Below are 288,358 nucleotides of genomic sequence, written 5' to 3'. Positions count from 1 at the left end.
TAAGTTTACAGCCAAAAAACAAAAAAAAAAAGAAAAGAAAACTTGTGCAGTTGAAGAGATGTCACTTCTCTTCCCGTTGTTTGTACATTCCAGTTTTAAGTGAATAAAAGCAAGTCTGTAGAGTTTGAAGTACCTACGAATTCTCTCAACCGCAAAGTGCAAAGGAAGAAGCTTATACATGAGATGTTGCTGAGGTGACACCATTCAGATAAAACCAGTACTTAGGAGACAAAATACCAGCAGAATTTCAAATGGATATATTTCTTGCAATGATGTTATTATTTGCAGGTAAGAATGATGTTACATAAGCCAATTATAACTAGTAATTTTCACTGTAGTTCAAATCTGGTCCCAATCTTGTGTAAATTTTGAAAGTATCACCTTCAGCCCACAATCTAATGGTTTCTTTGTAGAGAATAAAAATATATATCCAAGTAATATTTTCCAATTAAAAATATATATATATATTTAAATAATTTTGACCTTCTCTTTAATTATGTATAACATTGTCCACTTTTCATCCTCAGACAAGAACCATGCTTCGAAGATCTGTTTTGCACAAGGTCCGCAGGCAATTCTAAGCAAGTGTTTGAAGACCTCTGAAAACAGGCCTAATGTTACTTGCCTTCAGGGTGGTTATCAGAGTCAAACTCTCATCTAGTGCTTACGCTAAAGAATTAACCCCATTATCGTACAGGAATGACTTCTGAGTGGCTGCAGCAGTATTAAAAGAACAAAGGGAGCTGGATTTTTTATATTTAATAAGGGATTTTAGTGGGTCAAACACAGTGTGGGGAGACTGGTTGAATATCAGTGAACGGTTTTGTGAAAAACAGAGCATACAGCAGGTTACTTGTTTCCAAATTTAATTGCTTTGCTCTGGGAAAAGAATTTAGTGTAATGTTTGCAATGGAAGCATTTTTGCCGAAATCTCTTCCTATCCATCAATCTTTTCCTCAGTAACATGCGTTGTTTGTTTTTATGAGCTCTGAAATCTATTTTATTGCTGTAAAATATAGAAGCATGGATTACTTAGGGTCTACTTTCATTTGATTTGATGTGGGTGGGTTTTTTTGTTTGTTTGTTTTAAAGAAATGAACCCTTTAACTTTATATTGCCTTGTGCCTAACTTAACCTAGGCCACAAGGACAAGATGAGATTTAAAAAGGAAATGTATATAGTTCTGAGGATCTGGGCATTTTTGTGCAGCTGCATGATCTCATTAACTACAACTGCATCTCTCCACACAGCCCTTCACTGATTTTTGTCACTTCCTCACGTTGCCCTTGTCAAACAGGATGTAGGAAGAAGGAAACGTTCTGTCCATGTTCATCCTGAAAATCACAGCCGGTATCTCCAGTACTGTGGACATCACAGGACAAGAAGTATTGTTCCTTTCAATCCTCCCTTCCTCTTGCTATTTAGTTATTAAACTAACAGAAATACATCAAGAAGTAGGTACAACAGGGGTAATTGGAAACAGGTTATTAGTGTGTTTTCAGCAATAATAAGAGGTATATGAAGAAGGAAAGCAGGAGAACTATATAAGAGTGGTTTAATTGACTTCTGGGGCCAAATGAGGCCCTGCTGCAATTTCATTGAATTCCATGATGTTACTCCTGAGAGAATATGGTCTGTAGAAAGATTAGCCCTGTAGGAGAAAACGACACCTTCTCGTAAGCCCCTATTTTGGTTTCTGGAAAACTGGCTACGTGTTGAGAGCTTGGAACAGGGTATGAAACAAAAGGGAAAAGAGCAATTACCAGTCAAGGTGGATATAATTAGGCCTAAATCAATGTGATAGAAGTTAAACACCTCATTTTTATAAGATGGGAAACTGTGCAAGACATAAACAAATTATAGCATTTTTTTAAAGTAATAGAGGCTCCTTGGAAAGTAAACAAACAGATATTACCAGGAAGTTTTATGTCAGAGCGCTAAATAAAATCCCAGCCAAAAAAGATAAAAATACTTTGGATTTAACAAGAAGAATAATAAAACATTTTTTAAAAGAACATATGGACAAGCTTTCTCGCAAAATACTTATATCATTACAGGAAAAAGATATGGAATAAATAATTGGTGTGCGGAAGATGGAAAATATGTCTTAAATGAGAACTTAGAGCTGGTTGTCAGGACAGTTTTATTAAATGCAAAAACTGAATACCTCTTTAAGCATTTAACCTCCTTCTATTCCCAGTACTGGAAACACCCTCATTACTACAGCACAGACCATTAATGGGCCAGATTCTCCACCTTTACTAACTGCATCTGGAGCTGTCAGCCTATGAGTCCTCAGGGGACAGAGAAGGAAAAAACAAAACTAAACAAAACTAAACAAAACAAAATCACAAGTCTCAATAGAGTTAAAACAGTAGAAGTCTTCAACATACATATGTTAGCTAAACTGGAACAACAGAGGTGCAGATGAATATTCCCTTCTCCAGCTGTGCAAGAGAGGTGCTACTCTCTGGCAGGAGGACTGTAACAGCTAACTGGCAGTGTATAAGGTATCTTAACCTCCTCCACCATCTCAGCTGGTTGCAAGGGTCTCTGTTAACTTGAAGAGTGGCATAAAAGTAATTAAACACTACCTGCTTAAACCCAAAGTCCCCGGAGTTTGTATGAGGCTAAACATTTACCAGTGCAGAAAAAACAAACAGACTGGTACAAAGAAATGGATATCTTTTGATAGTCATTAAATTGGTTAAAATTAGTGATTTTAGTAATGAATATCATTGTTGTTTGGACCGATTTCCTGGACATTTTTAAAGCTTTTTATTACAAGTTTGTTGAAATCCAGCTATTAGCCTATTGTCTCATTGTGACTATCCAGATGAGTCAGCCATTTTTGGTTGGATGGTCATGCAAGAAATTCTTTATTTTCATTCACAACAACTATTTTTAACTTTAGCTCCCTCAACACTTCTGTATTTTTGTGAACTTTTGCAAAATCAGTTTTGTAAATGTTCTTGTGCAATGGACACTGAAACAAAATGGTCTAAGACAAATTAGATTTTCTGTTTTAAGTTACTCTCCTGCTTCTAATAATTTTATTTTATTTTTTAATGGAAATTTTCGATAACTGGATTCTAAATCACATAAATCTCAGGCAATACAAATGCTGGAAACTGAATTGCTTTGGAGAGGGAATAACTCATCATGTTTGGAGCACCTTCTCATTTTTTATCAAAGAATCAGTAACTATTAGCTAATATCAACTGTGTATTTGTAAAATGGATACACGGTTTCCAAAATATATTTCTATTTCAAAACAGAGTAAAATGATCAAGTGTAAGACATGTTGATTAGGGCATCATTTCTCCTTGGTATATCCATCACAAAACTCTTAACAAATTGGTGATTAATAAATGGGAGGGAGAAGTACATTAGGTAGGGATGAGCAGGCAGGGTGAATACCTGAGAAACAAGTAAGAGATGTTCAAAGAACTTTTTTTTTATGTGTACCGCCTTAGCAATTGTTGGATTATTGATGGGAGAAGTCAAACACTGATGCTTAGATAAGAAACTTCTTAACAGAGGAGGAGATTTATAGGAAGGAAAGCACAGAATTAAAAAGAGAGTTGTACCAGTACTGCTACAATTTATTGAAGTTTTTTTTTTTACTATTATTCCCTGATCACTAAAGAAGATTAGCTATATTGTTCCCAAGATCCAAAGAGTGGTTGCATTCAATCCTGCATTTTCTTTCTCCCCAGGCTCTGTTGATTTGCTTCAGTTAGCCATATATGTCTGTACTACACTTTGAGGTATCTCAGTGTATTCAAGGTATCCACACAGGGCTAAGAGGCATGAGAGCCCCATAAGATCTAAACATAGATCTTAGTAATGTGAAGTTTAGACACAAATAAAGCACGCCCATTGCCCCTGTGGTGCTTTAAATTATCGTTCTAGACTTTCTACAGTTCGTTTGCTGCTTTTCATATTGCAAAATGTTTCGTCTCCTTGTATTACATTCAAGTGTCATTTTCTACAATTTGTCTTTTATCCACTAGTTCCTCATATTTTTTCAGCAAATCTTTCCAAAGATGCTGCATCAGAAAACATATATTGAGTCCACATATACTGAGAAATGTTAACGATGCATTCTTAAGTATGTATGTACAAACCCTGTTAATGACAGGGGATGATCAGTACAGTGCATCACATCCGGGAGTACAGCTTGCTCATGTTACTTTATGCACTGTATGGCACCAGGGTAACAGAGTATTAACAGTTAAGTAGTTGAAGCATATAAGTTAAAGCATATTAAAATATCTTTATCAAAAGACTTGTCTAGAAAAAAATGAAAGATCTATTTTCCCGGGGAACTTGTATTATTCAGAAACTATTCATTCAGTTAAAAATTTTCACTGTTTTGAATGAAAAATAAAACAGTTATATTTTTACTAAAAGTCAAAGTCATTTATTGTCAACTAACATTGTCATTCTTTTCCATTTTCTTTATTTAAGTTTAAATAATCAGAAATTAGGAAATGTTTATGAAGACATGGTGCTTCCTTTCTTTTCTCTCTCTCCTCTATCTCTTCCTTATCTCTTTGTTCACCAACATAAATTTATCAACAAATGAGAACATTATTTTAATTTCTATGCTTTATTTTTGGCTAATAATTTAACCACCACAGGTTTATTTTACAATGCTTTAATCAAAGTAAAGCTAACAACTGAGAAGCAATAAGCAATGCTTTTGCTGCTTTTCTATGTTTCAAAATCTGGTGTCTTCCTTGTTCTTTTACATAATTGCTGGTACTTCATCCATAGAAGAAAACAAAATCTGAAGTGCTCATGTACAGATCCAGTTCCATAATTTTATTCTGAGTGTTTTCTAAGTCAAAAATGTGGGATATACTCCCCACTTCTAGCCTGATTTGCGCTGCCATTTTCATGTCTCTAACTTCTGTGAAGATAGAAGCACATAAGTTAAGTCAGGGATGTCCTGATGTTTTTTTATGGAATATATTTGAGGCACTCAGCTTTAATCAAATAGTTGCTAACGTGGTGAGGGAACACAAGCCAGCTATGCTGCAGAAATTCCCGGCTCTCTGTTTTAGGTCCTGGTCTTCCACACTTCAGACTCATGTCCATGGGGACAAAGCTGCAACATTGGTCTATGGCCACAACTTCCAGGGCTTCATAGAACCATAGAATGTTCTGGGTTGGAAAAAAACTGAAAGATCATCTAGTTCCAACCCTGTGCCATGGGCAGGGACACCTCCCACTTGGTCAGGATGGTCAAAGCTTCATCCAACCTGGCCCTGAACACTTCCAGGGGTGGGGCATGCACAGCTTCATTGGGCAACCTGTTCCAGTGCTTCACCACCCTCTAAGTAAAGCATTTCTTCTTAATATGTAATCTAAATCTACTATCTTCCAGTTTAAAGAGTTTTTGTTGTTGTTGTTGTCGTTTTTTAGAGTTTAAACTCCCTGTCCTATCACTACATGCCCTTGTAAAAACTCTGTCTCCAGCTTCCCTGTAGGTCTTAGTATAAGGTTTCCCTGGAGCCTTCTTTTCTTCAGATTGAACAGCCCCAACTCCCTCATAGGAGAGATGCTCCAGCCCTCTGATCATCCTTGTGGCCCTCCTTTGAGTCACTCCAACTGGTCCATGTCCTCCTTATGTTGGGGACCCCAGAGCTGAACACAGTACTCTGGGTGGGGTTTCACAAAAATGGAATAGGGGGAGAGAATCACCTCCCTTGACCTGCTGGCCATGCTTCTTTTTATGCAGCTCAGGGTATGGTTGGCACAAGCACATCGCTGGCTCATGTTGAGCTTCTCATCAACCAACACCCCCAAGTTCTTCTTGCTCAAGACTGCTCTCAAAAGCTTCTAAGCTTCTTGCCTGGACGTAGAACAAGGTCAAGCTATTTCATCCTTTAATCATTGTCACTATAACCACACATTTTTTATAGAATAATAGAATAATTTAGGTTGGAAGGGATCCGTAGGTATCATCTGGGCCAATCCTCATCATTCAAAGCATGGGCAATATCATGCAATGCATTACTTTCATGAATAATACTTATTTTAGACCACAATTTGTGAGGATTTTAACTATTAATAGTTTTATAAAATTAGACAGATAAGTTCATCTGATCTATTGTAGTAGATTTTTGGGGAGAAGAAACTAGAAAGAGTCAGTGTAAGGCAAATAAATAACAGGAGGAGTGGATGCTCAAGAAGCTGCTATCAGCTCTCATTTCTCCTAGAATATTTTTAATGAAAACTTGCAGCTATTCCAAAAATTCTGGAGTCTGGTTTTGCATTTCCCTTTGGAAGGGACCTTACCACACTGAGATAATTTAATCACTAAAACTTCCACACCAGGAAGAGGCCAGGGGCAAAGTTGTTTGTATTTTTACACTGTCCCCAACACAGTTTTTTATTACTGCATTCCCTCAGGTTCCTTGGCTGCAACAGATATCAAAGTCAACTTTCCAAATCTATTTTTACAATAATTCAAGCTGTTTTAATGCAGTGTTTTAACATTTTTCCATCTGTAGTACATTTATAGTATGGAAGCCAATTATATGTGAAAATGTAAAGTGGTCTCAGTTAATGGAAAAAATACAGACCACATGTACACAGGAGGAGTATAAGCTCTGTGTTATTCCTTACTTTTGTCCAATGCAGCCAAATGTAAATACATTTCTTTCAGCTTGTTCAGAAATGTTATTGGTACTATATACTGCATTCCCATGTCTCAGCTTTACTCAAAGTAGATGTAAACAATAAATAAAATTACCACTAAGGTTACTTTAAAAAAAAAAAAAAGTGGCTGTTATAATCAGAAAAGTGATGCTATAAAAATGATATCTCAGCGTTTCATATTTATTCTCCCTCAGTGACTTCCTTATCAAATGTGCTCATTTTGCAAGTCAAAACAAGATTCTTCTGCCAGTACTGCAGTTACACATGTTTCTTGGAAAGCAGACAATGTTCTTCTACTCTCTTTTCCAGTGATAAGGCTTTTAGAATAAAAAACATACCCACCTTTCTGGATGATGGCACAGGAGGTTAAATACAAGGCTTTGGGGTTCTACTTTGCAGTACAGATAGTGGAAAACATTTATTTATAGTTAAATGTATGAAAATAATACCAAACCTGAGATTGCCATTTTATGATCGCGTTTCTGATAGCAGTGTCCTCGCACCAACAACATACCATAAGGTATGGCAAACATAGGCATTAATGGAGCACACATTTAGAACAAGCATAGCATGTTTAAAACAGCTGAAATTATATTGTCTTGTTAGTCAGCATCTCTAGTGAGCTGAACGAGAGCTCAAGTCTGGATTTGGTTCTGGGGATATTCCCTTCCCTTCAGTTAGTAACTCAGAAAGGGGCACAGAGAAAAATTGAGATGCAAAGGTTGTTTCAGTATTTCCTTGTGGGAACACAGACAAGTATACCTCAACATCCTCCTCTCCCTTCTCACCACCTGCTGTCCAGCTGGGGTGGCAGTTGGAGTGTGTTGAAAGGTTTGTCCTCAACAGGTGCCCTGTTTACATTTCTTGAAATACCCTGAAAGGCCAGTATGAGATATTAGACTACATCCTAAAATTTTATGTATTGTGTTCGTTTCCATGTTTCCTGGCAGAATTTTGGCATATGTACAGAAAAAAACAAGTGAACCCATAATCAAGATAATAAATTGTTTTCCACCTTGAATGGTCTTCAAATTCCTTCAAAGAAGACCATCATTTTTTCATACTTCTAGCTAGTTATTTAAGGTGAAATCATGAGTACTCAATTGCTATACCTGAAAAGAGATGATTTTTTATTATTTTTTTTTACAGCAGATAAGGTGCACATAGAATGACTGTTGGAACAAAGACTGAATTAAGGCTGCCATTAAAATGCTGGTTTGCCTTACTTTACAATATTTCAGTGTTCAGATTTTATAGATTGAAGGGTTCTGGATTTGGCATGTGTATTTACAGTATTCACAGTATTCTTGACAAGAAACTATGTCTTCCTGTTTCATATGGACAGGACCAGAACTGTGGGTTTATGAAATGGAAAATTTAAAAGAGTTACAAACAGTTGACATACATATTTGCTCTAACTTGCTTGCTTTGATTTACTTGAGTTTTCAAAAAAAGTATTCTTTCTGCTACATATTACTAATATAAGTTTTCGTTTTTAAGTAGACAGGATCAATTTACGAAACTTTTGTTTAAACAATCATTAAACAAAATAAATTAATGACAAAATATGTGCTTCTTCTGACAATCCAGTTAAAATAACAGCAAGACTTAGCTAATAAATATTTTCAAAGTTTCACTAAACTGCCATTGGAGCATCTGCCATATTGTTCGTTCTCTATTGTTCTGCACTAAAGAGGCTCAGTTTATATTGCTCTGATGAGCAAAAGAATAATCTTTTTTCCAATAGTCTTTATTTTGCCTGAGTTTTTAGTACATTTTATGCACTCTTCCTTAGAGTCCAGAATTTACAAATTTCAATTTGAATGGAATACACAGATTTAGTGCAAACTACCAAAACTAATGTATTTATGTAACTACGAAAATTGTCCTAATGTCTTCCATGGGTCTACCTGTGACTCCGAAATTGTATGTGCCAGTATACTTTAATATGTGTCTTTAATATGTGAGAGATATTAAAGTCTTCTGAACCTTTTGCAGCCTCAAACTCTGATTATAGCCAAAGATCTTCCAGGTGTTGTTTATGTAGATACCACCCAAGCAAACCTCCCAGTTCTTAACTTCTCTGTTGTTTACACTCTCCCATTCCATTCTCTCCACTCAGCCCTAAACCAGCTTGTCCTTTAAATTTCAGTGAATGGAAACACGTTGCCCTCTCACAGACATAGGTGCAATTTACATGATTTGCACCAGAATAAGAAACAAACAAATTGTGTTTACAGTCAATGTATTTTACTTTAGAAGTTCAGCCTTGGGCACTGGCAAGTTACCCTCAGAATTTCCTCCAGCTTGCCCTTTCCTCGATTATACTTTTTTCCCCTGACAGAAATCTCTGAATAAGCTTTTACCTTTACTATTGTTTTTTCTTTCTTTGCAGCTGGCTCTCTTTCTAATGTACAGTTCACCCTCCACAAACAGCTCCTCTAGCTGTATATAAGGTAAGCAGACACTGAGTTGTAGCCATGTCACCCAAATTAGCTATAGCTTTAATCACATATCACCTTTCCTGTCTGAAATGAACAACAATCAAAATTGGCTGCTATTAAAGTCCTGCAAAGGCAAACTCACCAATAAAGTTTCACCATGTTTTTCTGAGCCGTATTTATCTGGTTCATATTACCGGAATTTGTGATGTCTGTGTAGCGCTGGATCTTTGCCCTCTCCTTTCGTTTTCTTTCTTCATAACTGAAAAGCTAGCCTAGTTTAAACAAAAAAAAATAACAGCTATAATCAGCAAAAAGAGAAAATCAGATGTAGTGTGAGATATCTGAGTCAAACAGCACAGCTAGGGGCTCAGCCTAGAGGTGCTGTTGATTCAGTTTATGTGTAATGCTGAATAAGCTGGAAGCTGTTCTCAGGATCCTTTGTTTAAAAACTGAGTACTGAAGAAAGAATTTCAGCCAAGTACTGTCCCACAGTAAATGTAAAAGTCATTTCATTCCTTTTTCATTTCCTCAGATTACAGGCAGTCAAGAATCCCGCATAGACAGAAAATCTATTCTTGGATTCACTGGAATGAGTGAATCAGTTCAGATTAGACAAGAAACAGCACAAATCTTTGGCTGAAACTTCAGCCAAACAAATCAAGACAGTCTTGGAAAATGAAGGAGTTTAATTAGCTTTGTGTTATTTGCTCTAACTCTTCACTTCATCATTTCTAGTGAATAAGAAATGGAAATACAAAAATAAATGGGGAAAAAAATAGTTTCCTTTTGTTTCCAAAACCTAAACCTAATAGCTAAATCTTTTTCAGACAGTGAACCAGAGAAAGCCTTCCTCTCTCTCAGGACCTGGGAATTATATTAGATGACAAACTAATAATTCAACCACATGTCACTTTTACAAGAAGGTAAATCTCTTTCGAGGATGCAGCAAGACTCAACAGTGTCAGACACAGAAGAGAATTATTCTGTTCTGCCCAGCTGCTGATTGCTGATTAAGGCTCAGCTAGGGTGCAGTGCTTAGTCTGGGACACCACGAGAGGTGTGAACAAATCATAGAATATCCAGGGAAGAGCAACAAGAGCAGTAAATTCTTAGGATAGGTAATCTGTGATGAATGACTGAAGAACCTTAATATCTTTACTCTTGCAAAGATATATTTATATGGAGAAATTATAGCTGTCTTCCCCTATGTGACAGTGTTATTATAAAATATATATATATAGTGACAAATTGCTTACCATAATTGTTAAGAAAAAGAAAAAGAAAAAGAAAAAGAAAAAGAAAAAGAAAAAGAAAAAGAAAAAGAAAAAGAAAAAGAAAAAGAAAAAGAAAAAGAAAAAGAAAAAGAAAAAGAAAAAGAAAAAGAAAAAGAAAAAGAAAAAGAAAAAGAAAAAGAAAAAGAAAAAGAAAAAGAAAAAGAAAAAGAAAAAGAAAAAGAAAAAAAAGAAAAAGAAAAAAAGAAAAAGAAAAAGAAAAAAAAAAGAAAAAGAAAAAGAAAAAGAAAAGGAAAAAGAAAAAGGAAAAGGAAAAGAAAAAGAAAAAGAAAAAGAAAAAGAAAAAGAAAAAGAAAAAGAAAAAGAAAAAGAAAAAGAAAAAGAAAAAGAAAAAGAAAAAGAAAAAGAAAAAGAAAAAGAAAAAGAAAAAGAAAAAGAAAAAGAAAAAGAAAAAGAAAAAGAAAAAGAAAAAGAAAAAGAAAAAGAAAAAGAAAAAGAAAAAGAAAAAGAAAAAGAAAAAAGAAAAAGAAAAAGAAAAAGAAAAAGAAAAAAAAAAGAAAAAGAAAAAGAAAAAGAAAAAGAAAAAGAAAAAGAAAAAGAAAAAGAAAAAGAAAAAGAAAAAGAAAAAAAAAGAAAAAGAAAAAGAAAAAGAAAAAGAAAAAGAAAAAGAAAAAGAAAAAGAAAAAGAAAAAGAAAAAGAAAAAGAAAAAGAAAAAGAAAAAGAAAAAGAAAAAGAAAAAGAAAAAGAAAAAGAAAAAGAAAAAGAAAAAGAAAAAGAAAAAGAAAAAGAAAAAGAAAAAGAAAAAGAAAGAAAACAGTTCAATTTGAATTTGTCAGAAGAATTACCTGAATTACTTAAGATATTGGGAAAATCTTTCTAGATATATACAGAAGAAAACTCCCCAACCAAATGGATTTCATGGAATAGCCTTCACTGTAGGTTCTCAGAGGACAGGTTGGAGAAATTTCTCAAAGCCATTAAATTCTTAGAAAATTATTTAAGCAATTGCTTAAATACAATTAGTTGATATTCCTCCACTGCAGAAAATTTTATTAAATGGATCCTTGAGGTCTCTTTCATCCTTACATTTCTACTGTACAATTTCTGCAACTGCGATTTCTGTCACATCCACTTTACTTTCACAAGGCATGCTGGAAATCAACTTCTGAAGCTTGTTCAGTTTGAAGTCAAGAAGCCCTAGAAGAGACATTTGTCTACAGCCTGTGTTCCCACTAGAACAGTCCAGTCCCATGACATATCAAACGGGACTTTAGGGGACTGGGATGGTTAGTGAATGGAGCGGGGGAGTACAGGTGGTGTTTTCGTCCATCCCTACAGTGGCAGTGAGGGGTACAGAGAGGACACGTGAAGCCCACCTGATTAACACGTGGCTCAGAGGCTGGTGCCAACACAGAAATTTTGGGTTTTTTTGGCCATGGGGCGCTTTACTTGGCACCCGGCCTGATGGCCGCAGACAGATCCCACCTATCTCTAAGGGGAAGACAGATCCTAGCTCAGGAGCTGGCAGGGCTCATTGAGAGGACTTTAAACTAGGTAAGAATGGGGTTGGGGCTGAAATAAGGCTTGTTAGAGGTGTGCCAGGGGGAACAATGGCAAGGCCAGGGGAGAAGGCAATGGCCCAACTGAAGTGCATCTACACTAATGCACGCAGCATGGGTAACAAACAAGAGGAGTTGGAAGCCATCGTGCAGCAGGCAGGCTACGACTTGGTTGCCATCATGGAAACGTGGTGGGACCACTCTCATGACTGGAGTGCTGCTATGTCTGGCTATAGGCTCTTCAGAAGGGACAGGCAGCACAGAAGGGGTGGTGGTGTGGCTGTCTATATTAGAGAGTGTTTTGATGTTGTGGAACTTGAGGCTGGGAATGATAAGGTTGAGTCCCTATGGGTTAGGATCAGCGGGAAGGCCAACAACGCAAGCATCCTGGTGGGGGTCTGTTATAGACCGCCAAACCAGGATGAGGAGACGGATGAGGAGTTCTGTAGGCAGCTGGCAGAAGTTGTGAAATCATCAGCGCTTGTTCTCGTGGGGGACTTCAACTTCCCAGACATATCCTGGAAGCACAACACAGCCCAGGGAAAGCAGTCTAGGAGGTTTCTGGAGAGCATGGAAGATAGCTTCCTGACGCAGCTGGTTAGTGAGCCTACCAGGGGAGGTGTCCCACTAGACCTTCTGTTCACAAACAGAGAAGGACTGGTGGGAGATGTGGTGGTCGGAAGCTGTCTTGGGAAGAGTGACCACGAAATGGCAGAGTTCTCTATTCTTGGCGAAGTCAGGAAGCAGATCAGTAAAACCACTGTCTTGGACTTCCGGAGGGCTGACTTTGAGCTGTTCAGGACACTGGTTGGCAGAGTCCCTTGGGAGGTGGTTCTAAAGGGCAGAGGAGTCCAGGAAGGCTGGGCACTCTTCAGGAAGGAAATCTTAATGGCTCAGGAGCGGTCTGTCCCCACGTGCCCAAAGACGAGCTGGCGCGGAAGAAGACCGGCCTGGCTGAACAGAGAGTTGTGGCTTGAGCTTAGGAGAAAAAAGAGGGTTTATAATCTTTGGAAAAGAGGGCGGGCCACTCAAGAGGACTATAAGGATGTAAAGAGGCTGTGCAGGGACAAAATTAGAAAGGCCAAAGCTCATCTGGAGCTTATCTGGTTACTGCCGTTAAAGATAACAAAAAATATTTTTATAAATACATCAACACAAAAAGAAGGACTAAGGAGAATCTCCATCCTTTACTGGATGCGGGGGGAAACTTAGTTACAAGAGATGAGGAAAAGGCTGAGGTGCTTAATGCCTTCTTTGCCTCAGTCTTTAGTGGCAAAACCAGTTGTTCTCTGGATACCCAGTACCCTGAGCTGGTGGAAGGGGATGGGGAGCAGAATGTTGCCCCCATAATCCACGAGGAAATGGTTGGCAACCTGCTACGGAGCTTGGATGTACGCAAGTCGATGGGGCCGGATGGGATCCACCCGAGGGTACTGAGAGAACTGGCGGAGGAGCTGGCCAAGCCGCTTTCCATCATTTATCGGCAGTCCTGGCTATCAGGGGAGGTCCCAGTCGACTGGCGGCTAGCAAATGTGACGCCCATCTACAAGAAGGGTCGGAGGGTAGACCCGGGGAACTATAGGCCTGTTAGTTTGACCTCAGTGCCAGGGAAGCTCATGGAGCAGATTATCTTGAGTGTCATCACGCGGCACTTGCAGGGCAACCAGGCGATCAGGCCCAGTCAGCATGGGTTTATGAAAGGCAGGTCCTGCTTGACGAACCTGATCTCCTTCTATGACAAAGTGATGCGCTTAGTGGATGAGGGAAAGGCTGTGGATGTGGTCTACCTTGATTTCAGTAAGGCTTTTGACACCGTTTCCCACAACATTCTCCTCAAAAAACTGGCTGCTCATGGCTTGGACTGGCGTACGCTTCGTTGGGTTAAAAACTGGCTGGATAGCCGGGCCCAAAGAGTTGTGGTGAATGGAGTCAAATCCAGTTGGAGGCCGGTCACTAGTGGCGTCCCCCAGGGCTCAGTAGTGGGACCAGTCCTCTTCAATATCTTTGTCAATGATCTGGATGAGGGGATCGAGTGCACCCTCAATAAGTTTGCAAATGACACCAAGTTAGGTGCATGTGTCGATCTGCTTGAGGGCAGGAAGGCTCTGCAGGAGGATCTGGATAGGCTGGACCAATGGGCTGAGGTCAACTGTATGAAGTTCAACAAGGCCAAGTGCCGGGTCCTGCACCTGGGGCGTAACAACCCCAAGCAGCGCTACAGGCTGGGAGATGAGTGGTTGGAAAGCTGCCTGGCCGAGAAGGACCTGGGAGTATTGGTTGATAGTCGGCTGAATATGAGCCAGCAGTGTGCTCAGGTGGCCAAGAAGGCCAACAGCATCCTGGCCTGTATAAGAAGCAGTGTGGCCAGCAGGTCTAGGGAAGTGATTGTCCCCCTGTACTCGGCTCTGGTGAGGCCGCACCTCGAGTACTGTGTTCAGTTTTGGGCCCCTCGCTACAAGAAGGACATGGAGGTGCTCGAGAGAGTCCAGAGAAGGGCAACGAAGCTGGTGAGGGGTCTGGAGAACAAGTCTTACGAGGAGCGGCTGAGGGAGCTGGCATTGTTCAGTCTGGAGAAGAGGAGGCTCAGGGGCGACCTTATCGCTCTCTGTAGGTACATTAAAGGAGGCTGTAGCGAGGTAGGGGTTGGTCTATTCTCCCACGTGCCTGGTGACAGGACGAGGGGGAATGGGCTAAAGTTGCGCCAGGGGAGGTTTAGGTTGGATATTAGGAAAAAGTTCTTTACCGAAAGGGTTTTTAGGCATTGGAATGGGCTGCCCAGGGAAGTGGTTGAGTCTCCATCCCTGGAAGTCTTTAAAAGACGTTTAGATGTTGAGCTTAGTGATATGGTTTAGTGAAGGACTTATTAGTGTTAGGTCAGAGGTTGGACTGCGTGATCTTGGAGGTCTCTTCCAACCTAGACGATTCTGTGATTCTGTGATAGAAGCTTCCATTTGGCTGCCCTATTATGACTGAAGGTCCCAACCAACCCAAACTGAAATGGAGCACCTGGGTCCATGAGCAGAGGGTGTAGGTGGAGGCTCCAGGTGAGAGGTTGGTCAGGGCATTAAGGCATGTTAGTGCCTTCAGAGCCATGATAGGAGCACAGCCAGCCTGGCGATTATAGATGGTCAGTAACATCTGAAGGAAGGTGCTTCACACTTCCCTTCAGAAAACTGCCTACAGCCCAACTGCCTACTGCTCAACTGTACTTTGAGTATTGAATAGTAACAGTGAAATCAAGATTTTGACCAAAATGGCTGAAATATTTGTTACTGTATTTGCAACAACGCCTACAAAGAAACTGTAAATGATTTTAGGTTTATGCAGGATATTTTTCCATGTCTGTCTGCATTTGGAAGCAAACAGATGCACAATAGCAAATTATAAAATTTAATTTCAAACATTTAAAATTGCATTCTGGTGCAGATATGCAGACTAGTCATTTATAAATGAGCTTCTTGATAAAGTAGTGGTAAATAGATCCCTATATCATTCCTTGCTAGGACCAATGCAAGATGCACGTGTCATATTTACATCCTGCTAATTACAGAAGTGCTATTGTTTGTGTGTCAGTTTATTCCATTTAACTTTGAATACAATATATTATATATGAAAATCTAGTAAATCACCACAGCGAGACAAAGCGGAGCAGTACACAATGTAGGATTGCCCCTTGTTTGGGACCTTTCTGAGCTTCTGCTACTAATAATGTTGTTGTGTGCTCATTGAAGATTTTTTTTTTCCAAAAGCTTCAGGATAAATTTGCTATCAAAATGGATGACAAGCATTTTCACACCAAATAATGATATTTTTAACTCATAATTTATCATGTTATGTGATGTCGTAAATTAAATAAAGCTATATTAATTCTGAGTGAATACATCCTTCCAGTGTACAGCAATCCATTCCCATATGACTGTGCTTTCTGGAAAAAAAAAAAAAAAGGGAGGGGGGAGATGTAATATATCTCTCATAAGAAAAAAGACAAAAGTGTTTCTCTAGTATTTTCAAAAGATGAGGGAGTTTTCAGGAAGAAATGTCAGGAATGATAAATTGAATACAATCTGAATAAAATCACTGTTAAAATTAAAAAGAAGGAAAGCAGATTAAAATGTTTGTTTAAAACTTAAAAATAAATCTGACATCAGTTTTCAGTCTCCCTCATTCAAACAGGATGTTACTTGTTGTCAGCAAATCTTGTTCCAGTGGAGATAGGATAAAAACTGAGGCCCAGACTGAACTTCCTTTTTTTCTGGTAGAAAGCCTGTGGGTGAAATCATATGTGAAAAATGACACAGAAAAATAGTCCACAAAATCCATCTTGTTCCTGCTAGTTCTTTCACTGAAATCAGAAGGATAAGAAGCAGCATAAGCAAAAGAAAATGACAGCAGACTGAATACATGTCTTGAAACTACTTCTTTAAAATGACTGAGACCCAGAAACCCTAACCCATGGGCTCACTAGTGTTTGTTGAAAACACAAAAAGGCATACCAGACTTCCCATTTACAAAATTAATTTCTCTTCTAACACAGAAGTAACAAACTAGACAAAGATAGCTCTGTCAGTAGTTAAAATGTATATCTGGTGGCAGAGAGACACTTAAATAAACAGCATGAATACAAGTCTACCATCTGTCCACTAGATCTCAACATAGCGGTTATCTTTTCCATCAGTCCTTCTTTCCATTTCAGCAACTCCCAATGGCTTCTTGCATCAAGAATGCAGACTCTTCTGCCTCTTCTGTTCCTATAAAGGTGTCTTTCTGTGCCCTTGGAATTTGAACTCTGCTTCTGCTCCCTGCTGCTTGTTGGCCCCTTGATCCTCCCAGGGTCCTCAAAGACGTACTTGCTCTAGCAGTTCTTTTTCTCCTGGTTTTCTCCTTCACAGCACCGTTCTGCATTCCAGGATTTGAAGAAAGTACCTCCATTGTTTTTTAATTCAGGACAGGAGTGCATAAAATAGCTGTCTCAGAGCACCTGAACTTCAGGATGAATCTTCGGGGTGAATCTTCGGGATTAATCAAGAAGTGCTCCAGGACTGCACCTAATGGACTCCAAATACCAAATGGCATTCAATGCACAGAACCAGACTTGAGATCATCCAAAGCAACTCCCCATAATGCAGATTGCATGGAAGCTAGGTCCTTGGTTCTGTTTCACTGCTACCCTGGACCACACTACTTGCTTAGAGAGCCAGATCTTCCTCTGCTCTGATGCCTTCCTCCCAGCTGTCCAGACAGAAAAAGCAACACATTGCACTTACATAGCAAACTGAGCAAAAATCAAGCAATTTTAACATCTCTCAACTTTTGAATAACTCATTTGTGAACATCACAGTGCCTCAGAGGGAAGGCTTTACTGTTAGCTAGAGGGTTCCTCGGGGATGTAGGAGTTCTGGCTCAAATCACTGTTCAGTTTGTTTTCCCTCCTTTTGCTGGCTGTCTTCTTTCTCCTAAGAGAACATGTACTGAATCAGATGTTGTGGGAGAGAGTATAAAGCATGATCTCCTTCATTCCAGGACACATCTGGGAAGTAGGAATTGAGCTGCTTATTTGGATTTGGTTCATTATGAGCATGCCCTAAACTGGCACTGAAGAAAAACTGACAGCAGAATTTAAGATGCATCTAGATTTTTAAGAGCTGGATGGAGATATTGTAAGTACAAATGAAACACAAAAGGACATTTAGGCAATTTAGTATTCATCTATACTATGCAAGGACCAAATACAGACTCATCACGCTAATCGTGGTCAGACTTCTACATCCACACGTTTTAGTTCAGCATGGTACAAAGCCACAACGTAAGTCTTGAAAGTAATGCGGTCCTGCTAATGCCTAGCCCTGAATGTAAATAGTACTTATTAAGTCAGACACTAATTTTGCAGAGAGAGAAGTGTAAGCTTCCAGCCCCAGAACCAACACAGCCTTCTCTGCTATGTTTCTTTTTTAAACATGCTCTATATAAAGTTTACATCTTTTCTGTGAATACAACCTCCAGTATTCGAATCAACTTTCCAGGTGTCTCAAAACAGAATTATAATTGTGCAGGTCAATGCAGATAGAGACAGATCAATACATTCCATGTTTCCAGCTAAACTGCAGTCAAATTGTTTCACTTCTCTTGAATTTGATCTTCAGCTTAATCTTACTTCTGAAGTTCTAAGTACCATTAATTTAAATATAATTAGAAGGTTTCTAATAGTAGCATGATTTTTAACTTTGCAGGAAAAGGCATAACGTGAACTGAAAGCTCGAAGTCTTATGTGGTGCAGAGAACAGTACTCTGCAGGTGAAGCAATGTGGATACATTACATAACTATAGGTGTCCCCAGCCACATTTGTACCAAAACATGGCATATTTGTACCAAAAAATAAAATAAAATAAAATAAAATAAAAACAACAAAAACATGGAAATGCATGTAAAAAATACATGTTTAATGCAGTTGAATTCTGCCTGAAGAACTGAATTTCATCACTGATTTTGTTAAAAAATTTCTCTGTCACTGGTATCAAACTTTGCATAAACAGCTCTCCTAATTTCTTATTTTCCGAGTACCCATCTTGAGAACCTGGGTTTTGGTTTGCAGAAATGTTGATCGTTTACTTTTGTAATTAAAACCATGGGAAACATACAGAAAATAATTTAAACATTCTAAAGGCTTTGAAAAATATGTCTCTGTGTTCCAAAGACTGAAATTTTGAGGTGCAGTTTCCTCTGCACTTCTTGCTCATATGCAAATGGAGAATATTTTCTTGTTTCCCAACATGCATTTTGAAGATGAATAAATTACACATGCAAAGCAAACATTTCTGCATTATTTGTCTACTTAAAGAATCCAGATGGAAGTCTGATAGGATTTTTTTAAACGTCACGTGTCTCCATGGCTACATATAAATTCTGCACTTGGTATCACCTTAGTATATGTGTCACCTCCATGTGGTATGATGGAACAAGAGCCATCTGATGGAACAATACAATCTCTCCACCTCCAGTTCTTTTTCTTTCATTTCTTTCATGGTTTTCATGGAAATCTGGTTGAGCTGATCACACCTGGGTTTTGGTGAGTTTCAATTGGCAAAGGTGGATGAAGGCTTCAAGCAAGCAAGACAAGAAGAAACTATTCTGTTACCTGAGCAGAAATTACACATGGTACAGTTAATAAAACATGGAGTACATACTGAAGATAAACCATATATTAAATAGCTCTCTGTTCAATAGACATCCTCGGCAATGAATGAGATTGACATTCTACCAAAAAAAAATGGTAATAGTAAAACCTGCAGAAAACCAAGCATAGCACTTGTACAGAGCAGACATTTAATACAGACAAAAGCTCATAATTCTGCAGGCAATCTTAGTATTGGCATTTTTGAAATGTTATAATCTTTATACTTCTTTTATATATGTATATATATTAATCATCATATATAGTTTAGTTGTTTTAAGTAAGCAAAAATGTACTTAGTAATTTAGGAAAGTATAACACTCTCCAATTCCATCAAACATATATTCAGGCAGACAATAGCTTGTAGTAAAAAAAAAATATGATACTCAAACAAGGAGCATTACATTCTGTCCATATTTCACTTGAAACAATAGCCAAACACATTGCTTATAACAGTCATTTTGGACATTGCCAAGGCTCTGGAGAGAGATGGAAAAGCTGCTGGGCCCAGCCGTCAGGTGTATTAATGAGATAAGGGAGCTGGAGAGCTTCTTTGAAAATAGTTGTCTGAGAAGTTAGGAGGGGGAGTTTAGGTTCCTTTTTTTTTTTCTTTTTTTCTTTCTTTTTCAGGCCACACATGCTCAAAGAAAGATTAATATTCCATATCTCAAAGGAATACACATAGTAAACCTGTAAGAAATACCAAAAAATCATAAGCAGTGCCCAGTAACTTCTGCTCTCAGTGGATATGTGTATAGAGATGATGAAAAGGAAGCTAAACAGCAAATTGAATAGCACAGTCTCTAAAATAAATCACAGTATTCAGTTCAAGTGTAACCAACATTCTCAACATTCTTTTTGGCAAAACAATAAGAAACTATTGCCAACTCTGCACAGCCTTCCAAATTCATTTCATTTTTTAATATGTTGCATTCTTTCACTTCTAGAGAAGTCAGTGTGTGGTGAATGTTGAAGAATATATCTTCTTTCCATACCAGATATTCCATATATAACTGGCTGTCCTGCTTATTCTCAAGGAAAAAAAAAAAAAAAAAAGAAAAAAAAATCAATGAAAACAATTAGTTAAGTGGAAATTATATGTTTGATGGTTCAGCAAAGTTCAATTATTTCCAAATGTGTGTATCCTAACCTTTGCTGATGAGTTCAAGTAATTTAGATTATTCATGCAAACTAGAAATGACTCACAAAAAAAAAATCTTGACTTATAAAATGGTCTCAGCTCAATTTTTCTCTTAATCATGACCTCTGCTTGCTTAAAACACGCACAGATTGTTCTGAAATCATACATCATACAGAAAATAGAGATCTGAAGAATTTTCAACAGTTCCACTTAACGTGTTACCAGTCAGTTCAAGCCCCTTACACTCTACATTCCACTAAAGATGATAGAACATGATTCAAAACAAGGCATTGAGCTACAGATTTCTTTAGCTAATGAAATCCTTTCACTTTTTATATGGGAAAGAAGTATGAAGAAGAATATAAAATTTGCATGTGGGTCTATGTTCTTTCAAAGCTAATGCATTTGGGATTTTCTGTCTCATAAACCTTCAGGGTTTTCTAGAGAAAAAAAAAAATCACACAAAAATAAATGCTTTGTATATTTAAAAATATATTACTCATTTGCTTTTTCTGAACATAAGATGATCATATCTTTTTTGAAACACCTCCATGCAAGTGTAAACTACAAAATAGTCTCAGATTTTTAGGAGATCAAAAGTTTCAGTTTTGAAAGTCAACCTCAGTTAACTGCAAAAACTTCATGTTTAGATGCTTTATGATTGCTAAAATTTTGAACATTTAAAATCAAGACTGAGATTGATGGAAAGTAGGGTAAAATACTTCTTGTATGACTTTGTGGTCAACATGGATTGTACACCCAACCCTGTCTCCTATACCATCAAAGCAAGAATGTGGTCAGCTAAAAATGACAGAATTGTCAATCAAATGTCTTTTAACACGAATGCATCAAAAGACCACCCTGTTTGGTAGATATGGTGAAGGAAAGGATGGAACAAAGCATGGATATGCACATTTTTTTTCTTTTATCTTTTTCCTAATGGAAAACTAAGGTTCAAGAATTATGTACTTGAAAAAACAAATGTGAAATTCCTGTCTGTGATAACTCTTCAACTAGTTTTCGTTCACATCTCAAAATTATATAGCACATATTGTTGTCAAAATTTTAATCAACGCTAGGGATTTTGGGGCACTATACACCTAAATGTCCCAGCAACAAACTGATTTATTTCTTCACTCTCTGACTGCACTCTGTGTTGTCTCATAAGAAGAAGGGAAACCTGCTCAAAACAAAGAGAACAGAAATGCAGTAATGGGAGGAACCAGTATAAAACCAAACTGATCTTAGATCAGCTCAGTATTTAGGCATACTCAACCGGGACACATGAAAGGTGACTGCTTATGGATTTTAGATGGGCCAGTGTGGTGGCTTTACTCTGCTAGGCAGCCGAGCGCTACCACAGCTGCTCTCTCACTCCCCCTCCTCAAAGGGAATGGGGGAGAAAACACGATGGAAAAGGCTCGGGGGTTGAGATAAGGACGGGGAGATCACTCAACAATTATCGTCACAGGCAAAACAGACTCAACATGGGGCGATTAATGTAATTTATTGCCTATTACTAACAAGCTAGAGCAGTGAGAAACTAAAAACAAAACAAAACAAAACAAAATACCTTCCACCAACCCACCCCCTTTTATGCTCTCCCCCTAAGCGGCGCAGGTGAGTGGGGAATGGGGGCTGCGGTCAGTCCCTAACACTTTGTCTCCACAGCTCCTTCACTCTCTGCCCCTGCTCCCCGTGGGGTCCCTCCCACGGGATGCCGTCCTTCCCGAACTGAGCCTGCGGGGGCTGCCCACAGGCAGCAGCTCTTCAAGAACTGCTCCCACACGGCTCCGTACCACGGGGTCCATCCCCCAGGAGCAAACTGCTCCAGCACGGGTCCCCCACGGGCGGCAGCTCCCCCCAGACCCCCTGCTCCTGCGTGGGCTCCTCTCCACGGGCTGCAGCTCCGGCCCGGGGCCTGCTCCTGCGGGGGCTCTCCATGGGCCGCAGCCTCCTCCAGGCCACATCCACCTGCTCCACCGGGGGCTCCTCCACGGGCTGCAGCGTGGAGATCTGCTCCGTGTGGGACCCATGGGCTGCAGGGGGACAGCCTGCTCCACCAGGGGCCTCTCCACAGGCCGCAGGGGAACTGCTGCTGCCTGCCTGGAGCACCTCCTGCCCTCCTGCTGCACTGACCTTGGTGTCTGCAGGGCTTGTTCTCACTACTCACTCTCCCAGGTGCTGTTGTGCAGCAGGCTTTTTTTCCTTTTCTTAAATCTTCTCTCATAGAGGCACAAACGACATCGCTCACTGGCTCAGCTCTGGGCAGCGGTGGGTCCCTTCTGGAGCCGGATGAAACTGGCCCTTATCTAACATGGGGCAGCTTCTGGATTCTTCACACAGAAGCCACCCCTTCAGCTCCCCACTACCAAAACTTTGCCACATATACCCAATACAGTCAGAAAATTAACCTTAGATTTAGAAGCCTTGCATTTAATTCCCTATCATGCCACAGACTTTCTTGGTGTATCTGTGTGCAATTTATTTTTACCTTTGCCTTCAATTCAATTCCCCACATGCAAAACTTAGGATAGTATCACTTACACAACAGAACCCATCAATGATTTCATTATCAGAATGTTACAGTGGCTTAGGGCATATCACTTTGAATAAGGGCAGGCAGAAGGACAAGAGAAACAGAGGTTTCTGGTAAGGTGAACTGCGTCCAGAGGGGAAGTCTCCAAAATAATTATGCCCATTAAGACAAGCTCTGCTTTGACTGGGCTGTAATTCAGATTGCCAAAACTTATGCTATAATGTCACCCTAGGTATTTATTCCCTTAAATCCTTTCTTTTTTTTTGATTAAATCAGAGCCCTAACACTATTTTGGCCCAACTTTTTGTGCTGCAATAGTGATATTTATGAATATGGTGCCCTTTTAGTTTAAGTCTATAATTTAAAGCAACTATGAAAGTCAAGATTCAGTAAAACCTATGTCCAGAAATTCACAGAAGCCCTGGTAAGGGTGGCACTTTTATTGAAACCAGTCCTAAATTAAATCAATTACACAGTTTTTGGAATTATATAGATTTAACTATCAAAGATTGTTTCTTTTTCTGATGCCCTCAGTATAGAGCAGTTTGCAAAGGGCTAGCTGGTAATTGTATCTGTTTCTGTAGATTAGTTTCATTTTAAAAATAATTTTCTAAGCTATATGATTATTGCCCTCAATGTGAGTGAATGAACTGCTGAGAATGAAACATATAATGCTGCTCTGAATCCCAGCATGGACAAGCCAGTTCTAAACTGCATCAAATCATGAGGTTCCTCCTCAAAGGACACAGACAGGCCATGAAAAGACATTTCATGAGGAAGATTAGCAGTATCAAAAACAGTGTGGAAGACAAGACAATAGTTTAACTTATATACAGACCCACAGTCTCCATCTCTTCCCTATATCAAATACACACACAGTTCAGCTGTCTGCAGTTTCCCCATGCCTTTTCAGTACCTATATATATCACTTATTCACCCTCCTTGGGGTTTCTAGGAGTAATGGCTATTAGAATCGGACAGAATAGCCTAATGGAGTTGCAACCTTTCTTATTGTGTTATCCCCTTATGAGCATCACCTGCTCCAATACCACCTCTTATGAGGCATCTGCAAAACTGCACAGCCCTCTTCCCCACTCGCTCAGGTCATGTTCATGGCCACTTAAATGGAACAATTTATCCTCGGGGAAGGAAGAGTCACACTTCAGTTAATGATGATGCTGAAGCCAGTAGGGGACAATGTAAAGGTTAACTGGAATATTTTGCAGATGATATATTAAGAGAATCATGTAGTTCCCTGTGAAGAGAACTATTGCTCTTCACCAATATGGTCCTGCTCTGTATAAACCAACATAAAATAAAGACCTGAAGCATAAATTTAACTAAGGCATAAAGTCACTAAACAGTATTCAAAGACAGGAGGAAATATTTCCAAATATTTTTAAATTGGTTTCATCAGCTGTAAATGTCGATCTCAATCTGATAAAGTGATACCTTCATAGCATCCTCAATGACTTCCTCAGTCAGGTATACTTTACAGCTTTTGCATGGCTTCAAGTTCCTCTGATAAAGTCTTGAAGGTACAGTCCATTGAAATCAATTAAACTGCTGAGAGCAGGCTATAAGGACAATGGAAAAGTGTTGAGATTTATTTAATAAAAAGCAAGAATATTCACATATCAATCAGTAAGTTTCTTCCAAATGTTCCGAAAATGTCTACATAACATTTAGAGTGGCACAATATGTGGTGCCAAAATGACCTTCTGAACAAATGAAAAAAATAATATAGGGAGCTTAAAATCACCCAATCAAGGACTTGAACAGTATTTCTATGTAATAGAGATATAGCAGATTTCCATTATGCTATGAAGAAATCTATCAATATGGATTTATAAAATAAACTGAATCCATTTTCTTAACTGAATTTGTGACCACTCTTGCTACAGGAGAGTTTTTCATCTTAAACAAAATAAAACACAGAAATTCAACCACAAAATGCATGTTTCAGAAACAAGACTCGTATACCTTTGAAACCCTGCAAATGATGCATTTAATCTAATATACTGCATGCTACTTCATACCTTAACATTTTTCCCTATTCTTACTCTTTATGATGGAACATACATTAATTAAGGTTTTCTGTCTATATTTCTATTTATTTATTTATTTATTTATTTGGGGGGGGGGGGGAGGTGCGGGGGTGATTTTTAAGTCCACAGGACTTTTAAAAGCCGCTCCAAAGAAGAGGAAGGAAGGAGGGTGAGGAAGGTCGAATTTTGGATTTTTGTCTTTGACTATTTGAAAACAAGTAGGTTAGTCCAGTACATTTTCATACAGATTTGCTAGATATCTATTCTCTAGAGCATGAGCATAAAGAAATATTCTTTTACTTAGCTGCTAGCCCCAGCTTCCACTCCAGCAGCAAACCCAACATGTAGAGACCTGAAGCCAACTCAGGACTCTAATAAGAGGAATACAACCAATATGCCAGTAACCAAAACTGTAGTACAGAGACATGAAGGTGAAATATCTCCTAGCACCAATGTTTCTAGAAACTGTATTTTCCTCAAACTTTGTTATCTCAATATGCTTTCCTTCCCTAGCCACTTTTATTTTCCCTCTCTTTTTCTCTCACACCGATTTAAAAAAAAAAAGGGGGGGGGGAGGGAGGGGGGCGGGGTTGGATTCTCATTGATTTCTTCCAGGGTTCACCTGGTGTGACTCAGATCTCAAGATCTCGAGTGATAGCAAACTCACCAGTTAACCCAGCTGAAATAAGAACTGACCAGGACCAGACTCATATCCCTGTTCAGTTATACAGTTTCACTTTGATTTTGTCAGCCTAAGAAAAGGTATTGTGCACAAAACCAAGAAAACAAAGATAAAAACAATAGTTTACATTGAATATAGCCCAATTTTATCTAAAAATGCATTGTAGACTGTATCCTAAACCAACTGAAACATTGATACTGCAATTAGTATACTATGCGGGCCCCAAAGGACCAAAAACAATTAAAGTCACTAGAGAGTGTCAGTTCTTGGGGAAAAAAAAAAATGAAACGGTTTTATTAATTTTACTTCTAAAAGTTGGTTTTCTGTGCAACTACAGAAACAGTACTTGTAGTATTTACAGCTGTGACAGGAGCCATCCATAGTAGTAATCGTTTACAGAATTTCCTGTGACTGAATCACAGTTGTCCACATTTGGCCATGGCATGAAAGCCAGCCATAGACACAAAAATCATGGTTTAAACAGGAGAGGGATCAGGAAGAGGGGAAAATGATCCCACTCCCAACTTTACTCCTGCCAGAACCTGGCTGTGTCACTTGGCCATTGAATTTGGCTATGGCAACTGCCACCAAAGGCAAGAGACAGGTTCAGTGGCCTGCAGCACCAGAGAACAGGGCTGGAAAACCCCTTCCAGAAGCAGCAGTCCTTCCTTGTGGTCCCCCCGTCTTACCCTATGTTTAATAGCCACCAGGTCAGCTGAAGACACATCTGAGAAACGGCAGTATTCATTCAGCCCGTCCTTCCTCATTTCCCTTAGTAAAATGCATCTTTCTGAGTTAAAAGGGAACGTCTTCTGGTGTAAACAAGAATCCAGCCCATTTCTCTGAAGGCGCTTATAATTAAATAGCATAAATCACAGAGTTAACCTTTTGACACAGTAGTTTTAATTAATATATTTTTAATCATACATGACAAGATATATCTGCTAATGAGTGATGACACAGGCTAGAGAATGGAGTATGATATTGAGCCTGAGGACTTCTGCGTTAAGTGTGACTGTATTACTGACATGTACAGACTTTAGCAACTAGCTTACATTCCAGCTCAGGAAAGCTCCCAAAGTGCTCATATGTTTCACTATAAACATATGAGTTGCCTATAGACATTCCGAAGTGGCTTTCTGAATCAGAGCATTCATATCCAGATAGCTTTGTATCTCTACCTGGACAACAGGGACTAGTTAATCTAATTGTACTCTCACAGGAACATAAAGATAATTTAGAAACAGTTTGGGGCTAAAAGATGTCATTCACATCCTCAGCTTGAGACAGCTTTTCTTCTTAAACAGAGCTAAAGAAGATAGAAAAAAAAATAATAATAACAACTTTATCTCCATGTAATGTTAGTGATGTGTTTGATGGTCCAGTTCAGTAGAAGATCAACAGCATATGAAGATTTCCCCAGAGACCATCATCATTACTGGAGTAGATCTCATCACAATTCAACACATTTATTGCTCTACCACTTTTCACAGATGGCTGTGACACTAGTTTTCCTCGTTGTCTTTTTTTAGCAACTGTACTTTAAAGAAAACAAGCTGGACTAACAAATCTTGTTAAGATTCTAACATAAAGCCCTAAAAGGATAGAAAAAAGTTTCAGTTAAGAGTGAAATGTACCATATGCCCTCCAACAACTATGCATCGTGTAGAACCACCTTCGTGACTGTCTTCTTGCTCCCAATTGTACTTGGATGTCTGTGGAGATAAAGCTTTCACTCCAAGCTGTAAATTTGTCTCTTTTCATTATTTTTGACAGTTCTGTAATACATGCTTTTTTTTTTTTTTTTTTTTTTTTTTGGAGAGGGATTTTATATAGATAAATAGAGCTTGGTAATTAATGGATCCATAGATGGCCTCTACTATGAACATTTTCAGTTCAAGAATGCAAGCCAATTTTAATTAATGGGGCTGAGTTTTTAACCTACTTGCTTTGTATAGGACTTATTAAAGATAAAAGTGATGTATGGAGAGTCACTGTCTTTGAGTGTATGTTATAACCCTTATTTGCATAATAAAAGAGACTGTGCATAAGCTTAATAATAATCATAAATGTATATTAATGAAGACATTTATAGACGCATGAAAATGTATTCCACATAAGGAACAAAATCTAAGTTATTAATGTTGACAGATTCAATACAGATGATGCTATGTATGTTAATATTATTATAAATCCTTATTGCTATTCATAGGCTTATATTAATATTGTCATTATGAATCATATTCTGTCAGTTCCCATGAGAAAATAAAAATACATAACGGCAATACATAGTGGCAAAGTGGCATTCTTGTGTTTATATTAATGTCAAGTTCAAATTAAAATTAGTTCTAAAATTAGTGGCAAAGACATAGTTTCACGTATAAAAATAATAAGCATTCCTGTTAATGTTGTTGATAAATTGATATTGAAATAAGCAGCTTCAATAACTATAGATTGTGTTTATTGTCAAAGTAAATAGAAAAATAACCTTTTGAAGTTGTCTGGCAAATGAATAAGGAAAACAATGTGCAGACCCTACCTATCAATATAATGATTGTGATCATTTTTTCTATTCTATGATTTTTCCTGATGACATTTATTTGCCCTGCTAGGGGTTTATGGATTTTGCCCTCGTTATTTTTGATATTTATGCCTCCCAAGCCTCTTTCAAGGGTTGCTGAATGGCACAGACAGCTCTGGGATCCAAAATCAGGGTAGTCACTGGGTATTCTCAGGCACACTGGGCAGTAGTACTTCAGCTTCCTTCACTACAGTTTCTCTTAAGGACCACATGCAATCTTTGGTCCAGAGTTTTGCTAGGAGAATCATACTTGTTTGCTTAGTTGTATTTCCATTAATTTTCTTAAGAAGGCTTTAAATGAGAACTTACAGACATTTGGTTTAAAGTTTTTATTATCATGACTGAAATTGTTTCACCTTTTCTTCTTAACACTGTGTCAGCATGGAGCTGTTTATTGCATATATGGTACAGTCAGTTCTGTTTTATGACAACATAAAGTACCTGGGAGCTGCTACCCACAGACACAAATTTAAACTTTGACCATTTTTTCTCCTCTCTCCATTTTATTTTGCTTAAGCCAAAAACATATATAAAGACCTACACAGAAATAGGACTCAAGGTGTTATAATTTTCCAGACAGAGGTTAAAAGAATTTAATACACCATACCATACAGTGAGCACCATTCGTCCATTCGTAAGAATTAATATTTGGACTGAATTATGTTGCTGGTCTGAATTTTTAAGAACACCAAATACACCAAGAGTTTTCATTTTGAAGAGGTTGACGTTTATTTAGTTTTATTTAATCATGTATAATATTATATTTTATAAATTAATATAATGATGCATAATAAAATAGTACATATTTATTTATGGATTCTCATGGATACATGACATACTTCCTGTAGCAGCACATGTAAATGGGCGTCTCTGTGCACAAATGACTTTCACACATCTAAGAAGCTATCTCTTCATTCAGTCACTTAATTTTAATGTTTACTTGCCATAGATACTTCATAATTTAGGTGGTTATTCTATCGATAGACCTTGTCCATATTTTTTTAAGTATCTAGGCTTAACTAAGGACACAAAAATCCATACAATGAGAAACTGTGCACAGGATATATGTATTAGAAGTTATTTCTATAGTTCTTTTTTCTGTTCCCTGACTAGTTACCCTTATTTCAACCTATGCCTTACCAGTGTCATACTGGCCTAGATAAAAGCTTAAAACCTACATAGATGGAATACCTTTTGCCAACTGTGACAGAAACTTTTTATCCTGCTTGGGAAGAAAAATCCCACTGTCATTTACATTAATACAAACCCAGTAGATTAGTGCCATTGAGATGAATTGAGTTTTCTACTGTAACATTGGTCAAAACCTGACAATCTATGTATGGAGAGTTACTTCAAAATGGGTAATGAGTAGTTTGCACCTGTGTACAGCTTGCACAGGTAGTAAGTATGCAGAAAAAAATTGCAAAAGATGACAAATACAAAAGGAGAATCTAATTTTAAAATGAGAAAGAAATATTGCATCAATTTGACCCAAATAAGAACTGCTAATTCTGTCTGTGAAGCCCTAATCTTGTTTCTTGTTCAGGAAAAGATGATCTTAGTAATACATAGGACCATGCTTCAGACAAACACTTTAATGGTATGATTAGTTTTAATAATATATATTATCCCATTAAAATCTATTTACCAAATCAGAAAGTAAAATAGCTTGGAGAGCAACATCCTTCAATCTCTTGTAATAAAGCACCCATTTTTAGCTTAGGAACACAGAACTTTGTATGGATGTCACAGCAGAAAAGTAAAAGAAAACGGTACTCTAAAAAGTGTTTCAAAGCTGAATTTTCTATTTAATGTGCAGTACTAAAATCAAGGGGCTTCTGTTAGATAAATTTTTGTACAGGTAGGTTTCACATAAGTCTGTGGTGGTGCTTCGCTTAGGTCATGTCTTTCTAATACCACCAAAACTGAAGATGTCATTTCCCTCCCTCACCCCCCCCCACCTCCCCTTCCCCTTTTCTGCCCTCCCACCTTTCATTTGGGAAGGATGAGAAACAATCTGCAGCTTAAGCCTGGCATGAGATCAGCCTTTAAAGTGCTCCCTTTCAGAGAAGCAGCTTACCTACCTCCCATAACTATGTGAAAGTCTGTTTCTTTTCTATGTTTTGTCAACACTTGTTTATCTCATTCTACCAAATCTTCTTGAATTGAGTTGCGTGTCTGCAAAATGAATCTGAAGCTCAAACAAGCTATTGACAGTCTCTGCTCCCACCCCAGAAAACTTTCTTTTTTCTGTTGGCAATGATCCATGACATTTAAATTCTGTATTCCACAACAGTCTTTTAGAAAACTAAAGAAAGAACTACAGTGCAAGTGAAGGAAACATAACTCTATCATTCTCAATTAAACCAGCTGGCAAAGCTAGTAAAGATAATGTGAATTTTCTTTACCATTCTATTGGTTTTTATTTTGTTTTGGTTTTTACATGACTGTCCAACACACTGTAGTAGGTCATTTTCAAGACCGTAGTATGGGTTGCCAGAACAATATAATCTCCGTGATGATGAAGGAATATGGGCCCTGGGAGTATATCTTAGTCTGTCAAGAATTGATGTGAAGCACGTTTTAACGAGACTTGCAGTTGTTATTTATATGGAAGTGAAAAAGGTAACAAATTCCTCCAAGAATTAGAATCCAGGCTCTCAGTTGGCTTCTGCCTGGCCATGTTGATGCCATAGCTGGTCTGGAGGGATTCCAGACTGGATGGTCTGGCTGTCTTGTGTATATCTGCTCACTATTTCTTAATGTTAACGCAAGGCAAAGATTTTCTTTGATATGTAGCCTTAAGAAAGCAGCATTACCAGAAACTTCGTCTCTGGGGTCTGTCGATATTCAGTCTGTAAGGAAAGTATTTCCAGACTTCTGGAAAATGCATTTCCTTGAACAGATGTCCCTTTCAATGTCACCTGATAAAGTTGCTATGATTTCATGGCAGTACTCTAAGCATTTGGGCCTACTTCTCACTGACCTTTATCTCCCACTTTTCTCTCCATGGTTTTCCCTTTTATTCCTGATTCCAAAGAATTTTACTTTTGTGACCATGTACAGGCCTGATGAGGAACATATAACTACACTTTTTTTTCCCTCTTCTTCCAATTCACTATTCCCCCTCTTATTTGTAGAATAATAATGATAATAATGAGGAAGACATACTAAATGCATTCTACTAGTGCATGATTACTGTGATGTATGCTCTCCAGTGTTTTCCCCAAGCTTGCTTTAAAAATGATGGCATTCCCATGGGGAAAATACTTCTGCTAAAAAATACCATTTTTCTATGCAGCCTATATTTATTTAACCACAATATCATTCTAAGTTTGAATCATTCTCAGCAATTCCTCACCCTGTTTGATAATTATATTTGTCATATATCAGTTCATGCATTTCCATATTTGCTGTTTGGCTAAGTAAAATGCTAGGAACCATTAAATTGTTCCTCATCTTTAACTCTTTCCTTCCATTGCTGTAACACTTTTCTTTCCCTTAATTCTCCTGTATTTATTAGTACCTTCCTGTAGGTAATAGAACTGAACACAATAGTCCAGTGTGATCTGACCAGAGAAGTACAATGAAAATGCTGTTTTGCAGAATGATTGTTCCATTGGCTTACTAAACAAAATCACACAGTTTTTTATCACTACTTCGCTAGCTCCTACTTAGTTATTTGTCTGCTCTCAGACCCAGATCTCCTTCAGGATGAGGCATCTCACATACTTCCTTCCCCTGGAATATATGGGCTCTGGAAGCATTTTAGTTTTGTTCTCTAGAAAAATTACATTTTTTGCCTAAACAGGTGCCGGAGTATCACCTTATGTGAAAAAGCTTTTTGTCAGGACTTCTAGGGACATAAAAATAGTAATATTTCCTCTGGCTAGTTCTGGTTTGCTGAGATGTACTTATTTTCTCATTGTTCTACAGAAAGAGAGAAATATTGGATACCATATCACATAGACCCCAAAATTCAAGGAAAATTAATGTAGTCTATGTAGTAGTCATCAGCTTCTTATGCACACATACATTTACTAATACTTAAAGATGCTTATAATAGATGACCTCATGAAAATTAGGTGGCATTTACTTTGCAGTTACTTTACTCTAGAGTCCTGTCTACCTTTCAAACTGTTTTTAATTTCTAAAAAACTAAAGAGTTTTCCTGAGCACAAGAAACTGGAAGAATTGTACCAAGAAACTTGCTGCCCCCTCTCTAAATGTCATGCAAGGGATTCTGAACATAGACAAATCTCTTTTTCTCTTGGTTCCTATGGAAACATCCACCTCTACTCTCCTTTATCACTATATAGGTTATTTCTAATGTCTCTAGGTATTTTATTTCTCTGCTTCCCAAACTGCTTGAATTGAATATACTTTCCTTATTTACTTTTTATGTGATTTGACATTTTCTGTGTCATTGAGAGAAGCACTTAGCAAGATTTCAGGAGAATTTTTCCCCACCCCCTGGAAAAATGTCCATAACTTCACTGTGGGAAGAGGTGAGCTGTTAGGATTTCTATCCAGACCTGTTCCTACCTGAGATGTTCACCATTGCAACAGGTAAACTGGATGGCTAAATATCATATGCAGCCTCTCTTCAGCATTAAAATCACATTTTTGCCTGTAAAATTAATCAAGGTAATAACTGTAAGCATCTGTTTATCTGCAGGCAGAAATGTGAAATGCAAGTTGGGTAGGCAATTTTCAACATTTTGCTTCTTCTAGGGTAAAGTGATACTTGTGATAGATGCAGTGCATTAAATCTAATTGTAGCATTAGAAAAAGCATAATTTCAGAAGAAAACATTATAGACTATGAGTAAGACTGTACCTTCAAGCCATGAATAGATCACTTCAATCTTTTTGCTTTTGTTAGTAAAGTAAAAGGAAGGGGGCACAGGAAAAAATAAGTCCTTTTCTGAATGTCTAAGACTGAGATTTGGAGTAATACTATTTTGTATCTAGGTGTAGTATTAGATTGCTTTATATCACCTGGTGAAGAGCAAGCTTTTATGTGACTTCAAATTTAAAGGTTCTTTGCATCATTAGTTATAACACTACTTCTACCTCCCAAAAAAGGGAACTGTTTTTAACAAGGATTAAACCAGTAACGAAAACCACTGCATGGTTTTGTTAATAATTATATGAGTAAAGTCAAGGTGCAACAAACTCTGGGTGCAAACAGAAATGTACATCATGGATGAAGCAGGGGAAAAAATGTTTTAAATTATTTCTAATGCCAAAACCAATTCCAACATGAAGTCATGAAATTACCACTAAACAGCAGTGAAGGAACTACATATTGAAGTCTGATAAGAAAGCAAGCTGAAGAGCAAGCATTGGGCACATTTCTTATAAAAGTAAGGCCCAAGTAACCTTAGACTACCAGATTATTATTTTTTTTTGCAGTCCTTGCATTCTTACTAGATGATACACAGAGAAGATAGTCACATTTATCATTTTAAAACATGAAAGAATTTCAGACAGGACTTGCATTTGGGGGCATGTAAGTCTCAAGGTTGTCTTTTTGCCAATGTGCTGTAACATTATTGTACTCAGGGTGCACTGCTGACAGTCACTGTTCTGCAAAAATGACAGAAAATAGGGAACAAGAGTAAGCAGTTTCACTTCTTGCACAAAAAATGTCAACTTAGCTGTTATCTCATGGCCTAAGTGATTAGCAAAAATACACAATCATTTTTGAAGCTGTTTACTATATCTGCCACAGAGGCAGCCAAATTCCCAAGCTATCTAAAATCCTTTGCTTCAGATTCTCAGGGTTGCCTGCTTATATTAGAGAGGATGCTTCAATCTCTCACAGTGATTTTGCTGCCAATTTTTTGTGTGCTCTTGTTTTATTTTCTAACTCACTTCCCTTTAAGTAATGTTCTCTTTTACTAGGGGGATGAAGTGATCAGGCACTTTTCAGTACAAAAAGCCACCAATCAAACATTTGTTGCATAATTTAAACATGTGGCAAGGGAGAGACTACCGGTATAATTCCATTGTGTTGTTTACCCAGAGTACCCAGATAAATTCCCTGAAGGCACTGTAAGCATATATTAGAAAAAATAAAATAAAATAAAAAGTTGCCTTTTCTGTCTTTCTTTTTCTCTTACCCCCTCATTACACACTGGGCTTTCTTCCAAAATACTGGAGGTCAGTCTAAGGGGCTTTTTATAACTTAGTTCTTAGAATCTGGGATCTGAGCTGTTATTTTTTTTCTTCACCTAAGAGAAAAAAATAAAGAAAAGCATTTCTTTCTGGTTTAGTCTTTTAGTTTTTTCTTCTTCTAAAAAGGAAGTTGGATTCTTGGCTCTGTTGGAAGATTTTCATTCCTTGCTTCCAAACGTGGCTGGCTTTCAAAAGACGTTTAATTATCTAATATAAAATTGCCTGATTTGTCTCTTCAAAAGTCTCACGCAAAGCAGAATGCTTAAATCTGCCCCCTCTGACAGACTGTAGCTAAAGTAATATTTTATTTCCTAATTCTGATATGATTTATTATGATAAATAAATTACCTTATTATGGTAGTGAATTACATCAGTAATTGCTGTAATATCGGCTGCAGGCCTAGTTAAAAATATATGTTTGTGATGTAATAATGGTTTTGCACTTACGTAGTTCAGTACAATGCTTGTTAAAAATACATGCCATGGTTGTAATAAAAATACTTCATTTATGCATTTTCTTTCACCAACATACAGTCTAGATAGTCTGCACAATATACTTGTGAGATTCAGAGACTCTATGGAGAAATTGAGCCAGAAAAAAGGGTTAATTTTATTTGATGTGGCCATGGGACAAACTCCAGTACAATCACTCTGACCCTCTACATTTTATATGAATTAGTTCCAAACGCCAACTGTCTACTACTAGAAGATGACTTGGAAATTGCATCATCAAACATTAAAGAGCAGGTCTATCTGGGGACACCATAAGAGCTGTGTATGAATATTCCATATTCCAGGGTTTCTCAAACTGTGGTCTCTGGAAGTCATAGGTTAAAGGCATCACTACACCCTTCTTCTGAGAGCGTACTTTTCCCATTTGTTCATGGCAGGGATATGATGAAAACAGCAAAAAGTCAAACTTTAAAAATGGTATGCCATAGAGTGGAAATGCATTTGCTGTATATATTCACATAATGATAAACAAATAAAGGTGTCATCCTGTAGAATGCATCTCCTGCAAGTGTGCATCTCAGACATGAATTTTGCACCGGGAGAGATGCAGCTCTGAGAAGAAAGAAGAAGGAAAAAAATCTAGCTTCTGAGCTTTTGGGAGAAAAGTCTTTAACAGACAGTGTAATACGTTTTGCTTCAGTAATGACAGAAGCAGAACCAGTGTGCGGGTTTAGCACCAAAGTGCCACAGTGGTATTTGTTCCGGACTTAAATGTGCTTCCTACTGACTTTGATTGACAACTGAAGTCAAAGATGCCTGAGTCTTTGGTTCCCCAAGGGCCTGACCAAAAAACTTTGATGCATCTACCTTAGACAGCACAATGCCTGGTCTGAAGAGCCTATTCCCATAAGCATCATTCAAAATCCCAAGTTATGAGATGTGCTCCCTATAAAATAAAAGAGAATCAAGTACCTTACAAGCATGATTCTAAAGCATATACTCTCACCTCAGGAATGAATCAGCCAAACATACAAATCCAGAGGGGTAAAATCCTAATTTTCTTTCACATTGACACTTATGAGCCTGAACTGTCCATAATACAAGGGGATTCAGAGTTGCATTCCTCACCTCCTAATGTTTTGGGGTTTTTTTTTTGAACATTTGAGGAGTCTGGTTTGGGCCAACCAGTTTTCCTGTGGACAATAATTTTACACATCAATGACGTGGGTAAGGCAGTTACTTAACTGCCTTAGCCAAACTGGGAACCAGAACTGTGGTGTTTTCTACAGAAGAGTCCTTGGGGTTTACACTGGGCCTGGAAGGCCAGATATTTTTCAGTATGTTGTCTAAAGTTTGTGAATATTATAGAAATAACTCACACATCTTCATGGAGCAACGTGAGTCACAACAGTATCTTGATACTTTATTAGCAACCTTCTGACCAACAGTCTTAACTGGACAAGTGACAGAGGACATGATTTTTGGTTTGCAAAGAGTGCCACTATATAGATTTAGGAGTTGGACTGGAGGGCATCTTAAAATCCTTTTCAAAGTTAAAATAAAAGTTAAGAAGCAGCAATAACCAGCAGAACATCCTTGTGCCTAGGTGCCAAGACAGCTTTGAGCTTTCTTTAGCAACCATGTACAATGATTAGCCCATGTTTCTGGTCACCAAAAGGCATGAGTACTTTACAAGATATGCTTTCTCAAGGAACTGAGACTGCAGGCTGCTGTTTTCTTACCAATTACATTTAGGAGTGTTTCCCAATTTCTATGTTAAAAGGCAGATGTCAGTTCCTATTGGAAATTCTTCCACAACTGTGCAGCAAATGGACTAATTTCTGAATTGACCTGGAGTTTGCTTAACCATAATAAGAAAGTTCACAAGAGAACGTTGGGCCATTGTGGCGGTTTTACTCGGGTGGGTGGCCGAGCTCCACCACAACTGCTCTCTCACTCCCCCTCCTCAAAGAGGAAGGGGGAGAAAATACGATGAAAAGGGCTCAAGGGTTGAGATAAGGACGAGGAGATCACACAGTAATTATCGTGACAGGCAAAACAGACTCAGCATAGGGAGATAGTAAGATTTATTGCCTATTACTAACAAGCTAGAGAAGTGAGAAACAAAGGAAAGAAACCAAAAGGACCTTCCCCCCCATCCACCCTCTTCCACCTCCTCCCCCCGAGCGGCGCATGGGAACGGGGGAATGGGGGGTTATGGTCAGTCTATAGAGCTTCTTCTCCGCTGCTCCTTCTCGTCCCCTGTGCTGTGGGGTCCCTCCCACAGGACGCAGTCCTTGCTGAACTGATCTGGCATGGGCTGCCCACAGGCAGCAGCTCTTCAAGAACTGCTCCCACACGGCTCCGTACCACAGGGTCCATCCCTCAGGAGCAAACTGCTCCCACCTGGATCCCCCACGGGCGGCAGCTCCCCCCAGACCCCCTGCTCCTGCGTGGGCTCCTTTCCATGGGCTACAGGTCCGGCCCGGGGCCTGCTCCGGCAGGGGTCTTCCACAGGCCGCAGCCTCCATCAGTGCAGGTCCACCTGCTCCACCGTGGTCTCCTCCACGGGCTGCAGGGTGGAACCCTGCTCCACTGTGGTACTCCATGGGCTGCAGGGGGACAGCCTGCTTCACCATGGTCCTCACCACAGGCTGCAGGGGATTTCTGATCCGGCGCCTGGAGCACCTCTCCCCCTCCTTCTTCACTGACCTTGGCGCCTGCAAGGCTGTTCCTCACTCCTCTCACTCTCCCAGCTGCTGTGTGTGGCGCAGTGTTTATTTTTTTTCCCCTGTCTTAAATCTGCTCTCACAGAGGTGCAAAACAACATCACTTATTGGCTCAGCTCTGGTCAGAGGTGGGGCCCTTACCAAACATGGGGCAGCTTCTAGATCCTTCTCACAGAAGCCACCCCTATGGCCCCCTGCTACCAAAACCTTGCCACGTAAACCCACTGCAGCTATCTCTAACTCAACTGATGAAATCGCTCCTCTTGCAATGACAGAAACATCAGTATGTAGACACAGTAAGGAGAGTTTTTAGTGTTATTGAAACAGTAGCCTTGGATGTTGGGTTTTGGTAATAAGAAAATGGTTCTTTCCCTAACAGTGTTAATGATTTTAGGGAAGAAAGGTATTCAACATGACTGCATTGCCAGAAAGAAGATTGACATAACAAAGCTTTCTGGCTTTATAACCTATATTCACTTAGGTAGGTAATCTAGCTGCTAGCCTGATGAAAATTACCTGTTTAGTGTACTCGGCGGTAACTGAATTTCAATGCAAACTTTTATTATGCTGTTAGTTTCAATATCTTTCTCTTCTACTTACTTTTGGGGGTGGCGATGTTTTTGTTTGTTGAATTTTTTGCTGTCTTTCATTTCAAAACCTAAGGCTCACCAGACCAAAGATTCTCAGCCTAAAAGGGATTATGATCAGATCTCATCACATCATAATGCCTTTACTTTCTGATATTCTTAAATGAAAAGACCTCACCTAGAAGCTGACTGCCTGAGAGAGAGCAGATGGAATACTAGTGCTCCAGAAATGCAGTTATGGAAGGGTTTGTTTTTGTTTCCCCAAAAAACATGTTCACTTAAATCTTGTAGTAAGAAGGAGGTTTAGCTTTGAATGAAATACATGTTATGACCGGAATTTACAGAATCAAACCAGTGGAAGATTAAACATGTTGGCAATATAATTTTGAACAGTTTAGCAACCCTAAAAAATGCCTTTACACTATTTATTTAAATAATGTATGAGCTATAAAAGAAAAAAAAAGTGAAAAGGGGAAAATACAGTTTGATAAAGTGATACCTGGGTGTGCAACTGTGATTCTTACACCACGATTTTCAAGTACAGTGTGCCACCAAGCCTTTAGTATACACATTGTGCTGCTCTCCACCATTGGAAAGTATTCAGACCTGTTTCTTATGAACCTTCTATTCACAGAGTTGCACATTAGCTCTTTTAGAGGTTCTGTATAATTCCAGCACTATGGATTTCGATGTGTTTATTAAAGTAAAAGCTGCACAATGAGATATATTTAAAACCTTTCTTGGTAGACCCATATATCTCAACCTTGAATATATAAAATCCAATGTTTCTGAAATTTCCACCAGATATCCAGAAGGAGTAGTCTGAAATTTGCACCAGCATTTTGTTTCTATGCCTTGATGTGCACAGTACCACAGTACATAAAGTCTGCAGTTTTGTGATGAATGGTCTTTGTCTTCCTTTGTGCTTCCATTGTTAAGATACATCCCATTAACCTTGGCCTTTCTGCCTTCTCCATCCACATGCCTCTTCCTTCCAGTTCACAAAACCCTCCAGTAATGCCTCTCTAGATCCTTCCAGCAGTCACAGTCATGTTGCCATTTGCATTGGGCAAACATATCACTTCTTTCCTATATTTGAAAAGTACAGTGAAGAAGAGATCTTACAGAAGACATTCTTACAGGAGCTCTTTAGACAGTCTTTTAGGGAATGATTTTAATGGATGCAGCTCCAATTCATTTTTTATTCCTTGGATTTTCCAGCAGGGTTCTAGCAAGGATTCATATCAGGTAGCAGATTCCTGATACAGATATCTGTCTATGAGGAACCTGATGGAAATTGTCAATCTCTGTTACATATATCAAGGCACAAATTTATTTCTTGGCATTTCTGATAGTTATAATGTGCTAAAGCATAACCTGAAGTTTTAATGAGATAGAACTATAGTGTGTAGTGTATTTAAGTGTTCTCCATGAAATACCCTTGTCTTCTTTTTCTAAGTAGTTAGGATTAACTTTGAATTCTCTGCAAGGTCTCTGTAAAATATATCTGATCGAATTCGGAAAAAGGGATTCACTGACACTACTAGGGTTAATATTAGTGTATATTTAATATTAGTCTATTTTTTGAGTCTGTTTTCTGGAGATATTTCAGTGGTCATTTTTCCCCAGACTTTCGGAAGTGGTGGCATGTAAAAAGAAAAGATAGTCCTGGCTTTCTTAAGTTACTGTAGATAAAATTTCCAGCTATATCAAGGATGCCAACAGTATATTCTATAAATTATTCTGTTTATAAAATACCTAAAGAATTTTGTTTTTATGATTATGATTATGAATCAGTGCATTAACTGGAAAAGCAATTGATGGTTGATATGAGAAGCAACTCTAGTGCATGTTGTAAACATCAATATCACTGAAAGACACAGGAGTATGAAGGGGCATCCAGTTTCTGCTTCATAAATAAATGATTGTAGGAAGAAAACAATTGAATGAATTTCCCCTTCCCTGTAGCCCTCCTCTGTATGTACCCCAGTCCATTTCAGTGAAACCACAAGACCAGTCTATTCAAGATAGAAATTTCCATCAACTCGGATTCTAAATTGCTTAGTTGTTTTGAAAATGCTGCTAGATGCTTTGCCTCATTTTAAAAGGAAAATTCTGTTTATCTACAGTTTAAACTGAGATGGATGGCCATTAGATGACTTATTAGGCACCTCCAGCCTGAAAATGTATACCTCTGTAGAAGAAAAGGTAGATCTTGTAATCTGCAACACGTTATGAAAATTTCATTAATTATGCAAAATAATAGCCATTCTTAATTAAATTAAAAAAAATAAAATAAGAAAAGATATGCAGGGAATTGTTTCTGTAATCTGAACTGGAGACCAGATTCTTGACTAATGTAAAGCTTTCTAGTTCCATCGAATTCAAAGTTGCTAGCCAATATACACTACCAATAGATCCGGTAAAGCTGTATGTTAATCCTCATTCTATTTATTGAAATGAGAGGATGAAGATATTACATAGCCTGATTGTTCCTTGATACTATCATTGTCAAAATCATATTGATGTTGGCAATACTCATCTGACCAACCAGCTTAACAAAAAGGAGAGATTTGTGTAAGCCACGTATGTGCATGCCTTGCAGGCCTGTCTCAGAGAAAGCAGCAATTTCCTCTTGCCCTTTTTCAGTATTCTTTATACATAGCGTTATGAAAAGTTATAATATTCCCAGACACATAGAAAGGATCTAGCTAGTCTTACTTACTCAGAACTGAAAGCTTTAAAGGTTAGTCTTGAGGGACATTATTACACTGCAGGTCAATAATGCCTAGTAACCTTTGCCATGTCTCCTGAGGGTGAACACACTTTTTATGATACCCCATTCTGCTACAGATGAAAGCCTTTGGAAAGGCTGGCTTAAGGTTAGGAACTTTATGGAAAAATCCCCCAGAGAACACTCTGTAAGGGGACTGAGTGCATGTGGAACAGCAGCACATTTGCCTTCCCTGCCCCTCACTCTGATATCACTCTGCTTTATAAGCACAGGTACTAATAGGATTCTTGGCTGTAACAGAAGCAGATAAAATATTTTAGATCTGTGTTTCCAAGGTCAGATATTATAAAGGAAAGCATTCTGGACGCAGCTGCTGCTGAATGCTATATTTCAAAGCATGTGAAAGAAAAGGCTGGGTGAGGGTTTTGTTTAGGGTGGGGCCATTCTTTTAAGGTTTTAGTGTTTTGAGGTTTTTTGTTTGTTTGTTTGTTTTCCAATCTGTTCAATTTAAGATTGACAACTTTGTTTTCTAACAAGCTGAAGTTTTTGTTTCCATTCCTGTTTGTGATCTCTCGGCTAAGTATAACAATTGCTCCAGGAAATTTTCATTGAAGAATCATTTCAATTTTTTAATGTATTTGTTTCAAAAATCACTCTGGACCTTATCTTAACCTCCTGAATTAAAACGAGCATAGTAAATTTTACTTCAGTGACAGACTAAAGTATGATATACTCAAGTTTTTAAGCTACAGTCCATCAGATTGTAGTAGTGAAATTAACCATTTCCATTTGACTTATTTGAACAACTGTAACTAAAAGAAACACTTGAAATCTTAAACATACAACTACAGTATTTTTGCTGATACTTTTGCCTTACTTACTGTGCATTTTGGCAAACCAAGAGGTCACATTCCTTTTTAAATTAAATGATGCTATGATGCTGAAAGTTAGAAAGCAGTTTAAAATGAAAAGGAACAAAGAATTCTAACTTTCCTCAGAAATCCCTCAAAATGAAAGATATTTAAATTAATGTCCTGTGCCTTCTGCTTGTAGCAGAAGACTAGCTGCAAAATTACGCTGCCTGTGTAGGCTGCATTTTTTAAATTTTAGAAGTGCTTGAGGGATGATTGGATCATGGGTCCATTGTCACTGACACAAACTGTAAAACAGCATAAAAAAATCATATCTTCAGCTGACATAAATAAACTATACTCAGATGAAATTTGTTGTTCTATACCAACCTGAACAAGTTACAAATTTGGTCCATTAATGTATAGGAGGAAAAGTTCAATAGTGCAAGAAGTTCATATTGCAGCAAACATTTCTGTTTTGGCAGTAGGAAATCTATTTCAGAACCAGCTCTTCCTCCCACATTCTGTTTTGGCCCCAAAAGACAATATCACTGTGTATTGTACTCCCAAAGCAAAAGGTTTAAAATAGTTAATCCCTTTAAAGGATCACCACTGAAAGGGTTTCTTGTTTGTTGTTGTTTTGGTTTGCTTTGGTTTTGGTTTGATTTTACTTTGTTTTTTTCCCTTCTACATCCCCTGCCTAAAGGTTGGCTTTCAAATTTGTGAAAGGTCCAAAATCCAATCTATATTTGGTTTTCTCTGCATTTGCAATGTCCTCTTTTTTTTTTTTCCCCATTAAGTAAGGTATCATTTTCATGCTTTCTCTAGAATCAAAAGAAATCTTTGCCAGCCTTACAGTAATCAATGCAATAAGGAGTATAGCTGGAAAACTTGCACATTAGAAGAAAAGAACTGTTAATGTAGCATTGCATTTTCTCATCCAATTTTCAAGGAATTTGCTGTTAATAATGTCAATGTGTATTTTCCACTAGGATTAATTACTCTTGTAAATGCATTTTTGGGCTCACACCCATTCTGATTTTCCAAGTTGCTGAGCACTGAATCAGAACCATCATGTCTGAAGTGCTGAGAGTATGTCACCTAATCTCTTCTCCACACTCACCCAGATGTAGGGGTAAACCTCATCCAGCTCTTTGCCAAACACTACACAGTGGTCCTTGCTCTTCACATCACCTACCAGATACAGATGTCATCTACAAACTCCATCTACAAAGCAGCCTGACACCAATGCACCATTGCATATAGGTTGCAGGTAGCGTCTCACGCATCAGAAAAGAGGTTCAAGTTTCTTTTTTAATGGCTCAGTGGGACATAGGTAGGCTCAGCACTTCAGAAAACCAGGCCACTTATTTAATCACCTAAATGTGGACTTAGGTTCCTATTGTTGAAAATCTAGGCCACAGCATGTGGGCCATTTTCACTGGGACACCCTAACTGCTTTTTCATTGCCCTAGCAAACAAAGCAGCCATAAATCTGGCTGGGTTTATGGCTGTTTTGCATTACCAGAGCAGCAGAAAGCAACCACAGAACAGTAGTGAATCTGTCCATATATATCAAATGCTTTGACATTGTTCTTTTTAATCATCAGAAAAATAAATCCATACCTTTTAATGTGTGTTGCATAATTGACAAGGACAATTGAAGATCAGATCTCTCTGTATTCTTGGCCTTTCCACTGCTGAGCCCCTAACTTTTCTATGAAAAAGTTATTTTCCTTTAATTTAAACAAAACTACCCATCCTGAACTTCTGGTTGCAAAGCAGTGTCAATATATAAATGATTTCACCTTTAAGTGATTGTTATGAATAGATAGCACAGTATATACTTTCATTATCACCAATCAAAATAGAACAACATTTTCTATGCCTTTCCAGCATCAGAAAAGATGACAATGATGGAGGAAAAGATTAACTAGGTCTGTCATACAGCTGAAGGTTTAGTAAGCCATTCTTATTGTCCTTTTGATGATGAAAGGTGTTCATGCACACCCATATTGTCTGCATATATATGGTCACATTCTGAGAAATAGTCCACAATTTTACACTTGCTCGACCATCTCACCATCAGTCACTTGCAAACTTTTAACTAAACCTATTTACTCTGCTCAGGCAGGGAAGTCTGATATGATAAGTACATTAATTGCACACGCAAAGATTTCAGGTGAAAACTTTTAATCTGAACAGACCTTTACCTTATTATCCATCACAGCTGGCAGACAGCCCTGCCATTGAACATATCAATTTGGTAGTCAGAAACTGGTTAGGAAGTAAGCCAAATCACAGAGCTATACATTGAAATGCTATAGATGTAGTCTGACTACATAATAGGCATATTCTGTGCTATGAAAAGTCACTTCACAGTTACTTCAGTTTCCACTTTGAGGCAACCCTTCCCTAAAGAATATTTCATTGCAAATATATTCACAATAGAAGAAAACATAATAAATAATAAGTAGCAATAAATCATATATAAAACATAAAAATGTTATTTAAAAAAATTGTATGATTTTCTGAAAATGTATTCTCATTGCAATATACTGTTGGAGACATTAAAGAGCTAAAAATCTATTTATGTAAATTATTTCTGTCCCTAGTGGGTAAGTCAGCTGGGAATTGCCACTTAGATATGGCTTGTGTTTTCTCCCCTAACAAAACTATGCAATGGCCTTCCCATGGGAGCTAGTACTTGAGTCACCACAACTTCTAACAGCAGTGGGCATGCACATTATATGAAAATGTCTGTATTTAGCTTCAAATGGTGGTGTAGTTGCTTCTGATGCATAGGAATAGTTCCACTTGTCTTCACAATAAATCTGAGTTTGACTGTATTGCAGACATTAGAACCAAGTTTTCACTTCATCAAAAAGAAGTTACTGTGCAATCACTGTGGTATCACTTTTTGACGATACCTCTACAGCTTTCTGTCCTACTTTTGCAGTTTTCCTTCAACTAAGGATTGCTGAAGCTCCTTAACCATACTTCAGTTTTTGTTCTCTTTTAAGCCCAACCAACTCTTTCTTTACAGCTGAAAGAATGAGTGGTGTGAAAATATTGAAAACTCTCTCTATCACTGAGGTAGTTTGGAGTGGCCTTCTCTTAAGTCATCCACCACTGACCCAAAGAAATGAAATCAACACGTAAAAGCTTTCTGATTGTTTTTGTTGTTGTTGTTCTTGTTCTTGTTGTTGTTATTGCTTTTGTTCTCTGCTGTCCATGTCCCTAATATGTCTTTTCTAGCAAAAGCAACCATAGTTCCCTGTGCAGGAAATGGGAATCCACCAAGGAAAGTGAAAGTGAGAAAAAAGGTTTACTCAAAGCAAACAGATGGAAAGTCATGAATTTCAGTATTAATACATAGCAACCAATTTTCTGGATAACCAGCAAGTGCTGATATGAATGACTTAGTGCTATGTACCAGCCACACACTACACCAGTGATAGGTACACTTCATTGGCCATTAATACCTGTTTAGATTTCAGTACTGTGAAGTGACAAGGTTTGTGGCTGAACTCTGATGCATTACTAAAACTCTCATGAGACAGACCTATAACAAAAGGGCATTTATTAATATAAAAGTAACATTCATTTCTCATTCACCTGGACCACTACATTTACCCAAGCACAAAGTTAAAAACAGTTCCTTCCCCACAGAACCAGTAAACCATGGTCTCAATTTGTAACGTATCTGCAGTAAGTGATCATGTGTGTTTTTGTCCCACCATAAAGGTGACATTCAGCAGGAAAAGGAGGGAGAGATGCACCCTCAAATCAGCTATATATTTCAATACGGTCTGTCAGATATTCTTCCTCACCTTGAATAATACTTTAAAGTAATGCTACTTGAATGAAAATACATTGTTATGTTGGATATATATATAGTGTATATATACACAGCATGAGCAAATCCAGCCCAGTTTTGTATAATCTTTGGAACATTGCACTGCATAGAGGAAAAAAAAAAAAATCTGACAGATGTAATTTCATGAGCTGCATTCAAAATATCCTTGCTATTTTGAGAATTCAGCTATTAATAGATATATGTATATTTAATAATATGCTACTGTTAGCATATGTTAAAAAATCCAAGTCTTCTTTTTGACAGTAAAACTGGCATAAATTTACTAGTTTAATTTTTTGTGGAAGACTGCGGTTGGAAATAGCAATGGTGTCACATGTTAAATCTCCTCCAGTGTGTCCCTCATAACCAGCTCCACCACAATCACCATCTGGAATTCTGGGGGCAAGGTGAATGATGAACTGAATTTCTCCTTTACTGTCTTTCCCAAACATATGGGTTGCATCAGGAAAAAAATCCTGGGTAAAAGATTTCCCATTGCAAGTGCACCAGGAAAATACCTCTAGTAAAAAAATCAGCAAGTCTCGTTAACAAAACAAATCCAAACTCTTTGGGGGAAATATTGATTTGGGCTTTGAAGATTCTAATATTAATCTATGAAAGTTCTTAATTGTTTTCACACTGTTTTGTAACACGTCAGTTACAAAGCACAGTAGGAACAGTATTAAATCAAGGTGCAATAAGCATAAAATTCTACCATTGAGTAATATTTTGAAATATTCTATTTATCGTTTTATTGACTAAGTTTTTACATAGTCCTGATTAAGATCTCTTCTGAATCAAAACTCTTTCAGCTTAATTTGTCCTGAAGTTTGTGGCACTATATAAAATTCCAGAATTAAAAAGACAATTTTAGGAGATAGATGAATCTCCATTAATTTTATAGGCACAGTTTATCAAGTGGGGAAAAAAATGAACATTTAGAATACATTAAATTAATTTTGTCTTCGTTTTTTTCAGCTTGGAATGGAGATTTAGCAATACAGTAATTATATATTTTAACATAGTTCCTGTTACAATCCCTGCCTTGGTTTAATATATACAAAATACCTATTATACTACAGTTCTGATCTTATATAAACTGCCTATATTTTCCAACTCTGGTTTCGCATGTGCTGACCACTGCTGGAAGATGCTGCTTAAAGGAAAGTGCATTTCTGATGAAGTCATCAGAAATTAGTCTGATAAGAAATGGTAGATGAAATTATGATATTGGAGGAGAGGTGGTCTCTGTAACAAATTCAGGCATTGGAACATTTTCATTGAATGCAGTTTTCAGTGCATCCACACAGCCTTGTTCTTAAACATTTATTATTCTATATCACCCCCAATGTATGTATAATGGCTCTATTTTTTCCTCAAGAAAAGTTAGTCTATTCACAGCAAGACATATACCTGAATACCTCTAATTAGAAGGCAAGTCTCTGTTTTTAACACCCACAGTCACCTTTTTCCACAACGTGTGGGAGTTGTCCCACCCTGAAACATGTGAGTGGCAGTATAAATAGATGTTAACATTAAACTCAGATTCCACCGTTCCAAATGTTTGAAATGTTAAAAGCTACTCATAGTTTTCTGCTTCATATCTACATATATTAAATGTCTCCTGTGTGCCAATGTTAATAATATGTATATTACCTAGTCATTTGGTGAGTTCATATAGTTAACTGTCCTTACCCATGGTAGTAGTCTTGTAGTTGTGATGCTCAAATGGTGTGAAAGAGAGAAGCTTTATAGCTTTTCTTTGCCTAACTGACATCGTGGGAAAGAAACCTTGGAGAACATAAACCTTCTTTAGGATGTTTTCACCCAGATTAAGCATTATATTGACAATTTCAGTGTTTTGAATGGGTGTTAGCTAATTAACTACCGTGGTAGTGAGTAGAGGACTACCTCTGTGTTTCTTTTAACTAAGAAACTGAGTGCAGTTTATTGTCTAGAAGAAACATCTACTTCATTTCTAAACTGTCCATCACACAGGCATCTGAATCTAGCCACACTTCACCTTTCTACATAAGAAATGATGAAGATTGTTATTATACTCATTCCCTGACAGGAGCCTTGTTTATGAATATGCTTTTTAATGCCACTCCACAAGTTAAAAGCTTTAAACGCTTTAAAAGACAACACATTTTTCTAACTTGGTTTTGAATACATTATTCAGAACTTAACAGCTAATGTGACTTTGTTTTTCTTCATTTAATGTCTTATTCCCTTTAACTGAAGATTTCTGTTTTCTGGGGAAAGATGAATAAATCATGGCAAATCATAATATACCTTAATGCTACCTCACTGAACTATTTAACAATCCTCTCCCTGAAATATGAGATTTAGAAAAGGAAAAATTCTCTGTTCCACTGGCAAAATCTTGAACAACATTCAGTTTAAAATTGAGAAATAACATCCTTGCTTTTTTCTTTTCTGCACCTTTTTGGTTTTGGAACTTGTGATAATCAGCTTTGTTTCTTTCTTTATATTTGGTTTCGGTTTTTGTAAGAGGTGCTATCTTGGAGCACTGAAGTTGTGCATAAAGTGGGAACTGAAGGGTGCCAGACCCAAATCCTACGCTGTGTGATGGTCTAAAAGATTAACTCCCACATTGCAGTGATTAAATTAGGCCAGAAAGTACCACAGCCCCTGATGTGCATGTGGTAACATTTTGAAAGGACTGAAACAGTTCCCAATAGCTTCAAACTTGTCCAGCACAGAGTAGCTGCTGTGTGGGCTTTTATCCTCCTACAGATAACGTCAAGCATATCTACTGCTGTGTGCATTCTGCAGCCTTGATAAGAGAAAGAAGAAAACTTTGCAGGACTACAAAACACAGTTAAATCTAGAGCTTTCTCTCTATCTACTGGAAGATATTTCGGATTAAAATAGTGCAACTCCAAGATATTTTGTTAGCTTCATAGATATTGAGGCCATGAATGCACTTGGATTTTATTTTTTGGATGTTCCTGCTACAATAAAAAAATAAATAAGAGAAAATCTATGCAGATATAATATGTTTAAAATTGCAGTAGTCTCAAGCAACTTGAAATACAACCACAGCATACAGTGACCTGAGAGATAGGTCAGATAATTACTGTGCAATGCCAGAGAAAACTTCAGGCTGTAAAAGTTGTTGCTGCTGTTTTTGCTGTTAGTGGTAATAATGCAGCACATTTAAGTTATGTAATAGGTTTATATGTCAAATTAATCTTTTCCTCAACAAGTTCCTAGGAAAGCACCTTTGTTTCTATGTACCCTGTAAGGTACATCCCGCTGAGAATCATCAGTCTATGTTGTTTTAAGTCTTCTGCATTAACTGTGTAACATTATGGAAAGTGACATAAGTAAAATGACCTGAAGTACAGTAATGTATTTCGTGAGTTTGAAAACACCATCAGAGGCAGAGAAAGGAAGTAGTTTCTCACAAATGCCCACCGATGTTTTGTTTTGCTTTATTTTGTTTTTGACATAGTTTTCTTGTAAGCAATGTAAAGCCCTTTGCCAATACCATTGATGCAGAACAGGAACGTTCTATGTATTGGCAAATTAAACACACATGTAATGCAACAGGAAGAGGATTATCCATATTAAGAGGCTAAAGTCCACAATGGACCTTTTTTGTGCCTGAGGGTTTGCCTTGATTGTATGCTTTATTTGTCTGTGACGGCAGCTTAAGAAGTTCTCATGTTCCCAACACTCCTCTCAGCAGACAGTTATTTCTGTCACCTGTATAGCTGCTTGAGGAAGTTTAAAAAGTTTGGGGAGGTTTTTTATTGTTGATCTGTTTTGGTTTTGTTTTAATCTGCATAACTTCAGGGACCTGGTTGAGAGTCTGACATCCTATCCTGGAATAGCATGGCTGGGGGCAGCAGAAATTGAACACTGAAGTGCAGATGAACAGGAGCAGCTAAAGGTGGGAGGGAGCTCAGCTGAATAACATAGCCATGTAGTTTGACATCCAGTATGTGACCATGAAGGCACCATCAGGCTCTGCAAGCTCCCGTTGCACAAGGTGCTGGTGGTAGCCACGCACCTCACTGATTCTGATCCCAAGCTGATATCCAAACTGGTCATAAAACCTGCCCCATTGCTGTGGATCTACTTGGTGGTCTGGGCTGTGCCTAACCCTAGTAATGCCATCAGACCTTCTCTGCTCTTCTTGCTGGGGCACCATGGGGTTGAGTCCCATGTAGGTGAGGTCACTGCCCTGCTGGCCATGCTGCCATCCCTGGTTCCTGGCTCCCCAAACCCTGCAGCCCTGCTGCTCCTTGATACCCAGTTTCACAACAGTTTAAACAGACACAAGTTAAGTGGGCCTATGCAGTCATCTCCATCCCTTACCAAAGTTTTGGTAATTATCTAACTTTATAGGCACCCTCTTCCAGGCATTATGGCAACTCCAAGAAATCACTGGTTTTGATAGAATCATAGAATGGCTTGGGTTGGAAGGGACCTTAAAGATCATCTAATTCCATGCCCCTGCCATGGGCAGGGATCCCACCTACTAGATCAGGTTGCCCAAAGCCCTGGCCTTGAACACCTCCAGGGATGGGGCATCCACAGCTTCTCTGGGCAACCTGTGCCAGTGCCTCACCACCCTCTGAGTGAAGAATTTCCTTCTAACATCTAATCTAAATCTTCCCTCTTTTAGTTTAAAACCATTCCCCCTTGTCCTGTCATTACCTGTCCACGCAAAAAGTCACTCTCCATCTTTTTTATTAGCTCCCATTAAGTATCAGAATGGTGCATTATTGCAGCTCAGGTCACCCCAGAGCCTTCTCTTCTCGATTCTGAACATCCCCAGCTCTCTTAGCCTTTCTTCACAGCAGAAGTGCTCTAGCCCTCTGATCATTGTCGTGGCCCTCCTCTGGAGCCTAACAGATCCACATACTTCTGCAGCTGGGGGCCCCAGACCTGGATGCAGGACTCCAAGTGGGGGCTCACAAAGGTAGAGCAGAGTGGGACAATCACCTCCCTTGACCTGCTGGTAGGGTTTGTTTTGTTTTAGTTAGGGTTTGGTTTGATAGAATTAGTTGTTAAACTTTATGAGCAGTCTCAGCTTGGAAGCAGATAAAGTTTGATTTTGGTGTAAGAGAATGGATGAACAGAAGGAACTCTTAAGGTCAGCTGGTCATGTCTTAGTTCCCCATAGCTGTGGTGAGGAGCTACATACGAGGCAGAATGAAAGCTCCTGTGCAGGTTTGAAAGTCCTTTGGTCTTTAATGCTGCTTAGCTTTTGGTCACAAAAAATGATCCAGAGGAAGAGGAACTGAATTTATTGTCTGACAGTTAAGAAACTTCTGTTCAAATTAATATTTAGTTAGTTATTCAGACAGCTGAAACAAGAGCTCCTAAACTAATACCGTAAAACCCTTAGGGAGAAGGTTAGGGCAGTAACACGTAAGGAAAGAGAGCTGGTTTAAGGGATGCTTCTGAAGAGAGCGGGCAAACTTCTTAAAATTAAAAGTAAATACTCTTTATTCCCTTTTTTTTTTTCTGCCAAAACTCTTTAAATAAACTTGATCCAAACTCATAAACTATTCCAGTCAAACTTGAAATGATATTCTTCAGCAAACAAAAGTTAACTTATTTTTTCTCTGTATTTTCAAGAATTCAGCATGGCTGAAATTACCCTACATGGGTACATCCCTCTTAAGAGAAGACTTCCTCACCAGCTAACGGTACAGGTGGCAACCATGTTATGCCATTGGCAAGGACTTTAATAGCATTCCTATCAAAGTAAATGGAAGAGTTTATTTTCCCAGCCTCTTTTTCCTGCCTCCCCTGCAAAAGGCTGTTCATGTTACAGAGGTGGCAAAGTGGTTGATCAAGTCCAGAGATTCCCATAAGCAAGGGCAGTAATTTAATCTACCATATATTTCTGTTTTGAACTTCACCCATCAAGTGAACATACCACTTGATCAACCCAGGCAGTGTCTTCTACCAGAGCTGGTAATTGCACTGGTAATAACCTTTGCATCCACTGTTCCCCAGTCCAACACAAGTCTGTAGGCACGGTAGGACAATCTCAAATCATCAAGTCAGCTAGTTGTGTAAGGCTAATGCTGTTGACCTGAGACAGACACTGATCATTTATCTATTCTTAGCTGTTTTTCAGTGGTGCTCAAGTTAATCTATTTTATTTTGCATGTCAAGGACTTGAGACCTTCTTAGCCTGTTGTGGGCAATCAGCTGCCTCTCAGCTGAGGTTGTTCAAACCAATGCAAGCCAGGGCAGACAATGATCCTGCACCCTCTGATGTGCTAGCACCATTTTGTGACTGACTCAAGACTAAGTCAGTTCAGAGTCAGAAACCAGCCCTTTCAAAAAAGTTTGGGGTGATTTTCTCTCTCTGAGCTTTTTCATTCTGCAGGATACACAGATGTTGGTGCCAGCAAAAGAAAAGGAATGTAAATATCTTTCTGGAGGTGCCAAAGAGGCAGGACCATGGACATGCTAAGACTGACTTAAACTGTCACTGGACTGTCATCTATGGGGACAGTAATTTCAAGTTGTAGGCAGTAGTCTCTTAAAAATGAGTAATTCAGTAACTTGTGATTCTGTGACCATAACCTGAGGTTAATGGCTGACATTAACTATGTCACAGCTAATGTCATAACATGGCTAGCATCCAGTGTAAATGACAGCAATTTTAGGCAATGGGTGTTAGAGGTGAGTAAACATTTCAAGTCTAGGTCTCGATTAAGTTTCTCGTTTAGTAGCCATGATAAAACACCCTCTCAGTTTTATTAATGAGACTGAAGTATATGAGTGCTAATGAAAATGGACAGGTAGGTAATGAGGGAGGTACAGTCAGAACACAGGACTAAAGTCAGGTACAATTAAAGTTCAGCTCCCTAGTCAAACACAGACTCCTCTGGGGCCCTGTGTAAATCATTTATGCACAGCCTCTAAGTCTTTAAAGAGAGGAAAATAATATTCATTATCTTCACAAATACACCTTGAGAGTATGAGCAGTTTTGGCAGTGTTTTTTTGATTTGTTTTTTCGTTGTTGTTGCTGTTTTTTTTCCCCCTTAAGTCTCAGAAGTACTCAGTAGGTTATCAATACCATGATTACAGCACTGGGCAGAACTGGAGCTAGGCAGATGCTGTGTATGTTTCCTCACAGAGCTCCACTAATGTGTTTCAGACCTCCTTACACCTTATCAGCTATGCTGTTCCACTCAAAGGTTAAGACAAGCTGCCAGGAAAATACCTGGTACCTATAGGGGCGATGCCACACCGTGAGACAATCAGTGCCACTCTAATGCCATTCCCAGAGGAGCTGCCTTTAAAAGCCATGTCTCTGGGAGAGACTTGAAAGACTCAGCAGACAATGGAAGCACAAATGTCAGGTATCCAGTCAGGGAGTGAACAGAATACTCGTCCTACCCAAGGGTTGTAAAACAGAACCAAACAATGCAGACAAATTGCAGGGGAAGGGGTGGAGGGGGGAGTTAGGGAGAGGGAGAGAGACCACAACATCAAGCCATCTGGATTAAAACCAGATCAGTCATTCTAAATTGGTGCTTGAGTGCCGAGCAAATGAGCTAGAGGAAGAAGAAAATCTGTGTTTATCTAGCTACATAGTAGGGCATTAAGGAAGTGGAGTTTTACATTTCAGGCAGAGGGAAGTCCATGCACATTCTATTAGCTCTGGCTGATATTATGAAGCTGTTACTGAGAAGTCAGGTGTACTTTGGGGTATCCCTGTGCACATGTACTGCTGACCAAGGTCTGCGTTACAGCTTTTCCAGACCAGAGACAGCAGTTAGTAATTAAATCTTAATGGTTATCTGCTGAGATGAAAACACTGGGGACAGTGAGACACTGAAGTTTAAGAGGATCAATTCTCCATAGAGAGTGAGTTGGAGCCAGGTGAAGTTCCCACGGGCAAAACAAAGATATGGAAGATAGACAATAAAAATAAATAAATAAATAAAAACAGAGAGGGAGAGAAAAATGAAGAAGGAGGTGGGTGTATCTGAAAAGAGAAAAGGTGACTTCCTTGAAGGAGCAGCCAAACAGAAGTTAACTCACGAGCTGCAGAAGCAGCCTAGGTTGTCACAGAATGAAAAGAAACTCATGCTGAGAGTATAAACAGAAGTTATTATTTTAGCTAGGCAGGAAGATTTTCTTGCTCTATTTAGCAGAGAATAATTTGTTTACAGCACCACATGCACCTGAGAAGTGAGTTGCAGCCCAGCATGCTCATGCTGGCTAAAATTTGGGAAAAGGTAATCTAGAGCAAGGACAAATCTCAAGGATTGAAGCTAATCCTAGGACTATACAGATTTTGTTCAGACTTCAAGGCTTAAAGCACACATGTCCTACTGTCTGGCCAATGTCTAGCCAGGGAGCTTAGCCAGATCCATGACACATGGGTTATGTATACATACGTATATGTGCCTTTAAACAACTGAGGTTGCTATTTGCATTGGTATGAAACAGAATTGCCTCCAGACCATGTCTCATTGTGTATCGAATTCTGTGCAGAAAACAGCTGATAATCCAGTTAGAAAACAATCCATTTCCCTTCTTCCACAGCCTTTTCTCCACAAGTAATCTGGCTTTTACTGGAAACTCTGCCTGGTCACCTCTTAAAGGCCAAAGACATGAAACAATTTATTTTTTTTTTTAACTTTACATCTGCAACACTGTTCAACTGGTGTGAAATTGCTGTATACTCAAGTGCTTGCACTCACTGTCTGTGAGAAGTGGTCTGGCACGGTCCACTGCTATTTAAAAGCACTTCACTCAACCATGCCAACATAAGACTGGAAAGGGAGATGGAAGGAAGGTTTTACCTTCTAACAACAGAAGAATCACACAAATTTGATACATTATCCATTAGATCTTTACAATAAAATCTGGTTGGAATTACCAACTGCTTTGAAAGATGCTGGAAAGAACACTGGTACATACCACAGCTAAGTAATGCACCTTTCCTTAAAAATCTGGGTGTCTTGAACTGACTTTCTCAAGGATGTGTATAGAATATTGATTCATCCTATTCCCTCAGCTAATCCTTTAGCAAAATAACCCCAGGTATGGTAAACATTGAAACAAAACAGCAATTTAACTTAACCTAACTAAGGAAAAAAAAAAAAAGAAAGAAAAAAAAGAAAAAAAAAGGCAGGATAAAGACTTCAATTAGGTGTCACATTTTTTCAAATCACAAAAGCACCAATGCACTCCTCCCAAATGCAGGCAAAAATGTTTGTAGCACTACATTACCTTTCCTTCCTCCCAAGAGTGATATAACAATATATGGTCAGAGTCTACAAAGTACATGCAAATTTTAGGACTGTAAGGAAGAGCATGAAGCTTAAAGAAAATGCTAGCCACATTACTTTGTTAGGAAAAACACATACCACATAGATGTGCAAGTCATATCCACTGCCATCTGTAAGATGAAAATAAACCATTTTTGCCTCATTAAAGTAAATTACCTCATTTTTAGTCGATGATGACCTACTGACCTGGACCCCAATGGCTGAGATCAAGTTAGGATAGTTGATGCTGCTAGGACCATTTCCTTGTCAGCCTAACAAATGATAATTTGATCAAGCTTCCACCCTCTCTTTCTGAAGTAATTACTCCAGGTCCCAACATTCAGACTTGGCCAACTTCCCTCCTTCCTGTGTTTGGCTGAAGGCACCTAAAGGCCATAAACTATGTAGCAGAGCATCCCTAATCAGAATAAACTCCTCTCTGTTCCAGAGCCTAATGAAACTCCCCTGGATATGAGAGTTATTTGAGGTGGGATCCATGGCCCTGTGAATCAAGATCAACTCCACAGATATTTCCAAGATGTCAACACCCAGTTGTCCTGGTTCCAGTTAGGACAGAGTTAATTTTCCTCCTAGTAGCTGGTAGGATGCTATGTTTTGGATTAGGATGAGAAGAGCGCTGATAACATGCTGATGTTTTAATTGTTGCAGAGCAGTGCTTACACCAGGCCAAGGACTTTTCGGCTTCTCGCTCTGTCCTGCCAGCGAGCAGGCTGGGGGTGCAGCAGGAGCTGGGAGGGGACAGAGCCAGGACAGCTGACCCAAACTGGCCCAAGGGGTATTCCATACCATCTGACGTCATGCTAAACAATATATAGGGGTGGCTAGCTGGGGTGGGGGTCCGGCTGCTCGGGAAAAGGCTGGGCATCGGTCAGCGGGTGGTGAGCAATTGCATTGTGCATCACTTGTTTCTTACACATTATTATTATTAATACTATTCTCATTATCACTATTATTATTATTGTTATTATTATATTCCTGTCTTAATAAACTGTCTTTATCTCAACTCACCGGCTTCACTTTCCCGTTTCTCTCCCCCATCCCAGAGAGGGAGGGGGGAGGGTGAGCGAACGGCTGTGTGGTGTTTAGCTGCCGGCCGGGTTAAACCACAACACCAGTGTAACAGAAGGAGCTCAAGCAGAACGTCATGAGGAACAAGACCAGAGGATCAGCTGCTTTCTAGCTCTCAGCTGAGCTGGGGACTTCCAGGTACAGCCACAGCAGTGCTTATGGAGGGGTCCTGCCAAATGTGTGCCACCTGTGACAACAGTTGACTGGTGCTGGAGGTCCTGGAGAGGAGCTGAAAGACAAAGCGGTGGCTTTTGGATGCAGGACTTCAGGCCCAAACTAAAATACAGACATGTTGTGCTTGCAATCTGTGTGGGCACATGCAAATGTTGTGTGTGCATGCAAATTCTACAAAGGGCTGTTATTTCTTGAACTCCCTCAATTCCAGCACCATGTTAACTTTTTTGGGAAAAAGAAAAGCAAGATGGGCCCTCTTCCACACATATGTCCAACAAAAATGCTGAAAGTAGTGACACAAAAGTGTCAAATATATGGAACAGGGTGTATATAAGGTTTTTATTCCAAACTTTTGAAGTTATTTTACAGATGACCTTCCATTCATTTGTGGACACCAGTTCAGTGTACAACCTGCAGGCTGAAATAGAAGACACAACTCGCAGTCTAGGACTATCCTGAAATTATAGTTTTTTCTATTAGGTACAACATCCAGTTTTCATAATATCAAATGGCTTCAGAAAGGGAATGCACATTCTGTTGTTGCAAATTCTGCCAAGATTACCTCCCCCTGAAGATCAATTTCATAGCCATTGCCATACTACAAAGTAGATACCTCCTATCTCATTCCCTAATAAAACAACAGAGGCACTATAAATAAAAGCTATCCAAGCTTTTCAACTTGTGACAATTTAATTGCTGGAATATGAATCTCTCTGCTTTTCTATAAGACTGGTGAATTTGGGGATCAAAAGTATTCCTCTTATTTCCCCATGTCCTACACACCTCCTCAGGGGGGAAATAAATAAATAAATACATACATCTGTATTTTATAAAGCACCTGAGCTGTTCTGGACTGTGTCTGACTTCATGCAAGCTGGCAAACACAGCATGGTGCCTACTTCCCAGCAATGTACAACCTAATTAGATAGAGACCCAAAAGTTCTGAAATATAAGGAGAGCTACTTGTCAAATCCCATACCAGGGGAATTTCTATCTAGCTCTTCACAAAGTAACATCACTCCTGCGCACCATGAAAGCAGTGAATTAGGATCTCTATAAAGTACGGGAAGAAGAACTGAAATTGTTTGGAAAGCTCAGCATAGCATGCAAAGATATTTGAGTACATCGAAGCCACAGCGCATTTGAAGGTTTGGGGAGCTTCACCTTAAGTAGGCAGAAATTTGGAAGAAACTGGGCTGTGAAGAGCTCAGAAAAACACAGGTGTTTTTGCAGACTTATTAAATTTCATACCTCACCAATGTGTTTGAAGAACTGTCATGGACAGTTTTGATGCAGACATTTCCCATAATTGTCCGTTAGAAAGTGAAGGGAAGTGATAGATAAATAAAATACTTAGCACTGTGGTGAATATTTTTTTCCTTTTGCTTTGTTTTACAAAGTCATAATTTTATTGTTAGAATTAGTAGCATTAGCATTATTTTAATTAGGCACTGACAGAAGTCAAAAGCTGGCTCCCAGCTGTGTCTGCATGCTCACAGGGATACATTATACCTGCTAACCATGGGGGAGTAGCACGTGTGTGTGTTTAGAAATGAACTGCAATCATTTTGCAGCTTGCTTCCTCAGTCTGACATCCCTGCAATGATATCCAAAACATAGGCTGAGTTACCCTGAGCCTGGCAGGACATGTCAGTGAGATGGATGAAAGCTATCTTGCTTTGGATGAAAAGTCCATGACTGATAGCAGGAGGAGAGTTTAATGTGAACTCTTACACTGAATGCTGATGCCAATTTTAACACTGTTTTTTACTATTTTCTTTGTTATAAAACTTTTCATTTTCTTCATCTTGTAGCTCTTTGGGTACACTGTTCCAGTCCTGAGGTTTTTTCTTCTGTGCAGGCATAAACCGTTACTGGCTGACTGCAGTCACAGGCTTAATTCTCACTCTTACAACTTCAGAACGAGCTAACAGCCTGAATACCTGATGTTCATGGGGGTTTAGGTCTAAACTGGTTTTCCAACCCTTCAGGCACAAATATTTCTTCCTCTGAGAATGTCCTTCTAGTTGAATGATTTTGATATCCTCCTCCTAGAATTTAGAATACATTTCTCTCTATTTTTCTTCTTTCTTTCTTTCTTTCTTTTTTTTTTTCTTGAACATATAAGCACTTTTATGTGTGTGTGTCAAATACTACTGTTGTAGAAAGTGTGACATATAGTCTAGTGCAACTTATCAAATATAGGCCGTCTGGCAGTCAATTCCAGCACATAGCGTTCATCTCATGAGCTGTGACTACGGCCCATACAGTTTTGATTTCTAGATCTCATGTCTGACCCTGTACAGCTGCTGTTTACAGAGCTGTCATATTCAGCCAGAGGGTGCTAATGCAAACCTTCTTACCCAGTAAAGATTATCTTGCAAGAGATTAATCAAGGGAAATAAAACATGGAATAGACTTGACAAATGCCTAGATACTGCGAAATTCTATGATAAAAAAAGCAATAAGGGCATATACAGTACACCTACATAGGCAGGCATATATACATAGGCAGGTGGGTTATTTATATACTTACGTATATATAGAAGCATACTTCTGTAATAATTGAAAAAAAGACTGTAATATTCATGGATTGCATTCAGTAAATAGCATCCATATTCAATTTACAATCTGTCAATTAGAAACTTGTTCCAATACATTTTCCAGTCAAAAATGCATAAATTTCACTTGCATACAATTTTTTTTTTTTTTAAGAAAATCTTTAAAAGCTGCTTCCTTTACTGAACCTTTTTTTATGCAAACCACTTTATAATGGAAGGGTACAGTAAGTATCCTAAACTAACAATTATAGATGACGACATTCTCTTTCATTATCCAGGATAATAAGCAACTTTCGTTCCTTGGAAACAAGCAGATTCTACAGCAAGCCTTCAATAAATAAAAAGATGCATAATAGATTCTAAGATCATATAATGTTTCTCTTAATTTCAGGCTTTCGTCTGGATGACAAAGTTATACCGTAGAGTGCAGATTATTTGGAACAGAAAATAAGATATCTTGAAAGTAAAATCTTTAATTGGATTTTAAAAATACTATTACGCTTTCTGAAATGATACTGCCTTGCATGTGCTGCCAGAAGATGTGTTGAAATTCACAGTTCTGGGGGTGTGCACTTGTTCCTTTTTAGTGGACTATAAAAGCGTTTCTGACTTAGAGCTAGCTCTCACCTTGGCGGTTACAGACGTTCCTCTGGCATGGCCTACAAAGTGAAACACAGTTTCTTTAGAAGACAAATTTGCCAGAACACAGAACAAAGGAAAATGAAAAAGAAATAATTAAAAAAAAAAAAAGAGAGAGAGAGAGAGAGAGAGAGAGAGAGATCCATAAGAAAACTGTTCATAAACATTAGCAGGAGTTAAATAGAAAATCATTCACTGGAAAATGATAGATGAAAACAGCTAGCATCAATTATCTTTTTTAACACTCCTACCCCATTTACAAACTGTCCTTAAATGGTAGTTTAGTTGGAGTCAAACTCACAATCTAAGAACACCAAGATTGTAGTTCATATTCTGTTACTGCTCTTAAGACACTAATTATTTTAAGGGAGTACATGTTATACGGATTCTATCTGGTCTATCTCACAGCTCTGGCTAGTGGCTTCATTCAGCCCACTTTTGATGCAAGCCCAAATTCAGCAAAGGATTTACAGATAATTTAAAACAGATGAACAGTAGGCATCTGAAAGACATTTTTAATTTCATTGGAAAAAAGGATGAGGCTGAAGGACTAGGAATGGATTTACCAGATGTCACAGCAGTGTTTCCCTCCACCCTCAGAGCAACTCCACATAAATAGTTAAATATTACCAGATACTTTCTGTGTGATTCTAACTGTGCCATCCCCAATCTCTATGCATAAAGGTGCAGCATTGCCCCTTAATACTTTTTTTGGTTTGATCCATTTGCTATTTTCTGCCCTGTGGTAAAACTGCAGAATGTGCTTCCTCCCTCCAGCTTTGCAGCCACTAGTTGGCATACAAAAGTACTGAGATACCAGGTGTGCTTCACAACACATCGTCACCAAAAGGGGGACACATAATCCTGCTCCTTTTCTGCATTTCAGAAGAATATCTATTTAAATGACTCTCCTTTTACATGGATGTACCGGCAGTAGCTGAAGAACTCTGTCGTCTTGCTCCGAATAATACATATCCACATTGCACAGTTTGGGTCTGCATTAAGCCTGCCTGGTGAATTTTAACATAATTTGTAGCCTTAAATAACAGCAGATGAAAAAAGAAGAGGGGTCGTTTAAGAACCAACGGGCAGTAAGCATATGAAATTTGGAAAAAGGTATCAGATCAAACTGGGGAGGAAAATGGATCCAGGAACAGGATCTGCAGAGGGGAAGGTTCTGGTCAAAAAGCAGCAAAGACTGTAAAAGCTATCAGACCACACTGCTGCTAGTTCTCACAGAGATAAAATCAGTACATGTTCATTCCACATTTCTCATGGTTGCACCCTTAAAAATTGGACCTAATGTACCTTTTTTGGAACACATGCTAATTTTTGCAACAGATGTTCCTTTTTTTTTTTTTTTCAAATAAATACAAGTCTATAGTGTAGTGGAATCTATGGAGAGTTATACAGGCTTCATTATATAACATGTTACCAAAACACAGCAATTGTTTAGGTTTGATTTTTCACTAGGTGGTTTCCTATTATTTGAAGTAAATAGAGTCTAAAGGTCTTCCCTCAAGAAAAGTTGCTCCTTCCTGGTTTTCAGATGATGAAGGATGCTAATAATGGAGTTTTAAAACAAAAGATGAAAAGAAAGAAAAAATACACACCTGTTTTATCCAAACTCGAATGTTCTTTGTCACTTTGCTATAAAAGAAATTGCAGCACTAACAAAATATTTCCCTTACTGGCACGATGAAGAACCTTCTTTTCAAAGGCAGATGTCTGGGATAAGTATTCATTCTGGTGAGCCTCGTGTAAAATGCCCTGATTCTTTAGAGAGGCATTAAACAATTACATAGACCAAATTTCTTCTGAATTTGAAAAATTAGATGATAATTTTGGGTTTGTGGCATAAGAACCACAAAGTAGGACTAAGTTGCATGTAGGCGAGAGAGTGAAACTTGAAACAGGAAATCTGTGAGTTTGAAGCCATGGTATTTACTAGCCGCTTACACAGCATTCTGCTGGTAAACACCACATCCTTAGCACATGCAAAGTATACGGTGGATTTTAAGTCCTAGAGCTCTCACTGACTCTATAGGAAATGGCTGGCTTTATCTTAAACCATTCCAACTCTTTCAGCTGCTGCAAACGCTATGATCTATTCTTTCTGCACCAGACAGGGCGTTGTCTTCACATCTAGGCTAACATCTAAAGGGACTAGGGATCAAACTGCACGACTGAAAGCAGTGCTAATCATTTATGCATACTGTTTGGAAACAATTCTCAGGTTTCAAAAGTGCCTTTCGAATAAATATAGACCAAGGAAATGTAATCATCAAAAACGACTTAGACATCACCCTCTTCAAAAAGAACAAATTATAATCACGACATGTAATAGCTCCTGAGCAACGTTCACATTCCTGTCAGGGGTTTTGAAAAATTGACAAAATGGGATGTGGATATTAAGTGGTGTTTTTTGTTTTTTCCTTATCCCTAAAAGATACACATACATGATAACAGCTTCCTGGCAAGCTGAATTTCACAGTTTTTGTCACTTTTTACAGCCTGTCTTGATTTATAGAAAGTGTTGTCACCAGTATGCCAAGCTACAGTGCAAGAGGAACTGCTGTCTCTGGCCATGCACAATTGACCCAATTCTTCATGTGTGGAGATTAAAAATGAAGCCTCTGGAAAAGCTAATGCCCTCTATCACATCTGGGTTCTGGAAGCTCTGTATCACCACTAGGTTATGAACCCCAGAAGCAAAATCTTCTTCTCTGGGACTAATTTTTCCCTTTGGTATCCCCTAAAACAAGAATAAGGACATTTCTGGAGGCTGTGTTCTTCACCCCTTGCCCTGAGGCTGAAACCCTTGGTTTGCACTGGGCTGTCCCTGGGAACCCTCCAGCAAACAACCTCGGGAAAGAAGGAATTGAAGGAAATTGCCTCCTCCCTCTCCACAGACCTGCCGCACAAGGCTGCCCCTTCGATGAGGGCCAGACAGGATACCTTTCCCTCTTGTCATAAGTTCATCATACCAGTGGGCTCAGAAATGGCCAGTTCTCCCTCTGCTACTTCAAACAGCACAGGAGCAAGGCCACCATTGGTGTGGCCTTCCTTCTCCTACAGGCAAATTTTTGCTTCTGTTTTCAGTTTGATCTATTTTCTAACACCAAAGGCAGGCCTGAGAGGCCAGCACCTCATGACGGGAGCCATAGTTGGGGTTCACCTCTACCACTGCCAGTGCCTGTGGCTTCTGTTCTTCTGCAATGGATCCCCAGGAGAAAGTGAAGAGATGGAGAAAAATGGGAGTATCTTGTACATTTTCTACACGCTGACCTTTTCTTCAAACTGGCTTTTTGCTTGAATAATGTGGAGTGAATATCACCAGAGTGTTTCTCTCCACTGCAGTGCCCACTCCCCCAGACGCAGAGGCATTCCCCTCCCATCTCAAGTGGAAATCTGCATTCACCACAGTGGAGGTCACAATAACAACAATGGATATATTTCTTAGAAGCTGTTTTCAAAGCACAGGGAATGAATGAAATCCCCATCTGTTGCTTTATATACTGCTGCTTTAATCCTTTGAATCACTTGCAATAAGAAAAGAAACACTGGACATGTGAGAGAGATCCCCCATCTCCATTCTGCCTTACTTCTAGGGCCACTAGAAGAAAAGCCACTCAAGCAGAAAAAGGGGACAGTTGCAGAGCAGCCTCTTTGAGGAGTTCTCAGGTCTGGAAAGGACTTAGCGGTCTGAAGTAGCCGGGGTCTGTTGATCTCCAGGGTGTGCTACAAGAAGCATCTTTCTACTCACACTGGTAATGACTGCTGTCTGCAGAAAAAGAGTTTGTGTAAGCTCTGTAGCAAGTGAGGGAAAAGCATGGTTAACTTTTTTAAGTGTTAACAGCAAATTCCCACTGGTTTTACTTTCTTTTTTTTTTTAATATTTTGTATTGAGGGAACACATCTACATCCCAACAAGATAAGTGTATAATCACAGGCCTGGACTTCCCTCTGCCATCCCCCTGTCATGTAAGTTACTCTTTAGTTGCTGTTTGCTGGCATTGTGCAATAGGCTCCAATTTCCTTTGTGTAGGTATATCTGCAGCCTTGCCAACTTCTGCAGCCATAATACCTTCAGCTCAGCTTTAGCCTTTAGGCACTAGCTGCTTTTCTCTCTTTAGTAGGGCTGGGAACAGGTGTCCTTTGTGTTCTCTTTGCTTTAGTACAGAGCCTATGCTTCGGGGAGGGGTGAAGGCAGGGGATGGATGTAAGGGTGATTCAGAACTAAAGTTGTTAAAGGGGAGGCTAGTGTCTCCTCTTGGTCCCAGGTGGGCTTCCTTTTGTTTAGTCTACCAGAAGAGCAGCACATTTCCTGCTTTACATGCACAAACAAAAAAAAAAAAATAAGAAAATGAAACCAAAGATGTTGAGAGCTGTGAGCTCTTAGGAAAAAATAAAACAGGAACAAACCAGCCCCCCTCATCCCCAGCTTCCTTCAGTGACACAAAGCACCATAAACCAAGTTCTACATATAATACGTTGCTCATATACAGTGATATATAATATTGCCCATAAAATTAGTCATGTGTTATTGCATGAAGTTGTGTATTCCATAAGAGCTGCTTATTTAGCAAGCTTGATCAAGAACATTAAATATGAAAATAAGGAAAAAACATTTAACATTGTTGAAAAGTAATTAAAAATATATTTCACCATATGCTTCTCTGCCATTACTTCATTTCAGCAAAACAAATGCCTGGAGCATTTATTATCCCCCATCATTTTTTAAAGAGGCCTAATGTTCCCACTTGGCACAGGAGACATGCAGATAAAATGAATCAGCCCTGAAATGAATTGTGTGAAATGCATTTGTCTGAATTCAAACAGCTTCCCTGTAGTCAATAAATGTTCAAGTACTTCCGATCTCTCAGAATGTGTATCTCTGAAAATAACTATTTTTTGTTGGTTATAACACTGTGCATAATCTTTGACAAAGGCTAAAATGCCATTAGCTTTATTAGCGTTCTGCTGTAGTCAGTGTTACGAAGTTCTTGTTACTAATGCAGCCCCCAAACAACACTGGTATTAAGAAAGCAAAACAAAAGAAAGAAAACAAAACAACAAAAAAAGATAAATAAAATACAACACATACATCAAAAAGCTTTCAGAGCACAGTTAAACTCATGAGACTAAGTTCATCCATGGTGCAATTACACTCTTTTCTGTGCCGTGATGCCAGGAATAAATCTGACCATGGGCTTTAAAGGATGGATTTAAAGTGATTTTATTTTAATTCATGGTGGACAGAAGAAAGTGTCTTCTTTCATAACTGATGATCCAAAGAACAATAATTCACAGGGCTGCATTCTGAGATATATATATTAAAAAATAAAATAAACAAATAAATAAAGATTTTTCAGCTGGTCAGTTAATGCTGGGGGAAAGTGATATTATTTTTTGGAAGAACATTTGTTTAATATAAAGGCAACCTCACAGAAAAATAGTGACATTGTTTGTGTCAAGTGCTAGGAACACCCGTGATTAATGAAAATCATATATAAACACAGCTGGATAAAGATATTCATGTTGTGTAGTTGATACAGTGGTTTATGCATTACTGGCATTTAAAAGTATGCTGTTTCTCTTTGTCTTTACACAGTCTCCTTTTGAACATATGAAACTTGACCCTCCAGCCTGCATAACAAAGCTTTGCCATGCAAGACAGCTCACTGGCACTGACCTGGCACATAGCTGTGAGATGAGTGACCTGAGACAGAAATCAAACGCAGCAGATTCTTCCTGGATGAACGCAGGCGAGGAATGTGTTGGAAGTGATGTGAGAAAGCCTTATGATATTCTGCAACAGCCAGAAATATTCCCCGCTCTTTCTGGGAGCAAAGGAGACAGACAGAGGAGGCTGAGGAGGAAAGATGATATCAGATTAGTCCAAAAGATATGGCTTTTCCTGTAACTACATAGAAAGAAGCATGAGGGGAAACGTGGCGGAATCAGGGCAATGGATGTGGAATTTGGCGCTCTGGGTAGACTCAGCAGGAGCAAGCTTTCCCACAGCACCACAAAGCCCACAGCATGCTTTTCCTAACAAATAATATATCCCTCCTTCTCCCTGTTTATATTCTGCCCCATATTATCATTTCAGTTAAAACACCACATTCTGATCCCCTTAAAAATAAAAAAAAAAAAGTGCAGCACTGGCTTCAACTGGCATTTACAAATGGAAAATCTGGATTTGAGTTTTTCAGCTGTAAACCACAATTCCACTTGGTAGCCTGGAAACCTTGGCAACTCCTAAGTAAATCACTGTCATTCACTGCTGACCACCACTAAAGAGCGTGGCTGACAATGACAGACCAAGAAAAACACCTAAATACTGAGATCCAGAGTAAAACCATGAGAGCTAGCAGAACTCTGATTTGCAGCAGACACAATTTGGTTACAGTTGCAAGATATAAAAACTGGCTGTGCAGTTCAACCTTGACAGATGTATTCCTTCACCTCTGGAAGGCTTTTTTTTAGCAGTGCTTTGTCATGCAAGAGGACAGCACTGATGCAGACAGTCAAGGAGGTGAAGCTGGAGAATGTACCAGATTTCTGTCTTTACCAATGGGACCAAGGGCATATGCTGATCAATGAGTTCCATCAATAAAATAATGTATTTTGAGCACAAGCATTTTTTGCCCTTTAAGAAAGAAAATAATCCAGGTTTGAATGAGCTTCTTTAATACTGTCAATTCGTGATTTGATCTGCGCTTAAAAGTTTTGCTAGTTACAGAGCTGAAAGGAAGTATGAAAAGAAATCACACTTTAAACAAAAACATGCAGGCACAGTTCCCCAGGGAATGGATTTTACTTTATATTGAAAGAGGAATTGTTTTTTCTAATGTAAACTGCATTTCTACAAAAGAAAGCTGTTGGTACGGGTTAGATAGCTGTACTGACAGATCAGTTTAAGTGCAGACCAGCCCTGTACAACAAATGAAGTATTTAAATACAGAACCTAAGAAGTTTACCTATGTTTGTAAACTGATGAGAGATCCCCATTTAAGAGATGCTGTAGGAGTCTAAACTACTACAAGCTTAATTACTGCTGTAAATGAATATTTTACTTACTAATTCAGTTAGCTTAAAAAAAATCCTCAGTGATTTTATTATTACTTAAACCATCTCTAATCTTCTAAAGATTCAGCACGGTGGATTTGTAGTATCAAGCTAAAAGCAGAGGGAGGAGAAGTGTCAGTAATGCTTGCCATGGCCACTCCCCAGATCAGCTATATATGACCATCAGAGACATCTTTTATATACCAGACAGGTATATATGTTCCAGGGGCATTTCATCCTCCAGACCCCTGCTATAAATTATACAAAACAGCATCAGAACATCTATTCCACTGCTACGTGCATATTATGTATATTAAAGTGAGATATGTTTTAATTAATGAGTGTTTTTAGCTATTCAGAATGACTGAAGCTCACTTTTTCTTTTTCTTTTTTTCTTTTCAGCAAGGATGTTTATTGAATAAGTATAAATTAGCTCCATTTTGAGCTCAGAAGTAGTGCTGTCCTGATTCAAAAAAGTGAATTTCTGCCAGAAGGAGAAGGAATAAATAAGTGTCATCTCCTGATGAACATAAAAGCAGAGGAGGAAACACATATGTGAATTGAAAACAGGATTACTCATAGATTCAAAAGTAATAAATCCAATTACCTTGCTTGATTCATCAATAAATGGGAAAGCAGTATTTGTTTTATTATCAAATTAAGTTATTCTTTGAAAGTAATCCACTTAAAATAATTGTTTCCTAGCATCACACAAAGGTAATCAGTAAAAAGGAATATAAACTGTCTTTCTACTGCTTTCTGAAAAAAAGTTTTTCACATTTTTTGAGCACCAGATTATCCCATTATAAACAGCAGCAAAGAAATCCAAGGAATCCAGATAAGTAAGTGCTTCTTTTATAATATCTCTTACTCCAACAACCTAGCGGTGTGGTTTAAAAGCAAGAAGTGTCACACCTGACACAGACTAAAATGGCCTTTCAGAAATCCTGCAAGTCAGGTACTGTTGAACGTTCTGTCCTCAGTGAAGTAATGTTGGTCAAACATTAGATTGTCAGTGTTGAAGTACTCTCAGGTGCACCTTCTGCTCAGGGAATTTAAAAAAACCTAAAACAAGTAATCCACTATGGCTTTAATATGTTACTACAATTTTATGACTTGCCTGAGCGGAACTTGCAAATGTAATGTATGTAGCAAAATAGGGAGTAAAATGCTTACAATCCGATCCTTACCTTTTCTAAATCTTCTTTCTGCAAGGCAGCCATACCCAGCACTGTCTTTGAACTCAAAAACAGTAAGGTATCTAGAAAGCTGTCTCATATTCGTAGTTTGTTATGTAAAAGAATTAAACACCCCTCTGGTTTCTGAAAGGAGATCATCAATCAGACCAATGCAGACAAGGCTTTTATTTGCCATCAAAGATCTGATTCATCTCATGCAAAGTGAGATCCAGTAGACGGATTAGAGAGATTATCTGGCAGCAAGCAGAAGTTTTTGTATTTGCTCTGTTCTAGCAAGGCTGAGAAGGTTTTCATCCATCTGCATGGGGAGCCTTGGTTGTCTTCGTTGGGGAAGAGGTGAGCTGCCTTCCATTGCAATGCCAGACATGACAGAATAGAGTTTAAGACAAAGCTGTAACTCACTGATGATAGATTAAATTTTAAAAGACATGTTTTTTAACTTTGTAGGAGTGCCAGCCTGAAGTAGCCTTCTAATAATGAAAAAGTTATTAAAAAAAAAAAAAAAAAAAAAGATCAATTTTAAGCTGGAATTTGCACAACATTTAAAGTGTATTCCATGATGTCAAGGTCCATGAAAAACACCATCATATGGGGACCTGGTACAATGACTTCAAAACTCCTTTTTTACCTTTATCCAGTGTTTATAAAACGTTAGGAGCTGCAGTATAGTATATGCAGATCATAGTTCTCTAATGGGAGCTGTCACTAACCCTTTGGATATTCAGGCTGTTCAGCTTCATACTATCACATATATGCAAGCTAAGATCTAGCTTAATAATGGACAAGCTAAAGAACTGTTTGGAGTTCTGTTATTTCAACACAACAATCTATTTCTGGGTGTCATTAATACTAATGTAGAAGTTGTATGTACTTATCTAGGACCATAATTTTAGCTGATACAGAGCTATCTCAAGGCATACTTTCTTGTCTACAGTTGAAATCAAAATGTCAAACCACAAAATATCTAACAATACTAATGTAACTGCATGTAGAGAAATGATAACTATGTACATAAATACGAACGTATACATCATCTTCAACTTGTGGAATATGGCATTCTGTTGGCTTGAGAGGTGGGCCTGTGTGAACCACGTGATGTTCAACAAGACCAAATGCAAGGTCCTGCATCAGTCCTAAGCACAGATACAGGCTGGGCAGAGAATGGATTGAAAGCAGCCCTGAGGAGAAGAACCTGGGGGGGGTTGGTTGATGAGAAGCTCAACATGAGCCCACAACGTGCAATTGCAGCCCAGAAGGCCAACCGTATCCGGGGCTGCATCAAAAGAAGAGTGGCCAGCAGGTTGAGGGAGGTGATTGTCCCCCTCTGCTCTGCTCTCATGAGACCCCACCTGGAGTGCTGCATTCAGCTCTGTGGCCCCCAGCACAAGAATGACATGGACCTATTAGAATAAGGCCAGAGGAGGGCCGCAAAAATGGTAAAATGGCTGGAGCACCTCTCCTATGAAGACAGGCTGAGGGAGTTGGGCTTGTTCAGCCTGAAGAAGAGAAAGCTCTGGGGAGACCTAATAGTGGCCTTCCAGTACCTAAAGGGGGCCTACAGAAAAGCTGGGGAGGGACTCTTTGTCAGGGGGTGTAGTGGTAGGACAAGGGGGAATGGTTTTAAAATAAAAAATGGTACAGTTAGGTTAGATATTAGGAAGAAATTCTTTACTATGAGGATAGTGGGGCACTGGCACAGGTTGCCCAGAGAAGCTGTGGATGCCCCATCCCTGGAGGTGTTCAAGGCCAGGCTGGATAGGGCTTTGGGCAACCTGGTCTGGTGAGAGGTGTCCCTGCCCATGGCAAGGGGGCTGGAATTAAATGAGCTTTAACATCCCTTCCAACACAAAACATTCTATGATTTTTTTTTCTTACAATATGCATGTTAATTTTTAAAATTTCATTATCCAAATATTTTTGCATAATCCAGTGAAAATTTTTGGTTAACTTTGAACAGATTATGAAACTGTGCATTTCTAATATTTACCCCAAAAAAATCCATATTTTACAATTTTTAAATATTTACATAATATTTATAATTATTATTATAAAAATGCTGAATTGAAAATACTCAGAAAATACTCATATTAACACAGTGACTAGAATTGCCATTATGAACTTTATATAAAATTTTTGCTGCACATTCTGCTTCTGAGATAGTTTAATTCAACTGTTTCATTTAATGATACTCATTCTCAAAAGGAATTGCTGTACTTGAAATTTTAGGGAACCTGAATTCAGTGGAGAACAGTTTAGATAATCATAACTTATGATGTATCAGAACAAAAATCTTAGGATAGTCAAGGGGAGAGAAAACCAATAATGATTAAAATAAATGAACAAAGAACAAAACTCATAGATGTAAATTAAGTCAAATACCTTTAGGCTCCTGTGAAGTCTTAAGCATAGCACTACAGGCTAATTTAGGGGAGAAAAATCAGAGAAGAAATTCTGCAGTGATTCTAAATAAAGTATACTGTGATCACAAGGATTAACTCCAGTGCACTACATGAAAAAAAAATATCTATTTTTGTCATCAGGATTCTCTGAATCCATATTTTTCGGTTCCACTCTAACCACATTTGGGATGTTTTTTCTCCTTTTCAGCACACTTATATAAGAATTTTCACTGAGAATTCATTTGAACAGCAGAACAAAAGCACCTCTGGAGTATCTACACAAGACTGTTGGACTAGGATGTGCATTTTCCCTCGTAAAATTCTGAAATCTAAAATCCACCACTATTTTATAATATGAAGTCAACATCTATTCCTCTGAAGTGGTGCTGTGGACAGAATTCAATGCTGAGGAGACTGGTAATAGCAGACCACAAAACTGGAGAGTGAGGACTCAGCTCCCATAGCATTTGAGGGCTCCAAGTGGCTGCATCTCTGCTAAGGAAGCCAGAAGAACTTTGTAGTTCCTAGTTTTCTTTGAGTGCCTCACCTGCATGTGAACTCCAAAGTAGGGAAGAACCTAGCTGCTCCATCCCTTTCCTAACTGTCTCCAAAAAGGAACATGTGCCTGTGACTGAGGTGGATACCACTGCATGTTTCAGCTGGTGCCCAGAGAGGGAAACCAAGGGACCGGAATCCAAAGGCAGAGCCTCTGTGGCTGGGCAGACTTTGAAACATATAATCAGAACTGCTTTGGGCAGAAAATTCTAACTCTTCCCCAACTGACTTTTATAATCTTGAATCCCCTAAAAAGTTTAATAGCACCTGGATCCCATTCTTTGGACTTCTGCTAAGTCACTCTTACTACACAAGCTCTTACGGCATATACACAACCAAACCCAACAAGGGGTGTCTTCTTAGGAGGTGCTTGGGCTTCTTCAGTTCTAGTGTGTCATTTCACAGAACTGGGCAGAACAGAGCAGCAATTAAGTAAAATATCAGGTTGATGTTTAAAAAGAGAGAAATATGATCAAAGCAGACTCAAAATATGTAAACATATTTGTTGAATAGTAGCTTAAGAAACACTGGGTGATACAGAGAGTAATGAGTCTTAGTCCCAAAGGTTAAATTCTGGGTTCATTCATCAGTTCAGACTTCACTCATCATTTTTGACTTTGTGGGAGAGATGAAAAATCTCTTGCCCTCACTCCATCTGAACACGGCCCCCCACAAGGGTAAAACTCAAGCCCAGAAGACATCAGAAACACTTAGAACCTCAGTGCCTTCAGAAACCAACGTGGAAGCTGTCTTTTACACTCAATCTTTCCTCAGTAACTCACACAGAGCACTTTTATTTTTTTTTCCACCAGTGTGGTGAAAGCAGATAGTCACAGAGATCTCTTTCTGTCTATGACTAACAGCTGTAGGTGTACAAATGTTGGGCTTCATTTGGTAGAGCGCAGTCATTGTATTCTCTATGTTAAAAGGCAGCAAGCTCGGTTTTGATGTACTGTTTTTAAGCGGCATAGCTCCGTTTGCACTTCTTGAAGGTGTGGACTGGTGTCTCTGTCTTGGTTTGTCCTTTTGCTAGCTGAGCTCAGTGAACTTAAGTTCATACTGAGAGAAGAGACTTTGAAGTTATCAGAGGCAGGTGTCAATGTTATCATCAATAGCACTTTTGACACATGACTTCAACTCAGATTCTAACTGCATTTTTGCCATTACACAATCCTTTAACTTCCTCTGACTTAGCATAATTGTATTACAGGAATTTCAAAGAGCTCTTTGAACCAAGGTACAATTAACCTTATTTCAAAGGACATTCCCACCCAGCAGTTACCCCAGGTAAACTTCCTTTCTGAAGGAAGAATCTGCTTGAACGTAAATCAGCTTCTTCACTTCTGGAAGCTGTTTCCGGTCTCCTCTCAAATACACTTTCACACCAAAATCTGTCTTCAAGTATTTGCATGTTATAAGGTACATTTTCAGCTAAAAAACAAATAAACAAAAAATAATTTTAAAGATGCAGTTGTTTAACAGATGAGTCTCTGCCTCTAGATTACTAGATCAAGGACTCAAGTGAGCAAAAGCTATTGATGCTGCATATCCTAGGTGAAAGATATCAGTAGTCTTCCACCTCTAATTTAATTTTTAAGGTGTCCCCAGAAATCCTGACTGCAAACTTGCATTCTGAATGGCACCTGTAGATAGACAAAGAACAGTCTTTGTCTTTGGAGTGAAGACTGAATGATCCTATCTTCTGTCCACTGCTGGTTAAAGAGGAGACTTCAGTCTCCACAGCTGTCATTTTGGCTCTTTTATATAGCACTAAAATACACTTAGAAATATCCTACTGTCTTAATCTCTACACAGTGTCAGTTAGGATATCAACCAGCATTAGCTAATCATGCACATACTCTTCACTTCCCTAAGCCAGGAACTGCTGCATGAATGGGAGAAGATAAGGAGTGTGTTTTTAAAATGTTTTAAATGACAATGTTTAATTTCATCATTATTTTTAGGGAAAAAGCCTTTATAAGCCTTTTAAATAACAATCCATGGCCATTTGGAAATGTCTTGGCTGGCAATTATAGGTGAAGATACTGTTTCATAAGAAGCTTTGAAATGTCATAAGAAATTCTCTTTCCTTTGCATCTAATCATGCTACAATTGCCAGTGTTTGCTGCACTCAAACCATGCAATTTCCAGGAGCAGCCCAATTGTGTGCCATGAACATTTGTGAGTTATACTTCATATAGTATTTATTAGACTTTGAATAGAAAATGAGGAGTTTTCATTGTGCAATCATTTTTCTAAACACATGCAAAAGGACCTGCCTCCACTTTTTTCTTGGATTATCAAGGATTAACTTAATGATTTCTGTTGCAAACACTATCCTCCAAAAAAGGAAAAAGAGAAGGAGAGGAGTGTTTTGGTAATACTTAAGCAAGAAAATCATTTCTAATAATAAGCAGATGCCACAAATGATCATTAGCACAGCTGACCAGTTCAGGTTGGGTTTATTCTGAGCCAAATGTTCATCTTTTAGATAACTTTGCATTGGAGATTTCACAAACTGCACCTCTTTTCTGAAATATCTCATGCTACAACTGAAATACAGCCTCCTTCGTTTCAGGATTTTTAATCAAGAAAACACTGTTTACAGGTGACATCATATAACCACTTTCGATTCCCTCAAAATACCACTTAACTGTCAAGCCAGGGCCATACATTTATTCCTGGGACTGCAAGGGAAGATGAATTCTATTAGATGAGCCATTTTAAAGTGTAGCAGCTGGAATAAGAAATCTCAGATTTTACCTGCTGGTTTTAGTGGTTTTCACTACATATTTTGATATATCTTGTTCAAGTTCAATGCAGGAACAAAATACTTGCATAGTTCACCCTACATATGGAGAATACATGGTAGAGGAGATCTAAATCTGTGTTCTTGAACTAATTCTTTCCAAATGGAGTCTAAGAAAGATTTAATCAGGTGGTATTAATAAATTCACCAAGTCTTCATGATCATTATGGTCATTCTTTGAGAAAAGATCACAAACCTAAAAGACAGCTGCTCTCAAAAACAGAAAAATGAACAAAGCAGAACAAGCTTAAGCTCTCAGAAACTTACTCCTTGCTGTGTTAGTCCAGATTGTGTCTGGAGTGAGGAGATAAAAAGCACTGGCTTCACAGTGCTCCAAAATTGAAGCAGAGCAGGGGTGAATCAGGCCATTAAATTTGTAATCAGATCTGTTGATTGTCCAGAGTGCTTTTAGATTTGTTCTATTTTAAAATAACTGGAGTTTTACTTGAGAAGAGGATATATATCACAAACAGGTTAGCAGCCCTGAAGAGTTATTTAAAAAAGATGAATTCTCAGGTCGTCAGACTTGACAATTCCATATAAATTTCTATTCAAATTAATCAATTACAAAGTCCATAGGATCTGCAGAACAGTCCTGGGAGCAGTCTTCAACTGCTGAGCATCTCTTTACAAGTGAGATCAAGGTGTTTTACCTTGTTGCGTTGGGTTTTTTTTATTATTTATTTTTTCTTTGTGCTGCCAAGTCACACCTGCTGGTGCTTCCTTCTTCCTTCCCAGAAAAAGATGGGGAAAAAAAACTAAGCTTTTCTCAAAATATATTTAGCCACTAGGTTCAAATTTTCCAATGGGAGAATATATATGTTTTTCATGCAAAAATGTGTGTTCATTCACATTTGCTTATTTCTATACACCATTCTTTGTCAAACAGATATTTAAAATATCGTTTATACATTGATAAGTTTATATATATTATATTTAGAAGTTACTCTTCTCTTTGCATACTTAGTAAACATTGGCATAATTGCCAAAATAAACAATAGCAGCAAAGTTAGCAGGTTCTTGTTGTGATAACCCTAAACAGCTATGCTTTAGTCATTTGATGATTAACCTTTCAAGCAGAGACAGAGTATTATGTATTTCCCCATAGCTATCTAGTTATTTGTCTTGTGTACATTATGAGTCTATGAAAAAGTATATGTCTTTTGCTCCTTAAACAAAGGCAAAAAGACAAAAAGTCATCTTCAATCACTGTCGTAAACATTCTTTTAAATTGCTGATGGTTTTTATCTCACCACAGTGCAATGCCCAGTCTGTGGTCTTGCAGCTGCACTTTGCTGCAGATCAAATCTACATTGGGCTCTTCCCCTTCTCAAGCAGACCAGACGCAGGAGCAGAACCCACCAGTTATCAGCTGCAGGGTGACAACGGTGCTGCAGGAGGAGACAGATTTCTCACTGACAAGGCGGAAGAAAAATCTTTTCCTGACTTGCTGTCTTGTGATTGAAATGACACATTGGTACATCTTTTTCTCTTACATGATTCTTACAATCACAGCTCATTATCCTTGACCTGTCCTTAGCACTGTACATTCTGCCTAAAATAAAGGCTGAATAGTCTTTTTGACTGCTCTGTTCCCATGGAAAACTTGTTTGTTTTGTCAGAAGCCATATATTTTAGAAGAGTATCTACCTTGACAACTCCAAGAGACCTTGACTGGATCAGGCAAGAGTTCTACTCTTTTAATAGAAATATCTTGAGGAGTAAATATATCACCCCAAACTGCCTCTGTTCTTTTCCTCTGTTTGACATACAGAAGAGGAGATGCAAGCAGAGTGTGTGGCTCACTGGCCATAGAGAAAAAAGTAATTCTGTCCTAAATAAGAAAATAGGCAATTCTGGATGGAATTCAGCCTCCAGAAAACAAGGACAGGAGTTAAAGACCATCCTGATTTTGGTGTCATATACTATGATCTTCCCAGTTTAGAAAGTGCCACATTCTTCTGAAGTGCCCACAGAAACATCTGCACGTTTGTGGGACCAGCCACATTAGATGTTAACCATTTAGTGCCCTGGAGCAGGATCACTCACCAGAGTCTGTAATCTGTTTTACCAAAATACTGCAAATGAAGCAGGGTAAGTTTTCAAAAGCCATCTATCCAAAATTTAGTAAACACAAATAATGTATTTCTTCCTGGCCGTGGTCTGCCTTAAGACAGCAGCACAATGGTAGTCTTGCCATTGCTGCTGAGTACAGTTAATGGTCTGTTTGTCTAAATTACAGTTGGTCCCTCTAAAAGCGTGTCTCCTGCCAAGTGTGGTTTCACAAAACGCTGAGTCAGGGGAGCTGGAAAGAGAGACCAACAGCAGCAATGGCAGCTGGCTGCAGACCCATGAAACTAATGGCACTTTTAAAGGTAAGGATAGGAAAAAAGAATGTTTTGGGGCAAAAGGAGAAAAGCTAGAATGCAAATAAACTGGAAGACAGGGTAAGCTGCAGTGTATCATTTCCCAAAAGGGAATATCATAATATAGTGATTTGATTACATGTAGAGTAATGCCTTAATATTTAGGACTACATCCTTTAAAATATTCATGTGCTTCATATTGGACTAAGGGCTCAGATACAAAGTCAGGTCACCATACATCAGCACAGTGATCTGTCCCAAGAAATTTGAGGCAATTTTCCCTGGTTCAGCTTTCTACAAAAGAGTCCTAAGTAAACCAGTTCACTTCATATTTGCCTAAGGACATGCGCGTTGGCAGCTACTTTACATTAAGTGATAAGCTGTGGGTTGTTAAGCAACAGTAATTCACCTAATTATCTAATGCACATTATGTCTAAATACTTATGAGGGCTTTAGCAAACTTTCTGACTTTCAGCTGGGGAACGAGTTGCACCACCCCATCTCCCAGAACTTACCCTCAGTACAACCGGTCACCAGCTCTAAAAGACATGAGGGGAGAAGACCATGGAGCCTGCAATGAAAAGAAGAGGTGAAATTGTGCTTCTTGATTCCTGTGAACGGGAAGATTATAATGAAAGTAAAGAAAAGTGAGATGTGGGATGGTGTTAAAAGCAGTTGAGGCAACCCCCAACTTCTGTGGCCTTGATCCCTGTCACCACATCAAGTCTGCAAAGCATTTTTGGGAGTACAGAATGGACTACATGAGGGATATGATCCACCTGAAAATTAACCTCCACTAAAAATCCTTGTTTTCCACCAAGGAAAATACTTTGTGTCTATATACATGCTCTGAGGTCAGCATAACCAAGAGGGCAAAAAGAATTGGCTGCAGGGCTGTTTTAGTCATCATGACAGTGGAAAAATGTGCATGTAACCACAACCACCTTCTTAATCTTCAATGTCTTTTCCTGCTTCAAGCTCTAATTGTAGCCACCCGGGACCTGATCTTGTTTCCACTTAAATAAATTGCAGTTTTACCATTAACCTTGATAGGAGTCAGATTGATTCTTGATATGTAAAGGATGTGATTTTCCACATTTCTTCAAGGGTAGTGTGGGTCTGGAGGGGTACACTGTCACATCACTGAGTCCAGTCTAGTCAGTCTACTGCTCTGTAGTAGGTACTTGGTCCCCAGTGACTCAGAGACCAAGCTCCACAAGCACCCTGTACCCCACAGAAAAGATGCCAACATCCCAGCATTGGAGAACAAAGGCTTAGCAAACTGTAGCTGGTGCCACAGCAGAAAACATTACTCTTGTGTGAGTAGGGCTCTTTCATTAGTGCAGAAGGTGGGTCTCATGCACAGGGTGGGTCCCAACAGCAGCTAAAGCCAAGCTGGGTCTGTTCTGCCAATATCCCACCACAAAAGAAGGGCCACAAAAGGATGGAAGGAAGGACCATGTCAGCAGTATCTGAAGATGGCCTTCAGTTACAGTGAAACTGCAGGCTTAGGCTACCAAGTTCAAAGGGGATAAACACAAGCCTGCTCATAGCTTTGCCACAGGCAGGAAGCCAATGCCAACCTAGCAGCACAGAATTACAGAAAAAGCTACCAGACCAGAGAAAGGAAGAGACTTAAGGGCCACAGCTTGGCCCTTTTCACCCCCGTGAAGAAAGTAATCAGAGCAAGTCTTTATTTTTGCCCTGGCCAGCTTCTTGCCTTTGACAGGGTTTAGAGTTTATAGTTAGAATCAGCTCTTCCTGCTTCTTTTTTTCCTCTCCCTGCTTATAATTTAAAATGATTGCTGAAGCAGATAAGCAACGCAAGGGGGAAATGGACCTTATTATCCTTCCTTATAACCTTAAACAGGGAAAAGAGACTGAACCTCAGACCTATTCTTCCAGTCTTAATTTGTGGAACAGAATGAGCAACATCAAGCTGGAAGGAAGTTCTGTGAAGTAACTGTTTGATTGTCATGGTGAAGTTGTCCAGCCATGATGTTGATGGGTCCCTTATGGAGCCAGTTATGTAATGAAATAACAATAATTTTTACCACTTTTTTCTGCATCATACCATTTGTTTCAGAGTTGTCAGGTTTGGGAGTGTTTTGTTGTTGTTGTTGTTGTTTGTTTTTGTGTGTGTTTTTGTTTCTGATATATATTTTTTTGCATTTATCTGAGTCCTGGCCCAGATTTTCATTTGTAAGGAATCCCATACTTGAACCTCTTATTCATGCTTATTTTATTTTCTCTAAGGAAACGTTTTGCATATCAATGGAAAATATGAGGGAGTTTTCCCTAAACCGTTTATTAGGGTAACAGTTAAAGAATGCTATCCACAGTGCACTGAGGAAGAGAAAGATACAGATGTCTTTGGGCATTCAAAATGTCAGGCTGGACATTTGTGTGCTGTTGGAGCAACCTGTGGGCTTTCTGCTGATGGCTCAGCTCTGTTTTATATGTACTTTCTCATCACTATATTTCATTGTTGTTCACAGAAGCTCACTTATGCATTCCCTTTCATTCCTTAATATTTTTCCAGATGAAAATCTGCCTGAAGCATTTTATGCACTGATAGAAGTTCTCCTCTTTTTTCCTTTGATTTAGGTTTTTATTTCATTTTTTTTTTCCTAAGGAAAGTATACAAAGCTGATAATCTGGGGTATGTAAGGACAACAGAGATTCAAACATGTAGACAAAGAGAGACTATGTCTCAAGAAACCAAAGCTTGTACAAATGCCAAGAAAGGCTTCCTGGATCACACAAAAAGTCCCTGCAACATGTAACCTCTAAGTAAGATACTTTCTCTGTTGCTACCTTCTTTACTTCTCACTTTTTTTTTTCAGCGTCCTTCAAAACGTCTTCCCTATTCTTCCTCGTGGCCTTTCACCACAGAAAAGTAATAAGGTGCATGGATAGCAGGATAATCAAGCATCTCTTTAGGATGTGACCCCAAGTGCAATTTGGTCTCCAAAGTAGACAGGAAGATTTGTGTTGTTTCACAGTTGTCAACAACTGTGTTTTCTGTTTGACTCCAATTTTCAGTCTGTAGCTGTTGGAGCAGTCTACTGGAGCTGACAATTTTATGCTGCTCTGTTAACAAGGGGGCAAATGGTGAGAAAGAGGAAGATAACTGCATTCGTATTTCCAAGAATGAAAGGTATATTGATAAACATGAAAGCACTGTTATTCACGGAAAGCCTGTTACAAATGAACTTTAAATCTCTTTGCAACCTTACTTTTCTAGAGGTGTTAAGATGGTAGTACGATGAGGGCTGGTCAGGCAGAGACTTTTTTAAAAGTTATGGCCTGGTAATAGCCCATTTAAAAGGTTAAATGAGCATAAATAAATGCAGAATTGTGTGTGTCACAAGATTTAATTTTATGATACTTTCAGTACTCATCGATTTTCCCCTTTTTTTCCTGAACAGCACCCACAAAGGAAAAGTCGGTAGGCTCACCTTTTTCACCTTGCTTACAGAATACGTATGGATAGTTGACTGCTGTAGGCCCCTACGTTTTTAGTTTTAAGGGAAAGCCATACATGCAGAAGAAGTACAATTAATGAAAAGCAGAAGCACTAGAGCACCAGTTTAAATGGGCATTATTCAGAGTGGCAGCCTCCAGGCATAGCATCTCTCTGTCTCCTCTGCTGCAATGGGCTCCCTCATTAGCTGCCACAGAGGAAGGGGTGAGGCTGGGAGGAGTAGGGCTGACACAAAGTGTTCTATTGATGGGTGCAGGATGTCTCCCGTGGGCAATCTGCAAGGCAGGCAGGGCCGCTGAGGGAGGCTGCTCCCTCCGAGGCCCTTGGACTTTGAAGTGCTAGAGTTTTGCCTCATCCCTTCTGTAGACTGGTTGGCATTTCTGGACCTATTCAATCAGTAAGAATAGATGGGAGGGAATGAACACAAAAGATCCATTTTGAGAAGTAAATGTGAAGTTTTAGTCATAAGGGAGGATTGGAGTAATCACATTTTTGTATGATTTAGAAATGGCTGGGCCTGGCGCAGGGTCAGAGGTCTTACTTCCTATTGCAACTCTTGACTGCCCAATACTGGCACATTTTGCAGGGTTTGTTGTTGTTGTTGTTGTTGTTGTTTTTAAATAACTCAGGATGTGCCCTGGAGTGCAAAATGGGTGAGTTTGTCTTGTACCTCAGTAATACAGATTAATGATTAGTGGTAGCAGCTGACTTCAATTTACCTTCAGTCTAATATATTTTAAATCTGATTTTCTTTTCAGATAGGACAGGTTCTTAAATCCCATGGTGCCTTCTTAATATTAGAGCATATATTGCCTCTGCTGAAATCATATAATTGTGTATTCATGGCCAACTCCTAGAGTTCCCTAATCTCGTTTAGATAGTGCACCGAGTTTGTTAATAGCAAACAGCATTTTTTATAACTGGCCCTGCCCTGGATCAATCCAAAGGCTGATATTTATGGGTAGAAGAGATTTTGATGTTGTTCCAGGAACAACCAGGACACCTCTAGACATAAACCTTATCTCACAGACAGGGCGACCTGCATGTTATAGGGCTTTTTTGTTAATTCTGAAACCAGTAGACAGTATATTTCATGAAATATGTCATTAAACGTAGTACCTTTTTGAATTAATAGCATTCTACACTCTTCATTTTTATGTTAGGTTTGCCCCATCGATCTTAAGTATGAAGTTAGAGGTGTATTAAGGCCAGATTGACTCTTGACATTGCAAGATGCTTATAAGAGCCTCATAACAGCAGCTGAAGATCTCCTCAGTGCAAGTTCTTCCATGCACTGTTCTTGTATAAGCTAATATAACAGCTTCCTCCAGTGATTCATAGGTGCAGTAAGTGCCCCCAGGGGACTACTGCAAGCTGGCAGAGCAGAGCAGAGCAGACCTGCTCTTCCACAATTGCCCACAGGGTCTGATTTCCCCTGCGTCTCCTAAAAATGGAGCATTTTATCTGTGAAACCAAACCAGCCATAAAATGCAGCAGGGAAATAAGTGGGTGATAGCATGCTTTGCTTTTTTTTTTTTTTCTTTTTTTTTTTTTCCCTTTTCTTTTTCTTGCTGGATTTTTCATTGCTGTGCTTTAGTGTGGTTACAAGATGTTAGTCACAAGACCGGAGCTCTAGATATGACACAGCCAACTGCATTAATCACGCCTCTGAAGAGGCAGAGAAAGCTGTATTCCAGAGGTATTAAACAACCTTCAAGCCCAGTTTCTAGATAAAATTAATGAGCTAGAGTCACCAGTCTGCTCTGGCTGTTGTGCACTGCCCCAGCTGTAGAAAGGAGATGTAAAACTAGTCTGGTGGGCCAGATAAATGCCACTTGAGGTTGCTTTCTATTTCTAGGGAAGCACAAGAGGACCTGGAACACCTGACCCAGGCTGTTTCCACTTCCCTCTCTAAGTCATGATGTTATTTAATTGCTAACATTTCCAAACATATTGAAAAATATATTAATATGGAAAGCAGGAAAATTAAAAGATCTAAATTATTCTCTGCCTTAGTGTGCTAATATTGATTATACTTTATAAAGCATGTAATTATATTTCTGAGCACAGCAGTAAAATACACTGACAAGTTTTCAAGTACTGATCAAAAAGCATACATTAGAGTGACAACTATTCTTGGATTTTGAAGGAATTTGTCCATATAATTGCCTTCATCTCAATAAAGAGAAGAAAATGTGACTTGCGAGATCCACAAAAGCATTTAGGAACCTGTACTCCATAAAAATCAATAGGAGATAAGTGCTTAAGTGGCTTTGTGGATCCAGCTGGTATGTAAATGACAGAAGGTCTTACCTCTTCTAGACTCCTTATTTACAGGTGGAGGACAACATCAATTGCAGTATCTGTAAAATATCAGGGGGGTTGCTGGGGGGGGTGGTGGCGGAGGGAGCACAAAAACATTTCCGCACAGAGATTTTTTCTATACACAGCACAGGGAGTACAGTATATCCTAAGTAATGTAGGGTTGTGGGGGTTCTTTTTTTGTTGTCTTGTTTTTTTTTGTTTTTAATTTATCCTGATATTCAGAAAGGAGTGCTTGCTTTTTGTAGCAAAGCCTGTACCATAAGAATCCTCAGTCTGTTTAAGGGAGCATATAGAAAATATACACATCAATATGTCAAGCAATTGTTTGAGGCAAAAGTAGACATTCTGGACAACTGAAATCTTTTCTGAGATTTTCATACTTAAGGAAGGATTGATCTTCCATCCCTGAAGTACTTCCAGCTCCCTTGGTTTTCAGAATGACTTTTAGATACCTGACTACAGAAAGGAAGATTCAGTTGCCTTAATTCTCCACAGATATACAAAAATCCATAATAATTACAGAAAAACATTATTCAAATAAAAAGGGAGAGAAAAATCTGTTATTTTCTGCATTCATCTTTTATTTCATACATAGGAATTAGCAAACTGTTTATTAGGCTAGGAAGGTCCTTAAGAAGTCAAGACACTGAAATACCTACAGTTTGACCTGTTATGGAAAAGGAGGATAAAAGTGCCCTCACAAATAATATAATCTTCTCATCCTAAAAGGGTTGTCAGATAAACCACACACAAACAGCAGACAATGACCTCTAAGAAAAACTCTTCAGTAAATGGGGCCCGTTCCTTCCCTCCTTAGAAATGCTATAAATAAAAATAACTTTGCCAAGTTTACGTAAGTATACAAACTTCATGGAATTACACCAATGTGAGATTAAAAAAAAAAAAAAAAAGATAAATAAAATGTGGACTGCATCAGCTCAAATAACTGATTCCGGATGGATTAGGAATAAAAGCAGTTTTGAGCAGACCTCACCCAGATCAAAGGCACATTTCTGCCTGTATCATTGTATCTGTAACATGCCCTGATCTCTTCAGAAGCCCTTGCAGCACGCTGCTACTGTTCCCAGATATGAAGACAGCATCCAGCATTTGGCTAGACCATCAGAGCTGGAGCCAGAACAGCTTCCTGCTGAGCAGACCTGAATAAAATTATCCAGAGGGCTTTGGTAAAAATTAGTGGGCTTCAGTAAAATTACTCAGCAGACCTTAGTAAAAATTAATTGCATAGACTAGCCTAAAGCACAAAGGAAAGCAGTACCAAATGATCAGCAGCTGAGTTTGGCTCACAGTGGAAAGAGCTAATGTGATGTTGGTCAGAAAAAAAAGAAAAAAAAGAGGGGGGGAATTTATTTTGTTACGGATTCGAACAGGAAATGAAAGTGGATTTTTTTTTTTAAGGCTGTTTGTTGAGTCATACCCCTCTGAAATTTTCCTTTTTGTACTTCTGGGAATTGTACATGATGCCAAAGTACCTTTCTGTTTAAATACTGTTTTGGCATGCCAAAGCGGGGAGGAATGTGTGCCATGTTACATGGTTTCTGTAATTCGGCATAAAGAAGCAGATGAGGCTGGTTTGATCCCTGTGGAAACCTCAGATATATTGACAGCTCCTTGTGTTTGGTAGCATTTTAATCAAAAGGTTGTGTATAATTCGACATCTCTAGAATAATAGTTAATTTAAGACAGTACAGAGATACAACTAGGGAACTGAAGAAATTAAATTCAGCGAGACTGCGTAAGACTTTAGTGGGATTATGGACAACACAAAACTATTGAGGACACAGGTTGGGTTGCCTAGAAATGGAGTTTTTGTTTAATGTAGTTTTTAAAAAAGAATCGTTCATGCTACAAGGACCTTTATTGTTAACAGTTTGATTATCTCTTTATTTGTTACCTTTATCAAAATGTAGGTGAGCTTTGCGTAGTATAACCAACTCACATCACTCTGCAAAAAGCTATCATTTTAGGCAGTAAACAACCACATCTCCATGGAAAGGGATTCATTTTTCACAGAATTATAGGCTTTGGAGAGAGAAAAGACCTATTAGGTCATAAAATCTGTTCCTCTGCCAGTACAGGATTTGTTGCATCTATGTATATTCATTAGTGTTTTGTTCAAGCTGGTTTTCAATAGAAGGGGACTTCCAGTGCTTAACTTGGGAAACAGAAGCCCTCCTAAGTAGATCTCACCAGAAGTTTGCCCTTATACCCTGTCTACCTTTACAAATGTCACATGAAATTTATATTTTCAATTTTAGAAATGCTTCTATACTAGCCAAACATTTATTAGAGGTGCATGTTACTTTAAATTAATAATTTCTTGTCTTTCAGACAGCTTTTGTGTCTCATATTTAGCCAGAATGGTGGCTATTAAAATTTACAAAATGTAAATTGTTCCTCACTGAACTTTTCCATGTCTCTGAATATGATAACCATGATGTAGGGGTAGACAGGTGACAATTCTGAAGAAAAAAAAAAATGTACTTAATATCAACATGATGTAACATTTCACCTGTCCTTTCCTTATCTGAATTTCAGACAAATCTGCATTATGGAAATATATCTCCAATTTGAAAAGGTTTCAACCTACACTCTAAATCTAATGGGAACTTGCATATCATTAAAGTCAAGCCCAAGTAAGGGCTCTAGTTTAAGCATGTATTAAACTGTTTTTAAGTGTCCTTAATGAGCTTGCTAGTTTAAGAAAAAATGCAAGATAAGTACAGTTTCTTGTCCTGATTCATAAATGTTTTTTCAGTATTTAAAACTAATTTCTCCTAAATTCAAAATTCTTTGGTGAAATTCAGCTCAGATGTGTAAATATAGAAGGACTTATCAGTAAGCACATGATTATAAACATTATCACTCAAAAATCACACAATATTTCAGTTTCATACTACACACGTCTTGCTTTCTGGAAGTCTAAATCAATATTATTTTTACTTTTTCTCCATTGTAAATAAAGCTTTCCATGAATTCCCAAAGGTGCTTTGGGGGGTTGTTTTATTATTTTCTACGCTATTTCTGGATGATAAAATGAATGTGGTCTGACTGCCTCTAGTGATAAACAAAATCCCTGCGTCCACACTGGCCAGACAAATCATCTTAGCACTTTTACAGGGGGATAAAAGAGATAGAAAAGTACTAAGATAATTTCCTTGGCTCCTGTTCACAGGACTATCTGCTTAGTTTTGTAAGCCAATTTAGACCGTGGTTCGGCTGCTTTGTGTTGAGGAGTCTTGGTACTTTAGCACCTTTCTAAAAAAAAGTGTGCATAAGGCCAATGCCCTGAAAAGGTATTAAGATAGTTTTTCTGGTGAAATAAGACAGGAACATACCACTATCACTTGCTGCTGCACTTTGTCGTGCGGCTTTACAACAAAAAACATTAGCAACATGAGCCTGACTTCAGTGTGTATAATATTAACTAATTCACCTATTGAAAAATCCTTTCAGTGTCACTTGTCCCTGGCCATCTAGAATGACAAGCAGGGAAGAGACCTCATCCATGTGTGTCTATGTTTGTGTGCATGTGTGCCTCTTGCAGATAAAGGTAAAAGAAGTGATAGAACTGTGTATGATGAAGGGAGCATAAGGGAGACTTTAAGCACAAGTTTGCAACTTCTTTGCACTTTCCAGTTCCCCATTTTCCTTGGGACACTTAAGAGGTGACTGACCAGGAACATATTTTTTTTACCCACGTGACAAGAGGAGGGCTGTCTGCTCAAACATGCCTTAAATACATAACCTAGGAGGCAATAGACTATTTGTTAAAGCAGTGTTTTGCATAGGACCATGCCATATGTAGCTCAGGAACCTGCACTAACTTTCACGGGAGTATTAGAAAAAATCCTTCCAAAAATTTATAAAACAGCAATGCTTCTAGATGGTATCATATTGGTCAGTATCAGCAGTGCTTTAATCAGCAAAATTGCGCAGCCTGGAGCTCCCTCAGAATAAACAGAGAGGTGGGACTGACAAGGCATTTTCAAAGACCTCCGCTATGAAACCCATATCCCTGGTTATTGAAAAATCAGCTCTGTCAAACTCCTGGCTTCCTGCCTGCCTGTATTCCCTCTGGCTTCCAGGGGCTGGTTTCTAGCCGAGGTGATGAAGATTGAAAGTGGTTGATTGTCTTCACAATAGCTGGTGGATAGACACGCTGCGAAGGTCTGCCTGTCACATTGTTTTTATAGGTTCTGACAACAGCATATTCAAGTTTATGAAACAGATGATTCATACTATCTATAGCTTTTTATGCATCTAAAATGTATATACATATGTATTAAAAACATGGTGGGAACTGTTGTCACTGAATACGCCTGCATAAGGAGAGATGGTAATTTTTCTTGAAGGGAAGGCCCCACAAAACTGAAGTGACATTCTGGCACATTGAAATGCTGAAATGCCATTCTAATGAGATAAGCAGATATTTAAATTTGTGCTGTAGCATATTTTCAACACCGTTGTTTTCTATGCATCTAAAACTTTATTAGCAGCATAAGGGCTTGCCTGGAAGTAATGTACATTTATGTGTACGTATTTTACAGTGAGAAACATGCTAAGAAGCCCAGATGACAGTCTGTTCTTTGGTTGAATGATGGTCATGTGGGATTTACAATTGAATTGTAAGGACAGGAGGACAGGCAGAAGACAAGTGACAAAGACAAGAGTCTCTCTGCCAGCAGGGAAGAAGAGCTGTAATGAGCAAAACTCCCAACTTATCTAATTTAGGGCCAAGCAGAGCTTCAGGAATGTGTGAGAATTAATCTTTTTATTTACCCAGAATGAAGGAAGAGAATTAAGGGCAAGCAGAATAGCACTGAACTGGGCAGATTTGTATTCCCTCCTGAAAAACATTGCATCTAAGTGCCTGACAGCTAAAGTTCATAAGTGCAACAGCAGATTTTTAAGAAACTGTATAGCCTTTCTGTTTGATTTTTTTTTTTAATTTTTTTTTTTTGGATGAGGGATGGGAAAGACAGTCTGGGTTTGACCAATAATGTGATCATTGTTGAAAATCTAAAGCAGTGCAAGTAATGAATGGGGAATACAGTCATAAGAAATGTGGGGGGAGGGGGAGGTAAGTAATGAGTTTTCCTGACTTACGCCCCAGCTAAGCAAAGTGTCTATTCAGAAAACCAAGGACATGAAGTGCTGAGCCTTTTAACTTGAAGAGATGTGGCCAACATGTCAGCACAGCCATGGTGTCTACTCATTTGGGTTCCTACTGTTTCCAAGAAACTACATCAGCTCCCTACCTGTCTGCTCATGCAATTTAGTTTAAGCCTAAGTAAAATGAAATCTATGAATGATAGAAATCATTCCATGTCAGGAATCTGATAATGTCTCTACTGTTCTTTGACACAATCCAAGTCACAAAGTTGGACTTTGCTTCCACATAGATTTATTCCTATAGCTTTTGGCTTATAACACTCGCTTGTATTTTAACGTCCCCTTTTCCATGAGCTTCTTTCTTCTTTTATTTTGGTATCTTGCCAGTATAGTAGCCAGATCCCCTGTTACATGCCAATTAATCCCTTCCTGATGAATTTGAGTCATTTGTATTTTATTGTACACAGTACAGAAATACATCATGGTTAAAAGTAGTATAAATAGGCCATGGGTTAGTCAAGTATAAAGCCTTTATTGTCCTCTAGAAGATGTGTATTTATCATTTCAAATTAAAATAACCAATGTACTGCCAGAGTAGCCTTTTTCATTGTATTTCAAAAAGCTTTTTAATGTATTTTGTTCAATATAATGCTAACAATGTAACATGCTGTGTTTTGTCTTGGAAACAGAGATGAGGCACATAGAAGAGATTTAGAGTTACAGTACTCTTCAGTTGTAACAAACAGAAATAATTGTGTAGTAGTAATATAATAGGCTGCAATCAATTTGAAAAGGCAATTGTAGTTAAGGAGATTTTGTTTACCTGTGGTGCTGGCTCCTATTAACCAAAATCCCAGACAGTTATGGGTTTCCACCAAGGCAAGTGTTCCAATGACATTTGGAGGGGAAATGATGGGGAATGTTCAGAAGATCTTTTAATCCAGTTCCCATGGTAGAATGTGAAGCCTACCACTGCTTAAAGCACATACTTATATGCAGCTGACTTTAGTGAGGATGCTCTTGTGAGCTCAAGCATATCACTGAGTGCAGACTTGACTTTGCCATCCATAGGGCATAGTCGTGCACTATGACTGAGCTGAACTAACGACCCACTGTGTCTGAAAGGAGGATATTTTGCATCCTCTCTTTCCTTTTCTTCTTACCACTCCCCTTCCCACCCGTTACTATACATTTACCCTCTCCCCTTCATCTGAGCACCTGCAATGCTTGGCTGATCCCTAGGTAAACTCAGTTTGCTCTACCAGCAAAAACCATCCATATGCACTCTTTTGCCAGGTTATTTTCTGCCATTTTAGGCATCTGAGCTGCTGTCTTGTGCTCCAACGAACACCAAAGCCAGTAAAAAATAAGTAGGTACTCAGGAGTAAGAGGGGAGGTGAATTTTGAGGGCAAGGAGATTTCAGCCTTGTTGCAGCTGCTCTTAATTCACTTCAAGTTGTATTAGCCACTATTTAAAAACAAAATTACTTCCAAAATTACAGCACTGTGCCACCTCTTGTGCCACACACCTGTGTGTTCATAAAGGAATTGGTTCAGCTGCTCTTGTAAAGTCCAGTATCAGTTTTAAATTCCTACAAAAACATTTTATTGTATAATATTTTAATGATGCCTAGATGCTTCACGCAAAAGTCAAGATGAGTTAAAGCTCTGTAACATAGCAAAAATATGTAGCCAATTTGAGGATATAAACTGTTCAGACAGAAATGTCTGTACGTTTAAGAATAAGAAGGGTTTCACTTCTAACCAACCTCATAACATATCTTGTATGTATCCTTTACTAGTTAATCTGATTTTATTTAGTTCTAAAAAGGGACTTTGCATACTAATTCAGATTAATCGGGTATGACTGCATGTAATTAAAAATTAGTAAGACAAAGACAAACCCTAAATCAATTCTTAAAGAACATCTTCCTTCAACTACAAAAGATTAGACTTTATGCATCAGTTGCTCTGAAAGGAAAAACAGTTATTATTGAAGAGCATGCTAACGTTTTATCATTAAAAAATGAAGCACGTTTGCCTAACAAAATTAAATGATCCAGACAATAAAGCACATTTGCAGAGATCAAGAATGATAAAACCAACAGTAGAGTAAAATCCAATGCAAAAAGTATTAAAGTCCATTCCTGCAATGAGCTTCTGGCAAAGGACCTCTGTGCAACAGAGGTCATATAACATTTCAGTGTTTGCACTGGATATAAACCAGGGAACTAAATCAGAGCCTATAGTGGAAAAAAATATCCAGTATTTATTGTGCAATTCACATACAATATATCCTGCATCCTAAGCTGGAGGAAAAATAGCAAAAATACCTTAATCACCTCACCTTTTTTTTTTTTTTTTAATTCATTTTGAAAACTGTTTGAGAGATCTTATTCATCTGTTTTATTTCAACTGAATATGGCTTACCATAGTAAAATGTCAGAATTCCCAAAGCTTCTTTGGAAAAAAAAATAGGAATTTTTACCTATATATATATAGGTAAAAATTCCTAATTTATATATATATATATATGCAAATTTACAAATCTTTGTAAAACAATGATCTTTGTTACAGGAACAAAGTCAGAAAATGAACAGAAATGTCCCACAGCTGAGGGAACACACAACTGTCCCCTTCACAGCTAAGGTCACATTCTTAGCCATTTTGTGTGAAAGGAGCAAAGCACGGCTAAAATTCAACTCTGTGCCCAGCAAACAGGCTGCATTCTGCCCTTTGCCAGTCCCATTTGTGTTACTTAATGTCATCTAAAGGAAGCTTCAGGCTGCCCTAATATGCAAATACAAATCTTCCTGGTCCCACAAGCTCCATCATATGTATCAGGGCAGGAAACACAGCAGCCCTGCCAGCATCCGTTAAAAGCCATGGTGAGGTTATAAACGCAGTAGCAAAGGAAGACCTCTATCAGGGCCCAAATGTAAATTACCGTGTCTGTTATTGCCCACGTAGGAGAACCTCAGGGAGCGTTGCACCTTGCCGTGCTCACATGGAGTGACCCATCCTCAGCAAGTGGAGAACCACACTGACATACCACACCAGGACGTGCATGCTGCTCTTCAGCTTGGGGGCCAACAGCCCCAGGAATACCAGTGGGGATGATTAATATTCACTAAATCATCCTTGAGGATGGACCACAGAGTCCAGCTGGCTCTGTAGGCTTTTTTCCCATAATAGGTATTTATTGATACTAAACCTCAAAATTTGTGACTAAAATTAGAAATCAATAGATTGAATTCTATTCTTAAGGGACATCCAGACTCCATTTCTGTGACCAGCAAAAGTCTTAATGACTCTTTGGGGTCAGCATTTTATTACGAACTCGGTCTCATTCATACCACTGCCTGCTTACAAATGGCCAAGCATTTGAATAACAAGGAATTTTAGAATATGAAACAGTTACTGTTACAAATATATGAAATATAGAGCCTAAATTTCTCTCAGGATACGTAAGATGTCCTCTAGGAAAGCTGTGCAATAGAACCACACTTTCTATTTTGGGCAATAATTAAACTGTCCTACAAAGAGTTATTAGACTAAATGACAATGTAAACCCCAAAAGCAAAATAGTTAACATTCCAATATGATGCTTTTAGTGCTGTCATATACATCATTCTTTTCAGCTCTGTTGCAAATGAAAATTAGAGTCAATGGAAATTAAAAAGGTATGGTTTGGTTATGCATGGGCTAATAATGTATTTAGCTAGATGAGGAAATAAATACTGTTTACCTTTTTCTGCTTTAAAGTGTAAATTCTTCCTGCTGCACTGATTTGTAAAGTAAAATTGTTCAGTACTTATACATCTCTCATGCTTATCTTCTAAATCAAAAGTAATAAAAAAAAGGATTTTGAAAGTAATAGAATATATAATAGGAAATTCCCTTTGTCACTTGCATTAACACAGTGCAATGAAGTACAAAAATATAAAAAATAAACTGTGGTTCTGACAATAGTCACTTGGAAGATAAACTTATCATGGATTATATATCTTCTTTTAAATAATGCATCACACGGTTTTCTGAACCACTGCAGTTCCTTCTCAAGGTGTTGTAAAAATTGAGCAACCTGAAGCATATTTACACAGATTAAGTGGTTTCTAATACTCCAAAGAGCACTTAATCTGCATGAATTTGCTTCGTGTTGCTATGTGCCTCTAAAGCTTGAACAAGGAGCCTGAGTGATTCTGGAAGTCTGCAGTACATTTGTATTTTGATAAGTCAAACAAAGGCAAAAATGGAAGAAATATGTTAAATGGTCCTGGCAAGCAGGACAAGCAACTGGCAATCAAACTCCTTCCATCCTGAGCTTCTTATTCTCCAGCCATGTCCTTAAAATGTCTCAAATTATACTAATAATGCAAGTTATTATGCTAATATGGACTCAAAAATGGAATAATGCTGGAAATGATGTATCCTTGATAAAATGTTCCATAATCGCCATGACTAATGTTTATTAAAATGCTGCCCTAGAAACTGCAGCAAAGGCCAGCTGTTTTACCTTAAGGGCTCTGCTATGACATTTTTCAAATATTATGTGTTTATCGCTTTTTCTAAATGGATCATCTAAATGAGGAAACAGCAGCAAAACATTCAAAAGAAAAAAAAAGCAAAAAAAAAAACAGCCTTCATATTTTGCCACCTTCCTCTGGCAGAGCCAGGAGTTGGTTATTCAATAGGTAGCCAATATACTTATAAGTTATTCTGAATGTGAAATGCATATATAAAAAAAAAGAAATTGTTTTGAAATAGAAAATGTTCAGTTCTGCACTTTGTCCTATACTGATTTTAAAAAGAGGAATTATACCAGCAGAATTAGCACATGACTGATTGCTCTTCTGACTGCTGTGGGAGAACAGATTCAGCAGCATGTTTTGTTGCAGACATCCTTCCTCTTACAGTGTTTGAGATGAGGACACAGCTATGCCTTGTGATGTGCAGGAGGTAGACATTTTCCTACTCTCTTTGCTTGTAAGAAATGAAGAAACTTGGTGGTCGATAGGTTTTGAAGGCATTATAGCTTATATGAAAATTATTTTTCAGTAATTCATAGCATTCCTGATAAAACCTTTGAAAGACTCAGAATATGTCAAGGTCCTCTGTGTAAGTTTCATACAAAATACATACAAAGCGTCAGCACCCTTTTTTTTTGTTTTGTTTTACACTATGCAAAATAAGAGTGTGTGGGATCTTGTAGAACATGTAACAAATATGCAGTACAAACTACTTTTCCAGCAACTGGGTCCCAGAGCTGTATAAATATCTCCAGAAAACAGTGCCCAAGGCTTTAAGAGTATGTGAAATGAAAAGGATACATCTGTCAACTGGTATGTATCACAGGAGGCAAACTGCTGACTGAATTGGCAAGGGAGAACAACAGATGATAATGAAGACAACACTAAAGTCACTAGGAGAGATGGAAGATAGCACTTGTTGGTCTTCAGTTCAGCTTGGTTCATAGCATCGGATCATTTGGAATAGTTCATTGGTTCCTAAGGCATAAAGGTACTTTCTTCATAGAGTACTCATCCCAGGTATCTTCTACTGACACCTGTCCTGAGAGACAAAAACAGTTTTCCAAGCTAATAAACAATTCACAAAGTGCTTGCCACAGAAGAGCAAGGAACATTTGGGGTTCATAAGGGCTACTGTAATAGCTGAAGGGAGAAAAGGAAGAAGTGAAGGAAAAAATGATGAATGGCTCAGGGTTGCTGTCAGTTTTTCTTGTTGACAGTTTTTGTAAGTTTATTTATTGTAATCCTAAAGTAGCATTCTAAGCTGGCCTCAACCTCGGGGGGAGAAAGAGGTCTGCTGTAATATCTTTGAAAGGGAAAGCTACAAGTCAAGAAAAATGCAGGCGTATAAATGCATTGTTCAACCCCAAGGGTTAGGTTATAATATGAAATTCTTTCCACAAATATATTTGTGTGGGATGTGCACTAATTTCAATTCTTTGTACACCCACATGTTGACTTGGTCCTTCGCATACATAGGGACAGGATGTTTTCTACTTTGTCAGCTTAAAATGTTACAGGTAATAAAATCAGTACAATGTGCAAAGCATGGCACATGTTTCTCCTTCCTCACATTTGTCACTTCACTGAAACCATAAATCTTGGGAGGGGGGATCATTAGTGTTTTGCGTTGCTGTGTGTGTTTTTTTAATACTGTGTGGAAGTGTGGATATTTTGGTGATGAAACATGTAGGTTTTTACGTGGAGAAGAACAGGCATCTTTATACCTTTTCTGGGTGCTCAGGAGCTGAATTCTAGCACCCATTTCAGAGGTGTAAAAGAGCTTTAACTACCATCATTAAAGCTTTCTTACTATTGCTGTTTGGAGGCTTTAAAATACCTCTGTGGCACCCCAGAGAGGGAACATCTTCAGGGCAGCCAGTTCCCAGTAAACCTTTGGCTCTTGCAAAGTCAAGCCTAGAAGGTCCAGCGCCAGACTATTGCATTTGATTTGCATGTTGTAGCATGTTTTCTCCTGCATTTTGCCACACACTTGTTCCAAAGGAAATTAGACCATATGGTGAGCAATTTGCCTGAGTGTGCAATTTACCATCTTTGCCTTGAACAGGTGTGAGTATCCCAGCAGGATTGGACTAAGAGGATTTTTGTCACTCAGTAGTTTGCCTGCTGTGAAAGGGGATGACCTTCCTTTACTGCCAGCCTCCATCTCTCCATCCTCCAACCTACCAAAGTGTTAAGGGTAGCATGTTGTCTGATGCTTGTCCATCTCTGCTGTTCCACTGCTAGCTTACTTTTAGGACTGGTGTTTTCAGATGACCATTTCAGCTTTCCAATTATTGCTATCATTCCTGTGTTCAAAATGTACCACACTACCGTGACACAGCTCCTACTGCCCATAGCTTCACCTTCTCTAACGCCGAGCACCTCTCCAAGCCCTGGACCTGCCAAGCCTGCCCTTAATGGGAGCAAACACTGTGGTTTTCCTCCCACCTGGCTGTCAGAGCTAAGGGACAGCTACATCCAGGGACACTGCCGATTTTCCTTTTTGGGAACCTGAGATTAGCAGCGTATACAGGGACTAGGAGCTCCTTTTATGGCAAAAAGAGTTTTCATCTTCACTTTTACCCATCTCTTACCACTTGGAAGAAACCATAGCACAAAAGATATTCAAAACAAAAAGAGCTATAACCTTTCTCAAGTGCAATAATATTTTTTATGTCACCTTTTAATAGATCCAAGTTTTCCCAAATTCCCCCTGTTCTCCCTCTACATTGTCTTTCTGGGTGAAGTTCTTGCCAAGTTAATGAGTCCAACATAAGCAGGCAAAGCAACACAATAATCTAACCAAGACAAAATAGTCATAAATTATTAAAGGCAGCTCCAAATCCAATCTGCTGTTGTCTTGGTGACTGACTGGGAAGCACCACTATTTTTTTTTTCTTCTCAGGCTGCAAGATGCCATACATGTCTGTCTGCCTTCCCTCTCTCCCCTTCCCCACCCATCTGGAGACTTCCTTTTCCAGCCCTCAATGTTACACCCTCTCTCATCTCTATTTCTGATGAGAGAGCTTTGGCATTAAACAATCCTTGAACTTTCAGTACTATCTGCTGTTGCATCTTTTTCTTCATCTTTTTATTATTTCCTTTTCTTCTGAGAATAACAAAAGCTCAAGAGTGCAGTACTCTTACTCCCATGAAAAGTCCCTTTCTCCGGGCAGTTCTTGCATTTCTTTTTGACACATTGCCATGTAGCCCTGTGTGACATGTTAACCCAGTCCAGGAGCCTGTATGCCACTATGTCACCCTGCTACTTTGTGATCTTTTGACTCCTTTCTGTAGAGCACACTAATATTTCTTCAGACCATCTCTGACTCGGAGAAAGCAAATAATGGAGCTGACCTCACCCCAGGTAATAAAGTGGTCTTTTAGCTTAATACATGGTAATAATGTTCTTCAGGAGATCATTTTCTCTTGACCCTGCTTCTTTGCTCTTCATTACCACTATTATAATTGTTATTATTATTATTATTATTGCCACACATGCTCTGCACAAGAAAAAACTCCTGAGATTTTTTTTCTAAATCCAAAGTTAATCTTTTTCTGTTTTTTTCTTCCTCTGCTCTCTAAGTTTTTTGTGTTTTTTTTTGATGTTCTCGTGTTGCCTGGGGAATATGTAAGGGGAAGACAGTTTATATCTTCTTCAGTTACACGAGCAATGATGGACATGAATATATCAAATATTTACTTAAGCTAAGTATGATTTGCTTTTTATGCTGTCTCCCATCAAAAGGGAGTATAGAAATTTACCTAGACAAAGCATATAACAAGTATGGGAAATTGCAAACACAGAATGTGCATATATTTGATACCACAATATGTTAGAGTAAGGAGTTTACAAAAGCAAAAAGAGATGTAATTCATATTGACCTACCTAGCTGTCTCTGCTTCCTTTGAAAAATCCTCTTTAAAAGTTTAAGAGCTATAGAAGAGTTTAAGCACATATGCTTTTAGGAATTAGCTAGAGTTGTGATGTTATATGTTATATGCCTGTAGAGAAATATTTTGAAAATTTGTCCTTATGAAGGTACAATATAGAGATGCTCTTTGTTAAAGTGGGTCAGGGGGTTGTGTGGTTCAAAATGGGTCATTGCAATAGGATCTCAGTACCATGTGTTAGAATTAAAAAAAAGAAAAAAAATAAAATAGCTCTACTGTTACTACTACTAACTACAAGTTGTAACACAGGCGGGATATTCACCAACGACTGTATAGGTGTCTCTTGTTAGGCTTCTTTTGTTTCCTAAATAGGAACATGGGAGTAAATTTCTTAATTGTTCACAGTTGAGATCTTTAATATTCAATTTCAATAAGTAGTTGTACTACTGACACCTTAAACAAAGAGGAATTGTGAAGATACTTTTAATACAGCTAAATGTGGAATAAATTCTTCTTTTAAGTCCTTTTGAAATACGTGCTTGCCCAAACACGTATCAAGAGAAAGACACAGGAAAATGATGCTAGTCATATTCTTGGCACCCATCATCAAGGTAGTGTTGTCAAATACGGTATAAATTTCCTCTTAACATATTGTTCTATTCTACTTATCTTCCCTCACTCCCTGCCACACAGCTAGAAGGAGGTGGAGGCTGGTGAGAACTTGGTGACCAGTCAGGGCCAACATGTGGCCCTTAGACACCCAACACCACTGAGTGTGTCAGAGACCACATCCAAACAGCCAAAAGCAAGAGTAATCCCCACCAGGAGGAAGCAAATGCAGGAAAAGGCTCCTTCAGCTGATGTAATGAACAAAGGAGAGACAGAACAATGAGAATAACCCCTTGTCCTTGGTGACCATAGTACAAAACACACCTGTGAATGGAGGATACAGAAAGAGGCTGGCAAAATAACAAAGAAGGGAAGAAAAATGAAGAATAGTATGGGAAGGGAAGGGAAGGGAAGGGAAGGGAAGGGAAGGGAAGGGAAGGGAAGGGAAGGGAAGGGAAGGGAAGGGAAGGGAAGGGAAGGGAAGGGAAGGGAAGGGAAGGGAAGGGAAGGGAAGGGAAGGGAAGGGAAGGGAAGGGAAGGGAAGGGAAGGGAAGGGAAGGGAAGGGAAGGGAAGGGAAGGGAAGGGAAGGGAAGGGAAGGGAAGGGAAGGGAAGGGAAGGGAAGGGAAGGGAAGGGAAGGGAAGGGAAGGGAAGGGAAGGGAAGGGAAGGGAAGGGAAGGGAAGGGAAGGGTTAAGATGTTTTCTGTCATAATGAAAATAGTTAATAGCACCCTCTGGAAATAGCTATCTACTCACTCAGTACTGGGGGGGGGTAGAGGAGGAGGAAGTGAGGACAGTTTGGGGAGTCTCCACCTACGTTCTTTTCCTGCTGCTAATTTTCCCCACCAAACCCTCACTTCTGGCATTAGCACTTACTGCAACCTGGGGAGAAGAATTGCTTCCACTTGAAAAACAAACCTGTGTAAATAAGAGTGAAAAGGAGGACTTCTGGGGAAGGAAATAGATGAAGGGGTGGAGATAGCTCAAGACAACAGCTTTATTAGAAGGCAAACTTCGCCATCCTGCTCTGTACATCTTCATGGTAAACCTCTCCATGCCCTACCACTGTGCTCTGCTCTAATCCCTTGTAAAACTAAAATAGGCAGATGCAAGCAAATGACTCACTCCTGCCTGCCTGCCTGGCGCTCCTGTCCCTGAGATGAGCTCCCTGGGGAGCCTGAGGAGACAGGCACCCACAGCTCAGGCGCATGGTGACAGCTCCACAGTCCCTCCCCTTCATTCAGAAACCTGACTCAAAAGGACAAACTGGAAAGGCAGCTAAAGGAATCCCAAATGGGGATTAAAGGGGGAAAGGCTGGGCTTTGACTGCTGTTCCATGCAACCAGGACAGATTTATGGGGCTGGAAACCCAGTCTCCCTGGTCTCAGCTCAGTGACCCAGCTGCTAGGCTACAAGGTTGTGTTCTTCCTGGCCCAATAAATCTGGCATTCCTCTCTGCACAGCAGCACTGCTTCAAAAGGGGAGATGAAAGACAAACACACTGCCTGCCTCCCCAAGGCCACCATTCAAGGGTTCGGTTATTAAGGTACTCCCCAGGAAGGTGGGATGCTTTCAAAATGCATTTTAAAGATAAAACAGCCACAATCACATTTTGGGAAGTGCCCATTACAGCTGATAAGGGTAGGTGTGGAGTGACAACATCCCCACACACAGCCAGTCTTCCTGCTGTTGGGGTTGCAGGTGGACAAAATGCTATAAGTGGATGCTAAAGTAAGTCTGCAGATGTGGAAAGTGGAAAGGTATGTAGAGAATTTTCATAGAACTGCCAAGTTGTGAAAGACCCAGGAATTCAGACACCTCCAGAGCTGTGAAAAGTTAATCACACTGTGATTTTGCAGCTAGGAAGCTAGACTTCCTCTAAATGGGAGCTGTGGAAAGTTGCCAGTTTCTGTGGACAAACAGTTGACTGGATGGGCACCCTGGCCAGGTATCAGCTTCACACCAAGAAAACTCCTTGTGCATGTCATCCTCTCACCTCACACTTTGGCTTTTTGAAGCAGGGAAGGCTGCATGGGCTGAGCAGAAGCCACAAAGCCCACTGCTCACATTCACTGCTTATCACAGCTAGAGGTGGCCTGCATTGCCCACTAGCAGGTCAGCACTGCACAAAGCCCACCAAAGTCCTGTTTTAGGCATCTTCACTTACATCTGGCTTCCAGTTCACAGTTCTGTTGATACATGGCTTTAAGCTTCTTAGAGCTTAAGGTAGTCTTTCTGAGAGGTACTCAATTTCTGTGGAAGTCTGAAGGGTGTCACGAGAGCTGCCCTGGGCCCTGATCTGGTTTATGACTGGTGCTGTAGGGCAGCCTGTCCATAGGTCGCACTTCTGGATCATCCTTCAGGGCAGACATAGGTGGTAATGTGGAAGGGCTGTGCTGCTGAACACTTATGTTTTGTTTGTGAATTTAACAGTGAAGGATTTTCTCTCTGTATTAAGTATGCTAGCTATGCACTGATTAGTTCAGATATGTGCACACATACATATTTATGTGCACGTGTATATGCAAATACATATAGTTATACATATTTCATATTATATAAATTTCTTATGTACAATCTCTTTTCTAAACAGATGGTGGCACAGAAAAATACAGCGGGATGTGTTGGATACATTCTATACCTATCAGTGGACACAAAATAATATTTGTTATTACACAGAGTATTCAATTCATGTTACTGCAGATTTTAATCATTCATGAGGGCTCACATTTACCTGTTTGAACACAAGGTCTTCACCCTACCTGCGAGTGATGGCTGCTACTTGGGAGAAAGATCTTTCGGTTTTGGCTGAGCCCCTACCTTATTTGCAAATGAATGCACAAGGCAGACCTTAGCAGCCTTCGTTTAGTTTGCTCTCTCAGCTCTCGAATCCCTCATCTGTACACTGCCATTCAGCACAGCAGGGGTGTCAGGTTCCCAGACCAGAACAACTCCGGTCCCTCTAATTATTGAGTGAACTTTGTCTGTTGCTTTCACTGAGGTAATGGAGCCCACAGGGAGCAATGATCAGCTCTGAGGTATAATGAAGGTCACTCTCAACAAGATATTTGTTTCTTTGGATTAATAAGAAGGTGGAAAAACATCTATCCTGAACTGTAAGAAACACTTTGCTGTTGTATACGCTACAACCAGCAGACAAAACTGTATCACATGCAAAAACAATAAGAACTTCTGAAACAGAAAAAGAAAAATGCATCTGCAGTGCACATTAGACTCTCCAAAGTTTCATTTTACCACCAGTATCTCCCTGTTTAGGTGATTGGCATGTAACTTGCAGTGTAGGATAGCTGCCTAGAGTTTCCCTGGTTTCACAGGTACAAGCACACATAAGCAACCAGAGAAGGTAAAAGGACAAACACAGGATAAAGAGCAGATCTTGGCAAATCACGTTAACTGTAGCTTAGTCAGGTAAGGTAGCTAAATCAGCTCTGTAAAATGTGGCTGTGTTTGCTGTCTAGACGAAGTTAAGCTACCTGTAAAGGTAGTCTTTCTTCTTTTAAAGAAAGGATGTATTTGTTGAAGATACTGTTGAGATAACAACCCCAGGGGTTGTTGTCTCCCCTCTAGCCAGAGTGCAGAGAGAGTACTTGGAGTAAGTGGCATTACTGAGACTCTTGTGCTATGGGGAGCCTCTGCAGCCACAAAAGAGAAGCTACAAACTGTTAATCTCAAAATCTAATGGAAATATGGGCTATCAATGAGGTTGTTTTTTAAGTGCTTGAGGAGAAATTACAGTGAATGTTATTTTTTAAATAGTTAAGCTCAAGAAGCAGTTCCACAAGTAACGGTGCTAACAATAGGTTCAATTTTAACCTTCAAATGCCTTCAAAAAACTGCACAAAGCAATACCAGTTAGTGATGCAAATCCAAACACTGTTTTTGGGGCTATTGCAACTGATTCCAAGGTGACTTTAGTTTTAAGTCAATATGCTTTAGCAGACTCCTCTAATGCAAACAAACAAACAAGCCAGCCAACCAGCCACTAATAATCTCCTGAGCAAAGTAAAACATCATTCCAAGAAAGTCAAAATGGTCTTTGTGAATGCAGTTTTTTCTAACAATATTTAAGACATAAAATGTCTCTAAGGTCTGCTATGAATGGGGCATATAGCCATAAAGTTGATCCTGTTTTCGTTTGTTTTGGTTCTTCAGGGCCCTATATAATTATTCTTTCCTCTTGCCCAGAATAAATGAGGACAACAAAGCTCTTTGTATTTTCTAAGTAATTATAAAATAGACAAGGACAACCTGGCACATTATTCTTTTCTACTCTTGGAGGCTTCTAAATAAAGCACATCTTCTCCACTATAGGGTTCACAGCAGCTCTGAACAGTCTTTGACGGACCCAAATTTCTTCCTGCGAGGGTATCATGTCATATGCCTCTATCCCCACATCTTTGAATGAAACCAATATTCAGATCACTCATAATCTCCAACTTTTAAACTAGTATTTCAATATCAAGCCGCTGAACTTTACAATGCCTTTTAAATTCTGCCTTTTCCTTTTCGTGTAACAAGGTGGGTTTGATGCTGTTTTTTTTCAAACCACCTGCCTGCTTGATTCCTAACCATACTGCTGTTGAAATGACTTCTGGGCAAGATGACCTTCATGTCCAGATGATTTTGTATCTGTATTCTATTCTGATCCTCCAGAAAATGCATCCTAGCTGGTCCATGCAAGCTCAGAAGCTGGGAAATTTTTCCTCTAATGTGTCTCCTAGCCCCTTCTTTGTGGATGGAGTCATCTGTTTAACACAAGTGTCTCCAAGATTTTCTTCAAAAAAGCACACTTTCAAATTAATTTTTCTGCCTGGGATTTTGCGATAATTCTTCTCCTCTATTACTTAGAAAGTTCTGAAGATTTCTTCTTTTGCAGTTATAAATATAGGTGGCTTTTTTCAGATTTTTATGAAGTTCTACTATTTTGTTTCATTCTGGTGTCTCCACTAACTATTGAGAGTTTTCCTTTGTAGCTTCTTTGAAATATGACAAGCATTGTTCTGTCGTCACAGTTCAGAACTCAAAGTAAAATTTCAGTACTCTGTTTGCCATATATCTGTCACTCATAGTACGTAATGTAGCAAAGATGAAAATAAATGCAATTCTGTTGAAAAACTCTGAACACCCTCCAATTCTACTAATTTCAAGAGAACTCTTGCCTATTAACAGCTCTGAAGCCTGACTTCCAAATCCCAACTGGTCTTGTTCATTCAGTCTTTTTGCAAAGCACATAGCAAATGCCACCACCAGTAGTAGCACCCGCCAAAATTTTCCCGTAGTACGTTGGCTGATGTCTGCTTTAGTTAAAGTTAATGTAAAGCCCTGTTTATAATGTCCTTTTTACTTAAACTTCAATTACTACTTCCTGAAGTCCCTTCTATATGAACAGAAATGAATGTTTTGCTCAGGTTTGTGAAATATTCAACTGGATTATTAATTTCTGCATGTCCAAAATATTTTTCAGTAACCATGTCAAAATAATAAAACAATGTCTTTAAATTAATTTAAAAACCAAACTATTCAATTGATATCAGTGTTGAAATACTGACAATTTTTTTTTTCACAATTTCAGGTAGCTCTTTTTTCTACTGCATTTTAAGATGCATAACTAGCTCTTCAGACAATGTAAGTGAACATTCCTGTTAGTTTTAAAGAGGCTTCGACACTATACTAAGTGAAGTTCTGGTAATTTAAATATATAACATTAAAAAATGAAATACACATCTTTTATGTTCTTCTTTTCTGTGCTATCAACCACTTCATATTAAATATCCCCACAGCCTTCTTTCTACTATAGAAGATGCACACATCAAAAACAGACAACTCAGTGAAGAGTTTTATTGGTCACAGTATCTTTACAGACTTGGACAAAAAAAAAAAAAGTACTTATTGGCATAACATAATTCTACACTGGCAAAATTCAGACTTGCAATTATCTAGTTTTTCAGACGAAATAATGAGAACTTAAGGGTCAAGATAACATAAGCAACTATTGTCCTTTGACCAAGCTTTCAGCTTAGGCCTGCTCTATGTTCTTCCACCTAGGCAACTACCCATGGAAAAAGATAAAAGAAGATCTTTTCAAGCAAAAATAAATGTGTGTAGGGTAAGTGTATCATCGGTGTGGAATACTTAGCAAAACTTTTGACCTTCAGTCCTGATGAATTTAAAACACAAAGAAGGCTTTGAAATGCTGCAAATTGGGCTTAGCTGACATTTAAACATCAATTCTGAATGTGTCCACACCCAAATATTGATGCATCAGATGTAAGACTATTGATTTTTTCAACAGCATGTTTCAGCCATCTGCTTTCCTTTGCCTAGTTTTATTTCTGTCAGTTCTTGCAATGAATTGACTTTGGTTGGGGGTTCACATACAATAAAATCTCTCATCTAAAACAAAAATAGACAAAATAACTGCATTTGCCTGCAACTGATGCCCAGACCTTGTGCCATCATGTGGCTAGCTCTGCTCGCCCAGCCCCTACTAGCAGGAATAAAACAGATGTTGCCCATGAAACCATTGCATGGAGGGCCTGCACCCTGAAGGAGAGCTAGGCTCCAACCCATAAATTCCTGGGATTCTGGGATGCCTGCTTTTGTGCATTCAGGCTCCTTGGAGTAATACCAATGCTCAAGCCGTATGTTTAGCCTGGGCTTTGGTCCACACAATTCCCCAAGCCATAATTTTGGAGAGACCGCTCTTCCTTACTCCTGTGCCAAGGCAAGCAGAATACCTTAAAGCACCTTGGCTCACACTCACCTGACGTCATCGGAAAATAAAAATTCTTCTGGGCTGGCACATCTATGAGTTTGATCAAAATGCCCTTCTTACCCTCACCCGGCTGTTGGATCCCTCCCCTCAGGCTAGCTTTCTGTGTCACTCACTCTTCTTCCATGTGTGGTGGCTGCAGGGGGGGGGGCTCAGGAGTAGCCATCTCTCTTCATCTCTTGGCCCCCGTGATGGAGGATTTCAGTGCAGAAGACAGAGGCTGCCAAGAACAAGCTGAGGACTCAACTTGAATGAAGCTCAGGCTCAGGTCAGATACAAATTTGTAGACATGGCTATATTTTTCTTTTGTCCCCCCCAGGGCATTATTCTTTTTACACTTTTTAGGCATTCCGGGTGGATCTTGGAATGGAAAGCTGGAGAGCAGGAGGGCAGTAAGATAGGGACCTTATGTTTTAGGTCTGAAAAAGGCAACAAAGGCGGGGAAGAATTGGAGGAGGAGCTGAGCACCATGCTGCAGGTGCTATTATTATCCTGCCAGTACCAGCAGGTGGGGAGCTGCCATGGAACATTTGTTTGGCTAGTCATTGCTGAAATGTGTTTCATTTATTAGCACTAAATTAACCCTTTATTTGTTGGTTTGCCTTGGGACTTTTTTCTTGAGGGAGGGGTTATAAGTTTCTCTGTCTGCTTTAGCTGCACATGCTGGCAACCTGGCTGGCCATATGGCACTCGAGAACAGTTCTGCTGGGCTTCCATTGTGTCCTAGCACTTTGCATTCGGGTATATCCAGGTGCTGTGCAAAGGCAGAGGAAGATCATTGTCCCTAGCTTAAAAATGAAGAAACTGAGACAGAGATCACAGGGTTTGTTTGGTCCTTCTTGGGACACAGATCCAAGAATAGAGAGTAGCCAACCCCTTGGCATGCTCACTGCTGGAACAGAGTATCACCTGGCATAGTATGATGAATGGCACAGGTGTGGGGAGACAAAGTTAGGCATAAGCTGTTCAATTTAGATGATTATCTGGTTTTAAGTGCATCCTCCACTTTGCATCTGAAACACAAACTGATTGTGCCTTTATGTTTCTTCCCACTTCCAGATGCAGCCAGATGCATTTCTGCTCACACCAGAGAACGCAGGGCACAGTCTCCCTAAATCCTAACTGTAGGTACCTGTCATGCAAAGGAAAAATAAACTCATGGATGATTATTTAAAACTCCTTTAATTAAACAGGTACAAAATAAAATAAAATAAATAAAATAAATAAATAAAATTGGATGGAAGCTTTCAGCAAAATGAAATTAGGCAGAAAAACAATTAAAAAAAAAAAAAAAGGCCACTGTTAAATCTTTGATGCCTGGAACGTAGAGAGCTCTTTGAAGTTAATGGACAGCCTGATGAGAAGGCTTTAGTCCCTGATTTCCAGCTCAATTTATAATATATTGTCCTAAGCCACTTCATCTGAAAAATCATTCAAAGAATAAACACGTTCATAGCTTTTGTTGTCATGGCCCAGTATATTTTGTTGGAGAAATTGGGTCAGTGTACTTTTTATTTTCTTTCCATTCTACTAACTCAACAGGATATTGGCCAAATTCCAAGCATGCTGTGTCCCATTCCTGATTTCATAGGCACTGAAGAAAAAAAAAAAAAAAACACTACTGAAAAAACGAACTGTGGATGGCTCAGCTGACACAGCCACAGGCAGGAAATGGCTGGTGTTGCAGGATACCATCCACAGAGCTAGCCAAACTGTAGGTTTTGTTATTTTCTATTTCACAATTCCAACCAAGTCCACTGGTTGTTGCAATCTGAGCTGTGGCTGCTGCAGAGTAAAAAAAGCAAAAGAAAAAAAAAAAAAAGTGGAACAGCAGAAGCAATAGGTGGTGCTGTAAATATACACAGTGGAGCAGTGTAGGTATAACCTGCTAGCTTGATCAATTAAGAGGCATCTGATACTTATGTCATTGTACTTTCTCAGAAGACTGGGTTATGTTCATTAAAATTGGTCATTTGGAGACATGAATGCTTGGTGAGATAAAATAGCTTGTGGAAGGTACACTGTAGTATCTTTTCAGTATACAGGGGGAGGCATGGAGGGATTATAGGTATTTGCATGTATATGCACAAGTGCATGCACATTATATATGTATATTAATAGAACCAAAAGATCCTGAAATATAAAAGCATTTTCCAGGCATTTTGGGGAGCTATCTTCTCTCTTTAGTCATTACACTAATGATTATATACCCAAGCAGTCTCACCATAGAAAAGGAAGCATTGTATGCCTACCCTTCACTTAACGATATATACATAGAGGGAGTTGAAAAAAATAAGAATTAATTAGCTTCACCATATCACTGCTGAATAAAAAGAATATCCCTTGTCATTTGTAATGCCTCAGAAGGGAGGGGGAAAAAAATGAAAAAAAAATCCTTTTTCCCTTCTCTTTTTTTCCTTCTTTTCCCCTCCCCTGCCTGGACAAAGACACAAGCTGTTGTTTTCTGTACAAGTGCTGTGTCTCCAGCTAGTTACTGCTTGCTGAATTAATTGAGTGGCAACCTGCTTTCAGTAAGTGTGGAGCAACCTCATCTTTAACTGAAGCAGCAAACAATCCCGGGATTTTCCTAACCCTCCTACCAAACAGCAAATAACACCGTTATACTAGTAAAAACGAGGCATGGAGAAATCCCTAAGTCACTGACGCAGCTGGGAGTGAAAGCTGGACTCCCAACTCCCAGGCTAGTGTGTCCACCACTGTAAAACTCATCTTCTCTTAGCCAGTGGGGAAAGCAACCGAGTTCCCTTGGGGCAGGAGGGAATCCTGCAATTATTCTGTGTAATCCTACAATTATAAAACACGGGTTTTACTAAGGGCGAAAGATAAATCCTATTGAATACACACAGCCTGTGAAAACCAAACCACAGCTGAAATAAGGAAACCAAAAGATCACGGTCTGTCGTTAATGAGATAACTTTAGCCTATTTGCACTTACCAGAGCAGTGTCAGAGAGCCATCACGTTCACAAAAAAGCTCATCACAGACCATCTCACAGTCATTAACAGAGGTACACCTCACAAGAGAAGGTACTACTCTATCAGAGGTAAAAACGAGTTAAATATATATATATATGTATATCGAGGCTAAACCCTGTGAATTCTATCAGCTAACAGAAAATCATTCCAGAATTAATTTCACCAATTTCTATTAACTCTTTCCGCTTGGAGTAAATGAATAATCTGTGCACCTAAAAGTATCAGGAAGTGCCTCCAGAACGAATTGTTTGAGGTCAGGATGTTTTTTCATCAGCGAGGAATTACAATCAGGGCCCTGTAGCGCTAATCAAGTAGAAGTGATTGTGGTGAAGACAGAGGACATTGAAGAGTAAGAGAGAATTGGATAGGACTTAGGACAAGGAAGAGATAAAAAGGTGTTGTTGAATTAAACCTGCAGCAAGCATTCCTGACCTATTTATGCCAAGTTGATTAAGAAGGTGAGAAGTAACAAGCAAAGGAGGGAGATGATAGCTAACAGCTGATAATGGGAGGGTAAGTTTCGACACCGTGTGACTCTGCCCTGGAGTACACTTGGTGGGACTTTGCTCTATTTTAACCTTGTTTGTTTGTTTGTTTGTTTGTTTTTACTTCTTTTCACATTGGCCCTGTCTGTCAAAAAAAAAAAAGTGATTGTGCTACCCATCCTTATAAAAGCACTGACATTTGGAAGCACATAGTGGTACTGGAAGAGATGGGCATTGTCTGCTCAGCTCCTCCATTGTGAAGGTCATCACCATCAGCAGGGCCAGCATCATCCCAAGTGAAGAAGGCGGCACACATGGAGCAGGGCGACTCCATCACCTGGCTCAGAGCTTGTGTGCAGCTGAACTGCACACCCTTATCGGTGTCTGCTCCACAAGTCCAATGTCAAGGTTGATCTGAAGGGCAGTGTGGGAAGTTAACACTCACGGGCTCAAGGGCTGCACAGTGACTAATTCTGAAGTTAATTGAGGGCTGAGATTTCTTTGAGTTACCACACATTTCAGCTTGAGTCCAAAACCTGACACCACACATTTTTGGGGTAGACCTGTGTGGTGCCAGGACTTGGACTCGATGATCCTTATGAGTCCCTTCCAACTCGGGATATTCTGTGATTCTATGATTCTGTTGCAGGCGGTAACTATTAGGAATAGAAAAGAAGTAGCTGGTAAGTCTGCATACGCTAGATGGTTTACAGGGAATTTCACTTGGGTTCTTCACCAGCGTCATAGCAGTGCTTTCCCCGCTCACTTGTATAGAAAGCAAGCCTTGTGCGACTGTAACCAGGAGAAACAAAGCTGCTTAAATCAAGAAGCCATGAGTAAAAATTCAAGTTGCAAATTAACTGAGTGCCTAATGCTACATGCCGAAATTTGTTATCTGTAAAGAAATCAGCACAGTGTGACCTGAATTTTATTTCTTTAATAGACCATAAAGCACTTACTTCCAAATGGAATACATACTTAAATAATCACACTTAATTTTGTATTTTCACAAAATCTAAAAAAGAAATGACTAAGGTTCAACACGTTCAAAAGAAGCAATGTTTCACAGTCTGTCAATTACAGCTATAACAAGGAATTTCCAAAAATAGTTATTCAGAGGTGACTGTATTTCTGTGGTGAGCAAAGTGATTTCCATTATAGCTTTTGCCTTTGGCAGAAGAGTAAAATATTCACTGAAAGCACAGATTTCCCCTCCTTTTTTGGTTTGGTGGATTTTTGTCCAAAAACATTTCTAGCTAAATGTTCCTGGGTCACAAAAATTTCAGCAACACAATCACAATTTGTTTTCAATTGTTGGTAGATACGTAGAAAGTTCAGGACAGATTTTAATGTGTTTTTGAGTTACCGAATAGGTTGCAAGGAATCAGAGACATGATTTAACATATGTTTGATCCTGCAGACAGATTTGAGCTTAGCAGTAAGCATGTGGCTAGTCTAATTTAGAGGAATTATAAAATTAGGCAGGACTATTTGCAGGCTTGGGTAAGAGATTTGTTTTTAGACTCACAGCATTTGAAGAATCTGATTGGATCTTTATTTCTGAAGGATTATTTCATTCATTTCGTTACATTAACTAGCTTACACCAACCACTTCCAAAGTGTCTAAGATAAGCATCTGCTCAGGACAAGTTTGGACTTTGCAGTTCCTGTTGGTAGTGTCACAGCAGTAGACGCGTTGCCAGAAGTGAGCCACAGACATCTGATGTCAGCAGGACCCATGTTTTACATCCTGTATCCCCTGACATGCCTGACCAGACACCTTATCTTGGTAATGCTGCCTCTGATAGAAATAAACTACCTTACGTTTCTATGGGAAATAGGAATGGCTTCTGCATTAAGGCATTGACCCTTATTAAATGTCTAAACAATTTGCATATCCCTTGCAGCATCTTTACTGCCTTAATATTTTCTAAGAAATTTCCCACTGACTTAAAAGATATCAGCGTTTTATTCTACATATTTAAAATTATCTATTGCATACTCGATGGTATTAGCTATGAAGCACAGGAAACAGTGACAGCATAAGCTGCCAATACTACATGGATAACCTTAGCTTAACCTGTGCTATGGGATAATAGTATATCTCAAAAAATTTTACAGGCTGAGAGTGTCAAATAAAGACATGTTTTTAATTAAAAAAATAATAATAATAATATAACACTTTTTTCCCCTTTTTGTCCATAAATTATGTTCAGACTACACTTAGAACATTTTAGTTCAACCTTTTACAAACATGTATGGCAACAGAATATAAAGGCTTCTTCATATGGCAGTATGTGCAATTGGGACTTACTATTTAGCAAGGTTTTCATTTATAAAAGAGTTTAATCATGAAAAGGCAGATGTAATGGAGCATTTTTGCCAGAAAGATATCTTATCACCTTCTCTTGAAGTTCAGTATAGAGAAGTGACAAGGTGAAAGAGCAACTGATAACCACTTTCTCCACAGACTTCTTCAATAATGTTTTATCTTGGATGGTTTCTTCTAAAATAGAAGTCCAGAAAAATGTTATAAAGATTATAAACCTTACTCTGCACTACAGTAAACTGACTGCTACATTAAATACAAACATTAACAGGTGCCATTTGTTATATTTTACATGAAAAGTCTGTGCCTTTCTGATTTTTCCAGTTTAAGTTACTTCTTCCTTAGAGGCATTAGGCTTGAGTGCGGCTGGTGTACAGGGAGGCAGCGTTTTGCTGCTGAGCTGCAGTTCCATTTCACACTGCTACAAGCATTGCCCAGCTTTTCTGAATCATAAAGCACAACAACTCCAACCACCTAACATGAAATTTCTTTATGAATAGGGCTTAATACTCAATGAAAGGTCTAGAAATCTTTTTACTCATCAAACCCTTTATCATCAATTACCACTTCATGGTTAAAAACACTGTCTGGGCTTTTACTCTAACTTACATTTCAAAATCGCTTCAGGAAAGTTAAAAATGTCATGAGTTAATCTATAATAAACCCACAGTCTTGTATCTGACAAGGCATGATAACTCATTGCGGTAAACGAAACTCCAACTAGCATGCTCAAAAAAACATGCCTGCTAAAAGAACATCAAATTTTCACCACATGCTTATACTGCTTCTGTAACATTGAAAATTTTTTTCTTCTGCTTCCAAATGTTTAAATTCTCTAAATTCTCTTCACCTTTTTCTGCATGGTATTTTTCCCAGATCAGTTTCTTGAACAAGCTCTCCTTCAGCATAACACTTACGCTAGCACAAAGAAAGGAGCAGCACAGGGAGAGAAAAAAAATGGTAAAAACATTCCCCCAGAAGACATATCTGCCTAAACCAGATTGAGTGATTGCCTGATAAAGAAAATACTTGTAAAACATCCAGATACAAGCTTCTCATTTTTTTTCATAATGTCAGAAGTAGACAGTGGATCTTCAGAATTTGGTAAAAGTGCATTAAAATACAGTTATTCCATTTAACACAAGTAGTGCTAACATGTTCCTAGCCAGTAATGTATTTTTTCCTAGTAAAGTCTAATAATTTTGGCATGAAGAGGTTGACCTAAATATAGCTTCTGAAATTCAATAATGTCATGTTTAGAAATTAAGTTTCCTATTGGGTTTGCTAGGTTGCTGAAATAAAACATTAAAATACATCAAAGAAAATGCAGCATGTGTGTCAGTTTTAGCTTGGTTTTCTCCCTGGACTCCCACTGGCAAATCCCACAGCAAAGCAAATTTATTGGGTTTTTCCCCCCAGTCAGGACTGGGACTAGAAAGCTAAAAGTATGTATAGCATAATACCATGGAAAGGCCAAGGATAATGAAATCCTAATGTCATAAAGGCAATAGTTTTTTAATATCCACCTGGAGAAGAATGAATCTGTATTTATTAGCATTCAGCAAACCTAAAGATATAGGACAATCAGTTTATCAGCTGGGCTAAAAAGCTGAATTCACACACAAGGGTAGACATTGTAATAATCCCTGGCACACCTGGTTAGATAACCCTGCTCCTGTTTGTAGGGCCCTCTATTTTCAATGCTCTGGTCTTATATAAATGGAGAGGCATAGAAGCATTCAAGAATTTGATAGGGCTCCTTTTTTTTTTTTTTTTTTAATAGCATTACTGGAACCTTCCCGAGAGTGCGGAAACAGCATTTGTTGGAGAGTAAGCCTCATTAAAATAAATGACATTGTTGCTACTTCCTCAGATAACTTTGCTCCTGTTTCAGTGGAGGTAGACTGGTTCTATTACTGGGAAACGGTCTCTATTGCCAATTCTGTGGTAGAGGAATGGCATTCTAAATTTAAAAATCCTTTTCTATTGATCTGTGTTTATCACATAATACTACACTGTCTTGCATTAAACAGCGGAGATACATTTTCATCCCTATGAAGGGAATTAAATGCCCAATTCTTATTATTGTTAATAGTTGTGTGCCTAATGCCCAGTGTGCCTTCCTGCAAACATACCCCCTTAATTGCCTAATGTGCAGTCTTGAGAGAAGCGGATTATTCAGCTTTATGTTTCTGCATTTGCAAATATACAGAGGAACCGGTGGCTGCAGCACAAAGAACAGATTTGTCAATTTGTTTATTTTCAAAACAGGACAGCACAGGGACCTTGTTCTAGCAACATTTGGCTATAGCACTGTGAAATTCTAAAAAAAGGAAGTATTTTAACATATGGATTTCTACAGTGTGGGAAGGCTTTGCTTTGCATTCAGGACTCCTTCCAATTAAACTGAATGTTAGCTCAGCCCATTTAAAATGCATATAAACTGTACTTACGGGTTCCCAGTTATGCCTACCCTCCTTCTGAAAGATACCACAAAGGACATGACCAGAACTGCAGCAATGTTTTAACCCTGAAGTTTACAGCTGGGTTTCCATTTTTTTTCTTTGGCTGGAAAAAAAAAAAATATATATAGGTCCCTAAAGACAGTACTTAGCACTGTTTTTCAAAACAGCTGAGGGAGATGTAATGAAAATGTACATTCTGAGAAATGATTACAGCATTTAAGAATTACAGCAGGATGAAAACAGTTTTGATCATGTTGAGCAGCCCACAAAGAGCTTGATTAACTTCAGCAGGACTAAACCTGGGGTCATGTTAGTTCCCACAATGAAAATATAAGAATTGAGCTGTATTAAGTGAAACTTAATGTTAAGAATTATACATTTCCAAATACATTCCAAGGTTGGAAATAATTCTGAAAGATTCATGCATGTGGTTTCAGAGTGACCGTATTTTGGAATCCAAAGTTTATTGGAGTCTGTAACGTAATAAGTCACTCTATCTGTGGTAAATCTTGTGGCTGAAGTTCTCTTGTAAAATAATAAAGACATTTCAAATAGGTTTCTCAGAGAAGCTGTCATGAGATTCATTTAGTGCAGATCAATCTGTCTACATTATTTCTATTCACACATTCAAACCACCTCCATTGTGAGAGGAAAAAAAAAAAAAGAAAAAAGAAAAAAAAAAAGCACAACCCAGAAAAACATATAAACAAATAAATATATCCCTTTTCCTGTGCTTTGACAAAAGCAGAACTATTTCCTCCCAGAGAAGCTGCAGAGAAGTAGGTGGCTAATGGAAGAAGCGTACATCAGACAGAAGTCTCAAGGGTAGCAAGGGTGACAAGTCGCTTCCGTAGAGGCATGTAGAGCTATATCCTGAAACTTTTGGTGTCTCAAAACTGAGTAATCCTTCTATGTTTTCATCTGGGGGGGGACTGCTTTGCACAGAGAGCCCTGCTGTGTGCGTCAAATTGTGAGGAAATCTGTCTGTCAATGAGCTCTGCCTAGGAAAGTAGTTCTGGGCTGTATTCTCTCTTGCTTGTTGCTCCTGGGGCTCACCTCCACTTGAAAAGATCCACCCCGCGGCACACAGCATCACCATGCCCATACGCCATCATTAGGTAGAGAGAAGGCCATTATTAGCTGCCTCGTGTCATCAGGGCTGCGGCAGGCCAGAGGTTTACGGCCCTCACATCTCCTATTTGCATGAATATTTCTCTCATCTCTCAGATGGGGCAATAGCGTACTGAGAAATAAACCTCTTTTCTCTGCCATATCCCTGTAAGTGAGATATCCTCATTAGCAACTGCATGAGCCAGTCAGTCAAAGTTTTCCCAAATGCTTCTTAGTATCAGCTAAGTCGCATAATATTAATACCACAGATGTCTGCTACATCTCTATGGGATTTTAGTAAAGAGAGAATGTTATTAAAAGAGATAGTGTGGCTTTCTCTTCATTTGTTCTTACACTATTCCCATTAAACACGAAGCAGTCCTTCCTGCCACACCCATCAAGCACAGCTATCCAGGACCTGACGTCCATAGCCACATGCAGAAGCCCAGCCCCTGAAAAGCCAGCTGGGTGCCTGCAGGGTGGTGTAACGGTATTGGGAGTCTTTCCAGGTTGTTAGCTACAAACCAGCTCTAGCTGGCGCCAGCCAAAAATGGTACCATTGCCTCTATTAAGTGAGTTGGCACTTTCTCTCCACAGTCCACAGCAGAAAAATCATTATCCATGCTGGCACACATTAGAGCCATTACTGCCCTCCTCATTGTGAAGTCACAGGTTTTCTAGGTCTCCTAAGACATGTGTACTTCTCGGGAATCCCTCTACCTTATGGGTGTAACCGGAGAGGAATTATGGTTGGAAAAGGGGAAGCACGAGGCAACACTTGTCTGCACGAAAATAGATTTTTTCCTTTGTACAGGCAGGAGTGAGCCAACCCAAATCTACATGAGCAAAATCTGAAGACTCCTCTAGGCTCCCAGTACTACTCTACCTCCAACAGGATACAAAGTGATAATTTATCCAAACATTGAGACAGAGCTCCTCGGCTAGCGTAAACAGGAGTTTACCCATTGGCTCTGGCCCTCCTGAGAACAAACTCCCATTGACTGATAAGTGATCCCGAGGATAAGGCACTATTGTTGGGCTGTTTCTAAGAGCTGGCCTTCATAAACTAATCCTTTCATGGGTGCCATAGGCACCACATTCTTAAAGCACTAAATTCACTTGAGAAATCCCACAATTAGGGAAGCAAATTGACTTACCGTTTTCAGCCACGAAGATTTTATTTTACCAACCTGTATTCAAAGTGTGCAAATCTAGGCACAAAAAGATTAACAGTACACAAATAGGTGAAACGGAGGCGGGGCTACCCAATGTGTTTTCAAATCAAATTTACAAAGAAATTCCATGTGCTCAAGGGCAATTATAGTCATGCAACTGTAGGTGACTGAAACCCATGACTAATAAAAATTAAATTGGCCCAAAATTAATCATATGCAGCAGGAATGATTTGATTCAACCAGATTAGTTGCTAAAATGCCTCTGGAGGGTTGGATTAGCAGAAGATATACCCTTCTATCTCAAGGCTCAGGGAGCAATATCTTACGAAGGCAAATTAACAATAGAATACATTAGCTAGTCCTCTCTTGATCTCTGGAATGAAGAAGAAAGTGGGAGAAAACATGACTGTGTGTGTAAGGCAGTTCCTACATTTTCAGTTCTTTCATCAAACTTGCTGCAGTAGCAAGCAAGAAATCACTCAGTAGTAACTATAGCACCCCCAGTTTTGCAATATTTGACAATAAAAATTGGATCATCAGGACAGACTCCTGATATTCAGGACAAGGATGGTTAATTCAACTTTAGATCAAGGAGAAGGAATAAAACTAGCTCTCTTATCAGATTTCCTCCAACCTTCTCTTCCATCTTGTGTGCTGTAGTGTGTGGTGGCCTAGCAGACCTGCTGGATGGGAGTGCCTGGTGGTGTGTGTGTTAAGCCAGCAGGCAACTCCTTTGTCCAACTGGCATGCTCAGGCAGAATTCTGTAAAATTTGAAAGAAAACCTTATCTTGTGCATGAGACCACATTTGAAGATTTGCTGTTCAGATAGACAGTCAATCTGATCTTGAGGGTGGCTGCAGAGCATCCCTCAGAGCACGCCAGAAGGCAGTGACCAGCGCCATCATGCTTCCCACTGCCAGTACCTGAGGTACACATACCTCCTCTGGTGAACAATGGTCTAACTTCCTATGGTGTCTTATATGCCTTTACCGCTTCTGAATGTAAGCCAAGGGACTAAGGAAGAAAATGGTGTGCAAAGACAAAATGCTGCAAAGATAGTTCCCTTTCTGAGGTTTTTTTTTTCTTTCCATAATGTCGTTCAGTTTACATGAAACTCAATCACATCATCCATAGCATTTCATATTTATTTGCAGGTTTAATTAAACTTGAGGAGTCCCACTTCACATTGTATGACATGTTTATCTCATAGTTATGAATCCTTGCTCAATGGTCTACTGGAAAGTTTCTCTAGCAGTGGGTCTCCCTGATGTCCAGGAAAATTGATATGCTTCCAGATTCCCAAGCAGTGTGGAGCAGAGGCAGCAGACACCATGGCACTCTTCCAGTGTGTCCAGAAATACCACAGGTTGTCTAAGGGTTGCATTTTGTGAATTCCTGCCAGTGAAATAGTCCCATTTATTCTAGCGTAATTTACTGTATACCAGCAGACAGAATGGTAAAGAAAAACAGCCTAGATATTTCTACTACCCCATTCTTATCTCAGAATCCAGTGTTAGATATACACAGGTTCTTGTTTTAGCTTTCCTTGCTATGAAGCTTTATTGGTTGAATAAATTGAATAAGTATAACCAATGGATAATGGATAAAGGAAAAAATAAAAAAATAAAAAAGGCAAGAAACCAACCAACCAAAAGATTTCACAGTGATCTTGATGGGGCTAGCCATTGTATATCTAGATCCAAGGATCAGCCTATATGTCTCCAACAGTACTTTAAAAGACTTTCTTCTCCATTCTGCCTGGTAAAGGTACACAGCTGGATGTCCATCAGAATAAATGTCCCCAGGGCTAACTTCTAAACATGGGAAAAACATAATCATGATATCCCATGGTTTGGCCTGGACTTCCTGTGCTTATTTGTAGGAACTCCCACTGCCACCCTTTGTCTTGTAAACAAAAAATTGTACAGAATAATTTCCTTTACCATAAAACAACAGTATGGTTCTGATAACTTTTGGAGTGGTCTGTACCCCCATCAGTCATTCAACTGTTCCATGGAACCAATCAGCTAAAGAAAAAAAAAAAAAGACATTTTTTCTTTAAGGCTGCACTGCCAAGATGAAATTTTTGCTATAAATAGGCAAAATATGCATTTAGTTTTCTCAACAGCTGGACCTAGCACTGCATAGGAAATTCTCCAGCATCTGACATAGACTAAAACTGTAAAACCATTGTGACTTTCCAGTTCACTAAAGTCTTTCAGTTCACTTACCCGTACAACAATGACATCAATCCCATAACCCTTTCGCTTTCCCTCCCAGGGCAGATAAAAATAATCCCTGCCATTCTCAAATGCTGGTTAGGAACTGTAACTCTAATGAAACTGTTTTTTAACATAGCTGGCTAGGTTGCACAGTAGTTGGTCACTATGCTAGAAGCTGTTTTCAAATTTGATCCTAATATGGTTTGACTGAATTCAACCAGAATATGGACAGGGCCTCATTTATCTGAACTCTGATTTATAGTAAATAGAAAGAATTCAGATTTCATTTATATAAATCCCTGAAGATGCACAATATACATAAATTCACTCACCTGTTTGTGTTGCTTTTTATAAACCTAGGCAAGGCTGATGTCTCCAAGAGTATCTGTAGGAAAGACTAGGGAAGAAAATAGAAGTACTGATACATACAGATGATTTTTTAATGTTAGGAAGGGATTCAGCTCAAGTAGCAAACACTTATTTTTATGAACAGTCCTATTAAGGAGATTTCATGACATTAAGAAAGCTTCATTATTATAGCTTTCCTTGAAATCACTATTGAATCAAATATAGCTGCAAAGCCTTCAGTGTGTTTGGTACTTATGCTTGAATCATCTTTTACATTTTTCATAAGTCACAATCCAAAGAGAGTAAAAAAGATGGAGTCCATATTTTAAAATTATGTCAAGGGCAGAAATCACTCTGCAATTAAAATCATCTTTTTTTAATCATCTTCCTATGCAGATCAAAATATGTCTACTGTAAGCATGAGCTCTATCTTCTCCCCTTGTAGGAATTTCTAGACAAGATTTTATGTCTTTCACACATCACACTTGACATATATTTACCGTGCTGATGGTATCCAACATGACTTACAGAGAATCAGAGGGAAATGTAAGCTGGAAGCCTGCTTTCAAGGTTCAGTCAGGTGGTTCAGGACCTTGCTCAGTCACACTCTGGGTATCTCTGAGGAGGGTTTTCACATACTCTCTGGGCTCCTGTTCCAGTTCCAAACCAGAGACTGATTCTTCCCCTAAGCATCCTTGCATGCTGCCTTATATGCCTTAGATTTTTGGTATTCAGTCTGCAGTGTTATAGGCAGCCTTTTCACACCCAGCTCCACACCCAATATGCCAAGGCAGTTTTCCAGAGCCGCTGCCACCGTATCTTCTCCTTGTTACTCTCACATTGTTTTTTCATGCTGTTTCTCTCATGCACCCCCAAAACCCAATGGCATTGTTGTGGTGGTCTGTCATGGGAAATGACTGCTGCTGGTGTGACAATCACCCCTTATTTCTCCCCTTTCTTCTCTAGCTGTAGCTTTTGGATTACATTAGAGGACCAACAATGTGCATGCAGAAAGCTCCACTACCAAGCAGCATGCAGCACCCGCCTCTCATCAAAGCGTGCTCCAGCCAGTGCTAACAGCCTCATCAGTGGGAACAACCAGCAAGGAGTTTGTGCAAGATCTGGTGAAAACTACAGAGACCGTGGGAAAATTACTGTGGGGGAACCCTGCTGTGAAGGACAGGGAGAAATGTTCATCTGGAGACACTCATCACTTCCCTTCCTAGCTGGCCTGTGAGCAGTTTCCCTTGTAACTTCTTTCCATCTGTTTCTTTCATTGCCCTTTTCTTATATTTACCCCCAAAGTAATTTTCATCATCAGGGTTGATGTACACCATGGACACTATGGATGGACCTTGTTAATGTCTTTGTGAATTTGAACCTGTCTCAGCACCCTTTGTGCGAGAGCCTGGTAAGAATTTCCCTTTCTGCAATTTGTCAGTGCTGTCTCTCATCCTTTTTCTGTGTACATCAGACAGGAGTTGAGCTCTGTGCTCTCTGCAACCTTTCTTTAGGTAATAGAAGACTGCAATTAGACATTCACATACAAAAATCTCTTTGACTTTCCTCACATGTCACATACTCCAGTCTCCTCCATGTCTTAGCAGCTCTCCTGCGGACTTCTTCCAGTTTGCTGACAACTCTTTCTAGGTGTCCCTTGACCAGACACAGAAATTCAAGTGCAGCTTGTGAGTACTGAGCAAGGTGAAATTCACTTCATTTAACTTGCTGGATGTTTTCTTGCTAACACAGCCCAGGAAGGGGCTAGCTTTCATCCCCAGAACAACAAACTGCTTTCTTATTTAACCGACAAGCAGGATGTCAGGGTCCTTTTCTGTAGTACTGTTGCTTCCTCAGCATGCCAAGCCGTATACCCCAAACTGGTATCACCCTCAGCCTTGCAGAGAAGGAGCCTTATTCATGCCATCCCATCACCAAACTTGTTGATGAAGATGATGAAGAGTATCAGCAACAGCATCAACCCCCTAGGAAAAACACACGGTTCTGCAGGTCGAATTTCAAGTCATTACCTACTGCCACTCTACAGTATGTCAAAAGCTCTGCTAAAAGTGAGGCAAACATCCACTACTCTCCACTTAACCACAGAGCCAGAGATCTCACCAAAGAAAACATTCAGACTGGTCGAGCACAGTTTGCCTTCAGTAAATCTGTTCTGGTTGTCCCCAGTCTTCAGAGGTCTGTCTGGTATTCCCTATTGCTGCAGCATGGTGTCTTCAACTCAGCCAGGCTTTGACAAAGACAGTTGAGATTCCTTATTTTCTACAGTTAATGTTTTAGCTTGAGCTAGCTTCATGACAGAGAGAAAACTGTAAAGATCTTAAAAAATAATGGCTTACTTAAATTTTCGTAATTTTTTCACCAGGAGTTTTTCAGAAGCTGCATAACACTGCACTGCCTAAAGGGGACACCTTCATTTGCACCCTTTAAAAGAGTGGGCCTATGTTTTGTAAAGCAAGAATGCCCTTCTTTCAGCGCCTAAGACAACAAAATAAATGAAATTTTAAGGGCTGTATCCTCACTTGTTTACATCAGTGGATGCCCTTTAGCTTTAGTGTAACTGTACTAGCTTATGCCAAAGGATGATCTGGGCCCAGGTTTCTATTTCCAGCTGGGTTTTGCTCATGTGAATGTAACAGTTCGTTTGGAACATATGGAAGAGGTGGGGGAGGGAGTTCCTGCTCACACAACTCCTGCAGCTAGATTGATTTTTGCTAAAACTTAAAAAATAACCAGCACATATCATGTGTGACAGTCGCTGTCCTGCATATCCGATACGAATTATATTGTGTAAGAAAATCTGAGTGTTAATATTTAGTAGTACAGCAGCTACGCTATGCAACACTTAACCTGTCTGGGAATATGGTTATTTCCATTTTCATAGTAATGGGATATTCTATCCCAAGATGTGCTGAGAAAAAACACACTAATGGGTTTTTATGTGAACACCTGGAGGACCAATTTATACAATGGAACTGGACCAGAATTATTTGATTAAATGCAAATCATCACTGTTGTAAACAATACAAGGAGGGAGTAAACCAAAGCCTAACACAAAATAATGAGAGAAAAATAGGTTTTTCAGTGTCTGAAACACACAGGTGAGATCATGCAGCTCCCACAGTTTCTGTTAACACAATTTTACAGTAGAAAAGTTTTTGTTGTTAAACCAAAACCAGCCTTCATCTGATTGACTGGAAGAGATGTATTGCATTACTGAGCATGCTCTCTAGGTTCAGGAAAGTATTCCTAGCTTTTATTTACCTACCTAATTTCCCACTGAAATCAACTAGGAGTATGAATACTGTACAATTTGTTGGATTTGAATGATGGCACATGAATCCCTTCTACAAAAGGTGTTGAGCTGGGAGCTTTTTCTCCAGAAATGAAAACAATGGGTATATCCCAAGAGAAAAGGAGAGGACATCTTATATTTCACAGTCCTTGCTTGGCTGTGGCACATTCCCATGCTCCCAGTGAGAAGCTAGGATGTTTAGACAAGCTGTATGCTAGGAGCTAGAAGGCGGTTTACAGTTTAACAGCAAAAACATTGCAAGCTATCAAAAAACACAGTGAGAACATGAGTTAAATGCTTATAAATACCCATTTCCTGTAAAAAAGCTTTAATGCAGACATAAAGCTGCTTGCTTCTGTCCTTTACTGTATTTTCATAACATTTCCATGGGCAGGAAGGCAGGAAAGAGAAGTGCCAGTGTGGGACCATGCCCCCAAGTTTCTCTACAGTTCTGTGTTTAGTTGTCTAAAGTGAAGTGCCTGAATTTGAAAAATGCAAAACACAGCTCCTCTCTGGTACTGTTCACATTTGTAAGAACTGCAAGAATGTGACCACCTCAGGAAACATTTATTTTTTTTCTTCTTTCTTTTTCTTTTTTTTTTTTTCCTTACTTCTAAGCACTCACAGTCTAGATTTAGGTGCCTATTTAGATACTAAACAAGTTTTAAGATGTCAGCTTTCATGCTCAGCTTGAACACTTTTTTTGTGATAATATATTTAGCTGGGTCAAATGTATCCCTGAAGTAATCTGGTCTATTGTGCTTACAGTCTGCTTAACTTTTATTTTCTGATTATTTCTTCTTTGGTTTACTTTTGTTTTTCTACCCTGTGGCAAATAAACAATTCTTTCATTGAAGATAGCTGGAATTGAGTGTGAAGACTCATATGTATTACTCACCTAGGGTGCCTCAGAGCAAAGGGAACTACCTTCCTTTTTCTCTTCTCTCTCCAACCACTTTTGTTATAGTGCAGTGTCGTTATTATCATGGCATGACTCAGAGAAACAGCCTAAGAGACGTTTTAGCAGGCAGGATAAACAACTTCTGAGGAACTTGGGCCCTATTTCTGTCTTTTATGCATCCTTTTCAACCCCTAGCTGGGCTTTTACCAGATGCTCTTTTCAAATCTCATGAGTTATGGGGCTTCCCTACATAAGAAGCAGCTCAGAATTCACTGCTATCTTCTTTCTCCAGGGAACCCTGGAAAAATAAGATTTGAAGACAACATTCAGCCAGACACAAATTAGTTTGGGGTCGGTTTGAGATTTGGCTTGAGGGCTGAACCAATTCTTCCTGTATCCCCTGCTAAGCCAGGTTGTTCATCTCTCATTTTAAACTCTAGGTGCTTTACAGTACTGTGGTATGCACTGCTTCCTGTCAAGCTGATATGAAAAGACTTTCATATCTGAAAAACATTCAGATAGAAAATAACCAGGAAATTTGGAAGACAGAAAAATTCCAGCTTTACAAATAGTCTCCCAGAAGGATCTGCTGCTAAATTGAGATCTATTTGTTTATCACTTTTTTTAACTCTCTCTGGGAGACACAGCACTGGGACAATGAGCTGCACAGATAATGAGATGGGAGGAAGAAATACTGTAAGAAATATCCGCAGCTTCAGGGGATGTAATCTCTGTCAACATCTTTCTTTTTCTCTCTTTCTCTTTCTTTCTTTCTTTCTCTCTTCCTTCCTTCCTTCCTTCCTTCCTCCTTCCTTCCTTCCACTTTCTTTCTTTCTTTCTTTCTTTCTTTCTTTCTTTCTTTCTTTCTTTCTTTCTTTCTTTCTTTCTTTCTTTCTTTCTTTCTTTCTTTCTTTCTTTCTTTCTTTCTTTCTTTCTTTCTTTCTTTCTTTCTTTCTTTGTCATACCAAAGGCTGTCACTTACAGTGAACTAGATTTTCAGTCCTTAGGAGACGAATAATAATAATAAAAATAATAGTTATTCCAAGAGCTGCAGGACTCATGAAGCCAGATTTCTGATGAGTTTGTGTTCTTTTCCCCTTATGTCCATCCCTCTACCGGTACCCCTGGGTAGTTTCAGTCTTTTAGGATACCTCTAACACAACAGAGATGCTGGCTACTGTGAAGCTATGGTTACTTTGGAAATAAGGTATCAAATCAAATAAGGTATCAATCAAATACATCTTCTATATTCTTAAATAAATAAACACACAAACATGCATCATACATATGTCATTTACTGTCAGAACCTATCATACAAGCAGAAAGAACACCCTGTATAGGCAAAAATGAGTAAGCAATAATGGCAGGTTTATAAAGTCTATATCTGCTTTGATCAAACACTGTTGTGTTTAAAACACTGTCAGCTGCTAAGATCTATACTGCTACCCTGTTGCTGGTTAAACTAAAGGAATGCCAGAGCATGCACAGAAGCAGCAGCAGCAACGCACATAAGTGTCGATGTAGGGGGACAAGACCATGTGTAATGAAACAGCACCAGCAACAAAGAAATAAACCTCCATAGCCTCCTTTCCTGTCAACCTCACAGCCCAATCTCAGTTCCATCAGGAATGATGGGCATTAACCCTAATGCCTTTAATTTAGTAGGAACCATAAATGTTTAGCTAAGCCAATGACAGATACCTGTAAAAACTGTTTTGAGCTGATATAATTTTCCACCTGCCTTGATTTTACAGCCCTGGTAGTAAATCCCACTGTAGATATGCAGTATTTTTATGAATCAGAATTTTGATGTGGTTTAATGGTGGGTGACAGGGCTCATCCATGGTTAAAATTCACTGAGATCCAACACCAATTAGGAAAGTGAATGTGGAAAGTCAATAGTGCCCTACTTGGGTCTCTAAATTATTTCAAAACTTAGACATAGGTCTCTCTGTCCTCCTCAAAAATACACATCAAACAGATTTCACAGACTCGTGATAGGGCTGGAAAATCCCTATTCCCTATTCAAATTCCTTTTGGAAGTACTTTAATTTCTGTTTAGCTCCCAGTATCAGAATCTTGTGAAAGCACCCTGTAATATGCATATCTGTAATTCTCTTTTGACATTAATGTTTGTATTAAAACCCTCAAGTTCTTTCCAAATTCAACACTAGTAATCCTAAAATACATCTGAAGTTACAGAGGACGGCAGCTAGCTCAAAGCTCAGAAATATAGTGGTATTTTAAGAGGCATTATCATTGCCTTGGGGAATGAAAACATCCCTCTTTTCACAATCAGCAGTTTCTTATCTAACTGTGACTCTGGTGGGTAGAATATGGTCATCTTCTGGCCTCCTTTGAATATTTAATATTATGTGGGGGGGGGGGAGGGGGGAGGTATCTGAAAGATCACTGGAGCCACTTTCATAAATACTGATTTCATGCTGCTTCTCCGTGTGATTGCATGCATAATACTGAAACAGAGAACTTCAGCAATCAAATCCTATGAGAAAAAAAAAAAAGACATTACAGAACTAGGTTTTGTTGTTTGTTGTTTTGTTGTGTTTTTTTTTTTTTCTCTCATGAGAAATTTCTTCAATGTCCAGTTGCAAAAGACTTTTCCCAGACCTTTCCACATCTATTCCTTAGGCTGCACCTTTTTGCTCTGTGATAAGAGACAACTGTTTCCCAGTATGCCTAAGTGAGAAACTTTTCTCTCTTCATGTCTTTATGAAAAACTGTAGCAAATCCCATTGATGTTAGACTTGGAAAGGGTTAGCAGTAAAGCAGCATTGATAGTGTAGTTTCTTCCCCTTTTGTCAGATGATAAAACAGAAATACCCAAAAAAGGCAGAAGGTCCATAATCAGATCAGCTGATTGTGGCAGTTTCCTCTGAAGAGCCCGATATCAAAATAACGTTTTCATGAACCTACTGTCCATAATCATGGCACTCTGTGAAATTGCAAAGATCTTTGCTCAGGCAACATGCCAGCTGTTGGCTAAGTGCAACTGTTCCTACATTGCCATTAGCACACTCCAGAATGTGTGTTTGTCAGCCAGCATATACATATAATGTAGCAGAAGAGCTTTCATGATAGGAATATTTTTGAGTGTCTTTGAATAAAACTACACAGCTCTGCTTGCCTGTGTAAATCCAGATGCAGGTGGGCAGCACTGCACACAAGCATCACCTGTGGGATGTAATATGCATGTAAGGAGCCCTGCTGAAATACCTGCTTTGTATTAACTCATGACATGTGTGCGAGTTCACATACATGTAACTGTGCTGATACAGTTAGATTCCCTATAGATTCTGAACCACATACGCACTCGTTTTGAGTTTACATCCGACTTTGTGGAACACTGCTCTCTCTGGGATATTCAGATGTTTGGTGCTTGGAATGCTATGTCAATCCTAATAGTATTAAGTACCTCACCCTTGGCTTGTTTCCCAATTTGCTATCTCCCTAACTGACCTAAAAATGCATAGCATGGTGCATTTGTGACTGCATTAGGTTGTTTCCTTTAACCCACCCCTCCCTGCTTGTCAGTGCCATGGGCAGCAGCAACAGCAGCAGCAATCTTTCTAACAGAGGCTGGCTTTTACCAGAGGAGGGGAACACTTCTTATTTACCTTGTACACAGCAGCTCTCAAGGGGCTGCCCATCCTAACGCTCCCACTTCTGCTACTACCAAGAAAGCTTAGGATTGACATTGCAGGTAACGACTGACAGACCATGCCAAAGTAATAGCAATAACCGAGCAGCAGGATGTAAGCAGGCCGGAGGGCTATAACCAAAAAGGTAGGCAGCTCCTGCTATGATGAATGGTAATACTCTCTCCTACCCAAGAGAGCTGCATCCATCATTCTTTTACCACTTCCTTCTTGGTTTCTAACCACACTGTCACTATAGCATATCATTTCCTTTGCTCAAGAAATTATATTTCAGATCCTCTGAATGTCCAGAAGGAAGCAGCCAAACAGTCAGTATTCTGATATTCTCTTTCACTGCTTCCATGACCTCACGAGAGAAGCCATAGCATGGAACTCATGAGTTTCATTATTCATGATGTGAAAGATATATCATTGTATAAAAATTAGCAGTTTAAGATGTAAGAGGTCATCCAAACAATAGTTCTTATGGCACTTTAACTGGAATTTTATTGTTTCTACTTTATTTTAAAGACTATCAGATCTTTGCTATTTCATTTATAGTCTCTATGATAGCATTTTAGTCTTTATCACAGCATAGCACTCTAGTTGACGCTTATAAAATTATAGATAATGCTTTCTTGAAGTTCTTACTAAAATCCAGATGCAATGTGCTCTTATGATGAGGTTCCTTATGTTTTTTTTAAATTGGTTATCTATTATCCTCTATTTGATCTGCTTGCCATAGTCCACTTCTGTTACTGCTGTCTCCTGGTAGTAATAACTACCATTAATTCTAGTAAGTACAACTTACTGTTCAACAGAAGTTAGCACTCCCTGAACAGTATTCACTCTAATATTCTTATTATACTTTCCTTAAGTTAAGTTCAGGCACTAGGGACTACAAAGATAATTCCTTGTGTAGGTCTTACATTTAACCAAAAAATGAGGCTGAAAATCACTGAATTTGGTTAAGCAAAATATCTATATATAAACCCTGCTTCAGTTCCCATTGTCTTCATCCTCCCAATCCCATCCCATCCCATCCCATCCCATCCCATCCCATCCCATCCCATCCCATCCCATCCCATCCCATCCCATCCCATCCCATCCCATCCCATCCTGTCCCGTCCCACCCCATCCCATCCCATCCCATCTCCAATTCTCTCTGTTGTTTTAGCAAGACTGCAAAATCTTTGGTGGCAGAACATCTCTTCTTGTGTACTTGTGCAATAAAGAGAAATAGTCTCCTATCCCAGCTGAAATCACTGGATACTGTTTTAAACCATGAAATGCTTTTGGATCTTGGCCCAAAATAGATAGCAGAGTACACAAGGCTCTAATAGCCTTGCGCTGCCTTGTTCTTTTTCACACAAAACACTTTCCTTGACACGAGATCTGATAATTATTGAATGAATGGCCACTTCCACTCAGCCTCTGGCAACCATTATCTTAATTCCAGTTAAACTGGCATCGGTACACAAAAATCCCACAAAAAATCAACAATATGAAAATGTTCAACCTTCATCACATGGAGCTGTAAACATGTAAATTGAGTCTGAGCTGTTGTGTAAATCACCTCAGCATTTCACCTGTGCTTCAGTGTAAAGTCCATTCAATGTCTGTGAAAGCATGAAGTACACAAAACATATTCAGTATGGTGAAATCAGAGTCTGTTTGCAGAGGTGGATTTTTAAACATGACCAAGTGGATTTTTTCCTTTCACAAGCTGATAAAAAACTTGGTGTTCATTAACTGCTGGTGACTTGTATCTAGAAGGAAAGTTATATGGAAAAAATGAAGAGTACAAGAATACTTTCATCTGGCAGATCTGGATTCACAGAGATATTTGGTGATTAATTTTCCAGCAAGCATAAGAAACTGGTTAGCAGCTTGCCTATTTACGCTTCCATGTTCCATATTTGCAGGAGCAGAACAGACCCAGATACAGCGCTATTACATGGTTTGTTCTGACAATACAATATGTAATGAATGAAAGAACTTGTTACCAAGGAGATAATTGGACTTGAACACTGAGAATATCTCAATGTGCCAATTTTCAGCATCAGCTTTTCTTTTGCTGTGGCTGTAAACTGTAGCTGGCCATATTTTTATAATAACAAACTATGGTTGTTATCTTATATTCGTGTGGCAGATTTTATAGCTTAATATCTTACTTTAACATGGATTTTATACAAGGCTTGACCTACCGTATATTAACAATCTTTCCTTTTTTTTTTTAATAAAGCGATTAAAGAAATAGAGTATCAGTAAGAACGGACAATTTAAAGAGAAATGAAACGATACGAAATGAAAAGAAAAAAAGGAGTAAGGACAAGCTAATATTAGTCCAGATATCCTCACATGAACAATTCAAAGACTGTACAGAAAACCTTTTGGAGGAAACAGGATTGGTACATATTTATGTCATGTAGTGAAAGGCCTCCTGCACACCTGTCTGGCCAAACTTCATTATCTTGTTAACCTTTGGTCTTATTACTTTAAATCGCATTACCCTCCACTTACTAATATCTATTTCTAGGCCTTTTTGATAACCACTTTTAGCATATTATCTGTAGATAAAATCTCCTTTCCTTTTTTTCTTTTCTTTTTTTTTTCAAGACCAGCTTCAAAACAAACTTCTGAGACATGCATATCACATAGAGTATAACAAATTGATTAAATTGCCTTCTTCTTAGTCTATATCAAAGCACAAAGACTAAGTATAAATGACAATTACTTTTAATCTTTAGTTTATGTTTGATATTTGGCTGTTTACCATGTGGCGGGATGTCCCCATTTGTCTTATTTTTTCCTGCCTTACTTGCTGAAGGTGAAGCAATCGAGAACACCCTTTTTTATTATCAGCTGCAGCCTGAATCCTGTTCTTGTATATCAATGAATTCCCACACACAAGTTACACAGGTTGTGAATAACTGAAGAGAACAGCCTGCAGTTTTCTCTTTAGTTGTGACCTTATTTTTTTTTCTTGCACCATACTAAAATTTCTAGCTTTGTAATTTTAAATGGTAGTTACAATTAAGGTTGTACATGATCACATTCTTTCAAAACTAGGTGAGCTAGCTGAAGATACTTCTTTCTTGGGAGGTCCCAGTGTCTCTTGGAGCCTGCTGATCCTTCAGATCTGGTGGATAAAATGTTTGTATGAGTGTTCCTTAACCAGTCTGAATATGCCAGGCTGGTAAAAACTGGTAAAAGGGGGGAGGCATCCCAGCTCTGTCTGGCTGCTAGAGGCTGAGCAGCTGGGCCAGCAGCCCTGGAAGAAGCAGCCCTTGGAGTAACCTGCTGCTGATGAGCGGCTGTCACAGGGAGGAGCATGGAACAGGAGGCTCGGCAGTGTGGCTTCTCCCCATAATGACAATTCCTTCAGTCAGAATTCTGTCCCGCTTCTGGGAGCTTGTTCTTTTTTCAGAAGTCCACCGCTTTTCTTTCTCCTTTTCTGAAGACTCATTGGCAGTCATCCAGACGCAGAACTGAAGGACAGTGTCTCTTATTCAGAGAAGAAACATTCATACCTTTTGCAAAGCATTTCCTAGTGCTGTCATGCTAGGAAAATACATGTAACGTTCTTTTTTCCTTTCCTTTCCTTTTTTTTTTTTTTTTTTTTCCCTGAATAACTGTTACTCATGCAGTTTCTCTCCCTTGCTATAATTTCCTCCAAAAACTGTAACACCACAGGATCATTTTCTAACAGGAGGCACGCAGTTTGCTATGGGAAACAAGATTGTATTTGTCTTTGAAAGACGTAAGAAAGCAATAACTAGCTGTGAGGTCCTGCACAGGGGCTGGTCTGTCCTCTCCACAAAGGAGATATCAAGAAGGAGGAAGCATGATTTAGTTCACTAAACCTATATCCCTACACACTATTGGAAGAGCAGCACACAGGGAGGGAGAGAGAGTTTTATCCTACAAAGGGCTGTGGTAGCATATATATTCTTTAGAGGCTTACTGGAGGCAGAATACTTCTCAGTGCCCTCTGATCCGTGTTCTAGGGTATGACTAGCAATGGCAGTGAAGATGCTTACTGATTCATTTTAGTTTGGCTTGTAATTCTGTGTCATGTGAATTACTGGTGGGACATGACTGGCATGGTCTGAATGCAATAGAGGAACCAGAGTTAAGCAGAGACCTTCAGTTTTCCCTGAGTCTCCACAGCAATGTGTGACTGTGCTACTAACACTCTGGAGTCCACACCTCCCAAGACCTTGACAGCTTCTGCTTATTTTACTTTCAAGCTCATTAAGGCAGATGGGAACAAGTTCCTTGCCAAGATAAAAACTGCTAACTGGCATCATTCTATCACTGTTTTATTGTTCTGAGCATCCACTAATCTTCAAGCAGCTTCACAGATGTGTCCCTGTCCATAGCTATTGAAACTTAACTAGCCAGTGAGTCTTAAAATGATAAAGATGAAGGAGACAAAACAGAAGACATGACTACAATATTTTTTTTCCTCCAGAACCATAACAGTGACAAAGAGACAAGGATTTAAGTCAGTGGTGTCACTTTCTTTTTAGATATTTCTAATGCAGGAATTTTTCTTCTTCCTCATCAGTTAAATGCCTAAGAAAAATAGGTTGTTGATGTACTTATGAGTGTGCTGCACACAAAGTGTATTCTGATATCATCTTTCAGTTTTACCAAAGAACATTTGTCATCACTTCTGATGAAGTGGAATTGTGGTCTGCATCTAAAGAATCTGTTGAAAAAAAAATAATAATAAAAAACCCCCACTAGTATCAACATTAGCATGCTGAAGAATACAATGATGCAGAGACTTTGTATAGACAGAAGTACAATGTAGTCTCTGCAGAAATCTCTTTTGGTCCCCATGCAAATTAAAGTGACACTGGGGGAGTGTGTGGTATGGTAGTAACAGTAAAATAAGGGTAATGTAAGAATCCTAATTCCAAAATGAAATTTGGAAAACTTGGTTTCTAGTAAATGTAAATGTTCTATTTAATTAAATTAAAGTACTCTGATTTTACCTGTTGTTAATTTTTGTTCTAAGTTGGGAAAATAAACAAACCTCAAAACGAAAAGGTTGTGTTCAGTTCCTCCCTGATTTCCAGCCTTGTCAAAGTGCACTCTTAAGGTTTTGTCCAATCAAAAGTCCCTCCTCTCCCCTCCATTTCTGGCCTCCTTTTTCTCCAGATCAGTAATTATGCCATCAGTTGCCTCCCGTTCCTCTCCTAGGTGGTTTTTCAAGGCTTGTCCATGCTACACAAATTTATGACACAAAGAGCTGTGCTGGGCTTCTAAGGGTGCTTGTAAAACACTTCACATCCATACGCCAAAGTGCTCCAAGTGGTTTGTATTTCTGCCAAAAAACACTTGGATTTTTCTTGTGTTCAGCAAGGGCTAAAGTTGGCTGGAGGCCAGTAGGGACAGCACTAGAGGAGATAGGGCTCAGCACTCGTGCTGCAGCCCTACAGAGGCACTCTGTATGTTCCCAGAATTCACCCTCTATGAGCGCTCGGCTGAGAACCTGGAGATGTCTGCCCAAAGGGCTTTGCACTTTTGCTTTGGTGAAACGTACGAGAAGAAAAATGCGAGAAGAAATGCTCCTATTCAGAGTAACAGTCAGCAGGATGTAACAAATAGTTTGCATTTAAACCAAGGAACCAGGATAAGCCAAATGAGAACCCCTCTAATTATCAAGGTATTAGTAAGTAAGAGAGAAAATGACACAGGTGATAGAAAGGACTGATGCTGCTCTTCCCACCTACCCTGCCTATTCTCCTCAGGCTTACATGCAGAGCTATTGCTACCCTCTTTTCAATCAGGATCTAGCAAGGCAGCATGAAAAAAAAAAAGGGGGGGGGGGGGAGGGAGGGAGAGGAAGGGGGACTGACTTTCAGAACAGAAGTGAAGAGCTCCTCTGCAAAGCGGGACTGGAGGTATAAAAGATACAGCTGGCAGTTTACACTGCTTTGCTGAAATAATGAGACTCGAGTTGTAGGAACACACTACCTAAAATGGGCATTATGAGCTTTCTTTATTAGGGACTGGGTGGGAGAGCGAGGAGGAGCAGCACTTCCCTGCGCTTTGTTCCTGTCACTTGACAATTTCTGTCCTTGAAACGTTCCCTCTAGGGACGAGGAGTGTGTGCAGGCTCTCAGTCACTCCGAGGTGGGGAAAGGAGTGTGAAGCTTAGCATATCAAGGGAAACGTGTCCACAGCAAATCTGATTGTTTAAAAATAATCTAGAATAATTTTGTCAAGGAAGTAAGATTCAATTGTAGACAAGGATTTAAACTTAAATTGGAAGGGATTTTAAGCGTTATTACTAAATTCCCTATATAACACATTAGGCACAGCACAGAGAATCCTGATTTAACCTAACAAGGAGCAGATTTTCAAAGTGAAATAGAGGGATCCCAGTGGGGGAAGGAACTGGGTTCACTTACAGATATTTGGGGTGAAAAGGAGTGCAAAAAAAGACAGCCGTTTTCCCTCCTCCTCTGCTCTTCCTCTCCTCCACATCATCTGTGGGAGACACAAATTCTTCACTGGGCAAAGCCTCTGACAAGTGAGTGACAATGAGCACCATTTGTGAGGGCAGTGGGGAAGGGCTCTGAAATTGGGCCTCAGGGGGGCTGCAGAGAGATCCAGGGCCCTGGGCAGGGTTGGGGGATGCCCAGGAGAGGTGGGCAGGAACAGGCAGAGCTGGTGGAGCCCCTAGGGCCAATTTATTCTCTGTGGGGCAACACTGATGGCTAGCAAAAATTTCTTTAAAAATGTAAAAAGGGAGATTGTGCCCCTTCATAGCTATCCAGTACACTGCTCGATACGCTCACACACACACACCACACACACACAATACACTCACACACAGAGTCAGACTCACATCCTCACTCTGTTGTACATGAACAGGTTGTTCCCCTGCGAAAGGCTTATTTCACTGGCTAATAGATTCATCATAGTCTTTCCATGATAACTATCAGGAAGTCTCAGTCTTGTGTATGCTGACATCAAAAACAACCTTGAGATTTTTCACAAAGGGAAACTGTTGGGTTTTGGCCAACCCTACTCAGCAGCCCTGCCTGAGGGCACAGGACATCCTTACCTTACCAGCAGCTGGGACATAGTGAGGGGCTTTCCAGCTCTTTTGTTCTTTCCTGAAACATTTTAAGCAAGGCCTGCTGACCTAGCAGGTTGTCTGCTAGTTGAAAGAACCATCCCTCAAGGAAAACTTTCTTCTTCCTCTTCCCTATGCTCCCTTTCTCAGATGAGCCTCTCCTTCCAGGCTCTCAAAGACTCTGAGCACTCTCATTGTCTCCAAAAGTACTGTCCCTTGCCCTTCTGCACAAGAAAGACTTGCCAGTCCTGACTGGTGGCAGGGAACACCTCTACACAGTTGACAAACCCTGTGCTCCCTGCCACATGCATTAGTTGCATAGGATATTTGTACGTCATAGATAATGAGCTGTTTCCAAACGGGAGCTTGATTTATACGTGGATTTTTTCTCTTGTAAAATTCCTCTATTGCAAATAAATAACAAAAAGCCTCAAACCCTTACACTGAACTGGAGCAATTTAATAGCTAAAAAGAATAAGGACAGGCTTGAAATAGGCTTTCAGATTCTACAACGGATATAACTCTTCTACATAAAATACTGATGGGACAAGCTGGAAATATGCTATGATGGTGAGCTAACAAGTATGTGGCACCTTTGAGACTCATTCTGTATACAATAAGATACTAACACAACCCAAAAAAAAAGGACTGCTGGGGTATTTAAAAATGTACGTAGGAACTATGCTTTGTTACATTGCCTCCCAGCTGTCAAATCCAAATCTTGTTACTCTGTTCTCTACATACATAGTACCTCCTCATTTCTGTCTGTTCAGGCAAATATTAATAATACTAATGACCATAACAATAATAATAGTCTCAGTCAGATTTCACATTTCCAGGTTTAACTGCTGTAACCACATCTTTTCTGATCTGACTAGAGTACATGTTGCTTCCATTTGCACAGGAGGATGTTATTGCTGATAGCGTACTTACTGACCAGTGGTCTAAACATCTCTGGTTGAATGTATCAGCCTCCTATTTCTTTACTACATTGATTCCCAGCTCTGCTTTGCACTTTTATCTGACTTCAGTCTTTGGCCACTACCTACGCTCAATAAGTAATATCAGCGACAGTATGCCAGACTTCCCATTATTTTCACTGCACTTTCCATAACGCTCTAAACACATGCCACGTCTGTGCAGGATTCTCCTTGGAACCACCTTGTTCAGTTAAGTCCCCTCACCGGTCCTTTTCTGCTGACACATGGACTTGGGCAATGAAGATACCTACTCACGATGAACACCATGTAAACTACAGAGTGCCATGACCTCACCACACCACACACCAGTTTTACTGACTTTCTTCCCTTTATCCTCTTTTGTTACTGATTAGTAACCACCCTGAGCTCAGTATTTTTGGAAGGTTTCTGAGGAATCTTCTCTCCTGTCTGAACTGGGTTGCATGCAGCACTACCAACTCAGCATAATAAATGATACTGATAGAAAAACTTCTTTGACTCAGTGTTAATGTCTACCTGCTCTGGAGAAAATGTTGTTTTGCTTCAACTAATGAAATAAAATAAGGAAATAAATTAATTATTTTTTAAAAATGTTTTTGCTTGCAACATCTGCTCCCTACAAGCTTGAGGCTCACTCAGGTAAGCTGTTGCTTTGTTCTACACTTTCAAACTCAAAATGTTTTCATGGAAACTCCAATGAAGACCAAGTCTGTGTTATTCAACCCAGCACTGTCACTAAATGGTTCCTGGTGAATACATGAATGGCGAGCTGGAAGAAGTCTGCATTTTAGGATATATTTTGAACATTAGATGTCATTATAAAAGTTGAAGATGATTAGTTAGTATTACTTGCATTAAACAACCAGAAAACATTGCTGAAAGGGTACACAGATACTTGAAATTAGGCACTTTTTTCCAGTAGCAGTGAATGCCATGCAGTAAACAGTTCCTCACATTACTCATCTAGAGTTACAGGTGAAAGAGAAGGAATCATAATCAAAACAGAGGACTCTTCAACATTCACAGTGTCATGGAATCTAGTTACGTAAATCTGACACAGGGATCAAACAGCATGCCCTCATATCTGAGCTCAAAAGGGAAATTAGGCCAACAGTTCTGTGATGCAATATCATAGTATAATTGAACAGTTTGGGTTGGGAGGGACCTTAAAAGTCATGTGGTTCCAATCCCCCTGCCATGGGCAGCAACACCTTCCACCAGACCTGGCTGGTCATAGCCCCATCCAACACGGCCTTGAAAACCTCCAGGCCATCCACATGAAATGCCAAACCAATGTTGTCTCAATTACTGGAGGACTACACAAATGCCTTCTAAGGGCAGATCAAAGAGTAATAGCCTCAGAGAAGCTACAGGCATAGTTCTCATTTTAGGATCTATTTGTCTGTAATTTCTCCCACATTTACTGCTGACATTAAAAAAAAAAAAAAAAAGTAATTTCTTTTGAAAGGAAGCAGTTTGTCAAACTTAAAAATGGGTTTCACTTTGGTTTGGATGCTTTTAATTATTATTATTTTTTACATTACTGATCTTAATTGAAATTTTATTTGAAGTACTTGGGGCAAAGCTAAATAAGTATATTTATAAAGCATTAAAATGTTGCAAGCTTTATCAACTAAAATTGTATGGTTAATTCAGCACAATTTTCTACAAAGGTTTAGCTGTACTCAAATCATTCATTTTCCAACAAACGTTATTTGACAAAAAGCATTCTCAACTCAACATATCTCCATTGTTGCTTCCTCAGCTGTCATCATTGAAAACACCAAGACACACGTTATCAGATATTATGAAACCAGAGATGCCCAAATTATCAAGCGATTCGGTTGGTTTCTCTTGATCTTCAGCTGGCAGTGGAGGGAATCCAGACGTAGTGCAGTTGGGATAACAGTAGGTTCTTAGCAAAGCAGGCTGCTGTGCCAAAGCCCTGGAGATCTTCCTGATCATCACTGCTGCTCCTGCTGACAAGGTGCCAGCAGGAGGCCTGGGATGAAAATCCCTCCAGAGGAGCACAAGTCTGTCCCGTCATCCAGAGCAGGAATGAGCTTCCCTCCCAGTAGCTCTTTCGCATCTCATCTTTGCCCATTCCAGTGACAGGAGAGGACCCTGGCCTGGTCCCACTTTTTCAGCCCTCTGGTAGTATAACTTTGTTTTTATTATGCAGCTGAGAAGCTCTGAATTGGCTCCGTGCCAGTCACACTGTATTGCTATGCTTTGGAGGTTTTCACAAGGATGAAAGAAAGCATTTAGGGAGGTTCCAGAAACGATGCTGATGGCTGCCATGCTAATGCTTGTAATGAATTCTAAATTGGTAATGGGACCACTTATGGATAACTAAAGGCTTATTCACTCCCTTGGATATCTGCTTTTTTCCTCTACCACTTTCTGCTGGATTTAGTGCCAGTATTCACTTTGCACTTTTCTTTTTCTGTCTTTTTCTGTTCTTTTACTTTCCTACTGTCTTTTCTCATGCTGTATTCTTCCTCTAAAAATTATCACCTCTCAGGCTCTCCCCTTATTCTAGTTGCCTTACTGCAGCAAATGCATGTCCTACAAATCTCTAGTTACCATTGCTAGTCTCCTTTCCCATATGGGACTAATTACTAAAACAAGTTTGCATGACTTTGAAACGATAATAATAACACTTCTATGAGCATATAATTTCATTTTACATCTACTGGATAATGCAAACTGCATTCATACCACCTAGAGATAGGTGGTATAATAACAAGTGATAAAATAATAGGTAGTATAATAATGAAGGATAGCATTAATGGGCAGCAATCATAACTGACATAGACTTGTAGTTTCTGGCTGACGCAGGTTTAAATGATGTTAGTGTTGATTGCAATGTGTCTTATTGCCTTAGGAGATACGTGTTAAGTATAAAGGCTTGCAGTTAAAATTCTGTGAGGCGTAAGACTCCTCTGGAACGTCTATCTTGTCAGCAGAACTGTTAAAGTGTAACTCTGGTCAGAAAAAAATGACGCTATAAAAATTCCATCTATCATGCACTGTATTTATTTTCCCTTGGTGATTTCCAGATTAAATCTGCTCAGTTTACAAATCAAAAGAGACTTTTTTAACTGCTTTTTTATCCAACAGTCTATGTTCCCTGTTCTCCTTGTGACTTAAAAAAAATAAAATAAAAAATTAAACTATGCTTTTTTTCTGTTCCATACATCATTTTCCATCCACTCACAGTAAAAATTCTCCAGCTAAAATACAGGCCGTATTTGTACTGACATGGAATGAATCAGAACAAACTATATCTCACTCACCATTCAGATAAAAAAAAAAACAAAACTTTTTTTTTTTTCCCCAGTATGCTACATATATAGAGAGATGACATGGAGTGATCAAAATGGTCATATTTACTCTGGCAAGCTGAACAATGTTGCATACTAAATATATAGTTAACTACATGTTACATATCTCTCCCTATATATATACCTATATGTATGTATATATGCATAATATACACCAGTATATGACTACACATATACATTTGGACCCATGTAAACTGTTCTCAAGTATAGTCCTAATCAAGGGGTGTCAAAAACATATATCCCTTAAACAGCTATGCTGTTATCTCTTTGAAATGTCCTTCCACATCCAGAAGAAACAGAAAAAAGGACAGTGCTGCAGTTTACTGGCACCAAATGACTGCTGCTCCACACTGCTTCATCTGTGTTAAAATTACCTGCATCATTTCCTACCCTTTTCCTCTCTCTCTTATTTGCTCACCTATATTTCATTAACTCTCCCTTTTGACATGTCTGAACTCTGTCAAACCATGAATCTTTACAATTTGTAATGGGAAACACAGTGTGATAATTCTTGATATTTGTCCACAGCATGAGTATTCTGTACATAGAGTTATATCACACAATGGATATGTTGAGTTAGTGGTTATTTTTCCAGTAGCAAAGGAATACAATTTCTAACAAAAACTACTGTCAAGAAATGCTGCTTTAAAAATATCAGTATTATGAAGAAATCAAGAAATGCAGAGGTAAAGCTGATTTTTCAAGTAAACATTTAGCTCTACTTCATCTTCATCTGCAATCACTAGAATGGCAATCAGATCATCTCATGAATGAAGTATAGTCAAATGAAGGTGAATCTAAGCATGGCAAAGGCCATGCAGGTAAACAGAATATACTTTGTGGAGTGTACTTTGTCATTATATATATGTTTATATAAATATGTATGTATTAGAACCCAAGGGAATGGCATGAAGCTGCAACAAGGGAGATTCAAGTTGAATATTAGGAAAAGATTCTTCACCAATAGGGTTGTCAGGCACTGGGACAGGCTCCCCAGGGCAGTGGTCATGGCACTGAGCCTGTTGGAGTTCAAGAAGCATTTGGACAACGCTCTCAGGCACAGGGTCTGATTTTTGGGTGGTCCTGTGTGGTGCCAGGAGCTGAACTCGATGATCCTTGTGGATCCCTTCCGACTCAGGATATTCTATGTTTCTATGATTTTAGGAGTGGCTGTGAGACTATGATGTAAGCTACCACATAAAACAGTGTCCTTTACAAATCTTGCCACTTTCTTCTACAGCTGCATGTGATCAGTGTTAATCATTTCATTTAATGAAGTGCTGGAAGGTGAAAGGGGGAACAGGAGCTGTGACAGAATTTAAGCCTCCATTTGTCTATATAAGTGGTTAGCTTACAATACGGCCTCCTTTTAAGTTTTAATGTATTGGTGTCAGTTAATAAATTTGCCATAGAAGCCTACAATAAAACACAGTTAAGGTCGACAGTGTATATCTGAAATCTATACTAAAACATATTCTCATAACTGTTAGAAATTAAATCTGTATGGGAAACAGTTTAATCATCATGAAGAAAGGTCAAGATTTTCTCATCTTTTCTCACCCAAATCAAGAAAAAAAAATTAGATCTCAAGAATATTCGATACAATCTAGCTCATTTTAAACAATTCAGTCAACAATCCAATTTCTGCCATTTATTTAAGATTTTATTTAATTAACTTAAACTTGTAATTGAAACATTATTTTGAATCATAAATGATTGATTTTATTGTTTTCTTGACAAAGAAACTTGATTTACAGTTTCTGAAACTGTCAAATTTTTGTCAAAACCCCATCTTCCACAGGAAGGGATTCTGATGGAAAATCCCATTAAAAATTTGTTAGAACAGGGGTGTTGTATTTATCTGTCCCAAAACCTTATACATAATACAACCAAAATATAACTTAAATGTGCAAATATATACAAATAAAAATGTTAGAAGTTAAACCTAAAAATTAAGGAACAGCTCTGCACAGCTGAGGAACACAACCAACCTCATCTCTGATGCCTGATGTCCAGTGAAATCATGGAATAACCTCAGGCATCTGTCTGGATTTTCACATTCAGAGGAAAGTTTATTAGAAGGAATGATTCTTAAAGACAGATGAAAGCATCTTTTTCTTTCTCTTTCTAGTGGCACAGGAGCCCACGTGGTTGAGGTGTCCACCCTGGGCTTCCTCACAGCTCCCTGATCTCCACTGCAGGACCATACAGCCGACACTTGTTCTCCTGTGCAATTCTCCATTTAAATGCACACTCACATACTCACCCTTCTTTATCCCACCCTCCTTGCCTCTGTTTAGAATAGATGCAGTAAAGTAAGCACATGGTTAGCCTTTGAAAATAACAATAAAAACACAGGGATGAAACTTACTTTCATTAGAAGCTGGTGCACACATTTTTTCCAGCAAAACACAAAGACTAGTGCTCTTTCAAAATGGCTTCTGTTTCCCATTGCCTTCAGCAACACTGATGCTAAGCCATGTATAAAGACAGTGGCTTCCTATACTAAAAGAGGAAAGGTTTTTTTAGAATGATGTTCATAAAAAGGAATTAAATGTTGAAGTGTGTATCTGCTCGGATAAGTGTAGTCACAGATTCATTTTGGCTGAACTCCAAGCTAGGAAGCTGTGAGTGTGCTTTGGCTCAGCAGCCGGAGAGGCAAATTAGCAGAGAGCTAATATACCCTGCCTTTCAGCCTACTGCTTCAGGTACAACTCTAGACCAGACTGACTCATCTTCGGAAAACTCAAAAACAAAGATGAGAAAACAGGAAATGCTCTCTACTGTTGCCCCTCAGCTGTGAACTAAAAGAGGTCAGGAAACTAGTGCAGGGCATGAGGGATGGGAAACAAAACACTCATCTGGTAATATATTTACTGCACATTTTACTATAATGCAAATATTCATAAGTACCAGCATGTGAATATTCATAAGTAGTATCATGTTAATATTCACAAATAGCATCGTGTCAACTTAAAGTAATTACAGGAATCTAAGTAGAGAAATTCTCAGAGTTTAACATGTTAGGCATTAGACAACTTAATGGATAGCAATAATTGTGCCCTAGCTTTGATTTCAAGTTATGAAATAGCGAAGCTCTCATTGCACCTGCAAACGGGAATGCTGGTAAGACACAAGTTCAAAGATGACAAATAGCAGTCTCACGGTGACCAGGTCTCTTAATACCCTCTGAGATATCACACACAGTCCCATAAATCCAGCTTATCTAGTTGGCCCTTAATGTGATCTTCCTATATACTGGGTTGTAACTGTCTTCCACCAGGCCTTGCTACAAGACATGGATACCTGGGAGGTCTGAGAGCACTTAATTCCTTACACATTCCTTTGTTTCTTATGCCATATTGCTCTCCAAATTTCTTCTTCAAGCAACTCTTTACATATTTTGAGTTCATAATCATGTCCTTCCCCTGTCTCTCTTCTTTATGGAAAGCATCTCATGATTTTGTAGTCTTCCTTCGCATGTCAGATTTTCTAAATTCTGAATTATTCTCATTCTACTTTCAGCTTGTCCACATGGTTTAACATCTAGAACTACACTCAGTCCACCATCTAGTATCCTAGTTTCATTTTGAACATTGCAATATTCCTGCACACCAAATTCATATTTATATTTTTTAATTTTTTTTCTTTTTTCTTTTTCTTTTTCCATAATATATCTAAATTTCAGACTGTTTAATTGAGAAAAAGGTTGCACAGAGCTGATTCTGCGCAATAGAAATCCTATTACAATTATCATTTATTTAAAAATCAAGCTTGGGATCTCTAGGAGTGGTTTCTGATGTCCTTCTTTCCCAATTTTTCTAAGATTTAGAGGTAGACACATGTACATCTACTAACTGGATGAAACACTATGTTGAACAGCTCTAAGTGTCACTCAGTTTAATCCTCTTGACCTAAGGCTGAGATTGTATCACTGTGAAGTTACCACTAGCTCCATGAAACACACTGCAGAAGCTTAGTGTATTTTTACCAGACCAGAACTGGGCCGAAATTGACTTACTGAGGTTTGAAAGTAAAAATTAAGATGTAGTTAAGAGGTTATATGTATACGTTATGTACGTATGTATATTTATCTTGTCTCTATTTCCTAATTTTCTTTGTTCTTCAAATGAATGAATACTTCACTTTGAATCATTTTTACTCTGTGTGCTGATCACAGGTTCTTTGGCAGGAAAAGCTTGCTTGAACCAGGTCAGACTGTGCCCATAATGCTGAGATAGGCTTCATGTTTTTTGAGGAGTAAAGGAAACTAAGTTTGTCCCTTGACAAATGTCCTAAAGACACCCAAGCAGGATCTAAAGCACGGTTTGTCCTTCAACCATAACAACACATTTGGATCTTCTGTACCAGTTACTTAAAAGGAACATTGACTAGTTTCTACCCATTCCATAAAATTTAAACGTGCCCTTTTTATACTTTGTGGAAACTGCGTAAACATTTTCAGACAGCTGCTTGTTGTTGTGTTTTGCAAATACTTTCATGGTGGAGTGATGCTGGTCACACACCACACAACATCACTGGGCAGCGTGCAGGAGTAGACTATCTGGTTGAGGAGCCATGCTCCACTCTGTGCTTGATACATACAACCAGCCTGTTTAATGGAAGAAACAATGTTCTTTCATCCCCTCAGCAATCTTCCCTAGAGTATGTACATTTTATGTTTTCCACTGAAAATAAATTACTGACCTCCTCAAGACTCTTTTCTTTATGTAATATTAGTACATTTTAGGGGATGTTACCATATAGGTACTTAATAAAAAAAATATAGAGAAAGTTATTGTGCACACCTACCTGATCTCCAAATGCAAACTTTTTTTTTTCCTCAGAGTAATAGAGTGTCTACACAATTCAGTTTTTACAGTTCTTTCTGTGGGTGGAAGGATGAAAAAGATGTGAGTAAAGCAGGCTTCCTAACTAATGTTCTTGAGATTGAATATACTTTAATCTCTTTTAGGAGTTAGAAAATCTCCTTAATTTTACTTTGTTGTTGAGCAGTTTATGTTTTCTTCAGACAGGATGAATTGATGGCAAAGTCTGTGAGAACAGCAATGAAAAGAAAAAAAATAGTCTTTAAAGATAAGTTTCACAGCCTCAGCCATCTTGAAAGCCATTGTTTTATTCGCCCTTTCAGTATATTAAGTCTTAAGGGATTATTATTTATAGTAACGCTATAAATGTGACAATTTCTCTATACTGTGATTTTATTAGTGGAAAATGTGAAGACAATTTTGGCAAGGGTTGAACAGCATGCGACTGGATAGAGATTACAAAAACGTCTATAACACATCTGCAGCAGCCGGAATAGCAAAATAGCCATTGAAGCAATGATGATGAAAAAACTCTGTAACCAAATAAATCATCTAGGACTTAATAATTATTCAGTTCAAACATTAAAGAATCCACAACTCAAGGAAAATCTCTGGGTTTAATATTTATTGAAGAGGAAACCATATCGCTGCTGAGTTAAAAATTGATTTTTGAATTGAAAATCAACAGAGTTGTGAAATTTGAACAGAAATGAATACTTCTGATCACACTATGCACTGTGGGGAAAGGAGAATAATTTTGCTGTTTATCCTACCTCAACCTTAGAGGGAAAGAATATCTCTTTTTGATCCCATGTTTGCTGTTTGCTCCTAATTTTTATTGTAAAGCTGTACTGGGCAACAGAAATATACCTATCTAGAAGAGACTTGGGAATCTGTGCTTGTACAGTGGCAATATTGGTTTATTTTTATATTTTTAAGACAAATCCTGTGACATAATTGCCTTGGTAGCTTTACAAAGTGACATAGATGGACAAAAATTTCTAGCATCTACACCTATCTCCTTCAGTCAATGCTTTCCACATCATAGCTTTAGCTTAAGCATCTCTTCTGTTTACTGCATGTGCCAACAAAAATCCCTGACACATCAGGTGATGAGATGGGAAGAATGATTGAAAGAGAAACTACTGCTTGGAAAGGACTAATATTTACTGTTGGCTTTTCAATTAGAAAAGATAGATTTCAGTCAGATTGTGAGACTAAACTTAATTGTTTTGCCATTGTACAAGTTTTTTCTTCCCCCGTGATATAAACCTGTCCTCTATTGCAGCCTTATGAGCAGAGGAAAGTAGGAATTTCAAAATCTTTTACACTTGCAGTAAGCTGCTCTAAGTTCTCAGTATTCTTGTGAAGATGGAAAAGGAACTGAAGATCTAACTGGCTTGAGGGTATTTTAAAGAGTTAGGATTAAAGAGGCTTATTTAACATAAATGTTACAACAAATTAATATAAAATTGTAGCAGAGGTTTTCAAGCTTCTTAATGGGTGTTCTGTGGTTTTTACTCAGTCAGCTACCAAAAATCTTTTACGTGAAATTTATGTCTTTTTTTTTTTTTCAAGAGAACTTTATTTGGCAGTTACAAGTTGTCTATTTTTATAACAACCTCAGCAGAGTGTTCCAACAATAACTGTAATTTAAGTACTTATCAGACCTCTAAGAGCATAAGTCAATGTTTATTAAGCCTCGAGTACTATGTAATAGCGTATTGCTGAAAAGTCCTGCCTTAGTTACTGACTTGTCTGAAAATTTGGGATTTTTTTAATTTAAGAGTACACAGGACAGCATATACTCAATTTACAGAGCCTCCTTTTCTTGGTTGTCTTAAGAGGTTTATTCAACTGTAACATCTTTTGTAGTATCATTATCATAAGCTAAGTCTTATCAGGATAAAGATACTCTCAAGAATAGAGAGTACACAATCCTTTTTCACCATCCTACTTCAAGATGAAGAATAAATTCCTACTTTCACTCCCTCTGCCAAGTCTAAAACTAGCCTCATTATCTTAGGAATTATTTTTCTTCTTTGCTTGCTTAGTGCTCAGAACAAAAAGGTCCTAAACTCAGTAGGAACCTGGAATGCAGTGTCAATAATATAAACATGTCAAAAGAAGTTTTGCTAAGAGGCTTATTATTATGCTGCACTTATGTTCTACCATGCAAATTCTCAGTAGTGTCTTATTACCATCATTAATATCCTTTAGATATATAAAAAGAGGGGGGGAAGGGGGGGGGGGGCTTAGTAATTGTTTTATCAAATACTGGTTTATTAAATATTTTGGTTTAAATATCTTAAGATTTCACTGCATTACGAATACAGCGTAAGAAACAGAAAGAGGTGGGGAAAAAAAACTGTGCAGAGAGGAAAGAAAGTTATGAGAGGGAATGAACACAGCATGTAATGAACATAAGTTTGTAGGGATTATCTTGTGAGCAATTTTTAGGTTCAGTTTTGGGTTAAGATCCCATTTTGCTGGATGTCATTTGAACACATAGACACATATAGAAGTACACAATGAGAGAGGGCTTCTTTCCCTGAAGAATGTGCAGAGTAATTAAAGTTCAGTTCGTTGACACTAAAGCTACAGGGAAGCTTATTCTTTTCCCTTGAAGCATTAAACTGTGCTAGAAAAGCCACGAGGATGCCTGAAGAGACCATGAGTCTGGGCAATAGAAGCAAAACCTTCATTAATGTTTCCATTTCCATTTCTTGACTTTAGAGGCAAAGTTGAGGGAAAGGCTGGAGGCTCAAGTCAGAGGAGCAACCGGCAGAGGAGAGAAGACATAAGAAGAATATGTGGAAGTAGAACACTATGGCTGTTTCATATCTAAAGCATCCAGAACAAGAGTAGATCCTCTTGGGAAGTAGGAGAAAAAAAGAAAAAAAAGAAAAAAAAATGATATTTTGCCCCCGTTTCTTTTTTTAGCCTATCAATAGAAAGGATAATTGTTGTTGGTTTTTGTTTTTGTTTTGGTTGTGGTGGTGGTGTTGCTTTGTTTGTTGTTTGTTTGTTTGCTTGTTTTGCTTTAGCAATGAGATCCTAACTTTCCATCACTGAGAATTATTGCTTGAATGGGAAGAAGACCTCTTGGAAAAAAACATTTTAGCTAAGCAGCTTTTACAGTTTTGGTCCACACCTTCTTTATAATGTTATTCAACCTTAACCTTAGTTTTATCACAATACAAGGATAGATTGCCTACTTTTTTCAAAAGCCAAAAATAACAGAGCAATCAGTATTTTTCTCTATAAATAATGCTAAATTTGAGGGGAGGAGGGAAATAAAACTGACCTGAACAGAATGAAAAATTGTGCTGCAATTAAAGACACTCAGCTGCAGTAGAGAGAGAAAATAAGAAAAGGAAAAATACAGCAGCATGTAAGAAATAAACAGTAATTAGTGAATGAGACTATTGCTGCTTAAAATTGGTATTTAAAACTTGGAAGAAGATCAAGCAACTTTCTTGTAGCTTTCCTATATTAACATGTACAATAAAACTTCCTATCAGCAAACTGCAGCATAAAGAAGTTAGCATGTTATGTTACCACTAAAACAGCATGAAAAAGTCTTGGAGGGGAAAATAAAAGAATCTGGGGGAGAAAGGTTTCTGCAGTTATATAGAATGATTTATTTTCTCTCGTGTATTTGGATTTAAAATTTAACAATGAAAACGAATGCTAGCATTGCAGTTAATGTTCTGTGTAGAGGTGCTTATATTACTTAGGTTTCTGTTTATTAATGTTAGAACTCTGTTATTACATACAGAAAGACAGACAAATTCTGCAGGGCAAGTATACGTCTGGTATAAAACTATATTTCTGGTATGACAAGAATAATTTTCAAAGCATATTTTATTCATTTTTTAAAAATGTTACGAATGCCCTCTGTTTCAGAGCTAGAAGTTATATTAATATTAATCTAAAATGTTCCTAACATTTTTTTTGCTTAAAACAACAAAACTTGGAAGAGTTGAGTTGCTGCAATGAATAATAATACACCTGTCCCCAAAAACACCTTTTGACAATGTTTTTTGTTCATTTTTTTCTGTTTGTTTTGTTTTTAAGACAGCAAAGCCCCCACTCCCTCTGAGACTCTTTACAAAGCCCATCCTATGTGAAGGCCTGCTTTAGTTGACATTTATGTGATTCTCTTCATGGACATTGAAGGTAGGTCACAGTGCAAAATCCAAGTGCTTGTGTTTCATTTGTAATAGAAGAGAGGTTTTAAACATGAAGCAATCTCTCACTCCTACAAGAAAGATAATTTATCTCTTCCCTTAGCACAGTCGGGTCCTGGAGAGTTGCCACTTCAATTTTCTGGGACTTTACAACACACTCAACAATATTCAAATAAAATTTTATTGTATTGTGAAAAGATGGGTGGGGAGAGAAACTGTGTTAGCACTGATTAAGGTTGAAACCTTAGTTCTGTGAAGGTCAGGAAATTCAAAGTAGTTTCCTATAATATCTTTACTCTGCTTCAATGTGTGAACATGCAAATGCTTGTGTGTTCATGTGTGTTCATGTGACAAAATACTCTTTGCATTGTTTGAAAATAAATTAATTTCAAGGTGGTGAGGATCTCACTTTCCAAGAAAATCTTCAGAAAACATGAACAAGTTTTTTTTCTTTAATCAGCACAATAAACTGTGTGAGTGTTGCCTGGCTACATTGCTTGGTAGGAAAAGGTAGTGGTACAAAAACAATTGTCTCAAGAAAATGTAGACTTATTACAAAATATATTAACAGTATGATTTCCAGTAAAGCCAGTAGTAGCTGAGATTGTGAACAACAGACAACTTGTTTGAAATGTACCCTTTGGTTTGTCAGCCAGCAATTTGAAAGGTAACTAAACAGTCTATTAAGTCCTCAAAGCCAATCAAATGCCTACTGTCTTAGTATTTCCAGTGTTTTCCCTAAAATTAAACTTCTGTATTTTCTTTAAAGGCAACAGTAATCATGCCATTGCCTTTGGACATAATGTCCAAAGCTAAGCATGTTTTTAAAATTAATCCCATTATTCTGTCAGACATCTCTCCCCTTTTATCAGTTGAAAAAATAGCCTCCTGTAGAGAGTCAAATCTTTTATTTATCATTTCAGTGCTAACTACAATTAACTTTGTTATTTTACAGAAGTTATCCTCTTACTGAAGAGACCTGAAATAAAAAATAATCTTCAGTTAAAAGGGCACATGCTGTCATCATCATCAGTCTTTGAAAATTGCCTCATATTGTACTTTTTTGTTTTAGTAATACTGCACATAATTCACATACACACATATAAGCGGCTGGAGCACTGAATAATGAATATTAGAGATTCTGTATCTTCCTCTGTAAATACATTGATTGCCTGTGCATCCTATCACCTATCAATACACTACTTCTAGATTGATTTAAAAAAAAAAAAGAAAAAGAAAAACAAAACCAAAAACAAACTATAGCAATCTTTAAAATAAGGATTTCAACACCTGCCAGCTGTCAAGATCTGATAACCTTGTCTGTATGTGTTTAATAATGTAGTAGCCAGTGCCTTATGGAACATTTTCTCAGAATCAAAGAGGTGAAATCAATGGAGTTCTATGGAAATTAACTTGAATTCAAGGAATTAGGATAAATCTTAGGATTTATTAGGATATATTAGGATAATTAGGATAAATTTTAGCTAAAATTGTGCAAAAAGCTCTTAATATGCATTGGCACTGTACTCTATCATGATGTCATAAGGTTAGGATAATGTAGATTATTTTGATCTAAACACTGATGTAATTCTTTTCAACCAGAATTTGTCTTGGAACAATGTGGTGCAAAAACATGCTGACTGACTGTTCCTATGGTCTCACTAAGTTGCACTGAGTTTAGTTTCATGCTTAATTCTGTAGTGTGTGTTTACAGATCTTTGTCCAGATTTTAGACAAAAATGGGGTGGGGGAGAGCCACGGCAGTTGCTAAAATAGACTTTTCACTACTTGTTAAATAGTTTTTGATATAGGTTTAAACAAAGAATATCGAGTAAGACCAGCTGAGGAAATACTTCACATACACCTTTCTGAGGCTGCACCTCCAAATAGTCATAAATAAGATGAACCATTCCACTCTAAGCTCAACAATTTAGGAATACCAAACACAAGTGTGTCCATATCACTTTGCAACAGCAGCGTACAGTAGTCTCATCTTTAATGAAATGTAATTGCATATGCACATTACCACATTTTTTCAAATGTGCCCCTCAGCAGTCTAGGAAGATGCCCTATGGTGTGACGTTCCATCATGCACCCCAACCCTTTACAGCTTTTATTTCTATTTTTTTTTCCCACAGTGCAGAATAGTCCCTGAAGACAGGAATTTCAAACTGCAGCTGAGACTAACAATCTCATCATTGCTTTTGTGACATCCATTACTTTTGCCAGTTGTTTTTGAACTGCTGTCAGGATGCTTGAAGGAATCTTCATTAATTCTGGGAATATAAATCTTATTAATACAAATAGGATGATGCCTATGCAACTGGAATTTTATAGCAGATGGATGCCATCCTGCGGCATTGCGCAGCTTCAGACATCATGGTCATCTGGCTTAGTAGCAGGCTGAGCATGGTGCAGCTTTTACTAGTTGGCTTCTGCTGCTGAGATAAGGCACCTGCAGTGACAAGGGCCAAAGCAATGATGCAAAAGTGGGATACCCTAGAGCAGCAGTTAAAGTTCAGGATGACAAAGGCTGTTTTTCTATGTGTATGCATAGGGGAGATATTACCATGTCTCACCACCATCAGAAAGCTCCCTTCACCTGCTGATTGCTGGTCTTGAGCTATTTGAGCAGATCACCATGGAGCAACCATAGTGAAGAAAAGAAGTAAAGAGCAGTACTGTTGTGTCATACCAGTAACTTTGGCTGTTTGGAGAGGCCTATGAATGGTGCTGTCTGGCTGCATTCTTGATTCATTAGGACTCTCAGCAGGCTGTACTTGTCTAATCTTCAGCAAGTTAGCAACCCAAAATCCTACGGGACAGGATTTTTTTTTTTTTCATGTTGCTGCAAGGCCTCATCAATTATTAAGGAAGGTTCACTAATATTAATATGGAAACATCAATGTTGCCAAGATCTGGGGTTCATTTCCAGCACTGCCCAGAGGCAAATATGCTCCCTGTGTAATCTGGATATTAACAGTGTTAAGATTTCACACCTCAGTAGGAAAAATCTGGTTTATTTTCAGTTCCCCAGCATATGGTGCTTTCCCTAGGTTCTTCAGGCAGAAGAAAGAATATTTTGGCTTCATTTTTTCTTAGTCTTAAAATGGAAAGTGCTTTTGGACCACTTATGGTTAAATGCTGGATTTTTCCCAAGCATGTGTGGAAAGGACCTGTTTTATTCTGCAGGGGTTAAACGAGGAGAGAGCGATCATTGTGGAAAGGTCCTACAGCTGTTACCTGAAACGGTGTTCCTTGCACTGACGGCAGTAGAACTCGGGGCCATGCTACTCATCCTTTTGCTGAAGATGTCCATTTACATCATTTTTCCTTTCATTTTCTTCATTCTGGCTTTGCAAGGAGTCAGAATGTTCTATTTTGGTTGCTTGGTCTTGGCATAAGAAACTATTTGCTTCTCAGCTGTCCCTTCATGGCCCTCTATTAGAGTAACTTCAACAACCCCCAAAGCAGATCTTTCCTTCTTTCTTTTCACATGAAGATCTGTTTGCATCTCAGTGGAGGAGAGCTACCTGTTATACCAGCTGGATCATGACAGAAAAATATTCCAGGCAATCAGTGTCCCCGTCATCATAATATCAGTGCCAACAAAAAACAACCCTTCCCCTCCTTCTACATCCCTTCTCCCTCTCACCCAGACCCCCAGTTTTGGGATACTATTTCCAGCTGCTCTTCTACCTTGAGATTTCTTTGGACTTCCTTTGAGAGGCCGAGCCGTATTTGAAGCTATTTTCTCCTACATAAAGCTTCTGTGATAGTATCTTCATGTTTGACCAGCAATGTTAGGTGTTTGTTGTTTTTGTATTTGTTTTTGTTTTTGTTTGGATTGGGTTTTTTTTGGGGGGGGGAGTAGTAGAAAAGAGAAGAGGAATTAGATGGTTGCTAATAGCATTCTGCATTCATCAAAGCTATTCTTACTTTGAAAGATGCTACCAAGAGACAAGACTTTCCTGGGGTATAGAAGGATCTTATTCAAAACAGGCAATAGGCCAACCCGAAAGATGCACAAGGGTGCTCTTTATCAAGAGCTTTTCCTCTTCTTACTCCCATCCATACAAGCACTCCAGCTGCTGGAATAGTAAAGAGAAATGCTAGCTATCTGGGCAGGCACAGTAGAGCTTCTCTTCCTTGAAGTTTGTGCACCTTAGCTTTCAGAGTTTTTTTATTACACCTACAAATAAGTAGAAAACATACTGCAAAATTAATAGCATTCTGCAGCAACCGTTTAAGAGCAAGTAGTTTGTAATGTCTTAAAAATCTCTATTCAAGTTTGAAATGTCTCTGTAATGTGATTTTGGCCATTTATGTTATGAAATCTCGATAGCAGTAAAAGCTGAGTGTACTAATGAAAGCAGGAGCCAATGCTCTCTCACTGTTTTTCATGCTGTCTCTGTAACTACAGTAAGCATCCCTGCTCTGCAAAGCATCACATGCTTGGTTGTCTTTTCCTCCCAAAGTCCTATTTTGTCAGCTTTTTTGGAGGAAAAGTGGAGAACTTACAAATGCTTTAAATTCCCCAAATCTAGGTGTGAGCTGTAGCCATATCCCACTGTATAGCCACATGTGACACTTCAGCACATGTAAATCCCATTTGCTCATTCTCTGTAGGAGCAGTGATGACCAGGAGACCAGATATCAGAAACCTGCAGCCTTTGAAAGGGTCTCTCACAGGAACTAATCCAAGCAAATTGCTATGTCATTGAGAGCCTCATGTTACTCAAGTCATAGCGACCTGTTAGGGAGAAGATATGTTGAAAACTTCTTAGACGGGATTCTTTGGCTCTGTGTTGGACATGTGATACCAGAAAGAGAACAAATTTAGGAATTACTTCTAAATCAGTACCTGCTAAATGATACACCACTTTCTTCAGCAGGAGTGTTAAAATATTTTTGAGGAGTAAATGTAACTGTAAATGGATATACCTTTTACAGCCTTGTATTCATTCATACAATTTGTTCACTTGAGTTGAAAGGGGTAAGAGTATGAATGGCTGAGTCTACCTGCAATATGAAGTTGCTGTCAATGGAAAACAGAGCAGTTAAAACCCCTAAATGTTTAAACTCTCAAGGAATATGGGAGGGAGAAAGTCTCACCTCTGCATTTGCAAGCAATGGTCAGGAATTTGCTTCTGGCCATCATGAAGCAAGACACTGTCTTTGGCAGCAATAATTGTAAGATTTCTGCTTCCCTACCACCCCTCAAAAAGAGCCAGTATTGTGATTCTAGGGACTGAGTCATGGTATGGATATGTATGTGAAATGTGCAGAGTCTGCCAAAAGAATAAACCCTTTTCAAAACTATTAAAAGCTGCTCAGCAGGGTCATTCAGTTCAGACAGAAGTTTATGAAGATTACACAGCACTCTGACTCTATGGAGTTAACAGTACCAGGAAGGAATAGCTGTGAGGCAGAGTAATATTCACAGAGAAAACTCCAAATCAACCCAAGGCATGGCATTTAGTCCTTAAAATGCAAAGGCACAGCAATGAATCATAATGAATCCAATAATTTGTGTGGTTTTTTTTCATTTGGTTGTTTTTGTCTGGTTGTTTGTTTGGGTGGGAGGGTTTTTTGTTTGTTTGTTTGCTTGCTTTGGTGGGAAAACTAAACAACACAATTCTTTGGTTTGATGCTAACACCATCCAGCTCCTCAAAACGGTGACACATCCAATATTACCAGTCCTGTTCTGATCCCCTTGCCCTTCAGTTCCTCTACTGCAATTTTTTAGAAATTGACATGAGGCCCAAGCTTAGAGACGTTTATTTGATAGTCCTTAAAATCTTGTACATGTACTTATTGACTCATCTTGAGGTGGGACTACACATGCTTCTGTTTAGAAGACCAGAGCATGTTCAGGCAGAATCAAAGGGGACATGTATGCTTTAATGGATACGGAGACTCAGTTATTTAGTGGAGTTGGGCACTCCCGGCTTCCCAAGGGCACTTACTTGTAGAGGCAGTCTGGTCATGATGACTCCAAATCAGTGTGAGGAGAGAATACAGAGGGATGTAAAGTGATCAGTGTGGGATGGAAGTGGAAGACTGCCAGAACTGGAGCTGCAAAGAATGTATTTACAAAAGATTCAGTGCAAAGGAAAATGAGGGATCTTCCTGTAAAAGTCAAATGTCTGGGAACAAATACTGCAGGGTGGGTTTCAGAGAGAGAAATGTTACTTTGGTAAGCTGTGATTCTGACTGAGGAGCCAACTGATAACCAAAGAAATGGTGTGACAAAAGGATTAATGTGATCATTGTATTTGTTGACATGGGAGCATTGAACAGGAATCTGGTACATGCATTATACTAGTCTTTCAAATGACTACAGCTACTAGTGAAATACACTGTACAGTGCTGGTACCAGTATTTCAAGCAGCATTTTTAAAATTAGAGTGTCAGGGAAGAACTAGAACATTTATTAAATGATTGGAAACCTATATGTTTTAATGAAATACTCAGACTTTGCTTCAGTTAGCTTAATGAGGAAAAGTGCAGCCTTATCAAAGGTAACTGGTCTATAGTTCCAATACTGGGAACAGAAACATGAAAAAACAACTCTTCAGCTTATTGCTGAAAAAAATAACAAGAGTCAATGGCTGGAAATTAGACAAGTTAGATAAATGCAGTCTAGTCATGACACAGATATTTTTAAAGGAAAGAGTAGCCATCTAACAGCACAACTTACTACTACGTGTAACATTAGATTCTCCAACATCAGTAGTTTTTAAATTAAAGTTGAACTATTTTTTTTAAAGTACCTAGTTCAGGCAGCAATTATTTCAGCAGTATTTTATAACCAATATTACATGAAAGGTCAGCCCATAGACTTTTGTTCATTTAATCTAGGATATCTAACATTTCCAGTCAAATGATTTTGAAGTAAATCACAAACATGCATAAAGAATGCCTGAAAAACCTTGTGAGGCATATAAGCAATTTCAATGTTTATTTGTTTTTTCTCCAAAAAGCTATTCTTGGCTGTAGATTAACTGCTGTGTAATAGAGATACCACTGGGGTAGCATCAGTCCAGGTAGCAGCAGCATGCAGCTCAATGCTGGATGCAAACTCTTTCTGCAAATCAAAGCGAATGCTTGGGTGTTTAGCCCCTGCTGAGCTCCCTGCTGTTGCCTGCAGCTCTGGAGCTGTGAACAGCCTCCTTATAGCAGCAGCTGATGTTGCACCCTCTCTGAAGTGGTTCAAAGAAAGGCCCAGGCGTGGCTGAAAATGTGTCTGTCACTGACTTGTGAAGTGAGAGTTTCCACTGAAGAACAATATTCACTGGGAAAAATTAACTGCAACACACAAGGCTTGTGGTGGGTTCTGTCACTTTAAAACAAACCTCCATCTCTGCCTTAAAAACATGCCCTGCCTCTGCGCAAGTTATTGGCCCTGTTGGGAAAATTACCAGGCAATATTCTTAAGCCTGTGTTACAGTGAGGTCAAAATAAATGATGAAAACGGTCCCCTCTGACTTCAGAATATATAAACAGTGGATGCGATCCATTAGCAGTGGAGAAAAAGTAAGAGAGTTTATTTTAAAGCCAAAGAGTCCTATATTTTTGTTTTTATTTTTGGAATCAGCATATGTACTGAATAGTGCTCCTCAACACGGAAACAAATTTGGGGCTACATTTAAAATAACATACATATATTCTACGTTTCTACTCATAAATGCTTCTGTCAAAGCTCTGTTAAAAATGGGACAAAATTTCAAGTGTGACGAGCACTCAGCAGCTCCCATGGGTGCTAAAGGTGAGAAGCAGCAGAGCAAGGTTGATAAGGAGGACTGGTGTAGATTTAGGAGCCCTGGCTCATCTTGCTGGGGCAGTTAACACCTCAGTCCAAGCAGCCCTCCTACCCGTTGGTCTCACAGTAACAATGCCTTTTTCTTGTTTTTGTTTTTAAATCAGCTGCCTGGTAGCTTTCTGGGGCACTTTTCAGCTGTTTAGCTCCTATTTGACCTAACGTGTCGGACTGCACACTAGTGAGGAGGGGTACAAGCATGTTCCCCTCAGCTCTGGGGATGGAGGCCTCTTGGAAGAGACAAAGTGGACAGCTGTGAAGACTAATAAATCACAGTACCACAGGAACAGCTCCTTTGGTCTGAAAGAGCCCAGTTTCACACAGCTGTGTCTGCAGAGGTCGGCTTTCCCACTGTCCCTCTCAAAACATGTTGAGTTGCTGGCTTTCTGCAGGAAGGGCCTGGCGTCATGAGGCCCATACCCCAGATGTCCATGCTTCCAGGGGTCCAGGCTCCTTTAACCAAAGGAGAGTATTCTTCCTTCATGAATCAATGTTTAGGGATTTTCCAAAGTTTAGATTAATGACCGAGTTACATACATTCATACAGCATTTAGGGATATTTCAGATGTGCATTAGGGCAAAACAAACAGAAGATCACCTCAGAGAAGGAAGCCATTTTGAAGTCCTACTAATATAAAGATGATTCAAAGCAAGGAATTTTTTTTTTTTAAATCAGCAGATTCCTCTGAAAGTATGTAAGATATTGCGGCATCGGTATTTCACTGCGTGTCAAATTTTAACTTGGAGTGAATTTCTGCAGCCAGGTTGTAAACACTTTGAATAAGAGTACTAATATTATCCATCTACTTGTCAAATAAAAACAAATTTTCAGGTGCTTGAATCCAAAATGTCCTAATTTTCTAAAGTCTCTGAACTTCTTGCATCCTTGGAACAAACCATGTACAATGTGTATTTTAATCTGCAACTTTTGGGAACATTGACTGTGATCTAAAACTCACTTTTTGTAATTGCATTTTCTTTCCTTGAACCAGAAAATGGTATCAACAGGATACCAATTATATTATCATGCTGGGCCACTTTATATTCTACCTTCACATTTCCTATGGAAAACATAATTATCACTATTATAATCCACTACAAAGGCAGGTATCTATGAAGTGCAACTACAGCTTCTATTGACAACGTTTTTTTCACTGACGGAAGCCATATGTTTCCGTCGGCCTGTGAACAAGTAAATCTTAAAGCACTACAATTTTATTTCCAGTTTCTCATCCTACAGAAGTATTGTCTCAGTCCTCTCCATCAGTTTACCCTTTGAGACAAGATCAGTCAGACCCTGCTGCTCCTCCTCCATGCTGTTGGGGACTTTCAAGGGGAGCAATGAGGACATGAAAATATACATCTCTCCCTAACATCTCTCTGCTGCTAAATATACCAGAGACTCTTGGAAACACCAGAGCAGCTCCTGCAGTCTCCAAATAGGGTACGTAATTTGTTCAGTGAAGATGGTTTGTATACAGAATTTTTGCAATACAGCAGCTATTGGAGGAATAAGAGGCATATAAGGTGCAGACAGATTCTTTCATATGAAACTCCTTTGAAAATATAAAAAACTTAATTTTCAGATCCATAACAATGCCAGATTTTGGTCAACTTTATCAGTGACTGAAGAAGGCACAACCTCAGCATAAGAACTGTAGTTCTTCCAAGGTCAAAAAGTCTAAGCTCCGGAGCCTGGGAGTAAAATCCCTCAATGAGATGGCAATAATAACGTCATAACAAAAATAAAATATTTTCCTTAATCTCACTCTTCAAAAAGGACAAACAAAATTTTCTCAAGTTTTCAAAAAGCACTTGGCTCAAAACAGCTGGCCAGCACAGAGAATTTCATCTAGTTAGCTAACAAAAAAGGGGGAGAGGGTAGAAAATGAAAATAACATTTTGGTATAGAAAATATTAGGCAAATTTAACTACAGGTGTTGTTAAAATCTCTGTTTAATAATGGAAGAGGAAATCTGTATGGCAGCTCTCTCTTACAATTTCATTAAAGCAAATTATTATCTATGCTGTTTTACCATAAATAATTAGAGTTCCAGTTTCGTAATTTTTATTACCTAGAAGTCGGGAGTAATAAGGTTGTTCTTGTGGAAATGTACAACATTTCTTTTTTGAAGGTGTTACATAATTTTTAGAGAAACTAACAGGTATTGTGCAAGTAAAATTTGGCTATGGCTAAACAGGATCTCTGGGACTGCGCAGACTGCATTAGCCTGAAAAAGATTAGACTTCTGATCCCAAAATAATAACATGGTTACTAGATTTTAGTGAGAAGCTGATCAGGAAAAAGGAGGTACTTCACTTCGAATAAGTAAAAATATTAGCAATTAAAAAAAAGAAAAAGGTTTCGTTTAGTGAAACTAGCTTTTTAAGAGGCAAGCCCAACTCTTTCTATTGGCCCACTTGCTAATGAAGCAGTTCTATGAAACTGTAAAACTTTCTTCTGTGCTGACTAGAAATTATCACAGGCCCTTGTTACAAGTCGTCATCCTTTCAGTCATGCCACGTGATTAGGGTCTTGTTCCGGAAGATAATTTTTTGTTGTTGTTGAAGATATATGACTGAATAGAGATGCTCTGCTGATCAGAAGATCTTTTCCTTTGTCCTGATTTTCAACAGAAAGTCTCCAGACCAAACAGCTTGAAAGCACTGGGCAGTAATGCTGAATGAGACCCTCTAAAAGAACACACTAAGCTTCACTATGTTGATTCTTAAATCATCAAACATAGGGTATAGACATAAAGCAAATTACACAATATGCAAATAGGTTGTATCACAGCTGTATTGCATATGCTCAGCATCTCCTCTATAGAGAAATCCTTTGCAAAATGTACTAGCAATTAACAGAAATGTAAGTGGTGACAGATACGACTTATCAGAAAGTAAAAAACATTCTTTCACATCATATATATGTATATTAGCATATATAGCATAGAAAGCGATTAATGCTGATGAGGGTTGCTAAAGCAGAAACAGAACTGCTATATACAACATTTTTTCATCTTAACCTAGCTGGTTTTCAAATTTGAGCAGAACAGCCCACAAACTGCTGCAGCTTTAGTTACCTTACCATGTCTTGCATTGGCTCGATGTAAGAAACAGACTGGAGAAACTTGCATGTTAGGTAATGATAGTGCCAGGAAAGCCAATGAGGGTAAATTGGTTAAGTTCTGTAATAAATTACAAGACACAGTCAAGTAAATATTACCTACTCCTAGGACTTTTTTTTTTTCCTGAAGACTACTTGCCTGAATAAAAGAACAATTAGAATTTTTATTTTCAGTTCTTATAGGTGATCAACATGAAATTGTGAATTTAGAAAAGCACCCAGAGTGCATAATTCAAAGGGTCATATTATTCTTACTGAAGTACGAGAAAGCAGCACTAACAACAAGGCTTTTATTACCTCAATTTGAAAAATATTTAAGCTGTTTTGGCATCGACGCCATTCAGTTTTTCTTTCCCACTTGACACTATCTACACAAAATTGCATTCTCCCTAGCTATGCGTGATTGTCTACTTCCTAAAACAATTATTTTCAAGTGTTGCCAATGATTAACAATCTTATAATTCAAAAAATCTCCACCCTTAAGAATTTTGGATGTGTCAAGTAGGAAAAAAATACTATTTTTGCCATTACTGTGATAAAACTCCTTATTAAGAATTGAATGTCCTGGGAAAGAAAAGGAGATTGCAGGGAATGAAAAAACTATTAATTAGGTGTTTTGGTTTTGTTTATCAAAGACAGATATTTCGTGAGATGTAACGAAGATAGCAATAAAAGTGGGTAAACTAATATGCCCTTAAGTACTTTTGCTCATTATCTTTATCCCTCCATTATTAATTCTAAATAATGGAGTATGGCCTCCATCTTGTAAATATTTAGGCATATGAACAGTGGTATGCAGTGTGTAGTGTGACTGAATTTGCTGAGATTTCACGTATAAATGTTTGTCAGATCAAGGCCTAAATTGTAAGTAAAGTGCTTTATTTGCATAATTTGAATCGAGGACAGTGGTAGTGGCAGTACCTGGCAGATTAAACATAAGGATAGGCCCACACGGGAAAAGTTCTTTTATTTTTCAAAATATTTGAAGCTGTGAGCACACTAGTATGTTCCAAATTGAAAACATTCATTTTTTACGGAATTTTTATGAACCCTAGGAATGAAAATTAATTTGGACAAGTTGAAAGAGAGACTCAACTCCATGACTAACATGGGAATTACCCTAATCCTCTCTTCAACTTAATCATGGAATTTTAACAAGTTTTTTCTGGAAGCCCTTGAGATCTCCTAGGTTGAACATTAACTTATGTCCATTATTCTTATACTACTTAGAATACACTCATAAATGCAATCTGTGGCTGAGTTATGAGATAAACCCTTCGAGCTCTAAATCACTTGTTTGAATATTGGCCAGAAATTGTCACCGTTTGATGACTTTTGCATGATATATGCAAAAAGGGCTGATGATCTCAATCTAGTATCAGTTCTAACTCCGAATCTCCAGCTATGCCAAATTATTGTTAGATTATTTCTGTAAGAAGCTGTTTTCTGGAGCTCATCCTACAGATCAATAGCAGAAGCCCCGAGGAGCCATCCATGTCTGTGAGCAACTCCCAAGTTTCTCCTCTGCTGCCTCTCACCCACAAAAAGATTCAGTGCAGAGATTCTGCCTCAAAAAGTATAAGGCACCCCTGCTCTATTAGTTTCTCTTGATCACAGCACCCAGAACTGGGAAACTCCATGAGCCGGAGGGCACTTTTGGTTACAGCTGTGTAAATGAGGGAAGCCACCTGCTTGATAGAAACATGTTCAAGACTAAAAGATTCAGTAAAACAGTGTTGGTGAGAGCAATTTTTCTGCCAGCGCTACTATTTCTGCTAAGTAATTTAAAGGCAGCAGCAGAACCGTTAAGAGGCATCAGCCAGAGCTTAGATCTGGTAACCTTCCAGATATGCTGCAGAGCCTTTTATTTTTTTTCAGGCCTGTAGGGATGGATGGGTTGAAGGAATATGAGGGATAGGCTCCTTTACGTAGTAGGTAATTACTCTCGTTGGACAGTTGGTTTATGGAGGTGTTTATGTTGTATGCTTTGCATTTTGTAGAGCACTTGTAAGACTGAAAAAATGCTCAAAACAGAGTAATTAACAAATGTTACTATTATGTCTACCGACCAGAAAATACAAATAGAAATCTGTTACTTGGGGAAAGTCAACATTTCATAAGCAGGCACAAGCAAAATCTCGGGGTAAGGCCTTAGACCTGATAGAGCACACGCTCTGGCAGGTGCCAACTTGGGGAAACTCATCCTCGTAACAGATAAAAGCACCAGCAGCATTGTTCCGGCTCACTTTCCCCCAGTCCCAGGCTGAATTTTAATCCAGAAGCTCATACCAGGCTTCGTTTCCATCATTTACTGCTCGTCGCAACTCGGCTCTGCTACAATTTCATGGGCTACAACTTAAAAAAAAAAAAGAGAAAAAAGGCGGGGGGGGGGGATGGGATGGGATGGGATGGGATGGGATGGGATGGGGGGGCTGTTTTTCTATTCCGGTCTGTGTCTCCTCGCTTGATTCTCCTCTGCCTTTTATTGCCCCCAGGTTGCTCCTGGCTCGCCCCCGGCCCGGCTGCTGCCGCGGCGCGGCTCGGCACGGCTCGGCACCGGCTGCGCGCAGCTCCCCCGCCGCTGCTGGCTTTTTCTGCCTCTCCCTGACTTGGGTAACCAGCTGCATGGCAGCTCGCAAGCGACCGGTTATTTTCAATTTCGAAGCTAATGAAACCGGCATCGTGCAAGTCTGTACTTACCCCGCCTGTCCCCGACAAAACATAAAAGCAAATCCGGTGTTTTCTGGCAAAGCCCGAGCATGGCGTTTTGCGTTATTTTCTAAAGCAGGGAAAGAAGAAAAGGAGAAAAAAAAAAAAGCAGAGACTGAAAGTATTTTACTTGCAAGCTCGAGATGCTTTAAAATAAGATAAGATGCTTTAAAATAAATAACACACCATTTAAAATCGACACCTCATGAGATTCTCTGGGGGCCAGATCCTCCCCTTATTATGTCCCAGGCTGGGAGCTCTGGTGCATGGACGCAAAACAACTTTGCTCAGTGACCTGTGGGCGAGGGGAGATCCTTGCCAGCTCTGCAAATGACCCAGCAGTGATCCTTGCTCCTGTAAGTGCTCGCCCAGCAAGGCTCCCAGTTTCTTTCCGCTATGCACGCTCACATTTTTGGCCCCGCGGACTGCAGCGCCGGCCAAGGAGCCTTTGAAAACACTCGCTGAGAAATTCAGCAGGTAGCTCGGAATAAAGCGGAGAGCGGGGGTGGGGGGGTTAATAACAGGAGGGAATTAAAAAATAACAATAAAAAAATAAAGCACCCCGTGAAGCCGTAGCAGTTGAGAGAAACTTGCGGCGCCGGCAGCAGCCGGGGGCGTCCCGGAGCCCCCCGGTGGGCTTCGCCCAGCATCCAGCGTCCCTCGGGGAGCACCGCGGGGCCGGGCCCTCCCTCCCCAGCAAGTTGTGCCCTCCAATTTCAGTACATTAAGTTAGCGGGTCGCGATTTTTTTTTTATTATTATTATTTATTTTTTTTTTCCCCCCGAGGCCGGCAGAGCCCGGTGCTCGCCGTGCCGCGCTGCATCGGCCGTGCGGCCGGCAGGGAGCGACGGGAGGCGGAGGGGAGCTGCCAGCAGCAGCAGCAGCAGGAGGCAGGGAGGCAGGCACCGGGCGAGCACACACACACACACACACACACACACGCACACACACTCACGGCAGGCAGAGGCTGCTCGGTATTGTTATCGCTGCGCTTCGGCGGAGGGCTGTGCGTGCAGGGGGAGGGGTGGAGGGAGGAGAAGAAAGAGGGAGAGAGAAAGTGAAGGGGGAGAGAGAGAGAGAGAGAGAGCATGCAGCAGGGCTGGGGCCGGAGCAGCGGCGGTGCCGGCACGCCCGGGCTCAGGCGCTGAGCGCGGCGGGGAGGAGAGAGGCGGGCACGATCCGGGCGGGGGCACGGAGCCGGGCACAGCCGCCGCACCGGCCTCCTCGCAGCAGCAGCAGCAGCGACTACTTCTTTCTTATCTCCCAGCCTTTTGTTCGCCCATCCTCCTCCTCCTCCCTGCCCACCCTCTGCACAGCGGGGAGAGAAAAGCAGCCTGACCCAGAGCTGAGTTTCACCCACCCTCCGCCTCCTCTCTCTCTCTCTCTCCCCCTACCTCTCCCCCCCCGCCGCATCGCTGCCCATGAGCTAGAGCGGCAGGCGGCAGCTCAGCGCCGCGGCAGCCGGCTCGGGCAGGCAGGCAGGCAGGCAGGCAGGCGGGGGCACGTAGCCGGTGCCCGACCGTCCCCGCTGCACCCCTCGCCCCGCTCCGCCGGGCTCCAGCCGCGCTCCCGGGACTGCCGGGGGCCGCCCTGCCGCCGCCGCCCCTCGTCGCCTCCATGTGCCGGGCAGCGGGAGCGCCGCCGCGGATCCTGCCGCCGCTGGCGCTGCTGCTGCTGGCGGCCCTGCAGCAGGTAAGCGCGGCCGGGCTGCGGCTTCTTTGTTCCCCGCCGGGGACCGGGGGGAGCGGGGAGAGGCGGCGGGGGGCCGCGGGGAAGGCGGCAGCCGCGGTGCCGGACACCTGCTCGGGGGCAGCTGCGGGGAGAGGGGAGGGGGGGGTCTGCAGGGTGCCCCCATCGGTTTGGGGACAGCAGGTGCCGTGGGGGGGGTCCGGCTCCCGCTTTGTCACCGCGGGGGACAAAGTAGCGGAGCGGACCCCGCGTGGGGAGCGGGGCGGCGGCGGGTCCCGAGACCCTGCTCGGGCTGGGGAGGGGGGCGCTCCGCCGTGCCCCGCTAATCCCTTCCCGGCAAGAATTTAATCAGCCCGTACCGGGGGGGGGGGGGGGGGGGGATTTCCAGCGGGACGGGCCCGGGCTGCGAAGTGGGGGGCGAGTCCCGCTCCCCGCCGGCCCGGGGCTGTGTGGAGCGGGGGGACCGGCTGAGGGGAGGGGGCGGCCGGCGCGCCCCCCGGCTTTGTGCTGGCGGAGCTGGGCGGAGGGGGCGGTAAATCTGAGGGACAGATGGCGCAGATCAGCGCCTCTTAACGGCACCGACGGCCGGGGCATTTCTGCTGGGCTGGGGGGGCGAGGTGAGGCCGGGCAGGCAGCGGGGAGAGGACCCCGGGCCGCCGCGGCTGCCTCAGGCGGGGCTGCCGGGGGGGGCGGCCCCTGTCCATGGTGAGCACCGGGCCGGCAGCGACCCCGCTGTCCCCCCGCTCTCTGAGGGGGTCCCCCGGCTTCTGCCGGCCCCCCCGGCGGCTTGCTCCGGTCGGCGAGGTGCTGAAACGCCGAGGGATTTTCTCCTTCGTCTGAAGAGGACCGGGGGCTGTCCGTCCGTCTGTCTGGCGTGGCGGAGGAGTGTCCGGCTGGCCGTCAGCGTCCCCCACGTGAAAGCAGCCACCCTGCTCGAAAACTTGTGATGTGCCACTTCAGGATTGTTTTTTCTTTTTTTTTTTCAGTACCCAGAACCTTCAGTACAGACTGCTTTTGATTGGCTTTATTTTTGCCTTTTTAATTTTTTTTTCCTTAATGCTAGTATCTTAGCAGATCCCTTCATGATGCTTTTCCTTTCTTTCTTTTTTCTTTTTTTTTCCACAAGTCCTTATGTGTTGTTTATCATACACACTTCCACTTCTGTTTAGTTTTCCCATCTCAATAAATCTTTAAAGCATAAATTCTGCAGTGAGCTTTTAGCCCATCTTTTTTTTTTTCCTTCCCAGGGCAGGTTTGAAATTAAAGCACAAGCTATGAATTAAGGGCAGGAACTAGACTTACTGCTTTTTATGTATCACTCAGTGTCACTGGCATGTTACGGTTGGGGAATCCAATTTCCCCCTTGTTTGGGTATCCATTAAATCAGGTTAGGGTTGATTTTTAATAGTGTTACAAAATTGGAACTTGGGTATGAAATCAGATTTATAGACCTGTGTCTGTACAACACTTTCATTTAAAAGCTTTTTTTTTTTTCTTTCATGCATACTGCCAAGAACCCTTAAAAGCAAGATGCAGCAATAACTTTTTTTTTTTTTCTGCCTTGATACCTGCTACTTTTGGTTTGTACAGGGTTGTTTGTATCTGGTTCTTTTGAATTGTTGAACCTTTCTACTTTTTATTTTTCTGTCTCCAAATCTTTGCAACACAAGAGCTCTCTACCTTAATTTTCTGAAGTTATTGATCACTTCGGCATTCATCAGTGCTGTAGAAAAGCAGTCATGGAATTGCTTGATCATAACTGGAAGCACGCTTTAAGTCAGATCCGTGGGTTCTGTTTCTGTTCAGGAAATAGGGCTTTAGATTTTTGGCAACGCGTAACATGCATGGGATGCAAGAGAATGTCAACTGCACTTTATTTTGCTGATTAACTAGATCAGTATGAGTCTGGAAGTACTATGTGAAAAACCTGACAGAAGGGAGGATAAAAGGAGTGAGATTTGCTTTTCTGTCCAAAACATCAGCTGCTTTTGGAACAGGGATAACAACAAGATGGAAGAAGTACTGGGAAAGCTAGCCTGGGAGTTAGGTTTACAGGAATGAAACTAAGGTCAGTTAGAAATTAACTGGAAATGAAACAGAATGTAAGTGCTCAGAAAGGGAATAGTCTGTTTTTATGTACAAGGTGATGGGATCACTCCGTGGGTGTTGTCCATTTCTTAATCAGAAACAAATAATAATGCAGTTACGGAGCCCTTTGCGTGTAGGAGACTGGTTTGAATTCGAATTAGGATGACAGAGGATGTAAGTTATTACTCTCTGCAGGCAGTTTTGGTCTTATTCCAGGTCTTAGCAAATGTATCCAGGTGATAAAACTACTACCCTAAATGACATTCCTGTTAAGCTGCCTCAGCTGTGAATCCAGTGATTGAATTTCTTGTCAGCCAAACCACCCTCTTACCTCTAGCACTCGTCTCTGGCAGAATCAAGGGTGAGGCATATTAACGCAGTTTTGCGCAGAAGTAGCAGTGAGATCATTTATTCTGGATGCATCTTCTGTCTCTTGTCATACACGTGGCTTAGGTTTTATTTCTTTTAATTGGTCTATTTTAAGTAGTATAGTAAATATGTGATTGTATAACCACAAAAATGAGTTCAAGGGTGTCTCTCTTCTAACGAGTCGGACTCGAACATCATTACTCCTTTGAAAGTGATTTGAATGCATTTTATAACCCTTTTCATAAAGCCTAGAACAGAATACGTATATGAGTGGCTCAGCCTGTTTGGATGTGGATCTTTCTGTTCTGTTTCTGCTTCATCTTCAGAGACTCTACCTGAAAAGTTAAATGTGGCAGGATATTGCAGCGAAGAGCTCTCTCCTCCTTGTCTGTCTGGTCTAGGTGATAGTGATGCCTCTGACACATCCTCAAAATTCCAATAATTGCAGAATTTTGGAAAATATGTGTACTTTTAAGAAATCTCTCTTTGGATATTAAACGATGCGTTACTTTAAAAATGCATATTTGAGAAATGGCTTTTTTTATTTAAGTGCTTTTTGAATCTGTTATAGGACACGTCGATTAAGTAGACAATGAATTTTTGGAATTGAAATCAATGGTTGACAAAATAGGAGATCATTTTCTATATTAAACAGTTCTGATTCTCTGGACAGATATTATAGCAAGGTCATAAATGTATATGATGCTTATGTAACATAAGGTATACATTCTCTTGTATTGTTAACTTAGTATTTTCGAATTAGTAAATCATATGTTTTCTAGAAAGCCTACTGCTCTCTCCTTTTGCGTGTTGTATTGCTACCTGGGCATGCAATTTAATGTGGTATAAGGAAAAGTCAATTAAAGATAAATTTGTAGTTTTTATGATACCTGTTCTAAAATATTGCCCCAAATTAATGTATTGTTGAACTACGTCTAGTTAAGAACATGTAATTCAAAAACTTACCATCTATTTTTTTTCGTTTTGCTCCCAGAAATTGGAGGAACTCCCAGAAACATCACTAGAAGAGCCCTGTCATGTCCCATCTTAATTATTTTTGATGACACTTTTATGTCACTAATTTCAATTATTAATTTTTTTAATAACTGAACACTGTAACACATAAGAAAATTTATGTGGTAGTAGTGTAGTGAGTATATTTAAAAATAGCTTGAGGAAGTTGTGAGTAAAGTTATTTTTACTCATTACAGACAGTCTTGCGTAAGGGACTTTTTGTCATGTGGTAGGGAGCAGGAACTGTTGAATGGCTTTTCTTGCATGAATAAGAGGATCATTTACTAGTAAAACTTACTGTCACTGTTTTTTGTGAATGCTTTTTAATTAAAAAAAAAAAGCTTCCAGTATTTTACAAGCTAACAGTGACATCCAACAGGTTAAGAATTTAATTTACTTTAAACAATGTATACATGCAAAACATCAGTTTGTTCCAGTAAGAATCAGAACCTCTAAAGTTCCCATTTAAAAAATGTATTTATTTATCTTTTGCTTTTTTTTTTTAATAAAACATAGGAGGAACATGTAGTGTCCTTACTAAATACACTTCGTACGTCTGCTAACTCAGTGGTACTAGTTGTTTACGAGATGTAATGGGACAAATCAGATGACTGATGAAGGTGGAAGGAACACTTAATGTATTTTGCAGTAAAATTTTTCATTATAATAGCAATTTTCCTAACCGGTCACTGAACTGAGACTGGTTGGTCAAGTTAATATTGGTATAGGTAGAGGTGAGCTTTGAAAGAACTTAAGGAAGAAAGGTGTTGTGCATTCATGTGGGATGAGTTTCAGGAGGATTAGTATTTTGTCAAAGAGCACTTTGTGGCTGATCGAAGAAGGACTTTTTTCATCTGGGTGCTGGACTGTGTTCCAGTTTCTTCTGCTTTCTTGTGGCAGCAGAAGATCGCTATATGACCTAATCTGTGTGATTCATAATTTGATAATTTGATTTGATCCTGCAGTTCTCTCTGAAAGATCATGGGAGCTCTGTCTGAATAAAGAAGGAAAATTAGGCTTTCTATTTTTAATTGGCTTGTGAAAACAGATACAGGATCTGCAGCTTCCAAGATGGAAGGTACATCACTGCCAAGTCTTTTCAACGTTTCACTTAAACTATTTGGTTTTAGTCAGTATTCATGTATTTAATTAAGTATCATATATCCAGAAGGTGCGTTTATCCTCTCCTCTAGGCACTCCTTGACATATTTAAAAATATATTTTTACCAACAGACTCCTCTAGGGACTCCTCCATTCCTTATAATTAGCATATAATTATCACCCAGCAGCTGAAGACATAGTTAAAATTTTGTGATCCCCCAAAAGAATTCTTCCAGATAGGCCTTGTAAGGCCTTCCCTGAAGGTCAGAAAAACCCAGAGCCCTCCTGTGTACATCACCAGCAGTTTTCACAGGCAGAGATGCTGAACATGAACAACCTCTGTCATCAAGTCAGAGGGAGGAAGTTTTGTTTATTGAAGAAATGAGGATGTGTAGTCAAACATAGGCCCAATTTTATTTATTTATTTATTCAGTACAGAAGTGAGACTTAGACTTAACAGAAATCCTGTTTGGTTTTAGTATTCCAGTTGAATTTTTAAGGTTATTTTTTTCTCTGCCAGGAACAAGGCTTGTCTGGAGAATCTCATTTTAGAAGATCAGTGCTCCTGGTTGAGGGAAGGGGGAAAACTCCAAACCAGATTTCAGCTTTGTTTTATATCAGATATGCTCATAGATGTCTCTGCATCTAGTAAAGCAAATGAAGTGAGCCTTTGTTTCTCAGTTAAGGCTAGCAGAAGAGACTGTGGGCATCATGGTTTGTGAGACTCTCAAAGTTGCAAATGTACTGTAACCTATGGTAAACGGTGGTGGTCTAAGGCAATTCATTTTAAAACAAATGATATCATAGAAGTTGTATATCTTGTTGTTTAGGAAAAGTGTTTAAGAGTCTTGAGAATTGGTTCAAGAAGCTGGATTTCTGGGGTTGCTGAAAAAGAGGTAACTCAGTGACCTCTGGGAGAACTTGGTCTGGCGCCAATTCTGGAAGCTGTTGGCTTCCAGAACAGTTTGAATGAAAGGCACTTTTCTTTCTCTCCAGTTGCAATCCACAGTTGAAAACAAATTGTACTTGACTATATTTTCTGGAGTTCTGTGCAACTGTCTTAAGTAGTGTGAAGGTATAAACTTGCAGCTCTTTGCAATAAGTCAGAGATTAAAGGAGAGATGCTGAACTGTTCTCAAGTTTTGAATCCAAAGCATATCAGAGATGTGGCTATGATCCTTCTGAGATCTTTCATACGTCTATTACGTTTTGATATTTTGTAGAAGCTCATCCTAAGACCTACCTGGTATAGCATATCACGTCAGATGATGTATTAAGACCGGATAAAAAAAAAAAAAAAACAAAAAACGTATAAAACAATCTCTAGAGTTAGGTAAGTTGTAAATGAATGCTGGGTATAGTTTTGGCCTTTAAATTACTGAAGAAACACCCAGTCTCTAAACACAGTCACAGATGTTTCTGTGATCTGTGCTCAAGTTTAACATTACTGTCACAATTGCAAATTAATGTTGCTTATTAAGGAGGGAGAGCTCAAATACCCAGTTCCTGCTCTGTCATACGTATAATTAGTAAGACTTTGTTTTGAGCTTCACACGATAATGCCCTTTGAATTGGCTGGACTTGGCAACTAGCAGCTGTAATGCATCCAATTATAAGCGTATAGTATGATATTTTCTCTGTTGCATACCCTTCCATTTCTTATTTGACTATGTAGGCTTATTTTCCTATAGGAGTTAGCTATATTGAGCGTAAAAGAAAGAAGTCTTTCAGGAACAACTTCCCTTGCGTTCTGTTACAATCAATGTAAAGAAATCTGATGTTGTAGTACATGCAAATGCAAACAGAGCAAAAGCACACACTTTGATATTTCAGATGAATAGATTCTGCTGAACTCCAGTGGTGTATGGCATGTGCACAAGGAACAAGACCAACCCTGTTTGAAAGCAGTGTTTAAGAGCCCAGTTCTGCAAATGTAGGATGCGTGTTGTGATATGAAATTGCTCCTATAGTCATGTGGTGAGCTTGCATTTTTAAATAGTTGGAGTGTGTTTTTTTTTAAGGAACTGCATTCTAAACGTGTCTACGTCCTAGAATGTATGAAAATTGGAGAGACATAGTAGTCCAGAACCATCAACACCAATGAAACAGTCCTATCTTTTTTTTACTTTTGTTTCAATTTACAGTCTTTTCACAAGTGTGAAGCCAGTATTGTTGGAAGAATCTTGCTGGTGATGTTTAGAAAAATACATAAACGTGATTCATTACAGTTACGAAGTTGAGATTGTCATCAGTTTTTGTTTGTCTTGTTTTGTAATTGAGCTGCAACACTACCTCGAAATTAAGCCACAGGTTTTTAGATACCCAAGTATTTAGATATGATGTTAATGTAACTGAGGAGCAGGGTACAAAAACTGGAGGCTTACCAACTGTATCAAAATGTTCTGTTAATTGACTGAATAATAACTTTGACAGAGGACTTCTAGTTTATGTCATGTTGATTCATGATTGCAATTTGCCTTTTGCATTTAATCTGAGATCTACAGCACTGAGTTTGTACTTGAGTACCACATTACTTGAGTTTGTGAGTATTTACGCCAAGGTTGAGTAGGTGTTCAGTATCTGGAGATAGTAATATTTGTTACTCGTTTTGCAGTTAAAAGTGACTAAATAAGCTAGTGGGGATCAGGAAAGCAAACTAGTTTTCTGGTGGTAACTCTATATTTTGCTTTAGCAAAGTCCGATAGTACTTCAGAGAAGAATTTTCCAAGTGCTGAGCTTGTTCAAAGCTTTGTAACTCCATTAAGTAGGTTTTATATGGGCAGAAGCTAAGGTAATTACTTTCCATCATAAAAGATAGTTTTTCAGTAGTGTCCTTCTGTAGATGAACGTACAAGTAATATTATCTTATGTTCAAAATAGTCTTGGGAATTGTACTAATCACACAAAATCCTGTAAATTACAGTAATGTGCCCCCATAATCTTCACTAGCTTTTCCCTTTTGCCCCAGATAAGGGGATAAAAATATTTCAGCATCATCTTTTGCTTAGAGTTAAAATGGTTTAAGTCTTGCAGTACTCTTAGGCTGAACTTGATACGACCCAGTGTGTCTGAAGCTACAACTTCTACTTAATTCCGAATGCTTAACATAGAGCGATAAAGAATTGCTGAAAATTTGAATTCTTCCTTCCCTTGTGTTTTTATTCTCAAACAATCTTTACAAAGGACTGTTTTCGGAGAGTAGAGTACAGTCTTTTGTCTCCGGATGAAATTGATGGCTGAAAATGAAAGAATAAAGAAGGCTCTCTATTCATGTCCCCACGTCTTTGTTTCAGTGGGCATTGTTTCAGTTTATAAGCGTTGTTTAGTACATATAGATTGTTGGAAAGGCTGAAAGATTCCCAGGCGCATCAGTGCAGACTTGTTATAAAATCCTGTTATCTCCTCAGCTGCCCACCCCGGACCTTTTTTGTTTCAAGGATACGATGGAAAGGCTATTTTTTCTTCTCTATCACATTTGCTTTGAGGTCACCTTTTATGCAGTAGTTTAAACAAGTCTTACTCTTTTTCTTTCAAATTATAGAAACTTTACAAAACCTGTGATTTGAGTTCTAAAGCTGAGGAAACGAGCAGCTGGAATCGTAATTATTTTTGATTTACTGTGTTTTCATCTTTAAAAACATCAGTGTTTGAAAGGGCTAGGTTCCAGCTTTGCAGCTGACACAGTCTCCTGGTCATTTGAGCCTCGTTCCTTTCTTCCAGTATTTGTGTGTTTGGTTTCTGTTTAGCCATATAAAAACTTAAAAGTACTTATGTAACCGAACACAGGTGAGAAACCTGTGTAATGTGTAAGTCACAGAGAAACCCATGCCACAATTTAAGTTAACTCGATGCGTGGTAATTAATTACAAGTTCTCTTACTGGGTGCTTACCTAGGTAGCATACTAACTTGGAGGTGGGTAGTAAACGTTAATTTTTATTGCTGGTGTAAGCGTTGAGCTGGTTGGTTAGGATCAGGTAGGTGTAAGCACATCTGACTGCGCTATGAATCCCTCCTCGTATTAGCGGTAAAATTATCCTAATAGGAGTTGGCACGCTGAGCTTGGCCTCACGTGTCAGTGGAGAGAATGCCTTTCTGCTGGATTCCTCTTCCCTGGAGAAACCCCCATTGTTTGAGATGGGTCCCATATCTGCTCTAACTCTTTCATTCCCTGAGATGGCTGTGCCCATAGCAGTGTCAAGCAGACTGAGGGCAGGTATTTTTTTTTGCTGCTGCACTTCTGCTTATCTGCAGCCAAGTTCAGCCTCATTGACAGCTTCTGATGAAGAAAGCTTCCCCTCTTGGAGTGCCACCAGTTGGCCATCCTGCTACGTACCAGGGCATACTGCCTTCTTGGGTTTGCCACCGTAATGGTCTGGATAAGCGTGCCCTAACCTGCCTCTGTCAGAAAGGGATTTGGTTTACAGACGGTGTGCAGTTAAACACGTGGAAGCTAATCTCAAAAATTTTGACTGCGCTAAGACACAGAGCAGTCGCAGATAGCTGCGTGCTTGAAAAATTCCGGTGAAAAGTGCTGATAAACCCGTAGGCAGACTGCAGATCGTGGGCTGCAGCCCTCTTACCAAGCATGGCTGGACCCAAGCTGGAGCCAAGAGCACAGCAGTAATGTAAAATTGCAGTGCTCGACCTCCAGGACCAGTGAATCTTTAATCTTGCCTTCCAAACTGGTGACACAACCACTGCAGGAGGTGGCGAGTGCTCCTCCTTCACTGCGTGGGAAGTGCATGATCACTGAGCTTAGGATTTCAGCGTCTAATACCCTGAATGAGTGCTCAGGAAGGTGGTAAATGGGTGTAGCGCCATCAGCTCCTCTTTGTCTCTCTCCTTTTTTTTTTTTTTTTCCCCCTCTCTCTTTCATGTTGGGCTTGCTTTGCTAAGTGTATGCAAGCATGCTTACATGGCCCTGAGTAGATCGATTGATGGAAGCCCATCTGGGAAAGTAAAAAAGAAAATCTAATTAAAAGTCTTGACCAGATTTAGGTATGAAATCGCAGCACAGTTGCTCGTGTTGTCGAAGACCACATACTATATCTGGGCATGCACATGGACAGGCTTTTATTTAGCATGGAGGCATTCGTCAGATTTTGCAAGTGGCCTTAGGATGTCTGTGATGGAGCTTGGCGTAGGCTGCTGTGGGAGCTGGCCTCTGCCTTGTGCCTCTGCCTTGTGCGGTGTGGAGGGGTTTTGCTATACCTGGCCAGTTAGGCACATGGAAGGCCATTGTTTTGTGCAGCACTAAAATGAAACAAAAACAATCCACTGAAAAGAGATCTTAGTCTTTTGCCATGGAAAACTGGATTTTTTTTATTATTATTTTTTTCACTTAGCAGCAAAGTGTCCTGGAAAATAACTTAGCAATCAGAATCATCTTTTGAACATGGAACTCCACAGAACAAAAAAAAAAAAAGTTTCCACATGCTGTTGTATTATATTTCTTCATGAAAAAGTCATTTATGAAACTTTTTAAAACGTGAGTTGAAGGGAAACTTCCTTACAAGTGAGAGAACAAACAGTTTCAATGGCTTGACTTTCGCCTTGTTGTGCAAATTTAATAATGAGCTGCTCTCTTCCTAACTTAACATTCCTTTGAAATAGATGGTGATTGCGTTTTAAGCATTTGACTTCCTATGGTATCTGTTTGAATGCTAACATAAATGTAAGTTCTGTTAAGTTACTGCAAATGTAGCACTCTATCTTAAGTTACTGGTACTGGTGCACCCTCACATAGAAGTACTCTAAATAAAGCATTTTAAATCAGTGGCTGAAGTCTTTCCTCTCAAATCTATCTGGCGGTGGAAAAAGTTGCTGTTTGGTTTTGTGTAACATTTATTTCCAGAGGAAAGAATGTTTTTGTTCCCCCTACGTTTCCACTTCGGTCTCAATGGCTGATTTAGTTGAAATGTTCAGTTGTCAGAAGAATCAAGATTGTGTATTATTTAGATCTTACCAGACAAGTGGGACTTGTTCCTTCCATTCCAGTTATCAGAGAGATTAACCCTTTGCCCTTGGACTTCTAATTGCAGTCGTTTAGAAACAAAGATGCTGTTTGTACAAGATAGCAGCAAAACGGAGTATGTGCCAACTGGAATGTTTCTCTGGTGAATGAGGGTTGCAATATTACATAAATTTTGTCTTGCATTTCAGGCACCAATAAAAGCAGCTTGTGAAGACATGTTGTGCAAGACGGGATTTCCTGAAGATGTTCACAGTGCCGTCGTGTCGAGGAGTGTACATGGAGGACAGCCTCTTCTCAACGGTACTGTTAGAAAAGATGTTTTGATTTTTTTATTTCCTAGAATATTAACCATAAATCAGTCTGGAGCATTTTCATTCTTAGGACGCAAACGCTTTCAGGAAGGAACATCTGCTCTTCTGTGTTTATTTTTTGATTATTGTCATAAGACTTAGAAAATCCGTTGGCATTAATGGTAGCACATGCACCTATATTGACTGTAAATACTGTATTGCAAGCCTCCCTGTGATAGTGCACTAATCTTTCTCAGAACTGTGTTGCCACTGATACTTCCTATTCCAAATGCTAAACTCATATGTCATCAGCCTATAATTAGAACCCATGTATGAGTGACGAAAAGGTAAAGAAAGTTTCTCTTCTGCTTTACAGTTCCCATAGAAGTACTGCAGTTACACCAACCTTTAGTTCTCAAATTAATGCGGGGATGGTCCCTTTAGTAGGGAACTGTCTGGGGCAGCAGTCCTAATGAGACTGGAGTTCCCATGGGAGGATAATGGCTGCAGCTCTGCCTCTCCATATGTATTTGTTGGACAGGAGGCGGCTGTACAGTAGCATGCCTCTGACCACATGTAGAGAATTAAGTGATTATGCTCCTTATGTACCTGCCTAAGATGGGGGACACAACCACAGGCAACAGGGCTGGAGTGGATACTTTAATGAAGACGACAGCATACGTTGATTGCTTTTTCCTGGTGACCTGAGGAGAGGCACCTTTGGAAAGCAAGGCGCGGGACAGGGAGCAACACCGAGAGTGGTTGTCCGTGAGCCCTGCTCAGTGACCACTGTTCTCAGGGCTCGGCGAGGAGCCCTGCCAAGAGGCGCAGGGTAATGCCAGCGCTATCTCTTGGACAGAGCGCTGCTGCTTCACCCTGGCACGTATCTGTGTCTGAATGGCACTGTGCCCAGAACAAGGCTAGCCAAGTCCCCAGCTAGAAGCAAGCTCCACCAGTGCAAGCCCTCGCCTCAGTGCGGGATGCACTGAAGTCAGTAGGTCTGTCCGTGTGCCCAGGAGTTGTCCAGGTGGAGAATTGGGTTCACTGCCCTTTTTGTGTCTCTTTCCTTCAGGGGTAGAGTAGTCATCTGTGTAACATAGAGGCACGTGCTCTGAACCTTTCTTAGATTTCCTAAGCAGCTAAGTTTCAGCATAAAATTTTATGGAAGAATAACATTTTAAAAAATGTGTTAATTTCACTGCTTTATAAAATGCTAGCATCAATGTTGTAGTTTTCTTCTGTCTAATTCTGAAATTGTGGAACTAAGAACATCAGTTTTAGACAGTTTCAAATACATCTTAAGGACTAATTTAATTTTTCTCTCGCATATAAATATGGTTACACAGATCAAGACACTTAAATGAAAAAAATCTAATGAGTCTACAAAACAAGCAAAGTGAAAGCTATAGTCTTGATTTTACATGCTGCATGCATCAGTATTTCTCCTTAATTATATTTTTACAGACTTGCGTTGTGCTTTTGAGTAGTGGAAACTTGAATGCAGGATTAATTGATTAGCTTTAGTCTATCTAAATTTATTAAAGTTTTTTTTCTGTTCAGTTTCAAGAAAGTGTGTTTTACCCCCATAGACTTTTACTTTTTTTTGAAGAATAGTTTAGAAATTCATGCATTAGGTTAAACGTTCTGCCAGTTGAGAAAATAATGAAGAAGAAAGAATTTACCTCACTGTTCTGCCAAGCAGGAGCTAATATAAGATTCTGCAGTAGGCTCTTGCAGTAGCCATTGGCACTGAGAACTGCTTTGGTAGATGATAAACAAACCTGTAGCAAGGGGCAGAAGCAGCAACAGGTAGCTCAGAAGGCACCTGCTTTCCAAAAGGTGCTGTCTTGAAACCACTGTTTGTTACTGATAAGTTATGCTGTCGATTAATCATCAAATGGAGATGACAGTTTTGAGATCTACCTTGTCCCATGAAAGCTGTCTTTACTCTTCATGGAATCGACCCTCTGCAATTTCTTTCACTTTTTTCTACTAGCTGGGAACTGCAGTGAACTGCCAGCTAATTCCTTCTTGGCATTACTCATACGAATCCAATGATAATGACTGACCAGCCTTAGCTGTTTTTGAACTAGTAACACACAGATGGAAAACTGACTTCCTTTTTCATTAGTCATCACAGTCACACAGTCCCTCCTGTTGCTTTTTAAAATTTTGATGTGAGTGAAGCACACCGTTGATTTGTCCTTGAATGGTATCAAAATGCATAGCATTTTAGGGAAGTAGGAATAAGAAAAACCTTGCAGAGCATACAGTGTGTATCACATCATATCAACTGATTTTGAAATGACCTGGGGGAGTTTGTTTCCTACTACCATTTCCTCAGTTGAATTACTGCTGTGGTTTATTCTTTTGAAAATTCTGACATGCTTAAAAGCATATAATTTGGTAGTTACACATAAACATACGGTCCATCATTGCATAGCTTTGACTTAAATTTAATTACACTGTCATTTTGAAATACTATTGTTGTCAAAAGCCTATTTTCTGGTTATTAAACTAGATTCAGATGACGCTACAAGTTATGTATAGTTGCATGACATTTGCTTCTTAAGTATAACCATGGGCCTGATTCTGATCTCAGTGGCCTCATCTATATCTAACTGCATGCTTATACTAGTATAAATTCAGAAGTGACACATGTATAACTATAGGTTTCCTATATGATTTAGAAATGAAAGCTTTAATTTCCTTTGAATTTGTGCATTGATACAACAAGCGCATAAGCTTTATGATCTTCTCAGCCAGCTGCAGAATAATCTCAGTCTGACTTGATGTTTCCTTGACATGTTATTTCTGAAAATATTGACCAAGAAAATGACAAGATGTTTAATATCTCTCATGTTTATATGCTTTTATCTTGACCACGGGGGGACAAGCCTTCTATGAGGCCTTCAATTTCCATCTCTCTCACCAAAATGTAAATAAGATTAGAATTATCGTATGACTTGTTGATCTGTGACTTTCAGTTGTTACAGTGATCTGGGATATCTATTTTTTAAGTATTATTATGGGAAACATTCCCATTTCAGAGTATGGGGCAGCATTGTACCACACAAGATGTGATACTCTGCATTTTCTGGAGGGGGTTCTTTTTCTATTCCTGTACGCAAATGGTTTTGTACTCCTAGGGAGGGTCAGACTCTTGTTCCTATTACGCTAAAAATATATCTTTTTAAGTGATAACGGTTTTCTCCATTTATACACATGGCTAGGATATGTCCTTCTGTGCATGAGGGCGCATGTTCAGCTGGTATCCATGCATTCAGTCGTCATTGGATGTGGAAAATTGGTGGAGGAATATATTCAGCATAATAGAAGTTAGAAAAGGGATGGTGTGTGGGGGGTAGCATTTACTAACTGGGTAGAGGGAAGGAAAGAGGGAAAAGAAGATAGCTGCCCTTGGTTTAAGGAGGAAGGAGGAATCTCTTGTAGGGACAAGGTACAGCCAGTTGGAAGACTTGGCAAAAGAATCTGAAAACTTCTCCTTTAGCAGGTGTTGACTGAGCTGTGTAGCAGATAGCCTACAGTATGCTATGCGTCCCGTTCTTCTGGCAGTGTCACTGGTGTCTGGGGCTCCCATGTTCCCCTCTTCCGGCCTTGGAGACTCTTCAAAGCCGGTGTCTTCAGCTTTGCCTTGTACTTCTTACAAGACAAGAAAATGCCCTACCTCACTCATTATTTCCCGTTTCTAGTTGAAATTTGTGGCAAGTCAGCGTACAGCATGCTTGAGTCAGTAAACACACGTAAGGAAAGTACGGTAGGTCTAGTTCTGAATTTACCAAGTTCTACATGTTGTTTCACCTGGCACTGGTCACTCCAGTGGAGTTATGGTTACTTCACCAAGGTGAGCTCAGAACCAGCACCTTCAAGGGAGGGGGGAAAAGAAAAGGAATAGTCTCAAACAAAATTAAAAGAAACTTCACACACCTCTAAAAAGTCTTACTCACAAAGCTGTGGAGTTTTTTGGGCCTCTACTTCTTCTAGACTTTGATATGCTTGTAAGTATTTTAAGATTAAAAGCCCAACATTAAATAAGAAAAATCCTATGCAAGTAACTCGCCAGGCTTCACCTATTAGAAGTAGATATCTAACCCAAATTTACAGACACAGTACTTCTGACTTGTTTCTTTAAACAAAATATAATGATTGCTTGGAGGATTCAGTATTTGGAGAAGAAGAGGTTAAGTCAAAGAGGGAGTTACATTTAATATATTAAATGTCCGTGCTTCTGATGGTTTTATCACAGTTTTGTAGTTATCCAGTTTAAAAAAAAAAAAAGTGTTTGATATGCATATTGAGCTTGTTTATCTAATCTTTGTTCTACATCCTGCAAATCTTAAGATAAAAACAATGCATTTTTACTAAAATCATCCACCTAGCGAGGTTACATGAATGGTTATTTGCAGAATCGTATCTTAAACTTCCAGATTTTTAGTTCAATAATTTATTTTAGTTATTTTTTTTCTTTCACAGAATTTATATTAATAGTGTTTGTCCTGCTACTAAATGCATGATTTTAGTTCTCTGCTAAGCAAATCTGTTGTGTAGGCAAGATCCTTAAATGTATTGTTTGAGCACTGTGTAGCTACAAAATATTTCCAAGTTCTCTCAAGTTGCATAGTAGTAGAGGAAAAAATATCTTGGGGTTGGTCACTGGGATAAGCAGTGATTATGGATGAGTAACACCACGGTTCCTTGAGCGATGTAAGCCAAGGGGAGCTGAGAAAGTTGCTTACACCTTCTCTCCTTTCTGAGGCTGGTCCCAAGTGTTCATGAAACCATGAATTGAATGGGGTTGGCCAGCTTACCTGGGGTAAAACTCACGCTCCTCCTCCCTGGGTCTTTGCTGAAAGATCTTGTATGATTTAACAGAGCCGTGGTATCCTTGCTGCTTTTTCTCTTTTAGCAGTGAAACTCAAAGTAAATAATGTTTGTTTTGATGCTTTGATATTTGGTGACAGAATTTGATTTTGACATTCCCACTGACTGACTTTATAGCTTACAACTGAAAATAACATTTACTTTAAAACAATCCTGAAACCTGTTGCTGGGAATGTGAGGCTCGGGAGAGGAGTTTCCCCCTTGTTTGCCTTGCTTTTTGTGCAGCATTGGTCAGCATCTTTGGTTCCCCTCAGCATCTGGTGTCTCCCCGTGTCCTGTCACCTGTGGTGCCATCTGCAGATGTGTCCCCGTGCACCTGCGTGAGCAGAACTTGGATCGAATCATCCACCATCTTCAATGAAGAACAGAATTACTTCCGAAAGTCATCACGCTTAAAACAAAGCAACACCGCTTCTTTTAAGGCTTACATTTTATTCCTTGCTTAAAAAAAAATAACTTCTACACAATTGTATTTTTGCTATGCTGGTGTGCGCTGGCTTCTTTGATATTCCAGTGCACAACAACTGTAAAGCCAGGGAAAAGTGTTTTTAGCAGAATCATATTTTCCAAGAGGGAAATTATTATTTCCCCACAAAAAAATGTTTGTGGGTTGTTTTTTGTTACTTTTTTCAGTGAAAAAAATAAAAATAATAAAATGGTAACTGCTTTGTTTGAAGTCTCCTTGCCTTAAGCAAAAAGACAAGTTGATCTGTTCCTTCCAGGCAGACAGCCAAAGAATCTCAGATGGTTGGGGTCTCTCTGTGAGTTGCTGGCAAACTGAAAGAAATTGTTTCAATTCTTCCCAAATGTGTTTTTGTTTTTTTTTGAAATTCTCTTTTTGCACAACCTATCCATACCCATCCCGTCCCCTCTCCCCCCTAAAAAAAAAACCCCACTCAACAAACAAAAAAACACCCGTCAAGTTACACTTCCAGGCCCTAGTGGAACTGTGATTTATTTATTTTTTTTTAAGAAGCTTATGTTGGGGATATGTTTGTTTTTCTCAGCAGTCCCGCTTAACATTTAGTAGGTTTGTTTTTGGCCTTTCACTTGCGAGGCAGAGCAAATTTCAGTGCTGCTATTTGGTGATGCTTTTCCTGTTGTTCTATTTTATGTTACAGTTGTATTCCAATTCTCACTCTCATGCCTTTTAAATCCTTTTTCTCCTCTTCTCTCAAACAGCTTTCCTGTTTGTCCTTTTTTTGTTCCCCACAGCATCTTAAATTCTCTTGTGTCAGTGTTGAGCTTACTATCCCAGATTGGTAGAGCTTCCTCTATTTGCTTTTACTACACAGTGCCTGTTTTATGATTTGTTGTGTTTATCCACCAAGCTCTTAACTTATTCTCAGATACTTGTTCCCTAAAAAACAGATCTTGCTTTTCTTTTGCTGAAGCAAGAGAGAGTTTTCCTACTCCCTTTTCTCCACTTCTTAGTTAAATATAGGATACATTGTAGAGTATACACAAAACATACGCTCGCCTTACTGAACAGCGATAAAATATCTACTTGAATGGTGACTACTTTTTTGTTACTTCTGTAAAATTCTGTATGTGATTTGTATGTGATATCCAATTTTACTCTTTAGGATTGAGCTACTGATTAATGTTGGTATTTTCTCATTGCGAGTTTGTATGCTAAATGTTATGTATATAAACAATAAATGTAAGTAATGGAATTGAACAATGTGTTGGATGTGCACAGATGACAAACATCTAATTTCAGAAATGAAATTCCATTATCCCTCAGTGGACCCTAAAGCTATTATGGAATATAGCATCTGGATCAATTTGTATATCCAGTATCAGAGAATTTATCATTTGTGTTCTAGAGAAGAAGCCGTTCTGAAAGAAACCTGCAAACATAATAGTCAAAACACTTTCCTCTTATGGAATACTTCAATTAGGGGTGGTAATATATATATTGAAGTGGTGTTTTTTTGTGTAAAACAAACGAACAAACAAAAAACTACTCTGTCCATTTTTTCCAGAGAAGGAACTTGACTCACCCTTACTCCCTACAAAAGGAATTCTGCTTCTGTTTCTACTGTAGGTTCTTGCAAATAAATCTTGATAAAGAGAAAAGTATACTTATGGAGAAATTACATGGAACCTGAATTGTTGCAGTGCTCTGGGATGTGTAAATTACTGTCTTGGTTAATTAGTCCAGCTCTGATACTCATTTTTGTTTATGGTGCATTTACTTGGAATGCACTGAATTAATTAGTACTTATTCCCTTTTCCTATATTCAGCTGGTTACTTATGAAGATCTCAAATGCGATGTCCTTTCTCTGTGCAGAAATACAAATTAGGAGAGCCGAGTCAGCTGCCTCAGTAAGCTCTGGGCATGGCTTAACAGGGGATGGCAGAGTAGATGTTTGTTTCTGCCTCCGAAGCTGGCTCTAGTTTCACGCTTAGCTTAGTAACACCGCTTAGCGTAGCCTTAGCTCTTGTTTTAAACTATGCCATCTGGCCTTGATTCCCAAGGGGCTGTTATTTCTCCTGGAGTCGCTGTAGTTGGAGCCTTCTCCAAGGCTGACCCGTGCTCCAGGGGAGGCTGAGGGGAATGGTGGTTACAGAGCTCTGCGAGAGGCTCTCCCGAGCAAACAAAGGTGCCCGGAAGGATGGCAGATTTATTCAGCAATGGGAGACGAGTTTATCATCACCCAGCAACAGCAGCATTAAGAATTATATATATAGAGAGAGATCGGTATGTGCAACACAAGGAGTAAAACCATGGGTGAAGCTGCCTGTGCCAGCATAACGTAAGACATGTGGTATGTATAATTATGCATTCAAATGATCACGTAAGATCTTTTGTTGACTTGTCATGTTTCTAACAATCCAGAAGACAAAGTTACCAGAGCATCCTATTGAACTGATATTATAGGAAAATGCCCTTATTTTACAGAACATATTAACATACTAAATAGAGATAAATTCCAGTAGTATTTAAACACTTGATGACTATATTAAATCAAATACTACTCTGTTGAAGGCTTTAATGTCAATCAACAAATCCAGATACAGTTTGAACTGCTCTGATTTTGATTGGATGCAGTGAGCCAGATTCATTGCTTTTTGGCTGAATGTGCGATGGTCTGGCACTTAACATGAGCATATATGTTAATCTGGAGATGGTAACTTTCAGAAGAGTTCCCCAAACCTAGGCATCAGTCAGCCCCGCTGAACTGAGAATATAGGATGGACAGAAGAGAGTGCAAGGAAACAGCATCAGATTGCAGAAGGAAGGGAAATGGCTGGAATTGCTGTTATCTTCTAATTAGGCTGTAGGAGGAGGAACTGGCCTTTAGTACCCATTAAAGCCTTCCAATTTAACACAGTGCAGCTGGTGTTCCAGCCCTCTCTCTATGCTTCAGCTGGGTCATTTGTCTCCCAGAAGGCAAGGAGGATGATGAGGGGGATGAAACTCTGGAGGAGAGAAGAGATTGTGGCACAAGGAAGAGCCTTTTGAAGCTAAACTGATTTTATAGCCAGCATGTAAACTCCACTAAAGAAATACCCATAGCTACACTCTGTGGCTCTTCCTCTCTTCTGGAGGCAGTGGTGGGGTTTAAGCTCTTGGAATCCATCCCTGTCTATCGAGCAGTCTGGAGAAACACTGATTCACGCTACAGGTGAATTGCTACCAGTAACGGTGTTGGATTTTTTTTTTTAAGATGTGCAGGTTTGTTTTTTTATAGGTGTGCAGTTTAAATGTATGTGAAAATACCAGCCTTCATTAAAGCTAGGATAGGCTAAGAATGCAGCTTTCTTCACTTGAGTCATAAATACCTTGTAGTGATGTGGCTGTGGGGTGAATGAATTGGATCAGCGAGCTCACCTGACACAAAGCTATTCCAGCTTCTTGTGGTGGGCTAGTTCTCCTGTGGGATTTAATATGTTGCTGATGGATAGTTTGGACTTGATGGAATCAGTGACGAACCTTAAGAACAGCTTTTGGGCTTATGAGTGCTGTGCTAGATCTTCAGAGAGAAACCACAATACAGCTGTTCATATCACCTTCTCTGTCACTACCAGTTTTCTGTCCCTCAAACTGGGTAGATGGAAGGGTCCGGTTCTCTCTCTCTCCATGCCATGACTCTGGTAAGCAGCATCTTCCAGGGATCCAAAAGTTAGGCAGTTGCCATAGCTGGCTGACACAGACATGGGCTGCCGTTCCTTCCCTCAATGTGGTAACGGTGAAATTAAAACAAGCTGTAGATTTCCCATGGAAACGTCCTTCTGTGTCTGAAAATTCATCAGCTGGTGCAAAGTGGACAGAAGTAGCAGTGACGGTCTGTGCATGTTTCCCATTGGCCTTTTCCAGCATTTCTGTTCCCTGTGAAGATGAGTGCTGCTTGGCACTGGTGCGGGGAAAGGAGAGAAGAAAAGGAGATGAGTTAGGGAGGAAAAGATCTCTGTGAAGGGTAATGTGAGAAAAGGAGGTCAGAGCTGAATGAGACTCGGCAGCGCTGGAGTCTCCGTTAGTGCCTGGCTGTTTTTTTTGTCTCAGCGCTGTAACTGAGAGCTTTTTCTCTGCCGTTTTAATTTACTCCAGGGCAGGGCTCCCCGTCTGCCCCAGCCGTGTGCTGCAGACCAGCCGGCTGATGCCCGCTGACGCCTTTTACTGGCTCGCCCTGCTGCCAGTAGTCCTGCAGCATTGGGGCACCCTGGTTTGAGTTCTTCCCGCTCCATTTTACTGTCCATTGGGCTTTGGCGGAGTTGTGAGCGGTGTCAAAAATTACGGTCTGCCTGCTCGCCTCCAGGAGCAAGTTCTTTCCTCCATGCCGCGCTGCCTTTCAAGAAGTAGATTTTGTTTGTTTTTGAAAGTTAATGGCACATGGCTCTCAGGTTGTAGAGAAAGAGGAATTATTTAAGCCCCTCTGTGAGTTCCAGTTTAACGTTCCCCTAAATAGGAAAGTTACAAATCCCTAAAAGCATAATTTGTAACATAAAAGCTATCAAAATAGCAGTGCAATCTGTTAAAGTGTTTAAAAATTTGATTCTCTGCAGTTTAAAATGTGAAATAAATGTACACTAATTGTTTTGAATGGAGATGAAGATGGTGTTTGAAGCCAGTCTTTAAAGGAATTAGTTAGATAGCACTGCAGTTAATGGTGGAGCACTATTTTTCTGTAATGGGCTCAGCAATGTTCTCTAATTAGCTTGCAAATTGATATTCAAATACAAGTAAACTGGCAATCAAATACAAGCAAAACATCCATGTAAATAGACTTTTGGTTTCTGCATTTAGCATACCTGTATCAAAATTATGTGTGCACGTAGGGCTTGCTCTTGGTTGTTTTTCAGCACAGAGGTTTTATTAGTGGTGGGTGACTGGTTGCATTAGGTCAATGTTTTGGTTCAAGCATATGAAAAGAGAGGGGAAAAAACCTTTTCTTCCACAAGCGAGTGGCTTTTAAACATTAGTAACAGATAATAAATATTGAGCATTTATGAGGGTTTTTCAGTCTTTTATTTCAGGTTTTGTCAACTAGCTGTGCACATAGGATTTGATGCATAGTTGAGATCAGTGGGAATTACTCTGACTTTCCTAGATTTGGATTGTGTTTATGCTCATTAATAGAATAATTGCTGTGCAGTACACTCATTTATATATGAACTCTTAAGTCTCATGACAGAAACTGGATGCATAAAATGTTATTAGTGCTTGTGTTCTGAGGCTTTCTGCTGCACAAGCTTTCAAACCTTAAGTTTAACTTCATGCCTGACTTAGGTAGTTTGTAAATTTACTTTTCCACAAAGGAGAACCGTACAAGAAAACTGGTGCATAAGAACTGTTGGGGAATGGTAAATAAAGGTCATGTTTAAAGATGGTTTTTCTTCTTGACTCTTCATTCTCTAATTTGTAAAACAATTATCTAATCTATAAAACATGTATGTCATTAATGTGCTGATATTCTTGCTGGATAGCCTTTTTAAGTGTATCATTCGTTGATCAGGTGAAAGTATGACAGTGAGTCAGCAATGCATTTTGTAATCTCTGCTTATTCTTTCTATCCTGTTCATAGTGTTTGCTGTTTAGCACTGGCTTTTACGCTAGAAGTTGTTTGGAACGGATTTCTCTAAGCTACATCCTTATCACAATTCATTCACTAAATCTAATAGTTGTTTTTGTTTGCTTAGAATCAGTTTTCAGTGTTGATTGTAGTCTGAGTTCTTCCCGGGAAAAAAAAAAAAAAAAAAAAACACCTTGTCTTAATAGTTTTCTTTAAAGCATCTGGTACGCTTTTTACCCCGTAAAAATATCTTCTGATTCAGTATGTGTTTTTTCTGTTCACATAACCACAATTTTCTTTTACTGTGCTTTAGTGCGTGTATGTGCCTTTATAAAAAGTTGATTAATTCAGTTCTTGGGGTGTGGCTGATGAGGGAGCATAGGTCCTTTTGAGGTCACCAGGTCATACTCAGTCTGTCTTCTGTATGCAGTAGCTGCTAACTGATAGCTTCTTGGTAGGCTGGTAGCTTCTTTTGCAGCAGTTTACATTCATAAGGTACCTATTACGTAAAAGTAGAAAAAACGCTTAAATTAGTGGAAAGTACATGGGGAGTGTTTGTGTGTATGAAGGTAGCAGGAGAAGGTCAACACTGTAGCAATATTGTAGGTCTAGAACAGAGGAGCTATGAAATGGAGTGAAATTTTAGCTTGTAGGAGTGCTTCTATGCAGTGTTAAGATACATTTGGGTAGGAGTTTAGACAGCTTGGAGCTGTCCATCTAGTGTTTTTGGGTGTCAGAGGTGGTTTTGCCTACCTAGATCTGATTCTGTGTGTTTCATGGCACCTGCAGTGCATATCATTTTGAAATCCAGAACAAAAAAAAAAAAAGAGAAAAACCCTTGTTCTTAATGCTGCATGTCACCATCTGCACTTCGACCATGTGAAGTAAGTCTCATTTAATTCAGATCTTGTCATTTGCTTCTATGGAAATTAAATATTTGACAGTGATACATGTCACTATTTATAAAAATGGATCACTTTGTCCTCAGAGAAGGTAATTTTTTTTCTTAGTTAATTGTTAGAAGTGCAAATGATCTGTTACTTATTTCCTCCTAATTTGTTGCAACAAGGACTCTGTAGCTTACGGATGCTGAGCAACCAAAAAAAAAAAAAATGCTGTCAGACACTAAAATGGAGAATTTTGTTAGCCTTCTATGGGTTCATTATCTAAAGGAAGTAAAGACTGGCAAAATAGAGGTGCTCCTGGCCTTGGGACCAATTTTGCAGTAGTTGTTCTGTTATGTGTTCCCTGCAGAGCTGCGTGTGGCCACTCTGGTCTGCATGGTGCTGAAGCCTTGCTTCAGGCAATGGCAGTCTGTGCATCTGTGTTTTCTATATTCCAGCTGATCTTAAATTAAAGTAAAGTTATTGAGGTGTATGTTCCTCTTAAATAAATGATTTAGCACAAAGCTGCTTCTTAATTTTTGAAGGCACTTCTCTAACACAGTTCATCAGTAATAGACTGAGTGAGCCCTGAATGTTTGTGTTCCTTGCAGGGACTGCAAACTTTCACTTACCCTTCTTGTAGGGGTCACCAAATAAGAGCTTAGAATAAGCTGGGTTTTAAGCCTGCCTGCTATTTGCTGAAGAGCTGCTCTGTAAATTCTGTTAAATACTGTACAAGAATGCTCTCCTTGGGTTTGGTGAGGGAGAGAAATATGTTGCATTGCTTGTCCCATTCCGTAATCTGCAGCTGCCCGTCACACGTGGCTTTGCAACCCATATGGGTTCAGCTGGAGCTGCTCGATGGATTCAGGACCTCAGTGTGTGCCGGGAGGTCAGTGCACCTGCACTCCAGCTCCTTGGTAAGAATCACTGCACGGGATGAAAATTATGCCTGAAGACTTTTATTTTCCCCTCCCTCTCAGGGATTGAGTTATTTTCCTCCACAAATTCTGAAGATCCTGTAAGACGAACTTCTGAGTTACCTCTGAATTGGTTGCTACGTGTTTTCTGTGACAAGTTCTTTCCAAAAATACCATGAAATAAATTTATGACCGCTTTAATGTTTAAAAGCAAAGAAATCTAAAGGAGTTTGGGGATACTTTGTCAGTTTGTTTCCTGATTGTTGTTGGAGGTGGTTTGTACCTGTTGCTCTGGGTCAGTGTCCATGTTTTCAGTTTGCAAACAATGAGCAGGATCTGGTGAGGGTTTTGTAGAGTTCCCTATGCATTCTTTTTAATTGCACTATCTTCTTGAAGAACGTTGCTTTGTAGAATGTACAGAGATAGATAAACGGTTTGAGAAGCTGTTACACAACTCTATTAATAATGTCTGTCATGAGCCACAGGTATTTATGGTACAGATAATTTTCCAGGCTATACATAGTGTAAAAATATCACTGAAGGTCAAAACATGGTTTGTTTGCTTAGAGGTCTTTGTTTTTATTTGGTTGTATAGTTCTCAAGTCTCTGTTTTATTGCTTTAGTAAGAATCTTGCTCTCTTTCATTTTGAAATTCTTGCTAGCCATGCACTGATCTGCCACAGGATAAATTGAATTCTGAGACTACCATGCCCATAAACTAAGAAAGGAAAAAGGTCACCTTTGTGTGATAAATGCAAGCTGTGTTGTTACCATTATTCACGTTACATCACATAGTTTGTGAACTTTGTTGACTTTGCCAGCAACAAAAGATAAAATCTTCTGTTAACAAAATATTAGTACTAAGTCTTTAGAAAGAGCTGGAGATACCAAGAAGATGGTCAAGTCTGTCATGCTCAATAGGGGACAGGCAAGTGCTTTTGGATCGTTTCATAGCGTACCAGCTTAGTTCTGATAAAATGATCACTTGTCTATGATTGAAAGACTTAAAAGATGCTGATGTGGGGTTATTGGCAAAGGCTGGGAAGATTAGGAGAGCAGTTTAGGAGACTGATTGCCCCAAGCTCCCTTACAGTAAGAGTATGGTTCCCCCAGTTTAGTGTATATAAGGATTGCAGAGCAGCAGCAGCAGTTCACAAATAGCAAAGCGTATTTTGCTAGTGAAGGACAAAAACAGATGTGGAGTAAAATAAAGTTTGCTGATACTAGTCTGGCCTGTCCATCAGTCTGTTAGATCCAAATGCACCAAAAGGTTCGGTGCAGACGTACTTACATGGTTATGGATGAGGTGGCTAAATTAAACCTTGGCCTTTGTTTTAGTACTGTAGGAGGTAGCAGGACCAAGGGTGGTGGACTGGGAGAAGGAAGAGGCAGAAAAATGCACTCTGGTGATACGGGACTGACTGAATGGCTCAGCTTTCTGATAAGAGTCACGCTTGAGAAAAGAAGACAACCCTATTGCATTTTCAGTGATGATGGAGGAGCTTAGGCAGACATCTTACATCCAAGGTGAAGTATTACAGTTATGGTGACCTAAGGGTAAGTTGCTATGGAAAAGGGCAGTCACATCTCTTCCTAGCCCTACCTTGAGGTCCTAATGCTTCTCTTGCACTGGATATAGCTGTTGTGTGGCCTCAGTATGAATCAGTGCAGCAGGCTGATCAGACGAGTGGCTTGCCCTGAACCAAGAGACAGCTGCTGTTCCACTGGGTTGCCTTGTCCCATGACTGCACTGCAGCAGCTTCCGAGGGCTTGTGGACTGCCAGGCCACCTCCTTTGGCAGCCTTTCCTCATTACAACCGTAACACCAAAAGTGCATCCTAGCTGTGTTTATAAATATCGCTCATCCTCTACGTCGGTCTTCATCCTACATCTCTGACTGGCTGGCAGTATTGCTTGTTCTCGTTTTAGGTGCAATAGATCTGCAAAACCAGGGTGGTTGACTTGAGCATCTAATATGCAAATGACATGACCTTTCTGCTGTGATTACTTTTTTTTTTTATGAATATATAAATCATGGATATTTCACTGTTAACTGAAGCCCTTCTGTGAAATATGACTACGATGTGCAGCATTTTAATCTTTCTCCTGCTTGTCCATTCTCTTCCCCTCTGCTGTGTCAATCCACTAGTAACCCCCTAAACAAATGTCAGTCTGTTCGGACCAGAAGAGTTTGAAGTCTTATTGCAAATACACAAAGCAGAATGAAGTAAGTAAGGCTGACTACCACAGCTGTAAGCCACTTCTGTATGCGCCCGATCTTGAACTGCTGCTTCAGCCACCTGGGATCATGTAAAAACATGACAGTCTATCTGGGCTGCTCCAGGGGCTTTCCTCTAGAAAGGGTTTTGATGGATGGCTCTACTGGAGCCTTCTGCAGTCACTGAAGGTGCCGCTGCCCCCATGTACCATGCCAGTGCTCTGCTGGAGGCCGCCATCCTGCAGCAAGGTTGTTCACGGGCTGCGTGCCTCAGCTGAGGCTCTGTGGGTCAAAGCGTGTCTAAACTATTGATAAGGATGTGCTGAAGCCAAGCCAATGCCAGAAGAACCAGAGCGGCTGAGACAAGATTGTTGCCTTTTGTCAGGTCTCACAAGGCACTGTTGTCAGCGGAGGGGCAAGGTAGGTGGCTGAGGATGGTATCATGGGGGTGGCAGGGAGGCAGAAAAACCCCAGGGTTCCCCATTTGGTCACAAGGACTTTTAAGGCAGTCTTCAGAAGTGGTCTACTACAGCTGTTTTCTGCAATACGTTCCTGTGGTGGCAGGGCTTGGAGCTCTTCAGGCACAAAATGGTCAGTACTAAGGTTGAAGTCTTATTCCAAGTGTTTCTACTGTAGCAAGGGAGGTGGGGGTTAAAAAATAAATATCCCTGTAATAACCAGTTTGATTAGGTTTGAATTGAAAACGAATGGAATGCTTCTATTTAAGCTGAAGACCATGACTTGTTTTTGTGACAGCATTTTTGAAGCTTCCCTTTCAAATTATTTACTCCAGAGATCTTTATATAGCACGCTCTGCTTCTCCTCTCAAATTAGTGGTCAGCATAAAAGTAATTCATCAAAACTGGTTGGTTTACATAAGTATAAATGTAGTATAAGACAGGAAAATTAGTTCCAGAATTTCTGAGAATACTTGAAATCCAATGCAAATCTGGTTAGCAGTTTGAAATCAGTATCAAATTTGTAAGTTTCTAGGACGGGGCCAGACTCTTTTCAGTGGTCCCCAGGGACAGGACAAGAGGCAACGGGTACAAACTGAAACCCAGGAAGTTCCAGCTGTGTATGAGAAAACGCTTCTTTGCTGTGAGGGTGACGGAGCTCTGGCACAGGTTGCCCAGGGAGGCTGTGGAGTCTCCTTCCCTGGAAATACTCAAAACCAGCCTGGATGCCATCCTGTGCAATGCGCTCCAGGTGACCCTGCTTGGCAGAGGGGTTGGACTGGATGATCTCCAGAGGTCCCTTCCAACCTCAGCCGTTCTGGGATTCTGGTATTTAGAGTTTTGCTTTCTCAGAATATCTCAACCGGAAGGAAAAAAAAAAAAAAAAGGTGGTTCTGTAGAATCTTCTGTAGATCTTACATTCTGGAAAAGATAACAGAAGTTATTTTTATGTATGTTATGTGACTTATAGTGAATGACAGTCGTGCTGGCTTCCTGTTCAGGGATGAATAGGAATGAGATGTCTCCAGAGACTAGTAATTAACACAGTTTTCTGTATGATGAAGACCAGAATATATCTGATGGCATAGATGTGTTTCTTCAAATAAAGATTTCATGATAGATGATGATATTTTAGTCTGAACCAGTGGTCAGGAATTATGCTGCTTGCTTCTTTTATGATTTAAATGGTTTCTTAGTGTGGGTTTTCACTTGAATGAAAGCTGGATGTTTAATTGAAAAAAAGGTACTATCGGAATACTGATGTGCAACTGCATAATCTAAACATCCATAGTTACATTAGCGTTTCATACTGGTTTCCAGGGATTATTTTTTTTTGTCCTTGACTTCTAATGAGTCTATTAGTTACAAGCTATCTCTGCCCATGGGCAGATCCTGATTCTGAAACTGAAAGCTGACAGCTGTGGCCAGAGGGGGCTCTTCAATGCAATATAGTGCAGCTTTGCCAATAATTTTAATTTCCTGAACAGACTTTTTTTTTTTTAAGGGGGGGGGGGGGTGGATGGGTGGGGTGAGGGGATGCTTTCATTGTTGAGACCTAAAATTAATGAAAGTGATGTTCTGTTTTACTAACTTGTTTCCACCACATTAGAAATATTTTGTGATTTTATGAGAACACTGAGGTAATACATTTACAGTATTCTGACAAGTATTACAGAATAACTTCCTCATCTATTACAGTAGACTGTTGTACTAGAAAAAGTAGAGCCATTTCAAGGAGTACTAAAAAGTTGGTAATATACGTGGTTTCTGGAGTCCTGTACAAAGGACTGAATGTGATTATGCAAAGATGACAAAAATTAAAGATTTCAGTTTAAAAGGGATGCTCAACTTCGATATAGTTGAATTTGTTTACCTGTTGGTACACAAAGTGATCAATAAATAGTTTATGATATCTAACATGCATCTCAGTCTTATTACAGGTACTCTGGGAAAGGAAGAGGAAGCCATGAGGAAAATTAGATTTGGTAGGAAAAGTCTCAATTATTTGATGAACTTCACAATGGAGCTGTCTTAGATTCTAAGCCTCAAGTTGGAAAATTCTTTGCAAGGCAAAATACAGAACTTAGCAATCTCCTTCGCATTTATCGTTACAAGTTAGGGCTGATAGTTACACGTTAGTTTTGTAAATTTTCATATTTCTGTCAAGCTGCAATAGATCTGAAAACAAGGGAGGTCTCTCTTTCTCAAAAGATAAATGCAGTACCTTAGTGGTAATTAAGTTGTATAGGCTCAGTTTTCATTAGATGCATGGCTTTGTCTTTTCGTTTACATTCTCCAAGCAGCAGAAAATAGTGAAATTTCATCACTTACATTCTGTGCGGAAGTTGCAATCAAATCTTAAAATGAATTTATTTTGTAGAAATACATAGTTAGCATTGAAGATGAATCATTCCATACAAGTTTTTTTTTCCTCTCCTTCTCTCGACACCGAAGTAATGCGTTGTGCTCCAGTGTTATTCTGAGACTGTCCTGATACGACTTTCTTTTTCAGAGTGCTGCTCAAAGAACAGCCAGACGTGTTGCAACGTGGGTCACAGTCAATTTTGCTGGTACCTTACATGTGCACTTAAAAATTAGAGCTATTGAAAATAATGATCATCTTCTCAGGCAGGTATCAGACGTTGCTCTGATTAATCTTTTATTCAGTGTCCCTGTGGGTTGCAGACTATTACCACAGTGCTTGAAATCTTTGTTTTACTTTCTTAAATTCATTCTGCCGTATTCTATTCCCCATACGGAGCATCTCCTAGAAAAACATTAAACAACAGAGCTTACATCTGTCTTTTTTTTTGTCTTTCTGTTGGATTGAAACATAGTGAAGTTGGATGGTCCTTTGTTCCTGGGGAAGCACCATCCCAAACTAGTCATGTAGGATGTTGTTTCTAGCCTAGACAAGGTTCATCATACAGTTCCTTTGTAGCAGAAGACTGACAGTGTTGATCATGGCTTCACCACTCCGTTACCGTACAGATGAAGCTGCTGCTCTTGACAGAGCAGAGTGTTGTGGGAGCTGATCCAGTGTAGGAGCTACATTAAACCACAGGGAATGTCACTCCACTTTCTGGTAATCCCTTCGCTTCCCAGAAAGACACGGTCGCTATTGCTCTTGAGAGCAAGTGCCTGTGCCCTTTTGTGTGTTGGAAGGAATTTCAAATGATTGCTGGTGATTGGGAGTCAGAGTAATGATGTGCTTACTGTAGGGTAGCTTGGCTGGGGGATGGCAGCTGCCAGAAAGTCCTCCTTTGTTCAGCCACCCCATTCTCTAGGGAGTGCTTCCTGTCTGCTTTCTCCCATCTTCCCAAAAAGGAGGGCCAATAGCTGCCTTTTTTTCTACCCCATCTGCTACATCACTTCCTGCAGAGCCAGGTCCATCCAAGGACTTTTGAAAAGCCAGGCCCTGACAATTTTTGAACGTCATTGAGTCTATAAACGATCTGTGGGTTTTGCAGAACACGTAGGCAGTGCTGCCACTACCATTGTCCTTGTCAGAGGTCACTTGACTGTTAAGATGTATGTCATTCATAACTGTATAACCAAAACCAACCAAAAAACAAAACAAAACAAAAAAAACCCAAACAACACCTAGTGGAAGTATTCAAAGTATTCGTATTTCTTCCCCTCTGTCACAAAAGTCCACGATAGCTATTAACACTGTCTTTATACTTGGGTGTGGGCTTAAATTACTACCTAAATTTCAAAAGCAGTATTGTTTAGTTTTTGGGAACACTTTTAAAGCTGTATGCCATTGGACTGGAAGGTTAAAGACAACTTTAAAGAGCTCAGAAGAACAGAATTTCTAGCACTGGGTGCTAAGAATAGCTAGTATCAAACAGGTAGAGCTTTGTTCATGGGTTTGGGATGCAGAGCAGTTGTACTCTGAAAACTACCACCAGCCTCTCAATACTTCTAATAGGACATTTCAATAATGCAGTAAATCTGCCATGTATTAAAGGCTTTGATTTAAAGCTAAACAAAACCATTTTTTTTTAACCTAATCTGATGTACAGCCTTTGTCTTCTGTTTTGTCATTCTTCACTGATGAGCCCAGTATGTAAGAACAGCTTTTGGACACCTAGTCCAGTTTGTCATCCTTCATAGTGCAGCCTTTGCTGTTAAAAGGATATCATCGTACGTACAGGAGATTACCACGTGGATGAAAGATATATATATATAGCTCAAATGCAGTAGGTGTAAGGCTAGTTGGAGGTCATTTGGTTACCTGAAGCAAGATATTTTCTCCTGAAGTAACTTCCTTTTTGTCATACTGCCTGTCTTAATGCTTGTATCATGCTTGCTCATCACTGCTTCTGCATCATACTGGTTTTCTATCCTACCAGCACTGTGCTACTGCAGCTCATAACTGTGGAATCAGATGTGGAAGAAAAAATGTAGGGTCATACTTCAAAACAAATGAGAGGAAAAATATCTTGGTGCAGTGAAAGTGAATTTCCTTCTTACCCTTTCCTGTCGCAGGGTTAGGTACAGCGTCCTACAAGCTGTGTTGCAGCAATGTTCCGTCTGAGCTTACTAGGAGTCTGGTGGGCTGGTCCAGAAATCTTTGCATGGTGCATTTGGAAAGGAAAGTACTGTGGTCAGCTAGCTCTGAGCAGGCACACTTACTAGTGTGGTCTTGCTGCTTGGTGGCAGCTGTGTGCCTAAGGAAAGGAGGACAGGTGGGCAGTGGGCAGCTGGATTTATTGAGGAATAGCGTGCCACCCCTTCTACCAAGCAAGGCTAATCTCTGTCTAAGGAGCTTAGACCTGTGCTCCACCCTTGCGCTGGGAACGAAAGCTCGGTCACAATCTTCAAAGTCTTGGGTGACTTGAGGTGTGTGTCTTAGCAGTGCATTTTGAAAGGAGAAAAAAGGCAAAATGTCAAAGAAGATAATCTTCCTATTTAAGAAGGGTCTAGCTATAGAATAAGGTCCCAGATACAATCTCAAGTACAATAGGCTTAGAGAAAAAAAAAATCTTGGAGAGACTGTTTCACCCATTGCAGCATAAGAGACAGTGTAAGAAATCTTAACATAAAATCTTCTTACGTATTCAGCTGAAATAGTCTTTTGTAAAGAAAAAGAAGTGAGAGAAACGGGGAAAAGCCCCTCACCTCATCAGAGGCTCAGAGTTGAACTTCTCATAGAACACGGATTTCAGTAACTGCTGACTTTCTGCTTTTGGTATTTTAGCATGAAGAAAGCTGCAGATGACTGTTGAACTCCATGCCCTCCCCCATTTTTTTTAGCCTTTGTTAATGTATTGTTCTGCTTTGGAGAAGAAGGGTTTTTTGTTACCACCAGTTAGTGCCTGCAAGTAAGAGAAATCAAGTTACTCTGTTTTTTAAGCTTCCTCCTTTCTTTCTCTATTTTCTCAGTGATTTAAAAGTCATTGAATAAAATCCAGAGTGAGAAGAGAAAAAGGCACGTGCATCAAAATTTTCTTTGAATGCTACAGATACCAGGGCTATTTCAAGTAAATTACACAAAACACGTACCAGTGAATTAATGCCCTTTATCTCTTGCCATCACCTCCGTGTCAGTTGCAATGGAAGCAGTGTGCACATATGCACGTGAAACATTTCCAGCTGTCGTCATGCCATAGCTATGCTGAGGTTGGGCTCTGAATGTACCTCAGTACATTTTGCTTGCCACAGGGCATTCTTAAGGGCAGGATCACCAGACAGCCTCCAGGACGATAACGGCAGAAAGCTGTGGTTTATTTTAGTCCGGTGACTTTGTCTCCTCGCAGAACAGAGATAGGAAATAAAAAGGGCTGCATGCCTCGAGGAGCTTGTAGTGGGTGTGATTTAAGAAGTTATCTACAGGTGACAAGGTTTTCCGTAAACTTCAGTGTACAGATACTGTTAGTCTTTTCTACTGGGTCTATTATTAGTTGGTGGTCTTGTTTCATGCTTTAATGTAAAATTTAAAATGTAAAAGTGAAAATTTCAGTTAAAAGCGAAGCAAAAATTAAGACATCAAGGGAAACTATTCAAATTTAAATGCTGAATATTTTTAGTAACACGGTTGACTTTTGTCTTGCAATTCTGTGGCACCTTTTATAGACGAAAGAGGAGGAATTGGTGTCAAATCCTGCCATGCTGTGTGGAGTAGTCATTTGTTTCTCCACTAGCACACAGACTCTATAAGGTTTGTTTTTGTTTGTTTTACGCACCCAAGTTACTGCTGAAACATACTGCCTTAGAGAGGATGGGCTATCAAGTTGCTTCTTATCCCATACTGGTAATTCTAAAGAACTACTTGGTCTCTGCCATAAAAGACGACTTAAACCTTCGGTTTTGCAGTGTTAGTCCCGTGAACCTGTCGGCAAGTGTGTTTCAGAGATTTGATACAGAATTAATACATGAGAGAATGAGTGTGCCAAGGCAAGATGGTCTTCTGTTGTCTTCTGTGCTCCCTAAGAGTGAAGAGACTGGAGTTGGAACATTTAATTGTCAACTAAAGTCTGAAGAGGGATGAGGCCAAGAAGGAAAGTTGGGAGGAAGATATTGGGGTTTTAAAGCGCTTGTGTTTTTCCAGGCAGAATTTTGTCACAGAGAACCTTTGTGGTTATGTTGCTGGTTGTTTTTTTTTTGTTGTTGTTCGTTTGCAAAACCCACTGATGATGCAAAGCCTTGCGTAGTGCAGGCTATAATTATAGCTATCCGTGGTCTAACCATTGAACAGCATGTATATTTTGTTATGTCTGTAATTTTCTGACAGGACAGGGCTGGTGAAATATCACGTAAAGTTCATTCAATCCTTTTTAATAGTTAGCTGAATTGTTTTTAAAAAGCTGGTTTTGCTTCATGGCAAAGTTCGGAAGACATTCTCTAGGGTTTTCTGCATGTAAGAACTAATGATTATGTTACAAAAATAGCCCCAGACTTGTTTGATAGAACCTCTTTTTGCTTCACTGTTCGTTGGACCTCACACAGTTCGGTTTCAGAGCAGTTGTGCATAGGCTAAATTGACCTTTGACTTAAGTTTGTGCCATGTAGCAACAAGCTCCGGAGTTAACTGAAGACTCCAAGATAGGTCTTTACTCCCATTATATTCCTGCCTCCCTAAAAACAGGGCCCAATCTTGCCCCTCTGCATGTTTTCTTCCTGCTTTCCCAAATGCAGACCCCAGCATTGCTCTTGCCACCATTCCTGATGTCCTCCTCTGTGTTCCCAACCTGCCAAACCAGAGAGGCCTTACATTTTCAGTGCATCCATCAAAAAGCAGATGCACCATTGCTTCAGCATTGTAGGAGTGGTGTTCTCCTACAGGAGCAGCTGACTGTAGCTTAGCAGCTGGCAGCCTCATTCATATGCTTAAACCATGGCGCTTCCAGATGGCAGAAAGCTAAAGTCACCATCTATTGCTAGTGTACTCCAAAAATGTTACGGGTTGTAAGGTAGATTTTGATAGTCCTGTTAGCTCTTACTAATTCAAGCTGCAGATAGACCTTTCATTTTTTGTACAGCCTCCTGTTTTCCAGTACGAGACACCAATGTTGAGAGCTAAGACTGAACAGGCCCACCTGAGGGTTGTGTGCTAAGAAATGATCATCTCATAAGGCTTGTGAATGCATGTTGTGGAGCAGGAACTGTTTTTTTTTTTTTTTTCTTCTTTTTGAAGATACCCAAGTTAAATTATATGTTGAAAAGTAGAACTGTTCTTGACAGGAGGTGGAGTGCATTCTTGAGAGTGTAATAAAAGAGCAGAAGTACAGAGGGTACATAACAGAGGCATAAATAGCTCTTAAAGAATGGTGAGAAAAGTTATGGTGCAGTTGTCTTTTGCTCTCTTGGGATGTGGTGGAAGACTGAAGTTAACTTTTTTTGCCATAAAAACCCATAATCTGTCAAGTTACTTAAATGTTTGTGGTTTTACTTTATAGGAAGCCTTTCCACAAGATGCTGTATTTGGAGGGCTCTATTCATCCTCAAAGAAAGATTACAGGGTGGGGAAAGGTAGTGTCAGTGTAAAATAAAAGGGGGAATGAAGTTCCCTCCCTAACTTTTTTTTGGTAGCAACATAGGGCTAGCTAGACTTTGAAGTCAGCTATGTTTTTTTAACTTAGTGATTTGTTGAGGGAGGAAAGTGTGTCTGGCAATTTTACTATCGAGATTTCAGAGATGACCAGGATATTGCATGGTTTGCCTGGATGCATTTCAATCAAAACAAACACATTTGGGCCTATTGCATTTCAGCTGGTTGCCTAACTCACCCATGTTTTTGAGGAATGAGGAGAGGGATGGTAAGAGCTCTACAGCATTGCCATTGCTTCCTCCCCCTGCATGCAGAAAAATAACAGCATTGTTTTGGTCACAGTCCTCTTCTTGCTGTGGTTGATTGTTTTTGTGATCGAAATCCCAAGTGCAATGCAAAACCTAGGTGGTACCAGCTGGAATGATTAATATATCATTTTTCAAGTGCAAATCATGGCATTCACAGAAATGCAACTCCCTCTATCCAGAAGCATTTCATGACCTCTTGCTCACTTTTTTTTTTTTTTTGAATCCCCTGGTTTCCAAATTTTGAGGAGGAGGACAACGACATTTGCTCCCCTAAGCTGTTAACAAAAGCACATAAAAGCACTATATAAATGTTGCTTTAAAAGAAATAGGGCAAGGCCTGGGGAGGAAGAAGTCAGTTGAATGGAACTAGTGCCAGCTTGGATGAGATTCTTGAGAGCATAATAAAGTAATTTGATCCTTTAGAAACAGCTACTGGAAATTCAGAGAGAAGGGAGAGGGTGGTGGAGACTGTTCCATAGAAAGCTTTTGTAGCACAGACACTTCACCTTTTTTAGAGCAAAAATGGAAATGCGGAGAAGTGTTCCAGCTTGTAAGACACCGTAGTGTTCAGAGCACACTTGAGATGGGTTATTTAAAATTATTTTTTTTTTTGTAACCCTGTTTCGCTTTGCTGCCTAAGCGGACTCTGGTGCTGTGGTGAGGCGGGCCTGTCAGCAGCCCTGTGCTGAAGGCCACACAGCGGCCAGCCCATGGGCCCGTCACGGTGGGTCGTCTGCCTGCTCTCACAGCAGCTGGGCCTGCTTAGCTGGGCGCTCCTGGCTTGGCCTTCGGTGGTGGCTACAAGAAATAAAATGAAAAATACACTGGCTTAGATGGCAATTAGAAGGAAACAGTAATGAGGGCATATGTTAAGAATGAATAAATGTCCAAAAGAAGTTTACACGTACGGATATTTTGAGAGCTTGGTAGCTTCCAGTACTTTATTTCTGTGCTGGGAAGGAACCTTTTGGTCAAATGCCAAGACTAAGTATTAAAAAATGAGTCTGTTTATCTTTTCACCATTTATCATGCTCACTGAACACCCAGATTTTTTTTTAATTAACTGGCTTGTAGGCCTTCTCTCCCTCAGTATTTCCTAGTTTTCAAAACTCATTCCCCCCCACCCTGGTTGCCGGGTTATTGTTTCGTTTGTCTAGCAAAATGGTACTCATGGATTGTTAAATAACTTCAATTAAAAACTCCGAATAATTAGCTTTAATTTATGGCAGAATAATATCTGTATTGTAAACAAGCAATTCTCCTAACATAAATCTTGTCAGTAGCTACCGGAAGGATACTAAACAAACAGCAGTCTTTTAAAGCCCAAAGTGGGAGGGTTTTCTTCTGGTCGACAACGAAGTGCTAGCTACAGAAGATCTTAATTGTTAGTCTTCATATCATTTCTGTTTTGCTAGCTGGCTAATTAAAATGTATGAAGAACATTTTTGCTTATTCTTTTCCAGAAAGCATTCCCCAGGAATGAGGTATCTGCAAATACTCTGTTTCCTTTTTTCCTCTTTGTGCAGGTGGACTAAAGAAACAAGTAATAGGTTGTGTGCAGTTTTGGAATCGTAAATTTATCAGTGTACATATGTCATTGTTTATGGCACATCTTTATATGCACCCCAGAATTAAAGATTTACAAACATAATTTCAAATACAGTAAATGATCACATTATTAAACTGAACTTCCTTACAAATTTGTAAAACCTTACAAAGACCCAAAACAGGCATTCTTCTTGTGTTTCTTTTCTAAGTTATCTTTAACAGGTATATGGCTGTGAGAAATGGTAGAGGTTTATCAGTTCTCTAATGGCTTTTATGTGAAAAATTGTTCGTGAATGGTTTTTGTTATTTACTTTTTTTTGTTATTTACTTGAAGTTTCATTTGGATTCTGTGATGGTGACTTGGATAGCAAACTATGCTTCCCAATCATCTATATCAACTGTTTTGGCATATGTTAAAGCTGCCTGGTTTCCATGAGGTTTGGAGATGCTAATCATTTTAAAGCAGAAGCTTGGTAATCCAAAAAGGAGGTAGCCAAAATGTTGTGCTATGTAATGTTAAAATTATTTCTTTTACCCCAGTTTTAGAAGAGCAGACTTAATGTACACAATGTTAACTGAGGAAAGCATGGGTCTGTTTGACCAGCAACACTTCTACCCCTTTTCCCTTCTTCCATTGCAGCTCAGGTGATCTCATTTCTGATGGCATCCAGGGTTTGGTAATATAATTATAAGTAGATAAAATGTGCAGATTCATCTAATGACTCTCCTGTACTTTGGAACTGACTGCATAAATTATATAGAACATTCATCCGCAAAATATTACAAATACTGAGTGGCAATAATTTGTGGATGAAATTCAATCCATATGGATGACCCGTTTAAGACTTCACAACCTCTGCCAAAGGTAGGCTTGTGTGATGTGGGAGGGTAAAATAACGAAATGTCATCTTGATGCAGTGTAAGAGGACAGCTAAGCAAGGATCTTACTTTACAGCCTGTCCAGAATTTAGGGATCAGATAACTTGGGGAGCATTTCTTTCTCTATGTTTTTGGGTTGTTTTGAATGCTACAAACTGCTTAGCTAATGGAAAGAAAAGCAAAGTAGTGTGGTTTGGGCTTAAAAATGCAGTTATTTAAGGGGGCAGCAGACAAACTAAAGAGAGGAGTAGGAGTCACATAGTCTAATTGCTATCCCTCAAACAGGACAAAATCTAATTGCTATCTGGTGTGCGGAGCCAAGGGACACTATATTGAATAAAGCTTTAAAATTAGACTACAAGAAGGGAAATGTAAATTCTGCAAATTGTGCATAAGTTACAGTGAAATACTGGAGAGAAGAGCAGGCTGGTGGCAGGGCTGCAGGAGAAGTCCCTTGGGGTGGGTAGCACCCTGTTCTAAAAGCAATAGGCTAAAATGATCACGTTGCATTAAAATAAAATTGGCTTTAGACAAAAATCTCTCTTTGAGAAAGGAGTATCACACAAATCTGAGATTATTGGGGCACGCTTACTTGTATTTACTGCTAATAACAGGTAGCTATCACATTTAATGGAAAATAAAGGCATCCTTCTGCTTCTAGAGGGTAATTCCTGTAAGCAGCAAACGTCACAGGTCATGTGCCAGAAGACTCTTGAAGATATTCTGACAAGCTGTAACCAGTTCGGAGGATAACCCATACCTGAGGGGTATATTTTTAAATGAAGTTTAGAAATGTGGAGAGAAATCTTGTAATACCATGGTCTTTTATCTAAAATGGAGGGTGCTTACAAGCACAGTAACATTTTATAGAATGGGACTCATTCTGGAAGCTAAATTTAAAGCTGTGGTGCATTCAGGGTTCATAGTGAGCTAACAATAATCAGAGAACACTCTTCCCACCTTAAAATGTGTACATTCTGGAAAGTGTCTCTCTAAAAACGGCATCGTATTTCCTAGTGTATTGTTTGTCAATGAGACCTACATCAAATACACTTACTTTACAAGTTTAATTGTGTTCCCTCCAATTGCTAGCCTTGCATTTTCAATCTGGAACCTAAGGTTCAACTGCGTTTTTCTTTAATTCAGTATTGAAAAAAGAACATATGGATTTGGTCAAGCCTTTATTTTTGTAACTCTGGTTCTGGAAAGTTGGTTTAGCAATACTGGTGCAGCCTTATTGTTCATAGATAGGCCATATACTTAAATGCAATGGCTTACTCCTCTACTTGGTCAAATCACCTCCTCACTCTCCAAAAATAATTGTACTTACTTACTCATAGATGTATTGGCTTTTTGTGTGTTTGGATCACGCTCTATAATCAATGCATTTCTTTGTTCAGGAGAGTATCTTTCTAGAAAGGAAGCTGTGCTCTCATAGACAAAAAAGGAAAGACATTATCTCCTTCATCCCTAAGAAGTATGTTACATTTGTGGTTATTTTTAGTGTTTTTTTTTTCCTGTGCTAATTAAGTAGCATTTCTTATTGCCAAATATTTTTGATAAACTTATTTTTGCATCCCCCTCTCAGTTCAGAAAATGTGAGAACCACAGACCCTTTCAAAGACTATATGCAATTTTGTCATCTTTGCTCTTCTTGAATGTCGGTGTTGCTAACCTTGAACCTTAGCAGACACTTCTTCCTTGATCCTGTGGAGTTGTTTACAGGTTTCCCGTGACCAAAACAATATTTTTTTTTAACCCTCTCTGCTGTGATAGTAGTTTTAAACCAGTATCAGTTCCAAAAAAAAAGAAAGAAAAAAAAAAAAAGAAAAAAAGGATCTTATACATAGAATTACATGAACATGTATGTGTATAATATGTTATACATGTATTACATGAACATGAAATGTTATTCTTTGACTGTACCATTGGTCAGTGCTTTGTCCAGGAATCATCTGTTCCCAAATATAATGTGATAGTTGGTTCATTAAGTCATTACAGAAGCAATCTTAAAATACTTTATTTGGTTTCTTCCCTGAGCTTTTTCTTGAAGGGAGGCTTCTTTCCGTTGTCAGTTCTGTGTTGGGCTGGTTGACGTGTGCATTAATACACAGGTTCAGTAATCCTACTGTTTTGCCTCTAGCTGTTCAGCACTGTCTCTGGAAAGTGGGTCTTAAAACAGTTTTATGAATGCTTTTTAGAGTGATGATGTAACAAAACAAACAAAAAAAAAGAGCTAAGATTTAGTAGATCTTTTTCAATGCCTAAAAAAGGAAAAAAGGGATATGCTTCTTGTTTCTCTCACCCCATCATCTGTGGCAAGGTGTTTGTTTCTGAAGCATGTCAGAATGTTACCTTCAGGTTTTTTTTGAGGAAGTAATCATTTTTGTTGTGTTTTTTTTCTATTCCAAGATTTGTTTTTTTGTTGTTTTTGCTTTGAAAGGATTCACTCTAGGCTTTTTTGCTTTGCTATTCCTTTGTGTGGTTTTTATTTAAAAAAATATCTATGATTTAATATCACCTCTTGTTTGTTTGTCCAGCGAAAGTACTCTCTAAATCCATGTTTTATAATTCCAGCCATACCAGCCAAAGCCCATGTGGGAAAACAGTAAAATTGCAAAGAAGAAAACAAATTCTGCAGGTGAATGATATAGACTGGCCATTGTCACGTAGCTTGCAAAGAGCCAAGAACTGTTCCTACTTTAAAAGCTGTTTAGAAAGAGATGGTGCAGAGTATAAGAAAACAAGAGTCAGGAAAAAGGGTCTCTTTTTATTACCACTGCAATGTGATCATTGAGTTTTCTTTTTTCCTTTCTGTTTTAACAATTTCCACGTGGTGGAGTTTTTTAAATGCAACTGCATAGCAAGTGATTCTTATTCAAGACTTTCCCTGATACTCTGCTTCCATTTCCCTTATCTAACTAGCCTGGTGCTCTCGCTGTACCCTCATGGGTTATGCTGCCTTACAGAATTCCTCTTCCTCCCTACTCTGTGTCCTTCAAATATTTTGCAGATTATTATCACGACTCCCTCATTTGTTGCTTAGGCAAGATATACAGTATGTTTAGCTCTTTTAATCTTCCAGTGTGAATTGTTCTTGCCAGGCTCCTTCTTACTTGCTTAACTTCCATCAGTTTGTCTTTATTCTCTTTTTTCAGCTTGGAAAAACAAAGGCTCTGGAGGACAAGTAAGAGGAGATAGAGTAGATGGAGATTTTATCACTAGTTATGCTGTCTCTAGGCATCTTGGATGATGCGATCACAAACAGCGTATGCCATATGCCTTTTCTCTTGTAGGTCATTAGAGGAGGAAAGGCATCTCAAGTATTATTACATTGACTTAGACGGGAGCATCAGTGTCAAGTAGAAAGATGCAATGAATTTAAGGTGGTTTTTTTTTTGGATGAAGGAAAAATAATTTAAAAGAAGTATAGCATCCTAACCATACTGTGGTTATGAGAGGACTTAGGTTTGTAGTCCTTTTTAGCTTTATTTCCTTGCTGTGGTTACCCTGTATGTTTGAATGGTGTTTTTTAAAAAAAAGATCAAGGAGCAATTGACAGGAAGGAAGGACTTGTTATGAATGTAAATGGTAACAGCTCTTATTCTAGCGAGAACTAGTAGAATTTTTATAGTAAGATACAGAAAAAATGCACGACTTATTGCCAGACATTTTATGTCAGACAGCTAAAGTTGTTTAGGAAAGTTAGGTATCTGAAACAGGATCAGAAAGCAGATCAGTCTGGGGAATTGTCCCATCTGGCAGCTGTCTGTAAGAGAAAACTGCAAGCAAGAATGATCTTTTCTTTCCCCAAAATAATGTATGCTTTTCCAGATTTAACAGCAGCCTTTTAAGAAATATGTGTTTGAGTTTTATTGCCCCACTGGGTGAAAATAAGCACCAGTGAGGAAAGACCAATCTCCAAAATTTTCCTAGGTTCAGACTGAAGCAAATAAAAGAAAGGATCATTACCCTCCAGTGTTATCAAATAGGTAAAATCCCTCAATATCAGATTTTCTGGCATAGCAGACTTTTTCCAAAACATCTTATGTCAGAGTAAAGCAACAAATTTCATAGGATTTAAAATGCATTGGGCATCTGTGACTTCCTTGCCTGTAGTAGACATCCGGCTGCTTTGTGACTGTTCTAGATCTCACTGTTAATGAAGAGAGCTATTTAATTGCTGTGTTTTAAGTCTGTTAATTGTAGATCTTAGAAGATGTACTAAAGAAAAGCCGTTCTGCTATCAGTAGGCCTGAGTTTGTTAGATGGAGATCATAGAATCATAGAATATCCCAAGTTGGAAGGGACCCACAAGGATTACAGAGTCCAGCTTCTACTTGTGCGGGATGTACCCATCCAGTGGAAAATGCTGTAGACGTCAACAAAAAGATAGAAGTTTCCCACAACTGCATGCTTCTGTTATATTCCTAGCTCTTCTTGGATTTGCTGATGAGAGATGATGGCTTTGCCTATTTTTTTTTCCCTTTGGGAACATGTTTTTGGATAGTAAAAACAGTCAGCATTCTGGGTACTCTTTATGAATTTTAGCTTCCTTCCTGAAATTACTGCCCTTCTCCAAATCCTGTGCTTCCTTTCTTGTAACTTGAAAGAGGTATTTCAGAACGTATAATCATTGACAAGTACAAGTGGGTGGTATAATACTTTACAAGCCTATTGGCAGTATGATTTTTAGCGTTGCATTCATCATTAAAGCATTGATGTTTTTTTAGAGTAAATCAACAGACAGCACAGTCTTATCTGAGATATTTTTCCCTACGCTTGGGGAAAAACTGCTGAGGCATCAAATGCTGGATATTTAATGAAATAATCCTTATAGATATGGTTCAACAAAGACTATTCAGGGTAGCAAAGAATTATTCACAAGCACATGCATTTTCTGTACATGGAGAATATTTCATACACAGCTCATTTGCCATATTTTGGCATCATCCAGCTTGATTATTTTCTTCTGGAAGTCAACAACATTTTATTGACTACCGCATGTAAAACAGAATGATCCATTACAGCAAGAAGCTGACTGGTTAGATTCAAAATTATTTCGGTCATAAACCTTGGCTACTGTATGTAATGTATATGTCCATACCCAAAGGACTCAATACTTAAGGAAATAATTTATATACTGGGGAAAAGAAACTGACAAGTACTGGACCGCATAAATCAGTACAGTTTCTCTGAAAGTTTGTAGTTAAACTTTAGTATTTTCAAGACTATAGTTCTTATTTTCTCTAAAGGAGGTGGTGTCATATATAGGGAACTGGAGAACTGCAAAGGTAGAAACCCCACAGCAGAAGTCTAGACTTTTCTCTGCTTTCGAAGACCAAATTCTTGTCTACTTAGCACCAAGACAAACTCACTCAGCTAATGAAATCAGCACTCTGAGTTACTTTAAAAAAAAAAAAAATAGTGGAGGTTCTCTCTGTAATTCTGACTCTTCTGCTTTCCCTTTAAAAACAAACAAACAAACAAAAACACCAACAGCTTTTAGCAGAGGAATTTTGCAAATAGTTGATTTTATTCTCCTCTTGCTTTCATGCTGGTGGAAGTTGTGATAGATTATGGTCATAATTTTTTTTCTTGGGGAGGTTAAGGTGAGGGGAAGCGTATGAAATGAGCACCAGACAGAGCCGTGTATTACACAGTATATTTCTCAGCCTCAGTCATACGCAATATTACTGCTCTAGCTGTCTCTTCAGCACATACCAATGCTGTATTATGCTAAGTCACATGAGGAATTTCAGCTATTGTGATGAAGCTATGGTTAATTGTGACCCAGGATTTATACTGTGGTCTTCAGTGCTGTGAAAATGTTATTCATGGGAGTACTGTACTTGTCGAGAAGTGTGTCCTGGAATGTGAATTCTGCTCGGAGTTGAATAATACATTGCCTTTCTGAAAACCCGTTTTGCATGTCTCTGTTCGTATAATTATTCATAAATGAAAAGAGAGTGAAAAGGCAGCCCTTCAATTCACCATGTCCCAAGGTGCTGAAATAATGTGTTTTTTAAATGCCTTTATATAGTGTTGTATTTCAGACTTTTCCCAGTTTTAAGTTGGAGCCCCTTCCAAAGAAGAGGAGGTTGGATGGCTCAGTGGTTATCATTATGACCTTAATAAAAGCCTGAGATGAATGTCTTTAGAGCAATATGTGGGGCTGATGTTGGCAAAAAGTCCATGTTTATTCATTTATTTTTTTAAGTGCAGCCATGATGGCAAACTACTTTTGATGGGTATTACTCCTGTTTACCTCTCAGTTCAAGGACAGTTAATGTTTTAAAGTTGGCTCTGATATCCAGCTATGGATATTGCCTCTTTATTCGACTGCATAAAGAGCTACAAGGTATTCTCTGGCTGTTTATAGGAAGAGTGTGGTTTTACTTGTTTCCAGAAATGGGAAAAATGCATCAGGCATAGAGTTTTGCTCTCCAGCACATTTACATTGCACATTTTCTGCTGAAACTGTATTATGCAAAGATAAACTCCCAGTACCACCCAAAAAGGAGGAGGAAAAAAAAAAAAGGAAAAAACGGCCATTTGTTAAACACGTAGTTTAATATACTTGAAATGACTTGTGTTTCCTAAACAGGAGCCTTGTAAAGACAAGTGCTAGAAGCATAACTCAGACTTGTAGCTATGGGCACCAAGAGGGTGAGAAACAACACGGACATTTCACTGCAAATCCTGTCCTTCTGTAGTGCCAAAGCAACAGGGATGCATGTCTTGCACTGGTGTCAAATGTTGCTTCTGCAAGCTTGGCATCAGCGTAGCTGTATGGGTGCACAAACACAAACCAAAAGAAAAACCCAAGTGACTGTTTTCAATGGGCCCTATGTACAGATGGGGCCCAAAGCTGGTTTTCACCAGTCTGCATTTTGTCCCTGTTGTCCCTGCTTGCCCATACAGGAATAGGAACAAAAGGGTATATCTTAGGGACAGGAGATATTTTCACCTAACAAAGTGAAAGTACTACCTGAGAATTAAGGATCTGGTGTTTGGAAGAGCCAGATGAAGGGGCTTCCCGCTGGGAGAAATGGATGAACAAAACAAGACACAGCGTGCATGCATGGGCACATGCGCTAATACAGCAGCAGTGCTCTGGTGGTCTTTATGCTTGTCTTGAAATTACATTTCCTGTAGATTTGCTAGCTTGGTTTGACAGGCTGTTAAATGGATGACTGCATTGCCACATAAATTAAATAATTTGAGAGTTAAATTGTAGAAATGAATCCTGTCTGGAGTCTTTGTCTAGCATTAAAATTTCATTGAGCACTACTGCTAAATTTTAGGAGTAAATTCTTATTATACCCACTTAAACTTTTATCTGCATGTGGAAGCACGTTTTTACATTTGCTTTTCGTAGTGGAGGAAAAGGCAAGAAGCTCTCAGAACTAAAATCACGTGGTGAGCCTGTCCGAGCTTCGCACAGCAACATAATCCATTGATATGTTGTCAGCCAAACGAGGTTTTCCTCATAATTAAGTTCCTTTGCACAGTGTTAAACAAATTGTTAAAATAGAAGAGTAGAAAATAATGCAAGTAGAATGAATGCTAAATAAACCAAATTGGATATTATTGAAGTCCCATGAAAATACTGAAGTAGAAAATTACATATTCAGGGAAAGATTCAGGAAATCTGGTAGGCACCTTGCATTGTGCTTTGTGGCTAGAAACACTTTGTATGCTATTTTAAAAATAACTCTTATAGGCAGCTCTGCTCTGAGAACTTCTGAAAAAAAACGCAGTAAATATCAGTCTGAACCTTATGCCATTAGCAAACAAAGTGGTCTCGGCAGCAGATTGCCAGTTCCATGCTTTAGCTGTGTGCTCATCTGGATTACTGGGGGAAAAAGATTATGGAAATAATTTTTCATTTTTGGTGTATGCTTTTATTAGCAATTGCCCTCCCCCTTGTCTTTTTATCTGCCCCGTAGTCCTCCAGTGAAAATGCATTTTACATGCAAATGATGATAATCAACCTTTGCAAATCCATTTGACTCAGTTCAAAGGAACAGAACTGGACTGATTGTCATGATACTTGGTTCTTGATTTCCTTTTTTTTTTTTTTGTGGGTGTCTGTTTTGCATGAAGAAAAATAATATATGGGGAAAATTGAAAACGACATCTCTTTCTCTGCTTGCATTTAAAGAGGCTACAGTAATTTTACTGAGAATTTCCATGTTTGATTAACTGATTCTTTAAATGATTGAGAACTCTTGCTTCTGAAAGCAATTCCACTTATGAATTCATTTCATTACCAGTATTGTTTTCAAATGAAGATAAGTTTTAATATAGTGTGACGTACTTAAATTGTTTTCTTTATATGGTAAATTTTTTGAAAACTACATTTAAAAAGTCATTAACATAGAAGACTAGTACATTAACAAAATGAATGTTTGACAAATAGAATTTTTAAACGTATATTGTTTTTTTCTTTTCACATAATTGTAACATTGAAAGTGCTCTTAGTGTAATTCAGCTTTAGCAAATGGTGCTTTTAATCAATTGATAAATTGTAACTTTTTCGTTCTATTATGCAATTAAAGTATTTTTACCAAGCAACTACATTATTAGCTTTAATATGCATCGGTTATTTTGACCAGTGCAAGGTGGGGTATGGGGGGAAGCCTCGTAGTGCTTATTTAATTTATTCATTCTGCTGTTAATAAAGCAAGCTGAAAGTTTATATGCTAAGTCATGTCTCATTCATAGCATAAAAACTATCATGTTGCATTGCAAGCACAAGTTGGCTTAAGAAGAATGGTGTAGAAGGAGAGTGGGAAGGTAAATCAGAACAGCTGTGTTGTGGTTTCAGGACAAGCTGAAAACCAAAGGCCAAGTCTATTGAAGCTGTCTTTGTCCCTTGAAATTTCTGGAGAGGATGGGTTTTAAGTTAGAGCTAGCAACATGTATGGAAATGCAGGTTGCTGCAGGTAAGATGACCATACCCACAGAAAAACAAATTTCTGAGTACTTCCATACTAACATGGTTTTAGTATTAATAACTTTAGTCTGAGGTTTTATTGTGCTGTCACAGCTTGGTACTTTGTCAACTACAGACAAAAACGAGTAGGTGGTTGTATAACTATTTACATGTCACTCGACATCAGGGATGATAGTTTAATATGAAGGAAGGTGTTCTACTTAAAATTAGTTTGAAAAAAATAATTTGTAAATCGCATGTTACAAGTAACACAGAATTATTTTAATGCAGAATGATTAAAAAGGTAGTTTTGTATCTCGTAACCCACCAAAAAAGTCTTCTGATGTAGACAGCCTATATCTGTAGCTTTCTTTAGAGTGAAACGGGGAAGCCCAAGCCTACAAAGCAGCATAGGGCTGCTTTTGTGCGCCCATGCACCAAAGGTTTGGGCAGGTGAAAGGCTCTGTTTGGCTGCTCGTGCTTCAGAGCTCTGCTCCTTCCCCCGGGCATGGAAAAGCCAAGCTATCTAAGGCTGTGGTTTGCTGGTGGACCTCATCCTGCTGAGGGTGTTTTTTGTCTTCCTGCTTACAGTAGCATATTGGTATGTGTGTGATACATGCACCATCACAACTGTGTATGTAACTGAAAACAATGATGGAAATACAGTGGTTCAGGACAAGAACCTGGGCTGGCTTTTCAGATGATGAGTCGGTATCTTAAAACATTTTGTGTATTCGTTTTGTATTATTGTGGTCAGATTCACTATATCAGCAAGTTTCGCCTTTCCTTGGATGGGCAGCACAGCTCCTTTCCCTCTTTGCGTGGCTTTGTTCCCATTCCACTTTGTTTCTCTGACAGCCTTGATTTACCTCATTACATCTTGGTGGCTCGTCGTGGATCAGTAAAACTGCTTTTATCATGCTTTGCTTTACACGGAGGCACAGCCCTTTGTGTCCTTCCCCCCCCCCCCAACTTTCATCCTGCCTTTTGTCCCTCTTGCATGGAAATCGATCCCTCCTGAGGAGTGCCGGTGCCATTTCAAAGGTGGCGGGAGGACAAAATCGACAGGCCCTGGGAGGACGAGAGGCAGCCTGCCTGTCTCAACATGGCTGCTCAGCTGAAATGTTAAAGCTGGTGGCAAGCCACTTTGGGAGCACCGTCCTAAGACTTCTTCACTGTGAATAACCTCCAGCCCTCCGACTGTATGCAAAGCAAGGGAGCCTGAATAAGAGCATTGTGTTACAGGAACTTAACACGGAGCAGGACTAAAAGCCCGGTTTCGCTGGTTATTTTGGACATTTCACATTCAAGCCATGTCTGGAAGAAAGAAGCTCATTATGACTCAGTTCCGTTAATTAGACGTAAATTACTGTCTTTAGTGCCCTAGCACAAAAGAAGGTAATGGGAGTTCTGCAGGACCAGAGGATGCAGAAATTCTAATGAGCTGAGAGCATGGGCTAGGAGGGGTGGGAGCACAAGGCCCCATTGAACCTCTCTGGTTCACACTGGAGAGTGCGTGTGCAAGAACCGAAGTCGGAATAATCCCTTTTTAACCTCCCATATTTGTTACGTGTAATTACCAAGATGATCGGTGCGACTGCCTTTAAATGGTGTGATGAACAGACACAGTTTGTCCAATAAAGACTTTTTTTTTTTATCTAGCACAGGAAGCTTTAAGCAATCATTTTAAAAAATAAAAAAGGCCTTTAATTCTTAAAAGCTCAAAGGGAGAACCAAAAATATTTCCTGACTTCTCATGGTCCTAGGATAGCCCTGGGCTTCTCATAGTAATTTGCATGTCTTTGTCATGTATATGGATGAAATATGCCTATTATGTATCATCCAGCATACATTATCCTTAAAATTCTGTTCTAGAAGCAGAAATGTGAAAGCTTTAAAGAAATAAATGAATATGCCTGTATCCCTATTCAAGAAAGGGGAATAATTTCAGTTTAAGCAAGCGATCCTTACATTAAATGCTGTTATTTTTTCCATTGCTTGCAAAATTAATCATGTATAAAATGTATGACTTAAAAGATGCTTTAATCTACTAAAAATGATTTGAAGAGAAAACATTTTGCAGTTTTGCTTGTTGGCTACTCAAAAAAAAAAAAAAAAAGGATTTTTTTCCCTTACTGTAAACATGGAAATGTTTCTTGTCTGCCTTAATAATGGATAACAATAACCACACTCTTCCTTCTTCGCCAGGATTTTGTCAAATGGTAGCTCTAACAAGCCCCTGTCTTGTGCACTAAACAGCCTTTGTAGGTTTGTCCCACTCTCTTCTGCTGAATTCAGAAATAATGCATTAGTGTAATGTCTAAATCATCAAAGGCAAGACAATGGAATAGTCATTCTTGAGAGATGGAAAGAAATAGGAGTATTTAAAGTAGCTTTTGATTTGTTTTTGAATTTTAGTGTCTGATGAGCAAAAGCTAGTTGTAGAGAAGTAATACCAAATGATGGGCTGGTTTACCTGTGGAAGATGGACATGGTGAATATTCTGTTTGTTGCTGTGTTGTTATCTGTTTGACCATTCACCTGAATGCTTTCCAGGGCCAAACAGAAAATACTTTTCTACCATCTAAGCAATTTCTCCAAGAACAGTGTTTTGTTCTTAAGATACTGAAGTGATTATACAACTAGGCTGGATATGCAGTGAAACTGGGATTTGTGGTCTCGCTTCCTCACTTTTAGATGTTGTCTGTTCAGCAAAAAGCCATTGAAGTATGAATGAAGGAACAGAACAGCAGGCTGCTCAGCACCACTGAAAAGCCACTGAAGTGGTGGAGGTACTGGGCAGCCAGAGAAGGACTTGCAAGTGAATATGAGTCAAATTGTAAAGGTTCAGGCTTTCTTGAAAGGGGAGGTGATGTGTGTGAAGGACAGGGTGTAAAAACTTATGGAATGGTAGGTTTGGGCAACTTACACCTAATCTAATACCCAATACTTAAATAAAAAGGCTTGCAGTTGTGTTATCAGTGTGTGAAATGCAGGAAACATAAAACATGGTATTTCTGTGGAGACTGTTATTAAAGCAGAAGTATCATCTCCTCCACTCATAAGAATTACTACTGGGTTTACTTTTAATTACTACTCATTTCTAACCTTTAAAGTACCTTTTTAAGTAATAACCTAAAACGGACAGAAATAGTTTCACAAACTTTTGTACTCAAGGGGCAAGTCATACCACAGGCACCTATTTTATTTGTCTCTGAGTCATATTCGCTACTGGAAGTGTTAAGGTTTACTCTTAAAACAGCTGTCTTGCATTCATGCTGTTGTAGAACTGTAAAACCTTAACTTGTTCTGAAGTGTCCTTAAAAAAAATAAATGTGATTTCTTTTAACAGAGTGAATTCTTTTGTTCTTATCTCAAACTGTTTGGTTTGTAAATCCCCTTTTTAGCCTCTTCAGTTACTTCAGCAAGTTGATAGGCAAACCTTGCATTCTTTACTGTACCATCTTAATCATTAAATGTGGTTACTGTAAATCATCGTTGCAGAGGTCATTTGTTAGAGACAGAATGTTTTGTCCCTGTAGGTGGAAGGGGACTGTTACCACCAAGGGTCATTTCTGAATGCAGAAGGAATAGTGGATATTTATTTTCCTAACTATTTCTGCATGTTTACTATTTCATATATCCAGATTGCAATAATATTTTGCACAGATACAAAGCACAGGTTTTACTCTCACTGCAATGTTGCCAACTGAGATTAATTTTATAGATGTTACTGACGCGATTCTTGTACTATGCAAGTCAGAATTCTGCACGGATTCTTTCTGGTCAATCAATTTACCATGCAGGGCGTTTAGTGAAATGCTTATTAAATAAGTACTCTTATAAATTGTTTGAGAAGCAAATCCTGGCACAGATCTAGGAGCCTCACTGCATCAGCTCATGTCCCTCAAGTCCCACCTTCGGCATCATCTGATACTAATTTACTTAACTGGCCTTGTGTTTTATGCACTTCAGTTATGCCTGTTGCATATTCCAGTGCCCTGGCATGTGTTTCTCTTCCTCCTTTTAATCAATGGAGGAATGACTTTTAAAGAGGTTGAGTCGAAGTTATTAAAAACGTGAATAGAATTAATATGAAAGGATTCACAAATACGTGTTTTCTTTCATTATCTTTAAGCACAGGTAGTGGGGAAGCCTCTCATACAACTTGGGCAGACCTCCTAAGCAGGGGATCTTCTGCAGTCAGTGGTTTGTTAAAAATAAGTACATGATCTCTTCTGCCAGCTTGTCCAAAGGGCTCAGCTTCCAGCTTTTTTTCTTCGTCTTTCAGCCTGCATGCATCTCTTGCCTCAAATTCCGGAAATTTTCAAAGGGAATAAAGCCTAGAGAAAGAAATATCTTTCTCTAAGGCCGACTTTGGATATATACAGGGGCTTCTAGCAGTGCCAGACGGTGTGTCTTTATTAGCCAGTATTGAACAGCTAGTTCTCCTTTAAACCTTGATAGGCCCTGATTGGGAAGTGCCTTGTTATAGTCCAAACCATGCTTTGGTTGACTGCTTTGGCATTTTGAAATGGCATGTTTTCAGTAGCTTCCGTGGATACTCAAGGTACTACCAAAGCAGAGAGAAGAAATATATCCAACGGTTCAGACAATTAGAAAATAGTTTATTGTATCTTTTTCACATCATACTTGATTACGTGATTCCTCTCATCACTTGATTACTTGATTTTCTCTCTGTACTCATTTCTTTATTTATTTATTGGGGGGGATAAACATTTTAGCAGTGTAGTTTATAGGTTACAGAAAGAGAAAGAAAAGGTAAAGCAGCTGTCTGCCTCTGTGCAAGGCTCTACAAGTTTCAGCACCAGTTTGTGGGGTGCTTTTATGGAAAGGGGAGCAAGAACTGGTGGCAGAAGGTGCTGCCATCTGTTGAGGATGAGGTAAGGAGTACAGTTAAAATGGTACGGCAATATTCCTAGATAGGCAATGAAGCTAAATACATCACAGGCTAAATGCAACCAGAACCTAGTAAGGTATATTTTTATCTCACTCATTACTCAAGAATTGTTTTGTGAGATCCCTTTTCCAGCGTTAGTTCCTTCCTGCCTCTAACTGGCACATCTTCACATATATTAGGCCTTATGCCCTTGTTTTGCAATCCTTCACTATTATTTCTATTGCTGTTTCATACTTAGCTCATCACAGTGTTCTTCAATAGCCTATTAAAGCTTCCCTCCAGATTCTTCCTGCTCAGTTGGGTACCGTTCAACAATTTATGGGAAGCTTTTTGTTTGTGCCCATGAACTGCAACACAAACTAGAGAAGTCATTGCTCCTTGTCAAGTGGCAATGCTAATCGCGACCCACATTGGGTGTATCGTTAAGGCTATTTGGGATCTGGTGGCAGGAGCCTGTGCCGGGTCAGCTGGTACTCTTTCAAGATCAGGGCTTGTGCATGAGTGAGTCCCCGAGGGGCAAGTACATAGAAATCTAGCTGTAGTTCACTAGAAGGGTTATATCAAACCGGAGACTTCTGAAAGACCCATCACCCTTAGACACTAATTCTAATCTAGACTATTTACCTGTAGGCAGTCTCAACATCAGAACTGTAAACAAATTTTTCAGTAATTTTTCCCTGTGGATATCTGTATGTATAAACTACTTCTGATCTGTACTGACTCACTCTCTCCTTGTCAGAAATGCTGCCTAAAAACAGGCTCTTGTTTTAGACCACATAACCTTATTAAGAACAAATCTGTTTCAGTGTGAGGTTATCATAAAAAAATAATACATATATTTTTTCCTCCTTGCCGATGGCTGTGTTCTGACTTTGTGGAAATACTTGTGTAGATGAATTAGACCATTTTAAAAGACATATATAGCATTAGTGGGGTCTGGGGTTTTCTTGTGACTTGAATTGTTTTCTTTTGTCTGGAGTAGCCAATGTATTCATTCATTTGGTGGATCACGCCAAAGTGCTTTCATGGCTTGAACGTGCCCTGCCACAACTCACTTAAGGCAGTTTTGCAAGTCTGTTTTTGTTCAGTGCAAGCACTCCAGATGTATTAGAGAAGTGATGTCAGCTAGGGAATGAGTTCCCAGAACATCCAGAACCACTTGATCTTTGATCCTAGTTTGCCGTTAGTTTCCATTGTAGCCCTGGGCAAATCTTTTGACTTTGTACAGTTGTCGTTCCTTAGCTGCAAGGTAGGAATACTTGCCCACCTGAGAATAACATTGTGAGGATTTTAAAACAACCAAAAAAGGGTTTATGTGACCCAAAATTTGTCATTTTTTAAACCGTGCGAGTTGGCCTAATTCAAGATAATTGTTTATACGAAACTTGTCCTTCATTGTTAGACATCTGGTGTCAGTCATCTGGGCTTCTGTAGTCTCTAGTGGAGGGGGAATTATTTTTAGATGGCAGTTTGTCCAGCCTGTCTTAACCCTTTAGGAAAGCAATTTGTCTTTCAGTTGAAAACAGAAAGTGACCAGATGATTAGGCATTTGGGCTCACTACAGTTGGTTGAAATGAATTCCACCATCTTCAGCTAGTCAGCGTCACCTTTAAAATATTTATATTTATTTAAGAACTTGAGTAGAAAATCAGATAAAAGATATCAGATACTTTCTGGAAGCCTGCTTCTCTGGAGTATCAGCAGAGGAAAGAAGCCTTTCCACGAATACTACAACATCAACAGTGTCCCCATATCAAGAATTTAATACACTGTTCCCTTAGGGCTGGGTAAATATCTCTCAGTGTCCTAAGGCATTAGTATGCATCAATATATATTTACTAGCATGTGCGTGCAGAGCATGTGTATATATACAGACAATGCAAACATCCTAAGATGCAGGAGTAACCTATTCTTTGACATTGAGTACATTCTGCATTTTTCTGTATCCCCAAATACCAAGTCTCAATCTTGTTAGATGTGACCTGTTATTCTGAAAATGTTTGTTAATGATGTATGCTCTCATGTATCTAGTACTTGTCTTTGGATAAAGGCCAAAGAAAGCATTTTTTTAATGGAAACAGGTTATTACAAAAAGTTTCAATTCATTGTTGTTTTTTTATAATTCCATTCTCTCTCAAAATGGAAATTGAGTCTTTAATATCAATTACAGAGACTGTCTTTGAAAACCAAAGTTTTTTAGCTGTGCTATTAGCAAACTTTTGACTGTTTGACAGAGAATTTCTCATGGTGGAATTTGACCACTTTGGAATAAATGCAGCAATAACCTATATACTTTGAAGTCTTAAATGTTGAAATTATTTTGAAAGTAAGATTCCTGTCCATCAGAAACTTGAATGGCTCTTCTGTGAGAGCTGAAGTGGTTCTTTTTAATAACTTTGCAGGCAACCATCTCACTTCTATGTGAAGTATACTTACCTGTATCTTTAGCTGAAAAAGAGCTTGTCAAGTTTGATATTATGAATATTGCGGGGGGGGGGGGGGGGGGGGGGGGGAGGAGAACACGTTTAATTATTAATCTATAGTTTATTTGATAATACCGAGTTTAAGCAGTGATTTATCCCGACTACATGATACACACACCTATAATTTAGAAGCATGTGATACTTTCTGTTGATTGTAGAAATAGCATTCCTGTTGCTTCTGCTTAGCAAGCTGTTATGCACACAGTCATAGTGTCTGTGATATTTATTGTACGCCAGCATTCCCATTTTGCTTTTCTCCCCCCCCATACATATTTTCTGTATGCTAGAGCTTAACGTCTACATTCCCTCCTGTGCAGCAAGACTCTGTGAGTGTCGGTGGGAGTAGAGCAGAGCTGACAGTATATAATTCTAGTAAACTTCCCTCTGCTTCTGTGGCACAATCCCACAGCAGGAATATGGGCTCGTTTTGCATTTTTTTTCTGTTGTTTGCATCTGCACAATAGAAAAGGGATTACTGGAGGAAATGGGGGCGGGGTGTAATATACAGATTTTAAAAGGAAGGGGAAAATGAGCTAGAGGAAATAATGTTCAGGTATGGTACTAAGAGCCTGCTTCTGATGGTTTTCAAGTGATTTATTGATTTGTATACTTATTAGCAATTTTTCAATGCAGATAAACTAAATAAAGCTGATAGTCAGCTACAGGTACCTTTTTATCTGTATCACCTACCAATAAATTTTGTCCTGTTATTTTCTACCACAGGAACAACACTGATGTAAATATTCTTTAGAGCTATAAAGGTGATCCTAGCAGCAGGAATGTAAAACTCCAATACTTCAGCTACTGTATGAATACAGAGATTTGTATCCAGGACTGCATCTTCACAAGGAATTTACATATGACCAGTTCAAAGCATATAAGTAGCCCTGTCCACATTTACTGAGAATGTATCAATACAAAAATGACTTTGCAGATTCAGGCTTAGCTTTCCATTCAATGGGGCAAATCATACAGATGACCACCTCATTGTGATTTGCTTTAGCTAAGGCTGCAGAATTTGCTTTTTGGCTGTGTAGTGTCATACTACGTATGTTTGCATTACAAACACATCATTCCTGTATGATCTTCCCTTGTTCCTGTGCTTCTGACTTAAGCTGTTAAGGATGGAGATTCGGAAAATTTGAAACTGACCTGGATTTGGAATTGTATCCATAAAATATGCTCTGTGTAATGCTAAAGTCTAAATAAGGATCCCAATTCCCATAAAACAGAGTAGTGGAAACAACTGGCATCTGCTACAAAGAGTAAGAAGACCTGTTTTACTTCCTGTAATTGAAGTTTCAATGTGTTAGTTTGCAAATATTTATTTTAGGCATCAATTTTTCTGAAAATTTAGTCAACTGGCTGATGACTGCTGATACAGAAAACATGTACAGGTTTATTTTCTAGATGCTAGTAAGTGTGCAGTTTCATTTTCTCCTATGAGAAAAGAAGGAAGGAAGAAAATATTTCTGGTTGCATTTTTTTACAGTCATGTCCCTTTTTGTTGTTTTTAAGTTGTTTTTTTTTGTTTGTTTGTTTTTTTTGTAGCAGGAACTGGTAGGTGAGTCAGTAAAAACTTTGAAATCGGGCAGTCTGTGTATGTCAGCTACATGGAACATGTAGCCTTACAAAAAGCCTGAGAAACTAAGCTGCTCTAAATGCTATAAAACACAGTAGATTTTCTGCTGGGGCAGAGGGGAATGCTCTCTGGAAGTAAGCAACCTCTAATTTGTTGTTTCCTAGCTTTGCTATGGTGAAATTTAATAGACATCTGATATGACATGGGCAAAATGGAGCGATTCAGCTATCAGCAAACATTTGTTATCTTTTTAGCTGTACCTGACTATAAATAGATGTGGCAGAAGATCTTAATTACAGTTTATATAAAAAGAGGGATTAGAACTTTCAAATTTTTCTGGGAGTCAAGAGGAGACCTTTGTGTATGGTTTGGAGATATTTTAATTGGATCTAGGAAAGATTAAAGGGCTTGCTGAAACTTCCCTTAGCATGGCTGTACGTTATAGCATTGTGTAATTGTTTTACCAAATACCCATGGACTTAATGTGTAAAAACATCTCATGTCCTAATTCTGAGCAGCATTTGAGAGCATCCTCTAAAATAGTGAGGTAGGCTGTAGATGGGCATCAAACATCGAAAGTGATTTTGATGCAAAAGTGTATGCAAGTATCAAGCTTGTTAATCTTTTGGCCGCTCTGCCTTCCTATTAGGATGTGTCTCTAGTGCAACATCATAAAATGGAAGCAAATGCTGTCTGTGTGAATCCTGAGTAACGCTCCTTTTATTTACAAAATAGAAGTAGATAGAAAAAGAATGTTGTGTAGCACATTCTGCTTCATGCTGCATCGTCAACATACTCCTGTTTTTTCTGAGCCTGGTCTTTACTGTTGGGATTTAGGTACAAAATGGTGGTTGCACAGCTGGATTATTTGGTTCCTATGAACTTCACAGCAGGAATCGTGATACCTTGATTGTGAAATTCACCTGTATCTGTCTTAGAGAACCTCTCTGTGGGAAGCAGGGTCTTTTTCTGTACTACTGGTATTCCCCTAATCATTCTGGATAGTTGAGTTTTCAGTTTTACAGTATTTCTTCGAAATCCTACTGAATCGTACTGTTGTGGATGCTTCAGCTACAGAAGGTACCTACACCAAGGAATGGGTCATCGTGGCGTGTATCGATTTACTCATCATTGAATAAATTCGAAATGATGCATCAAAGAGGCATTTTTATTCTGCCAGATTGGCCTAGCCTAGCAAACTATCAGTTTTTAAATTTGTACTTTTACTGCTGAATTTGTTCTTAAGGCAGTAGTCACAGATTTGCATGATAGGTAATAGGCGTACACAGTACGCACCACTTCAACTTCTGGATGATTGACAAGTCAAAGGCTGCACTTCAGAAAGAAAGGCCAAGCACAGGTCATTAGGATGCTGTAGTCATAAGTGTTCAACCCAAATTCCTAGGACTTTTGTCTAATACCTAAGAAGAAGCCGTGATACTTTTTGTTAATGTGATCTTCTCTGTTGCACGTACAGACATAGGCAAAGGGATTTGTCAGCCTCAACCACTTAAGTAAGCTTGATGCTGTAAGTGTAAAGGGGTAGAGCCATTATGGACAGCAGGCAGTCCTTCCTATCCATCCCACGCCTTTGCGAGAAGACGTTGCTGGAGGATACTGAAGCTTTAACAGAAAAGCAAGCACCACAGGTTGAGCCCAGAAAGGGTCACAGTTGCTCAGTGTCCTGGGGGGTGTTTGAGGTGCATTTTACAAGGAGATGGGATTTCTGGATTATTTTTTTTAAACCTTGCCTAAAAGCATAGGCTCTCCAACTGTGAGAATTTCATGACATTTAACAAAGTTTGGATATGCATAAACCATGACTGAAATGAGGTTCCAAAATATGTATTTTGGTGCCTACAAATAGTTGTTTTTTTAGCAGTCCCAAATACAAGTACAGCTGCTGTCAGCAATTCAGTTAATACAATATACTGTTTTGCTTTTAGTGGCAAGACAAATGGACCAAAGTTAAGAGAGATGGTAGTTTCAATGCTGCATTATGACTTAGATCTGATTCAGAAACCCCTAACAGCTGATGATACCATCAGGTATGAATGTCTTTCGCATCATTTGACCCAGATTTTCTTCTATTGCTGGTCATACTTCTGAGAGTATAGCAATCATCTACTACAGATGTGTAGTTCTATTTATAGTTGTTCAAAGTCTTGTAAAGCACGATGGTGGTGGTACTGATTATTCCAATATCCCCTTGTGAGGTACCTATTAACCATCCATTTTAAAACCTTTCAAAACAGACTCGGAAGGCGAGGAGTTAACCTGTATCTTTGTGTAGGTTCATTCCTTCTCTCCTTTTCAGTCAACTGTACAGGCAAAAGAGTGGAGCAGCATGAAAGAAGAGGAGGTTATGATGTGGAAAATTATCATTTTTTCCCTGTTCATCTCATCTTCACCCATCCTACTGTCAGTCAGAACTAAATGTTCATATATCATGCACAAGTTTTGGTGTACTCACAGAATTTGAAAGTGGGCATATAAAAGTCAGCAGCCCATGAAATCAAGAAATTTATAAACATTCATGCAAGCGGGTGACCTGTGGCAGGGTGAGAACTTCCATCTTTTTTTGTGTGTGAAATAGATACAACCCCTGCACACTATTTGCAAATAACCATCAGTATCACATCTGTGCCACAAGAGATACAGATGCAGAGACAAGGCCAGAGTCCTTGCAGCATAATGTATTTGGGCATGTGTTGCCAGGCTATCCAGCCAGACCTAAGTGTTAGTGCTAAATTCGAAGAATGATGGGTGCATGTGGCAGTGTGTATCTACAGCCAGTAATTACTATTGTTGTCATGGCATCCTCTGATGTAGCTCTGAATCCCATTATCAATGAAAAGTACTGCAAATTGAAAAGATCCTTGTCCACGATGCACATATTATAGTTCAGTGCAGAAGAAGCCCATTCGGGCTGAGTAGCAGACTTCCTTCCCGAGCAGGCTAAAGGGGGACAAAAATGCCATGTTTTTCCTACCTTCTCACAAAGCTAGGATCTGATGGAGTTCAGCAGGGAAGTTAGAGTTACAGGAGTTACTCAGCAATTGGAATAGGAAAGATTTGCTGTTGAGTCCACCATCTGTTTAAAAAATAAAGCTTTTGCTGAGATTTCTTCATGCATATCTCAATTACAGTCAGATGGAAGTTGTTCTCTGTTACTGCCTAAATGCCATTAGCTGTTCCTCTGCTAGTTGCTGGAGACTCTGGCTCCGTTACCTTGAAGTATACTTCTGAATTTTTGCCTATAGTTTGGAAGGAATCTCTCAGCAGACCACTTGGTTAAGTGGAAATAATCCCCAGCACGGCTCCAGGGCCCTTGCACAAGCCAGGAGACACGGCGTGCTTTATTTCTCTCTCTGGGTCACAGACTGCTTTTATAAGAGTTCACTTGGCAGCATTTCTGGCTTTCCATAATCATTTTAAAAGCAGACCCAGTTCTCTGCAGTCACTGATCATCAGATTCATAAAAGACTAATTGCAGCTAAAGCCCCCCGTTCACAAGTGTCTGGTGTCAGGAGAAGCTGATGCGAGGCTTATGAAGTTAACCCCGCTTTCTTATCGAACCACTCAGCATCTGTGAGCTAAATATCCTTAGGTGGAAGGGCTTAACACTGGTGCAGATCTGTGCCTTCCTTAGAAACCTCGGTCCCGTGTGCTCGAGGTGCTGTGCTGTGCTGTGCCGTGGTGTCCCTAACCGAGGAGGAGGGCTGTGCAAAATGCTGTCCCCAGCCAGCACGGATTTCTACCCCAGGGAGCTGGTGGGGATGCCAGCATTCCTCGCATACCCGTCCCGGGGAGGCCCTCCTCCATAAACTGTAGATGAAAGAGAGCGGACTAAAAGCCTTAGAAAGTGCATCCAGCTTTTTGTTTCCTTTGTCATCGGTGCAGTGTGTTCTGGTGTCTCCAAGACAACCATGTCTAGAAGGCTGACTGCATCTTTTACTGCCGCTCTGTAGCGTGCTTGCCGAGATGGGCTGTGAAGGCTGGTCTCCAGACGTTTGTTTTCCGTGGGTTTTCTGGGCAGTACGTACTTCACCTGCCTTCTTGGGCTTTAGTTTTATTGCAAGAATTGAGCTCTGGTTTATCGGTTTGAAAGGTATTACTTTGGGTCGTCCCAGCTCATCTTTCTGTGAATATTGCAGTGAGCAGTTGGGGTGTTCTCAGTGCGGCCTGCAACAATGCCGGCTTTCTTTGCATGTCAGGCCCATTCTGCATCAGATAATAGTGCCTTCCTGCCGCTGAATAAAGATGTACTGAGTCTGCTGTTCTGCCTGCTCTTTGTTGCCCCTGTGTGCCTTTCTCATGAACGATTGCTCGTTGAAAATTTAAGTAGAGACGGTCAAAATAGTACTTACAGTTTTAGGATTTCTCTGCAGTTCTCTGTCGCGGTTTTCAGATTTGGGTGGGGGGAAAGTGCTGGTGGTACGTGTTCTCAGAGCAGTAACATTATAATCCTGTTCCAGCATTTTTCTGCCCCAGAACTGTGGCCTCTGTAGCCCTTATTGTGTAAGGTACTTCTCTGCCACATTGTGTAGAGAAAACTAGTGATGAAAAAGCATTTTCAGGGGCAGCACATGTTGTCTCCTGTGAGGCCAGGGTCTTTGGGAATTACAGTTGCTCTGATTTCTTAAAATTGTCTAGGAGAAGTTGGATCCAAGACTGGTCCCTTGTAGTTAAAGGGAAGAGTAGTTAAAGATACCTAATAATTTCTGGGGTTTAGGTTTAACATTGTCATTTAACTGCAACAGTTGAGAACAGCATCCCATCCCTGCAGTGGGCCTTGTCAAGGTGGTTAGCATGGACATCTGTAGGAGTAAAGCAGCTGTTTTTCCTACTGCTGATTGTCGGAGATAAGACCCATTTGCTGAGACAAAACAAAAAAAAAATAAAAGAAATTTCTCTCATGGCAAATTTCAGCCTGAGTGACTGCAATTTTGTTCTGTTGGCAACCCCAATGTACTACAAAAATACATAGCTAAATTAAGATTTCCCAACATGTATAAATACATATAATATGTTGGGAAATCTTAATTTGACATATTTGTATATGTTGGGAAATCTTAATTAAAGATCTTCTGTCAATTTTGCTTATCTTATCTATGCTTTCAGATCCATCTCATATTCTAAAGATGTTATATTGATTCAGTTTTCGTTGTAGACCATTAATTTCAAAATCCAGCATCCTAAAGATAAATTGACTTCTGTAAACACTGTTCTGGTATAGTTGAAAGGATAAGCACGGACTTGCCTAGAGGTAGTAAGAAAGGCCTAGGAATAAGTCAATATTAGTGGAGCTGCAGCCTATAGTAGCATGAAGGAGAGTAACCTGATATGTATGATCAGGGCCATAACTAACTTGGCAGATGCATTTCCTCCGTCCCCACATGTGGATACTGAGACTCAGTTGTGTATTTCCTTAGCAGTCTCTGTTGAGAAACACTTGTTCTGTTTTTCTGCTGACTGCACCAGGTCTGTGCAGAGCAGCCTAACTGAGGGGCAGGGGGATTCACTAGCAAGGAGGGGGGAGAGCAGTGCATGCGTAATGCTTTGTCAGCCTTTATTTTCCCTCCTTTTCCGTTACTGATGAAATGTTAGGAAAAGCTACCATTTGATGGAAAGATCCAGGCAGTACAAAGGGTGTTGTAGCTCCTTTTCATTTCCTTAAGATGCAGTCTTGTAGTCCTCATGCATACCAAACTCTTCGAAATCAATACAAGTGTGCAGTACAAAGAGGTTTCTGGTGTCTACTTGTTTCCCTTCAACACTTTCTTTGCAAATACAGTGACTTTACTATGGAAAAGCTGGTCTTTGGTTGCTGATATTTTATTCATTTATTAAGTGGCAATTTGAGATGTCTGTCCTGTCCAGAAATGTATGTTTAACTTTCAAATGAAATCAGAAATTAAAATCCATGCTTTTTTTTTTCCTATTAGCTGTCTCCTCATTTATTTCTCTTAAACAAGAATAAATAAGATTAATGATTGTTTGTTTGTTTGTTTGTTGAAAACAGCACGAACTCAAATATCCAGTAGAGGCCATCCAATAAATTTAACAGACCAGTGCAGTAAATAATGCCCAGAAGTCAGGGAAGAGGCTTATTACAGATTTTACAGGTTTTTAGAGTTTTATATAGACTTGTAAGAACTCCAGATTGATTTGATTGGACTTACTCCATTAACAAGCTATGGCTGATTGGTTCCATTGGAACAAGCTTTTCAGGTCTTGCCTAAATTCACCCTAATATTGTGGCTGCCTGGTTTTAGTTATTCAGTTGAACAATAAATCATTTGTTTAGTGTCCATGTAATGTTTTTAGTAAATTGGCTGATGTGAGCAGAGTTACTTAATGATGAAGATACTGAAACTATAATTAGTTTTAATCTACTGTGCACTATCAAAACCTAAAGGACAAAACAGAGTCTTTTCTCAGAGTTAATGTTGGTAGTTGCACTTAATAGTCACAATTTATAATCTGTTAAATTAATCATTTCTGTGTTTCATGTTAAATGAACATTTTCATTTTGAAAGGTGGATTGTTCCTCCCTGTAGATGGTTCAGTGTTAACCCAAGTCACCTTCTTATTCTTCAAAAATGTAATATTTTACAGTTGACCTTAGTTCTAGCAATATTGACAAAAATGCACTTTTGCCTAGATAAGGGTTGGAGCTAGAGATAAAATGGTTGTTCAGGGTTATTACTGAAATTCCCTGTAGTCCTCAGCTGTGTTGTAATTTCGTATTTAACATGCGATAGCAGTGCGACATAAACTACATTAATGGCCCATAAATAAATTCAAAAAATCCATGTTTCTGTTGCTGTTGTTGTTAATGCCTGCTAGTGGGCACTGTCACTTAAGTTCTGCCAAGCTGTAAACGAAATTCTTTTTCAGCAATTTATAGCTTCCTTCAGCTTCCCGTACAAATGTTTAGCCTCAGAGAGATTTGCTCACCAGGCATCTATGTGGCATCATGTTTTTCTATGAAGATTAAGGCAAATTCTTGTTCAAACGGTAAACCATAGCAAAAGCAGCTTGCTAAACAGCATTGGAAGGATTTGTTTGCCTGCTCTTTGTTTGGTTTTTGGACTGGCATGCTTAATACTATTTCTGGACATGTTACATGGAGTGATGGGGAGGGAGGGGGAGAGAGAAAAATCTAAGTGTGCCACACATAGCATAACACTTGCCAAACTTGATAAGTGAACAGCCCCAGAGCTCAGTCTGATTTCCCCAGACACCAGTCAAGTACAAACGCTTTTATAGCTCTCGCAGCCCAAGGCAAGCTGGAAGGAATTACCGCCCCTCCCAGTCCAAAGCCACTTGCGCAGTAAACAAAACAGTCGCTAAACAATTTGCTGCCCTTGATATTTTGCTGACCTGCACGACCCCTCGTTTTGCCGATGTGGCGGAGCTGCTCCTGCAGCAGCTCCCTGGTCCCCGTGTCATTTCGCATTTTGTTCTCGAGCTGTGTGTCCCTGTGTCCAAGCATTACCTCCTGCTCAGAGGGGAGGCTGAGATCACTTCTCGTGCCTGAGAAGACAGAGGTCTGGAAGGATTACAGGAGGAGCAGGAGCTTTGCTTATCACTGAGGCTCAGCTCTTACCTTGTGCAGCTGCTGGGGCTCAGCCTGGTAGGGGCAGCAATTGCTCCCTCCTGTCCCTCCTTCTGCACGGGTCAGGAAACATCTTCAGGTCCACCAGGAAGGGATGTTCCTATGGGTTACACAGTGAGGCAGCACTAACGGGGGCAGCAAGAGATCTTACGTCCAGTTCTCCTTCACTGGATATTTACTTCAGATCATGTTCTGTAGTAGGTGTGTTTGAAGCCGCCAGTAATGTTATTTCTTGTCCTTTGCTGAATTTATCATCTCCTTATTCACTGTAAGGAGAGGAAATGGTCAAATTGTTATTACCTATGTACCGTGTTTATGAGGAGACAAGAAATGGAGACTTGGCTCTTGGTCCAGTAAACAAAATGTAATACAGTGCTGTTGCAGGAACATAAATATGCCTTTTAAAAAATATGGTAAATGTAATTTTGGAATGCAGCAATATTTTACAGCCCTGAATTAAACAGTATTGAAGCCATGTTTAGTTTTGATGATCCAATCCTCTAATTCAAAGTTACACATTTGTTGACAAGGCCTTGTGAATATATTTCAGACTCAAATGAAAAATGTACAGAAGAATGGCTTCTTTCTATAGGAACAAAACAACAACAACAACAAAAAAAGCCTTCTCCTGTTCGTGACCACAACCAAGAAAAGCATGAAATACTATTAATAAATATTTTTTAGATCAGAACTACTACCTGATTGAAAAGACGCTTAGGGAAAGATAAATCCTTTCCATTTCCATCTAGAGGAAGGACATAGCTTTCTTTTCTTAAACGTTCGTTTTACCTGTCAGGTCAATGAGTATCACAGGCTCAACTACGCTTTTGTCCTGATGAGGCTACCAAGACAGAATGTTCCTGTTTGACAGGAGAGGAAGCATTTACATGAATCATACGCATTTATTTTATTTTTTTAAATAGGAAGAAAAAGATTATTTTAAGTAGTTAAGTGCTGACAGGTTTTCAGGACAGTGTGGGTTGGCTTTGTCATCATTCATTTTTGAATTACTCAGTTTTATTTTCCAACTTTTCTTTACCTTTGGTATTTTTATCCATATGTGAACAGAGGGACATAACCAAGCTGTGCTGGATATATAGTAGTGTCAAGAGAGATGTGCCTATCAGTAGCTTTGCACACATACCTTTCTTTGGTTTTGCCAGTATGTTTGTGCAGTCATCTGGTGGATGGAATAAACATCAGTAGAACACGTTCCCTTTCACATATTTGCATTTATAAGTAACTCATGTTGGATTAGCTATATGGAAGTGGTGATGTAGTGCTCTAACGTGTTAGATTTTCTTTTTTTATTTTAAGGCTTCGTTTCTAGTAAACACACCTCCACTGGAAAGGAGGGCTAGTTGGATGGCACTAGAAGACTCATCATGTTCCCGTAGACTGTTTTGTGCAGTCTGCTGGTGTGGTAAGGGTCAGCTGGGTCAAAGGGAAGAGCGCCCACTTCAGTGATGCTTTCTGATTCCTGTGTGAAAGTTTTCTGAATTTAGGTCTCACCTGCGTGTTAGAATGGCTTTCAGAATTGTTTCTGAACCTTTTATAAAAATGACGTGAGTTACGTTCACTTGTCAGCTGTCGTTACATAAGAGCATCTCCAGTTGTGGTGGGGAAGACTCAGTTGACAGAACAGTGGAAAGAAGTGATGTGTCCCTTCTTCTCTCCCAAAATACCTAATATGCCGTAAGCCATCGTAGGTGAGGAACATCCATTTCCTAAGACACTGCTGTTTCTCTTGGCTCTGCTTCACTGCATCAAGATTTTGGAAAGACCATCTGAGTTTGCTACCTTTGGAGCTTGAGTTTGTTTTTTTATTATCTCCCTTAAGTTTGGGAGAATAAGAGACATCTTATTGGCACCTAGGAGACAAGGACCTACATGGCAGTAGTATTATCCTGAGCAACATGGACACATTTTATGGAAAATACTGCTTGGAGACATCTAGGTGGAAAACGTGAAGGCAGAGAATCAGGTTGTGTCATATGTAGAAGGCAGCTTAGGAAAAGGCATGGTGGAGACAGGGTGTTTTAAAGGAAGGGAGATAGCATTAAGACAGCATAGCAGTACTTAGCAAAAGAGCAGAAATCTGTCAGACGTGAACATAAGCTAAAGTTAAAGCAAAGCTATGCAGCTGTACATAAGGAAGTTGAATGTGATTTGTAGATAGATTGAATGCAATTACCAATTTTTATCTTGAGGGCTTGTTAAGTACTACAGATTAAACACAATTGCATGGCTAAAATATCAGATGTGTCAAGTTATTCTGTTTCCTTGGACTACAGAGAAAAATATTGCAGTATTGAAAATATACAGCAACAAAGGAGTTGAACAAAAAGTAAACTTGCTTGAAGATTAGTGCTTCTGATTAGTTAGTGATAGCAGTTTTCAGAAAATGATTAGTTACATTTACAATGGGCAAAATGCCAACAGTGGCACATTTAAAGTGGTATCTGCACATTTTAAAAGGAAGACAAATGCTGTAGTGAATTTAAGCAAAAAGTTATTTCTAAGAAATAGCAACCATACTGCATGCTTGTGAGCCAGAAGTATTTGTAATTTAACTCAAATGCCTTTCTCCATACACAAGTTACTCTATAACTCATCTGTGGCATCACTTGTATGTTCCTTAGTGATTTTTCTGATATATGACAATAGTAAGCACAGAACTGTTGAGACCTTCACATTAATATTATTGTCTTATGATGTCATAGTCTGTTGTCTTTTGTAACATCTTGAAGTTATGTATGCAGAATACAAGGATTACTGAGAAATTGATGTGATTTCTAAATAGAGTTCAATTTTCAGATCTTTTGCTTTCTCTTGGCAGCATATCAAAGCAAAGTAATAATGTGTCAGTGCCAGTATTTTAAAATGTAGCTCAGATGTTTATTGTAAGGTCATCGCTGTTAAATTTCACGTGCTGCTTGCTGCTGCTGCCAGAGAGGCTGCTTTTAGTTTTCAGAAACCCATTTCTCATGGGGGAAGGTGAGCTTTAGATACCATAATTTTAGTCTGAGAAGTACATGAAAATAATGCATCCCTCATTTACCGGTGGCATTGTCCGACTTAGTAAGCATTATTCCAGACTCGAGAGTGCTCAGCTGAGATGGCTGCTCTAATAGATTATATTTCTTGCTTACATGTCTGGTTACCTCATCAGAGCGTTGTGCACCAGCAGGATGGGTGCTCTCCACTGGTCAGAAAAGCAGCCTGCAGGAAAGTCTGTAGTACCATCCCTGTGAGCAGCCTGTCCAAATGAAGCTGAAGATGCCTTGCGCCACGTGTTCTGGGTAGCACATTTCAGACAACCACCAAGTGCATCTGCAGGCTCTCTCTACTCATTGGGAAGATCATGTTGAGGGCAGCTGCACGTGCTTAGTCTCCAGAATTCATCATCTTCAATGTGATGTCAGGTAGGATGATATAGATTTGGGTCTGTTCTCCAAACAACGTTATGCATATTGAGAGGAAGTAGATTGTAGTGGAGAGCACCTGCATTGAAGTTACCTGAAATTAATAGAAAAAAACAGAGCTTTGGTTTTCTTTTGGTTTGTTTTTCACTGCAGATGCTTGTTTTGTGTTTATTTGTTTTCTAATTTCTTAGAACACAGCCCTAAAACACAGTGAAATAGATCCTAAACAGCATTTCAGCATTTTACTCTAGTCTTTGCCTGCAAGATGGAGACTGGCCAGACTTGCATGCTGATGGCTGTTGATTGCCTCAAACATATGTGGGGGGGAGAGGGTGATTTTCAGCTGCCACTGATGAACATCAGACTCCCAACATCTGATGACAGGTTGCTATTTCACACTCTACAGTTTTGTTTCAACAGAAATTCGGTATGTCGTCTCACTGAATGAGTTTGTCTTCTCCCAGTAGGTGAAACTATTGCGTTTATGGACCAAAAGCATTTTCATATGCATATAAAGGCACTTCCTGGATACAGTAAGTGTCTGAGATTTATTGGAGAGGAACAGCACTTCATGCACCAGGAGAAGAAAGAATTTAGCCATGAGCAATTTGAGTAGTCATTTAGATCAATCATGAATCTGCTTATTTTAGCTATCATAGTGCAGCATTTCAGTAATCGTCGTACAAGATGTTTGTAATGATATCTGTCCTATCCTTAGGAAAACTAACAGAGCAGCAACTTCCTCATCAGTGGTCATTATTGTAGGACGTACTGGGCAGTATCTTCTGAAGTCTGTGGTAATGCAGCGTGGTTCTTTTTATTCCATTTGCAAACTGGCATTGTTCTGAGGGAGAGGAAGTGAAAAGAGATGTTTGTTCACACAACTGAATACCACAGGTGCCTTTTCTGGGAGCTCAAACATTTGAAGAATATTGAGAGAAATACAGATGGCAGTTGAAATAACCATTGAAATATTGAAATGTTTACTATAATGGGGCTTTTCCACTCAGATTCCTTTTGAAACAGAATATTTAGTATTCTGGTATGTAAAATGAGGCATCTTTTTCTATCAGAATAAGACAGTACTTGGCTTCTACACGCAAATTTAGTTTCAGTTTTGTGATGCATCAATTCTGCAAGTTACTACTGAACGAATGTTGCCATTATCCAGGTGCTCCAGGTTTGATTTGTGTAAATATTTGAAATTATTACTATTTTCATCTAGTACCAAGGACTCTCAATCAAGGAACAGTCCCATTATACTGATCACTGTACAGATAATCCCTGGGGACTTTGCATTCTAAGCATTTGAGGGTGATGCTGCATAATCTGTACTAAGAAACTTAGGATGTCATGGCTAATAATTGAAAAATCAAGGCTGCACAGAGAACAATACCTCACTGCTACTCAACAAAATAGTCTTGACATAGACAGTAATAAGTTAATTGCCACATCCACGAATGAATCCTAATGATGATTCCCTTCAGGAATCATCATCACATGGAGGATTTTCATTGTGATATTTATAACATTAATCTTTGGTCTCACAGCTCATGTAACTGTTCACCCAGCAGAAGGGTGCAGAAAGGTAATATCCTGCTCCAGTCCTTAGGCCTTTCTAAAAGTAGGATTTTAGTTCTAGTTCAATCAGTCAAGCCCCTGCCATCTTCAGGCATTATTCCAATTTAATACAATTTGAATGTCAAGTATCTCGTGTTTTGCACTCGCAAGGCCCACAGGAAAGTCTAGACCAAAAAAAAAAAAAAAAAAAGTCCACATTTATCATAGGAAACGTATCCTTAAATATATCAGAACGTCTGTTCGTTTTCTTTTCTGTTCTGCTGTGGCTAGGCTGAATCATGATTGTTAAATGAGAGACTGTTCAGCCAGGTCTGCGTCTGCCTGTTCCCCAAGAAGGCTGTTACCTGGAATAAATTGCATAAATTTGCACAGCATTGTCTTCTCATCCTAAAGTATGTCTTAATTTTGCTATGGTTGTATTGAAAGTTGCTTCTTGAATGAAGCCTGTCTGTATCCTTCTCATCAGTCTGCATTTTGTGTCCAAGGATGCTTTTATTTTTCTTCCTGGATTATCCCAGGTGCCATGTTGTGCTGCAGGTATGTTTGTCTGCATTTTGAGAAGAAAACAGTTTTTATACATGTTTTTTTCCAAGCATAACACCTTTCTTATTCCTGTCAATTTAAATTTAAGTGGATTATTTGAGCCTCATAATTTTGTAATCCCTAGAACGAGATGTGCAAAGAATGGTAAATGTTTGTGAAAGCAAGTAGCGTCACTTGAATTTTGACTTAAACTGCATCAGCTGTACACAAGTAACCTCATGTTGATCATTTTGAAGGGTTTCTATAGTGTAGTCAGATGTGAAGATGCTCTTCTGCTTGCAATCAGTGTCTCTCTAACTTACCTAGACTCAGGTGAGCTTTCTGTTAAATGATAAGCTAATTTGGAAAGAGACTCAGGTCTGAAGTCCTGAGTCTGTAGCTCTTTATTTATCCTAAGAAACAATATTTCTCTTCCTCTTTGCTTTGCCTTTTGGGCTGTTGAGATTTGTTAATGTTGCAATGATGTCTCATCTCATTGAGAATATGGTTTAGGTAATCAATCAAGAGGATAAAAGTAATTATTAATCATCTGAAGCATTTGCTGTGTTCCAGTCACCAAAGAGCATTCCAGCACAGGATTATTGCTATTTTTTCTTCTGATCCCTGGACATATTTTCATTCAAGAGGGGGAAAAAAAAGTACTCTTTGCTACTTTGTGTAGGACTGAATACAACTTTAAGGGTTCACTGTGATGATTAAATGTTTCAGGTGAATTTCCATGTTTGGCAATGCTCAGAGATTTCCTACGTCTTTTTAATTCATTTAAATAGGAAGCACTGATACTAGTGCTTCTTTGTTAATTTTTAGGTATCTACATGCATTTATTCCATCTGAGGGGAATGTGACATGCATTCAGAGGAAACGTAACTAGCTCCAGTGAAAAACCCAGATGATGGAAGTAGTTTTGAGTATATGCAGTTAGACAAATTCCTGGCAGTTCTCCTGGTATTTCCCCATCCTAAATTATTCATTAATTAATCAATCATTAGCATGTTACTTTTGCTACTTTAAGTGATGAAAGCTATACATAGAGTGAGAGAATACCCATTTACAGGTTACTTTCACACACATGCACACTTCTTTCCAACAAGAGAGCCATGTTACTGTAGCTTTTTGTGTCTTCCACTTCGTTACAGAAAGTACTGCTGTGGCCTGTTAAGTACTAGCTGTTAAAGTCACAAGATACTTTTTTTTTACTTTTAAGGTTAGATATCTGTTTATTATTATTATTAATAAATCTTCAGGTCTGAATAGATAACACTAAGCTGCCATGGCAACCAGTTTTCTGCCCGAGGCCTACTGGACATGATCCAGTGATAGTATAATCCCTGGGATTTATGATTTTTATTGCTATCTAACACATCAGTGTAAATAATGCTAGGCTGTCTCTGCTTCCATCCTATTTGGTAACCGTTCAGTTTCCTGTCCTTTCTTTGTTGTAAAAGCAGTGTTCAAGCAAAAAGGGTGCTTATCTCTCTGCTAAGATAACGAGCACCCGTTTGTTACCACAGAATCTCAAAATAGCTGAGGTGGGAAGGGCCCTCTGGAGGCCGTCTGCTCCAATCCCCTGCTCAAGCAGCAACACCGAGAGCAGGTTGTCCAGGTGGCTTTTGAAGATCTCAAGGGATCATCATCTGCAGTCCCTCCAGGCATCGTGTGCCAGTTCTCAGTCACCTGCACAGTGGAGAAGGTGCTTCCCGATGTTCAGAGGGAACCTCCTGTGTTCCAGCTTGTGCCCGTTGCCTCTTGTCCAGGCACGACATTACAAGGTGGCACATGAAGAAGACTATGTGTGCTGGTTTGTGAAGCTGAAAAGCAGCTTCAGGGAAAACTGTCCTTGTGGCGTCTGTAGCAGCTCGGTGCGTCCAAGGAGGCGCATCCAGGTGGCAATGCATCTGTCCCTGTCCAGTGAGCCACCTGGGATGGACTGTAAAGTGTGCTATCAAGCAACGGGTGATATCCTGGGGTCTCCATCAGAATTCTGAATAATAAACAGTCCCACATCTGTTTCAACAATCATTTTTTTCATTGGAAATGGGAGTATTGGCCGGATCACTGCCATTTGTCAAAGCTGGGAATTCTAGTTGTAATACTGTGCAAATACAACATTTGTTTCTGCCAGGCTGCTCAGTAATTCAAGGAGAAAAGACTCTAATTTTATTTTCTTTTTTTCACAGTAAGAAGTGAAATATACCCTAAATGTGATGGACGTGTACTTCTCCCTTATGTTCTGTTGTTGTTTTTAAACTCCTTTGAAGTGTGGGGGCTTAAGCTACCACTGAAAACAGCTGACCTGTTGCATGGGTGAAACAGATCATCAGTTTGTTTGAAAGTATGCATGTACCCATTTGATATATCAGCACATCTTGGCTCTTTACAGAAACTCCAGAAGCCTGCATTTTTATATAGTTTATTTTTTTAAGGGCAGCCCTCCAGTGACAGGCTCTTTCCACCTAGGTGTGCTTGAAGCCTGAGTGGCCAGCCTGAAATGAGAATAGCTTCAGCACCTCTGTACCTCCATCAGGAGCACAGTTGAATGAGGGGGCAGGAAAAATTGAGAGAGTTGGGGAACAAAGTAAATGATAAGAAAATAAGTTTCAAAAATTAAGAAAACTGAACACCCAGAGACAGGAGGAGGAAGAATGGAGAAGAAAGAAATGCTAGGAAAAAAAAAAAAAAAAGAAACTTGAAGCCTAGAAGGAGGTTGGGGCCAGGAGCAGTTAACAAAGAGAATATATAAAAGCATCTCTCTCTCCTTATTGCTAAAGAAAAAAAAAATGGTGTTTTCTTAAGACAGAATAAAAGGCAACGCTGCTTATCTAGTTTTTACTAGATATTTAATATTTAAGTCATTATTATAGCAATAAAACTGCCCTGTAATTGCTACACGATAATTGTAGTTATTTGTTTCTTACACTGTTTAAGGTCACACAAAAATGAATAGAGGTAAAAATAGGTTTGTGCTAAGTGCCTGAATTTTGAAGCTGTTTTCTGCTAGCTATCTCTAAAGACAGTACTTTCCCTTTAGTCTCCCAGTTTGACTGTTCGGTAGATATTTTTTAATTACCAAATTGGATTTTAGCAGGTGTAGTCCGTTGATGCATTATGGGTATAAGAGATTAGTGTTTAATCCTTCTTTTTATTACTGTGTAGAATGGTATACTTGGGGAAGTATTAAAGGTGCATTGCATACTCCAGAGTACAGAAATGACATTTATTACCGAGTTTTCTTTCAGTTAGCATCCTCTAGGAAAAAGCTCTAGCAGAACTCTGCAGGAGCCTACAGGCTCATCTATAGCAAAACTGCGTTAAGCAATACAGAGTGGAGGAAAAGGGAAAGAAACCTTTTTGTGTTTTAAAACAAAAGCAGTTGTTGAAATAGAAGTACTTCCCCTCCCCGAAGATGCTTATTCTCTTTTTCTGTATTTTTTTTTTTAAATAAAGACAAAAGGGGTGTCAAAGCGCAGAAGATCTTTGTGTCAGTGAGTGGTAGAGGCAAGAACTGAAAAGGATCAGTGAATCAGATATAATTTGGACTCTGTTTGAGATACCAGTTCTGTGTTTTGCTGATGGCTGGCATTCCCATTCTGAAAAGCTGCAGAGGCATTTCTATCGAATAGAAAGAACATTATCCCTGTTTTCATTCTGGTATGCCTATTATGACTTTGTTCTGTAAACAAAGAGGATTATGGGAACTGGAAACTGGATTTTATTAAAGAGCTGTGCGAGTCTTTCACTACAAAGGTTAGAATTGGGCAGTTTTGTGATAACTACCTGTGAAAGAAAATACTTTAAAAATAGACCCCAGTGATTGAGTTGGTTGGGTTAATGAGGAAGCAGGCCTCTGATGTAGAACTGAGTATGCTCTGTGCTTTGACATTTCCCATTTGCACTTTGCAGTGCAAGACTTTCAAAAAAAAAAAAAAAAAGAAAGGGAAAAAAAAAACAAACCACAGAACCCAAAATGCAATTGTACAAATTCAGAGTGAAAAATACATGCTGCAGAAATAGTTTCCACCAACCTGCCATTATGTAGACTACTAGATCGCTTTGAAAGTGTGTTTTAGGAAATATGTGTATTCTTTCTTCTGTCTAGAAGTAGTAGTCTGGAGAGTGGGGCAGGGAAAGGAATTACACTGAATGAATATTCATTGCAGTGACCAGCACATATTAATTTTACCTGTGTATTGTACAACTTTTTGTACAACTTCTCTTACAACTTAACGGCTTTTCTGCAGTACATGACTTATTACAAGCTTCTTAATACCATAGAGTAAAGCCATATATTAATACTAGCTAGACTTTACCTAGTGCCTGCTGCAGATCACTCTTCTGGAACTGCTTTCAGTTAATGAAATAAGCGTACAGTATGAATTAAACCGTAACTGTTGCAAATCATTTTTCCTTTTAATTATTGTTTTCCTAACTGAATAGACAGATGATTAAGCAAACAGTACAGCATGGAAATGTGGAAAGTTAAGCTGCTAAGAGTCAGATCATGAAACAAGTAAAGTTGGTAAATTGCTTGAATGTATCCCCAGTTTCATCTCAGTTGAGACTTTTTTGTGTGATCTGTTTTTTTCCCTTTTGTGAGTTTCTTTGTCTTCCACTTGGCACCAGTCTGTAAAGCTTGTGAAGTCAAGTGAAAATAGGAATTAGAAGCGAATGGCCCAAATTTGGCCCTTAGTAAGTGGCAAAACTCTAGTTCATTTCCTGCCATCCACACCAGCAGCCTTTTGCTCACCATGGGTGAGGGTGGGAGAGTGCAGTGCTCAGCACGAGGTTGGAGGGTTGGAGGTTTTCAGAAGCAATTACTGAATTAGCAGGCTTGCTTTTCGGAAGGTGGTAAGCAGCTGCCTTTTGACAGTCAGACTGTCTTTTGAAATGTCACAGGCTGGTTACCCCAAAAAGGCTCAAAATGAGTAGCTTTTTTGAGATATTTCTGGATGATCTGAAGAATAGGATGGTCTACAGTGCATGAAAGTAAAAGGACAAAAGAAAAGGGGATTAGAAAACAGACTAGAAGAACCTATTAGAAACAATGCTAGTGTATTAAGTATCTCTAAGGGATATAATGACAAATTCAATTATAATACAGTTAGAAAAATGCCATTGTCTAAAATAACCTGATTAAATTCTGTATTTATTTTGCATCAGTAACTTCTGTATCTAATTTTCTCAGCTTATAGGTGAGAACAAGACATTTTCCTGATGGTTAGAGACCACTCATGTCAAAAAATCAAAAATTAAATAACGTTTTAAAGCTGAGCTCAAATCAGACACATTTTAAAAGTGCTATTGGTGTTGGAAAAGGCAAGTTAAAATGTAGTTCAGTTCTTTGGAATTCTAATGGTCTGCCATGACGTAAAAAACCCACTTCTCTGACTTTATATATAAACTTGAAGGTTATCTATAATTGTAGTAAAGAATTTCTCATGGGCATTTCACATGCCACTCTGGCGAGCCATGAGCTGAAATACGAGCATCTGCACTCTGTTAGTAGGACTAATAGATCACCTTACAGATACAGAAGTAGCCAGTCTGAATAAATTACTAATTTATATAAAGTGTTTTTCTGTTGTTCTTGTTATTTACTGGAGTGTGGTTTTCTCAGGTTTCTCTCTCTGCAAAAATAGGAAGGCTTGTTAAATACGGAGTGCTCTTGGGGAAGGTAGTGTTCAGATATTAAGCATGCAGAGAGCTAGACAGTTGAAGCAGAATGTTTCCATAAAATTTCTCATACTGTCAAAGGTAAAAGTGATATCTGGCAGGTGGTTGTATGTAAGCTACTTTCTTATCCTATTTATTTTATCTGCTGCAGACTGATCCTGAGTGAATTAAATATACCAGCTTTTTCCATTTTATGATACTCACTTTTAACTGTATTGCTCGAGCACATATGTTGTTAGCATTTGGAATTCGTTGCAATTTCCGCAATGTCCTCTAAGTGAGCCTTAGCCTTGAGGTTGAAGCTTAGGCATAGAGAATAACTTTCAAGACAAGTAATATTGTTCCAGCACTTTTATGGAATGAAAATACACTTTTTTTATTTATATGTATCTGAATCTTTTCTAGAAACAAAATGGGTATTTTCAAAGTGTAAAAATCCAAATGGCAAACTCAACACAACTATCTCAGGGTAAAAACAAGTAACAAAAATTCTGTATTAAAATTCCATATTGTACACGAATATTTGCATGAAAAAATGATGGTAATAGTATAGCACATTATATCATTCTGTGCTCAGTCCTTGGGTCAAATAATTTTGGTGTTATTTGCCTAAGACAGAGCAGAAGAAATCTGTCAAAGAGTGGAAACCAACCCGAGTAGCTTAAAAAAAGGTTTTGTTGTCTGAGAAATGATTCTAGGTAATTGAAGATTACTAGTAAGGTACATGAGGTTAGACATTTATTTTACGGATATTATGAATCATTCATCTCATTAGACATGAGTAAGAGTGGTGTAGCTCTCTAGTGCACTTTAAATGAATTTGCGTGTTTAGTTCTTAATTATTTGTACAGTGCACGTTTATACATATGTTGTAATTACTTCCATGCAAAAGAGTGTTAGCTTGAGGGCTTGTTTTAATACAACAGAGGTGTAGATTTTTGTTTAAGAATGTTGCAGTCAGAGAGGTTCTCTCTCTCTCTCTTTTTTTTTTTTTTTAATAATAATTGTTTTTGTGCAGGAAAAGTCTCCCAAAGTAGGATACTAATGACCTTTTCTCTGTAGGGTCTAATGATTAATAATAATCAAATGCCAAAATGAAATAGATTTTTTCTTCTGATTAAAGACTCTGTTTTTATAAATCCTTGTGCATGGCCTCATTTTGAGCATGTGAATTAATTGCATTTACTGCCATGCTTCAAGGTAGGTGTCCTTATTATTGTTCTGGTATGACCTAAGGTATTTTTTCTTTAAAACCAAAATGGTTATATTTCAGATCATGACTGAGTAGTTCCCCATGTTTTCAAATCAGGCACTTAGGAATCTTTTAAAACACAGATACTTCTCAGAAGATGCCCAAGATACTCAATAGAGAAATATCTTTTAAATCTGAGTTGTTTTTACAGATTGTGGGATATTTGCATCTGATCATTTATGCAGGTAGTGTTCTTGAGTAGTAAAATTAGGTATTTGATTACTCTTTTTACTGCATATAAAGTGACTAAATGCTGTATAATACATCTGGTTAACCCTTTTTAAAATGAAAAGAATTCGTACGACTGATTTCCCAACTTGAAGGGACTTTTTGAAGGCATACCCCCCCTTCAGTGTGGTTGTTAGCACATACATGGCTGGTGTAAATAGTCATTATTTTTAGTGACAAAAAAAAAATCCTCTAGCATTTTGGCAAAAAATCTTTGATTAAAAACCTACAGTCAGAAATCCCTCTTTGTTCGTACCAGTTGAATGCTGAAAAATGAGGCAAAGTGATCTAAATCAAATTTACAAGACTGATAACCATACAGTTGCGGGGAGAGTAGCTACAGTACAACCTGTACTCTGTCAAGGTAATTTAATTATGGATGGTTATACTTGAGTATAATTTGTTAACGTATGTTCCTTGTAAAGGGAGAATAATTCTTACAAAGCATTGACAATTTTATACATTTTTACCAGGATGCTGTCAAAGGAAAGGGGTTTTCGGTGAATTTTATAATATACAGTTGCCTGGAGGAGGAATATCAATAAAGTGGCTAGGAGCATGTTGGTTGTGTTTTTGGTTTTGGTTTTGTTTTTGTTTTTTTCCTCAGTGCTGGAGTCTGTATGTAAGAAGATGGGGGGCAAGGAGAGGTCCTATTCTTCATGAGTTGAAATATTCAAAAAAAATATTACGTTACTGTGTGGTACTTGGGAAATAAGTTTTTATAAAATGTTTTAATACCATAATCTTTTGGACCATAATGACTGTAACATTCCTTTTAAATTTCACCTCTTTCAAAACCAGTAAAGATCAAAGTTTGGATTAATATTCATTCTCTTTTCAACTTGGTTCTTCTCAGAAGTTAGTCTTGAGAAGAGCCAGAGGTGAATCTTACTCTGTCTTCATCCTTTTGGTCAAGACACTCTTTTGAAGAGCAGGTTCAGAGAACAGCCATAGCTGAGATTAGAGGCCGACAGAGGCACAGAGCTATGGGTTGTATGGCTCATTTTTTCCCCCCTTCCCCTTCAGCTTCCTAATGCGAATTGTTCCTAACTGAAAGTTTTGTTTGTCAATGGAGATTACACTTGGCGGAGGCCCAGCTTTCTTCACGCTTGGGGTGTGGGTGGTCTGTGCCTCTGAACCCACATAAGAGCAGTGTTGTTCAGTTCCCCAGTCTCAATGGTTGACTTAAAATATGACACATAGTGACTTTGGAGTAAACTCTTCATAGACATCTCTCATTTTTGTACTTATTGATACAGAATATACAGTTGTGAGGGCCAACTAGTCAGAGTTACCCACTTAGGACAGTGGTTATGATTTTGGGATGCTAGTATGGTCGTTTTAACAAGTAGCTTTATATCCTCAGTTTTGGGTTGTGCATTTTCTCACTTAGCTGTTGCATTTCAGCATACCGTCATGGTAACCTGATTCAAGTGATGAGGCTCAGAGCTAAAAAGAGAGGGAGATGATGGCTATAGTCGACGTTTTGGTGCTGGATTTTATCTGCCTGTGAATTTTGTCCTCCTATATGAACCACAAACTAGAGGCTCTGTTATCTTCTCCAAGACTTGCAGACCTTTGTAAAGCCTGTAGGAAAGGAATTTGCACTTTATGGCGCTGGTAAGCTGGAGCTGAGGAGGAACAAGCCTTAGGGAGCACTATCTACAAAAAAAAATTAAGCTGAAGGCTAAGTGTTTATCAACATTGCAGTGAAGCACTCCCACTGCTAACCAGGAAGACCTGAGGCAACATCTACAAGGAGCCCTAGCAATGATGCTTTTTACCAAGGGAGACGAGTTCTTCCTGGATTCCGCGCTTTGTGGTGCGTGGCGTACATGGTCATCTCCCCGGGATGAAGCAGGCATTTCCCAGGGGAAGCCTTTCAAACCGTGCGAGCCATCTGGAAAGAGCAGTGTACCCCTGCACAGCCCAGCAATCTCAGTACTAGGAAGTTTGACGTTTCATCATTTGTTTTGAGGGGAACTGTACTTTGTCTCACTTCTGTACATGATAGACACCTTTTAAGAAGTATTTTATAAAATCTTTTCTGTCGAGGGGGCAAATGGGGGATTCCAGATAATTGAAAGGGTGTAGTAAGGAAACAAATTTTATATGTCATCTGAACATCAGCTTGGTCCTTGAAGTTCAAAGAGGAAAAGATAGGATTCTTCTTAGTATCTTCCTGTAACCAGTGCATTACAGAAGAAAGCATATGATGCATGGCATTTAGTCGTGATTTTTCTTGAGAAGGACCTTTAGGTTTTGAAGCTAAATAGTTTGTGCATGGTTTAGCACAATATAAAAAGCCCAATAACTGAAATGAGGCATAAAGTCTCGTTTCATCTTCACTATGTGCATTTCAGCACAACCTTCATAATGATGTTTTGAACTTCTGTTGCCCATACGATCAAAATATTTCACAATGCTTTAGAAACATTAAAGGATGATCATTGGCTTTAAAACCACACATCCATTTTTTACCTACTATTATTTGCAGTAACCCAAAAGATAAGTGGTAGTCAAAGCAATTGGGTAAAGAAAGCAGTAACCTGTTCTGTGCTCTTCCCATCGTTATCTATACAATTAGTTTTACTGACTTTTTGTTCCAATGAGCATCTTTCAGATGGCACAAAAGGAACTAGGTGAGCTAGGTGAGCATTAAATAAAAAATGGGTAATTCCTAAGTGGATGTATGGATGTGCGTGGTACATGAAGTAGCTTTTAAATGGGAAAAAAAAAAGATAAATAAAAGATAAATGTCAAGTCCTTAACTTAGATTTTCTCTGTGAGGTAAGTATTTACTGCTGCTTCTGTCTTATAGATGAGGACTGAGGAAAATTAAGCCAAGAGCTCATAAGTGATGTACCTGAGATAATAGAACTGAATCGTGGGTTGAGCAAGACATAGTAGGTAATCTTCTAACTGACTTTGAGGTTTCTGACTTACCGTCATTGTCAGAGAAGGCACTGGAAGCACAATTGTGTTTGTGATTATGGTTGCAGTGCAATTAAATCCATTGAGTATGTATTTCTCAGCTTGTGATGATTTTGGCATGACTCGATCTTTTCTTGAGGCTTGAGGTGCAGATCCCTACAGGTGCTTGGTAGAAACAGACTGAAATGTAGTGTGGGATATGGAGGGAAAGGTATCCTTGTTCAGGGGAGCTTTAGGAGGCAGGCAGTATATCTAGTGTTAAAACTTTTCTTTCTACCTAGTATTTCTCAGAAGAATATTGCTGTTACGTCACTGACCCCCTAAACTGTGAGACTCACAATTACATGTATGCCATATGATAATAGCAATCAGTTACTTTCTTCTGTTTCTGAATATTTGTTCTTAATTTTATATTCATTTTACATCACATACAGTTCAAATGGGCTGCCTTTTCATTTTTTGTTCTTCATTTTGTATGTGTGTTTTACAGTGAGGTTTCAAAGCTGTGATGGAAACAAAAAAATACACTTTGGAAGCAGTGAGCCAGAAGATTTTAGAATAGATGAAGATGGTGTGGTATACGCAGAGAGAAGCTTTCAACTTTCAGCAGAGCCGACAGAGTTTGTAGTGTCTGCTCAAGACAAGGAAACCCAGGAAGAATGGCAAATGAGGGTGAAGCTAACCCCTGAGCCAGCATTCACAGGGGCCTCAGAAAAGGTAAAGCAACCAAGCGCCATCTGTATGAATGTATCCCCAGAAACAGGCTTAAAAATAGAGTTTTGATTCTGGCTGTCATGCACCTCTCCATGAGATATTCTACTAATGGGCAAGTACTGCATGTATAATTGTGAAGCTGGAGCCTTAGAAAGAGCTTCTCTCCTGTTATTCTGTAGCTTTGCTAAGGCATGGAAAGGCATGTCTGTTTAAGTATGTAGGATTCATTTATGTTTGAGCTTTTTGTTTGTATAGTTTGAGATTTATACCTGAATTTAAGTCAGACTTGGTCATTCCTTTATTTTAAATTGCTTGAAAGTATTGCAGTATTTATTCAAGCAGTTAAATATAACCACAAAATAAACAAATCTGTGCTACAGTGCATCAGTCAAGTTTATTAGATGGGAGCTGTAGATTTGCAGCAGTAGTAGGAAAGCATTTCTGGCAGGGAATATTGGCTTTGTCTTGTCCCTTCATAATCAAATTGGAGACTGTAAATTATTCATGATTCCAGCACTACTTGGTAAGGAAGATAGTCTCCCTCTGCTGGAAGCTGCCATAGGATAAGCCATGTACTGTAACAGAAATCACACCTATCAGTATACAAATAACATAATGTATTTACTTTAGGGAAATAGTATTAGGCCTGCTATGTTTGTCTGTAATATTACTTGCTGCCCGCTGCTTCTTACCTTCTCTTACAAAGCGCTTAATTTACAAGTAAGGAACAAAATTATTCATAGATTAATATGCCTGTTATGGATACACATTAAAGATTTAAGCATAATTTCAAAATAGATGGTGTGATTATGCAGGACTTTTTTCTGAAAACACTTTGAAAATCAAAGCTGTTTAATCAATTTTTTTTGCCTATTTGTTGATTGTTTTTAAACCTTCTAAGGCACATTTTTAACAAAGGAAATATTGCCATTTTGTCTGTCTAGTAAAAGAGCAGATACTTAGATATGCAATGGCATGCACTGTTCTTTCCAAAGATCCAGTTCAGGCATCCCTAACATCAGTAGAATATAGAGTAGTGGAATCTGGCCTTCAGTTGGGCATCTGTTTTTAGTCTGTGACACATTTGATTAGATTAATGAGAAAGGGAAGGGGTGGTGGGGGGAGGGATTTTCTCTTAAAAGATTGGGAAAATGTTTTTGTCTCCCTGTCTCCACCCTTAAGCAAGCTAGCGTGGTTATGTGTGTGCTGGCATCCAAAGGCTGAAATGACTGCAGCTATAGAAGGGAATAGGGAAAGAATGTTGACACCCAGCAGAGATTAATGCCCAGTGTGCAAAGTGGGTCATCTACAGCATCCATCATGGCTGACATAGGTTTAAAATAATTACAGCATTAATTCTATGGGATTTAATAGGGTCATAAATATTTGAGACATTCCTTACCAGTATGTATTAAACTTCTCTTGGAACTCAAATTATGTTTTAGAACACCCAGATCTAAATTTAATGTACAGTAACACATTACCTGGACTGAAGTTCCAGCTAATGAGAAATACATAAAGGCATACTATTAAAGTCTGCAAAATATTAACTACTTTCCTGAAAGTGGAGAGTAGTTTACACAGTAGTGCCATGTTATAAATGGTTTATAATTTCATTTCTCCTCCGACATGAATGAGGAAAAAAGAAACAGAATTTTTAAAATTCCGTAGTACAGTAGTAAATAATATTGTCTATTTCATACGCCATTGTTAATGCAAATAAAACAGTTCTGTTAACACAGATGAAAGCCTTTCAGTCAATTATGCAGTTGTATACAAATTTATTTTATAACATCTACTAGCAATTCTCCTCCTAACACGTACTTAATTTTACCATGTACCTGGGAAAGGACCAAAAGAAAACTGAAGACATCATATTTCCATGGCAACAATATAAGCACAGCAGCCATCTGAAGAGACAGAAGAGAGACTGGGTTATCCCTCCAATCAACCTACCAGAAAATTCCAGAGGACCCTTTCCTCAAGAATTAGTTAGGGTAAGGAATTTAATAGATATGTGATTTCAGTGGCTCTTGGGTAGTTCTGGAAGAGACTTTGTGTGAATGATGTCTTGTCCATAGTCCAAATCTTTATCAGAGTGTTTTGGGCTGATTGCTGTTGCTATCTCTATGTGTAGCAGGCAGGGGGGATGCGTTTACTCATTTTTTATTTTTAAGTTGTCCTCGTGCTCCCGTACTGGTGGAAAGTGCTCTAGGTTCAGGTGGTAAGTACCCTGAGGACTTCCTCCTGGTTAAGGAGGATCTCTGCAGGTCCACGTCTCCAGTTTCCTGCACTGGAGTTTTCCACTTGGGGAATTGTATGGAAGTTGGCAGAAGGCAGGAGGAAACAGGACGTGATGGGGGTGAGGGGTGCTGGCTGCTTCACAGGACTGCAGCACAGACTTGGCATTGCCAAAAGTTCAGCACAGGAGGGCTTCCATTCGTGGTACTGGTTGGTCATGATCAACTCCTACAAGGATTTGTTGGAATTCAGCTGAGTATTGGCACAATGGGAATGGGATGGAGCATTGCTCTGCTCTGTTAATGCGCTGCTAGTGAATCACCCACTCCTCACAAACAGATTGTCCTTTAATTTTTCCTTGGAAGATGAAACCAAAGTTCAGACTTCAAACAAAAACAGTGAGCTTCTAAAGCGCTGTAGTATTGCCAGTAGCAGATGAGGGTCTGTAGTTTTGGTCCAGAAAGGTACAGGAGAGAAAAAACAGAGTTTTTATTGCTGACATAGTTTTGCTATGGGTTGCATGTTTGTTTTCCTTAGGATCTAAGCAATTCTGTTTGAGGTAAGAATACTTGTATGCTTTGTTTAGTGCAATTCATTCATTTCACAATCCTGGAAATTTATTGACCAGCTTTTTGACAAATCAAAGAGGGCAATTGAAAGCCTCAGTCATTGTACTAACTTTATACTATTTCCAAAAAAATTTATCCAGTTATTTTCACAAGCTTAGCCTAAAGACTAAAAAAGGCAAAATATCTGCTACTGTCTCAGCAGCAGTCCCATCCATTGGTTGGTTGTTGCTAACGTAAATGTTCTCTGTTTGATACATAGATCAGGTCTGATCGTGATAAAAGCCTTTCGCTACGGTACAGCGTGACTGGCCCAGGAGCTGACCAGCCTCCAACAGGAATCTTCATCATCAACCCCATCTCAGGACAGCTGTCTGTGACAAAACCTTTAGATCGTGAGCAGATTGCTTCTTTTCATGTAAGAGTTTAATTTACCATAAATCAGATTATCAAATTGAAGATTAACATCTGCTTCAAACATGACTTGAGCAGCCAGCATTTAGTTTTCTATGAGACATGATTTGAAGAGTTTGTAGCAGATTTATATTTATTGTACTTAAGGCTAACTCTTACTATGTCTAAGCAGCTTAAATGCATTAACATACATAAACAGTGATTAAATGTATTTATATAAAGTAATTTTAAAAGATTGAAATATGGATACTGTAGCTTATATTTCAAATGCAGATCATTGATCACAGTCGCCTCCACTATTGTGTATTTTTCAAAAGTTTACTTTTAATTTAGCAACTTAAATTAGGGTGACTGCTATTAGAATTGCAGCAGCTGTGATTTGAGAAATGGATAGGAAGAATAACCTACCAATTTTCATTTTCAGGGGCAAATCTAAGCATTTTAATTGAATTGTAAATTAGGTCTGTCAGCTTATGAAAATGATATTCTTTGCTCTAAAGAAATTGACGGAGTAGACCATGGATTCTAGTATTAGTCGAAAAGGAAGCATTGAAGGAAGAGGGGAGACCAAGCTTTGACTTAGAGTTGTCTCTGCTGCTGAGAGACCACACTGGAATTGTTACTGAAGTCACTCAGGTCCTAGAGGAAGCTTCAAGCACGTTGTGAATTAAAACACTCCTCGTCTGGCTCTCTGGGAAGCCATTCGAGTGCTACTCCTGAATGGAGGACATAGCAAGTAGCATTCATGTATAGGGCCTGGCTCTTGCAAGTGCGCAGCAACTCCAGCATCCATGAGATTTTACTGAGAGTTTGGCATTGGCAATTTAAGGTTTACTGACTTAGGAATTTACATTTATATGAGCCATTTCCAGAGTGGTGAGTTATTCATGCCCTCTTGCTCTTTTCTAGTAGGTTTGTAGCCAGAAGGTAGACATATAATGGTTTTCAGCAGGACTGCTTACAGGAGAAAGTAGCTTTTTGCCTACCAATTGCTAGGCTGTGGCCTAGGTACATAGGTTTACATTTTCAAAAAGTACTGCGTTCCTTTTTTTTTTTTGTCTGTCCAATTTAAGATGATTTAGGTAAGCTTGACTGTCAAAGGTAGTTACTCAGACACTTTTGACAATCAGAGTATTAAATTTAAGTGTCTCGGCATCTTTGAAACTCAGTCCATAAACTTTAGCTTAATTTTAGCCTGGACAGATTTTGTTGTGTTTACTGACAGTGATTTATCACAAGCTTTACCTTGGTGTTCCAGGTAACACAAATATATAATATCAGATAAGAATTTTTGAAAATGATCCCAGTGTCCATTCCATTTGGACTGCTAATGACATTTATCTTTTAAAGTTTTCATCTCCTTAATTTAAATATGCATGTTTTTAGAGAGTGTTATTCTAACAGTGATTATTAAAAACAGAATTATATTTGACAGTAGGCATTGGTATTAATCAAAATTATATGATTCAAAATTATTTTCAGCAAATCAAAGATGAAAGTCTGTAACTTAAAATAGTTTAGTTGCCTGAACAGCAGTTTCATTATCATACAAGTTTTCAGGTTGCTCAATATGGGGGAGCAGTGACAGATAAAGTACATTGAGCTAAAAATGTCTGGCCTGCAATTTAATGCTACTGTTAGTGGTATATGTTTATGCCTGTATGTTGTGCAAATTCTAACATTTTTCTGATAATTTTTGCAGCTGAGAGCGCATGCAGTGGATGTAAATGGAAACCAAGTGGAAAATCCTATTGACATTGTCATTAACGTCATTGATATGAATGACAATAGACCTGAGTTCTTGCACCAGGTTTGGAATGGGACAGTCCCTGAAGGGTCAAAGCCAGGTAAGATGGGGCTTTCTAAACTGGGGGAAAAAGATATGCAGTTACCCCCTTCATCATCTTCAAAATGCATCTTCAGACTGTAATGCTTTCAAAGGTGTCATAAATGCGATGAGCAAAATCTCATATACTGTCTCACTATTTCACCTTATTTTTAACTCACTTTGTAGCATGTTAGGATTAATTTCAAAGAAGGAAAGTATATATGAACAGAAGGATTTAAGAACATTACTTTCAGGCTTCTGTTTTTGAAAGCCCTATTTATAATGTTGCAGTTCTTCCCAGTTATGTTCATAATAGCAGTTGACATTAATTTAGTTGATAGTGGAGGGTTTAAGAGACTTCCAGCGTACCAACAGATTCAGCGCTAGTTCTGAATTTCAGAGACTTGGAAATACTGGGATTTGAAATCAAACACTTTCATTTGAATTCTCAAGAAAATCCTAAATGTTGTTCACATCTCATTAAAATTCTAATCAGCTCATATTTAAGTTTGCACTATGGCTGAAACTACTTCCTTAATTTGTCAGTAGTGCAAATGAAATTATTAGAAAGGTTAGCACAAGAAATATATTTTCTCACTTCACAGTGTTGACTTGGCATTTGAAATGGAAAGAACATGCATCTCAAAGACCTTTGAAAAAGTATTATTTACATTGATTTTCAACCACTATCAGTATGCGCACCAATTCTGAAAATTAAGTATATTTCCTTTGGCCCAATTAATAATATTTTTATCTAAACATTGAGAAGCTGTGTTGTTATAGAAATATTATTTATGGCAGAACTGTAGGATTTCACTGTTTATGGAGCTTCTTCAGTTATAAACAAACCTGATATTTTATAAACAAAAAGTATTTTTATCTCCTCTTATGTATTTTAATTACTCTGTTGGTGAGTCTTGGGTTTAATCAGTTTGTTTTAAGTAAGAGAAGGAATGTACAGAGTTTACCAAAAGAAATATATACTTTGACCATTGCTTGTAAGTGATCTTGTGTAATCTGAGTAAACTGTTTATATAAAATCAATTATTTATCCTGCTGCTAGGAACCTACGTGATGACTGTTACTGCCATCGATGCCGACGATCCCAATGCACAGAATGGGATGCTGAGATACAGGATCTTGTCACAGGCCCCAAGCAGTCCTTCTCCCAACATGTTTACAATCAACAATGAGACTGGTGACATTATCACCGTAGCAGCTGGGCTTGACAGAGAGGTATGGCAGATCTTAATCCCATAGGCTAGGTTGTGTTGAGTGTGTGTAGATGCACAGTTTTTGCCTGTAATTTGCAAATATTGCCCTCCACTTCGAACTTTCTCCGTTTCATCACCCATTTGATACCAGTTATTATCTTAGGCCCAGAGCATTTAAAAAAAAAAAAAAACACAAAACACTAAAATTAAAATTAGCATGCAGATGAAAATTAGACCCAGATACTTTGTATGTGTAGTCACTCTCAAGCCCATTGAGTTTGGGAAAGAATCTCATCTCAAAAATCTCAAAAGCCTGATTGCTTTTGAGCAATGGGTGTGCACTAAAGCAGGGCGGTGCAGATAAGGCTTCAGGTGCTCAGCTTGGGTGCTGAAATGGAAGGTGTTCCTCAGCTTCAGCCCTGTCCTCTTTACTGAGCTCTGTAGGCAAAGAGTAGATGGAAAATGGAATTGCATGTGTTTCATTTATCTTGGAAGCTCCAGGAGAGGAGCTCGTGTCCTCCTTCTCTTCTCTTGCTAGCTCTTCACAGAGAGGTGGTAATTATTTTAAATCTTCTGGTTGCTGTATTGATAAATGTGCAGTAATTCCCTGATCAGAACTTTGCTGATGAAAATAAACCAGGAAAAACATCACTGATTTTAAAATTTGAAATGTGCATGTCTCTAAGAAATAAAACAGTCTGTTTTTGAAATGATATAGAAGAGGGCTTGTCTCAAGGCCTGGATACACGTTCAAAACCTTAAGGAAAAAAAATCTGACTGTCAGTAATTCCCTGCCACATCTTGGGCAAGTCCCATTCTGTCCAGGCAGCTCTTCACTGGAGAGGGAGGGTGCCAAATCCTCTGCTGTGGTTCACCCATCTGTGAGGTGGGAGTAAAAATATTTCCCTCCCAACTGCAGATCTGACACATGGGCTAACTGTGTTTTTGAACCACTTTAAACTTCACAAGAGATAAGCGTTATTTTATAAACAAACTATAAAATCCAAACAAATCTTAATTCAACACATCTTGCTTCCACTTGTGTTTTACTAACCTCATTTTAGCTTATTAAATCTAAAGGATTTGAGGGATTTTTTTTTAACTGAATTTTCAGTTTAGCTTTCAGCTGTTTGCTTATACTTAGTTAAAATGGAGAACAAAAGGATGTTCTGGGTTGGCTATTAATATTCTGCTGCACTTTGCAGTATGAAAGTGCCAATCAGAATATTTGAAAAGCTAAACAGACTGTTAGATATTGCAGCTAATTTTTAAATTTTTATTAACATTGATTCTGTTAAAGATGTTTTTGAAAAGGAAGGTTTTGAGGGAAGGAAAACCATGAACTTTACAATATTGCACTATTAAGTTAAAAGAATGATGGGTGGCTTTGCCCTTGCTTTTAAAATCCTCTGGTCATCTTTGACAGGTGAACTTTCAGAAGGACATAGTGATAACTCTGGGTTTTATTACTTAGTGACTGGCTGTACTGGAGTGATTTAACTCAAAAGAAACCAGCCGTCTTTGCAGCTTAGACCCTCATGTTAACAGTTGCAGAAGAGTTGTCGTTTGCCATCAGTCTTCCCAATGGATCACTGAACTGATACCCAAATGAGTATTTATAAACATTTCTTGCATGTGTTGAATATTAATGATTAATATTAAAGCATTCAAATATCAAATTAGACTAATATAAGATAAAATTATTTCCTTCCCAAACCATTGCTTTGCTTCCTTCATTTCCTGAGTTTTGTGAAAGTCAGTTTAATTACAACAACAAGGAGACTAGACAGCCAGTTCTGAATCAAGCGGGTCTTCTGACATTGCTCTGGGGAATGCCATGTTGCACTCAGGCTTCACTGCAGAGGTTGTGTCCATGGTGGTGTCCATGAACCTCCACTGGGCTACCAAAATTTTTCCTGTTCTCTAAGTCTTGATCCCCTTTGTGCTCTAAGTAGGCTCACTAAATACTAGACACAATTTAAAATTCTGTGACATGTTATTTATGCGAGCATAAGTGTTGTAGACATTCAAAAAATTTATTTGTCCAGAGAGGTCGTGGATGCCCCCGTCCCTGGAGGTGTTCAAGACCAGGTTGGATGAGGCCCTGGGCAACCTGATCTAGAGGGTGGCATCCCTGCCCATGGCAGGGGGGTTGGGCCCAAGTGTTCTTTAACGTCCCTTCCATCCCAAGATGTTCTGTGATTCTATTAAAAAAAAAAGTGGTTCCTCCGATAGCATTTCTAATAGAATAGAATAGTTCAGTTGGAAGGGACCTACAAAGATCTTCTGGAGTAACTGCCTGACCTCTTCAAGGCTAACCAAAAGTTAAAGGATATTAACTTCTAATAGTCTGCTAAGTATTTTTAAGTTTACACATGCAATGCATTGTCCATATGAACATGCACAGGAGGAGAGTTGCTTGGGTAAAGGACTGAGCTAAAGGCAGAAATCTTTCATTTGCTCTCCCAGATGTTGCTCTTTCACGAGTTCCAGCTGGTCTCATTTCTTCCAATATTGCTGTGGAAGGATCCACAGTGTTAAAACATCTGTGGAGGAATCCACTTCAGCATTAAAACATCTGCCTTACTGCTGGAGGTGCAGTAGAAGTCAGGCACGGTACTTAAATTTACACACAGGCATTCCTGTCTCACGTGAGGTTAATTCAGTGAAGTGCTATTTTTATTTGGTCTCTGTTGAAGTGGAAAGATTTGACCTGATGAGGTCTGTGTTCTTTCTTGAAGCTGCCAGTTCGTCTTTGGATGTGTTGCTGCAAAGTCTCTGTGCAGGCTGCTGACACATGCTCAACGGCTTACTTCTGGCTGCTTCTCAGCCCTCAGTAAAAAGAGGAGAGCAACTTCCCCTAATTTCCCTATGTTTGTAAAAGTTCTGGGCTAGTTGATTTTCCTGAAATACCATCCCCAGCAGTTGATCTTCTGTATGTGAGTGCTGGAAGGGAAAAAAACAAATAACAAAAAAAGGGCAAAAATACATATAAGTGCTGGCTTTGGGGGCATTTTGGTGAGAATTTCCCATGCGCTTCTTCTATTGGAATTAAATAAGAAGATTGTGTGAAAGTTGAGTCTCCGTGTAATAATAATGGAGTTTCCTTAATGAAATTTGCTGTTTGGGATCAATGTGCTAAGACCCAGATGAATCAGAAGCACCTGCTGTTTCAATAACACAGAGTCATCTGGCTGCAAGATCTGCTTCAATACTGCTGTAGATTTTATTGCTTCACAATAAGTATTTTTTTTTCCTGGGTGGAAGCAGTAGAAGTATTTCTTCTATTCCCTCCTGACTGCTTTTCATGTTGTTGTCATGAAGGAAACCTTTAGAATGTTTACTTAAGGCTTTTAAAGGCCACTTTGCAGTATATTTTCCAAAGCAGTAGTTGTGTACATGAGTGCAGTATTAAATGTTTATATTATATTTCTCTGTAAATAATATTAGTGTTGCTTTTTTTTAAAGAACTGTGGGATTCATATATGGTAATATACATTTGGAGTGTGTTGTAGGGGTTCCATTGTGAAAGAAGACGTGCATAAATTATCTTCAATGGCAGATAAAGATTTATACTTGTTTCAACTTGTTTCAAAAACTTCTTTTTATTCAATGGCTCATATTTGCTGCTTGGAAGCATGCATACCCCTTGCATCTCTCATATCTGTAGCAGTGTCTGGCCAAAATTTGAAAGAAAGTCAGACATTATTAATGGCATTGTCCTTGCTTATTTTTGGTATCAGTATCCATAGTCCTATTTTGTAAACTATTTCTATGAAAAATAATCTGTCGGATAGCCTAGTCTTCAAATTATGGGGGAAATTGTCAGAGAATGAAAAACTATGCTTATCTATTTCTGTTTTGCTAAAAAGTTTCTGCCTGTGTTAGTAAACCATTCATGAAAGTGGTATTTTAAAATAATAGCAATTTACATTTGTGAGGTTTCTTTTGGAAAGAACTGAATTTAGGATGATAACACATTGCTCTTTATGAGAAACAATAAAGTATACATAACATTTGCATTTCACCGTAGAAACTGTTGAAGAGTTATAAGCAACTTCTGAGCAACTACAGAGTTTCTGATTTTTATTTTTTTTTAATTCTTACTTTTAGCTACAGCTGCGTCAGCTCCGTGTTACAAAGCCAGCCAGTCTGAGGCCAGCTCTCAGCGAGGCACTTCTTTTTCACAGAAAGGCGGCCTGTGCTCCAGCGTGCGCTGGCCAGCATCCAGCCCTGCTGGGAGAGCCGGGCTCCCCGGCCCACAGGGCCAGTAGTAAGGCCTCAGGCGGGGAGGAGGAGGTGGCAGCCATCTTCTCCGGAGTGTTTAACCTTTATGGACATAGTCCGTTGGGTTGCTCCCTCCCCTTTCCTCCCTACTGGTCTCTGTTAGCCCTGACACCGTTGGTTTCCATAGCGAGGCGTTGCAACTGCAGTTGTATACTTAGGCCTGGCTGAAACAAAGCCTTGGCAGTTGTGGTGGCTTGGCCAACAAACATACCTTGGCTCAGTCCTCTCAAATGCTTTTGAGGACTTGCCCTGTTCTAGTATAAACTGCTCTGTTTTTTCCCACATTGGAAAAGCGTTGCTAGACCTGTGATAACGGCTTTAACTGTATAAAGTATTTTTGATTTTGAAAGTAGGCGGAAGGCAGTCTGCCCTCATCTCAGTGGTATTTGAAAAACGTTGAGCAGTGGTGTTCAACAGAGTTAGGTGCTGTATTTCCGTGGTACAAACTTTGCTCCTGTCATTTCAAGTGATGCTAACTGGGATAAACAGTATGATAAGCTCACTGCTTAGCAAAGTGAAATTTCAGAAACACCTGCTGTCCTACAAGTAATGTCAGTTTTGTCTAAAACTTACGTTGATGTCATTTTGTGTTTTAGAAAGTGCAACAATATACATTAATAATTCAAGCTACAGACATGGAAGGAAACCCAACATATGGTCTTTCAAACACAGCAACTGCTGTCATCACTGTGACAGATGTCAATGACAATCCTCCGGAGTTCACTGCTATGACTGTAAGTACGGGGTAGGACTAACTGGAGGATGTGCATATTTATACCCATTCCCCAATTTTCTCATTATATTCACAGATGGTAAATACTTATCACTTACTAAATAGCTTACTGGCAGGTAGAACTTATATATGTGTAGAATATACCTGTCAGATAGGGTATTCTGCTTAGGCCAAGCTGACTGGGGAATCAAACCAAGTTGACTGGGGAGTCAAAGCATAAGTTTTCTGGGTGGCCTCAGGTAAAACTTCATTAGATAAGCTGTCAGAGCTCTGGTGGCAGGAGATGCGCTCCCTAGCATTAAGCAAGGTGTGTGCAAGCCTGTTCAGTATGGTGTGCCTCTTGCCCGCTTTTGCCGGCATGGTGAAGGGCTTTGTTCTTTTTGCAGTTCTACGGCGAAGTACCGGAAAACAGAGTGGATGTTATAGTAGCTAACCTAACGGTAACAGATAAAGATCAGCCGCACACACCTGCGTGGAATGCAATGTACCGAATGACCGGAGGAGACCCGACAGGTCGATTTACTATCCTGACTGATCCAAATAGCAATGATGGGTTGGTAACTGTTGTGAAGGTAAGAGATGCCTGCAATTCAGTGAGTTAAGCAGAGATCAAATAAGTGGGAGAACACTGAAAATAAATGTGACCTCCTGAGGCCAGCACAAGTCTTGAAAGTAAAATGAATGGGCACTGTCTGTCTTGTGGAAGTACGCCATTCATCTCCTGGAGTATTTCCTTGCTTATGCTATCAGTAGTATTCTAAGTGATCAGTTTTAAAAAGCAGGTTAGGTTGTTGAAAATGACAGATTTTGAAGCTTTATTTGCCAAAAGATAGGAATTAGTCTGTGAAAAAGCATCTGCTTAGCATTCATTGCTAGTCTAAAGGAACAGCTTCCTACCTCTTGGCCTCCATTAGTAGTCATGCTTGTTGTCTGCTGGTATTATGTCAACATGTTCCTGTTAAGGAACAGATACAAATTAAAAAGTCAAGGCACAATCAGAGAGGGAGAAGTGATAGGTGGGAGGCTACTTGCAAGAGGCTTTTAAAGACTGGCTATTTTTAAAACCTCTTTTAAATATCTTTTATGGAATAACCTGTCTATGCTCCCTCTGTAGCCAACACAGCTCTGTGTTGAGGGATGACTTATTTAAGTGATAATAACAGTGCTGTTCTATAATTAAACCTGCCAAGCAGTAGCCACCTTTCCTCATGGCTGTCTGATAAGTGTCTCTTCTCTGAGCTGGCCTGTTCTGCTTTTGGTCCATCCACTTATGAAATCAAGTGTGAGATGCCAGTGTTCCCATTTGGAAATTAAAACAGTCACTTTTTATTCATTCTTTTCCTGTTTTTTTTTTTTTTTAATCATGTCAGTATCTAGGTGAGAAAAAGATAGAATTTTTGTACAGCTAGAGTGATAATTCACACTACGAAGAACTGTCTTCTGTTCTATAACTGCACTTCCCCAGGGGTACCAATTGTTATATTATAGTCTTCCAGCAAGAATTACATGAGTGTCTGTGCTTTGTAATTAGGCACATGAGCATCTTTCTCAGATCTAGGAATAGTGTAAAACTAGAAGCCCCTGGAAAAGTAAATCTTAAAAATGCTCAGATTAAACTAGTAACATAAAGAGAAGTAAGCCTAAGCTTCCAAGGTTCTAATGTGTTTGACATAGCTTTGTGCACTGAGAGTTTGTTAAAAATAAATTTGAATCCCCTCTATTGCCAGAGTATCTCAGTGCTTTGCCACGTCTGACCTGGTTTAACAACAGAATAGCAGCATGTGGGAGCCTCATTTGGAAAAGGAACTTTTTCCTACAAATGCGAGGGAACGATGGGTCTTTTCAGAAGGGGGTCAGATGCACCATATGAAATCAGAGCCTTTTAAATAGCATGGGAAAATCTGCTTGAGGTGGTGAATTGCAGTTCTGCAGTCTGGCCAGCAGCACTACTTTAAGCAGAAAGACACAAAGAGAGTTGCTTGAGGTGCAGTGAGTTGATCTGTCAACCTGTAATGAAGATTGGGTTGTGTCATGTCACTGACTTCACACTGTTATATGCCAATTGCCCCTGTAAGGTACAGGGCTCCTTCAAGTGTAGAATCAGTCTGAGCAATTCAGTGCATAGCACTGATGAGAATCAGTTCTTGAGAAATGCCTCAGCCATGTGTAGCATGACAAAGGAACTCAAGTCTCAAACTGTTCCTGCTCCTCCTTAAGTTGGACTTCTGGCTTACTGAGGACATCCCCAGACTGAAGGGTGTCTGGACTGTGAAAATGGGAGCTGTAGAGATACCAGCAATGGAGTTAGCTGGGGTTACAGAGAGTCTTTCTAGTAAAATACAAGGGCATGGGAATCCCTGATCTAGGCGGCTAGTCATGATCTTGTTTAGGAAACCTTCATTCTCATAACACAGAAAGGCAGGTCTCTCCCAGCCTTTCTCTTTTTGGGGAGCTTCTCAGAAGGTGTATCTGCTCAGATGAGTACCTGGCACAAAGTTGGGAGTTCCAACGTAATTGTCTGATGAAACCGTTTCCACTGCTGTAACTAATGGCTGTACCTGAGCAACTTAAATTCAAGAATGCCAAGGTTTCTATCAGTTGTAATAGTACAGCTGATGATTATGATAAGCAAAACCCCAACCGAGTCACATGTTGAGGTATTATGTTGATTGTATTCTCTTTCAGCTCTTTGCATGTTTTTCAGAAAAGCAGTAGAAGTAATGTTTGAAAATGTGCATTAAAGTAAAAACGTTTTTCTGTGGCCATCACTATTGTGAGCAAATGTTAAGACTTCCCACTCTTTACTTTTCACAGCCTATTGACTTCGAGACCAACAGAATGTTTGTACTTACTGTAGCTGCGGAAAATCAAGTGCCTTTGGCTAAGGGGATTCAGCATCCTCCTCAGTCAACAGCAACTGTGTCCATTACGGTCATCGATGTGAATGAGAGTCCATATTTTGTTCCAAACCCCAAGCTTGTACGTCAAGAAGAAGGGCTGCTTGCTGGTAGCATGTTGACAACTTTCACGGCTCAGGACCCAGATCGTTACATGCAGCAAACCTCTCTAAGGTCTATATAAACATTTTATGGTTACTTAGCAGTTCAGATGCAATATCCTTGTTGTAGAGTGGGTGGGGAACAAAGAGACTGTGTGAAATGACTATTTACAACAGCACACAGCTATACCAATACCTCCTGTAGATCTTTTGCAACACTCTCCAAAGCAAATTTTGGCTGTAGAGAAAAAGTGACCGGAACAGCATTCATAGGTCTGTAAATGGGATTATCTTCTAATGTAAAGTGTTACTTGATCAAGGTAGAATGAAGTCACGTACCTGTGTTAAGCAATACATGGTAGCATAGCGAGTTCAGTTAGAGCAGACACAGGCTTGTGTGAACTAAGGGCATTTGCAATTTAAATTAACCAATAATTTTGGTGCTGTAGCAAAAACATGTCCAACTGAGGACCAAATCTTAAGGACTGTTTTTTTTTATTTTATTTTTTATTTTCCAGCAATACATATTACTGTTGATGTCCATCTGTGAACTCTCGTACTGATAGCTGACATTGTAATTTGTTCACAATTTGCCTAATGTCTAAAGATAATCTAAATTAGAAAAGTCAAGAGGATAAAACAAAATCATGGAAGTCTTAAGCATGCTTTTGCATACCTCATTTAAACACGGTCACTGGCTGCAAGGCTGAGGCACAGTGACTAGCCTTCGGTCAGGACTCACATTCCTAGCTTATCCAGTTTATTAGGTCGTGTAGATAAAACTACAGAACTTCCTTCTCACTTTCATTCCACAGAAAGGAAGGTTCCAAGGGTGTTAGAATTTTATTTTCACTTAATGTTGGTTAGCTGTAGGCTATATTTTGCTCATTTCTGGACATAAGCACTGCGTAGACATGATAGCATGAAGACTCTAAGGATATATGCATTTTTAATGAGCTAAGATAGCTTTCACTTGATTAATGTCAAAGGACAAATTTGCCAGATAGAAGGATGATTTTGAAAGACACTCTTCTTTCAAATGAAGATGAGAAACATCCAATAAAATCTGTGTCTCTGTAGAAAATTAAGTTTGAGTGATACTGAAAGTGTGAGAATAATATGAGTTAGTGCTGTTAAGTGCTCTTTATACGTTCTTACTTCTCTGCATCTTTCCTGCTTTCAGTGCTCTGATAACACAGAAGTTAGTATCAACAGCTCTGTAGGTATAGAACAAGCAAGAGGGATCCTGAGTTAAATATTTTAATTGAGTCTGAATATGGATGTTATTTAGTTTATGGTAATTGTATGGTTTACTCGAGTTACATGATAATTTGCATGGCAGGGCACTTAAAAACAGTCTTATGTTTAGATTCTTGAATATGCATTTTCAAGAATTTTAACAACAAAGCTTAATAAATGGAAATTTGTAAAGTATTGACTCCAAATTACAAAAGTGTGTTCAGAATACAAATTAGAATGTCTGTGGTCTTTGTTGTCAATATTTATGTTGGCAGATAAATGACACATCTTGTGTTCAAATACACAGGTACTCAAAACTTTCAGATCCTGCAAATTGGCTGAAAATTGACCCCATTAATGGACAGATAACAACTACAGCTGTTTTGGACAGAGAGTCAATATACGTGCAAAACAATATGTATAATGCAACTTTTCTTGCCTCTGATAATGGTATGTATCAGCATTGTATATTTCTTTGAAATGCGGTTGAATGGCATTCTATTTTACTGGGGAAGAAAACAAGATATAATTAGATATGGAGTCAGAAGCCCATGAAAGTAACAGAATTTGTATATTTCCCAGCCACTCAGGAAGTAGCTGAAAAATAAGTCAGTGAGTTTGGAGGACAGTTTTTGTTACATTACTCAAGCTTACGTAAAACTGAAAAATAAGTCTGCGCAAGACTCTGCTAGGCTGAGCAAATGCACAGCAGGAGTGGTTGATGACTTTATGGGGAGTAGCATGTTGAAGAGGTGGCATGGATTATATTTTTCCGTATTCTGACTAGAGAAGTGCAGAGGGAAAAGTGTCTTTTCGTTGGCACTTTAATGAAGTTTTCTGCTTAGAAATTAGTCTTTTAAGATAGGCTAGAATGCTGTGCTGTTTATAGCCAATATCAGAAAGATGGGCAGGTGTGTTCAGCAACATTTTCACATTAGAAGCGAAAGCTGAAACACTAAGGCTGTTTACCTTGGAGAGAAGACAAATGGTAAAATTATACAAACTATTACAGTGTAAGAAAGCTAGGTCAGCTATTTCTATCCTTTTGGCCCTGTTCTGGAGAATAAAATTAAATGGAACTGGAAGGAGATTATATGGGGACAGAGGGAGGAATGAAAACCATTGCTAATTATACTGAGAAATTCAGTACCACATGTTCTCATAAATGTGTGACTTTAGCAAGGTTTAAGGAAGCATCACACATTCAATATAGATAACAGGAATGTCTAGAAATATGAAATCTGCATGCTGAAAGTAAGTATTAGAAAGAATTTAAGTAGCATGCTTGTGGTGAAAGTTGATAGTAAGTCTTACAAGTTATGAAAGAATTTCTGCAAGGGAGAAATAAACAATCCAAATTCTGCACCTTTTCCTCTGAGGCATTTCATGTAGACCTTCTCTGGAAAAGGAACTAGCTGTCTGATCAAGTATATTGATGGAGTCTCCCTGATATGTGGATCTGCAGTTGTGAGTTGAATTTTGTTGAGTAGGGCAGGTTTCAGAGGGCAGATTACATGAGAATTTGTCTGTTTGTAGGAACAGTGACAGTGTTAGATTGGCTTGGTAAAAACAAAATTCCAAAACTGCAGTGAACGTGTGTATGTGGTAATTGAGCTGGTTGGTATGAGCTCATTTAAGTAACTTTACAACGGAAACAGGCTCTGTACCTTTTTTTTTTTTTTTTTTCCCTCCTAAGGAATTCCTCCGATGAGTGGAACTGGCACACTTCAGATATATTTGCTGGACATCAATGATAATGCTCCCCAAGTGAACCCAAAAGAAGCCACAACGTGTGAAACGCTGCAGCCTAATGCTATTAACATCACTGCTGTAGACCCTGACATTGATCCAAATGCAGGCCCATTTGCCTTTGAGCTGCCTGATACACCTCCTAGTATTAAGAGGAATTGGACCATTGTTCGAATTAGTGGTAATTAACATTACAGAAATTATAATCACGTTAAAGGAAATTGCATGTTGTTTTCTGTGTTTTACTTTGGTGTATTTCACAACATACATTAATCTGGTAAACATGAATAGGAAAGCACCTTAGTACAAGTTCCTCAAGAACAAGAAATTTTAGGAAAGAAAAGAAGTCCACAGTAGTAAGGAGGTCTGTTGTCCTGAGTGTCTTGTAGTCAGTGGGCTATGTGATATGTTGATGCAAAGCTCAAAGATGAGACATTTTATGCCATTTCTGTTTTATGTAAACCTAGTGCCTTATTTCACCCACAGGTGATCATGCCCAGCTCTCTTTAAGGATCAGGTTTCTGGAGGCTGGTATCTATGATGTGCCCATAGTAATTACAGATTCTGGAAATCCACATGCATCTAGCACTTCTGTGCTGAAAGTGAAAGTTTGCCAATGCGACATCAATGGGGACTGTACTGACGTTGACCGGATTGTTGGTGCAGGACTGGGCACTGGTGCCATCATTGCAATTCTGCTTTGTATCATCATCTTGCTCAGTAAGTAGATGGATCCTTTAATACTGACTCTCGTATTCTTATACCATAGTGTCATTTTATGTTTTAGTCCTATATACCTTGACAAAGACCAAAAAGGGATTAAAGACTCAAATATAAGAATTGTTACTACTTAGGTTAATGTCTTGGACAACTATGAAAACTTTCTGATGAATTAGGAGTCTGCGAGACGTATCATAACTAGCACTTGCATGCATACTTGGCAGTCAAGAGCACAATCCCCACACTGGGCTTATGAAAGAAGTTTTCCATCTGTGCCCAAGGGTACATGTTATGTTACATCAGTGAGTGACCAGGATGATGATGTGATCAGCCCTCAGACATCTAGTCCTTGGTACTGTTGGTATTCTGTGATTTGATACCACTCGCAGCGGGTTACACAGCCTCTCAGGAATGCACTGGTGTTATTACTATTATGTGTCAGATTAATTTAAGTAGGCTATTTTATGAATTTGGAAAGTAATGCATCACAGCCCATCATGTAAGGCCCAACAAGCAAGCAGCCATGCAGGAACAGAGAGATCTGTGTGTTTGTTTAAGTACAACACAAAGCTGTGCTAGTATTTTATTTTTGTGTTGAGTGCATTCAATAAGGGAAGTGACTAAACATCACGACTAAGTATCTGTCCAGTGTAGTCAATTAGATGCCAGCTCTCCTACACATTACGGTTAACTGATTTCTGACTTAGGTCAGGAATTAACCTGTTAAGAGCACACTGTGAAGTAGTCCAGAACATACAAAACGACAGGGTTGGAGGGGGGAAGTTAGGGTATTCTTTGGGTCTGGCAAAGCCCAGCTCTGTACACGAGCACAGTACAATGATTTTCCTGATACCTAACATTTTAAGAGTGCCTTGTATTGGTTTAACAGAGCCTTATTGAAACTACCAAATCTTTTAGGATGTTCTTCTTACCTTTTAAGATACTCTTCATATATTTACATTCTAGATGAAATTAAATTTCTTTCCATGAAGGTGGTTGTAATTGGAAACATACCTACTGTATTTAGAGATTTGTTTACTCAAATGTATTTTGTTTCTCATTCTGTTTTCTTTAACAGCTTTGGTGTGTAAACAGTCTAACTGAAAATATATTGAGAATAAATGATTAAAAATGTGTAGTTCTAAATGCCACTGTATTTTCCTCGACTATGATTCTTATTGCTTCTTCTAAGCTTAAATAAAAAATTAGGCAACAGTTATGGTCCATTCTGGTGGGCTGCTGGTTCATATGCCCAAACGGTCTAAGCTTAGTGATACTCAAACATCAGAAGTACTTAAGCTGTGTGAAGTGCCATATATTCTTTGGACATAGAGGAAAAAAATAAAAGTAGTATAATCTTTTAAAAGTTTTGTTACTACTGGAGAGATTCTTTCTGAATTCAGTGGTTTATGAAGCTTGTTTTTTTCTTACTTCGTTTTATGACAAGTTTGTTTTGCAGATGTGGAATAGATTTTTGACTTAGGGAAGGAATATGTGATTGACTGATTTCCAAATCAAGTCGCTTACAGTAGCCTAAGTTTAAACATCTCTTCCTTAAGCTTCATTCTTTAAAATTTAAAAATAAAAATCCATCCTGGATTACTGAAGTGTGTCATTGAGAACAGTCAAAAACAGTAGTAGTAACGTGGTTTAAATTTGCACAATTTTCCATGGCTGTGCTTCAGAATCACAATGTGTTTTTGTCTTCCCTTTTTGCCACGTAGTTTTAGTTTTAATGTTCGTGGTATGGATGAAGCGCCGTGATAAGGAACGTCAGGCCAAGCAGCTCTTGATTGATCCAGAAGATGATGTGAGGGACAACATTCTGAAATATGACGAAGAAGGTGGTGGAGAAGAAGATCAGGTGAGGAATGATGAATGCTTTTTACATATAGGTTCATACTTCACTCTGCACTTCGTTTCCATTGACTTATTGTAGTAAGTAGCTAATTCGTGCATTAAACACCAAAGACAAGAGTAGTATTTTAAAGACATGAAATAAAACATTTTTCTCATGTTGTTTTTGGAGTTCCAGAGGTAGGAATTGCCTGTCTTTTGGGTAATACTGTAAAACTAGTGTATTGCCCACTTACACGCTTTAAAACAGTCATGGTATTCTGGCCATATTCCAACTAAGGCAGTTATATTTAAATGAAAATTAAGATCTTCTCTGATTGCAGTGTGTAAACCTTCATTCTTTGTCAGGGATCCTTTTGTATAGAATCACTAGTGCAGAGTGTCTAATATAGTCTATTCCATATACGACCTTACTTTAGTGCTGGGTGAATGCCTTTCTGTATGTACGGTAATGTTGGCTATTGACAGATTGGCCGATTTCAGCTTGGAAAGTGTTTATGTTTCAAGTAGCTGTCACTGCACATCTGTGTCTGTTCAAATACCTTTCCAGGCAGGTGCCATATGTATTTACTCTCACATCACCTCTGGTTGAACCACTGTTGATATGTTGGAGAACTAGGAGTGATGTGTGTATGCTAAGAAAAATTTTTTTCCCCTCTCTCTCTGAGTTAGTGAATTTCCAAGCAGTGTGGTTTCTTTCCTTCAGAGGAGGTTTATTAAGTGCTTTATGAGCATGACAAATAGTAGATTTATGCATGTTATTAGTGGTAGAAGTAAGTGTAACAATTACAAAGGGAACAATGCATATAATACAGCCTAAGAAATTTTCCAGTAAAAAGTCTTGAAAAATTAAGTATAATTCTTCCACATATCCTGAGTCACATCCGTCCAGCGCTTCAGTTATCTGAAAAGTGTCTCCCTTCACTGGTACATACATGTATAGCTTCCCTTTTCTCCTTTGTTTGTTTGTCTGAAATTGGTGTTCTCCTTACAACTTCCAGGCTTCCTGCATTTCCCCAGGTACTGTTCCTACTTCCTGGATTTTCTGCATAGCCTTCTTTCTAAGCAGTTAGCAAAGGAAACTTCAGCTTATGCAGTTTTTGAAAATCATTTATGTTAACAAATTAAAGACAACCATGTGAGACTGCATGTATTCCAGTTGTTTGCATACGGTTTGAGTACAAAAATTGTACCCAGTTTGTGTATGTTCCTGCACAGAAGAGTTACAAGCTGAAAAAGAATCAAGAAAACTCAGACCTGTGAGAACTAATTTTCTAGTTCACATCTCCAGCTCTTGTCTACCCATGATCCCCTGGAGTATCTGCTTAGAAATTTTCATGTGGTTTTGTTTTTAATTATTGACCACACGGTCCTCAGGACAGAGTCAGTAAAGTTTTCAGAGCTTATGCTGTTCATTAGGAAGTTGTAGGTTATGCTTTAAGGGTGTTGGGGGAGGTTGTGCTGCAGATCAGAAATCTTAAGACTTGTAGCAAGAGCACAGAGAAGGGAAAAATACTTAATAGTTTAGAAATAATGCTGAAGTCTCTCCTCCATCCATTGTGCACTGTGCTCCTGTGCAGTGAATGTGCTGTCTTCATGAGAGGATTAGTCAAGGGAACACAGCAGGAGATAACGTTGCGTGAACGCAGTAAAGATTAGTAGGATGTAAACCATCCATAAATGTAGCCTTTCGCCAGCTATGAATGAGCATAGTGCATGCAGGAAGAACTGTCAGTGGGTGGAGTAGCAATAAAGTGGTAAAAAATGGGAAATGAGAAGCATTTCTTCTCACAGTGAGTTGATGAAGTATCTAGACAAGAAGAAGTTTAAGGACTTAATAAAAAAAAATATTTTAGCCACAAAAACCCTGCTTGCTTTCCTTAGGTAAATTTTAAGGCTGTTTTTGAAAATTAATTATCATAGCTACCAGCCACATAGTTAAGGTACATTGGTTGCTCTCCTGATCCATTGAGCAGTAGACTGTTAGTGTCTGAGGACCTAAAAAACCTTTATACACTCAAACATAACAGATGTCACAGGAACAGAAAGTAAGAGTACCCACAAAATGTAGCAAGGTTTTATAACCACTTATGTAGCTAGCTTTAGCTAATTGTGTAGGCAAAATGGGGGTAAGCATCTCTCAAAGCTCCAAAATTAGGAATTTATTCCTTTGGATGAATAGAGAGCACAAACTTTTCACAGGCACCTGATTTTCTATCTACAGTAGATGATAGCAATATATTCTATCTTGCTTTTCAGGCAGATGCTTTCACTTCTTTTTGGTTTGACATTTTGCCATGTAAAATTTAGATTAATTTGGTTTTGCACATAATTTTATATGAGATTTAAGAACTATGTGTATTGTATATTAAGTTTTCTGAGTGTATCAACAAGTTCCTTACAAGTAGTAATCACATTTTTGCTTAGCAAAATCGTGTACAAGGAAGGTGGTGTGTAGAACGCTGCAGACAATAGGCATTGGCTATCAAGACCTTTGCATTTTTGTCAAAGTTAAAATGCGTGTTAAAGTGTCAAAGTTAAGTGTTCCCAAAAAAGAGACTTCCATCAAAATCTATTTTCAGACTGAGGCCTCATAGGGCTACTGTTCTATTAAAATCAGGAAAAAATGCTTCATGTCAACCTTGCATCCACAAGGCATCAGCAAATGACAGAGGAAAATGCTCTGTCAATATTAACTTTTTTTGGTGCGCTGTCCCCAAAACCATCAGCACTGATTGAACAAGCAGCTCTGGTGGAAGGCAGTGCCTAGGGTGACTCAGGAGCACAGGGTCTTCTCATGCAGCAAAATAGAAGGGTATGCTCAAAGCTTCTTGTGAGTGAAAGCACAGGATATGTTAAGAAGTTCTGATATTTTCATAATCTTTACCTGTTAAAATTCCTGTTTCTGTTTATAACGAGCAAATTATTTAGACCTTACTCACCTACTCTTCTGAATGAATATGTGAAGATGGTTATACATCACATAGTGTGGCTTTCACCATCATCTTCTCAATGCCACATGTTTAGGTGACAGGAAGATAGTTTGGTAGGACTCAAGGACAAATGATAAACTTCAGACTCTCAGAATTATAAACCAAATTACTTTTAGACTTCTGTTTTTGTTCTTGGAGGGTCTTTTAGTTACTTAGGAGTTTGGTGGCTTTTTTTTGTTTGTTTGTTTGTCTTGTGTTTTTTTAAGAAGTTATACAGTTGGGTTTCTGAACTGTAATGACAGACTGAGAAACTCCTAAAGCATGCTCAGCATGTTCCTTTCAAACACTTTGTCCATGCAATCAGAGTAATGTATCCAGTAACAAATTTGATTAGGTACAAATTCCAGCTTGTTCCTCTGAGTTGTAGCTGCTGTCAGCAGCAAAGTGGAATTCCTGCTTGCGTTTTTTGTGTGTTGTTTTGTTTTTGTTTCATTTTCCCTTAAGCTAAAATTCTGAAGAAATTCCGATACAAAGTTTGTCATAAAAGAGACACTTATTCTGTCTTTGAAGGTCTCATGTTAATCTGATCTGAGGCCTTCTTAGCCTGCTTTTCTCACTGACAGGTTGAATGGTTGTAAAGAAAATTGATGTTCTGGAATGATTCGTCGTCTTCCTCGTGCCTGGAATGATCTATACAGGGTTGTGCGATCTCCACCACAGTTGAGAAAAATGTTTTTAATTCCCTAAGCCAGAAAAGCTCTACAGCTGTCGGTCAGAACTGATGGTAGCCTACTCCCCACTGCGCCACTGCAGAGCAATGTCGAAAATAGAAGTTTTCTGGACTTCTTTCACCTAAAATTCTGTTTCTCGGAAATGTGGATTGAAAAACTGTCTCTGACAGCTGTACAGCACACATTCTGTTCCAGACAAGAACATTTTTTCCTGGTACCGGGAAAGATCACTTTTGTAACAGCTGAATAGAGGTGGGGGGGAGAGACCAGGGAGGAATGAGAGGGAGAAGAAATGTTCCAGAAAGTCTGTGATTCTTCCCAGGATTTTGTTTAATATTTTCCAGTTCTAACAATCTGGCTACCTGACTATAGGAGCTAGACTGTGAGTGGCTTTGAATCATCAGTCAGTGGGACTGGTTTCCCTATTGTTTTGGGGAGAAGGTTTATGTTTTTAATTCCATCTGAATGTTTAACCCAGCAATGTGAGGTGAGGGCATTGTAGTTTGCTATATTCTTAAATGGATATACCAACTTTAAGTACAACTTCAGAAGCTGGGAGTGACAGTCCTGATTATTAATGGACCACATGATTTGGAGCTTGTAGTTGTTAGCAAACGGGAAGTGTGAGAGACAAACGACTAATGTTCTCCCCCTGACACGATGTGCACTCAACTAGTAACACTATTGTCAGTTCAAAATACCAAAACCTTATGCTGGCTGAGTGTTAAAGCACTTAGCCCATGTCTGCTGCAGAGTTCACGAGTATAGCAGATCACAACCCATGAACATCACTAATTCATTTTACCATGTCTCAGGCCATTTATGTGATTTACGTGGAGGCAGCGGGTGCTCGACTGGGGATGCTTGCTGCTTATGTCAGCCTGATAACTGACATACATTTTTTTTCCATTTAACTGTTTTTGTATACATCTTTTGTAGTAAATTACAGAACATGCTCCTCACATCTCCTTAAAGCCCATTTCTGTGGTGTTTCCTAAATTTTAGTAGTACTTGGTTATGCAAGTGGTCCTGTTGGAGCAAGTCGCCTGAGCAAGTGGCATGCCTTCAAACTGTTGCAGATCGGCTGTTCTGAACGGGTATTTTAATCAGACCATCACACCTCTTCAGTACAAGAGTTTCTAAACTAGTAATTTTACTATCATTCACAGTATTTTTCTTACTAAGAATTCCACTTACTTCTTCCTAAATTGTCTTTCCTTACAGTCTGTTCAGACATTAGTCAATATTTTGCTTTTTGTCACATTTTATTACACATTAATATAGAGAAATAAAATAGTGGTATTTATTTTAAAGATGATAATAGCATGAAAACATAATGGACTATTTTTATGTGTGAATGGATTTAAATTCGAACAAGAATTGCTCCTTTGTAAAAAGGATAGTTTTGTTCTAGCATTTGTGAGTCATTGATAAAAACAAATTGAGTAATCCATTGGATTTTTTTTGGATTTTTGTTGGTGGTGGTAGTTAGTTTCTTTTTCTTATTGTAATTTTCTGGATGCTTGCATCTTACGATTAAATTAGTTTTGTATGCTGGATCTTGCCACAACCTATTGTAAAAACGACAGTATTTCTGAACTACTCAATCAACGTTACAAATCCATATGACTGTATTTTATTTTTACCATCCTGAGTGTTCAGATCATTTACTCTCACTTCTTAACCTTTATTTTGCATTACATTAAGATTGGAAAATATTTTATGATAATGAAAGAAATAACTGTTGTTAAGATATCCCTAGGCATCTGCAATATTATAATTAGGAGGAAGTTATTTTGAGAATAGTGTTTGCTTAGTAAGACATTGAATTTATTTTTTTTTTGAATGACTGACTCATGCAGTGCTCCTGTGGAGGAATTATTATCATTCCTCGGTGAATCTTTATCTCATCATAGGAAAAGTAATGTTTCCATAATGCCATTACAGAATTCTTTTGTATTTTATTTTATCCTACCTATAACCTATGCCTGTTACTGTGTTTTATCTGCAGCTGAAGTTTAACTTCCACCTTCTTTATTATTAAAAAAGACAAGCAAGCTTCTTGGTTACCTTAAAAATGATTAACTTGTAATGCTCCAGATGTATCTATAATAAAAACAAACAGGAAAAGCACTATGGCAGAAAGTAATCAAAAATGAATTGCAAATAAAGAGCAACTGTTATCGCAGGCATTTTAACTAGTCTCCCACCTGCAGTCTGCATCTAGTCAGACCTGTGTGCTTTGCCTTTCTGGAAGTCCCATTATTTCAGCAGGTGTAAGATTTAGGGGGTTTGGAGCATTTTGCAGAACTCGGGCAATATTGCCTTAGGATCATCTTTGGTGAGTTTGGGAGTACGATGGTTACATGTAGCAGGATTGGTTTTCAGTTCCTTTTCTTTGTTTTTAAAAGGCCTTTAAAGACCATTCACCTATATAAAATATTTCCTCACTTGCTCCTTCCACCCTATTTCTGTATTGGAGTAGACAGAAACTGTCTTTGCAACACAGAGGAAAAGCAGAATGTATGTTTCACCTGTTGGTACTTCAAGTCATAGTTTGCTCTGTTCTCTTAATACAATAATAAAATCTGGTTTATGCTAACGTATCATCCTGTAAAATGGATGGGTGAAATGAAAACTTCTGATAATGTGTAAAGCAGCATTTTTATGTGTGGTTAGACCACTAAAGCTGCTTTTGTCCAGTGAATGCCACTTACAGCTGTCATAGTCAAAGTAAGTGAACTAGTGACAATTAAATTGTATCCCCATGGAAGAAATCATCAGGGATAGATCTGATGTATTGGGAGGGGGATCGATCCCATATATGCATAAAATTTATGGTTTTATTAAGTTTGAATCTGTTGTTTGGAATTCTGCTTTAAGTTTCAGTGAGTATTCATATTGAGCAGGTCTAGTTAGCATAATACACTTTAAGCTTTCACCATAAACTTCTAAAATTTAAACATAATCAAAACAGCTAATCCAGGAGGGAGGAAAAAAAAGTTAACTAGAAACTTATGACTAATTCAATTTCCTGGATAATCTCTTCTTCTTTTTCTTTTTTTTTTTTTTTTTCCTCTCATCTCTTTCCAGAGATTGTAGACTCTGGTAACAGTCAGGAAGTGAGGTACTTCTTTTAAGGTATCTCTCTCCTACTGCCATAGCTGATGACTGCTGCATGAGGGATTATTATTCAAATGTTGTTAAATGAATAGCTGCCTTGCGCAAGAGGAAGTTGTTTAAGGGAAAAGACTTTGAAGACTGCATTTTCTTTTTCTTTGTAAATCAGTGATTACTGGGGAATATAAAATTGCATTTTCAATTGCATTTTCTTCTACTCTGGACATTTCTTCTGTTCAAGTTGAAATACTTGGACTATGCTTTGAGCTACTGTGTAAAGGTTTTTAAAGAAAAGCTTATAGGAGTTTTGGACCCGTCTGTCTACACATCTGGTAAGGTAGTTAATCTGTAGGGCTTAGCTAGTTGGTTTTGACGTTTAGTACTGTCTGCCTTGGATTTCATATTTCAGGAATAGGAGATCAGAGTTAGTAATGGTGTAAGTCTCTGCTTAAAGCTGTCTCAACTAAGTGAATAGCTAATAAGGTCGGTATTTATAATTGGGCTGTTTTTTTGGGGGGGGGATTTGAGAGATTGATTAATTATATTGATATATAGATAGATATTGATTGATGTATATTATATACATATAATTTTGTCAGTAAATTTCATCAGAAGTTGCAACTTCTGATAGAATGTCCTTTTAACACATCTTGACTTCAATTCCTTTCTAGAAACGAAAACCAAATCAAAACCAGAAGGTTTTCTGTTTCAATACAGATGATGGGATTTATTTCAGCAAGAATAAAATAGTGATGCCAGAGATGGCCAGGTTTTAGCTATGTTCCAGTAGAGGTAATCTGCTGCTTCTAATAATTAGCGGTTTCTTTCCATCAACAATCTGAGCTTATCCAGAAGTTTGAAGAAAAAAATTCAAACCCTCTGAATGAATTTTCTCAAATTCAAACTGAAAGAAGGGAAAGGTATTCTAAAATTAATGAAGTTAGGGCTAAACAACACAAACAAGTAAATAAATGCATCTGACAAAAGTTGGCAGCGATATGAATTGAATGCTGTCAGACATTGCTCAGGTATGTTTCCAACAGATGGCCTAGTCTTCTTCCTCAGTCCCTCAGCAGATTTAAATGATGAGCAGGTTATATGGAAGAAGGCTGGAGCTAAGACAAAACAGTGTTGACTTGTGATCTTGAAGTAAGAGTAGAAATAATGACCCATTGCTGCAGGCTAGCTGTCCCAACTTAACCCAGCATGTTTTGTTTTCTCTCTGATACGGCACAGTTTTCCTTTAAGCTGTCACTTCTGCAGTTAACTATGTTAAACTCTGCTTGAGACAAACCTTTAAGTCTGTTCAGGAGCTTTAGAAAATACAGGAAAAGTTTTCCTATTTATCTAGCAGTGAATGCAACATTGAGCAAAGAGATGGAATTTCAGCAGTCCTAAATAGCTTACACCCTGGCTCTTTTGAAACATATTTCTTTCTTTTTCTTTGCAGTAATTGAGTAGAGTTGACTTCAGACAAAATGTTGAAACAGCTGGAGACATTGCACGATGCTGTGTTTGTACAGCATTAAGCCAGTTTGGGGAGATGGTGGATGACTTGCCATACCTGACTGATGTACAGTTGGTATTGATTTTAATGATACAAGAGAACTGAGAGTCTCTGGTAATAAGCACAATGGATCTTTTCTTCCTCTCCAGACACTAATAGACCTGCAGAATAAATTTCCTCTGATATAAGTCTGGAAGGTAGTGTCATAAATTACCCTAGAAAGGAAATCCAAGGTGGGAGTCCACATAAGGAGACATTCTGCACCACTGTTGCCTTGAGGATGGCAATCTTTGCTGTCTTTGTAGCTATAAAGCCTGGAGATGTCTCAAACTGCATATGCACAGGAGAATGGCCTTAGATGTGGAAGGCTCTGTCTGGCTTGTTTAGTACTGTATGTTTAGTACTGTTTAGAAACTTGTTTAGTTTCTGTATGACCACTAATCAGAGATAGAGCTGTTTGCATACAGGAATGGGTGAAAAAGAAAACATTTTGTAGTTATAAAACTGAAATGACCAGGGGCTTTCCTGGTTTTAATGTATTTCTCTTTGACCATACCTGTTTAAATTCATCCATATAAAAATGCCTAGTGTTAAAAAATCAATTCTCCCCATTCGTGTATTCCACCTTTATCTTTAGGGAGGGTATGAAAAGCACTTGTTACATATTTATAAATTCTGAAAAGTACATTCTTCTCTGTTCGATAGGATTTTCTGATAGTATGTTTCTAAACTGTTTTGATTTATTTTACGTAATAAAAAGGGAAAAGGTAAGGAGTCCTGTTTACTTTTCTCCAATCCATACTGCTCTGTGGAAATCACTTACTCTGTTTGGTGCATGACAAACTGAAGGGTTGAAGTTGCAGTTCTGCCCCAAGGAATTTGTAATTTAATTAAAATATATAAAGCTGTTTTCTCAGATCTCAGTGAAGCTGTTCCACCTTTTTGATTATATATTTGTGTGCAATCAGCTGAGGACCTGAGTAACAAATTAGAAGGTGTAGTCATTTAATTGTTAAAGTTCACCCAACAAGGTACCTTCAATGCTGTCAACAGACCTCTCCTCCTGTTGAAAAGTCTGGTTTTGGGGGTCATGGTAGGTAATACTCTCAAAAGCACCTACATCCCGTGATGCAACAGCAGAAGCATGTACTTGGATTTCTTCCTTAGGAGTTACTTAGGAACCAATGAAAATGTAATTCTCTGCACAGTTTCCAGCAAAATGAGATTACAAATACAACTTTTACTATAAGATCACTGTTGAAAAATAGAAACTGAAGATAGAAAAGCTTATTTAGAGTGCCCCTCGACTGCTTGGGTTATTTGCGGGGCAAGGTGTCAGGCATACAGTTGAGTTGGCATGAGCCCCAGTCTACTGGATAGCTCATGGATGGCTTTAGTTTAAGCCTTTGAGCCCAGTTCCTTGTTCGGCATTTTTACCGGTGCCTTGTGCAAAAGCATCTTTGATCATGACTACCTTCTAGACATGACAACAGTGAGGTGAATTACAATGCTGAAGTGCATCACACTGTGCAAAAAGTATTCAGACATACCTATCTTAAATGCATAAACATTCTAATTAAAAATTTTATATACATACATATTGCTTATTGAAATTCATACTGCTATGCTAGCTTCATCAGTCTGCCAGAGTTCGAAACTGCAGCATCAAGTGCTTAATGAACAGATCCACAAGTAATCTTTAGAAAATGCTTAGAGTTAAGACCAAATCTGAGGAGCTTTGTACTTCTTATGACATTTTTCCCCCTTTGGCTTTCATATTATGGAAGCCACATGAAATCAGCAAGGAGTCTTAAACTCATTCTTTGAATGTATTACAAAAATGCTTCAGAGCACTGCGCTTGCCTCTTTCTCAGAATAAGAATGTCTGGCATTTATTTGCTTAGAAAAATAAGAGTTGGATTTGGCATCTTTGCTCTATGCAGTAAATCAGCATTACTAGGCAAAGTGTTTAGTCTCTTAATAGTACTACTCAAATCCTTGCTTCTCAATGGAAAATTTATGAGAAGCTCTACAAATCTGATGGAATAGAATCAAAACAGTAGGTTCAGGGAGTATAAATCAAATAACATCCTGTTGGTATGCAAATAACAATGTTTTAGACTTATTCTCAGTGTTACAATCCTGAAAATAGAACTTGTGGTGAAGTGATTCCTCATATTTTCCTTTTTTTCCCCTCATGTTTCCCCTGACAGATATTGTTTAAAATTCTCCTAACGTACTCTCTTTGCTTCATATTTTGCAGGATTATGACTTGAGCCAGCTCCAACAGCCTGACACTGTGGAACCAGATGCCATCAAACCTGTTGGAATCAGACGTCTTGATGAAAGGCCAATCCATGCAGAACCTCAGTATCCGGTCAGATCAGCTGCTCCTCATCCTGGGGACATTGGGGACTTCATTAATGAGGTAAAGGAAAGAAGGAGTTTACTCCTAAGATAAGATAAGCTTTTATATTTTGTTAATTGTGCTCTGCATGAGTAGCTGTTATGTTTGAACATGATAACTTTTTAAAACTTACTTAATTAAAATTGTCTTGTTAGATTTAAGTAAATACGTTCTTTTAAAGTGTGGGCAAATTTAATTAACTCATTCAAATAGAAAGAGAAGATACATCAATTAACTTCTGTATATTTGTATTAATTACATTCATATTACATTATCAGCCGCAACCACAGTATCTCCAAGCAGGATTATTCTGTGGGTTCTGAGTAATAAATAGACTAACAAAATTATGGTTTAGCCTAAATTCGTTTATTAATTCAGAGTAATTTAATAATGGAGGAAGTTCATACTCATTTTCCTTGTACGTTACCCTTTGAATCTAGATTAACAGTGGAAGTTCTGTACCTTTAATAAGACCAAAAGAATTCCATCAAATACGATTAGTGAGCAGGGCAGCTAAATTAAATGTTATATAAGTGTTTTTAATACTTGTCATAGAGCTTTAAAAGTCTCTGTGTTATCTTTGATTCTTCAAATTAATAAAGATAAATATAAGATTCAGATTATACAGATTACTCACAGTTGTAAAAGAAATACTACTACAAACATTTGTTTCATTATTTTAATTACTGGTCAGTCCTAAATCATTGGTTTTGTGAAACTTGAGATAGTAGAATTCATTTCTTGTTCTCATTAATTACAGGAAAACAAATATTTAGATTATTTTTAAGTTGTAAATTATCGTTTAATAATTCTGTATTCTGTAGATGAGTACTAGTAGTTAATTATGCTAATTTTCACGTATCTTCTTTGGCAGTTACAGCTGAGCAAGTATTGCAGAGAACTGTTTTTGCAAACATGTTTATTCTTGTTTCTTTTAAAGAAAAATCAGGCTAATACACTTTCTTTCATGTTAGCAAAGCTGCAGAAAATTGAGTTTGCTCCTAATAAGGTATACAGCAATGCAATTTTAAAGTATCTACAGGGAGATAACTAGCAGAAAGCTATTCCAGTTAAATGTATTTTAAGAATATCTGGGTTTGTGGAAGACTTGTATTAGAAAGAATTGGCTCAACAAAGAGGATTCTGCATGCCTTTTACTTCTAAATACTACAATTATTATTGGCTTCTGGAAAATAGTGGACACGGGAGAATAAGAAGCCTCCATTGCTGGCCAAGACAATGTACACACAAAAACTTCCTTGTGCCTGCTTATCTTCTTCCAGATGATCATTTTCCCATGCTATACTTACATGAGTGTGACCAGGCAAGTAGTGGGGAAGAACCCATGATCCTCAATATCCTGAATTTTCCTTTTCCGTGCAGCAGAGTTAATACTTTTACAGAGCCCAGACAAGGAATGAGGGTAATTCTGAAAAGCCAGAAAAGGCGCAGAGGTTTGTCCAGCCTCCTGTGATTTCTAAATTACTCAGCAAGCTGTTCTTGCAATGCTGCTTTTCAGTACGTTGTCACTTCTGAAGAATCTAGCATCAATGTGTACATGCAGATGTAGAAACAGTAGGTGCTGTTCTGATTTAACTCAGTATGTTTATATCACAGTACTGACAAGCTGAGAATCATTTTCTTACTTTCTTCTTTCGTATTAGCTCAATACCTTTGTGTTTCCTTTTGCCCTTCACCTAAAAGAGAAAGCTTCTTCGATCTACTCTTTCACAGTAAAATAATGTAAATAATATCATTGACTCTAAAATAAAATTACCCCTGTAGTTATATATGAAATTAAAGAAAGCATGGCAATTTTCTTATCTTCAAGTTAGCTGTGAGTTAATTATATCCTCTGATTGAAAGGAACTATCTGAGGTATATTCTGTTTCAAACATTATGTATTTAGCTTATTTTTATCATAAGGTCTTTCTTAGGATTTCAGTTTCATTTTACTGTGGGGCATTCCACCTAACTCACTCTGAAGCAGACAGTTGCAGCCAAGGTTTCTTCATGCTCAGTTTTTGCCAGAAGCCCCAGCAAAATGAAGATTTTATTTCCTCACAACAATTTTATCTTAATTTGTGTTATATTAAAATTTCCCGTGGCAAATGTGATTCTAAGAAGTCTATTGGGGAAAAAAATAGCATTTTACTATAGTAGTTACTATTACAGTTAACATTCCAAATTATCAGTGTCTGGAGCATAAACATTCAGGCTACACAGGTTTTCAAGCTCCCTTCAGGTAATTCCACCTGCAGCTCATTGTAAGCAACCCTTGCAAGATACCCAATTTGGTAGGGAAAAAAAAATCAGAGGTAATTCCTCTGTTTTACATGCAGTAAATTAAAGAAATATCTTTGGTAAAACCTGTACCAAACATTTCTTAGGACAGTTCAGACAGAAGTTGTGCCAAGCTATGAAAATGACATAGCAAGATAAGAAAGGGCAAGTTCATTATCTCTGCATCCAAATTTAACGTGATTAGGCAGAAAGCTTTCTTCTTCTGTAACTACTAGTCATGCCATAACTTTTTCCTTGGTCAGTCGTAACCCGAACCATGTGCAAAACTAGCCCAGTTGCTAGCTGAACAGAGAGAGGCTGCCTTTCAGTTGCCAGTACCTCGGTAACGAAGTCTGCGTTTACCCCATTGGCTTGAAAAGATTACAAGGCTTTGTGGAGATCAGTCCAGTCTTTTGGAGGACTTGGCTCTGTTCCCAGAGATGCTGATCAGTCTGATCCTTTGGGATGCTGGCCCATGTGTGGGAATTAATTTAGTCTGTTGAATGCTATGCTCACCAGTACCTCACACACAGAGCTAGTATTGTTCAGATTAGCCACTGAATTACTCCAACTTTTGACAAAAAAAGAACCATAGTCATTCATTTCAGATGCTAGAGAGTTTAGCTACCATCACCTGAGAAAGCATGGGGTGTTTTTTTCCTCTTACTTCTATTACAGTCATAGAAACAAAAAGTGAAAAAGACATAGTGGGTCATTTTGTTTTTTTCCCTTTGGCAGTAATTTGTTTTTGCAATATATTATGTTCTAGCTGTCATCAGTTGTATTAAATCTACCTAACTCAATGAGACATATGTAAGTATAAGTATTTTGTAGTGTTCTAATGACTTCTCAGTTGAAAAACAAGTTACAAGTATGATAAAACTTTGAATTATTTTTATAACACTTACAAAGTTAAGATAACACATACAGAGCTATGAAATTTCCAAAATAAGAACGTTCCAGAGGTGCCTTATAATCAAAATATGTTTTGCAGGCATAAGCTAAATGACCTCGGGGACTTTCTTGTTTTGTCTGTTTCAATGGATAGATGAATCTCTAATTTAACGGGGGGAGGGAAAAACCTCCTTTTCTTCCAGTTCAGTGTACAAACAAGTCAGGGAAATAAGTCATGTGTTATTAAGAATCCTCCGTAGACTTTTTTTTTTCCATTTTGAGCTTTTTAAAACATAACCTACGCAGTGTGGAGCATAATTAATGCTTAGAATAGTCGGGATTTGCAGGACAGTATCAATCAGACCTGTTTGAAGAAGCTTTGTTAAGCCTGTTTTCAAAAACCACCTATGCTGTCCTTAGAAATCTTAAACAAATTATATTGTGGTGGAGAGTTTGTGGCTAAGAATATATTTCTAATCAATAGAGGACATAGCCTGAGGTAAATTAAATTTAAATTACAAACTAAAGGTCTCATCCCACGAGGACATGGAGGACCCTCAATTCATTCTTAGTAAATGGTTATTGATACAGTGCACCTTTAAGCAGAATAAAAGTCCCTCTACATTTTCTGTTTTCTCTTGTCAAGTAAAAAACAGATTGAATCAGTCTTTCATATTTCCTGGTAAGGCTGTATTCTTCCATTCTCATCAAAAGTCTGTTGAACCTGATTAAGTAGTAGGATTAATGAAAATAAAAGCATTAGATCTCTGATTTTTGTAAAGCTTCGTATCAGTTTGAGATTTTGTTTTTTTTTTTCCTTTGATTTGAGACAAATTAAGAATGCCGCACATACCAAGCAAGCGTAATTTAAGGTTACCTTTGTTCCTCAGTCAAGACACTGCTGTAGTCTTTCCTCTTCCTCTGAAAAACGTGTAAAAGAGGAAGAGGAAAAAACGAAGTTGCTACTCAGTCTGTTCTAGATTTCAAGCTCTCCTTTGTATTGCCATGGCATTACTGGTTTTCACATCAGCTGCTCTTATGTCTGCTTTTGTGCATTGCAAGTGTAACAAATGCAAAGAAATGTGACTTAGTTCTCCATCTTTCAGGAGAATCAAGCGCGTGTCTCAGCAATTCAGCTGTTGAATAAGCTGCTCTTTATAATAAGACCTTCGGGTTTTCAGATCAGGAACCTGTATTCCAAATAACTACAAGAAATCCACAGTTCTGAGATTCTTGAGCGCATCTGGGAAAGACTGAGGGATTTTTTGAGAAGTGGTTGACAATGCCATTTCAGTAAAACCAGAAGTCCTTGGCAACCATTTTTTGCCTTCTCAGTCACGCCAACACAGCACGTTGCGGTACCACCTGTTCAAAGGGAAGCAGAAAGGTGGCAATAACAAAACTACAAGGAGCTTCATAAGCCGATTTCATTGCCTAAGCTAACATTGAGCATCTCCAGCTTCAGACATGCTGTAGAACCCAGCAGTGGAGCAAAGCAGGGCACTGAGTAGGTTCAGAGAATATGCTTAGCAGAGAGGATGTAAAAAAACCACACTATAGCATTCCTTCATTATCTTACCATGTAACTTGCCATAAAAATACAGCAGAGAACTCGGTTGTCTTTTGAAGAGTTAAAGACTAAGTTCAGTTATTATACTGTGAGTCTGAAGAATTTTTGACCAAAAGATAGGTGCAACTATCATTGTAACGTGGGCTGTGGAGTTGAGTCAGTACTTCATAGCATGGCCCATACCTATGTTCTCTGAATAAAATGGGTTACACAGTAAGAACAACCTTTGAAATAGCGCATTTGTCAGTGAGGTGCTATCTTGTCAGTAGCTCAAAACCAGATTTATTTTTAAATGCAATCATAATCCAGGCAGCAAACTGCAAAAATCCAACATTCCCTGTGGAAAGAAAGGCAGAAGGATGTTACTTACCTTCTTGGTGTGGATGGCTGATAGGCATCAGAATTTCTGCAGTCACGTAGGGAAATATTTTGTTCACTGATTTTAATAAATTAGAATCCCTTGTTTGGCTGGCTGTTCCTAGTCAGAATTTCAGGGAAATAACATTTTCTCTCCAAACCAGCTTTGTAAATGACTTTTCACACACAGACACCTGAGATTCATACTGCAGCTCTCCTTAAGCTCAAGCTTATTTTCCTTCCCTGTCACCTGTGTTTGAAAAGCATGGATGGGAGTTCATCACCCCAACCAAGCTTAAGGGAAGATACAAATATTGCAAGGCCAGTTAGTGCCTGAGAAGTTAAGTTGCATTTCTGCTTCAGCAGCAGAAACGGAGAGAAAGCCTTAGAACTATTTCAAGTTTTGAAGCTGAACAGGAGAAGTCTTCCAACACTTGCTTTCTGTTGTGTTTTAGGAATCTTGAATTATTTGTCCTTACTGTGGCCATCAAGATGGAAAAATCCAAAGAGAAGGATAACAAGTATCACGAATTATGTTTATCGGATAGTTCAAAATTATCCTCCTTGTGCAGGCTATTGATAGCCTGCTTGATGTTGTTGTACTACGTGAAACGATCACTTTGTCCAAAATGTGTTCTTGAATGGAGGTCTCTAGTTTGATAAATATGCTGGGCCTTTCCAGCACTGATTTGCAAAATTACTTTAGGTACATTTTCCACGCTTCTTGAATGATTTTAGGTGATTAAAAAATCAGGATTCTGTTATCAATACTATATGTTTTAATTAATGCTATTAGTTTAGCATATATCTAGGAAAAAAACAGCTATTTCCATTCCATCACACTTAGACTAAACAGTTCATGATTGAGAGTGAAACATCCTTTTGTATAAAGAGAATATGTTAAATAATTAAAAGGATGCACACCAATCCTTCAAAAATGAATGTAAGAATGTGTTTCTTTAAAGAAATAAACAACCATTAAAATTAAAAAGAAAATCGGCACAAATAGCACTGGTTAAAATTATTTTAACAGTGAGCAACTTAAAATCTTATCTAAGCCTTCAAGAATTTTGGCAGTCATACTATTCCTCATCAGTGTCTGCCAGAGTAGATCATCTTGAAAGTGTGGAAGATCTTGAAGAATCATTGCTAATCCTGTGGAAGAAACTGTGAGGTTGAAAAATCCAAAACACAAGAGAGCTTGCTTTTACTTTTAACTTCAGGCTGCAGCCTGTTATATTCAGCTTGTAACTCTTCCCAGAATAAGTGCATCTCGCCACAAAGCAATTGCTTCATATTCTAAAATTAAATTTATTGTTTAGGTTTGCACCTATGTAAGAAAACAGGGAAAAGTCTCTTCTTTAGAAGAATTGTGGTTCTTTCCCTACTTTTCCCTCACTCGGTTTGTTTTGGTTTTAGTTTGGGTTATTCAGCTATAGAGAGCAGAAGTTTAAAATTACTGAAGACCCAGTATTCGTGTGTTGATAACATGACTACTTTGAAACAAGGAAACAGAAATGGTTTTAGTGATGTATTTAGCTTTGATGTCTTTTCTTGTGTGTCTTTTATGAAGAGTTGATAGAATCTTATGGGTGGCAAAGCACATACGGCTTAAGCCAACATATTGTATCTTTTTCACACAGCAGCCTGCAGAGGTACATTAATTTTGCAGAACTGACTAAATATGGCTTTTGGCACACACAGATGGACCTGCAGGCCAGCGATGTCAGTGGATATGTTATTGGCCATGTGAGATGGCTGTTAAAGCAAATCTTTGCAAACATGCATATTTTTCCTATCCCATCTGTCTGTTTAACCAGTCCCATATTGCTCATGCCTCAGGTTGTGAGCCGTGTAGCTCTGAAAGTGTATATTTATTAGCATTGTTCCTTGTATAGTGATGTTCTCTTACAGTTTTGTTAGAGCTGCATGTACAGTTACATTCAAAATGTCCAGTGTTTAATGCTGGAAACCCATCCGTGAGTCCTGCTGTTCTGCTTGACATGAACCACGGACAAACAAGAACTTAGTTTTCTCAGGTGGTGATTGGTAGATAACTGCACTGCAGTGTTCCAGTTACTTGCTGCCTCTTTCTCTGATACAGAACTTATTTCATTTTTTCTCCCTTTCGTTATTACAGGGACTTAAAGCAGCCGACAATGACCCTACAGCCCCACCATATGACTCCCTCTTAGTCTTTGACTATGAAGGAAGTGGCTCCACTGCTGGATCCTTGAGCTCTCTTAACTCCTCAAGTAGTGGTGGTGAGCAAGACTATGACTACCTAAATGACTGGGGCCCACGTTTCAAGAAACTTGCTGATATGTACGGTGGAGGTGATGACTGAACTTCAAAGTGAACTTTGTTTTTGGACAAGTACAAACATTTCAACTGATATTCCCCAAAAGCATACAGAAGCTAGGCTTTAACTTTGTAGTCTACTAGCACAAGTGCTTGCTGAAGGCTTTGTCATAGGCTGCAAACCAATTTGGGCTCCGTGGAATATCAGTGATCCAATGCTGTTTGGAAAAAAATATTGAGCTCAGTTACACTTGAATTTTACAGTACAGAAGCACTGGGATTTTATGTGCCTTTTTGTACCTTTTTCAGATCGGAATTAGTTTTATGTTTAAGGCTTTAATGGTACTGATTTATGAAATGATGCATTAAAGAGACAAAATATGTTGGGGTGGGGAGGAGTAAGGTGAATCACAATATGCTTCAACATGCTTTTGTTACATCGCATTGCTTTTATTAAAATAAGGAGATTAAAACTTAAAAAAAAAAAAATTCCTCGTGGAACAATTTTATTATTTGGGAGAGAAGACCATGAGGTGGAACAATGTACATTACTTCTAGTTTTAGATGTTAGGGGATTTTTTTCACTAAAATTCTAAAACTTATGCAGCTGGTTGCAAATAAAGGGAGTTTTCATATCACCAGTTTGTAGCAAAATTGATTTTTTTTTTCCTTACGCTAGAATGTTAGACACATTTCGGTCTTAATCCATGTACACTTTTTTCTTTTTTTAATTTCTAGTACTTTTTCCCACTTCACTGTAAAAATGGTATGTGTACATAATGTTTTATTGGCATAGTCTGTGGAGAAGTGCAGAAACTTCAGAACACGTGTATGTATTATTTGGACTATGGATTCAGGTTTTTGCATGTTTATATCTTTCGTTATGGATAAAGTATTTACAAAACAGGTTGCAAACAAGTGACATTGATTCAATTGTTGAACTGTAGTTAGAGTACTCAATATTTTTTTTTATTTTTATTTTTATTATTTTTTTTGTTTGGGGAGGGAGAAAAGTTCTTAGCACAAAAGTTTTACATAATTTGTACCAAAAAAGGGGGGGAGGGGAGTTGGCCTAATACTGGTGGCACGAGTAAATATACAGTATGTTTTGGGGGTGGGGAGGGAAGGGGGAAGGAGCTTTCAAACTGGAGAGACTTCTGAGAACAGCTTTGCCTCTGTATTGTGTACCAGAATATGAATGATACACCTCTGACCCCAACGTTCTGAATAAAATGCTAATTTTGGATCTGGTGCTTGGTTTGCTTTTTTTTTTTTCCCTACCTGGGCAGCCCTGACTATAGTAAATAAAACATACACAAAGCACATTTGAATTGTGTGAGATGTGCATTTCTTTAGCATGCAATACAGCTGGACTGAAAATAAGCTGCATATAGGAGAAAGTTTGGCACAAAATTTGAGGCCGGGTTCCCAGGTGAAGCAAAGTGATATGTGCCATTTCTGGGAATTCAAAACTTGCAGTTCCATCTAAGTGACTAGCTTTAATGTATATTACCTAAATAATTAAGCTTGCATCATTTTTGGCTCATTTCTAGACTGACAGTAATGATTTTGTGATTGTGCTGCTGGTTGCATAAACAAAAAAATTAGAGGTCCTAGCAGTCAACTGCTACCTGAACTTTCTTGTGCTGAAGTAAAGGCAAGTCTTGTTAACTTCTGTGCAGGTCAGAGCATGTCCTTCAAGGAGAACACTTACAATCGTGGAACTTAATCGTATAAAGTCCTTTTAGGAGATTAGTCATCACTAGTCACGTTTCTAACCTGTTACAATGATATATTTGCAAACAAAGCAAGCGCAGTAGGTGCAGCAATTCTGCCTTCATTCACTTGCAACAATCTGCTCAGGTTTAATGTCTACATTTACGCTCATTAAGGGCCTAATTGTGAACAGTGTGAAGCCCAAACTCAGCAGAAACACCACATTTCCGCAGGCTGTTGAGAGAATTGGAGCAGCGGGAAGGGATCCAGGCCCCAGGAGTAGTGCTGCAGCCTTCTGCGCTGGGAAGGCTTGGAAGGCAGTTGGTCTGTGGGTGATGCTCTTCAGCATGATGCCACTTCACTGCTTCCTCAGCACTCCAACCCTAATTTACATAATGTGACTGTGATTTCCAGAGGTGAATCCTGAAATCTGAGTCAGAGAGCATTGTGTACTGCATATGACTAATTACAAAGTGTGGTATCTCTTCCACACTGAGCTTTTCATAGGAATGCCTCCTTTCTTTCTCTTATTCCCAATGATGCCAGTGAATGTGCTGAGAGGCAGCAATCCTCTCAGATTGGAATACATCCCTTTAGTGTCTGCATACCTGGCTATTACTTATCTCATGCATTAGCTTGATGCGGCAACAAAACCTTATTTTTTCAGTAATGTGTCAAAATTATCAATGAGCTTCTTTAAGCTATTTCCATATTAATTGGTGGTGTGGGGAAGAAATAGAGTGGGATGAACAATTGAAAATCTGGCTATGCATAGTTAAGTAAGGAAAATTTTATAAAAGGCAGGATTTAAACCGTGAATGTGTGTCAAGCAAAAGGCCACTTTTAGCATGTTGATTTTTTCCATCTTCTGTAATTTATACAAAAATGTATTTTAAACATAATAATTCTGTTGGTTTTGGTATTTGGAACCAAAAAATTGGAAATGCTAGATGAATTTAATTTAATTGAGATTGAATGCTAAAAGATAAGGAGGCGGAAAGGTTTGTGAAAGATTTTCAGTTTTGACTATAGCCCATTATTTTGTTTAAATGCAGTAGGTGTCATCTTTTGTGAATACTCAGCTCTTTTGGACAGCAATAGGAGCTCATGCATTTTGAGTATTAATATATCCATTTATCTCTGTCTTGATCAGACAAGCTTACAGCTCTGTCTACAGCAGCTTTGCAATTCTAGCAGTGGTTCTCAAACCTAGTGTTAGGTCAGCGTTAGGTCTGCTAAATAGAATGAAGGGTAAATCATTTTTTGTATCTCATACATATACAAGGAAAAAAACTGTTTGAACTGACCCTTGTTCATAGAGTTTCAAGTTTGTTGCTATTATAGAAATGCGGAAACAGGTTTTAGTCTAATATGCTTGGAGGGTTACACTGAGAGGAAGAGGATGGCCAACCTGTAGACCCTGCAATTGTCGGGGGAAATTCTGGCTGCTTGTTTTGGAAATTAAATTAAGCAGTAATACATACTGTTTCTGCCTCGTAGACATTGAATCCAAGGGAAGTTACTGGACAGAAGTAAGACCGTAGAATATTTTGTATCTCAGCTTTTCCACAGTTTCTATTTCCTTTCAATGATAGTCCCTCATAGTCTATGTTCTTCTGAATTTAGGGGCTGTAAAGGTGAGGAGGAGAAGGGTCTTTGTTGGAAATGAATGTCTTAAATGGGCACAGAAGACCTCAGATACAAGTAGAACCAGCTTCCTGTGTTTCTTTAGGGATTCCCAAGTACTGGTGAAGGATGTTAATACACAACAGTCTAAACTCTTGTGGTTTAACCCGGCCGACAGCCAAACACCACACAGCCGTTTGCTCCCCCTCCCCCTCCTTCTCCAGAATGGGGGAGAGAAACGGGAAAGTGAAGCCTGTGAGTTGAGATAAAGACAGTTTATTAAGACAGGAAAATAATAATAACAATAATAATAGTGATAGTAGTACTACTAATAATAATGTGTAAGAAAACAAGTGATGCACAATGCAATTGCTCACCACCCGCTGACCGATGCCCAGCCTATCCCCGAGCAGCCGGCCCCCCACCCCGGCCAGCCACCCCTATATATTGTTTAGCATGACGCCAGATGGTATGGAATACCCCTTTGGCCAGTTTGGGTCAGCTGTCCTGGGTCTGTCCCCTCCCAGCTCCTGCTGCACCCCCAGCCTGCCCGCTGGCAGGACGGAGCGAGAAGCTGAAAAGTCCTTGGCCTGGTGTAAGCACTGCTCTGCAACAATTAAAACATCAGCATGTTATCAGCACTTTTCTCACCCTAATCCAAAACACCCTACCAGCTACTAGGAGGAAAATTAACTCCGTCCTAACTGAAACCAGGACAACTCTACTTACACTTCTTCCAATTAGCTGAAGTAGTACTCAGGTTCTCAACTGGTGATTTTATTGGTGGTGATGCCCTCTCTGGCTGTGCTGTAGCACTGTTACATGCTGGCTGTAAAGCTTGCTGTGATCTTTCTGAATTACAAAAGACGCACGTAAATCAGTTTGATAAGGCAGACAATAAGCACTGCCTTCTTCCCTTACTCCATGTTATTTTGTCTTTCTTGACTCTGCTATATAAAATGTTTATAAATTCATGTAAATTTTAAATGTAAGATGTTTAATTTAGTGTCTGAATTGCACTGTTTTGCAGACAGATGATGTTTCTCAGTTGCAAACAGAAACATTTTAGACAGCCACTTACTTTATTTTGGTGCCAAAGTAGCAAAGTTTGCTCTAAAAGCCACATGAAGACTGCTCTTGGGAGTTCTGCTTCTTGGTATGTAGCACTTCTGGAACTCTACCAAGTTCATAATCCTGAAGAGGGCTTATATTTACTCCGCCTTGGCCCCATTCACCTTAACACACAAGGTAAAGTGTTTTCTGATAAGGAATGGGACACAAATTGCCAAAAGGGTCTCTCAAATCTGTCAGTAGTCATTCAAGATGTCACAGGTGAGCTACTGCCTATTCTTATCTTAGACAGCTACTCCCAGCTTCCTAAGGAGCCTTCCTTCTAGCAAGAGTAGCATGTTTTTAACAAATTTACTTTTCTGGGTCAGGAATGTGAAAGCAGAATACCTGACTGCTGTTACCTCAGTCAATATTAATTATTCAAATAAAATGCATAAAAGTCACTTAAATGTGTTAATACACAATCCACAAGGGTATGTTTTATACACATTGTTTTTCTCATTCAGCCAGAGATGGTCTACGTTCATACGATGCCCTTTTTTTCATTTCTTTTAAGTAAGCTTTTCTTCTTTTTATTTACTGTAGCAAGAATCTTTCCTAGGAGTTTCTCTAAAGCATCGGATAACTGCTCTTTGCTTAATATATGCCACAGAAAAAAAAAAAAAAAAAAAAAAAGAATAATGAGGAAGTTGCAAGTTCATCGATAATGATGAATTTTCCCTGTAACAACAAAGCCCGGCTGGGAAACAGAAAAGGATGAGAATGGCTAAGGGAAAAAACACTAAGCACTTCCATAGATCCAAGGTACCTTCCTTGAATACAGGCAGGGAAAGAGCATCATCCCCTTTGATCAACCAACACAAGGTCCTCTCCAACCACCCTGCTGCTTTTGGAATGGCCAAGCTGCTGTTTCCAGCGTAATGGAGAACCTGCAGATGCCTCTTTTCTGGAGCTCCCAGCATAATGTTGCTGCCTTTCATTCTGGGGTATGTTTCACCACATTTCACCCAATTTTTCCACTCAATTCACCAAGATAATTGAGCAGTGCCAAAACTAACTCAAATCAGACTGCATATTCTTCAACTGACAGCTTCACAGGATCAAGGCCTTGGTCTTGTTTTGGTTTGGTGGTTTTACTGTAGATGTCAGGATCTGTTCTCAATGCAGTGACAGCTGCGAGGACTTGTCTCCTTTTCAAATGTTAGTGTCCCCTGAAACCTCTGTAGATTTCTAAGACATCTAAAAACGTAGCAATTGCCAATAATGTAGTAGCTAAATATATTTGTATGGTCTTTTGATTTTTCTATCATAGCAGGGCATAAACTAATGTGACAATGGGAAGTTGCAGCCCCCATGGAGCTCTTTGGAAAGATTAACCAGGGGGAGGTGGTGGGCATGTGTTCTCCGAACCGTTCTCTGTGCAGTTCTGGCTGTAGAGATTGCATATATGTGTGTGTGTGTGCGCGATGAACGGGTGCTGCTCAGATTCAGATATAGTCACAGCTCTCTTTCACCTCTTCCCTGAGCAAATGCAAGCCACCCATATGTGACCCCTGAAACATAAAGCCTGGATGGAGCTCCTGGGCAGCCATGTCTCATCTCTTTCCTCCCCAGCATTCCCTTATCACCTTTATAAGCAGACACTACCTGGAGATGAGATGGCCATTATTTTCTCATTGCTTTTATCTTTCTTCTAATGTGCTCCTTCCCCCCACTCGGGTCCTGTGAGAGACTGATTTTTTATATAAAGTATTTAGGATAATTTGTTTTGTTCATGAATTACCATTGTTGCCTGCTGCTATTTCCCACTCCTAGTATATCTAGTATATTTATTAAAGCCCTTCTGGTTTTCATTAACAAACTCTGCTTTTCTAGCTCTCTTGACAAGCCTGAGAGAATATTTCTATATTCTCTTTTTCCCCTTTTAGATTCTGTAACCAGCTCTTTTGCTGCTGTTTTCAGACCTTTGATCCACCCCCTGTAACTAAAATAAATGGTCAAACTCTTCTTCGTTTAAACAGGTGTATCTTTTTCTTTCTTTCCTTCTGTCTGTCTTTCTGTCTTTCTGTCTAACTGTCTTTCTTTCTTGTGGGGAACATTCCTGTTGACTTCGTATCTTTCTTCATAGCACCCAGAAAAAAATAAATTGGATTTTGCATTGTTCATAATAGCTATATTTATTACTTTTTTTGAAAATATACTTCTTTTGAGAGGCTTTCTTTTAATACACTGATGCATTTGTAAACCTCATGATGGTATGCATTTATGCAATTTACTGAAACCACCTCCAAGTGGTTCACCCCCTCCTGCAGAGCCTAAGTACTGGTTCTGAAAGCAACATATTTTGCTCTGGGTATGAATAATAAATAGTAGCATTGTGCAAATTACTTTTATACTCCTGCTTCTGAAGATAAAATTTGTTGATGTGCTATGGGTGGATAAAGATAGACAGATCTGTGGGCCCACCCCTTCTGTGTTCCTTGTTACTGAAGTTTGATTATTATATTACATTTGTTATCTGCAGTACTGCAGGGTGAGCTTATAAAAACCCAGCTGTCTCTGTGCTCCATAAATCAAAAGTAATGGCCAGATAATCAAAATTATGTTCCAATTCTAGAACATTCATTACTGGTGGCATTGTATAAAGCAGATATAAAAACAAGCGGAGTTTTTGTGCTAGGATGATTACAGGGAATTACAGTAAAAACATAGAATCATTGCTGGTATGTTTTGACTTCAAGTTAAGGAGAAGTTTGCTGAGCAAGGTTATTTTAAGATAAACTGAGAAATAAACAAAAATGAATTATTTACCTGACCTAGTCAGGAAGCGACACTCAGTGCCCTATCTTTTTTGAGAACTTCTTATTTTTCCTCATTTGGGCAGAAAGAAGACAATCAAGAAAAATGACCAAAAAAGAGTAAAACCAACACTTAAAAACTCATTGCGAATTGGGAGAGGCAACTTCAAAGACCTGCTCTGCTGTTGTGTCTCAGAAGAATTCCAAGCTATTGCCTCGTTTCTTGATCTTCCCATTTTTTATGTGGAAAAAAATCGTGCTGACTAGTGCCTGAGTAATCTGCCTGCAGAGTGTCTGAATCCAAACTCTAGCTTTGAGTTGCTTTGGCATTTCCTATTGTTCTCTGTTGGTAGGGCTAATGAAATGCTTGCTCTTCTTGAAAAAAAAAAGTTGTTAAAGCCTGAACTACTGTTTGGGGCATAAAAAAACTCTCCAGTCCATGCTCAGGAATGAAGAATTGTCCCTTGGTATTTTATATATTGAGTGAATGCCCTGGCCACTCTGTTGAAAATGCACATGAAAATGTCTGGAAAGTTCTAGATTTTATCCTGATGGAAATAGATCATAAATTCTTTGTGTTTATTCACAAAAATAAATTGTTTTCTGGACTGTGCTAGACCGGGTTTTTTTACAATGCCTTCCCACTTAGCCGGCAACTTCTCAAAGGCAAGATAATGATTGCAATAAGGCTTTGATATGGGAGAAGAACCACAAAGAAACATTTTGAGAACAACCTTCAAGGGACTGGAAGGCAATTCTTTGCTGAATAGCAGTCCCTTGGGTCAAGTTCTCATGAAAAATTTTGCCACTTGGTAGTGTCAACATGTCTACTGGAGGAATGCATTGCAGAACGTAAGTGCAGCAGAATAAAGCCCTTCAAAAGAATTTCAAATACAAAGCTCCTGAGTCAATAGAGATGCACCCATGTGGTTTTGTGGATTTGTGGATGCCCTCAAAGCAGCATTCAGCTCAGAAAAACATTTACGGCTGTAATATTCCTGCAGCCATGTATGAAGTTACAAAAAGCTAAACAGCCTTGAATAACCAGTAATATAAGCTTGATTATATTTGTTTTGGAAAATATAGAGTGTCATAATAATTCCAAGCGGTTATGAGTTGTCAATTGGCTTCTTTTTGAAAAATGTCCTTTAATGACTCTATGTTTATTACAACTCATTGTATTCACTGAGGTGCTATGTTTTCTGAGCTCGGACACATGCTGTAATGCCAGGTGACCCTGTTTAAGTGAGGTTTTACAGAAATCTATTTCAGAACCGAATTTCTGAAAGAATTTTGATGGTGATTTTGTTGGTTGATGGTCTCAAAGAGCGCTAGGCACTCAGACATCTGGTAGATCACAGGAATACATGATCAGCTGCCATTCTAGAGGATACAGCAAAGACCACTCCATGAGATTGGATTTCGGAATTGTTTCAGCCATATGAAGAGCAGTAAAAAAGCATATGGTAAAACAGGGCTGGGTCACAAGCTATGTGCTGCATGCGTATTTATTGTAGGTCTGTGGGCCACAGGCTGTAATCGTTCAGCTGCAGAGTGACAGTGAGTTTACAAGGACAGGATTCATAATCAGAGCCGAATATGGCATCAGGCTTCCCTGAAGATCAACACAAGGTTACTTGTCCCTTCCAGTTCACATGAATATGTTGTACATACGCATATTTAGGCATCATGCTACAGAGGACTTTTTCTCCATTACTGAAAATTATTGCGAGTCATAAGAGTGCTGATTTATGTCACTGGGATATAATACTGTGGGGACACCACCACCACCACCCCCCCCCAAAAAAAAAAAAAAAAGTGCTTGTGAATGTGCGTTTAATACAGACTATTATGACATAAGAATAGAGAAGGGCAGATTATAAAGGTACCCCCTCAACATCACAAATTAAATTTTCCCAATCTGTCCGTTGTAAACAATTAAAGAGATGCTTCATGACAGCAACATCTTGTCCTGACCTTTTTTTAAGTTCTAAACATGCAACAAAAGGGGTATCATTCTGGAACCAGAGAAGCAGGGAAGGAATGGGCACTTCTTCTCTGTTCATGAAGATCTGGGACTTGTGACCCTCTTCAGTGAAAATGAAATTGGTAATGTCAACCCATCTCTGGCAGACAGCACCTCACATTGATTTTATACATAATTCACCACAATTGACAGCCTTTTCAGGACAAGCTGGAGACTGATATGTTACGGAGGCTAAATTGCTTCTCCCTTCTGCAAAAGAGGGTCCCTTGAGGCCATGATTTATGTTTAACAGTGTGACAGTTGGGACTGTGAAGAAGCAGGACCACATTATGGCTGATGTGAGAATACTCTCAGTGCAGTAGAGGCACAGTAAAAAACCTCCTGCGCTGAAATCGTTTTTGTCACAAGGTGTCCAACAACCCCTTTTTCTCCCTTTGTCTTGCCCCCAACTGTAGTAAAAGAAATTAGAGTACCTTACCCATATTTAGTTTTGCATATGGAATACCAGATGTATTATTGTCTGTGCAATTGGCTTGCGTGCCAGCCATGGTAAATGCAATCAGCAGAAGAGAAAAGCTAGTGGGAAAACAGTGCAACTTCCTTACTGCTAATCCCTACCCTCATTCACACCACAGAAATCTTTGTATTGGCACTTCAGGGGCAGAAAAATGTGAAATTGTTTGGGAACAATAATAGTTGAAACCCAATGTTCTATCTTATTTTTGTTTGGATTTTGTTTATATGAGTCACTGATGAACAGAGTCTGTATTCATTGATAGTATGCAAAATTCAGTATATGTAGGGAACTATTATTGCAGCGTAATCAGATAATCAGATGTTTTGTCACTGTCTTACACTGTTTAGTATAAAGTACTTTGAATGACAATATGGCAGCTCTTTCCAGCAGACTTTACAGGCTGCTTGCAAGCTGCAAGTTAACTTTAATTGGGTGTCCTGAGATTTACTACAAGGAAGGTAACAACTTCAGTACAGTAGCAAGAAGCTGGGATCTTTGCACTGTTGGAAGTGTTGTAAATAAACACTAATTTTCCAGTGGTCCCACTCTTTCTTCAGTGATCAGGTCTACCAAATTAGGTATAAATTGATCCCATAATTTCTGCAGGCTTGGTGATATGCTAACGCATAAGTGATCCAGCTGGCTTTGTGGGGGAGGATTAAGGGAGGGAGGGTTAAGGGGGCAAGACAGGAAAACTACCTGTAGAAATAACATGAAATTCATTGAAACAGCAATGAGTTGTTTGCCCTTTTATTTGTCTTTTATGATAGCAAATAGAAATGATTTGGCTTGCCAGTCAGAGCTAGAAATGGAGAAGCAGAAAAAAAATAACAAAACCCGAGTGTAATTTTGAGTCAAATGATGTTTGGATCAAGCTCAATGCAATTTATTTTTATATACTGTCCTCCATACAGAGTATTACAAAGCAGTTTACAGGGAAAGTCAATCATCAGAAGCTAAAGGGAAAAGGAAGGTTTTAAAAGCAAGAGTAATTCAGTAGCTGGGAGGAATCATCTTTTTTTCTTTTTTTTTTTTCAATTTTTTTATTGGAGTTCTGAGAGAAATGAGAAAAGTTCTGGGTAAAACCCCATCTCTTCTGTCTTTTGGTGCCCAAAGTACTGTGTTCACTTGTGTCAGATAATGGCACATTATTTCCAGTTGCACTGCCTCTGAATGGCCCCTCCGGTCAGAGGCACACCCTGGTGTCATGCAGCCTCAGACCTGGTCCCGTTCAGCTCCGAATAGGAGCCACATGGACTACTTGCCATAATTAGTAAACAGTAATGCTGAGATACAACATCTTGCATTAATTACAAGCTCTTCCCTGTATTATAACACCTGGAATCCTCAAAATACAATCAGCTTGGTCCATTCTGAGGTTGAGTTTAAAAAGATCAGAACATAATGCTGTGATAGCACTCTGATTATGTGTACACACAAACACAATATACTCTAATATTTCATATTTTGGGTCCCCACATCTCTTGTTTGAGACCATTCAGGCTAGGCTAATTTAGACTACTGAGCAGTTGATTTATTTCACTTGCTTTATATTTACATGTATCCATTAGTAGTTCTATTAATTAGTTGGATGGTTTTAGTGGGATGTAGAAGGGTCATGACGGTAACGGAGCCCAGCCCCAGAACAATGGTACTCAGGTAGTCAGCACTCACAGCAAAGGTTGCCTGCCCCTCCAAACTCCCCTGGGCACCCCAAATCACAAAGTACTTTCCAGACCTTCAAAACATTCCAGGAAAAACGGGCTCTTCTTTAACTTCCCAACTGAGAATGTGCTTCCTTAAAAGAGCAAATTAATCCCGACTGCACTGTATGATGTTCCTCTGAGAAGTCTTTGTCTTGCTGTCTCAAACTGACTGCTCAGCCTGGAATACACCTCAAGAAACAGGGAAATGGATATGAATCTTTTTTTTTTTTTTCCTTGCATTGGGCATGGAGTAGCCCCAAAGCTCCCAAGCAGCACATTAGTGAACCACAAATCACTAAAATTCCCAACTTAAAAGCTTAACCACACCAATCATCTGTTGCTGGTCAAATTCTTCAAATTCTTCCAGCATGTGTGTGTGTGAAGTGTTCTGTCACAGAATGCAACGCACAAGTGTCAGCCTGGCAAGGAGACGATCCCATCCGAGCCTGGAAGCTGTTCAGCCGTTTTCAGGAGGAGAAAGAAGGTGTGAAACAGCAGGGGTCAGTTACAAACCCACTGTAAACAGAGAAGGAAGGGGATGAGGGGTAAAGCTATACACGCTGATGGTCCTATAGCAAGGCTGGCCGCTGCCTCTTAGGTAGCTCTTGTCGGGAGAGGAAGCAGCCCTACACGCTGCACCCTGGTGAGGTGCTGTGGTTCAGAGTACAAGCTGGACTGTGACTTATTCTCACTGACTGGAAGCACATGGCAGAATATTTTGATTGAAAACTATTGGTTTAGTTCACAGAGGAGGCAAGAGGCTGTAAAACGCCTTTTCTTTAACGTGGGTGATATGAAATGCTTTTGTCATGTATTCATTAAGGGTGTCATTTTAGCACGTGCTGACTTTAGGAGATGCTATGCCTCAAGCTCCATTCAAGAATCCTTTTAAAGATTATTGTCATTCCATTCATCACTTTTGAAATGATGACCTCTAGCCACACACTTTTTACA

At 39.0% G+C, this 288,358-nt stretch overlaps 2 protein-coding genes and 3 long non-coding RNA genes across 11 annotated transcripts; 2 read left to right on the top strand and 3 right to left on the bottom strand.

The window, feature by feature from the left end:
- Nucleotides 1–14,296: 14,296 nt before the first annotated feature.
- On the bottom strand, nt 14,297–70,677 carry LOC308190144 (uncharacterized protein). 4 transcript variants are annotated; one of them, XM_080581137.1, is made up of 7 exons: nt 70,431–70,677; nt 69,864–69,902; nt 64,907–65,083; nt 59,200–59,231; nt 24,210–24,334; nt 18,826–19,767; nt 14,297–17,435 (listed from the first exon to the last, which is right to left on the bottom strand). In XM_080581137.1, exons 1-5 carry the CDS (start codon nt 70,471–70,473, stop codon nt 24,269–24,271), a joined length of 357 nt encoding a protein of 118 aa, XP_080437263.1. In that variant the 5' UTR covers nt 70,474–70,677; the 3' UTR covers nt 14,297–17,435; nt 18,826–19,767; nt 24,210–24,268. The 4 variants fall into 4 exon arrangements, 3 of the variants coding, with proteins under 3 accessions (XP_080437263.1, XP_080437261.1, XP_080437262.1); XM_080581135.1 differs by lacking the exons at nt 14,297–17,435; nt 18,826–19,767; nt 24,210–24,334 and adding exons at nt 36,436–39,108; nt 55,778–56,066; XM_080581136.1 differs by lacking the exons at nt 14,297–17,435; nt 18,826–19,767; nt 24,210–24,334 and adding an exon at nt 55,636–56,066.
- A 35,088-nt stretch (nt 70,678–105,765) lies between these two features.
- Nucleotides 105,766–120,586, top strand: LOC308189623. Its single transcript, XR_013946477.1, has 2 exons — nt 105,766–105,898; nt 116,487–120,586. It is a non-coding gene; the product is annotated as an uncharacterized lncRNA (long non-coding RNA).
- Nucleotides 113,757–142,902, bottom strand: LOC308189624. Its single transcript, XR_013946478.1, has 3 exons — nt 139,608–142,902; nt 137,167–137,300; nt 113,757–115,569 (listed from the first exon to the last, which is right to left on the bottom strand). It is a non-coding gene; the product is annotated as an uncharacterized lncRNA (long non-coding RNA).
- A 7,005-nt stretch (nt 142,903–149,907) lies between these two features.
- On the bottom strand, nt 149,908–158,165 carry LOC308189622. 2 transcript variants are annotated; one of them, XR_013946476.1, is made up of 4 exons: nt 157,663–158,165; nt 157,468–157,546; nt 154,729–157,122; nt 149,908–154,334 (listed from the first exon to the last, which is right to left on the bottom strand). It is a non-coding gene; the product is annotated as an uncharacterized lncRNA (long non-coding RNA). The 2 variants fall into 2 exon arrangements; XR_013946475.1 differs by having other exon boundaries at nt 149,908–157,122.
- Nucleotides 158,166–158,396: 231 nt separating this feature from the next.
- On the top strand, nt 158,397–277,232 carry CDH2 (cadherin 2). Of its 3 annotated transcripts, none has more exons than XM_080579825.1 (16): nt 158,397–159,168; nt 169,901–170,012; nt 237,811–238,037; nt 239,885–240,031; nt 241,104–241,259; nt 242,958–243,102; nt 244,147–244,319; nt 249,181–249,318; nt 249,704–249,889; nt 252,132–252,388; nt 253,862–254,004; nt 255,251–255,484; nt 255,790–256,023; nt 257,748–257,887; nt 268,435–268,599; nt 275,823–277,232. In XM_080579825.1, exons 1-16 carry the CDS (start codon nt 159,094–159,096, stop codon nt 276,027–276,029), a joined length of 2,739 nt encoding a protein of 912 aa, XP_080435951.1. In that variant the 5' UTR covers nt 158,397–159,093; the 3' UTR covers nt 276,030–277,232. The 3 variants fall into 3 exon arrangements, with proteins under 3 accessions (XP_080435951.1, XP_080435952.1, XP_080435953.1); XM_080579826.1 differs by lacking the exon at nt 158,397–159,168 and adding an exon at nt 159,852–159,870; XM_080579827.1 differs by lacking the exons at nt 158,397–159,168; nt 169,901–170,012 and adding an exon at nt 178,420–178,540.
- The last annotated feature ends 11,126 nt before the right edge of the window (nt 277,233–288,358 follow it).

This window comes from Anser brachyrhynchus, assembly GCF_964034855.1.
Source record: "Anser brachyrhynchus genome assembly, chromosome: 2".
Classification (NCBI taxonomy): domain Eukaryota; kingdom Metazoa; phylum Chordata; class Aves; order Anseriformes; family Anatidae; genus Anser; species Anser brachyrhynchus.
Note: the sequence above shows the minus strand (reverse complement) of the source record. Positions and strands in the feature narration are given on the sequence as shown.

What these genes read in the sequence shown, in the direction of transcription:
- LOC308190144 (XM_080581135.1), bottom strand. Translation starts at nt 70,473, where the DNA reads ATGGAGCAGCTAGGTTCTTCCCTACTTTGGAGTTCACATGCAG. An exon ending in GACTTCACAGGAGCCTAAAG is followed by an intron (nt 65,084 to 69,863) that starts GTATTTGACTTA and finishes TTTCCTCCTCAG; the next exon opens with CCTCCTCTGTCTGTCTCCTT. An exon ending in ATCTCACAGCTATGTGCCAG is followed by an intron (nt 59,232 to 64,906) that starts GTCAGTGCCAGT and finishes TTCACTTTGTAG; the next exon opens with GCCATGCCAGAGGAACGTCT.
- CDH2 (XM_080579825.1), top strand. Translation starts at nt 159,094, where the DNA reads ATGTGCCGGGCAGCGGGAGCGCCGCCGCGGATCCTGCCGCCGCTGGCG. An exon ending in GACCATTGTTCGAATTAGTG is followed by an intron (nt 255,485 to 255,789) that starts GTAATTAACATT and finishes TTTCACCCACAG; the next exon opens with GTGATCATGCCCAGCTCTCT. An exon ending in TTGTATCATCATCTTGCTCA is followed by an intron (nt 256,024 to 257,747) that starts GTAAGTAGATGG and finishes TTTGCCACGTAG; the next exon opens with TTTTAGTTTTAATGTTCGTG.